At 33.7% G+C, this 252,066-nt stretch overlaps 16 protein-coding genes, 7 long non-coding RNA genes and 3 other non-coding genes across 39 annotated transcripts; 7 read left to right on the forward strand and 19 right to left on the reverse strand.

The window, feature by feature from the left end:
* Nucleotides 1-4,033: 4,033 nt before the first annotated feature.
* LOC123714500 (protein disulfide-isomerase A6 homolog) lies at nucleotides 4,034-11,172 on the reverse strand. The gene is made up of 8 exons (XM_045668767.1): nucleotides 10,982-11,172; nucleotides 10,699-10,892; nucleotides 10,357-10,581; nucleotides 8,967-9,119; nucleotides 8,302-8,511; nucleotides 6,535-6,689; nucleotides 5,379-5,537; nucleotides 4,034-4,940 (listed from the first exon to the last, which is right to left on the reverse strand). The coding sequence occupies exons 1-8, from the start codon at nucleotides 11,001-11,003 to the stop codon at nucleotides 4,784-4,786; spliced, it is 1,275 nt and encodes a 424-aa protein (XP_045524723.1). The 5' UTR covers nucleotides 11,004-11,172; the 3' UTR covers nucleotides 4,034-4,783.
* Nucleotides 11,173-12,040: 868 nt separating this feature from the next.
* Nucleotides 12,041-17,112, forward strand: LOC123714501 (deoxynucleoside kinase-like). Of its 2 annotated transcripts, none has more exons than XM_045668768.1 (5): nucleotides 12,041-12,265; nucleotides 12,361-12,536; nucleotides 12,609-12,861; nucleotides 12,947-13,101; nucleotides 15,139-17,112. In XM_045668768.1, the coding sequence occupies exons 1-5, from the start codon at nucleotides 12,163-12,165 to the stop codon at nucleotides 15,313-15,315; spliced, it is 864 nt and encodes a 287-aa protein (XP_045524724.1). In that variant the 5' UTR covers nucleotides 12,041-12,162; the 3' UTR covers nucleotides 15,316-17,112. The 2 variants fall into 2 exon arrangements, with proteins under 2 accessions (XP_045524724.1, XP_045524725.1); XM_045668769.1 differs by having other exon boundaries at nucleotides 12,041-12,216.
* Nucleotides 17,113-22,877: 5,765 nt separating this feature from the next.
* On the forward strand, nucleotides 22,878-67,842 carry LOC123713982 (solute carrier organic anion transporter family member 74D). 7 transcript variants are annotated; one of them, XM_045667928.1, is made up of 11 exons: nucleotides 22,878-23,126; nucleotides 50,262-50,977; nucleotides 57,697-57,837; nucleotides 60,468-60,599; nucleotides 61,428-61,592; nucleotides 62,304-62,429; nucleotides 62,616-62,746; nucleotides 63,124-63,254; nucleotides 63,786-63,979; nucleotides 64,898-65,074; nucleotides 66,121-67,842. In XM_045667928.1, the coding sequence occupies exons 2-11, from the start codon at nucleotides 50,332-50,334 to the stop codon at nucleotides 66,264-66,266; spliced, it is 1,989 nt and encodes a 662-aa protein (XP_045523884.1). In that variant the 5' UTR covers nucleotides 22,878-23,126; nucleotides 50,262-50,331; the 3' UTR covers nucleotides 66,267-67,842. The 7 variants fall into 7 exon arrangements, with proteins under 7 accessions (XP_045523884.1, XP_045523883.1, XP_045523882.1 ...); XM_045667927.1 differs by lacking the exon at nucleotides 22,878-23,126 and adding an exon at nucleotides 34,272-34,426; XM_045667926.1 differs by lacking the exon at nucleotides 22,878-23,126 and adding an exon at nucleotides 36,565-36,627.
* Nucleotides 67,843-76,039: 8,197 nt separating this feature from the next.
* Nucleotides 76,040-76,655, forward strand: LOC123714484. The gene is made up of 3 exons (XR_006754315.1): nucleotides 76,040-76,149; nucleotides 76,432-76,480; nucleotides 76,564-76,655. It is a non-coding gene; the product is annotated as an uncharacterized LOC123714484 (long non-coding RNA).
* A 3,256-nt stretch (nucleotides 76,656-79,911) lies between these two features.
* LOC123714292 lies at nucleotides 79,912-80,916 on the reverse strand. Its single transcript, XR_006754290.1, has 3 exons — nucleotides 80,785-80,916; nucleotides 80,041-80,104; nucleotides 79,912-79,970 (listed from the first exon to the last, which is right to left on the reverse strand). It is a non-coding gene; the product is annotated as an uncharacterized LOC123714292 (long non-coding RNA).
* Nucleotides 80,917-82,948: 2,032 nt separating this feature from the next.
* LOC123714640 (glycine-rich cell wall structural protein-like) lies at nucleotides 82,949-88,056 on the reverse strand. Its single transcript, XM_045668996.1, has 6 exons — nucleotides 87,963-88,056; nucleotides 86,716-86,856; nucleotides 85,838-85,885; nucleotides 83,993-84,304; nucleotides 83,407-83,545; nucleotides 82,949-83,068 (listed from the first exon to the last, which is right to left on the reverse strand). The coding sequence occupies exons 1-6, from the start codon at nucleotides 88,024-88,026 to the stop codon at nucleotides 83,062-83,064; spliced, it is 711 nt and encodes a 236-aa protein (XP_045524952.1). The 5' UTR covers nucleotides 88,027-88,056; the 3' UTR covers nucleotides 82,949-83,061.
* A 3,357-nt stretch (nucleotides 88,057-91,413) lies between these two features.
* On the reverse strand, nucleotides 91,414-92,034 carry LOC123714314. The gene is made up of 2 exons (XR_006754291.1): nucleotides 91,929-92,034; nucleotides 91,414-91,588 (listed from the first exon to the last, which is right to left on the reverse strand). It is a non-coding gene; the product is annotated as an uncharacterized LOC123714314 (long non-coding RNA).
* A 5,891-nt stretch (nucleotides 92,035-97,925) lies between these two features.
* On the reverse strand, nucleotides 97,926-101,082 carry LOC123714313 (glycine-rich cell wall structural protein-like). Its single transcript, XM_045668535.1, has 2 exons — nucleotides 100,926-101,082; nucleotides 97,926-99,766 (listed from the first exon to the last, which is right to left on the reverse strand). The coding sequence occupies exons 1-2, from the start codon at nucleotides 100,975-100,977 to the stop codon at nucleotides 98,202-98,204; spliced, it is 1,617 nt and encodes a 538-aa protein (XP_045524491.1). The 5' UTR covers nucleotides 100,978-101,082; the 3' UTR covers nucleotides 97,926-98,201.
* A 5,374-nt stretch (nucleotides 101,083-106,456) lies between these two features.
* Nucleotides 106,457-108,299, reverse strand: LOC123714178. Its single transcript, XM_045668354.1, has 2 exons — nucleotides 108,170-108,299; nucleotides 106,457-107,378 (listed from the first exon to the last, which is right to left on the reverse strand). Exons 1-2 carry the CDS (start codon nucleotides 108,252-108,254, stop codon nucleotides 106,705-106,707), a joined length of 759 nt encoding a protein of 252 aa, XP_045524310.1. The 5' UTR covers nucleotides 108,255-108,299; the 3' UTR covers nucleotides 106,457-106,704.
* Nucleotides 108,300-119,341: 11,042 nt separating this feature from the next.
* Nucleotides 119,342-122,540, reverse strand: LOC123714223. Its single transcript, XM_045668417.1, has 2 exons — nucleotides 122,404-122,540; nucleotides 119,342-119,613 (listed from the first exon to the last, which is right to left on the reverse strand). Exons 1-2 carry the CDS (start codon nucleotides 122,486-122,488, stop codon nucleotides 119,471-119,473), a joined length of 228 nt encoding a protein of 75 aa, XP_045524373.1. The 5' UTR covers nucleotides 122,489-122,540; the 3' UTR covers nucleotides 119,342-119,470.
* Nucleotides 122,541-125,580: 3,040 nt separating this feature from the next.
* Nucleotides 125,581-127,255, reverse strand: LOC123714407 (fibroin heavy chain-like). The gene is made up of 2 exons (XM_045668649.1): nucleotides 127,192-127,255; nucleotides 125,581-126,242 (listed from the first exon to the last, which is right to left on the reverse strand). The coding sequence occupies exons 1-2, from the start codon at nucleotides 127,253-127,255 to the stop codon at nucleotides 125,581-125,583; spliced, it is 726 nt and encodes a 241-aa protein (XP_045524605.1).
* A 1,817-nt stretch (nucleotides 127,256-129,072) lies between these two features.
* Nucleotides 129,073-129,843, reverse strand: LOC123714591 (abscisic acid and environmental stress-inducible protein-like). Its single transcript, XM_045668923.1, has 2 exons — nucleotides 129,769-129,843; nucleotides 129,073-129,637 (listed from the first exon to the last, which is right to left on the reverse strand). The coding sequence occupies exons 1-2, from the start codon at nucleotides 129,830-129,832 to the stop codon at nucleotides 129,099-129,101; spliced, it is 603 nt and encodes a 200-aa protein (XP_045524879.1). The 5' UTR covers nucleotides 129,833-129,843; the 3' UTR covers nucleotides 129,073-129,098.
* Nucleotides 129,844-134,615: 4,772 nt separating this feature from the next.
* On the forward strand, nucleotides 134,616-134,688 carry Trnaf-gaa. Its single transcript has one exon. It is a non-coding gene; the product is annotated as a tRNA-Phe (tRNA).
* A 1,160-nt stretch (nucleotides 134,689-135,848) lies between these two features.
* On the reverse strand, nucleotides 135,849-137,399 carry LOC123714228 (filaggrin-2-like). The gene is made up of 2 exons (XM_045668423.1): nucleotides 137,325-137,399; nucleotides 135,849-137,252 (listed from the first exon to the last, which is right to left on the reverse strand). The coding sequence occupies exons 1-2, from the start codon at nucleotides 137,389-137,391 to the stop codon at nucleotides 135,949-135,951; spliced, it is 1,371 nt and encodes a 456-aa protein (XP_045524379.1). The 5' UTR covers nucleotides 137,392-137,399; the 3' UTR covers nucleotides 135,849-135,948.
* Nucleotides 137,400-139,072: 1,673 nt separating this feature from the next.
* LOC123714450 lies at nucleotides 139,073-139,617 on the reverse strand. Its single transcript, XR_006754304.1, has 2 exons — nucleotides 139,534-139,617; nucleotides 139,073-139,413 (listed from the first exon to the last, which is right to left on the reverse strand). It is a non-coding gene; the product is annotated as an uncharacterized LOC123714450 (long non-coding RNA).
* A 559-nt stretch (nucleotides 139,618-140,176) lies between these two features.
* LOC123714319 lies at nucleotides 140,177-141,548 on the reverse strand. Its single transcript, XR_006754293.1, has 2 exons — nucleotides 141,462-141,548; nucleotides 140,177-140,597 (listed from the first exon to the last, which is right to left on the reverse strand). It is a non-coding gene; the product is annotated as an uncharacterized LOC123714319 (long non-coding RNA).
* Nucleotides 141,549-145,606: 4,058 nt separating this feature from the next.
* Nucleotides 145,607-146,187, reverse strand: LOC123714381 (glycine-rich cell wall structural protein-like). Its single transcript, XM_045668615.1, has 2 exons — nucleotides 146,119-146,187; nucleotides 145,607-146,026 (listed from the first exon to the last, which is right to left on the reverse strand). The coding sequence occupies exons 1-2, from the start codon at nucleotides 146,177-146,179 to the stop codon at nucleotides 145,677-145,679; spliced, it is 411 nt and encodes a 136-aa protein (XP_045524571.1). The 5' UTR covers nucleotides 146,180-146,187; the 3' UTR covers nucleotides 145,607-145,676.
* Nucleotides 146,188-146,634: 447 nt separating this feature from the next.
* LOC123714378 lies at nucleotides 146,635-149,160 on the reverse strand. Its single transcript, XR_006754302.1, has 2 exons — nucleotides 149,095-149,160; nucleotides 146,635-147,205 (listed from the first exon to the last, which is right to left on the reverse strand). It is a non-coding gene; the product is annotated as an uncharacterized LOC123714378 (long non-coding RNA).
* Nucleotides 149,161-149,860: 700 nt separating this feature from the next.
* LOC123714259 (ATP-binding cassette sub-family A member 17-like) lies at nucleotides 149,861-172,272 on the forward strand. Of its 4 annotated transcripts, XM_045668461.1 has the most exons (34): nucleotides 149,861-149,996; nucleotides 150,067-150,299; nucleotides 151,017-151,123; nucleotides 151,605-151,778; nucleotides 152,212-152,367; nucleotides 152,496-152,712; nucleotides 153,218-153,397; nucleotides 154,229-154,392; nucleotides 154,929-155,039; nucleotides 155,785-155,908; nucleotides 156,455-156,615; nucleotides 157,322-157,495; nucleotides 157,727-157,792; nucleotides 158,912-159,047; nucleotides 160,840-161,092; nucleotides 161,614-161,699; nucleotides 162,010-162,128; nucleotides 162,250-162,354; nucleotides 162,624-162,709; nucleotides 163,149-163,224; nucleotides 164,336-164,440; nucleotides 164,973-165,125; nucleotides 165,626-165,739; nucleotides 166,197-166,350; nucleotides 167,322-167,444; nucleotides 167,860-167,964; nucleotides 168,041-168,235; nucleotides 168,504-168,776; nucleotides 169,022-169,192; nucleotides 169,501-169,571; nucleotides 170,231-170,378; nucleotides 170,485-170,695; nucleotides 171,267-171,468; nucleotides 171,891-172,272. In XM_045668461.1, exons 1-34 carry the CDS (start codon nucleotides 149,908-149,910, stop codon nucleotides 172,209-172,211), a joined length of 5,163 nt encoding a protein of 1,720 aa, XP_045524417.1. In that variant the 5' UTR covers nucleotides 149,861-149,907; the 3' UTR covers nucleotides 172,212-172,272. The 4 variants fall into 4 exon arrangements, with proteins under 4 accessions (XP_045524417.1, XP_045524419.1, XP_045524418.1 ...); XM_045668463.1 differs by lacking the exon at nucleotides 167,860-167,964; XM_045668462.1 differs by lacking the exon at nucleotides 157,727-157,792.
* On the reverse strand, nucleotides 151,932-152,004 carry Trnaf-gaa. The gene has a single exon. It is a non-coding gene; the product is annotated as a tRNA-Phe (tRNA).
* A 353-nt stretch (nucleotides 172,273-172,625) lies between the features above and the next one.
* Nucleotides 172,626-173,857, reverse strand: LOC123714262 (BLOC-1-related complex subunit 8 homolog). Its single transcript, XM_045668469.1, has 3 exons — nucleotides 173,684-173,857; nucleotides 173,435-173,612; nucleotides 172,626-173,090 (listed from the first exon to the last, which is right to left on the reverse strand). Exons 1-3 carry the CDS (start codon nucleotides 173,739-173,741, stop codon nucleotides 172,805-172,807), a joined length of 522 nt encoding a protein of 173 aa, XP_045524425.1. The 5' UTR covers nucleotides 173,742-173,857; the 3' UTR covers nucleotides 172,626-172,804.
* A 98-nt stretch (nucleotides 173,858-173,955) lies between these two features.
* LOC123714261 (17-beta-hydroxysteroid dehydrogenase 13-like) lies at nucleotides 173,956-178,251 on the forward strand. 3 transcript variants are annotated; one of them, XM_045668467.1, is made up of 5 exons: nucleotides 173,956-174,187; nucleotides 174,683-174,883; nucleotides 175,079-175,411; nucleotides 175,621-175,865; nucleotides 177,590-178,251. In XM_045668467.1, the coding sequence occupies exons 2-5, from the start codon at nucleotides 174,725-174,727 to the stop codon at nucleotides 177,780-177,782; spliced, it is 930 nt and encodes a 309-aa protein (XP_045524423.1). In that variant the 5' UTR covers nucleotides 173,956-174,187; nucleotides 174,683-174,724; the 3' UTR covers nucleotides 177,783-178,251. The 3 variants fall into 3 exon arrangements, with proteins under 3 accessions (XP_045524423.1, XP_045524424.1, XP_045524421.1); XM_045668468.1 differs by having other exon boundaries at nucleotides 173,964-174,088; XM_045668465.1 differs by lacking the exon at nucleotides 173,956-174,187 and adding an exon at nucleotides 174,257-174,495 and having other exon boundaries at nucleotides 177,590-178,250.
* Nucleotides 178,252-178,627: 376 nt separating this feature from the next.
* On the reverse strand, nucleotides 178,628-179,576 carry LOC123714011 (cilia- and flagella-associated protein 20). The gene is made up of 2 exons (XM_045668001.1): nucleotides 179,156-179,576; nucleotides 178,628-179,077 (listed from the first exon to the last, which is right to left on the reverse strand). Exons 1-2 carry the CDS (start codon nucleotides 179,429-179,431, stop codon nucleotides 178,760-178,762), a joined length of 594 nt encoding a protein of 197 aa, XP_045523957.1. The 5' UTR covers nucleotides 179,432-179,576; the 3' UTR covers nucleotides 178,628-178,759.
* Nucleotides 179,577-179,887: 311 nt separating this feature from the next.
* On the forward strand, nucleotides 179,888-210,270 carry LOC123714010 (serine/threonine-protein kinase 3). 2 transcript variants are annotated; one of them, XM_045667999.1, is made up of 11 exons: nucleotides 179,888-180,102; nucleotides 192,545-192,647; nucleotides 197,583-197,741; nucleotides 198,301-198,528; nucleotides 199,696-199,904; nucleotides 201,835-201,944; nucleotides 202,247-202,362; nucleotides 204,017-204,164; nucleotides 205,221-205,374; nucleotides 206,101-206,216; nucleotides 207,684-210,270. In XM_045667999.1, exons 1-11 carry the CDS (start codon nucleotides 180,077-180,079, stop codon nucleotides 207,872-207,874), a joined length of 1,560 nt encoding a protein of 519 aa, XP_045523955.1. In that variant the 5' UTR covers nucleotides 179,888-180,076; the 3' UTR covers nucleotides 207,875-210,270. The 2 variants fall into 2 exon arrangements, with proteins under 2 accessions (XP_045523955.1, XP_045523956.1); XM_045668000.1 differs by having other exon boundaries at nucleotides 206,101-206,170.
* A 2,584-nt stretch (nucleotides 210,271-212,854) lies between these two features.
* Nucleotides 212,855-214,044, reverse strand: LOC123714224. Its single transcript, XR_006754284.1, has 4 exons — nucleotides 214,014-214,044; nucleotides 213,513-213,603; nucleotides 213,375-213,428; nucleotides 212,855-212,959 (listed from the first exon to the last, which is right to left on the reverse strand). It is a non-coding gene; the product is annotated as an uncharacterized LOC123714224 (long non-coding RNA).
* Nucleotides 214,045-223,391: 9,347 nt separating this feature from the next.
* Trnaq-cug lies at nucleotides 223,392-223,463 on the reverse strand. Its single transcript has one exon. It is a non-coding gene; the product is annotated as a tRNA-Gln (tRNA).
* Nucleotides 223,464-252,066: the final 28,603 nt, after the last annotated feature.

A 252,066-nucleotide genomic window follows, 5' to 3' on the forward strand; every position in this document is an offset into this window, starting at 1 on the left:
GTAACTGTGAGTACTATGAGATCTAAAGTTCATATAGGTTAAAATTAAGTACCAATGTACCATTTGCACAAATGAATAAGATGGAAACTGATCTGTATTGTAATGAACATATTAGCAATGTGTAAAAATTGGAAATATAAGACTGATTCATCTTCATGTATTGCATTTATAAATCAAACCATGTTCATAATAATTCCATTGAGGTTGTGAGTACAAATATTTGTCATATTTCATAAATCATAGATATCTCTATTTTCTGAGACATCCTAATGTTTGTATTTTAATTCATTAAGATTATTAATGTAATTATTATCACTTTGTTGTTAACATACACGAATACAGTTATTGCTTTTAAGAATTATATTAATTTTTATGCTTATTGTGAAAAATATTTTTTTGTAATTAATTATACCAGTATTAATACGTATTTTTATATAATTATTAATCGGAATGCTCAAAATAAAGACTAATAAGTATATATAGCATTTTAATTATCCATGGTATCTGGACCGTGCTCATTTATTTTTGTTTTGTACTCTTTTTTCGCCAACCTTTTCTTTTCAATTTGTGTATTCTAAAATTACTCATTTGTATTTCTAAGGGTGTTACTACACCAATCGATCGATAGTCGATAGATGCCATCGATCGATGGTTGAATGGATTAGTCGACGTCGATAGTTTCTACCAGACCAATCGATCGATGTAAGAATGTAAGCGATCTTTGGCTTTAAAAAACGGTCGCATCCAGAGTGTTCTGCGTTTGTGTCCCCATAATAATAGTACGAGCAACATCGTACTGGCCAACAACAACGCGTCCTCTTGTGAATACATTTCGAAAGAAACTGATCAACGTCGGTCACATCAGTCGGATGTCGATGACATCGATCGTCTATCGATGGGTCTGGTAACACCCTTAAACATATTTCAGATTATTTTATTGCAAACTCAAACTATCTTTATTCATATAGGTAAACAAGTACACTTATGAACGTCAAAAAGAAGTTAAATTAATTGTAAATTTACATTAACTACCAGTTCGCAAGTCAGGGGCGTAGAGCGGGTAAGAAGAACTGGCAAGAAACTTTCCGCCACTCTTTAATCGCCAAGTATTGAGTCATACAAATTGTTTGAACTGGAGCAAATCGAAGAGCGAAGCGAGCGAATTAGGATCATTTAAGTATTCGCCAAATTTATAAAAAAAATCTTTATTTAAATTTACGTTTAACGATGGCTTTGAATTTATTTAGTGATAATTATCTAATTTCCCTTGGGAGTTTTTTGTTAAAACGAATACAATTTCCATATAAGAAGTGGTTTATCTTCTGGAGCCTAGTTGGTCGTACACTCAAATTAGTTTTATTTCGCATATTATATTGGTGAAAGTCACCATTTGTTTTAGGATCGTTTATATTTTTTGTACATACAACAAGACTTCAAGAATATATTGACCAGATAGTGTCATAATATTTAATATCTTAAACTTATTCCGTACTAACTCCCTCGGAGAAAAACAACAAATACCCCGAACAGCCCGCTTCTGCAGCACAAATATGGATTGAACCTCTGCAGCCCCACAGTAGAATACCGTACGACATAAAGCTGTGAAAGTAGCTGTGATACACAATTTTAGCCGTGTCCTTATTAGTTAACTGTCGGATTTTCTTTACTGCATATGCTGCATAGCTCAGCCTATTCGAAAGAGTCTCTATGTGTGAGCCCAACTGGAGTTTACTATCTATTGTTATGCCTAAAAAAATTGTTTTCCCAACAAAGTTTAGTTCACTGTGCTTAACTTTCAGGTTACTAAAATCTCGCTTTACGATCGTAGTTGTAAATATATGACATGTTGTGTTATTCTCATTAATCAGTAAGTTATTTACATTAAACCAGTTAAGAATACGAGAGATAGAATTGTTTACATCTTCCAATAATACGTTTTTCCTATTCACTTTAAATAGAAGTGAAGTGTCATCAGCATACAATAACATGTCGTGAACTTTGTTGACACAGAATGGGTGGTCGTGTATGTAAATCAGAAATAAGAAAGTCCCGAGAATCCATTGACATGCACTCTTTGGATCCTTCCCTTTAAATATGAATTCATCAGGCTGGAGGCTTTGCCATCAACGCCATAGTGTCTAAGCTTTCCCACCCCTATATCAGGATGAACACAGTCAAAGGCCTTTGACAGGTCACAAAAGACGCCGACTCCATCATATGATTCTTCCCAGGCGTTAAATATGTCCGAAATCAACTTCACACCGGCATCGATTGTGGAGCGACCCTTAGTAAAACCATACTGTTTATTATGTAAGTAAGTTTATTTTTATTAAAATGTAAATGTTTTTGATATAACTATTCAAGAATAGTTATTTCGATTCTAACTCTTTATTTTTCATCCCCTGTATATTTTGATGTAACAATAATTTTTTGGGTATTACTTTTGTCACTTATACTGATTTATTATTGCAAGAGTGGTGCTCTGTTGTCTCTTATTATTTAATTTAATATTATTTGGAATTTCTCTCAGTCTTATAATCTAATGCTTGCTCAATAGAAGCAAGGGTTCTAGCCAAACACTTGGTTGTCATCTCTATAGAATATGATAGCGAAACAGCTATCTTTCTTTTTAAGAAAGCAGGTAGATAATAATATCTACCCTTTGTGATAAAAAACTTTTTAATGTACCTATTGGTATCTATGACACAAAATGTAGGAACATTGTGTGACATTCCTTAGGAAAGCTTAATGCTTAGCTTATAGCTAAGGGAAATGTAAACATAATGATGTTCTTAGAGTCAACAAAGTTTTTCATATAATAGTAAAATATCATGTTTATTTACATTTCCCCTGTTCCCTATCAAAATTATTAATTAAATATTTAAAATTATTTTGACAGTGATTTGTATTTCACGCGCGCATATTGCTTGCCGTTTCCGGCACGTCAGAGGACAAAAGATGGGTAGAAATCGTTCGGGATTTTAGAGTAGAACATATCCCACATTAAAATTTTAAAAGTTTTAGTAGAAATTACTCCAGGCACTAAAACTGCTGTTGAAAGGGTATTTTTACTAGGGAATGATTATTGGAGCAGTGAGAAGTTGCAGCTTTCTGTAAAAACATTATCGCCGTCTTAATAGTCAAATTTAATATGAAAAACGAATATCCTCATTAGCACAAAAAATACACTCCGATAAAAAATGTTTTTAAAATAAAATAATTTTTTTTTCGATTTTTCTTCTTTTTTTTCGCCTCTGAAATACTTGCAAATTGTACCTTTTTGAACAAAAAATGGTTGGTCACCTTACTTTAATACTAAATAATGAAATGGTAAATATTTTTATTAATAGTCAGTTGTTTTAAATGACAAGTAATAATGCTTGCATGTTTTCCATCCAGGATCTTTAATGAATTTACAAAATATTTTTTGTTATACTAAGTCATACAAAAAGTATCTTTCTGCTAAGACTTCCATTCGCCAGAATTAGTTTTGAAAGGCCTATGTCGCAACTGAATCTTACCTAAAGTTGTGTTTTGAAAGTTCTCAATTGGCTTGTTATTTTACACCTTTAACGTGATTAATCCGTGCGGAACGAAAATCGGCTTGGGAATTATGCAAACTAAAATAAATCTTATTCTCTCTGCCTCATTTCATTTATTAACAAAAATGCAATGACGTCAAATATCACAATGGTTCCGATTCTTCACAGACCACACCAATAGACCCACCATTTCATTGGTGTCCCTCAGGGCTCTGTTTTAGGGCCAAAGCTGTTCCTGATATATGTGCAATACTAAAATCAATAAAGGCATCATAACTTGTTATGCCGATAACATGGCACTAACTTTCTAGGTTATACATGTGAGGAAACTTACAAATAACGCAGAAGCTGATCTACATTAAAATTAATGCAAATGCAAATGTCAAGAAGCCTCTATTGATTCAGTATATGTCAACGAAATACTGAGGTGAAAATCAAACACAGTAAATTTAAATCATAATTTATTACATAAATAAATTTCACTGTAAATGCATCTTCTTAATCAGACTGGAAGCTTTATTATTATGTAACATTAAGATTATAAGTATTTAAAAATTAGTATTTGTGTTATTAATTTTTATTAGATTCGGCAAAAGGGATGACTCAATTTTAACAACATTTATCCTCTTAAGATATGTTAATTTTTTCACAAAATTATCAACAATAATTTTGGCAGTGTTTAAAAATTGTAAAAACAGCAATCACTAATTATTTAAGTATTATGAGAGTTAATTATAAAAGTTATTTTTTAGTACAATTTAGTAAGTATGTAAAAATCTTAAGAGATTTTTAATAGACAATTTCATGACAGAACTTAGTCTAATCAGTTCTGTGGAGTAATGTGACACTTAGCAGTATTTGTTTGATTTTTTGAATTGCTGAACGTTACTATTCAGAGACATAATAGGACCATTTTTAGACTACAAGAGATATGATACAATGACACATTTACTAAAGATTTTATCATATCCATTATATATGGCAATTTTAATTAATTACTTAGAAAAAACTATTTTACAAGCATATATACCGTAATTCAATAACTATTTCATAATTATTATTTATAATATCGCTATGGTTTTCAGTAAAAAATATTTAGTTAAAAAATAAAATTGAAGAAGTACACCACTATGATTGACATACAACAAAATATGTTCAGAGTAACAAAACTTTATTTTGCTCTATAGCAATGTTAATAAAAAATCGTAATACTGCTAAAAGGTCAATAACCCCCTGGCACATTATAGCTCATCCTTCTCGAGATCAATGTCCGAGAGATCAATGTCCTCTTCTAGCGGTAATTCGCCATCTTTGCCGTCCCAAGGCTCGTTCTTGGAGATTTTAGGCATTTCAGCACCTCTTACTGGCGCTGTCTGCCCACGACCGAAAGATAGATCTCTGTAAAATAATAATATTATTATTCACAAAAGTATTTAGGAGCCATTCAAGTATTACGTAAGCACTACAGGGGCGAGGGGGGGTCTTTGATTTTCTTATTTGGTGATTACGTCAACAGCTATTATTTAATTTATTACACATATCACCCACACATTGTTTATGCTTACTTTATGTACTATTATTTTTGAGAGCTTTGCTTAGTTTTGTTTATAAGATGGAGAGGGGGGGGGGGGTTGATTGCAGTAAATCTGCTAACTTAATACTTGAACGGCCTTAAAGCCAATCTATAGAGACATAGAAATATGTCTCTCAGTTAAAGTGTGTGTGGGGGGGGGGAACAAATATACTGTAATACCATTTATAGTAATTATCATTGTTAAAATGGCAATCTATGTAAAAATATTTTATTTAAGTCGTAACATTTGTATTAAAGCATACCTTAAAAATTCATTGATGCCGGTCTCAGAGAATGATCCACGTAAAGTAGAGAACTTGAGTTTCTTAGCATTGACGACGGCCATGGCTGGATATCCAAAGCCTCCCATTTCCAGAGATTCTTCAAGCGATGGATGTGCACCGGCTTCTGACCAGACCCAGCTGAGAAATTAAAACAATATTTATTTTATCGTTTTGCTCTAAGTGAAATTTTTTTAAGTTACTTTAGTATTTTTTACTTAGCCAACCTTCTTAGTACAGTTTTGCTATGCATCTCCATACTCGGAGTAAAAACTTAAGTACTATACAACACTTCTTTTTTTAAATATATTTTCAAAAAATTCACTTAACGACTTAAAAAATAAATTAAAAACAAAAACTATTCGCATTGGCATTCGGCAATAGCCGTATTCGACGTGTTGGATTACAATGCCCTAATCGTTTCTTGTTTGTGTAGTATCTTCTTCAGTCCCAGGACTAGGACAGGTTCGTTTAGAAACAATGGATAAGTTGAAAACATGGTTTTATTCTGGGAATATATAGGCTCTATCGAATGACCTGAGCACCTTACTTTCATTAAAAAATGTGTTATATTGAATTTGGTGTTTGTAAAATAATTCAAACCACAATGAAAGTATGTATAGTTTTGTCATGGTTAACATAGCTTTTACACATTGAAAGAAAACAATTTTTTACCGGTCACCGTGACCACGCACGCTGTAAAGCACGCGAAACGTCGGAAAATTTTAAATTTAAAATTATGTAAAATAATTGTAAGTTTACAATAATACAAATAGCTTTAATCCGGGTAAAAAAAATGTTTTCTTTCAGTATGTATAGTATTTAGACTTATATTATAATGTTAAAGAGTTTACCAACGATTATATCTAAGAGATATTCACACGCAAAGTTTTTAAGGTTAAGGTTTATAAGCGATGATGATCTAAAATAAAATAAAATGCATTTTTTAAAAACATAATATCCAAATACGCATTTCATCATTCATGTCTCCACAACAAAAGAAATCAAAATAAGACGCGTGTTATGATAAGCACGGGTCTTTAATCATGGCGGCGGGAACCCGTTTACCATAGCTGTCACTTGTATCATAGACCACAGAATATACATGTTACATAAAATATCGAACAGGCTCACTTACCCCCACATCTTGCTTTTGTATTTATCTCCAAGGCGCTTCAATATCGCGATGTAGTCATTTCTGCAAGCGGCATTACAATCAAGGATGTGAGGCAAAATTGATACCACACAGAGTGGCTTATCACTACAACCTTTCATCACTTCTTCATCTGTTACCTGAAAAAATATTGGTATTATTTTGCCATCCAGTGAAACCCGGCGAAGGATTTATTTATGAGTTTGAAAGAATAATAGTGCCTGGCGCCTCACTTAATTTGTATTGAAAATTATTTCGTGACTACTTCACTGCGCTTTTATTGTTCTGTATTAATAGACATTGCATTTTTTAAAAATAATATTCTAAACAGCATTTAACCTTTTTTGGTGCATGTAGAAGATATTACGAAATTTATGGAAGAATAAAATATAATATATAGATAAAAATCGGTTAATAAGTCACGCATTTTTTATAATTCTAAGTTTTTTTACACATTTTCACAAATCAAAGAACACAAACTGCATGATTTCCAACATACGCAAACTATTAAATCTAGCTTTAAAATATTTTCAAATATAATTTAATATTTATATAAAGAACGTAAAGAACTTTATGATATAGTAAGTTACGTAATATATGATATCCGACATGTTTGAAAATGGAACTGAGAAGCGGAATAAATAAGATTTAAATAACCTAAGAACAATGAATGTTTATATTAAATAAATCCCATTGTCTATGTTTCTATTGTGTAATGTTAAATTGCGTCTTTGAATCAGTCTTACTTCGGATGAAGGTAGGATTAGTGAAAGTTGTGTGAATATATTTTTAACCTTATAAGAGTTTTCATCCAGTTGCCTCAAGTGTGAATAAAAAATATATTTTAAAACCATTTCTTTGTTTAATGATTCGGGCTAAGCGCCAAGTATGACACCCGTATGTTAAAAAGATATTGCGCTTTGACATATGACGTCATAAGGCGTAAATAAGGGCCGAGATGAAATATATATGTCTTAGTAAAGTAGCTAAATCAGAGAGTTCATTGAATCTTTAGACAGCTAATTAAGATAAAGATCGATATTCAATCAAGTCGCTAAAATTCCGTCAGACAAGTGAGTGAACAAAACGAGTTTCCTAAACGTTCCTAGGCAACAAAACTAACCTAACCATTTACAATAAAACAAAACACGAAATTTCCAAGCTCTCAGTTCTTCACGATCACACCGAAATAACAATAACAAATGAAATAATAATGGCGGAGTCTTGTTTTACATTATTAAAAAACACGTTGGCTTTCGGTCATACATATAGTTAAACGTTTTCGACGCTGCTTTATTTAATACAAATTGCTAGTGACTTGATTGAATATCGATCTTTAACTAACTGTCTAGAGATTCAATTAACTCTCTGATTTAACTAGTTTACTGCGACATATACAAGGGGTTGTTATGACCCGATCTCAAGTCTTTAATAGGGATCTAGCAATCAATAATTAGAAAATTACATTTAATGATTAGAAAGCAAATTTCCAATAGAACAAAAGAAGAAAATTTATGAGTGTTAGGGTCTTCTAATGGAGTTCTCAAAAATATCTGAGCGGTATCCCTATATAAGACAATATACATTTTACGAATAAGTATTTTGTTTAACTAGCAATGATCATAAATTTTCTTTTTTTTAATGAAGTAGACTGGTTCCTCGTCTATAGCATATATATTTATGAGTCTATTTCAATAAAAACCTCTTTATTATGGATTTTTTTTCAGGAATGAAATATAGAATACTACATACCTCCAATACTTCAGGTGCTGGTACATTTTCAGCAAGTTTTTCAAGGGCCCAGCTGACGATATCGCTGGAAGTTCTGCCTCCATTATAGTCTTCTACACTATCACTGGTCTTTTTACCACCAGCGAAGAACTTGATGGTCGGATATCCTTGCACTTGGTAGCGGGAAGCCATCATTTGGTCAACTGTGGCATCGACGGCTCCGAGTTTTACCTGTATTTAATTTATCAAAATTATTATTTTATACATTAATGAACTAAAAACAATAGGTTATAATTTACAAAGAATGAGAATAACAATTCAAAAGAACGGATTGTGTCGCAATCTTTATTGGACTAGAGATGCTGTGAACTAATGCCTTCGTATCATCGTTCGTGGTACCTTCGTTTTACATCTGTCATAATGGTGTGAAAGAAAATTAAAATAAAATATTATAGATATATATAAGATAACTTGGAAACTTTTGCCCAGCGTGTTTGACAATGCAATAAACGAATATAATATAATATGTTGAAGTCAATAAAAGTTTTACATAGATTATCTGCAAATATTTTCGGAAATAGACACAATTATAACAATGTCAATGATGCATTTCTGTCAACCAATTAAAATAGATAACAAGTAGGCTATGAATACAGAAACATATTATTTAAACTATATCAATTTACCTTTCCTTTAAGCTCGGTTGCAGCCTTTGCCCAGTGGGGTTCCAGATTCTTGCAATGTCCACACCATGGAGCATAGAACTCAACAAGCCACATGTCATCACTATCAAGAACCATCTCCTTGAAATTGCTGTCTGTTAGAGTGATAACATCTGACTGAAATAGAAAAATGTATTAAATATAAATATATTAAAATGTGTGTGGTTAGGCCAACTATTTAATATTGATTTTCAAAATTCGACTTGGTATACAGTTTTAGTCAGTAATTAATGGGATGGTGGAAAATTGATTTTAAAATGACATATATAAAATATGTTTGCATATGATAGAGACTAAGTAATGGTTTAGTATTTTATAATAGAAGAAAAAAGCATTTGCTTAAATGCTTCTGTTCATATTCATACAACTAGAGATTATATACCATGTAATTTCAATTATAAGTGCAATCTAATATACTTTGGTTAGGGAGACATGTTTATTGATAAGAAATTGTAGTTGAAACTTTATCCATAATTAAGTTTTAGGTAATCAATTATGATGCAAGGCATAGTATCTAGCTGGTTATAATATTAGCTTTGTAAATTTATCAGGGAATTGTTTTAAAAGATAAAGTGTCATTGCCCTGCTTACTCCCTACTCTTATACAGCAATTATCAAATTATATTAAATAATGATAATCAAAATGGATTTGATGATGTTTTTTAATACTGTGAAAAATTTACTAATAAGAAATAACTCAATTTAATCATTTTCTTTAACTAAAGTAGTCTTTTGTCTTTACTATCAAGTCACATAACTATCCTACCATAACAATTAAAAGTATCCGTACTTACAACATATATTTCTTATTAAAACACTATTGAGACAAACTATTATAATTTCTTTTTAATAAGTGATGAATGATTCAATTTGACAATTCTCACAACACCAGAATCCCATCTACGAAATAAATGTGCTTGTAATGCTTTAAATCTGATTGATTTTATGGATGGTGTATGAGTTGGTACTTCAATCTGCTTCTTAGTCTGTGGTTTCCAGTTTAATTTATGACCAAACACTTTATATGCTGTATGCTATATTGAAAGTAAATTTAAGACAGGTTCATAAAATACTCTTACAATACAAAGTGATGAAGTGAGGTCTATATTATCTCTTAATAATAATAAAATACTAAATTCTTTACAGTTAATAACATCCATAGTTTCACAGTACCCTACTATGCTCTCAGTGTGCTCAATATATAGATAAATAAAAAGTAATCAAATCCTTCAGTAAATTACAGTTAATAGACCAGTAGAATCATTTATTCTAAGGGTTGCATTTTAATTTTTACTTTTTTATGTTTCTTGCCATGAGCCTTTAATATCAAGAGTAGTTGTTTGAGACAGTTTACCTTGTCAGAACTGGATCCGCCAGTTTTCTTTCCAAGGTTGTCATAAGCTTTTTCTTTAGCTGCCTTCAATGCTGCATCCACAAACGCCTCCGCCGTCCTCTGTCCTTGATATGGAGTATGTTTACTGCCCGTGAATATTTTAATAGTTGGAAATCCACTGACTCCATATTTCTGACCGAGATCCCTGTGCTGATCAGCATCCACAGCACCTACTTTGACAATTCCCTAAAGAAATATAAGATAATTTAAGTTAATGTTGTAGTTCTACTATAAAAACATTTTATTGTCTTAAACAATAGATTATTTTTGTTATATGCATGTTTTTAATTATTTATTACTCACTTTAAGGGCTCGAGCTGCTTTTTTATATTCGGGAACAAGATTCTTACAGTGCCCACACCAAGGTGCAAAGAATTCTATGATCCACACTTCATTTGAATTTGTGACAAGCTTCTCAAAGTTACTTGGTGTTAATTGTACCACATCTGATGAAGAGTCATAAAGAGCATACGACCCAACCGCCAGTAATAATATTCCTGAGTAAAATCAATAAAACAATGTAAAAACCGGTAAAGTCAGTCACGTTAATTATAATTTCACGGCTGTTATATGTTTATAAACTTACCTATACAACGTAAATGTATCATTTTTACAAATTATACCCTTACACACTTAATTACGAGTTTGCTAATTTCTATAAATAAATTAAAATTTGCGTGTTATGAACCGTGTGGCATGAAATAAACACGTCAATTATTTTTCCTAAAATAACAGATACAAAGGAAAATTCTATCAAAATACTAGAAGTTGTCGATGGATTTCGTGGTCGTGTGTGATTGGCTACACTAATTTTTGTACCTTCATGTGGAATAACGGATTACGGAATTGTAGAGTCCGTAGAGTCTAGTTATGTAGACAATAGCTCACCATATCATCTAAGATACATAATATGCAGCATAGATTTTCTAGCATTTAAATAATTAAAAACTTTTAAGGCTGGATTGAATTTTATTAAAGATTTTACAATTTTTTGGCAAAGCAGTGTCAGTAAAAGTTTGTTATCAATGCGAGAATATTTTCGTCAAATATACCTCATAATTACGGTGACGGATAAAATATATACTAATTTTTAGTAATTACAACTTGGTTTCCTTAACCCGCAATTTGCCACAAAACACTTGACCCATTTGAAAAATAGCTGGATACTCGAAAAAGTTTTATATTTGGATGCCACACGACCTCACTGAAATAAATATAGTGAACCAAGTACTCGAGTACGTCTTGAACTTGCTATTGTTTGAACATATTGATACCAAACCGTTTTAAAAGAGATTAGTAGTTGATGATGAAAAGTTGTTTATTAAACAAAAACGTCCAAAAAGGCCTTGTACCGATGATGGCCAAGCTTGAGACAATTCCAATTCCCGCGAAAACTCAATACGGCAATGTGTGTATGGTGGGATTGAAAGTTCAAGATGGGCTTTTACCACCAGCTGGAGCCATCCATTTGATTACTTACAACAAAAACCGATTGAATTGAAGTAAAAAGTTTTAAAAAGCGGCCAATTTTTGTTTTTCCTCTACTTTACATCTTTAGTTTTCTAGACTAGTGTGATTATTATTTTATGTCTGTGCTGCCGCTGAGATTGTTAATTGTCAATATCCAGTAATCTGTGATTGTTATTTGTTTACACATGTGTATTCCCATAAATATTTAAATAAATATAATTCTAGTTGGGATTTTAAGTTAAAGCTTTAAGCTAAATTACTCATTGAAATTAATATGAAATATAATGTGTACTAAACATGATGAAGATTACGAAATATTGTATAAAAACTATTATACATTTCCCGACTAAAGTTAGGTTATTTTCGTTAATGTCTAAAACATGCTGGAACTTTGAATTGTGTCAGTTGTCAATTTTGTTAGGGCGGGAAATTTTACGTTCGCGTTTATTGTATTGCGTCCTCTGATAAGATTAATAATTTTATTTACACTTTTAGGTTCTTTTCGGTTTATAATGGACTCTGCAAATTCAAGACTGTTTACTGTGCTCGTAGAAGGTAATATAGGAAGTGGAAAAACTACTTTCTTAGAGCATTTTAGACAATTTGAAGATATAACTCTGTTAACGGAACCAGTAGAAGAATGGCGTAATCTCAAAGGCTGGAATCTTTTGGTTAGTATCTCATTTTTGTAATAGATAGTGTTGTTGTTTTAAATACCTAACCGGATTTCTTAATCATTTCAGGATTTGATGTATAGAGACCCTTCAAAATGGGCGATGACTTTCCAGGCGTATGTGTCTCTTACTATGCTGGAAATGCATCGCAGACCGACAAGAACCCCCGTTAAATTGATGGAACGTTCTATCTTTAGTGCAAAGTACTGTTTTGTAGAACAAATGAAGAGACTAGGCACACTACATCCTGCACAATTTGCAGTTCTAGATGAGTGGTTTACATTTATCAACACAGAGATTCCAGTTGAAGCTGACCTCATAGGTAATATAATATTTATGAATCTAACACTAATTATGGTAGTTCTTTAAGTACCTATTAATGTTTTTAAATTATGTTTATATTGTAGTGTATCTTAAGACTACCCCATCTATAGTTTATGATAGGATTAAAAAACGGGCTCGTTCAGAAGAGCAGTGTGTTCCACTGACCTATATAGAGGAACTACATAAACTACACGAAGACTGGCTTATTAATAGATCTCATGCTGACTGCCCAGCACCTGTAAGTATAATTGTAAACATCTTTTAATGAAATGAGTACTTTTTCCACTATAAATTAAACCTCAATGTTTAAGATGCTTAGTAGCTTTTGTCATTTTTCACTCTTATTACTTATTTTTGCCCTAATTTAAACTGATAAAAGTATTTTTTAGTAATTACTGTGCCTGATAAAATTGATGTTATCAATGAAATGATGATAATTCATGAGCATCAGAATGGCCGGTCACTAGTTGTGTAATCCATTACAATGTAGTTTAAAAATTACTTCCCAATTGCTTCTATTTAATTCTTACTATAAGACATTTGCTTCCTTAGTCTTTTGGGAGACCCATAACAACTTTAGTCCATTTTGAGGTCTGAATGTCTGGTCACCTATCCTATTGTACTCACTATTGTATTATCGATTATTTCATCGTTCATATTTTGCTTCCTTCATTCTTCATTTATGATTTAAGAAGCAAATAGCTTCTTCCTAGGTTTTCAAACCTCAATGCTGTACCTATCATAGAATTAAGATATCAAACAATGTTACAATTATTACAATACAATACAATTACAATTCCCCCCAGCATCTGGTAAAATATACAGGCAAAAATATTTTGTTAAAAATAAGTTTATTTACATAAATAAAGTTAGGTAGGTAGGTAATAACAGAACGCTTCATGTTTGTCATCAGATTTATTAAGATAACGAAATACATCCAATCCAAGCGTCCACACTTGTAAATGATATTTATCTATCTCTAAATGAGCAATTCTTGTATATTTTATATTATGTATATATATCTGATGATCTGAATCTCGGAAGCGGCTACAATGTTCTAATTTTCATAAAATTTAGTATGCCGGCGGTTTCATGGGCTATAAAACGATCCAGATCTAGGTTTCATTATCAAAAATACAGAGCAAAGCTGGGTACTTTTGAATTATATGAAAAAGATTATGTATAATTTGCAATGGATCGAACTTCACTAGACGGTTTTCACCTTAAAAATAAAATAAAATGAATTGTTATAATACAAATAGGTAAACATATTTTTACATTAATTTCAATAAAAATAAATGTGTCTATCTATGTATATTAATTATTTTTTCTTAAATCTTTTTAATTAATTTTATTTTATTCCTTTTTTTGACATATACAATACAGTGTGGTTATTTTTTTATTATTACAGATATTAATACAAGTTCATACTATAATGCAAAAAGACTTTACCCAACTTCTTATATTTAAAAATTATTAATTATGATATAAAGAAGTTTAATTTTCTGGACGAACATGACATACACAATAAAGAACAGATTTTTGTATGGTGTCTATCTATAGTGTCACTATCTGTATAGATTATATAAATTTTATGTAAATTAATAATGGTTATTGACAAAGAGGTTGCAAAAAGTCTTGTTGCATGAGTTAAGTTTTATATACAGCGTAAATTCCACGTAACATCCCTCTATTTAACAATAAACGCCCTAAAGCATCGCATTACACCCAGTCTCAATAATGACAACAATTGCGTAATAAAGTAATTTTTAAGTTGCCTAAATTGGTAAACACTGCGCAGCTGTGTACGTTCTTTTGTCGCTTTATTATCCTAGTCTGCAATAAATACGAGTGATGAGGATGACAGAACCTGAGTTTGTTCTGTCAACAGTTCAAAATGGCAGGATATACGGCAAATCTTTAAACCTAACATTTACGTAGACAACTCCCTGCTTACAATGGTTTCACTCACACACAAAGAAATTTTGGATTCAGTGAGAAACACTGACGATGGAGGAAATACTTCCTTTATCACCAAGATGCCACCATCTCGCAAGATATGAATAAAATAAGTAAAAATATACAACAAAATTACAGATGCAGCAAAAGATGTTAGACAGTCAACAAAGATTATTTTTCTAATTCAGATTTTTCTTCTCTTCATTTAACGACAACTCTCTATAACGCCATTAAATGTGTAGTCCCTTGAGTGTTGTTACATAGAGTTTACACTGTATAATGAATAATATATAAAAATGTCATCTTAAAATTTCAGGTATTAGTATTAGACGCAGATCTTGATTTATCTCAAATAACAGAAGAATATAAGAAAAGTGAACACCAAATCTTAAGAAAAGCTGTAAATGTTGTTATGCAATCACCAAACAAGTTGAGCCCAAAGAAACCAATCACTGGTGATGCTATTCAGATTCTTCCTAAGATAAGACTATAATTAATTTGAATAGTTGATAAGATTAATTTATAAGAAATTATATTTAAATTATGTAGGAACGGTAAATATTTGTTTGAAAGGAAATGATTACTCTAATAACATTGTTTGACATGAAACCAGTGACATTTATATGGGAATATCTTAGCAGTAAATATATTCCATGCACTTGAATTGTGTGAAATCCGCCAGATCCAGAATGGTGAATTTTACAGTATACATTTTTTTTGCTGGTAACAGTTACGTTTAACACGTTGATGGATACTATTACACCTGTTTGTTACTGATTTGTCACTACTTTTTTTCATACATTGCCTATAGACGTAGTGTCACAACGCGTGGTAAAATATATATGTAACACGACAGTACGTCTATAGGCGTATACGTCGTAAGACGTACTGTCACAGAGTATCATTTTTGTAGAATGTTATATGACAGTACGTCTATAGGCGTATACGCCTTTAGACGTACTGTCATATTACATATATATTTTACTACGTGTTGTGACACTACGCCTATTTACGTTTCTGAAATAATAAAAAAAATTGTTTTATTTTAAGGTATTTATTAAATTAACAAAAAATATTCGGTCACACTTACACCATTAGTAGTCTTATTAATCATTTCTCGAATATTTTATATTCAAGTAGTTACTAGTAATCATCGAAATCTCTAAAAAATCAACATACTTACTGCTTAATTTTAAGTATTTATTATATATTTTATAACAAAAACAAATTAGCTTAAATTTTCAGTCTCAATCTAAGTCTAAAAATATTTAAAATTACACATCTTCGAGTCTTTTCAAATCAAGTCTTAAAATGTTACAAACCTCTAAATAAGTAATCAACATACAGTGTTTATTTTAAAACACATTAAATATCAAGTTAACAGGAATATCTGCTCCTTTTGTACTCAATCAGTATCAATAATAAATAATAAAATAGCACTTAGGTAGGTATTTAGATTCAACTTATAACTAAAATCAAATAATCTCATAAATCTCTAAGAATTAAACATAAAGTAACTAGTATAACACAGCAGCTAGTTTTTTCTTATCACAACAATAACACTTATCATTATTTATCATCAGTTAGAGTGATAAGTTTTCGTGGTAACATTCAAAGCAAGATGGGCACAATGGGGGTTTATCTGGGCACCCTTTGCAACGATAGCTCGTTTCTCGTCGAATGGCTTTTTGGGCACAAACTTTGCATTTCAGGAAGGCGAATTTTTTTTTGGTTCCTGGTCGGGCTGCCATTTGTTCGGGCCAGTGACCATGCATAGCATTTGCTGTTAGAGAGACGTTTGCTTCATGATGTGCAGCAGACGATTGATTTGGACGGAAACGCCTGCTGTCATGAATGCTGTATGAGTTGCTGAACAAGTCTCTTGGTTTGGAATCTTTAAGGTCAATCATCACTCTGATTAATTCTTCTCTATAATGCACAAAATGGTAAGTGTTGGCATTATCCTTTTTATATTTTCTGTACAAAAAGAATGCATTCCACACTGCCATATCTAGACAGTGAAATAACACCTTTTTATACCACCTTATGGTTTTTCGAGGGCAAGAGTAATATGATATCATCTGATCTGAGCGATCAATACCGGACATATATCTGTTGTAAATTTCAACTTCAACTGGCTTCAATCTCGATTTGCCGAATCTGTTTTTAACTTCCACGATGGAGGGATGGTTCTTAGTAGTAATCATCAAGACAGGACGCTTATCCTTCCATATTGAAACATATATTTTGTTCTTGCGTGACCAGAAGTGCTCGCCCCTTTTTAGCTTTTTAGTCGTAATGTGTTTGGATTGTCTTTCCTATTAGTGCGCAAGGTACCGGTGCAATGTGTTTTCAAGTCCAGTAATTTATGAGCCATCTTTACAGAATTATAAAAGTTATCCATGAATAGATGATGACCGCGAAGCAAGTACGGACGCATCAATCTCAATACAAGTTTTTCTGTCTTAGACTCAGATTCGTGCATGTTCGGATCTACTACTTCCTTGCCTGCGTACATTTTTACATTCAGTATATAACCGTCATGTGTAGTCAATTCATAAAATTTTATACCATAGCGGGCTTTCTTGGATTTAATATACTGGCGGAAATGTAGACGACCTCGAAATAGTAGAAGAGATTCATCCAATGATAATTCCTCACCTGCATTATAAACTTTTCTAAAAGTAAGTGTCAGCATATCAATTAATTTACTGACCTTATCTTCTCCTTTGGCATTCAAATCCGATGCACAAAGACATCTTAATATTTGCTCGTATCTCCTTCCTGACATTGTTTAATTGAATACGGGATGATAATATAGCGCATTTGATAGTGAAAAGAGACTTCGTTGTTGAGGGCATTTTACGTGACCCTTGAGAAGACTGAGACCCATGAATTTTATCATTTCTTCGTAAGTTGTTTCACGATATACTGTTTTGCGGCTATGTCTGGTATGAGGTCTATTACTGTTGCAGAGATTATGTCCATAAGCGTTAGTACAGTCTACTAGATATTGTACGTAATTTTGTGGAAACATAAGGTGAAAAAAATCTATAACATGCTCCATATCATCAATATTTACGGTGATGCCAGTGGCTGAATTATCAAAATTGAAATCTGGTATGTCAGTAACTGTAGTAGACCACGATTCCTCAGTAACAGGTATATCTGATTCCCTAGCTTCGTCGTTGATCGAGGTTGACTGTCCATCAGTTAATATTGGCATATTCTGAGGCTGTTCATCACTACTAGGCACAATGGTTGATGTATCAATTGATAAAGAAACAGGGGCTTGTACCAATGATGTCTCAATATCTTCCCGATGTGTCTTGGAATTGGCAGAACATACAGTTCTGTCATCATCTGAATCGCTAGATGAAGAAGATGAGAAGATAAAGCAGAAGATAAAGCAGCAGATCTTTGCCCTAAACGCCTTGTTGCTGAGATTGAGATCGCATCATCAGAACTTATCGATTCGTTACCAGATGGCTCATAATCTTGGTCAATTCCATACTCCCCATCGTCAGCAAAAGGGTCTTCACTTGACTCAGGAGTAGGAACTGCATCAAACAAGTCTTGGAGTCTTTTTTGTTGGTCTTCATAGGAACCCCTAGCCGCCATCTGCAAATAATATCAATGTATTTTGGTATCACTAAAAATTGCTCAAAAAATACAAATGCATGAGAAATACATTGTTTACGGATACAATATAAGCTTGAATTTGTGTTATACAAATAAAAAACAACAGAAATAACGTTTACAAAAAACATTTACTAACCTTCCAATAAGATTTACCCGCAAAAATGGCGCGAAAGCACTTAGGAACGCGCGGGACACCGCCGCTGCGCACTACTCGACTGATCGTATGAAAACACGACGTCCACGGCCGTAGTGTGCGTGCAGAAGGGAGCGGAAAAATGACCGTGGGTGTTTTAAACTTTTATATTTCGTTTCATGGTGATAGTATAAAAGTCTAAGTTACTTCTACGGTGACACTACAGCATGCCGTTCCTAATATTTGTATGGAAAATCGATCGTCTTAGGGCGTACTGACTTTGGCTTAACCGAAACTCTTACGTTGAGAGGCGTACTGTCGTATCGTTTTTAAACTCTTTACGTCTGTGGGCGGTAGTGCCCAGCAATGTATTAACTGTTATTTTTTAAAATAAAGGAGCAAAATATTATTCGTCGAATTAAAATGACCTTAAATGAAGGAATTGAAGATTAAAAAGATACTGAAATAATAACTAAATGAAAAAAATAGATTTAGCGGTTATTGATAATGACACTCGGATCTGACGGATTTTGTTTCTCACAGAAATGGATGTGGCGGAGATCGATGCCAACTACGCAACGCCATTATCAACTTATAGGCTGTTCTAAAATTACAGATTAAGAGGAAGTAAAACTACCAAAAATAATAAATCTAAACTTTAATTAATATCGCCAAAATTGTATCAAACACAATTTTCATTTTCTTCAAGGGGTACGCATACTAGATCTTCGCGTTCTTCGGAATTGTCATTATCAACTTCAATGTCCCTGTAATAAGCTAAACTCTCAATAGTTCTCCAGTCTTCACCAAAGTGTTTTGATAACAGGTTCGAAACATCAGCAATCTTTTTTATATTAATTTTATTCCCCTTTCGTCTTATTACAGGTTCCAATTCCGCACAACTTCTTGTTATCTTAGTCACATATTTTGGCTGAGTATATTCGCTTCTGTAGTTTTCCTCTCCTTGTACGCTGACATTCTGGCGACCTTTGTGCAGTATAAATCGTTTGCAAGCATTAAATTTGAAATGCCAGCTGCCTGGAGGTTTGCATACATTATTCACTTCGTTCTTCCTGTCATACACTTCAACATCCACCCCCAAATGTTTTACAACAGTTGCGTGTTTTGTAGATAAATTTACATAAAGTTGTGGGTCGCAAATGACTGACATCTTCTTTACTGCCTTTTCAATTTTTGCAAATACCCTGTCGGGCGGTAAGAATGAATGGCCAACCATGGGAAATATAATTTCAATTTTCTTTACATGTGGTGGTGCATTTGAATACAACCATTTCATGCCCATGCCTACTAAAATTGTATTCTTGTTTTGACCGCCGCAACCGTCAGCAAACAGTCTTACTCTTGTTTTATCGCTTGGGATATCCAAGCTGATCAATGTGTCGAATGCTGCACTTGCGATTTCAGATGAAGATTTTGCATGCTCATTTTCACACCAGTAATAAGTTCGTACGTTATCTAAAGCAGATTTCGATGTACCAATAACGACTGTAAAATTGCTCATATTGAACTGCCTACTAAAGTAAGCCACTTGGTCGGGCAGTTTAGGCAGCGCGCTGTTTTTTTGGCAATCGAATGACATTGAAATGGTATCATGTTCTTCCTTTTTTAATAAGTCACAAAAGGCTTTGGCTTTCAGGCTATGTAACCTTTTTTGGGTTATGTGAATCTGTTTCTCTTGGCTATTTGTACTTTCTATTTTCCTTTTTAATTCAAAACATCTGGAGCAGGTATCTTTCAGGGGAGAGCCAAAACCAACATTGTACTTGCGGTTAAAGATTTGTCTGAAAAATGATTGTTTTACCTTTAAATAGGGGGTAATTGCAATTTGCTCTTCATACATTTTCCACAGCTTTTTAATATTTAATTCATGTGGCAAGTACTTTCTTACAAACGATGTGGCCCTGCAATAATGAGGTTCAGCTGCTTCTATGGATTCAATAAATGTCATTACACTTCTTTGCCTCTGTGCATATTTATCTTTTTTGTGGTTTCCACCTCGATTCTCTTTAGCAACACTGCCTCCATCTTTATACGATCTCTATAGAATGCCTGTAACTCTATCTTTCCTCACTTGTAATATTTTAATGAAAGCTGTTTTGCATACCCTGACCAATTTGTAAAAAATCTGGTGAAACCAAGAAACATCTTGCGTTTTTAGTGTAAGGCATTTAAAAGTAGAATTAGTTTTGTGCTTACATTTTGGGAAAGATGGCAGTTTTTTCGCAGAATATCTGAAAATAAATAATATATAATGTATACACGAATCCGTTTTTAGGCTTCCATACACGTCATTCCATCTACTTATTTCATGACATAACAACAAATAAAAAAAACGGCCATTGGGAGTCGGACTGACGCATTGAGGCTCCATACAATCAGATTTTTAAATTTTATAGCGGTACGGGTCCTCCAGTATACGAGTCCGACTCGCAATACGAGATTAACACCTCTATCTCAAATCACACACATTCTGTAACACTCTGTATAGCAAATCGTATGATAGTTTCACTCACCGCTCACGTCGTTTTTTCTCACATTTCCAGTTACTTTTGTTGACCCCTCGCTTCCTTGCATTTTCCGGAGGAACTGGTTCGTTTTTTTTGGTAAATCGGACATTGTTTTGAGAAAATTGTTTGAAAAGCATGAGCGGCCATTACCGTATTTAGTACCGCCATGACACTTGTCTGTCAAAATGCTTTTCTCTGATTGGTTGAGGTGGATCTATCGGTTTTTGATGCTGTCTTATCAAGGATCTGGCGTGTTGTGAAATGAAACGCAAGAAAAGTACGTGAAATAACTAGGATTTAACTGGGTTTGAAAGATTCTATGAATTATTGGACCATTGAGCTCAAGATACAGAATCCATAGACTACAAAACCTTTTTTTTTTCCGAAACTGGATCTGGCGGAGTTTGTTTCTATACGACACAATTAACAAACACCAGTTAATTTTATTAATATGTTATCTTTAAAAATGTGTTGTTGAAGCAAATAACTAACCTTTCTTTTTAAATTAAGTCGGGCTGGGGTTCGGGTTGATCTTAATGAAACTAAATTTTGTGATAGGAATAATACTAAATTTTATCTCCATTCATAAGACGGACTCAATTATCATTATTTAATATCAGGTACCCAGACATGGTGACTAAGATAAATAGATACCCCCTAACTCAATAATAAAAATATCTCTAATTGTACTCTTTTAACAAAAGCACATATAACTCTTTTTGTATTAAATTGTGTTTTCAATGATGGGACAAGACTACTATAACAAACTTAATTTAAAATGGTGTTGTCATACATATATTTCTTAAGAGTAAGGGGGTAAAACTTACTGATGTTACTAATACTAAGTTAAAATGTGGTATTAAAAATATAGACAGTTAATTTTTGTAAAATTAAGTTTTATTAAAAATAATTGTAATTGTAATTAAGTTTTCAAATATTTTTGCCAAAAATGGACATCTGTCTTAACATGCATACAGACTTATTTACAAATTTTACATTAGTATTTTAGATAAAATTAGTTTCTTATATTCTATATCATGAAGGTAATAAACATTTATATAGTGGTAATGTTGGTTTTTATTATAGCACTTTCTGTATTAAGAATATTAGGTAATAGTTACATACATATTGCGTAAATTGTCGAAAAAGTTGTATAAGAAACACAACTAAAACAGCCTTTTTATTAAATGGGAATGCCTTGATTAGGTTGGAAGTTAGTAACGAAAAGAACATTTTACTCAAGCCCTGCTATATACGTATGGATTTAGTATATTGGCGCAGAAGGTACCTAAACTGTAGTCAATTATTATAGCTTTTGGATACCGTTGGCAACGTTAATTTATATTGCTATTTAATGTTAGATACTTAAGGATGTACTCAACTATTATTATTTTCAAAAGGAAAACCTTAGCATTGTTTCTTAATACTAAACTCTACATGTACATTAATAATGCCTTTATTATTAATTTAAATAATTTTGTTTACTGCGTGTAAATTAGCTCAAAAGGACAAGTCTATGCCTATTAACACAGACAGCATACAACTAAGTATATGTATAGTCTGTAACTGTCAATTTCTATGTACTGAGTTGACAGTGAGTAACACGCTTATTTTTCAGCTGTTTACAGTTTACACACCAATTTTACTAGAATTAGGCCAAATTTATAATTAAGTTTTCTAGGAAATTATTACTTTTACCTTATTAGTGCAATATTTTATTATTCTAATATTAAAATCAATGAATTATATATATTGTGATGTCTTGTTGTGGTAATGAGATAGTTTACAACTCAGTTATTAGCGAAGTTGTAACATCAAATTTAGTTGAAATCGTAAATCTATTACATAAATTTAATAGTTCTTTCTTTGCCTTTGCGACTATAATTATTGTTGTTTCGTTAGTCCTTTCCACGAGGCGAAGAAGTGTAAAGTCTCACTCAGAGTGACTGCTACAATGAAAACAACAGTGATATGTGTAGCTCATTGATGTAATTTTATAAGGTTAGTGAATTTATTTGTTACTTGCAACAGACACGTAAAATAAAAGCAAATCAAATAGTTGTATTTAACCTAACTTAAATGCACTACCATGAAAGTTTTTAACTTGCTAAAATTTCAAATGAGGATATGACATTGCATATTTAAAATATGCCATGAAGATAAGGATTTGCTCAATGATTAATAGTTTTGGTAAGTTGTATTTGAGTCTGCTTGTAGTAATTATGCTTTTATTTTACTACTTTGTTTTTCCAAATTGGTTTAATTAAAGGAAGCTTAAAATTTATTGGATCTTATTAGACTCTTAGCTAACACTTATAAAATAGATATAGTTTTTTTTGTTATAGACACTATATTTCATATTATAAAGAATCTAATCTCTTCTCTTTAAATTTTCATATTATAATGAAATAATCATATTGAGTAAGGTTTTACTTAATTTATTATTAAAAACCTAAGTTTACTAGGTATGTTAAGTTACTCCTACTAAATCCAGATTGCAATCCTGGTAGTTTTTTTTATTTTTTATTCATTCAATCATGTTTGGATTGATTGAAGACTGTTGTTGTTATTGACATTTCTATACTCATTATATTATATTTATTATATTTGCTTATATAATTATATTATATAAGCAAATATATTCACATTGGAAGAGTAAAGAAATCTTTGTTTATACAAAAACTAATATTAAAATAATATCAATAAATGATTACTACTAACTGTTAGTTACCAAACTCTGAACGGTATAAAAACATGTAGTTTTGAACCACACTAAATGTAAAGTCAGTAACATGTCTACCATGTTATCATAACATTGCAATAGCAATAATTATGTTTACTGATTATCGAAAGAACTTTATTGAAATTAGATTTTGTACTAAGATGACGTCATTGTGTTTGGATAGGGAGTAACCTAGTCATATACTGGGCTAATGTGAGCAAATTGATTTTTAAACAGTCAATACACAAATAGAGGGAAAGGGAAAATGAAATGATTTTATATATTTAGTAACACAACTATTCTAATTTTTCTTCATCAGAAAATACAGGTACAACACGTTTAATTAACTTGTAATATGATAATTTGATTGCAATATAGGAAAGTGCACTTTGTTATCTCACCTCAAACGAAAGTGAGCGCGACCGGGCGACCGGCTAGTGTGGGTTACCTCACAGAGGTATGCGTAGACGGGACCATTTCACTTTCGTAGACAGAAAGCATTTGTGTTTCTATAAATTATTTTACAAATATTATTATACAAGCTTCTCCTAATTAAATCTTTTCGATGATAGTGATGATTATATAAATCATTGTTAGTTACCTATTATTTTATTTCACTCGCCTTAAATTCGATCGTGGTCTGATGTCCTATAGATTCCCGAATAAACTGTTTAATACAAAAAAAATATAATTTCAATTAAAACCAGTAGTTCTTTTACACAGGTTTTGTCGCGGTATAAGCTGATTCCATAAATCAAGGGGTGATTTTTTTTTCTATGTAATGTGTTTGGCGTATTTATTTAGTCCACCAAAATGCGTCTTGCACGGACGCTCTAGTTTTGCTATGTAGGTACGTAAAGTAATTTTAACTTTCGAGAAGACACGTATAATATATTACTATGATCTCACATTGTATTTATAAAACAGACGCCAGTACTTCGTCCGGTTTGAAAACTGTTTTAGGTATATAGGTAATGTTGCCTATCTCCGTTTAGATACCCCATAGTCAGCCTCCACCTAGAAACGAAAACCTTTTCACTAAGAAAGCTATAGGAACATCTTAGCTTAGATCTGTTTAAGATACCACAAACTCCATAGACTAAGAAATCTGGACATCTAAGAACAGAGGTTTTGTATTCCCAACGCCTAACGGAGGAAAATTTCGAATGAGTAAATGACTGTGACGTGATCGGTCAACGCTTCTTTCCATTCAGGGGCCCTTCCTTTATAAGAAAATTTCCCAATCTGGATCTGAGATAGTCAAACTATCCAGATACAAACTAACCGAACCTAAGTGTCGAGTCTAACATCACTAGAATGTAAATGTTACTCTATTCTTAATTGTTATAGAGTTGTACTTCTGTAAATAAAGTGATAAAATATCTGTGATAAAATAGACGAAACTTAATAAAAGTTTACCTACGAATCCTAATTCCAGTTTTATAATCAATATGTATCAATGTATCGTCTCGATTGTGGCAATATTGATCCCATTCCAGAAGGTTTCACTCGATTGCCCTCTCGTTTTTAAAACCACTTCTACCAATTACAGACAATGATGTCCATTGTACACGCTTTTACCGAAAGGACACCACGATCAATTCGTCATTTACAATTTATGTAATGTCAATCTGTTTCAATCAGTGCGGTGTTTGTTAAAGTGTGTTGTTATACTCATAGTCGTTACATTATTTAATGATAGATTAACTAATATTAAATTTCGTAGCATAAATAGGCCGTAGATATACGGTTTTAACTTGTATGAAATTATTGAAATCTTTATTTAACGCCTAAAGTAACCGGTAATGAATGACGATTTTAGAACTTTAGTACATAATCTTATCAAGTATCATGATTTTTGGTACTTGCATTTTTATACTGTTGTCAAGAAGTCTTTTCAGATATCTCTTTTCGACATGAAAAAGGGGGTTATCAGTTCGACGTGTATTTTTTAAGTCTTTTGTATTTGTGTCAAGACTACAGAAGATTGAAAGCAGTGCACGAAATAACCTTTATTTTATTATAGGTATGAAAGTTTGGGCTGTATAATTTGCAGCTTCTAAGTTCGATAGGAGGGCTTTTCTGAAGTAAGTCGAGACTCAGTCTCTTGTGCTTTCTGAGGACAAATATATATCTCCGAATAAAGAAAAAATCAAAGTCCAAATCTGTGTTTATACTAAACGATCTATCCGAGAATTTACAGATAGAGAATGCAATCTCCATACGAGATCTCGTGGGATTAAGAATAACAACCTCGCGAGATCTCGGTATTTTCGTGATCTGTGAGCTGTAAGGTACAGCTTTTAAAGAAGTGTATACGAGGGTATAATTATAGTTTTTGTTTATCCGTGATATTTTAATACTAGTTTGAACTCCATTCATTATTATTACAACAACCGTGTACAATTGTTGGTATGTTAAAATAATACGCCAGTCTTATTTAGATAATACACGATTAAATCGTTCTGTAGTCGCTGATGTCGTGGTATATAAGAACAGTTAAATAGTTTTAATAAATAAAATAAATCAATGGCGCTACATCCTTTTTAGATCTTGTCCTCAGATTTCTGTATCTGTTTCATGATCATTTGTTAATCGAATAGGCAAGTAGGTGATCAGCCTTCTGTGCCTGACACACGTAGTCGACTTTTTGGGTCTAAGGCTAGCTGGTTTCCTCACGATGTTTTCCTTCACCGTTCGAGCTAATGTTAAATGCGCACATAGAAAGACAGTCCATTAGTGCACAGCCGGGGATCGAACTTACGACCTCAGGGGTCAGAGTCGCACGACGCCACTAGGCCAACACTGCTCCCCAATAGTTTTAATAGCTGTCAATGTATTGCAAAAAGTTGTTAACAAAAAAATAATGCTATCTATATTTGCTAATAATATATCTATATTAATACGTCACTTAATGCCATAGTCGGGGAATATACCAAAGTATTAAAAGAAAAATTACTAGATTTTTCTTTCTTTGATTAGGTAGTCCGCGAAACTTAGAAAAATGTGTTTCAACTTTGACTTCTCTTGGAGTTGTTTCTTAGATGATTTCAAAAAACCCGAAGTAAATTGAAATTGTGAAATTGAATTAATTAATTTTGAATTGTGAAATTGGGACAATTATTTTGTATTATTTAGAGGTTTAATGTTAGTAAATTGTGCTTTGTGGACCGAGAGAATTTGTTACATTGCATAAATGTCTTAAATAATGCGGGCGACCGAATCGCGGCTATTGCAAAGCATTTTACATGAATAATACCCAATGTTCACGTATCACGTACATAAATAAATGCAAACTGCCGTAATTATTTACTTTTGTGTCATTTGGATCGATTTAAGGGTTTTTATCCGCATTGTGAATGTTTTTATTAAACGTTATTAATATCTCAATTATTTTAGTATATAGCGCGACTATATTTACGAAACCTTGTAACACAGTTAAAGAAAGTTCATATATTAAGTTCCTATTATATAGAAGAAGATTGTTGGTTTTAGGCCTGGAACTTCAACCTCACTAAGACTGTTCGAATTACGGCTGGGCTCGAACGTTGAAGGAAAATATCATAAGGAAACCGGCAAGCGTTGAACCAGTGTTTTCCAAACTTTTAGGCTTTCTGAATTTCGTATCCCCCTATGTAACATACAAAATTTTAATATTAAAAATTTGAATTGTTCACTTAAGAATCTCTTACTCACTCTATTGTTAAATGATAGTATTATAGAACACAGTAAGTATTTTTTTAAAACATAAAGGAAAACTGGAATCCAAATAATTTTAGGAAATTTTCCAATTGCCTTCCTTAATAATCAAAATGCCTCCCTGTAGAACACTGCGTTAGACCCAACTATCCACGGCGTGTGTACTCAAACATAAATTATCACCAATTTTTTTAATGGAGGCAAACGGGCAGGAGGCTCACCTGATGCTAAGTAATACCGCCGCCCATGGACACTCACATTGCCAGGCGGCTCGCAAGTGTGTTGCCGGCCTTTCAGGAATTGGTACGCTTTCATGAAGGACCCTAGGTCGAATTGGTTCGGAAACACTTCAGTGGGCATCTGGTTCCATAGTGGTGGCAAAAACTGCCTTAGAAAACGCTCAGTTGTGGAACGACGGACGTCGAGGTGATACGGATGGTATTTTGTATTTTGCCACGATAACAGAAATCTCTGGTTGCGACAGGATGAGGGTTGTAGCGCCACTGGTTTTATAGAAATTTCGTTCTTAGACCACATTCAGCATTGTTCTAAATAAGTATTGCATAACACCAGTTGCAAGTAGACGTAAATGAGATGCCGGCTGTTCGGGCGTTTTATATACAAATTTATATTCAACATAAATATTAACAACGCGCACTGCGTCAACGCTGAATTTGAAACTCAGATCGTGATCGCAATTGACTTTCATCAAGGTACATTGGTAACTTACGACGCAATTGCATTTTAGTCAAAATAAAGCGGAAGTCAGTGTAGTTGCGGACTATTTGTCTGGTTATACGTACGACATTTATGCCTTCTGGTTCTGCACCTGTTAGTAAGGGTCGGTAAGCATTGTTCACAAACGTTCATGACGTGGCAGAGCTGCAAATCGCCAGATTTTTGGGTGTTGAAATGCCTTCCCATTTATAAACGTAACGGACATTTATTGGTAAATACATTGCTGAAGATTTCGGTTAAATTAAAAATACAGTAATGGATGTAAATAAAATATATTACTATTGAATAAGTAGAGGCTAGACTGCAGTAAAAACTTGGCAAAGGTTACTGACCACATTCTCTATAAGATTCTTATAAAAAGTCGTTCTAATACAGCCGTACAAGCGATACTTGTCGATTCGAAGGGGTGGCCGAGAGTTTATTGCCAGTTATACTCGCCTGCTTTATTTATTGAAGCACATCACTACAATATAAAATAAAAATCTACTAGTTTGAGTTACAATCTATGACAGTTATGTGGGACATAAGATGTACATAAAAAAAAATATTTCCATAAAAAAATACTTTAATTTAATAATTTATTATTAGATAGTATAGGTGCATTCAAGTATTACGTCACGCAATGTTTGGCGATTCTTGACCTCATGTAACGCGCCATACGTTTTTCTGTACCCAAAAGTGTAACGTTTCGTGACCACCCAGTCACTCTTTATACCTAAAAGTAACCATTATGTTGTGTACAGTACCGGAGAGTCGAAAATAATATACCAAACACTTGCTTCTTTATTTTGACCAAATTCAGCGAAGGGCTTGTCGAATTTTTAATCTTCTATGTATTACTGATCGGTTTCATTCTCTCTCTCTACGCAGAGACATTGCGTCTCTTTGCGTTTTGTATAAAGTGTACTACGGTGAGTGTTCTGCAGAATTATTTGAGTTGATCCCTCCTGCCTAGTTTCAACAACGTACGAGCCGTATTAATTCAAAAGTTGATCAACATCACCTTGATGGCTGGAAGTCTTCCACGACCGTTTCACAAGGCATTTTCCGTGGAATCGACTTCCAGTGGGGGTTTTCCCTGAGACATACGACCGCCAACTCCTCAAAATTCGAGTGTACTCCTCCCTCAAAGGCCGGCAACGCACCCATTTAAAATTGGAGTTTATAGGCTGCGATGACTGCACTTTTTGGGCGTCCCGCAGGCTCGTGTGCCGCCCTATTATATTAAAAAAGTATATATATATATATAATATTTCGTAATTCAATCCCCGCCACGAATCGTAAATTGAACCCCCCAAATTCGTTACATAATACATGAACCCTCCCTACTTGAAAGATGCTGGATAGATGAACAGGCTCTGAGCTGTGTTCACTCTTTTGTATTGTGAAGAGTCACTTCAGGTTCTACGGTCTTAAGTTAAGAACTAAAAGTAAAATTAGTGTTAATTTGTCAAAGTCAAAGTGAAAAATCATTAATTCATATAGGTAACACACTTATGAACTATGAACATGTACACTTATGAACGTCAATAAAAAAGAAAGATACATTAAATGCTTCTAATTTTACATTTACTGCCAGTTCTCAAATCAAGGGCGTAGTACGTAAAACAAGAACCGGCAATAAACTCTCCGCCACTCTTTTTAATCGCCGTGTTTTTTTGTATTACACGACGTTTGTAAGGAGCTGCAACCATCACATCATGTTCCACATTGTACCTTGCGTTACCCGATTAAATGATAGTTAGTTGTAATAAACGGCTAGTCCACTTATGTATTTCTAAATATGAAACTTTTCCAATGACATACAAATCAGTATAAATTACCAGTCGTAGTTGCTACGAGACGTATGATTTATTGATTTTGATATACTCAGTTATTTATTGGTGGTTTCCTTATCTAGAATTTCAAGCAAGCCAATATGCACGCACAGACTTTCTTTACCTTAAAATCTAGCGAAAGGCGTAGTTGTGTAATGTATAAAATCTTTGAAAAAATTCAAAATACACTAAATATAGAATAGCAATATTTTAATTGAATGCATTCGAAATAAATAGGCTATTATTTTGAAGTCGCTATGCCATACCTCAGAGTTGGCCTATTGTCTTCAGCATACGACTCTCATCCCTGAGGTCGTAGGATCGATCCCCGGCTTGCACCAATGGACTTTTTTTAAATGTGTGCATGTAACATTAGCTCGAACGGTGACGGAAAACATCGTAAGGAAACCGACTTGCCTTAGACCCAAAAAGGCGAAGGCTGATCACCTATTCGATTAAAAAATGATCATGAAACATATACAGAAATCTGAGGCCCAGACCTAAAAAGGTTGTAGTGCCAGTGATTTATTTAATTTTAAGCCATACCTCAATTTCAGTATTTGAAGTCGTATAAAAACGTTTATTTCGCCTCAAAGTCAAAATTTGAATGAAATAAAAATTCATCATACATAATACATGCCATCAAACGGTTCGCATCGTCCCACACGTTTCAATTCTGGAATATTGTTAAAATTGTCTATTTTTAATAGTAGATCTACTTTATTTATTTTACTAGATATGCCCCGCGGTTTCACTCGCATAGATAGCCATCTCGTGGTAGTGGACAGTCTATAGATATATTTTTGTTATCATAAAAGTTTTCTTTTACTTAGTTTTTAATTACTTCCTTTCAGATTATTAAATACACAATAACTTTCATAATCTAATCAATATACGGATTTGAATTTCCAATATATATCTAATGCATTTTTTAATTCGCATTTACGTAGAATGTCCGACATTAGTTAATTTAAAAATACAGGTATTGAACAAATCTTGATTTCAAGTAGGTAATGAAATAATTTTTTTTAATCAGTTGATTATTATAAATTGTTAAAAATAAAATTCAAACAAAACCAAAGCTTTCTTCTGTAATATTAGAGACAATATTTATTTGTAGAACTTCGCTATACACAACATGTAGTTTTGTTTTGGGGCAGCAAAATAATTTCACGTTTTGGAGTTCCAACTCAGGATAGGCCAACACACAATTGCCCATGGGTTAAACATTATTTTTGTTGATATCTATACGTGGTTTACACTAAAAATGTTTATAACTGGCCAGTTAAAACATTTTTAATGAAAACTTTTTTGTATTTCAATTTTAGAACTCTTTAGATACCAATAACCTAATGTAGTATATTGCATTCATTTGTCATTTGTTTTTGTGAATTGGCGGGAAATTTAAATCTCTTGTTACACGTGAAAATGAACATAACGCGAGAAAATTTTCGGTCAAAGATTTATTATGACTCGTTGTGGGTTTACTCAACAACAAAGCTATTATAGGCTGCGATTAGCATTTCTTAATGAAGCCCCATCTCGTGCCACTTTTTACAATTGGTTTAACGAGTTTAAGCGTGGACGTAGCAATCTCAATGGTTATCCGCGTGTGGAACGTCCTTTAACAGCGACTACTCAAGATAACATCAGTGCTGTGCGACACATGATAGAGGAAGATAAGAGCGTGACCTATCAGCATATACGGGCAAGCCTAGGCATTGGTATGAGTCAAGTTCAAAAAATATTACACGATCATTTAGGCGTCAGGAAGCTGTGAACCAAATGGATTCCCCATACTTTAATGGACGACCAGAAACACCTTCGCAACGACTGGTGAATATTTGACTATGGTAGGTGTCGAGATAATCTGTCATCCACCATACAGTCCTGACCTGGCGCCCTGTCACTTTCATTTATACCCAACAACTAATGATAAAATTCGAGGTATTCGTTTTACGCCTGAAGACGCGGTGAAAGCGTGTGAAAATGCCATAGAAGAAACCCCTAAGGGAGAATGGGCCCACTGCTTTTCTCAGTCTCCATCGAATGTGACGATGTGTAGAGAGAAACGGAGATTACTTCGAAAAACAATAAAAGTATTGGCAACTTACTACATTAAGCCGTTTTCTAAACATTTTCAGTGTTACCTAGGTGCGTGCACTACATGTTTTTGCTCTATCATCAATAGTTTCCATAGCGCACGCGATGACCGATTTTTTATGGAGAATTTTTCACACCTAGGGTTATATTATTGCATTTTTATTAGGGATCCCGATTATTTTTGAAAATGTACTATATCCTATGTCAGTCAGTGAAGATGTAGCTTTCTAATGATGAAATAATTTTTGAAATTTGTAATCGGTCCAGTGGTTTTTCTGTAAAAACATTACAAACATACATACAAAAACACAAGTGTTTCCTGTTAATAATATTAGTAAAGATTGACTGAAACTCGCTAACGCTTGCCATACTCGGAAAAATTTAGGTTTCATGTGTGATTTCATGTAGTTATGTAGTAATTACTGAAACGATTATGGTCGAGATAAGACGTTGGATGAGAATCTGCCGTATGACAAACTTTTCGTTAGTTTCTGACTCTAGCCAAACATTACTATAGATTTTTGTGAGCTGGTATAGTTATAAATAAGCCCACAGAGCGTTGTTCAAGTTTCCATTAAAAAATTGTTTAACTATTCTGTAACATTTCCATAAAAAGTCAAAACCTTATTTTTAAACAGAGCCGCAGTCATTCGATACCATAATACCATAAAATATCGATTTAGATTTGAAAGTTTATTTAAAGTCTAACACAATAAATGGTCTAATCTGATAGAAAAGCAGTGTTGTCCTATACACTGGTGGTGTGGGACCTAATCCCTGAGGTCGTGTTCGAAGAGGAAGAAAATGAAGTTTTCATTCTATGTGCATGTCTCAAATTGTGATGACATGTATCAGAGACGAAGGTTGACGCCTACTTGTCTATACCATATGTGAACAAAGAAAGACAAGACCCATATAGCGTAGTGCCACTGGATTATTACTATCTAATAAACTAACATTCATCTAATAATAAATATATAATAATAATAATAGCCTTTAATATTTACTGATACCGAATGATGGAATCATAACAGTTAACAGCTAATTAAAGAAAGTACATAGGGTTTTACCCAGCGTATATATTACTAAAATATATATATACTTTTACATTTAAATACGTTTCCATTTCAATCTTCTTTAAGGTAACTGTTTGCCTTTTATGGCAAATGTCTCCTCCTGTAAAGATAATAATCTAAATTCGAAATTGTTACAGGTTTTATTCAATAGTAGTGATTCTAAACATCTTAGTTTAGGGATCGACCGCCAAGGATACTCTGTAACCTCCAATTGCAGAATTGTACTGCACGATCTCAAGCGACATCAGCCGATATTGAGAGAACTATATCGAAACTTACAAAGTCATCGGGATTGGTATTAACATCGCTGTTAGAGATTAAAGAGTACCATTGCAGGGTTTGCTTACTAGTTGTGCTTCACGGCGTTTTGCGGTCAATAGGGCTGGAAAGTAAGGGTGTGGAAAGCCAGATGTTAAATTTATTCGAGAGGCACCCAACCGCGATGCCTGGTATTTATAATTTTAGTTTGATTAGATTCGTACATAAAAAGCTAAACGTGTCGGTTCGGCCAATCTATCTCACAATACAAGGTACAAGGTCAAGTTTTAATGTAGAATAAAAACTAGAAACATCTTTACCCAGAGAGTTGTTACGGTTTAGTGACCTACATACCTCAAAATGTATATGATGATATTATTAATTTAAAATTTATGGACAAACCAAAAAGCTTACAACTTAGAGTTAAATAGCAACAGTATTTAGACAACATATTTCTCGAAGGATTCGATGGCAAAGGTGCGCTCAGCACAGTCCTGTACTGCAAGCTGTTAAAAAGTTCAATAAATTAAAACAAACCAAGAAGAATGTATGTCGTTCTTCGTTTTCGTAAGACTTGTGTACGAATGGTGATAATTGGGTTATTTCAGTGCATTCCGTTCTGAAATGATGAGATATAGCCACTGTACGTATCAGTGATAGTGACGTAAGTGAACGGCGTGATTCGCCCAGGCTTTTCGGGGCCCCCACCAACTATTTGTTTACAAGACTCGGCACCGCACACCGGCACTCGACTCTGGCTTGCGCGGCGCGTCGCACCGACAAACAATTGTCGTATTACCGATAAGTGATCTGTGCCGAGTTTTTGGATATCGATAGATGAGCGTATGCGCCGGACCATCTGGGTCTACCACATCACCTAATACAATCGTAAGTGCCTCTGTTATTTATTATGACAGATTTCGTGCAGTTTTCTAATCTTTGAAATGTTTAAGAGTTTTTTTTTGGGCTTGAATTCGGAATGTAAAATTGTTATATACGATTGGTTATTGTTTGATGGATGTATTTTTCTATCATTAATATAGTTTGCTAGTACTTACACTCACGTAAGGATGCGGTGGGTGGAAAATTGGCGATTGTTTTGTTTGGCGAATGAACGTCAGTTCAGCTCGCTTCGCACTTACAGAATCTTCGCGCTATCAAGATTAGGTCGTAGATAGATAAGTTAATATTCATATTTTTTGGGTACATTTGATGAAACGTCGTGTTACTTAAACATGAAGTTGTGAAGGTCATTTTATGTCACTTGAACACCATTTCGAAACAACCGGTTGGGATGTTTTTTGAGTTGTTGTAATAAAATTAACATATCGCAGGCAGGGATCAAACACGTCACTAGGGAACGCGATAGGCTAGTCACACTAAAAAAGGAATTTCCATACCAATTGTATTTTCAGTTTTATACAATGACTTATGGTTAATCTTAGTGAATTGCGTTTTACTAATTCACAAGACGATCTATTGCTTTTTTGTAAAAAATTAACAAAATTCGAAATTGTGCAGAGATTCGCGATGTTTAATGTGTATCTCGTACAGATTTAGTTAGAGATAGTTAGATTTACTACATGATTTTTGTGTCAGATTCTAGATCACATAATACGTATTTTCTACTGAGTATTAAAAAAAATATAATTCTTATAGTTCTTTGTGTCTCTAATGTTTTAGAAATATAGGCCGCTTTAAATGTCACCTTATTAGCCTTTTGCTTGGCTTTTTTGACATAAAAGGGCATAAAATTAGCTACATATGTACACGAAGTTATGTTTATAAATTCATGACTTTGGAGTATTGTGTATTTGAAGCGAGGTTTACAATATTGAGACAATTTTAGTAGAAAATCTGTTTTACGTCGTTTTAGGCTTTGTCATTCAATGGAGTAATTGCTTCAATTTATTTTTTCTTGGATTTTGTATAGAAATACATTTTCTTTACAATTAATAACGCTACTATGCTTGCCTGGTGTAGTTTGCGTATTAGCAATAATGCCTTTATAAATATAATATTTTGTTCATAAAGTCTGTGCCTTGTGTGGTTGACTGGGCGCAATGCACTTTATCTTGTTAAACCATATTTACACTGCAATTCACTTTGATTACATGCACCGATTTCTGCACTACTGATAATGTTTAATTAAACAGTATATATGTAACTGCTCTACTTAAGATACAAGTAAATAGGCATGATTACTTAGATATACGCAGTAATGGCGTAATGTCAATTACTGAATGCAAATATGTTGTTACCTAGAGTTTATTAGATCCTGGTATACACTTCATATGTATATTAAAGTAATATATACGCTGGGAAAACCCTATGTACTTTCTTTAATTAGCTGTTAACTGTTATGATTCCATCATTCGGTATCAATAAGAAATGTTATTTATTTAAAAATTGGAGTACATGATTCATAAAGGCGCTTTTATTGTTTTGTTAACAAAAATTTGGAATTTTTTGAAATTTGAAGGAGACGAGCAATGTCTCCTTTTCGACCTCCAGACGTCTGACCTTTCGTCTCTTGGTATTGGATCGTAACCAACCCTTATTTCGGGAGTGTTTTTAATTTTAAAGAAGCTATTTTAGATTATAGATTGGAATTATATCAATAAGTAGAGGGAAAGTTATGACTATGATATGCGTATATCAAATACAATGCGTTTTTGACATATGACAGTTAAATTGATTAAAGTCAAAACTCTACGTGTGTCAGGAATAGAAGTGTCAGGCCTACCAACTTGTCTATAAAAATCAAAGAAACGGAGACAATCTGTGGTTTAACGTATAAAAGGTTAGCGAAACTGGATTATAAATATTAAATAGTCCAATCGACTTGTATCCAGACCATATAAATAAATATTAAATGGATAGGTAGTTTTAAATTCAGATTCTATATCGAACAGCATATCACTGTCAAATGAAATTTGACAGATGAGATAGTTCATGTCAAGTATATGAAAACGTTTGGATATATTTAACTATCGTTTTTAACCGGTAACAACACTGATATTTTTTTCTTATCTGTCGTTGACCGATGCTTACAACCGAAACTCAGTTATTAGGGGTTATCTTATGAAGTAAGTGACTTAAAATGGTTAAATGTTCGTTAAAAATATCTGACGAGAAGGTTAATTCGTTTGTGTTGAGGTATGTTAATTTTATTTCATAATATATATGTACATATACATATATGCAAATATATTATATATATGGACTAATGGAGGTTTTGTCTATGTGCGTTTCATACGAAGATTCGTATTAGACAGAAAATTATGGTATTAACCACAAAAGTTTTAAATCGACGGATTTTTTTACTATACAGAATTTTTAGTTATTCCTGTTATATCAGGTTTACTTCTATAATTTAATATAATCTATGGGATGATTTAAAGAATCGAGTAAAATTATCTTAAATAGTTTTTATTAACATACTAGCTGACCCGACAGCCGTAGTCTTGTCCTATGAATATTGAATTCGAATGTAATTAATAAAAATAAATGTTTTTCAAAAACGTAGTGTTTATTGTGATACTGTGTGTTCTGTGTTAAACGATATTTGCACCGCGCATTTTGCCGCTGACAGGTATTTCAAACTGTGCTATGAAATTAAAACTCGGTAAGTATTTTTAATTTTTTTAATGTTTCGTTTTAATTACTTTGTTTTTCATTCATAAAAATGTTCACCTGACTATAATAAAAACGACAAAAAATAATTAGAGATATTGTTCCGACCGTTTAGGCTGACCAGGGAAAATTTAGATTCAGTTCACATATAGATGCAACTACTAACACATTAACAAATAGACAACTACTCATATAGTACTAATAAAAATAAAAGTAATTCCGATAGTGACATCAAAATTGCATAGATCTTATCAATTTTAATATCACCAAGAGTCAAGTGGCTTTCTAGTTCTTTATTAAAAAGGTTTAATATTAGATAAATTAATTATTTCAATTCGAAAAAAAAAACTGAGTTGTCTTAAGGAATAATTTTGTTTGTGGGTAAGTGGTTCACGTGACGTTTAGCCTGCCCCTGGGTTCGGCTAGGTTTGACGTACTTGCCTTGAAAATAATATAGGATCTTAGCGCCATACCCGATCGAAAGACATAAAATATCGAATTCCAACCGGAGATCGTGCTTTAATTATCTGTTGAATGCAATACTAATAAATTAAATGGGTAAGCTTTATTGTAGACAATAATTTTTTTTTATATACATTCAAATCCATCTGTGATATACATATATATGATGTTGACTCATTATACTCGAAACATATTGTTTCACAGTGAATCGAGCTCCAGTTTATATGTCAGACTCACGTGATTTTTTGGGTCTAAGATCAGATATTGAGCAGTGTTGGCCTAGTGGCTTCAGCGTGCGACTCTCATTAATTACAGGTCGTAAGTTCGATCCCCGGCTGTGCACCAATGGACTTTCTTTCTATGTGCGCATTTAACATTAGCTCGAACGGTGAAGGAAAACATTGTGAGGAAACCGGCTTGTCTTAGACCCAAAAAGTCGATCGTGTGCATCAGGCACAGAATGCTGATCTAGCCTATTACCAATTGATCCTAAAATAGATACAGAAATTTGAGGCACTGAAAAGATTGCAGCACCATTGATTGATTTATTTTATTAAGATCAAACATTCAGAGGTTTAATCTAACGTCCGTAAGTCAAATTCCAATGAGTTAGGGGTTTGTCTCACCCAGTCACCGGACTAGTAAGAAATATTAGTGCGCACTTGACTACTTAATACTGTTTCACGTAAAAATGCATTCTGAATGTCAGCTGTCCGGTGCATTACCCGGGAGAACAATGAAACTGTTGTGAAGGTTTAGGTTCACAACCTGCCTCGATCCTGTTTTTAAAGTTGGGTTAACGGACTCAATGCCGGCAGGTTTTATAGCCAATAAAAGAAGTATGATGCGCTATGGAAGGGCTTTATAGCTTGTACAATTTATCGCACCGTTTAAACGCTAAATTGTAACGGTGTTGATCTAATCAAGCTTAGCGGATAATCTGATTAAATTAGGAGAAATCTATGTATTAACAATCTAAAACGTTACATTTTTTTGATAATTATTTTTTGAGTCTTCGTTAATCTGGACTATGAATTTTACTCTAACTGCGTGACCAACTAAAGTCTCAAGTTCTAGAATAGTGTTAATACGATTAATCAATGGAGTAGACGGGATGATACAATTGTACGACATATTCAAGGGAAGGAATTGTCATTCTGAATTGTGTTTAAAATAGGAGTAAAAACTGTCGCATCTTAGCCGATATTTAATCCATAATACTGCTAACAAATACCAATAACTAACCTGAAAATATATTATTAAAAGAGTCCCTTTAGGCAAGGTTGTGATCATACTGGCAGCGTTTCCGCTTTAAATAGCTAGACTAATTCTTTGTCCGAGGTAGCTAGGTCTTCGGTCTCCTGTGATGTCGACTAATCTTAACTCCTATTTATGAATTAAATAGGAGTTACATTATATGCACCAAATGAAAATGAAACTACTAGAAAAAAAGCCTAGTTATCATGTTTGTTATAAAAATTCATTGGTAGATGAGCTATGAAATTGAACGATGCTTGATTAAGGAAACCAAGACATACGTACATCCTCACGTTAAATTTGCCTTTCTTAAACATTGGAACTTATTTCTGTATAATTATATCTTTGGCATAATTGTTTATTGTTGTGTATAATTTATGGTACATATAGGATTGCTAAATAAATAAATTAGGTATCTTTACTAAAACGTAATGAACAGTAAGTTTAGATTGTTATCAAATCTAAAGGATTTAATATCGAATACATATAAAAGAAAATGTACAAATGATGTGATTTATTATTCTGAATTTATTTAACTTTGGTTTTATGTAGCGCACTAAATGTTGTAACTGGATAAGCATCGATGTCGCTGTAAGTGTATTACGGGCGGCCAATTAAACTTTAATAGCTTGTTATCTTTTGTTATTTTGCTTAACAATTAATTAAACAGAGCGATGAGTGTGAAAATAATTTATTCATTTGGAAAATTGTGTAGTGAAAGTTCTATATATATGATAAATAAAATAAATATCTGCATACCGAAAGTAAAAGTCACTTTCGGCATCTCAAACAAATGAAAGTAATACACCGGACTAGCTTGTATTAGTTTCGCTCTCAGCACTCACTGCTGCGTTTCTTGTTTCCATAAATTATAACTTTTCCGAAATCGTGGACCTCGTTTTTGGACTTAACATTCATGAACTTTGAATTGGGGCTTTAGACGATATAGTTTGGTCAAGAATTCGTAAATGTCCATAAAATTTGTATAGTGATACAGTAATCTCTCCTATAATGCGCTACCACGCGGAGATTTCTCAAGTTATATTTCTGTTTAACGATTTGTCAAGTCCATAATTAGTTTTGCGTACCTTTGCATCTGTTTGTATTGTGTTTTTGTAAATTAAACTAAATAACTATATAACATTCGTGTTCGTAGTTTTAATTGTTACAAAGAAATGGTTTTACGACAATACTTCTACAACTTGGTTTTTATATTCTTCTATTCTACCGTATTAGAGGCGGGTTTACTGTATCTTCGAGTTTACTCTTACTGTAGGAGGCCCGTGTGCTTTTAAGTATTCCATACAAAAATCTATTGTTAATATAAAATCTACACGAGCTATATCTACGAGCTAAGGCTTGTATTTGTGTTTATGCCCTTACAAAGTATAGATCTATATTAGATCTTCATCGTCAACCAATTTAGGTAACTGTTTTGTCGTAAAGCGATGTTGTGTTAGCATATATTGTTGCAGTAAACTTTTGAAGTTGTCTTTTATCTATCTAACAAAAGCACCTGGTTATTGTAGGTGAAATTGGTGTCATTCGCGGTTGCCAAAGTAAAAGTGTTCCGAAATAAAGTCGCGAAATCACATCGCGATTTCCCCGTATCGGGGGCGATGATGTGGGTCGTATAACAGCTTTAACTGATATTTGTTTTTTTTTGGAACAATTCAGGGTCAACTTTCAAAATGAATTCATGGCCAGTCAAGTGTAAGTACATGGTTTTTTTCAATGACGCTCGCTTTACGAGGTCTATATTTGGAACAATTGTTGCGGCCTAGTTACACCTCTCAACTGTTTTTTTTTTCATCTTAGATAATAAATGGGGGTACAATTTGATCTAGTTATGCTCACTAATTGAAAGTTACATATGTGGGTGTAAAATAAATGTTGTTTTGAGCTAAAACAGAACATGACATTTCACAATTTTTCGTGTAATTTAATTTCGCTGCTTATTTGGTCGAGCTGTGTGGTTCTTAACTTCTGTCATGTATAGTAATCTTTGAACATTTCTTGGGCAATTTAAATTGGTTTGTTTATTTCGCTAATTTATGTAATCTGTCGGCATTTCTTGTATTTAATATATGGGTTTTTTTATTTGTTTCCGTACTGTATTGAACTTAATTTAAGGAACTGGCCTTCCAAAGAACATACCTCTTATTACTTACATTGACTCAACAAGTTGAGTGATGTAGCATAGCCAATATTTAATATGCATAATTTGTACTGCGTAGTGGAAACCAGTTGTTTTGCGTCGTCATGTAATATTATCTTTTGGTATCCAATCAAACATAAAATATTTTATAATTGGTATTTACTTGTGTATCTCATTGGCGTCCTTTCATAACTTAAAGTGAAGTGTATAAATATACTATACATTCTGAATATAGTCAGTTAAGTTGGTAAACAAAAGCTAAGATTTTTAAGCTTCCGATTTCAAATGGAAGGACCATTTCATGTTCAGGACAGATAAAAGAAAATAAAACAGATAAAAGAACAAAAACTTTATCCAATAGTGTAATAATTTCAACATACCAATACCACTAAACACGCTCCATTAATAATTAAGCTTCAGATTAATTGGGTCTAAAATACATCGTACAGTGATTTTTAAGTGATGATGCCTCCCCTCTGAAAACTGTTGAATAGAAGAACGAGTTCGTTGATTTCTGATCCGCTGATAACCTTATAATCGTGACTGACAGTGGAAAGTATATGTACCGTATATTGATAAAAATTATTGACACAGGATGTTTGTCGGCAAATTATAAGTTATCAGCAAGAGCTACTCAACGGCGGTTTTATCCCGGAGATTAATATGATATAGAGAATGAATAGATTTTTTTTTATATTTGTTTATTTATTAGTAATCTTAGAGCTTAACATACCAATTATAAAACAAATCGCTTAGACAATATACAAAACCAAAACTTATTATATAGATAAATAATATATATAGGAAACAGAAAACATACGTACATTAGTATATAAAAATAAAAGACAACTGAATTTTAACATTAAACAAACGACAATTAATACTAAATATATATAAAAAAACTAAGTTATTGCTGCTAAACAAAGTCAATGCCCACCCGCCTCTTCAAAAATTTCCTCACATCTTTTTGCTACGGTGGAAAATATCAACATCCTCATAATTCATTTACATTAATAAATTTTTCATGGCACATGCTTTAACAGACTCCTAAGTAACATTCCAGTTTCGGCACTGGAATACCAGTGCGTACATAAAAGACTGAAGTGGCATAAGTAGATAGAGCTTTAAGATGTGCTTCAAAATTAAAAGCTTTACAAGTTTCACAACACCTCCGTTTACTTTGAATCCTCCACAAACATTGGTAGACTTCCTACACGAATGTTAAACAAAACGAAACACGAAGCACCATATGCGGCTAATGGAAGAAACAACAAAAACCTCATGACACTTAGCTTTTAACCTTGACACTTAAATGGAAAGATAAGGGTACAAACGACTATTATTATCACAATTTCTTAGGACAGTGTAGCTGTGGAGTTTGATTTTATTTTTATACTCGTAAAATAGGGTAGTTATAACTTCCACATTAAACTTCAAAATCTGTTTTTGCTTTTGCAGTTCCGTTTCGTACTATATCTATGAGTTGTTTGACTAGTAAATAAGGACTTTCCTAATTGAACTAAAATGTATTCTGAAATTGAAAAGAGGGTTATAACAGTTACACTTATTAGACAATTGTGATTCTTATTTACTATCGAATACTACATACAGATTTATATTTTTAACGCGAATGTTGTTCTGAACCGGCCCTCACCCACTTAATGCAGTACGCGCTTCGCTTTTTAATGAGATTTATACTTAGCTATCGCGGCTGTGCAGATATAAGAGTAAAAGAAAACTTAATTTATTGATGTTCCAGGAAGATTATTTTGTTCGGCATTTTTATTGAGTAATGGATTGGTCAATATTCGTTACTAAATTTGATGATCTATAGATCGGAAGTTCGAAGGCGTATCTGACATTATCACCGCCCCTATAGGCCGAATTTCATGAGTACTTTCACCGTGTCTTCAATTGAGGGCAATTTAACAGCCTCAAATGCGAACATAGTAATATAATTTGTGGGGCTTCTCGCTTGTATGTTTTGACACAATTATCTTTACACGCGGTACTTTATATGGTAATCCGTAATCTAAAGTTAATTAACCCAATAAATCAAGTCGTTTTGATCCTTTTAGATGTAGCTTTAAAATGTTTTAAAATTTAAAATAAATGATTACAAGTGGTGTATTAATGGATTACATCAATAGTAGATGGAGGTGATTTAAAGATTGTTTCAATTAGTTGGTCTTCTAGATTTCCATTTCATATTTGAATTAATATTACCATCAGTTGTATCATTTGTTACGACACATTCGTTAACCGCGCTCACTGATAAAGCTTCTTCATTTAACACCTACTTTAAACAATAAGTAGAGGTGAATATGTCAAATTGGTGTATTTGTGTCGCAGTTCGTTAATGAATCATATGTATAATTTGTTCGTCTCTTTGTGAAAGGATTTACCGTTTTGTGGAGCTTCGCAGGACATTACATCAAAGCTGTTAACCTAACGTCTGAAGTCGAATGATAGTTTACAAAAAGGCCACATCTGTAGGCTTGAGATAAACAATGTCAAGGGCTGGTTATGTCATGTTGTGCAAGCTGTGTTGATCACGTTCCGTTAGACGCTATAAAGATTTCTTATCACAGCTTACATCATTATTAAATCTAGGCGACCAGTCGACAGTTTAGTATGCATAATTTAAAATTCATAATGTTCGGTAATTTCCCAATACACTGAGGCTTTTAGTGCACGATTAATATTAAATTTTATGTACTTGTTGTGTGCAACGTTTTCTTTATATTTCTCTTCGTCGATGATTGATGTTAATATATAAACAATATCTAAATATTTAGTGTAATTCGTAGTTTTAAGTTGGTACTTGCTTTTTTCTGACTGTTGAAGGTTTGTCTTTTTCTAATGTCATACACAGTCGAAAGCTTTTGTAAAATTTTAACCGCCACGGATTGGATGCTATAAGCTATAATTGTCTAGAATTTTAAATAATTAGTAATTTTAAAATATATGATAAGGTAATCTATAAAAAAACTGTAAAACTCGTATGATAAAAAAAAAAAGATCCAAGGTAGCAAGGTTCTCCTGTCAAATGATGTTTTACGCAGGTATTGCATTTTGATTACTTGTTACTGGTATATTCGATCGTTTATTTCTTAACGTGTATTAAATATCGATTTGAGGTTGCGGTTACGTTGGCTTGTCTATTTTGACTTGGGTCATGTTTCCATTAAAAAGGAACTTCAAAGACTTATACAATATTCTCAACTTACTCAAGGATGTTATGACTTTCCGTGTCTTATTGAAAGTGATTGCTTTATAGAACTGTTTTGGTGAAGCACTATTATATCAGACCTAAGTAGGTAGATTATTAGGATGATCTATAAAAACACTTGACCACACGCAATGATTAGTTCATTAGTTCAACCCAATAAAAACTTGATTTAGTGTTATTTGATATAGGTATTCGTTAAAAGGAATTGGACGTATAATTAAATACATATATAAATTTTCTTAAATTACAGTTGATCAACTTGTTTCTCTTGAAAATGCCTATATTAGAAGAGAAAGTTTTTTGAATAGATCAGTTAAAAGGAGTCCAATCCAGCTTCGTATGTATAACGATAGATATTTATTAGTTCAAATATAAGATTAAAACATTCTAAGAATAAAACTGTAAGCATTTTTTCTGGCTTTAGAGAGCGGTGGTGTTGCCATATCGAAGGAATGAATGTGGTAAATGTGGTAATGTTGAGATTTACTGTCCGGCTTGTGTTCCTTGACCAAATTGCAAACGAAAAATAAAAATTACGAATCTATGTGGTATAAATAAAGGGAGGACACAGAGATAACATAATGATTGAGTAGATAACATAAGATTTATAGAATAATTTCATAAATATTTAATGCGTAATTCAGATTTTTTAAATATGTCTATATATACAATTATCTATCAGTAAATAGTTATTGAGAAATTTACTTAATATCTATTAACTTATAGAAATTTCAGACTATTCCAAGTTATTCTTCTAAACGGCTGTTGTCTATGGCTAAAGCTGTGGCTCTGTCGATGGTTTAGATTTGGTTATGCATTTGTAAATAAATAATAATATTTAAAAGATACTTTAGTTAATAATCGTTATAAATTTATTGAAATTTTCTATGAAACCGGCTCTATCGCGTGTTTATCTGAATATTTGCAAATCAAATTAACTTCAGATCGAATAACAATCTACGAATGAATTAATCTCCACGATTTGCACGTAATGATACAACATTATGTAACTATTACTTGCACATGCGATTGTGTGGATTTTGCCCACGAAACGTCTATTTTTCTTTGTGAGTTCTAGTTCTCATTGCGTTTGTATATAAATCCATCTTTACTTCAATACCTACCTCTTTTAATCATAATATGATTTAATCTCGTAAAGAACAATATATAATTAATTATTTATATAATTTATGGCAGTACGCGATTTATTTGGAATGTATCAGTTATACTAATATAGAAACTTCATAAGATTAAGTTTTTGTAAATTTGGCGAATGCGATAATCTCTGGAAGGAAAGTTGAAGCTGAATATACACGACCGAATTAAGGCTGGAACCGCATATATTAACTATATTCGTAGAATATAGGAGAACAACAACGTTATTTATAATGAGCTAGCCCGTTTCGATCAGAGTCGAAGCAGGAAATGCGTAATTAAAAAACATTTAAAAATTTATTTTTAAATTTCTACTGGGTGATCATGGACCAATAAATGAATCCCTATTCATAGTACCTCGCAATTAATATTTCGTACAGACAGTAAAAAAGAGTCGATATTCGCTCCTCGTTCGACTGTATATTATATTACATATTCTCGCTCACAAGACTCAACCCTAAATTTTCTCTCATCTTCATTCATGACAAAAATCTTTAAAAATATATACTAAAAAATATAATGAGTGCAGCGTAGCTCTGTATAGGAATTTTCAAGTAAATTTTTTGGATTCATCCTTTTATACTGGCAATTAGAAAATTAGTTTCATAGATTAAGGTGTATTATTAACTGATGTTTGATTTTACTAAGAAAGGTGCTAACAATGAGATGATAGATGAGAAATGTTAGCACTTTACAAAATTTAGTTTAGTAACTAACTGCGTCTTATCACTTGCTATAACTTGTGGCGCATACAATTATAATGTGCCTACTTACCTTGACCGCGCGTCCTCTCACATCGTCAACAACTATCATACAATGAAGTTATAGCCACTTGTTTTTTTAAAGTCATCTAATGTGTGTATTTTGACTGGTAATGGTATGAGGAGTGATGGCAGGAGAAGTCGGGGTCCATCGTCTACACGTTGGTCTGACCAAATTCAGACAATTATGGGTCTCGAGATCCCTAATCCACTTAGACAAGCTGAGGATGGAGTGGTGTGACTGCAGCAAGACGTATCGATTAGGGCTTAGACAGGCATGAATTTCAGTAATGAATAAGAATAAAAAAGAGGTGTATTTCATATTATTACTATCCAAAGTTTTAGTTATTGCGAGTTTAAGACTCAGTACGGAACGACTAATACATAAACTAATAACACGAATTTTACAAATTTATTTGCCACAATACCACACCTATCTTTCATGATCACAGGTGGAGTAAGATAAATGGCAGTGACAGTTCCTATTTTGGGGGCTTAAACGTAAATGTATTGCAATAAATAACAGTATTTGTGTTCGTTACTTCGCTTATTTGCATAAAAAATAACAGTGGCGCTATAATCCTTGATCTTCGTCTCAGATTTCTGTATCTGTTTCGTGATGAATGTTTCTCAATAGCCTTCTGTGCGTTTCATTATTTTTGGTTCTGAAATCATGATTTCCTTCAAAGTACGAGCGTGCGTTAAATACACTTAATTCGATCAATTATAACAGACTTCTACCGCATCTGGCTAATAGAATTACTTTCGGTAAGGTCAGCATTTCCCATCGAGTCCCACTAAATACCAAGGCAGTTAGGTATCGTCGAACACATATTTGTTGGCCTAATCGTCCACTAGACCAATTCTGCGCTTTGCTTGCAACTAACAGGTAATGTGGAAATATATATGATTATAAATAAGATATATATGCATGATTAATGCGCGTGCAACTGTGTAGTGTCTTGTTGCTAAATTTATGAGTCTCCTTGTCCAATTATTCTCTTTTCGTTTTCAAGGACTTGAATTTTTTCTGGAACTACTTAGCGACGGCATTGTTATTTATGTTATTCATTCTTTCAAATAAAATAAGCAAATATTTTTAATTAATTTCTATACACATATGAAAAAGAGGAAAGATTTTGTTTGTTTATAATGGATTAAACATTTATTCACCAATGTTATATAACAACACTGTGATGAATGATAGATGAATAGGTAGGTGTGTTGGTCGTTAGTTCGAATCCAGGATGTCACAAAACTACACGTGTCAGGAAATTTTACAACACGAACTGTCATTTTCATACAAAATTAGCTTTCGACTTTCTACATACTATTGTTAAGGCATAAATAAGGAATAATAGAAATAATGACAATTTCTTAGACAGGACTTACATGAACAATAAAAAAAACTTATTTATAAAATTTATATTGAATTATATTTATTTATTTATTTATATTCAGGGACTCCATGTAAAGACACCAACACTGATATTATGCGGTCCCTTGGGTGTAGGGCGTTGACATAAGTGCAAATATGTAAAAAAAGGAAAACAAATATAATATAGATAAGACTGCAGTCACAAATGCATTTACAGAAGTTAATTTATAGTCTGTGAACTAACATTTTGAGATGATTTTCTCATGTTTAATCTTAATATTACTGACTTTTCCTAAATTTTTTTGTGATTTTTATAATCAATCAGTACTAACATTTTAGACCAAGGGTTGTAGAGCCACTTATTTACATTTTTTTCCTCATTTGTAACTAAACCAGCCTAAAATATATAAGCATTTGTTTTAATTCGACTTAAGACTGTATTTAACAGAGTGTATGCAATCAATGTATGCGAAGTTGTTTTATTAAAGTCCGAGAATTGACTGAATAATTTTTGCCATTCGTAATTTAAATTTTTAAATGCAGATGTCGTTTTTTTTTTCGTGTATCTAAATGCAGATTTGGCAGTGTCTTTTTGCGTACACACAGACAAATTTTGATATGGGTTGACGTTGATGATTAAGCGTTGCGTGTTTTGGAATTATATTAAGCGGTATTTCGTTGTTCAATGAACATTAATATTTTATATTGGTTTTAGTGCTTAAACAAAAAAAAAAATTCGAAAAAGTTAAATCGAAAAAACAAATGCACTCTTAATATTAAAACAAAATATTTATGTTTTTATGTTTGTATAAATGCAGATTTCTTCAATTTTTTCAATCTGAGTATTTTTTTGGATTCTTTATAAGATATTATTTTCGTTGCCATCCAATTAAATTGAAATATGTGTTAGAAGTCCCAATTACCGTGGCTTAGTAACACAATTGGCAGATATATATATATATAGGGTTAAGTTCATCTGATTGCCAAAAGATACTTGTCTATAATGGGATGTATAACTGTACTACCGTATGACCTTCATTTTTACCGGCTAGGTTTACATATACATACTTGTTCATTTACACATACATCCTATCTAGGCACCAGGCGGAGAATGCAAGAGTTATTTTTGTAAACTGTGGTATCCACAGGTGTTTTAATTAAATAAATATATATTTAGAAGAAACTACTGAGAACTATGATTGTTATTGCTGTAAGTGTTTATTATATTAACCGACACAATCTGTGCCAAGACGAAAGAGAGAGTTAATTAAAGCATAAATTAGAGTTTCCTAATGATTTGTTTTAATATTTCGAATTATTTAGCGTTTCCCTCTTGAAACTTTCTATTAGTTTAAATTGTTTATTTATGTATAAGTTATCTTACAGGTAACATACAAAGCCAATGTATTTGTTGAATATATAATGACCGAATACAGAGTTATATGTAATTATTTAAAAGTACAGTCAAATTTTTTTTTGTCTTAAATGTGTAACAGTTTTTTGCGATACTTATTGGTTTTATTGATTCACAAGTGCTGAGGACGTATAGGATTGGACAGTCATGCCTCCAATATCTGTAGGCATATTTTAACAAGTGTTACCAAGGCTATCAGACTAGAGCTTGATGTGTTAAATAGGGCATTCTGTTTAAGGTTGTTAGGCCAGTAACCCGCTCAACAAGTGGCCGGCCTATTCGCTTCGCGCCCATTATCAACGCGATAAGAATATATTGATAACCCGTGCATTGCATATGTCATAACTCACTATCAGAGAATGCAGTTAACATATCGGCTCACGAAAATACATTGGCTTCGACAAATTCGCCAGCATTTAGTATTATTTGTGCAATAGTCCAGTCAGGACTTCGACCACCTGTGTCGCTGGTCATCGCCCCGGTGGTAAGTTTCGCGAGTCCTGTTACTCGTACCACACATTCACATTAATATTCCGCACCGGTAATTGCGAACTTAGCTGTTGATTCCTGACGGTTGACGCATCGGTGTCCACATAACTTTATCATACAATTTTGCCCTCATTAAATATTTATAGATTTACGATCGCCGTGCACGTTTTGAATGTGCGCCAGATTAAAAAAACAGTTTCCACCTTCATTCCCACCTTCATCTACATTTGAATTGTATGTAAAATGTAAATAGTGAGTAAAGACATGCTCGAGACAAAGACATTCCGCAGACGGGGCGAGAGGGAATCTCGCGAGGAGGGCGACGAACAGACGGCTTTCATCGTGAGTGAACGCATACGGTGTTAAAAAACGGATAGGCAGCCAATAAAAACCCTGTGGGGAGATGTCGAGGGGCGGGTGCTGTGCGCTCGGCTGCAAGACGCAAGTGCACGCTGCAGTCTCTCGGCGCCGGGCTGGGTGCGCGCACGCAGCTTTACATCCCTCAATCGCTCACTTATCCAGTTCCTATCGAAAGCATGCGCTCGAGTCGCTTCGGGTGCGACGACTCAGAAGTTTTCGATATCGCCAATCAACATTCCTTGTCGCCCCGTTATCAGAAAGCATTCAGCGAGCTTCGCGTACATTTTGTTTCCGCTGTGTCGATTGCGTCGCGCTAGGGGTTGTTCAGACTAGTCGTAGACAAGCGATATGACGTGAGTTTATTCAATTGCAAAAATCTTGTTTTTAACTATTTTGTTGAACTGTTTTTCATTTTTTGCAGGGCACCGGTTGTTGTGACTGTACCAGTTGGTGGGGAGGGTCCCAACGGCCTTGCACCCCAGGAAGACGCTATGAAAGGCGTTGAGGCCACCCCAGAGGAACAAGAACGGTTAGCTTCCGGAAATAATAATGGCTCCCTCGACTGCAAACTTCCGCCCGCCCAGCCTCGCTCAGTGTTTCACTCGACTCACGTGTTCATGCTGGTTTTCCTCTCGGGTTGGGTGTTGCAGGGCATGTTCCTCACTTATTTCGTGAGTGTGACGACGACAGTTGAGAAGCTGTATAAGGTGGAATCAAAGACGACAGGGATTTTACTGTCTGCGACGGAAATTGGACAAATATGCACAGCGTTATTTCTGACTTATCTAGCTGGCCGTGGACACAGGCCGAGATGGATTGCATGCATGATGATCGTACTGGCCATAGGGGTTATTGGATGTGTGGTACCTCATATACTATATGGGACGCAGTTAATGGACGTCCATTTGGACTCGCATCGGGCTGAAGCTGCGCCCGTGTGCAATGACAATTCGTCGACAGCTTGCGATGCAGCTCATATGAAAAGTACTGCTGCTCGATCCTCTATAACAGCGGTGGTGATTCCTTGGCTCTTCATGTGTCTCCTGGTGGTTGGAGTGGGCCAGACTGGGATAGCAACGCTTGGTATACCCTACGTTGATGACAACGTCGGTAGCAGGCAGTCTCCACTGTATATGGGTAAGTCAATTATATCGTAACTCTGATATTTTTAAAAAGAATTAAACGTCAAAGTTTCATGATAGTAATTTAAAGCTGTTCGCTTGCATTTTACTCTCACTAATCACCGATGCGTGCGAGAGAAGCGATTATGTCAATTCTTCACAATTGACATAATAGGAGGCCTATGCCCTTACAGGATAAGCTCATTACTTTTACTTACGATACTTAATAGATCGTTTCTCATTTATTGCATACGCAATTTAGGACGGCATGACAATTTTTTACTCAAACAGTAGACACAACTTCATAGATATATTTTATTGTAAGCCTTAAAGATTCTCTGTAAATCGTTGTCTTACTGGTAAGTTTTGAGAAGTATATGTACTTAAAGGTAAATAAAATATTAAATAATTTCGATGTATCGATGCGGGTGGCTATTGTTTCTTTAAAACGAGTTTCGTTGGGGCGTCGCGCTCGGTGTACTGCAATGTAAACTTACAAAGTAATAAATCTAGCCCGTGTTTTTCCAAACGAAATACAATACTGCTATTTATATAGTTTAAAAACTAAATAAAGAATTAATTTAGCGCCTAGCAGAACATTTGCTGTATACACTTTCACAAAATTCAGTTGCTTCAAAGGTGTCTGTCTACAAAAGATATTTTTTATTAGCATATGCTCAATAAAAAGGTAGATTTATATCCAATACCAGATAGAGTTGCATATGGTTTCTTTCTACTTTTCGCTAGATGGCGGTCATAATCGCATGAAACGCACTATCGTTTTGCCTATATACAGCACTAAGTACTTATTGATCATTTTGAGCAGAGTTTCCCTGAGATGACATCCCGCTTCTGATTTTAATTTTTGCAAAGCAATAATTTTCTATTGCCTTTGTATATAAACACTTGACACGCAGAGTCATACAATGCCAACTGTATGATTATATTATAATTGTATATGTAATTGTTTTTTATTAGAAAATATTGTAATGAATGCCTTTGCTTCAGTCTTAAAATCGCATAATAAAGTCCTTTCTATTAAGTCTTCTATAAATCATAATAAGAGGTAGCATTAGTAACAATTCATAATTCAATAAAATTGAAAGGCATTTTTCATGCTAACGAAAATTAAAACAAAGTTCGTAGATAATAATAGTGTGTTAATGTTTAGAAAAATTTAAAATCACATCTCATAAACAGTGTTTTGAGATTATTAGGAACAGTCCATGTCAAACCCATACTTTGCGTATTTTAAAAGTAAATGTATATAGATATTGAATTTAAAATTTTAATAAAAAAAAACTATATTAACTTTGCTATGGAATACAAGGATTAAGTTTGTTATGGAAGAACTGGAAACCCTGACACAAGTATTTTTTACTTAAAAGTCAAACCAAATCTTAATGCATTTTTTATTATATGGAATTAAATAAATGAATCCATCTGTCAATCAATTGCACTTTACATAAAAAAATGTACGGACTCAGTTGTACCCAATTCGTAACTTAAATTATTCAATTAATTACAATGTGATGACAAACGTCTGTCCAGTTCTGTATTAAAGAAAAATATGAGTCGAACCCAAGACGGGAGTACTTAAAGATGAATCTATTGTTTTATGGGACAGGAGGCAATCGAGCGTTTTGTATTAAGCAATAGCCGCCGCCCAAGGCCTCCTGCCACGGCGGGGTCTAGCGGATGTGTTACCGACCTTTAAATCTTACCAGACGGGAGTAATAGACGCAAGTTTCGTTTCTGAATCTCACCCTTGGAGCAGTTAGTAAAGACTAAATAGCTTTACACGGTTTAGTTCGTGAAATCTACGTAATAACGTTTGTACCCATAAAAGTCATATTTGAATTGCCACAATTTCTTTTTTCTTGCTTCCTTTCCTTTAAAAAACTTGGCGAATAAAAATTGTGACGGTGTGTTACTCGCCATTTCTTTTCGCTCTACGTCCTTGTTTTGAACACTGGAAGTATTTACTTAAATTTCGGTCTTTTTTTGTCATTATCAATTAAATTTAGATTTAATGTAGAGTTTAACAATTTATCGGACAGACGGATTTTTTTATCATGTAAGTAATTATTTCTAGACAAGTCGGTATTCTATGGTTAGGGGGCGTTCAAGTGTTACGTATGGCAGTTTTGGAGATTTTTGAACCGCAATGTAACGAGCTGTAACGTTTTCTGTACCCCCCGCAACCAAGTGAATTTTTTACCTAAATACAATTATGTGGCATATTAAAAGCAAAACTACGTAACAACGCTTCGTAACGTTATACAAAGCATTTTGGCAACACTGACTTATAAAAAAAAATCAAGTCAGCTGTAGAAATGTCTCCTCGAGAGCTCTACAGTAATAATAGAAATCGCTAAGTTGGTTTGAGTTTTCGAAGTAAAGAATGTATTATTTTATTTTATATACAATTTTGAGTTAATTTGTTTTATTCTGATAAAATTTCTAATTAAATGTATAATTTAACTAGCGTGCGTATAATGTGCAATTGCGCAACTGCATTGTGGTTTTCCGTGCGCGTGAGTTTACTAAATGTCGTGTGTGATGCGTTTTAGATGCATATGTGTCAGTAGGGCGGGACGTCTCGTCGCCACTTAAGCTTGTTAAAATATATTCCCTTTAACCGTCTACAAAAAAACAAGGAAATCGATCGTTTTATTGTATGTTTTATGAAATTATTTGGTACTTGGGGATTAAAAGGCGGTTCTGTTTAAGTGGTACTTAAGTGAGGTTTATTTCTAATTGTACGAGAATATATTTGATAAATAATTAATTACATATTTAGGAAAATGAAATGTTTTTTTTGAATGAGATGTACATACATGTCCTAAACGCATTCTAGATATGATAGAAGTGACAATTTTAGAACTTTTAATCTCATAGAACCATGGTTTACTGGGGATCCTGGGTTTAATTTCAGCATAATGTTTGCCTTTGAACTCGTTGCTGCTGTTAAATGTTTAATTAATCTTTTCGTATAAAAATTCATTTCTAGAAAAAAATAATATAATAGAACAGGGCAAACAGGCAAGAAGCTCACCGTAGATACCGCCCACGGACACTCAATGCCAGATGGCTCGCTATTGTGTTGCCGGCCTTTTAACAATTGATACTTAAACTTATTTAGGTCATACTCAGATGCGTTTGAGCCATGTTCGATTCCCATTGAAACTACTGCCTATGTGTAGGAAAATCACCTTTTGTATGGCAATTAAGGTTTACAATAATTTACAAAAGAATTAAAAGATCTTCCGACTAGAGTCTTTAAAATCCGTCTTGGTATTACTTTTGGAAAAATTGTATTATTCAATAAATGATTATTTGCGTGAGACACTGTAGTTGATATAAATTTAATAACGAATGATATGAAATATACGATACAAATGATGAATTCACCAATTCATATGACAAAAAATGTAAAATGTAAAACTTCTTTAAAGACAAATTTGCGCGCCATTGTGTGTGGCAGAATACGCGAACCTACTATTGTACCAGCTTACACATTTTTGTACAGTATTCTTTCAATAAATTATTATTATTATTAAAGATTCCATTAAGCGGTAACTTTATTACAAACGATAAATTTAATAGTACTTGTTATTTAAAGGCGTATAACAACACCACATGCAATTCTCACATATTCTTATGCAAGTTTGGCTATCATATTACCCTGTAATCATTGTGGTTGACGTAGGTCAGTTTTGCAATGATTAGATTACGATAGTATTTGCAGATTATAGTGAAGAGTATAAATCAATTTTTTTATTGTAGTAACATTTGGTATTTTCCTGTCTAATTGTATTTACGTTGCTAAAATGCATATTTTTAAAAATCGAAACAATTGACTCGGACTCTCGGAGGTGACAAAATTTACCGGCATTTTATACGTGAAAATGTGTATGTGGTCTTTAAACAACAGCAGATACCAATAACGAGTTGAGACTGCTGTACTCTCTGACTGAGTAGACCCTCGAAAGAGTTACATAATGTAATAAATTCGTGTTTATATTCTTTACTTTTGTAACTCTGGCGTTAAAACATCTTCTCTGGCGTTGAATTTGTTCATGGGTATTACATTATATATTACATCCAGCACGTTTGACCTTTATTCTAATAAAAAAAATCATTTGAATTAATCTCCAATAATCATTACGTGAGATTTTACTTACTAATATTAAGACAAAATTATTTTAGTCCTTTATTTCTACATAAAGTTTGTATTGAAAATATGAAACAGGAAAACTAAAACTACGAGTTACGACATACTAGTTACTTAGAAGTAAACTACTTTGGCATACTTGTATAGAATTAATTATATTTGTTGTCAAACAGTTGAATGAACCACTATCAGTCAACCTGGCGTGTTTATCATTAAATATTGCACGAATCTAATTAATAACTGATTTTTGGACTGATTCATTTAATTTATTGTGTGTTTAAAATGCCTCATGGAATCCGTTTACTGCAAGGAAAGGTTTGCAGTGACAGTTTTGTTTATACTTTCGTGTCCAGCTAGAAACGTATTATTTTATGACATGTTGATAAATATATATAAATGTCGAAAATTTAGTTCAGATGCAGGTAGTAAGATAATTTTAAATGTCTAATAATTTAAATCAAAAATTCGAACCTGTAGTAAAATGGATTAAAATGATATATTTTTAGCACAGTTACATATTAAAAAATCCGACTCAAAAAAGTTACACCTACTTGTAGCTTTACCAGTTTTATTAGATCATGTAACAAGGTTATCTCGAGCCCTACTGCCTTTTATACGTTATCCTCTGTATTTGGGTTTTTAGGTTTCAATATACAGTTCGTTATCAACAGGACTTTACAATTGGCTAATTAGTTTACTATTTGCATTGTGAATTCGTATAATAATTATGTATGCATTCTTAAGTTTAATATTTGTTCTATTGTTTTGTGTACGAAGCACTTGTTCTGATAAAGTTTAGAATCTTTAGCTAACTAAAAGTTGGCTGCTGAAGCCGTTAATCTGTTCATAGCCATTTTTATTGTATACGTCTTTAATCTGTATTCATTTCTGTTACTTTAAATATTTTATAATTTTCTGTTCTGTTAACGTGCCTAACATCAGCAAATACCAGAAGAATAAGGGTAGCAAGCGAAATTGAGCATAATAAGTTCTATCAAGATAGCTTTGATGAAAATAATTGGAACTCAACTAAACAGTCTATTATTCTTCAACAATCGGTACTTTATGTTTCTTAAAGCACATTTCATAAGGGATTTGTAAAGCTTTTGACGTATCAAGTAATCGTGTCACGTGTACAGGATAAAGGAACAAAACTGGACTCAACGCGTCCCATGTTGTGCATCTGTTGCCTCAATGGATCTTGTGTAAACTGGTTTTAGAAAATTTTAAACTGATTGACAAATGTTTTCTTGTGGATGATTAGTTGATTTGGTGATTTGTAAGTTAGATTAAAACATTAAATTTAATTTTAAATAAGATAGTTGATATTTTGCTCCAAAAGGTTAGGGCTCAGATTGAATTAACTAGAAATATAACTTGAGCGGCAGTCAGTAGGCACATACTAATCAGAACGAACTTCTTGTCTTCATTTCTGAAAGTAGTGCCTGTCTTGAAAATTCCTAATACGTCGACTTGCTGCCCCCACAGCACTCTATCCTCAGCTTGTCTCAGTGTATTAGGGATGTTGAGACCCATAATTGTCTTAATTTCGTCAAACCAGGCTACCCGTTGTAGACGATCTTGTCGAGACTATTCGGTTCGAGAACGAACAAACATTGTTACTTAAAATAAAAGTTAATACCATTGTTGTCTTATGTAACTGTTTATGAATTTGATGTAAAAGCAATTTTTAAAAATCTTATCATCATAATCACCGCAAGACCAAAAGCGATTTGTTTCATCATGAAAGCTTATTGTCTTTAAAAATCGTTGCCATGTATTTGCACTCTGCTGATTATTTAACTGTAATCAAATTTTAAGTAGTTGAATCTGTGCAAAATAACTTAATTTTTTTGACAATTGTTATGCAGTAGGTTGAAGCTAATTACACGTAAACCGGTAATAACAGTTATAAAAGTGGTACACGCAATATTAAATCATTATCAGAAGAAAAACAAAAGGCATTTCGCGAATTTATTTTGTAGATCAGAAAGAAAGTACATAGTTAAGCAATCTGTATACCTTAAGTAATAACACCATAGTGTATAATGATAATATTAAAATTTATATTCTGTCCTAAGTGGAACATGCAAGCAAAATGCATTGGGTGATTTTGGCAGGCGACGTGGTCGATTTCTCCGAATGATTACATTTGCTGCATAAGTACCTGATTGTTTTTCGGTCAATCACCCTTGGTTATATAATAAGAGCTATATAAAAATCTCTTTATATATTTTAATTATTGTGACTCAGATACAAGAGATATTGTTGTAGCTATTCTACTCGCCGTCTTTCAGCGTCTAGTGATATCTATAAGACCCATTTACTTTAACGAACTTTAATTAGACTGAAGTCTTTCTTAGCTTCATCGCTTGGCCAGTTTGTACTTATATCAATTTTCATAATGCATGTCCCAGCTCATCATTAATATCTTTAATATTGTATGCATCGTTGGCTCCCGTAGGACTTTCATTAATGAAATTCATGCTAGCATGCAAGCCACCTTGTGTGTTTATTATGACCGCAGACGGATTTAATATTTTTATTCTTTTTTACAGCAATAACGATTGGGATCAGAGTAATTGGACCGGCACTTGGATTTCTGCTCGGAGCTTTGTGTACGAGAGTATACGTAGATCCACTGCAAGACCCTGGATACGAATATAGTGATCCGAGATGGGTTGGAGCTTGGTGGCTTGGTAAGTCAATCCTTATAAAAATTAAGTTATCTCTTACAGTAATTTACCGATGCGTTTTTAGCTGCATTATTTATTTATTAACACTTCGTTATACTACAGAAAATAAAAAATTGAACATATTTAAATCAAAAAGAGGGCAACTGGCGGCCTTATCGCTTCCGAGCGATCTCTTCCTGGCAACCACTGTGAGTAAAGAAAAAAAAAATGTATTAAATTACATAATAGTGCAATAATACATGTTATACACAGTTATTAAGACAAAAACTAAACAGGAAAAAAAAACAAACTAAATTAAAAAGATGATACATTAAAAATCATGATGCATTAATCAGTGTCCTTGTGGATTTGATGTTTACGTTATCCGTCTTTTAAATTATCACATATTTAAATTCTTGGATTCATATATTTTCAATGTAACGTGAAATTGCGAAGTGTAGCATAGAACTATTTATTGTTATTGGCTAAGCTTCGGTCTTTACGAACTGTACCGGTATAATGTACCCATTGAAACATCCTCTACGGTATGGGAGCTGGAATGCCTTCGCAGCCATACACATTACACACATCGCGGAACTGTCAGCTACCGTTACTTAACCATTGACTCAGATTTGTGCGCAAAATCCACGAAGAAAGCACGAACGTGACTGAAGTACTAAAGGAATGCGTACAAAGTGATATTCCAGTCTTTGTAACAATGGCATCTTTAATACCTACAGAACAGAGTTGGCAATTCACTGTTTTTTTGCTCGTACCCAAGTAGAAATTAAGCGTGCCTTGACTTGCAATAGATTAAATTCGCAAATCACGAAATGGTTTCCGCGTATTTCCTTATTGTTTTAAGTTATAACTTCATCGATGAAGACTGAATATGAATAAGGGTTTTATGGATACATTTGTAACCGCCATGATGTTTTATTAAACAGTGTAACAATGTATTCATTGTATATATTTTAACGATATTTATCTTAACCCTTATTGTCATTAAGAGCAGTGTTAGATTAGCAGCTTCAGCGTGCGATCCACCCCTGAGGTCGTGGGTTCAATCCCCGCCTGTGCACCAATGAACTTTCTTTCTATGTGCGCATTTAAAATTCGGTCGAACGGTGAAGGAATACTTTGTCAGGACCTGCCTCGTTGCAGAGGAGGCTGATAGGTGATCAGTGACTTGCCTATTAAATTGACAAATTATCGTGGAACAGATACATAAATCTGAGGCTCAAACCTAAAAAGGTTGTGGCGCTACTGATTTGTTTTTTTTTATCCTCATTAAGATAATGCTCTTTTATTAGCATTTTACTACTATAAAGTTGCGATTGGCTCGATTGAAATCAGCCGGTACGCGTTGCGCTGCGATGCAATTTTCTCTTGGCTTTCGCTTTTCCTCTGTTGCATCGTCGACACGCTGGCGGTCACAACGCACGCTTTGTGTTATATAATTCGTTACATCATGTCGCGTCACTACGACTAAAATAAGCGTTCTATCAACACGGTCATGGCCAAGGCTGCGCGCCTCGTTGTCGACAATTATACCATCGGTTGTAATGAGGTTTTAGTGGGTTTTAGCGGCCACCTCGTTCACTTTTACTTCTAAACCGGTTAGTGACCTCGTCTATGTCAATAGGTTAAATCCCTATCTCCAATTCTAATTTTTAAAGCACGTTCAGTTTTAATTCGAGTAAAATAATACGTACCTAAATGTCTAGTAAACGCCCTTGACTGGCGCTGGCCGGATGACCTTGTAAACGCAAGTGTGGTCTGTTTTGATGTATCAGGATCCATTTTGGTTCAATGCCGGCATTTGTTTTGTAATTATGGTGTGCTTTAGCATTTTGACCACACAGGTATTGAGATTTTTTTTAACTTTATTTCAAAGTTAACTTGGCAATTGTATTAGTGAATAGTTGATAATTATCACGGTTGAAGTCCTATTATCTTATGCCTCATACAAGGTTCAATGATTTTGGTATTATAACGTACATTGATAATGGGCGTAATGTTATTTTGTAGAGCGCTAATAAATAATGTATGAATGCTGTTTTGTTCCTTAGAATTCTTTGCTTATCATGGTTTTTTTGTTGTTTACTATGTGTTGCGTTCATTAGACCGATACGACTAAGTTAATAGTCAGTAAATACGACCCTCCGTTTCGCTCGCATGGGTTTCGTGTATTTTGACAAATATTTTTACAATATCGTCACAATAACTGTCATTTCGGTCAATTTAAACTTGCTAGCCCTTGGACGATGAATACCCATTGGCGGCAGTATCATTTAACATCAGATAAGCCCGTTTGCCCCGTGTATTATAGAAAAAAACATAATAAATAATAGAACTAAATCTTCGTCATACATTTGTACTTTAAATATGTATAGATATAGTTTGCTAAGTATGTAAATTAGCTAAATAACTACAAATGTGGCCGAAGTGTGAGAAAACTTTTATTCTTGTTTACTTAAATGACATTTATGGTATTAGATATCGTGGGATATCCCTATCACGACTTTGGCACATGCTACAACCTTGAAAATTTTGACAGAGAAAAATAGTTAGCCATTTTATACTTTACTACTTTTTTATATATATTTTATTATTTATTATCTTTTACTAAAGTTATGTTTTGTCAATTCTAGGTATGGTGTTTATAGCAGGATTCGTGGTGATCCTCTCCTCTCTGATGTTCTGTTTCCCGAAGCAAATACGACAGAGTCCTTTACCACCGCCTCCCAAGAAGATTAAAGAGAAGAATGAGCCGTTGTTTAAAGGTATTTTACAAGTTTATTAATTAATTACAAGTTTGCTTTTATCATTTGGAAATAAAGCTGATGTATTCAACAATAATAATTTCATTATTAACGCTTTTAAAGTAAGAATGTAATTACTAATATAAAGTCTCATTCCTCAACGAATGTGCGTAAATTATTTCCAAGCGTACGGATAAATTAAGCCAAAAACTACGTCAAATAAACGTCAATTGATAGAAGATAATGACATTACAATACCTTATCTTAGATATTTAAATGCTATTTCATGTTTTTAATGTAATAAAAAAATCATGGCCACTTTATTTTTCTGCATGTTTCACAGATTAAGTGACGAAATTTAAATAAAATAATAAATATCATTTAATTCAGACCATTATAAGTCCATATATCGTAGAGTAGTGTAATACTTATAACTATGTTAGCAAAATTATTAAAACATTTAAACATTTAATTCATAAATCTCCGTTGATTCGAGGCACCAGGTACATAGGCATGTATATGAACCCAGTCTCTCAAAACAGCACATTCGGGTTTATTAGCTATAACTAAATTTAAACGTCAGATGACAAATGATAAATCTCAATTAGATTAAATCATAAAGTCGAGTCAGAAGAATCAGTGTTCTACGCCATAGATGAATTAATATTAAAATGTTTTGCAATATCTAATCAATCTAATCTAAATACGTTTTTTTTCTGTATAGATGCGTTTTAGGACATGCTTATGAATGTCAAAAACGTTTAAAAATTCGAAAGACTACGCCATCTGATATGATGACAATAATGATTTGACAAATGTAGTGTATTTAGACAATTGACGAATTCACAGATTTCTTTGCGACGATCAAGCGTCAGTTGACAAATGACATCCTGATGTGGAGGACAGCCAGTTCGGTTCTCCATCTGATGCCCATAAGTGGAGTCTACTCATTCCTGCCCAAATATCTGGAGAAGCAGTTCAGACTGCCCACGCACGATGCCAACCTTGTTTCGGGTGAGGTACTAGCTTTTGTGAGTTCGGATATTTCGGATGAACGTTGAATTTCGATTGTCATTCGTCGGACGGAATGACGTATCATGTCGTGTCTCAACGCGTATTGATCATTTGACTCAAATGATTTGAATTTGGATAGAATTACTCCCATTAAAATTAGAAAAAATTTCTAATTTTCATGGTTTGTTTACTTAAGCGTACGACCAACCAGGCTCTAGTAGATAAACCACTCCTTATGTGGAAATTGTATTCGTTTTTAATTGTATACAACAAACTCCCAAGCGAAATTAGAGAACTGTAATAGATGAGAAAATTGATCACTGAATAAATTCAAAGCTCTCGTTAAACGTAAATTATTCAATAAAGCTTTATATAAATTTGACGAATACTTAAATGATCCTTATCCTTGGGATTGGTTTTCTCCATTTCAAACAATTTGTATGACTCAAAACTTGGCGTTTAAAAAATTGGCGGAGAGTTTCTTGCCAGTCCTTCTTGCCCGCTCTATGCCCTTGACTTGCGAACTGGTAGTCAATGTAAATTTAGAATCAATTTAACATAAAAAGTATAGTTAATTCTTATGAGTGCATTTTTAGGGTCTTCTACTTTTTAACGGAATTTGTTATTAGACACTTGATTTCATGTGGAAATTGAATTTGAACTATAATAATAATAATATTCAATAAATGACATAGAAGCTCATTTTTCCAGGTCTTGGCGGTATTCTGGTGATGGGTTTAGGTATTATCACCTCCGGAGTGGTTATACTAAAGCTGGTCCCGAGTGCGAGACAAGTTGCCGCCTGGACAGCTGCAACTGCTGCCATCTATAGCGCTGGTAAAGATTTTAGCTTATATTTTTTCGCTCATATATTTTGTTAAATAGAAAATATAAGATATATGTATTAATGCGATGACATTATACATGTATATCCCTTTATTAAATAGCAAAGAATGCTTCTTTATAGTTCGAAATTTGAATATAAGAATTGTTTTGATTTATAAAACTTGTTTATTGTTTCAGGTATGATACTGCTTATGTTTGTGAGTTGTCCCGAAGAATCCTTCAGAGTGTTGAGTACGACAGACAACAACCTCACTTGTAGTGTTGGCTGTCAATGCGAGAATTCCTCATATAGTCCTGTTTGTGGGCAGGTTTGTACTCAATATTTACGTTTGGATAGAAAACTTTGAAAATCGAATCCTTGCGTAATTTTTCCTTCCTTTTTTCAAAAGTGCATTCTATATTCAAAATATTAATATATTAAATACGTTTTGACAATCGCTTTGTAGGTCTCATCACAGTCTATTCGTGTTTGAAAGTTTTGATCCTTCCGGGATCCAAAATATGAAGCAATGTTTCCGGTGTAAAAACGCTAGGCCAATTATAGTTCAAGTGTATTTCTATATAATCTGTATGTAAAAATGTGTGTTTAAAACCCGGGGTTCTAGGACTCGCTTTGATGTACGTAAGACAATTTCGAAATATTTATGACAAACAGTGAAAACGTTACTTTCTATACATTTTTCAGGATTCATACACATACATGTCTCCGTGTCAAGCTGGTTGTCACAGTAGCAAACGACTAGACAACAGCACTTGGTACTACAGTGACTGCGAATGTGTTAATAACAACACTATCGGGGATAGGGCTTACAAAATGTAAGTTACATTTCGTAATATTTGAATTTCGAACGTGAATAAGTTCACAGACTATGAAAATTATTATTACGTTACGGAGGTCAAATCCATGTGTGTTTCCAAAAAGTTTATATTTTGGATGACCAATCTTATTAGTCTATGGTAAATTAACATTATTACACTCGTTACCAGACTATAAAATTTAAAAATAAAATATCACACATTTACTTACCTTCACTTTGCATTTATGTATTGCCAGATTTCATATTTTTTAAAATTGTGATTGACTGAACGACGCTTCAAAGAATATCAAAAATTAAACTCCATGTTCTAATTCGTAACTCAAGTCATCTCGTCGTGAGCGCTGTCAAATTTCATACAAAAATGATTTGACAGCCTTTGCACACCTACAAACTTCTACTTAGACTTTTTAATACATTGACCATTTAATATTCCAAATATCAGATTAAATAAATACAAAAATACTGCACTTATTTAAAAAAAATAAGATTTGGAAAGCCATTGCGTCCCAATAATGACGGAACGTTTCAGTTTGGAACGATACGAGGCTGTAAACGTGACGTATGACGACATATCGAACGGCGGGTTTGCCGTGAGCGGCGAATGTGGCGGTCCCTGCAACCAGATCTACTTATTCATAGCGATATTTGCGGCCATTATGTTCGTACACGCCAGTGGTGAAGTCGGGGCTGTGTTGTTAATTATACGTTGTACGGATAAACATGGTGAGTTATCATTAATAATAAATCAATGTAATTAATATTTTCAGGTGGAAGGCGAATTTCACTAAATTAATCTCTAACTAAATTAGCTTTTAAATTGAAAGAAAACACTTTTTTACCGGATTAAAGCTAAACTTAACTATTTTACATAATTCTATCAGTCACCGTGACCACGTCGGAAAACTTAATTTTAAAATGATGTAAAATAATTACAAGTTTATAATAATACATAGGTTCAATCCGGTTAAAAAGTGTTTTCTTTTAATCCTATCTAGTTCTACTTTGTTTTAGAGTACAAAACAGACACATAATTATCTGCCCACACAATAAAACTACTGTGATTATATCTCTAACATGGTTACTTATTTATTGAAGTTTACCACATGCCACAGTGTTGGCTTCAGCGTGCGACTCTCATCGCTGAGGTCGTAGGTTCGATCCCCGGATGTGCACAATGTTAAATGTTCGAACGGTGAAGGAAAACATCGAGAGGAAACCGGCTTGCCTTAGACCCAAAAAGTCGACGGTGTGTGTCAGGCACAGAAGGCTGATCACCTACTTGCCTATTCAATTCACAAACGATCATGAAACAGATACAGAAATTTAGCCCAGACCTAAAAAGGTTGTAGCGCCATTGATTATTATTATTATTACCTCATCATTAATACTATATCTATGTTACAAGCTCTTTTATCTAAAATTTATGACAATTTTGGTAATCATGTTTCAAAAAATAAATAAAAAATACTAGAGATGTTTGGTAAGCCGAAAAAAATACCAGCAAAACGGCGGATTAGGTATCACATAGACACTTAACAATGCTTTCTTTAAAAGTGATCCATTATTCCTAATGTGTTATATTCGAAATCTGGGAACAATTTGTTCGAATCCCGTCTCGTTTTGAGTTTAAGTCCGTTTCAGATAAGGCCATGGCGATGGGGGTGATACAGTTCGCCATTGGAGTGTTTGGGAATGTCCCTTGCCCCATTGTGTTCGGGGCGGCAGTTGACGCGGCCTGTCGGTTGCGAGACGTCGCCTGCGGCGTACTTGGCGGCTGCGTATCGTATGACAGTGACAGCTTGCGGCATTTCTTCCTGGGTGAGTGCGATAGATAGGCCCCGGTCCTCTGTGTTAGCGTTGGAAATTATCTAAAGGAACTATATTAAAATTGGATACGAATTTACCGTGACTGATATCTTTTAACTTAAGAAATTGCAGAATGAATGAAAAATTGTGTATAGATACGGTCTGGACTTTATTATTTGTTCTTTAAACAACCCAAATTGCACTTTTGCTAATAATAAATAGTGGGGGAGGGCTCACTGACGACTTTCGATGGAATTTACAGAAATTGATCACTACCAGTTCATCTTATTTCCATGCCGAAGGTTGCGGGTAGAGCAGTAAAAGACCCATAGAAATATATTCAGATTCATAATTTCAAACCGATCTTTCATCGATTTAGGAAGATAAAAATGTTCGATTTGAGAAAACATCCAGGCTTGGTGTAATGGCATATAATGATTTTAATGATAACAATGTATGCAATATTAAATTGCTTTTTTCATCTCGATTTACATAAATTGTGTCATATTTAATATATACAGTCACGTGTACGACGCGATCGCGTGATGACGCTGCGTGATTTATATTTTCTTAGGAATGTTGTGGGAGTGACTTGATCAGTGGAAATTACCGATTGACATCACGTTATGTAAAAAATAACTATATTGAATTATTCAGAAATCTTCAAGCCTATTCGGAGAGCCTAAAGTTCTTTAAACACTTTATATGGTAGATAGGCAATAATAATGACTATTTCATAGAAATTTTGTGTGTGTACATTCGCATTGATGCTCAGCAATTCCTATTTTTTACACATAATAGAAATGTAGAAAAAGCCTTTGATTTAATTACTTGGTGGAATAACTTAGTCAAGATTCACTTTTAATGGCTGCTACTACTCGACCTCCAAAACTAAAGAACATTCGTCGGATATGAATATTATGTCTAGTCACGACCATTATATAGGTAGTAATATTGTCTTTGGTTTTCGCCGGTCATAAATACAAAATAAGAAATATAAACGCGAATTTTGTAAACGTTTATAAATATTTACTTAATAAAGTTGGTTTGCATTCCAGGTCTGTCATCCGGTCTAATGTTCCTAGCGTTTATAATGGATATGCTAGTATGGAGCCGGGCGGGACGCATCGACATGAATCCTGGAGAAAGACAAGATACACCTCAAGACGCGCCACTCGCGCCTAACCCTGACACACAACTCTGACGTACATCGACAATGTACGAGGACTCCGTGTGAATGTAAAAATACTAAATGCGTAAAGTTGGCACTGCTATATTTACGGTAACAGAAGGATGTTTTGGCAAATGAGTGGGTTATGGAATGAATTCTAGGACGTTACAAATAATGTTTTATATATTCATAAATAAACAAGTGCCGATACAAACATGGACATGTTTAATAACTGAAATATACGATAAAAACCTAAATATAATAGGTATATACTGCTATGATGCTTCAAGGCGACAAAACATATATTTACAATTTAACGAGAATCCGGATCGAAGGACCATAAAATTTCCACCACAAATAAAAGTCGTAAATAGCGATTTGACTGTATTATACTTATCCCGTTGAACCAGAGAATAAAAATTAAACTCGGAAAGGGACCTTTGAAAATCAGTTTTCTTTACAGAAGTCGAATTTTGACAAATATTTTTGAATTGTTAGATGACGTTTTCTATTTTTAGCGATATTTGTGCAATATTTTTGATGTTGTAGCGAAATTTATATTTAAAGGTTTGTTTGTTAAATGGTCACTGCCTGTTTTGACCTCATATAACGAATGTTTTGATCAACGAGTTGTCATTGAAGCTATGACGTCACTAAGCATAAAACTTTTTTTTAATAAGTTCGATAAATATATCGGCTATCTCTGCCTAAATAAAGCAAACGATAGAGAAATAATATCTTAAATACCTTTTAAATCGTTTGGGCGTATAAACTGACGCGGCATATTTTTTAAATTGAACAATTATTTTAATGTATTGGATTTAGTAGAAGAATTTTTACGTGTTTAGCAAATGACGTAATGTATTTTTAAACTAAAATCTACTTTATCCAGTGTTAGCTTTAGGTAATTGCATAATATTTTTTGTATGTGTTTTTATTCATTTTATTTCACGTTATTCATTTTATAATAGTTGTGTACATCACACACATGGGACTGAGTTTTTGCTGAATTACGCTGTCTGTTTGTTAATTAATTGTAGGAGTTAATATATGAAAACCTTTTTGAATACATTTTTAATTCTTAAAGCGAATAATTCTGGAAAATGTTAATGTAAACTGACTACTGTCAATGTCAAATTAATTCGTGTTGATTAGACAAAAGACTTACGTCAGTTTGAATGTACATGTTATTTTTAATTGCAACAACACCATTGAACAGGTAATTCTTGAAACTCAAAAGGCATGACATTAAGTTTGACAGTTGACAAATCTGTTAATTGACAACCAACTGGAAACTGAGTACTCTATTTTAACGCGTACGTGTCGTTTGAAAGAAAGATACAAAATATTTTAGTTTTTATTTTGGGTTATTGAATTAATTATATTTGAAGTGAAAGTTAAACACTGGGCTATTTCCAAAAAGACAGCGTAGTTCGCAACATTTTTTATATAATTGCGAATTAAATGGCTAGTGATTAGATTTTTATATTAGTGACTAAATGTAAATATTTATTTTAAATGAATTTTACTCTCAATAGATGTAACGGCGTTTATGTACAAGTATGTATGGCCATGTAATTTAGAATAATATATATATATATATATATATATATATATATATATATATATATATTTTATTACGCACTTGATTTATTCAGTGAATTAATATAAAAGGCTGGGTCGAGTGTAAATTATTGTAGGATTATGTTTGTCTATGAATCTGCTAATTTTTAATCTGTGAATGAGTTTGGAAATTGTAGAAGTAAAACGTTACCGAAACTGACTGATTTTATATCCCTATCAATTGCAGAGTGATATAACAAAATGTTTTTTTGTACTTGTTGTTTTATGGGTGAACCAAAATACTAAACGTAATTGCTATCAGTCATAAATTTTATAGACAAGAGAGCAAAGACCTTAGCACGAAGTTTACGATAGATTCGTCAAGTAATCGTATACGCTATTACGATAATTTTCGATAAATATGTCAAACGTATACGTACGAATATATAATAACTATAGATACTTTATTCGATGGATGTTCGTGCCTCCGTTTAGTTCCAAATACGACGACGGAGCGCTTCTCAAGTTTTCAATATAAAAATCTACTGTAACGATGTTCGATATTGCGTATAGTTCCTGCTAAGGCTTTCACAATCACGTCGTGAGACTAATAGCTTAACAAAATAAAGTCAAAATATTGTTATTAATAAAGCGCTATAACATTTTTCATATAAATATTTGCGCTTGATACTGTCTACGAACTTTACTTGCAAAGAAGTATAAGGCTTCAAAAAAGGTTTTGTATCCAGGGAAAGCATTTATGAATACAAAACGATTTTTCAAGATATATCACCAAATTTTTATTGCCTTTACTTTGTGCATTATTTGTGTGCAATCTAGATGTATGGATTTTTTAATGTATTAGATTAAAGTTATTATAATCGGTTTATGTAAGCGAACGCTGAACAATTTTGAACATCACTTTAGGATAATTTGTTATCTGTTGTAATTAAATTGTTATTACAACTAGTCGAACAAAATCGTGGTCAGTACCGGTTTTTAAGTGGCGCTTTGTAATGAAACTATTTTTCGGTATGTATGTTCTGTTGAATCTTCAACAGATCAACTCGAGATTGTATTCTGTTAATTGTCATCTGCCATTTTTCTGTATGACATTTGACAGTGTTCAAGTGTGCATTTTTTGTTAAAAATTTAAAATAAGAATTTTAATTATATCTTTTTTTTAAATAAAATTTTGTTGGATTTTTACAATGTTAAGATGAATTTGTAATGTTTTTAATCGTGTTTTTTTACTGTTGCTAAACTTTGGAATTTAGAATAATGTAGACTAGTTTTAATATTTTACCAAAAGATCACAAATATATTTAGAAAAATATTTTTACTTTTTTAATGGATTGGAAATAACAATTTATATATTTAATATTTTCTGGTCATTTCTGGTACAGCTACTTATATTCATAATAATTGTTATTATACGTATTTTATAATTTGTAAATAAAATAATATTGAGAGATTTAAAGTTTTTTTTCCACACTTTAAAATCTTTTCTAAAAATACCTGCCAATAATCACGGATTTGAATAGTAACATTAGATTTGTATATGATAAATGAGCACAACTGAGTCACAATTTAAAAGAAATATCCGAGGTTAAGTAAGGAAGTTAAGTTAGGAATTAAATTTTTTCTTCGATTATTGTTTCGGTTCTTCTGAAAACTTTGATAACACTCCCGATCTACATTATTTAATTAGTATTAATAAATTCATTTCAATTGGAATTGGGTAGTGCGTGTAGCAACCGTCAACACAAGCTCCGTCTTACAGATGTTATTATAAATATAATCAGTGAATAATATAGTGCAATTTTATGTTTAAAAAACGTAAATCGATACAAACTACGACAAACAACCTAATACAAACGACCTACAAAATGTTTAGTGCATAAACTTCGAACAAATAGTTAAAAAACAACATTTTCTGGAACGTATTGAGTGAGTGACTCAGCAACGGACCAACCTGCTAATATTAACTTTTCTATAATTTGTGAAGTCGGAAGTGAAAAAAAAGAGACTAAAGTGAAGTATATTTATTGTGGAACGTTGATTATCATATTTTGCTGTGAAAGTGTATACGTGACTGATAGCATATTTCAATTAATTAGGCATCACGCCAAAAGTCACTTGCAAAACTAAATATATAAAAGAAATTCAAGTAATTACGCATATCTCTCGTTGGCCGCTTCCGAAAGCCGATGACGCTCAATCAACGGAACACAGATCAAATCAAGGAACATATTCATATTGTGTCGAATTTGTTTTTTTTATTTTTTTTATATATATTTTTTATATTCTACTTTCGATTCGGAGTAAAAGAACAGATAGAATGGAAGAAATAAAGAGTATATTGCAATCAATGCAAGAGGCAATCAACCAACAAAAACTCGATATGCAGGATATGAAGGAAGATATTAAAGAGACAATTAATCGAAGCATAAATGAAAAGTTTAGAGAGTTGGAAAACCAAAACAAAATCTTAGAGGAAAAACTTGAAATGCAAACAAGTAAAATAAACCAACTAGAGCGAAACTTGCGACGAAAAAACCTGCTTATTTTTGGCGTCGAGTACGAAGAAAACAGCTACTGGGACCTAGAAAAAAGCCTTGTGGGAATAATCGATAAATGTTTGAACATTAAATGCCACAAAAACAGCATCGAATACATAAGAAGACTAGGAAAAAGTGGGAAAAGACGAGACCCATAGTTATCATACTAGCAACGATGGGATTAAAAATAAAAATCCTTAAACAAAAGAAAAAAATTGAATCAGCACCGTATTATGTTAAAGAAGATTTTCCTCTAGAAATTTTGAATAAACACAAGGAGTTGCAAATAGTAGTCAACACAGAACGAGAAAAAGGAAGACTAGCGATTCTAAAATATGATAAAATTATTTTCTTAAAGAATCAAAACACTGACTCTGAAAGGTCAAGACTAGGAAAAAAGAAGAGAAACCAGTCATCGTCACCAGAGTCGTTAGAAGACATCCGCGACACAAATAAAATTAGAAAAGCAGCGAAAAAATTAAATAAAAACAACCACATTGATAACTACTTGACAAAAACAACAAATTCAAAACGTCCCGCTCTAGAAGAAGCTACAACATCTCTAAAAATCACAGAATAACAATTACAAGCGCCCCCTCCACCTCTCCCAACACGGCTAGTCACCGCGGGAGAAAAAGACTACAACCCTTCAACTTGCCAAAAACTATACATATGCACATACAACGTAAAATCATTACTTTCACCCCAGCGCCCTCATTTAAAGCACTCATTATCCAATATTAAATATGACATTATATGGGCTATCTGAAACCAGAAGGATGGGACAGGAGATAATAGAAGACGAAGATCATATCCTATGCTACACAGGAAAGACAAAGGAATGACCCTTCATTTCGGCATAGGGTTTATAATCAAAAAGTTATTTAAAAGAAATATTCATAATTATATCGGGATATCAGAACGAGTCTGTCTCTTAATTCTGAAATTTGATTCATTATATATATCAATTGTACAAGTCTATGCCCCTACATGTGACGCACCGGACGAGGACGTCAATACCTTTTATGAGAATATCGAAGCAGCACAAAAACTAGCTCATGGAAAAATTATCGTTATGGGAGATTTGAACTCCAAAATTGGTCAGAGACAAAATATCGAGCCCTCAATCATGGGTCCCTATTGCTATGGAACCAGAAATTCCAGAGGCGACCTACTGCTGCAATATGCGCAAGCAAATAGATACACCATCATAAACACAATATTTAAAAAGAAAACTAAGAACCTATGGACTTGGATGTCTCCAGGCCAACGACATAAAAATCAAATAGATTATATTCTGAGCAACGTACCTAAGTACCTTCTCAAACTTGGAAATCATAAATAATAAAATCTTCCAAAGCGACCACAGATTATTGAGAGGCACTCTCCTACTGAGTAAAGCCAAAAAAAGTCGAGCTTGTTTCAAAACACCTAGAACAGATTTTACGCTTGACGTAAATCAGCAGGAATACCTCCACAGCTTTAAAACTAAAAATCCAACAAATCGACTGGAAACACGAAGATAACATAGACTCATTCTACGTAAAGATTGAAACGGCTATAAAACAAAGTTTGGCAAGCGTGACTATAAAGAAAACAAAACCAGAAATTATTTCAAAAAAATAGGACTACAAATAAATACTTCGAAAACAAAAGTTGCAACAAATAACAACATTTACCCGATTATGCTTAACGGAACAGACATCGAGTATGTAGACAGCTATACTTATCTTGGTAAACAAGTTTCATTTAAGAAACAAAGACATGACAACGAACTGGAGCGCCGCGTCACCACAACTTGGAAGAAGTTTTGGAGCTTAAAAGAAATCCTCAAAGCTAAGCTCCCAATTAAGTTAAAGAAAAAGGTAGTGGATTCTTGCCTGTTGCCCTGCCTTACATATGGAGCACAAACTTGGATTTTCAAAAACAAAACAAAAGCCAAAATACGTTCGTGCCAACGTGCGATAGAAAGGAGTATTCTCGGAATAAAATTACGCGACAAACATAGAAGTGAAAATATTCGCAGAAAAACCAATATTATTGATGCTGAGCATTATGCCCTTAAATGGAGATGGGCAGGCCACGTAGCCCGTTGTACAGATGACAGATGGTCTAGAACAGTAACAGAATGGACGGGTCCGAAAGGAAACAGAAAGAAAGGAAGACCAATGGAGCGATGGGCCGACGGGATCGAGAGGGTAGCTGGCAGAAATTGGATGACGATGGCAAAAAATAAAGTAGGGTGGAAAAAGTTGGAGGAGGCCTTCTCCCGGACAGGGGCCGCATCTTAGTAAAACTATAATTTTTCTTTTTATTTCAATCAAATGTATGTCAAAGATGTGGAATAAAGGCTTATTATTATTATTATTTATTAATAAATTGCAAATGGATATAAATAATAGCTATTATTATATTATTTTATGTCTACACAAAACCTGTTTATTTTTATATACTTTTTTATACAACGGGGCAAACTCAAGTGATACCGCCGCCCATGGACACTCAATGCCACAGGGCTCGCTAGTGCGTTGCCAGCCATTAAATAATTGGTACGCTCTTTTCTTAAAGGACCCTAAGGCGAATTGGTTCTGAAATTTTTCAGCGAGCAGCTGGCATACTTATCTATTTTGCTTTATTCTAGGATATTCTGGGCAAAGTCCTGGCCAATGAAGAAGCAGAAGCACAGAAGTCTCCGGGGCACGTCGCTTCACAGAGCGACCTCACTGAGGATTTCTGCACGTTGGGAAGCTACAGCAACGCATTCCAGGACTACGTACTGGTTCCCCTGTACTGAACAAGGGACTGTCTGTCGTGCCTAGGACTAAAGGATGTTTATTAAAGAGAGGGTGGTCCATAATTGTTTTTAGATTTGTTTTGTTGAGGCTTTGAAGTCTCTTTGTCAGTAGCGTGTAAACTACCAAGTTGCCATTTTGGTCTACAGTCCGCGTTACACGAGCATCGGTGATGTTTGAGTTCTGTGGGAGTTTGGCGAATCCAGGTTCGCACGTATCATTGCGGAGCATCGCAAGCTAGTCGGCAGCATCCACTGTGTCCTTTTATCCACTGTAGGGTAACCATGTTTCTCATGGTCATATCCTCCAGTGCATTGAGACACTTCAGTATCAGTTTGTTTGACTTTTAGTTTTCTAGCAGCATTATCACAGATGCACTGTCGGATACGAATTTAATACAGAAGTTATTAATTTCGTGACGCATTCACATTGAGAAAATCGATCTGTGTGTATTATAAACATGGATAAGTATAGTATATTGAATTCAAAGTATATTGAAATTGAGATCAAGAGAGAATATGCCAGCGCCGGAGCCACAACCCGTTTTTGAGCCTTCGGTATATAAGTGTAGGTCATTTAGGGTCGATTGATCACGTTCCTCTTCTCTGATTTGTACATGATACTTACTGTCGAAAATATTTTGATTAGCGATCCTATGACATGGTGCGGCTATGAACGGCTATTATCACTCTATCACCCTGATGAGAACCTGTAGTGGTATTATCTCCAGGAGTATAAGTCTGATGGCAGTGGCTAGTGCTGGGTCCTGCTCTAAGTAGAGGTCTAGGAGTACAATTTGAAGGCCTATCCCCAGCGCTGCTGTTGGCATTGTTTTCATACAACCGCTTACTGCGGACAAGGCGTGCCTCTGGAAGCGTCCAAGTTTCGTGATCGCCATTAGGATTTTCGATCTTGACAACCAAAAAAGTGCTCCATAAGTTAGCATTGGCCTAATTAAGGCAGTGTATAGCCATAAAGTTATTTTAGGCGATAAACCCCTTTTTGAACGCCTAGAATCTTTTTGTATTGATAGAAGGAGATCGTTGCTTTATTTAGTATATATTCAAGGTTTGTTTGTTTGTGTCAAATACTTTGCAGGCCGTTCTCATGAGATCAAATATGGTGCTTTCTGATAGAGAGGACTAGCGGCTATAGCAATTAAATAAAACGTAAATAATGTTTGAAAACATTGTGTTTACTTGTATGAGAAAATATAAAATGAATATATAAATGACACCGCACATCAAAAGTACAGAAAAACATAATCCAAATTCAAATGCAGTGCATCATAGGCAATTGTGGACCACGACCTTCCAACACTTTTAAAGTTCCTCGATACTAACATAGCTATATCATTCGCATACCCCACCGTGTAGATATAAAATAACATTATTATTCTAGAGTTCTGTTATAAGCTCGTTAACTGCTAGGGTGGTGGGTGGATAAACATTTTCTAGATACATGTTTAATATTGTGATATTTTTTTATTGCCCAGTCTTAGATGTTCTATAAAAAGCCTTAAAAATCATGCATATAACTGCTGGAAATATTCCTTAGTTAAACAAAAACTGTTTGAAGGCCACTTGAATCTGTAATGTTAATTTCCTAAAGAACTACATATTTATAATGTCTTCACATATCTTATCTTTTCTTGACGACTTTTCAATAATAAAAGTAATTAACTTTTTCATTTCAACCTTCATTATTTAAATGTAATTTATTCTTTTTAACTATTGACGATTTATATATATTAATTAAAGACAATTCGTTCTTTATTTTGCCTATTTTTAATTATATTATGGCAATGGATATATGAGGAACGGAGATTACTTCGAAAAACAATAAAAGTGTTGGCAACTTTCTACATTAAGCCGTTTTTCATTTTCTAAATATAAAAAGTATTAATAGTTTTGTATGACATGTTTGCAAAAATATTTAATAAGTAATAGAAAAATAATTAATTAGTCTGGCTATTCAAAGGGGGAACGCTGCCAGTACCTTCGGAACCTTGCCTAAAGGGACTCCTTTTAATATTATATTTTAAGGTTAGTTATTGTTTTTTGTTATATTAATTTATGTAAGCAGTATTATGTTTATTCAAATGAAATAGTACTTATGCAGACTAGTTGTATGTTTCTAACTTACACGTATTCTCGTCTTCAATTATATGAAATGATTCCTATTCGGTTGAAGAATCTCCAAAAATTGCGTGACGTTCGTAAGGTTTGAACGCTCCCTTAGAATAAAATAATGAAGGTGCTTAGATAACATGTACCTATAATTTTTCAGGTGGTCATGGAGGAATTCCCTGTAGAGGAAATGGCGCCGGAACAATACGAATATGGCGGTAGCAAAGTGCAATAAAACAATTCAAAATGTGATATAATTAGATATAATATTACTAAAACGTAAAATAACATATTGATTTAGAACAAAGCAGATGTTTTATTTTCCACCATGAGTATAAACCCCGGTTTGCAAGAGCCGTTAGATGTAAAGTAAATCGTTTTTACACAGAAACTATTTACTTTAACAGTAAGCTGTTTCGTAACAATTTAAAGAAAGCATGACCCTGGCCAGGCCCTAGGTGCAGCCGAAGCCGATGCTCATGCGCAGGACACTTCAAGGCGAAAAGTGTATTCTTACTCAACCCTAAATGATTCTGATAGGTCAACAGCGATATCGGTGAATTAAAATACCGTGAAAAAAAAACGATAAAAAATGATATTTTGAATTACGCACGAAATCTACGTATTTAGTCAAAGTTAATAATCTAACAAACCGACAGACATTGAAATTATCAATGTCTTTGCAATTTCCTCTTACAATTTAACATAACAAAAAATACAACGTAAAACACATAAATTTAGCGTATAGGTAACTATTTTAATTTATTGTCTGTTGACACCATGACGTCCATAAACATTTTGACTTTGTTTTTAATTTTTATTATTTTTCTAATTCAAATTGCGAGTATTTGTAGTGCACCACAAGGTTGGAGTAAGTATTTTATGTTTTTTTTTTATTATTAACTTTTTATTCAATGCAAAATGATGCCAAAGTTTATTTCACTGTGTACATTATGTTTTAAAGCAATAAAAGGTCGATGAACCCACTAAGGTAACAGTAACAGTTTCCCGGCGAAACCGTAATTTTAGTCACATAAGGCACAGAAATACACAATGTGTCTGAAACATTTGTTGGTGTATACATGGGTTTACTCATATCTATATACATATAGATTCAGTAATTCAAACATTAATAATTGAATTATATTTTCAGACATTGGAATACCGTCACTACTTGGTGTCAATAGTGCTTTATTAAATGTGTGAGTATATCTCGTATTACAGCGAAAAATGTATATCTAATTTCCCATAAACTTTAGATACAATAATTGAATCTTTTTTTCAGATCTCTCGGCTAAGAAATGAAGGTTGTTTTTGGAGAGTTATGATAAGAATATTCGCAGTTTAATAATTATGAAATAAAATTTAAGGACATAATCTTGTTTTTTTTTGTAGAACAGCAAAACAGGCACTCGTAATGCCAGAGGGCTCGCGAGTGTGTTGTCGGTCTTTTAGGTATGCTTGAAGGATCCTAAGTTGTGTTGGTTCTTTTTTTAATTGATTTATTTATTTACAGACCATGCATGGCCAAATTCTAACTAAAAGTAACATAAAACTCAAATAAAATACAATTAAGCTATTTACAAAATTGAAAGTAAACCTCCTGCTATCCTCTAATCTTTTCCAAGTATATTTTTAAGACACAGTATATTACCCCCATACGCTTCACAAATAGGTCGATCTCCGCTGAAGAGTCGAGAAACCCATTAAGCAGCGAGAGTAACCGAGGAATGGGAGCTTGTTGACACTGGACAGTGCGAGCCGAACGCACAGCAAAAATGTTTGTGTTTCGGGCAGCGGTAATAATTATCCGGAACGTACAGTCTCATGATGTCCCCCAGCAAGTATGCTCTTTCCGTCTCGTTTTTAATTACGCTTAAACCAAATTTTATTATAGCTAAATCTCTACGAATTTCTAATGAATTGTTCCCTAAAACCCCCATCAAGAACTTATTAGGGTAGAGGTAAGGAGAAAAATTGTACCTTCTTCTATACAAATTTCTAAAGAACTTTTTCTGCACCCTTTCAATCATATCCCTATAATACCTTTCATAAGGGGACCACATGACGCAGCTGGTTTCAAGAATTGACCTTACTAATGATAGCACCCTAGTGGCAGTGTCCGACAGACCAACTGAATTTGGCAGGACAAACAACAATCTCCTAAATACTTCAGTGGGCAGCTGGTTCCACATAGTGGTGATGCGCGGCAAAGATTACCATAAACTTAAACAACTAAAATTAAACTATTCTTATTTCGTTTTGTCATTGGGGGCCTATCATGATCTTCATTAATGCGATTATATAAGTGAAGGTAACTTTTTTTTTACGTACTTGTAAGTAAAAGTAAGTAGCTTTGTTTCAACATGATATTTTTACTTATCTTATCCTTTAGAACTTACATATGGAACATTTAACTTAACAAACTTTTTTTTGAACTTTTCATAAAAAAAACCTTCCTCACAGTTCATGGAATATTTTAAAAAAATACTCGAATTGATCCTTGATTGATTGATTGAGCCGCCTTCGAGTATTGTGCTAAGAAAACAATTTTCATTTTAATTTATATAGAACGTTCGGTTTTGTTAGATAATGAAAGTTAATAATATAACAACTCAGAGTGTATGAAGTCGGGACTAAGAATTAAAAAGTACGTTAATAAGCGTCATTTGTAAGTATTTTACAATCGTCCTCGTAAAGCGAAAACTCATTAAGTCAAACATGGCCAAATCGTGTTATCAATGTGAATAAAAATTGTGAAACTAATTAAGTATATTCTTTGAAGCTAATCGAAAATTCGATAAATACAAAATTTTGTTTATTTGTGTATATTAAAAAAAAATATACATAGCTTGACAATCAAGAGATTTAATTAATTTTCTAATTGCATTTTTGATTCTTAAGTAGGCATTTAGGTACAAAACAGATAATGAAGGAAATAGGATATCGAGAAAACTTATTGAAAAAGCCCTCAGAACTAAGAGAAAACGGAAGGGAATGGATAAGTAAATAAAAAAATAGCATATCTGAACAAGTATCGTAAAGAGATTACTATAGAAGAAGCATAACCAGAATTCTGATACAGATAACTACAGAAGTCTAACTAACAAGGAATTAAATTAAAATACGGCAAAGTTCCACCAATAGTGAAGAAGAAGAGAGAGCCAGCGTTAGAAAAGCCAGGGATAGCTCCAAGACCTGAATTGATGAGCAATAACCTCAGTTTTAACTAAGACATTTAATGATGTCATAAACAATGTAAAGAATCTCATGTAATTCTCCTGCACAAAAAAGGGGGTAAGTGTAACTTTGGTAACTAAAGACCAATAAGTCTCAGTTCACATCTAAAATGTGTACAAAGATAAAACAGTAGTTTTTTGAAGAATAACACAAGTCGTGGACGAAAAATACGAGTAGAAATCGCTTATGCAATGAAATCTGTCTGATGCGAGAGGCATTTTTAGCCACATAAAAATGGAATCAAAAGGCTACACGTTTTCTATAGACAGATGCGTAAAACAAGGAGATCCACTATCTCTTAAGCTGTTCAATGCTGTCCTTGAACATATTTTACAACAATTGGAACGGGATAATTAATGGTAGCCGCCTAAAGTCTAAGCGGAAAAAAATGAAGCGTATTTTGAAATGAATGCAATCATAACTAAGTAGTTGACTAACTTGATAGACTAACATAGATGTCTACGGAAATAAAGAAAATAATCGCTTGTAGGTGGTAAAGAAGGTCCAGGGACCAGTGTCTTTCCAGGAAATAAATAATGAAGTACAAACTAAACATGCATTAAGAGAGTCTTTTAACACTTGTATTCTCCCATGTATAACATATGGGTGCGAAATTGCTTGAAAGAAGTATGATTGGGATAAATTTGACACATCAGAAATTCAGATATTATAAGAAAAATAAAATGTTACGGATATACTACATTGTATCACTCGTACCACTTAAATGGAGATGGACAGGATACATGGTGAGATGCAAACATGTTAAATGGAGCAAACGGCTTAAACTGTGGTATGCAAAAGATGGGACCAGAAGATAGGGGCGCCCAAAAACACGATAGCGGGATGATATATATAATGACCAGCATGTCCAAAGTTGCCAATGACACAACTTTTTGCAAAGAGCTGGGGCAGGCCTGTGGCAAAAGGCAGACCGAATTTCGAGATATTTTATAAACAGATTTGGAGAAACCTTGTAATTCGGAAATAAAGGCTTTATTATTATTATTATTAATTCTTATAAGGCAATCTATATTCTATGTTCTATGGATAACAAATAATTGATTTTTTTTCTCGGTAATTAATTATAATTATTGCTGTCATACTGCGACACACTCTTGTCGCACGCTTAGTATTTTCCAGTTGATATCATCACAGTTTTACCTACAACTTTATATTACTATAACTAATTTACATACATTTTCAAAAATATATGTCTTTATGAATGTTTGTATTTTCATTTAATATCCAGCCTTATTGCTGGCTGGAAATCGACAAGTGATTAATTTGTAGACCTGATTTTAATAAACATCGTTTTAGCTGAACAGTTTTAAATATACGTCTTCTTTATAAAAATTTACATATTATATAAGGAAAACAAGATATTTGTTTTTAAATTTTATTGATTGTGCCACATTGGTTAAAATGATTGCATTCCTTTAGCCGAGGAGGCTTCTGCAAAAAATAATGTTTTATTAAAATTTATTATCTATATTCCATTACGAGTGGTACTTTATATACTTACATGTTCATAATCCCGCTTATAACATCAATCAGTGCCGAATTCTCTGCACGAATTTCTGACATCTCTAAAAGAAACAACAACAACTAAAGCTTAAAATATTTAGAAATATCGAATCATTTTGATGGTAATAGTGGTTAAGAATGTAAGACGGATGAAATCTCTCGTAATTTCAGAAACTCGACCAAACCCGTCTTTTGTTAGACTAATTATAATCTTGTAACTAATCTTACACAAATAAATTATTAGATGTATCTCAGTTTATTTGTTCTAAAATAAATTAAATTTTAAATAATCTTATTGGTGACAAGTAAAACCCAGTCTTACAAAACAGTATATTCGTTTTCAAAGAGTATAATGTCTCTTAATAAATGAACTTCAATAAACCACTAATGCTTAACGAAGGAACTAATTAACGAATTACCCTAATTATTTATTATTCTCAGTGAAAACAAACTGTTTCAAGGCATAGGTATCGGCCCTATTATCTCGACAACTATTTGCTTAGTGGAACTTGATTCATTAATCAATTATTCATGGAGTTGATGAAGATATAAGACATGCCGGTTTCCTCATGATGATTTCCTATACCAAATTGTGATTCTAATGAAATCAATTTTACTTTTAGGCTAAGTATGACTCTTGTACGTCAAATACCAATTCTTTTTTTTTTTAAATTTTAATTTTGAATCTTACCCTAACAGTACACATTACGTTAAGTCAATATACTAATGTTATTTATCTTACCATCAGGTGGTGCAGTAAAAATAGTTGCAATTTGAATTGCAAACATAATAAAAATAAAAAATAAACTTGACGTATAGGACACCATGTTGAAATTTAAAACAATTAAGAGTGCTCGCCGTTTACCATATATATACCTTTTAGAGTGTTTTTGTGTTATGTAAATTTTTTAACTTCAGGAAATTACAAAGCAGATAATCAATCACTTATTAATTAATTTTGAATACGTGTTACCGTACGTAATTGTTTTGTATTTGAATAAACTTTTTAGTATTTTACTTGGAATGTTCAGTTGAAAAAAACTCTATTTTTGAAGCTAAAGTGTCAACTGGCTTCAATCGTTTACATGAGCTTATAACTAACAAGATTAGGAGTAGTGGGGTTGCGACGATAACAAAAAACTTACTTGACTTATTTAATTAAATCTAATTGACTGTTACATATAAAGAATAAAAGTGTAGTCGATCTATTGAGTATTATCGGCAACGAGAATGTTATTACAATATATGGCTCCAGCGTGCGACTCTCGTCCCTGAGGTTGTAGGTTCGATCCCCGGTTTTCTTTCTATGTGCGCATTTAACATTAGCTCGAACGGTCAAGGAAAACATCATGAGGAAACCAGCTTGCCTTAGACCCAAAAAGTCGACGCCGTGCATCAGGCACAGAAGGCTGATCACTTACTTGCCTATTCGATTTACAAGTGATCACGAAACAGATACAGAAATCTGAGGCCCAGACCTAAACAAGTTTGTAGCGCCATTGCTTTATATTTATGAAAAACTAAAGAGCACATATAATGCTTAACTGATGTTTTACAATTTACTACAAGTGTACGATGATTGCCAACGCATCTTTTTAATTCTTAGTCCCGTCTTCACGCTGAGATGTTATGTTATTAACTTTAAATATATAACCGAACGTCTCTATGGGGTAGCATAGCAAAATACCATATGATGGTATGTAGCTACTAAACCATAGGATAAGTAAAAAAGTTCATCGTCGATATAGTATACGCATTTCCACCAGTATCACCTCGACGTCCGTCGCTCCACAACTGAGCGTTATTTGTGGCAGTTTACTATGTGGATCTAACACTGAAGTATTTCCAAAACAATTCGACTTCAAGAAGGCATCAATTCTGGGCAAAACACTGACGAGCCATCTGGCATTGAGAGTGTCCATAAGCGGCGGTTCGCTTACCATGAGTAGAGCCTCCTGCCCGTTTGCTGCCCACAATAAAAAAACAATAAAATGTTCTTAAATCTTATTTTATAAAGCACTATTGACACCAAGTAGTGACGGTAATCCAATGTCTGAAAATATAATTCACTTATTAATGTTGGAATTACTAAATATATATAAACCCATGTTTAAATACACCAACGAATGTTTCAGACTCGTTGTGTCTTTCTGTGCCTTATGTGACTAATATTATGGTTTCGCCTTTGAAACATAATGTACATAGTGAAATAAACTTTGGTTTAATTTTGCATTGAATAACAAGTTAAAATAATTTAAAAAGCATGAAATAATTACTTATACTTTGTGGTGCACTACAAATACTCGCAAATTGAATTAGAAAAATAATATAATAAAAATTAAAATGTTTATGGACCAAATCACCAAATTTATTTGTTATAATTATTATTTTGTATGTATGAGGAAATTGCAAAGAAAGAAATAATTGGTCGACGATTATTAGATAATTAACTTTGACTGAATACGTCAATTCGTTCGTAATTGGAAATTTCAATTTTAATAGTATCACTGTTTTTTATGAGATTTTACCGATATCGCTGTTGATCAATCGGAATCATATAGGTTCTAGTAAGAGAACATCTTCAGTCCTGAACAGTCGCCCATGAGTGGATCAAGGGGTCCACATAGGGCCTGGCCGGGATCTTTATTTTTTAATTGTTACGAAGTAGCTTTTGTTAGTAGATACAGTTTTTGTGTAAAAGCGATCCAAATCGCTCACTTTACCTTCATAGGGCCGTAAACACAAAATTATGTATACGGTTCTTTTAAAACCTATGTGAGTACAGTATGCGGAATTCTATCGTGTTGGATACTAGAGCCACCCATGCTCCTGCGCATGTAACATCTCTTGCAAACCTATTAGTCGTGGTGAATGGTAATACTAATGGTAGAAAATAAAACATCTGCTTTTTTCTAAATCAATATATTATTTTACGTTTTAGTAATGGCGATATTATATCTAATTATATCACATTTTGAATTGTTTTATTGCACTTTGGTACCGCCATATTCGTGTTGTTCTAGCGCCTGTAATAAAATATATCTTTATTAATTTTGACAATACTATACTAGTTAAACTTGATTAAATATTGACGTAAATAGTTCATTTAGCTGTCTTTGGGATATATTGTATGTTGTCTTATGTTGTTATTGACGATTGATCATAATTATACTTTAAGTAAAATGAGCTGTATGTATAAGTAGATTTCATATTCATATTGTGTAGTGCGTGATTTTGCTAGAGATAAAATATTTATTTAAGATAAGTTTGAACTATTCCATAAAAGATACTTGTATAAATTATAGACAGTAATTGGCTTAGTTCAAAGATCAAAACTTCATTGGTTAGAACCATTATTTCTTACCCGTATCCACCGGCGTGTGCTTTAGCGCTTGCGTGAGCGCCGTGTCCGCCGTAACCGCCATGTCCACTGTTTCCGCCATGTCCACCACCTAGGCCACCTCCGAATCCACCACCACCTCCATGGCCGCCACCGATTCCACCTATAAAAAATATTTTCATGGCATTCTTTATAAATCCAGGTATAACGTCCAACAAATGACTTTGGCATAGTGTCTTTTCTCTACGGCATGAGACTTGTTATTAAAATAAAAACCCGCGGCGCCATTTGCCCAGATTGACTGTTTTCATGTGTCGGATCTTAACTTATAAGCCTATTAATTATTTTCAATAAATAAATACGAAATCATATTTTTTTTCCTAATACTGACAAAATGGCGCCTGTAAATGTTTACTAATATACTTAAGGTAAAGATTTACGGAGATTTATATTTAGATGAAATTGAATTATAGCCCATAGAACTAAAAATGTATAGTTATAATCTTTTGAGACATATATACTTTACGTTAAGAAATAAATCATTATATATTTATAAAGAAAAACCTAGAATGCATGTATGAGTGATATGCATCTTAATGCATTGTCATACCTCCGCTTCCGCCCCCAAGGCCGCCACCATGGCCACCTCCGTTTCCGCCCCCAATGCCACCACCGTGACCTCCTCCGTTTCCGCCCCCAATGCCACCACCGTGACCTCCTCCGTTTCCGCCCCCAATGCCGCCACCGTGACCACCTCCGTTTCCGCTCCCAATACCGCCACCGTGACCACCGCCAAGACCACCTCCGCTGCCGCCTCCAAGACCACCACCATGGCCGCCGCCATTTCCGACTCCTAATCCATCTCCGTGACCACCTCCTAAGCCACCACTGCTTCCTCCACCAAGACCTCCTCCATGACCACCTGAAAAATTATAAGTACATGTTGTCTAAGCAACATCATTATTTTTCACTGAGGCCTATAATATATAAATTACCATATGGTATACATTTTTGTCACGTTTTATGTACTAGTTATTCTCGGACACACACTGAACAGGTGGCATAAATTGAGGATTCAAATTTGCATTGGAATCATATCATATAATTGAAGACGAAAATACGTACTAAGGTAACACTGAAAATGTTTAAAAAAAGAAAAACGGCTTAATGTACTAAGTTGCCAATACTCCGTTCCTCTCTACACATCGTCGTATTCGATGGAACCACTGAGAAAAGCAGTGGGCCGATTCTTCCTTAGGGGTCTCTTCTATGGCATTTTCGTACGCTTTCACCGCAAAGCGTAGCGTTTCGTAAAGCTAAAACCTCGAATTTTATCTTAGTCAAATATTCAACAGTCCGTTTTGCGGACGATGTGCTTCACATTGTCGTGGTGAAGGAGGATCCTGTTTCGAGGGCGCTGCTGCTGGGCTTTCGAAGACAACAGGCAAACAGCGATTGACATACCAGTCTGCAGTAACTGTCCTTCCATCTTCTAGCACAACTATCGAAATGACCTTTCTGAACAAAAAATCTTTTTTCCTTGATTTCTTCCTTTCTTTACTTTAGTTGGCCGATCCTCAAAGGAAACACCCACTGAGCTGATGTTTTTTGGTTTCGGGTTCATAGCAATATATTTAGCTTTCATCACCAGTGACGATGTCAAATACAGCATTTGAGTCATCGCCGTTAAACTTATCTAACCTTTGGCGACACCAGTCTATGCGAAGGTGTCGGTTGAATTATGGGGAATTCATCTGGTACAAAGCTTCCTGACGCCTAAATGTTCGTGTAATATTTTTTGAGCTTGCTACCAATGCCTAGGCTCGCCCGTATCTGCTGATAGGTCACTCTTTTATCTTCCTCTATCATGCGTCGCACAACACTGATGTTATCTTCAGTAGTCGCTGTTAAATGACGTCTCTCACGCGGATCATCGCAAAGATTGCTACGTCCACGCTTTAATTCGTTAAACCAATTGTAAATATTGGCACGAGATGGGGCTTCATTAAGAAATGCTAATCGCAGCCTATCATAGCTTTTGTTGTTGAATAAACCCACAACGAAAGTCATAATAAATCATTGACCGAAGAGTTTTAGATTTGCCGCCAATTCACAAATGAATGCAATATACTACATAAGGTTACCAAAGAGTTCTAAAATTGAAATCCAAAAAAGTTTTCATTAGCATGTTTCTAAGTGGCCAGTTCTAAACATTTTCAGTGTTACCCACGTATAAGTTAAAAAACACAAACTGCAGATTGCACTTTAATTTGAATAAACAATGACAAAAAATTTAAATTATATTTCCATTTATTATTAAATATTTTCGCAAATATTTTGTCAAAAAAACCATAAATAGAATCCATGTTTTGCATTGTCTAATATGTACTCAAATAAGCGTTGATTTCTTAAAAAGTTACAAATATATAAGGTAAGTTGTAATCTCTAAATTTACCTCCTAAGCCACCACCGCTTCCTCCGCCGAGGCCTCCTCCGTGACCACCTGGAATATTCTCATTTTAAAAACAATATAATTTAATATTTAACGAAGGAGTTACAAAATTCAGTAGTTCTGAAAAATGTTAGCAGCTGTGGAATGTCTTTTTAGAATTGCATTGCATGTTTTTTTTAAGTTCTCTTGTCACAATGTTTGTTTCCATACTCCTCCGAAACGGCTCGACCGATTCTTATGAATTTTTTATTCATATTTAGTTAGTCTGAGAATCGCCTACTATCTATCTTTCAAATTAATAAGGGGTCCACCCCAAAACTTTTTTTTATTTTTTTTTATGAAATTTTTATATTTTAATGATACAACATACAAAAATACATACCACCCATTTTTTATTTGTTCATTAAAATCTTATGACTTAAACCCTGAGGTTTATTTAGAGATACCCTTCACAGAACACCCTAAAAAGTTTTCTTTCCCGAAAATCGAACAGTCCTGGGTTAGCATAGCAAAACCTTCCATGCTAGTATGTACTAAAAAGGTAGGCTACGTACAAGTTCGCGGGGGCAGCTAGTAGCACATAAAAAAATCACACAAATACAGAGAAATAGTAAAGGCTCAACAATTACTAGAGGATTTTTTAATATATCTTATAATTTTTTTGTCAAAGAAATGAAATAACAATTAATTTTATTTACCCTTACTGAAGCGTTATCGTGAATCACTGCAGTCAATAAGTTCTTACCATATTATACCTCGAATACATGTAAAGACAGCGTATCATATAAAAATCCTCTTTTTACGCATTAAACCAAAGTTGTAATTGTAAGTGCAATTAATGTCAATACTTCTGCTGTCATATAAATAATAAACAAACATACCTCCTACTCCACCTCCGAATCCGCCGCCACTACCTCCGAATCCGCCGCCACCACCTCCGCCTCCACCGCCAAAACCGCCGCCGCCGCCAAACCCACCTCCGCCACCACCTCCATAGCTTTTACCACCGCCGCCGTAGCCCCCTGAAAAAACAATATTTTTCCGTTTAGTAATAATGAAATCGACTTTCTGTTATTTTCTATTAAAATACATTTCAGTTAAATTTAAAATGTTCATTCTTTCTGTGGTGGTTACTTTTACCGTCGTAACAAAACAGAGCAGTAAAAAATAAAACAATAAAATACGAAGAATAAAATGTAATTATGAAACAATTTTGCTAATAGGCTCATAATTTATTGGTCTTACAACCCAATCTAAATTAAGTGTAAGTATAAAATTAAAAAAATAAATGAGTGACGTTCCGACCTCTTTAGGTCTGGGCCTCAGATTTCTAAGAGAATATGTTTCTTGATCATTTTGCAATCTAAAGTCGAATTTTTGGGTTTCAGACGTGTCCTCACTATGTTTTACTTCACCGTTCGAGCGAATCTTAAATGTGCACATAGAAAATCCATTGGTCACAACCGGGATCGAATCTACGACCTCAGGGATGAGAGTCGCACGCTGAAACCACTAGGCCAACACTGCTCGTGTTTCAGTGTAAGAATTTTAAAATCGCTTTTCATATTACGACAGTTGTAGATATTAGTTTAGTAAACATGAATGTAAACATTTTATTGACCTTCGATGTAACTTAATGCGTTATATGCACAGCTAGTTCCGGTTTCTTTATTACTTTGGTTAAGTTTAAACTACTGCAAAATCGTTAACTCACGCGTCTTATCCGAATTCCGATCCAGGAATCGATTTCTGGTAAAGTCATTTTAATTTAAAATTGGACACAGAAGGTTTTCCATATCTCAAAACACACAACACAGTGAAGTGATATTAACAAAACATCCACATATTGTATTAATAATAATTTGTTTAGGTTTTCGTTAAAGATAATGAAACAGACATATAATGTTTCAAAAGGTTAAAGGAATTGTGTGTCGATTTTTGGACACATTAATCGACAAAACGCTCAGTAAGGCTGTGTTTCTTTCTCCGTATGTGCAAAGAAAGATTTATTTGTACACATCCAAGGAGCGAACACACGCTCTCAGGGTTGAAAATTTAACGATTAACTAGGTCTGTATATTAAAAATAAAATAATTTAAAATGATATTAAGTATCATAAATAGGTTACCTGGTGCTGAGTGCACGCAAACAATAAACCCGAAGGCAACACAAGCAACTACAAACTTCGGCATATCTAGAACTGTGAGAATACAGTCTTCGTCAGAGCCTTTTATACCATTAAGCTTATGTCATAAACAGGTAATGTTTATATACATAGTCATCACTTTTTGTTGTGCATTTTTTGTCTCGAACTATAGCGGTAGACAAAGTTTGGTTACTTTAAATGGCGGATGCAAACTTATAAGTTATTTTAAATTTAGCTTTTGCAGCCAAATCCGGATATTTTTAAGTTATCTGGAACTATCTCTGGTGTATATATAACATATGTAAACAAAACGTTAATATCATCTAATATAAAAATAATCTCCTCGTATTACAATTATTTTTGTTTTGTCTTTAATTGACAATTCGGGTTGTACTTTTTCAGAAACCTGATATTTGACTTTCCTTTACTTGAAAAAAAAATGCTAAAAAATCGCTGGAAAATCGTTAAACGCGAATAGACAATCATAAGTACTTAATTTATTGTTAAGGCCTGTGTCAGGCACAGAAGGCAGATCACCTACTTGCCTATTCGATTTACAAATGATCATGAAACAGATACAGGAATCTGAGGCACAGACCTAAAAAGGTTAAAAGGTTTAATGGAAAAATATAATATCTTGCTATCTGCGAACTTACTTAAGAGATCGTTACGAATTGTCGTAATAAAGACCATATCAATAATGAAAATATTGGTATTTATATAAGATATTGTTAAATAGCATCAATTCGTCATCTTTTAGTTGAATAAAACTAAGTTTTCGTTACTAAAATAATGCAGTACACTATTACAAACCAGACCGTCATAATATAGATTTAAAACAAATAAGAACACAATACAATTTTGATTATAAGTATAAATTACATTGTGTAATAATCTTATAGATACTTATACAGTTACCATAAAAAGGAAATGAACAAATATTCAATATTAATATTTATAGTTTAACCTAATTTATTTTCATATAAACAAATTGTATTATGTTGCAATTCTTACGCTAAACTCGCCGAAGACTTGATTGACATCTATATGATAATTATGAATCGACATGTTTTTCCAGATAATTCAAAAAGGAAAATCACCGTTCTACAGAATTAGCAAATCCATCCTAACTGATAAAACTTTGTTACTAAATATACTCTTAAAATCTAATAATGCCATTGTGTCACGGAGTACGTGATTTGCATTTGTGAAATACAGTAAAGCGTTCGATTCACTAATCCATGATTCAGCCTACCTCAAAAATACGTATATTTTAAATAATTACTGCCAAAATAAAATAAAGCAAGACCTTTGTTAATTGTAAGCAGTTTAGACAATTTAAAAGGTATGGATAATAATGGCAAGATACTCTTCCATTGTTCACAGATGATTTAGTAGCAATTTTGAAAAATCCCACAACAATTGAATTTGCCTTATTTTTTCTATAATCTATAGTTTAATATCAGTCACTCACGGTTTAAAAGTAATTAGTCTCCATTAACAATTTTGGTTTAATTTTGCCGTGCAAATTATTATCATTACTATCCCCCTAATTTAGTGAAATTAAATCTGATTTTTTTATTCATGAAAAACTATTAATTTATTTATTCACACTTCGTTACCTTTTACAAAAAAATACATATAAAGAAAAACAGATAACATATGTAATTAGGCAAGGACAGGACTGACGACCTTATCGCTAACAACCTATTTCTTCCAAGCAACCCTTTTATTATTATTAAAGCTTTATTAATTAATCCATACAACAAGTGGTTAGTCTACATTCCTTAATATTAGTATTAGTTGTTTTAGTACAAGTTTTAAAAATCTTAAGTTAGGTTTCTTTTTTGGATGGCCCCGTTTAGGGTTAAAGCCTCCTCCATATTTTTCCATTTCTCTTTGTCTTGAGCAACATTCATCCAGTTTTTCCCCGCTAGTTCTATCATCATCATTCATAATATCGTCTGTCCATCTTTTCGTTTGTCGTCCTATACATCTCTTTCCAGTAGGTCCAGTCCATTTTGTTTTTTATAGTGTCCATCTTTTACCCCACGCTCTAGCAATATGACCTGCCCATTTCCATTTAAGCCTTACACCGTGTAAAACTGCATCTGTTAGTTTTGTTTTTGTTCTTTACGAATTATCTTCTCAAATTTAAGATGCTTCTTTCCATTGCATGCTGGCAAGACAGGGTTTTTCTTGAAATTTGTTTTTACCGAAAAGCCACGTTTAACTTGCGTATGTCAGACAAGGTAGAATATTTGAATCCATTATTATCTTCTTGTGTTGTAGACAGTAGTTTCCTTTCAGATTTTTTTGTGGATCCAGTACTTCTTCTTCTTACTTCGTTTTCACTGCTGTTCTTGTCGGAAGGTACTTGTTTTCCTAAATATACATAGTTGTCAACATATTCTATAGATTTACGATGTACTCTGATTGGCTGGCATATAGCTATTGGATAAGATTCTTTACTTTCCCTGTCTAGTGTTTGAAGCATTTTTCTAGTTTTCTAGCGGTCTCACTGAAGAATGCGTGTCGTCTGCGAATCTAAGGTGAGTTAGATGTTTATTTCTTATCCAGAGTTATTATCTTTCCCCAAAATGATTTATAGCAGTCCTCGAAGATGTATTCAAAGGTATAGAATGGAATAATAACGGTCTCTGGATAAGAAGGCAACCCTTAATGGAACAATAAAAAAAAACTTACAAAGGGTAAGCAGGTAATGCCCAGGTTTCTAACCGTGGAGCAAAATGGAACGACACTACTATCTATAGTAATCTGGGTAAAGTTGGAAAATTTCTTCTAGTGATGTACGATGTACTTATTAAGTAAATAAGTAGGGGTACCCCCTATGAATTTTGAAATACATATATACATACAATACATATAGTAAATAATAAAACTAATGCATCAAGCTGCATATTTTTTTGTCACGGTACAAGTTTCTCTCTAGGTGACCATTCTTTCTTAACATCAAGTAAATGTCGTCCTCGAATGACCCAGTCGCACAAAAAAAATGTGTTATTTCTGGTCCATAAGGTACAGTAGATTGTTTAGCAGACGTTAAATCAGGATACTAAGTATTACGTTTATTTTTAATAAATTATTTTAATACAATTTAGGAAGTATCAATAAGGTACTTCTTTGCTCTAGTACAAAATATCTCAAAATGGTATGTCGGCCTGTGTTATTTATAAAAAGGGGATGAAGTTTTCTAGAATAGTTTCATCAAATTTCAAAAACTTAACACAAGGTAGAAATTTTACATTTGACATTGACATTTTGAACGAACGACAGATGAATAAAATTGTATGAAGACTGTGGTATGTTTTGGCTTAATATATCAATAATAGCAACTAACGTATAACGCGAAGAGCAACTTGTGCGTGGTTTAATATATTGGCGGATAAATACGAAAAATAAAAACAAATAATTCATTCGTAACGCTATTTAAATAGTAAATCACAAGTAGTTAATAATCATAATATATAGTATCTTCCAAATCCATATCGTCTGAAAATTTCACGTGTACATGATGTAGGTAGTCTTCGCACACACCAATCTTGAATTAGGAGAGTCGAACACCTACCCATAGCGTTGGCCATGACCTTGTAAAAAAAGAGGAATGCGAAAAACTGTGTACTCTATACAAGCAACTTATCAATGAGGCTTTGCAAGGCAGGATTTTTTTAAAATTACGAATTAAACATTACTTAAGTATAAGAATAATGTGGGATTCTAATGGTTAAGGATTTTTTTAATCACTCCAGAACTTTTTCAGTCTAATATGAACTAAAACTAATAATACATTTAAACATACTGATCTAATAGTATCTTTTTATATCAAGTGCATATTGCTAGCAGTTGTAATTTTAACATAGGTATATGGATTATGGATACATTTGAATATGGCATTTTGTTGCCTCATTTCACTAAATAAATACATACCACCAAAACCACGACCACCGCCAAAACCACCTCCGAACCCTCGTCCGCCTCCAAACCCGCCGCCACCACCACCACCACCGCCTCCAAATCCGTTTCCTTGCCCTCTTCCGAAGCCCTTTCCTCCGCCAAAACCGCCCCCAAAGCTACCTCCACCGCCACCGCCACCGCCACCACCACCGCCTAAGCCACCGCCGTGTCCTCCTCCAAAGCCTCTGCCTCCGCCTCCACCGAAGCCTCCACCGCCACCGCCACTGCCACCTCCACCTCCACCTCCACCACCTCCCCCGCCGCCAAAACCACCACTCTGTCTACCACCAAACCCTGAAAATAAAGATTAGAACATGATATTTCTTATCTAAAATAAACGTACCTATTTTATTAACAACTTATTTTATTAACTGAAACTATTAAAAACTCTATAAAAGCTTTTTGTCTTGAAATTATTGCTACCTAATTATTATCACTGTTATCGTTTACATATGGTCGCTTGAAAAACAATGTTTAATAGACAGATTTATTACATACCTAAAGGTTTAGTTTGTGCATAGGCAACCAGCCCTAATACTAAGCAAACCACAGTCCACCGTGACATTTCGATAAACTACTGATGTTACACTCAATCTAAATGTTATATACCTATGTATTTTACCAAAAAACCGCAAATGTTTACAATTATCCAATTATGGTCTGCTTGAACTTCAATATTAATTAAGCACCAAATTTGGAAAAACCTGTTTTATTTTTCACGCGTCACAACCTCTTGAAAATATTATATTATTTGTTTGATTTGCAAATGAAATTCATAGCTTATTTAAGTGTCCTAAAAATTAAATGTATACAGATTGCATTAAAGGCAAAAAAAATACTTCCTTATTTGTCTAGATCTATTTAGATAAGAAATAAAATTGGACAGCAAGGACAAATTATTTGTTATCTTTTCATATAAATGAATACAATTGTAATTACTATAGGGCCTAGTCATTTCAACTTAGGAAAAATCGCATTGAGTATAATATTTTGAATTATTGAATATAGCAATCAATTTGAATTGCGTCTCTCGAGTTTACTGAATAATAAACTACATTTATAATAATAAGTTTTTGTAGTTTGTAAGTACATTACTGGGAATAACCTATGCCCATAATTTCCGTTGTATTATACTCGGAATCGGTCGTGATAAAATCTATTTAAAACTGTAGCAGGTTCGTGACTCGCTTGGGTTGAGCTCATGTCATAGAAAATTGATATCAGAACAAATCTTTAACTTCGTCTGTATGCGAAAAAATTGTTGAATAAAATTACCGATGTATATCTAATTTGATTTTATTGACATCAAAGATGGTTGCCCAGATTCAGAGTCCAGACTAAAGGTGAGATTCAGAATGAAGACTTAGCATGAACTGACTTCCGTATGTCACAATCTTTTTTATAAACGGGCTCACCTGATGTTAAGTCATAAAGCCCATGGACACACTCAATGGCAGAGGCGTGAGTATGTAGCCGGCCCTTTAAGGATAGTTACGCTTTTTTCTTGAAGTACCCTAAGTATGTATGTATGTGTGGATTCAGTTTCCGTACTAAGACTCTTAGTAGGTCCATTGTGCGTATAGTCCTGGCTAACTAAGCCAGCCTAACTCCTTCCAAAAGCATAGAAGCCTCCTGGGTACTTCGCAGGCTTCACGGAGCGACATCACTGTACCGAGGATTTCTGCACGTTGTTAAGTCAATGCCTCGCATTCCTGGACTACGTGGGTGACTGATTTTGAAGTACCCTAAGTGCAGTACGTTCCACATGTTTCTGAAAAGACTGCCTTAAAAACGCTCAGTTGTGGAAAAATGCACTACACGCTATGCACTAACTACTCCCGTACCTACGTACACGTAGGTACACAGGTTGGATGGATGGCGCATATGTGTAGTGCTAAGTATGCCCAGTTTTATAGTTTTAATTAACTTTTTATGTAAGAACAGCAAACCACGGTCAGGTGGTCACGGTGACGTCATTGAGTTGATATAATAACGTAAATAAACAAAGTTTTTCAAAATTAGTTAATTAATACTAATGTACAGAACGGGATTTACTTAATATCCATCAATAAATAGTTTTTGCATAAATATAAAGTTTATAACTGCCTTTTTTGCAGTTTGAAAAGCTTTCAAGGGAGACTTATCTTTTTTATACTAAATATCGTTAAAGCATTGACTATCGACATATTTTTTATACATTCAACGAATTCTATGATAAGTATCTTTTTATATGATAGGGCTGTATGTTCATTCTTCTTAATATCAATAAAGTTTACTGTGAAAAGTATCCTGCCATGGAATTCCTTACCAATGGATATTAGACGAGCTCTATAAATTTATTTTAAAATGTTTGTTTTGATAATTTTTCTTCCGCCGCGTAATTACTTACGTATTAAACATAATTATTGTTGTTTTATGTTCTTTTTTGTTAATTATTTATGCACTTTTAGTACTTTACCCTCTGTAGGTGTTTCTTTTTTTATTTTCTCATATTAGGGTTGCCTGGAAGAAATCGCTTGTTAGCGATAAGGTCCCCTAATAACTTATGTAACTTGCTTTTTTATATGTATGTTTTTGTACAAAATGTTTATATGTATGTATGTTGTCGCTGTTCAAGCCAAATGTTTTGTAAATCTAATTTATTACAGGTACATGATGGTGAAAAAGACAATATAAGATATTGCTTTGATGCATGACGGCTTATGTGATGATGGATATATGTAAAAATAGCTCTTTATTTAGTCGTCAAACATTGTACCTTTTAACAAATAACACATACAGTATCACAAAAAAATTAAAGCAAATATGATCTCCATGTGAACATTACTATCGAATGATAAGTAGGAAACTGCCGTCTCCATTATTGTCATTCCTGCTAATCAATAAGTGATAGATAATAAAATATTAGATCATTTATTATTAATCACTAACTATCTACCTAAAACGCATACTTAGCTGTAACGGGTTACTTGGTCTTAGCCTAAATTGCGTTATCTGTCCTGTGAAATATTCATATAGAAAAGCTCTCTTGACTGATACTGTCAGCTTTTGTCTATGAGAAATGTAATAAATTCCGGCTTCTTCACGATGTTTTCACATTGTTTATTCCGTCATCATGCGTCATAGCGCACATTCTAGCGTTCGGATCTCAGGGATGAGAGTCGCACCCTCGAGTCAACATAGATATTGGATGTTTTAAATGTGAAGTTTATGTTTTTAATTAAAGCGGCAACCCTACGAGCAAATTTTGTATCATGCTTGTTCATTACTTACTTTAAAGTAATTACAAACACTACAGCGGGAAGCACCGGACTGGTTTTCTCGAGTTTTTGTCTTCGATAGTTTCTTGATCTCTCACTGAGGTCCATCGTATTTTTTTACAACATCGTCATTAGTTAGCTGATTCATTTACCAGAGCCTGGGCTGATATATCTTATCAAATTAGCGATACAATACAAGTATCTCTCAGTGTTTTAAAAAAACAGTTTATATTTTCCTAATTGAGTTTTTTTTATACAACCAGTAAAACAACTAATTTCGAGGAATTACTGCGTTGACTTTTCCTTATACCCACTTAAGTCAATAATAAAACTTTTGTTACATCAAAACATATTACGAGAAAAATAATGGTTAAACAAGTGATTTTTTTATAAAAATGTAGCCGTTAAGAATAACGATTGCTTTTTGTACTTACTAAAATTAATCATATTTACAATTACCCCCGATTATTAATTATAATTATTATTATTAGCCCCATTCAGATAGGACCCCTTCCTCGGGCAAGCACAATAGCTGGCGTGGAAATAATAACGGCTCAACTATAAGAGTCTTTCTTGCAACTCTGGAATAGAGACTCTTGGGGTTCAAGTGCACAGGCGCTAATTAAAGATTTAAGTTGGCACCTGCTAGATAGTACTGGTGACTCCAGAGCTGGTGCTTTCCTGGCTCAGTAAATAAGTATCGCAATACAGCGAGGAAATGCTGCCAGCGTTAAAGGTACATAGCCACAGGGACTAAACTTTTTAATTTTGTTTTTATTTTTGTTATTACTATGTAGGTGAAGAAATTGTAAATACTTTTTGTTGGCTTGTTAATTTAAAATTCTATATTTGTTATGGATATAAAATTCAAATATTCATGTAGTTATTGAAAAGGGCCACACACAGGACAGAAATCGGTGGAAGTTTCTCGTTTTAGAGACCAAGACTTATGGGTATTAGACGTGCTGCCTGCTAAATGTTTTCTTCTTCGAATACTATAATTAAAGATCTAAGCTATCCTATCTCTTAAGTTGGACCAGACTGAGATGTATGTATTAAGATAATTTTAATTAGAAATAAGTATATGTATTGATTATACTCTCATACAAGTCTAAAATATTATAATACGTTATGTCCATTTTAGTGTCTGTTTAACAATTCTCCCTACTAGTTCCCTAATCTTTCTATTAGAAGAAGGGTTGTTTTTGTTAATTTCGTCGTAAGTTGGCTTGCCTAGTGCTGTAGGCGTAAGATTCAGAAACTAGACTGTTATTCTAAGTCTGACTCCTGTACGCGTTTTCTTTATTTTGACAAACGGAAGTCATCTTTAAGTCCTGTTTCTGAATAACATAAACCTGCTCATTCGCTCGTAAAGTAATTGTTATGTTCAAATAAAACAGTATGGTGTGCGTCTTAATTCAATTTAATCAATAAATTATGATTAGAAAATGATTACCAAATCAAATCACGGTTTACTTACGGCAATACATAGTTTCAAAGACAAAATCTATGTTAATTATAGTCATACGTTTTTAAACAATAAATAATTTGGACCTTAAGTTTTCCTATACCTCAATTTGTGGAATATATATGTTTTTATCTATGTACCATAAACAGACACGAAGCGCTGCTAAAAAATATACAAAATTTTATCGTTATCATTTTACGTCTATTTCCTGTTAAGCGTCATGTGGTGTCACGTCACGCCAAAGCAATCTTCAAGTCAAGAGTGTCCGAAGTTTCTATGCGAATTGAAACTATTCTTATTAGCTTATTACGAATGAAAGCAAAGTTACTGCGTCTCATTACTGCTAAGCTATTTTTGTAAGGCTATTTCAAATTTTACTCGTTTATCTACAATGTACAAAGGTATATGTTTTATATTAAATAGTTATTAAACAGAAACTGTTCTAACAGTTAAATAACTATACCTTCTATAATTAATTATTAATATATATATATAGCAGATTCTAGTATAAAATAAACAAGCCATGCGAGTTTACGTTACGAATGCTATTTTAATATTGTACTTGTATTTTAGTGTACCGGATAAATAGAATTCTAAATGCAAAAATATTTTTTTGTTACAAATGGTATCGCCGCCTTTTTTGAAGTGAAACTTCTTTGTCGGCGTTGGAATAAAATTACGGTTACGCGTCACATTTTTCCGTAACGCGCCATCTTTTTCTTGTTCCTACCACGGTTGATTCGAAGAGATTCGAAGCCATTAATAACAGGAATATATAATAACGATAACAATGATAGTAATAATTCTATTACAATTAATGAAATTCTGTAACAATCTTAGTAGTAATAAGATAAGATTAAATTATCATATTTTGTTGAAGAATAAGATCATAAAGAAGTTTCACTTCTTACGTGTGTACTTTAAGTACACGCACATTTTGTAGATATGACATCTATATATAACTGTATTATATCACTTTGCTATACGAGTATTGTCAATAGTTTCCCGAGCGTACTCGATTTAGGAATTTTTTTGGGTCTTCTTCTTGGGTTACACAGACTACACTATCGTAATTTAATACAGATAAACTTAAACTTTTTGAAAATATTCTACAGCCACTGTTCATTAGAGATAACGTAGGGTTCTAATGGTGTAAGAAATTAATTGAGTCCTGTAGTGTTGGAGCCTTTTCAATCCAAACAAACAATCAAATCTTTTCTGTAGGCAAATAAGAGACAAATGTAAACATAAAAAAGTTTTATTAGAATTGTTAAATAACTTATTTCTACTTTAGGTTTAAATCACAGCTTTTAGTCCATTACAATATTTTTGATAGTTTTAATTTAATTACATGTAATTGAAAACAATCTTAATTAACAATTATTATTTTATACATAATCAATGTTATGGTATCGTTTCTTAAAATAATAAATTCGTAACTTATTCATAAATTTGAAATAGACGTGTCCTAACTGATTGGGTTTCAAATGGAAAAAAAATTCTTTGTCTTTTATGACTCTATTTTCCATATCCACCAGCGTGGGCACTAGCACTTGCAGTAGCCGAAGCGCTGGCATAGGCAGAGCCCTGAGCACCACAAGACCCACTACCACAATTACCACACCCTCCGGAACAACCTTTGCTACCTGATCCTGAACCATTTCCACCATATCCCCCAGAACCGCCTCCGTTGCCACCTCCGCCATGACCTCCAGATCCACCATGACCACTTCCTCCTCCCAAGCCACCACCGTAACCACCTCCAGACCCTCCTCCAAGTCCACCACCCGATCCTCCGAAACCGCCTCCATTACCACCTGGACCACTAGGTCCACCTCCAAAGCCGTTTCCCTGACCACCGGAACCTCCTAATCCACCACCTGATCCTCCAAAACCACCTCCATTACTCGCTGGACCACCTGATCCACCTCCAAAGCCGTTTCCATGACCACCAGAACCTCCTAATCCACCTCCAGATCCACCTCCAAGACCGCCTCCAGCACCGCCTCCAGCACCATAGCCTTTACCACCTCCTACTCCACTGCCCAAACTAGCTCCAAATCCACCTGATATACCTAATCCACCGCCAAGGCCACCGGATCCACCATGACCTCCACCGACACCACCACCGATACCACTTCCGGATCCACCTCCAGCTCCGCCGCCAAGACCTCCACCCGATCCTCCGAAGCCACCTCCACTGCTCCCTAGTCCACCAGATCCACTTCCAAAGCCATTTCCACCCGAACCTCCGTGACCTCCAGCTCCCCCATAGGAACCGCTGGAACCACCGGATCCTTTACCACCCCCTAATCCCCCGCCAAAACCCCCTCCAAATCCTCCCCCAGCTCCACCACCAAGGCCATTTCCACCTCCATAGGACCCACTTCCAGATCCACCATTTCCTCCGATGCCGCCAGATCCACTTCCAGCGCTTCCACTGTGACCCCCGAATCCGCCATTTTCGTTTCCGCCTGATCCTAAACCACCTCCAGCACCGCCACCATAACCTGCTCCTCCGCCGCTGCTGTAGCCACCACCTCCTCCGTAGCCCCCATTTTCAAGTGTTCCAGTAAAAGCGAACCCTCCAGATTTTCCATCGGATGAACTCGTTTGTATAAACTTCTCTGTACCTTTTCCTCCACCTAAGCCACCTCCAATTCCAGAACCACCTCCAAGGCCAGAACCACCTCCGAGGCCAGAACCACCTCCAAGGCCAGAACCACCTCCATGGCCATAACTACCTCCGAGGCCAGAACCACCTCCGAGGCCAGAACCACCTCCTAGGCCAGAACCACCTCCTAGACCAGAACCACCTCCATGGCCAAAACCTCCTCCTGATCCACCGCCTAATCCCCCACCAGCTCCAAATCCAAAGCCACCTTTTCCGAAACTTGCAGCCTTGTCAATGATGCTATGGACACCTTGTTTTATTGCGCCTAGTCCGGCTTCTAAACCTAGTCCTCCACCGCCCCCAAAGCCGCCCCCGCCTCCACCACCTCCGCCGGCACCAAATCCGCCTCCAAAGCCGAAGCCACCGCCCCCGCCACTGCCGCCGCCTCCGCTATATCTACGAACTCTCTCTGAAAAGACAAAAAACGTAGTTCAAATAAACTTCCTGAACGCTAATTAACATTATCGTGACTCGTCGTAACGTCGAGATGTTAAATGGAATATTGAAACAGTTTTTGTTCGTCCATTTTTTTTCCTGACTAACTTTGCAAATTCGACTTCCACGAAAAAGTTTTTACACTTTTAATATTTCTGCATATTTTTTCTACAAATACCGTGGCATTCTGTTGGTAAAACATTTTTCCAAATCGGTTCAGTAGATCTAGAGATTACCCTCTACAACCTCACATAACTAAACATAAAGAGATAATATCAATATATCAACAGTTTCTAAAGATTTATATACATAAGTTGTTACAAAAAATCAATATTCATATTGACATTTCCAGGTTCGTAATAAAGAGTCCTTATTGGCACAAAATTCTGTACCCACTACTTGTTACACATACGGTGAACTTAAAAGCAACAAAATTTTGATATAGAGATTGTATATTTAATATTATCTTGACGCTGTAGAGAATTCAGCCAATATCAAGAGACCGTATATTTTTTCCCTATTAACTAATGAATTTAAAGTAAAAAAAAATAAATTACGAAGCAGGGTGGTATAAGTATTTTTTCGTTTTATCTTAAACGTATATAAATTTGAGAGAGCCTTGTCGTCCTTGTAGACTCTTTCTAGATATTTGGAGTAATTATTACACAATGATTACGGTACTTCATACTAATCACATTTACATCGATAAAATTAATGAGCCTTTATGAATAAAACGCAGTGATTAGAATAATGAACACCGCTTAATTACAGTTAAATAGAATTTCCCACTTAGCTGTAATTTAGTAGCTGTAGCTGTAACTTATTTTTAAAAGCTACTTGAAACGGAATCTAGAATTTCTCACACAATCCATCAAAAAAATATGATAATTATGAATAAAAATACAATTCCAACATGACTGCTTAGATTTAAGTGTACCAAACGTATTTTCAAAATCAAATTATTCTATTTATTCATTCTATATTATTATAATATTTAACAAAGCTTAAATAAATGAGAAAACGCCCATGCCTTTTCTCATCACCATTGATACTTTATTAAATGGCTAATACATTTTCGAGTATAGGAAAAAATAAGTACATTATGGCATAACGAATAGATATCTTATATTTACCAGCATTTGCGAGAGTTAGCGCAATCCCAAAAACAAAACACGACCACTTCATGGCTGTTTATTCGCACAGTACAACAATACTTACACGATAATCCTTTTATACACCTATTTATCTAACACAATCACAAACAAGTTCACATGAATATCAAGTACGGGGAAACCAATGGTGTCTTCTACTTTGCGTTTTGAGAAATTGTATTGATAGATTATAATTTATAGCCTACTTATCGAGAATTATCATCCAAACATACATTTACTAGGAATTATCGTGTTTAGCTTAGACTCGTGATTAGTGAGAAAAAGGTCAATGATTTATTATCAATCAATAATATTGATCAATATAATTATGGTATTTATTAATTATATTTACTGACTAACCCATTGAAAAACTAAATATGTATACACTAAAATCTAGAGTAAAAATGCAAGCTTGCAAGTTTGGATATTTAACAAAGAGTCGTCGTCCCGTACTCCGAGTTAAATTATCTCTTATTATGGATAAGTTATTTTATAATTTAAGGTAATGGTGTACTACCACAAAATGTAAAATATGTAAATAAAAATTGCGATGCGCACTTGCTGGTTCAGTTCAAGAAAACATTCCGAACGGAAAATTCGGCTAATATTATAAATATCGAGGATATCACGTTGTCAAAGAACAAAAAGACCGAAAAAACAGATTTAATCTGGACCAAAGATAAAATTGTAGTGCCATCATTGTTTTCGTATTATCTCTAATTAACTAATTTAAGCTCTTGATTAAAATACCTGTGCTGTCTTTATTTAAAAAAATAATATTTAAAAATATGGTTACTTTCCGATTTATGTTATTTTTGCTAGTTGGACGGCAGTGCATATTTAATTGATTTATAGGTCTCTGATATATATTTTTAAATTATTTATAAGTTCTAAAGCAATGTGTATGTATATACCAGAAAATATGACACCACAAATTTTACACATATACACATCAATTATATTAGAACATGAGCAAGCTAACAAGGGAAGAAAATAAACATACAACCACAAAATAATATATAAAAAGTAATAATAATGATAAATTAATGGTATAGGTTATAAAATATATCAATGTTTTCATCAATGTTAGTAATCAATATGCGTTTCATCATGGTTTTTCTTTGTCGTATAAGCAAACATTAATTGCGCACATAGATTATCATGACTTCAAGGTAACAATGCTTAATTACATTCATAACTATCTCAAAAAATAAATAAGATACTAAGAAAAACTAATATTTTCAGGTTCACAAGTCATGCTTAACGCGTCGTGTAGACTCTTAATTTTTTTTATAGAATTAAAGAAATGAAGAACCCAGAAAGGCCCTTTAGAACTTCACTTTTTTATCTGTACCTAAACAATTATTGTAATTGTAGATTTCCGTTCATGAGAATGAGATTTGAATTATAATTGATGATCTCATTGGTTAAACACATTTTTTTAGGATCTACTTGTGTCCTTAATTTTTTACAATTGTTTGTGTTTTCCTTATGGCGGTATAAGTTAAAATTTCGAGTGCGTGTCATTCTTAACGTAAACTAGAAGTTTATAGTAATAACTACTAACAACAAAAAATGTGTGTTATGTAATTAGAGCCTTATTCAAAACCTTCCTAATAAATAAGAACCCAAAAGCCGCATTTGGCTGGCATTATTTAACATGAGTTCAAGATTTTTAATAAAATTTTACGATAAGATCGTAAGAGGTGGTATTTCCAAGATTAAGCGATCAGGTTTTGATTGTACGCTTGTATTATATGCCATTTATTAACTATATTAACAATGTTTCTATATATAAAACACTTGTGCTTTCGACTTTAGGTCACTTATAAAACTAAGCCAATTTAAAATGTAGCACATCAATGGTTACGGAGCAATATTGGCTAAAGCGTGCGACAACCCAGAGGTTGTATTTTTTTCTATTTGCACTCGCTTGCGAGTACGTTGAAAATATCGGGAGGCATGCCTTAGTCTGTTTCCTCATGATATTTTGCACCCAAAAGTCGACTGCGTGTGTCAGTCTTAGAAGGCTGATCTCATGACTTGCCTATTAAGAAGAATATTATCAAGATATATACTAGGATAGAGATATGAAATCTGATGCCATTTGATGCTACTCTGTTAAAAAAGCCTTGCTGTATCTGCAATATGTCATGATGTGTAAGATTATAATTAAATTAAAGTCGGGTTATGATTTAAGAAAAAAATAACATTCTGAAAAATTTTCTAACGTATGGAAGTAATATAAATATAAGTATTGAATTGCGGATTTAAATTAAAAATAAATCAGAGATTTCACGTAACCTTTGGCGGCTGAAGCTACTAAAATGGGCATTGGAATCGACTGCGATAAATCGCGATAATCTACACATGAATCGCTACAAAGACGACACCCGAATACGTTAAGACCTGCGCGTAGTGGATATGTCTTTCATGGCACTAATAAATTTAAGTATGTACGGACATAAAGAAAAGGGAGGAGAAGTTGACATCCGGATTCCCCGTTATATATCAGATCTTCACAAAAGCTAAAAGCCCAAGGTCAGAAGTACCAAACTCAGTATTTACCTACAAAGCGGTCATTAGACCCATACAGTTGAAGGACGCGACTCGGACAAAGAGAAGACATTGTTAGTATCCTAAAGAGAAATTCTGCGGAAGATTTTAGACCCGGCAAAGATGGATGCTTGAGAGTCAGGGAAAACGATTAGATCGAGGACCCGTGAATGATTGGTGAAGCTAAAACCTCAGTTGAACTGGTCATGAGAGATGGGCAGAAGATAACACTGGAAAGACTTTATGCAGAACGTATGCGAAGTATCAAAGGCGTTCTCTAGGTTGGGAGGCCACCCAAACCAAGTTTCCGAGAACTTTATGGGGACTTGCTTGGAAGTCTAATTCGATACTCAATTATTATTCATTTCTAACAACATCACATACATAATTGTTTATCTCCTTTTTTGAAATCGGTTAAAATTTATTATGTTTCCATAGAACGTATACAAATTATCGCTAAGTTCAGAGGTTAGTTTAACTCCATTATGTATTTATAAAAACTATTGCTAAGTATAATGTCAATTATTACGTTATTTATTATAAGCATTAAATATTAATCGTATCGTCTGTAGTCACGACTTCTAAAGTGCATCGCTTATAAAAACCACATCCTTGATACTTACGTCACTTTGTATAGTTATTCATAAAACAGAAAACAACCAGCAGAATCATTCTAACAAAAAAACAAATAAAATTTAGTTAGAAAGTTAGTAGATTTATAAAAGAAGTATAAAATAGTTTCAGTGTAATACACTAAAATAAGACCATACATTTTTTAATGTAATAGGAGGCAAACGGGCAGGAGGCTCACCTGATATTAAGTGCCGCCGCCCATGGACACTCACATTGCCAGAAGGTTTCCATTATTTTGGAGAATAAGGAGGTTATAGCTTTTGGGATCAGAGCGATCGCACAAATAACGCTATAATAGAATTGCGATGTCTATTCAAATTGTATTGAAATTGTTCGAGCCGCCGAAACTGACATTTCGTATTGCAGTTCACGGAACAAGCGGATTCTAGAGTATCACGGAATAAATGGCTGTTTCAATTATTGATTATTTGTTTAAGGTCAAAAATTTATTTGATTTTATAACTGTACGTTTAAAAATATTAGGTCCTTACATATGAAATTGGCGTATTTCGTACTGCCCACTTTAATCACGATGTTCTCCTCTTTGGTAAGGAATTCCAAATTCTAATTTGTACAGCTATTTACTCATGTATTTGTGCTTCGATGACCGTCATTCATTTGTTTTTTTCTGTTTGCGTCACTCATTTTACAAAATGGAAAACTTAAAGTATCGCAATATTTACGAGTACGAGTTCCGCCGTGGCACTAGTGCTGCGGAAACGACTCGAAGGGTGAATGATGCGTATGGCGGTCATGTTGCAAAAGAAAACACAGTTCGTTTTTGGTTACAACGTTTTCGTTCTGGAAATTTCGACCTGCAGAACAAGCCCCGTGGACCGCCTGAGACCCAAGTTGATAATGAAGTATTGAAGGCTATTGTGGAGGCGGATCCATCGCAAACCACGTCCGAGTTAGCTGCAGGCTGCGGTGTTAGTGATAAAACCTACCTACCTCACGAATTGACTGAAGCAAACCGGCAAACGCGCGTCGACTGCTGCGTTACATTATTGAACCGGCACAATAATGAAGGTATTTTAAACCGAATCATTACCTGTGATGAAAAATGGATTCTTTACGATAATCAGAAGCGCTCAGCGCAATGGTTGGATCCTTGCCCGCCAGCCAAATCCTGCCCCAAGCGAAAATTAACCCCAAAAAAGTTACTTGTAAGCGTTTGGTCGACTAGTGCCGGTATTGTTCATTGCAGTTTTCTCAAATCTGGCCAGACTATTACGGCTGATGTCTATTGTCAGCAATTGCAAACCATGATGGAAAAGCTAACGGCTAAACAACCTAGGCTGGTCAATCGCTCCACGCCACTGCTACTTCACGACAACGCTAGACCACACACTGCACAACAGACGGCTACCAAATTAGAAGAGCTTCAATTGGAATGTCTAAGACATCCTCCGTACTCCCCGGACCTTGCTCCAACAGATTACCATTTTTTCGAAATTTAGACAACTTCTTGCAAGGGAAAAAATTTTACTCTGATGGGGCAGTCCAAATCGCCTTCACAGATTTTATTGATTCCTGTCCGACTGGTTTTTTGAGTAAAGGTATCAATGAACTACCGATGAGATGGCAAAAGTGCATAGAAAACAATGGTTCATACTTTGATTAATTAAATATATTATATTTAAAAATATTCGACTTTTTGTTCCTCCCAAACAAAACGCCAATTTCATATGTAAGGACCTAATATATTCGATTTTCTCACGGGATTCCTACTAAGTCTCTTTACTTTGTATGCAAATGACCGCTCACGTTATTCAAAACTGATAAATATTAAAAAAATGCATAGCCACGCAGTTAATACTTTTTGTTTTTGATTAACATATATATAAGATTTGATACCAACATTAATGTATTACGTAGCCTGTTATTTTAAATTAAACTAAAGATAAAAATAAAATGAGCGATGCTTTTAACATAATTTTTATATCGGTGTTAAGTTTCGACTTTTTTGAAGCGCATTTTGAAGGCTTTAAATCTCAAAATTGTATAAACAATAATAAAAAGAATATTATTATACGTTTCAATACTATCGTGATGAATGTTGTTACGAAATAGCAATTAGTATAATTATAGTGAATCATAATAATGTGTCAGTAACTTGATTTATAGAAAACTACTTAGTAGTTAATTAAACTACTTTTGCTTACATAAATAATACTACAATTTAAAATAGGAGTAGATTGTGCCCTATATATGTCTTAGACCAAAAAATATACTTTTAGAAGATGATAACTGACTTATAAAAAGAAATTCATAAACGGCAGTATCGCCTAAATAATGATGAAAATGAAAAATGAAACGCCTGCTAAAATCATACTGGCAATTAATTTAATGTTCAACATTACATTATAATTTTCAAAGACAATCTGTGGCAAAACTTACTTTCAGCGTTGAAATTATATTTGTCACATTACATAAAATCGTTTATATTACATATAATACATATAACTAAAGGCATCTTAGCTATAATTTCTCCGCGACTATATTCTTTAAGCAAAGTATGAAATAATTTTTAAAACCTTCGACTTTTAAAATCTTTGCTTATATGCTTTATTTACAATTTACTTTCGGTTCTTGGTGGTCCGTATGCCGTCGCATGGCTTGTAGCCACACCACCACGACCCGTGCTGAAAGCGTTCGCGATTGCTGTAGCTCCTTGAGGAGTACCTTGACCAGATCTTCCACCGTATCCAAAGAACATCGGGAAGAAGGCACCTGTTGGCATTCTTGGGGGATAATCATCACCCTCTTCCTCGTCTTCATCAGGTTTCTTTACTTGTTTCTTCTTTGTGACTCGCTTCTTTGGAGCTGGTTCCGGGATATCCTCTGCCTCGGGTTCTGTTATTTCTGGAACTGCTACCTCCTTTGCTGTAGTCGGGACTTCGATTCTTTCAGTTGGGTCTGCCATTTCAGTGGCTTCTGTAGCAACTGGTTGTTCAGAGGGCACAAATGGAGACTCAGGGACATAAGTTCGCTCTGGTTCAGAGGGAACTTCTGGTGTTTGGTAGTAAACCTCGTTCTGTAGCGGTGGCGCATAGTTAATATCCTGGGGAGTTTGCCGGCGTCTGTCTGGCATGTAGTATTGACTGGCTTGGGGTTGGTATTCTTCGGGCTTGAACATGAATGCAGCCATTCCACCACCACCCACTGTACGTGGGTTGTAATATGGATTATAGTAGCGGCTTACCACCATACCCCCACGATTCCTGTCCATAGATCCGTATGAGTCTGTAATTAGTATCTTACTATTAGTAAATACTAACATATTTGTATGCAGTCAGGGCAATTGAGCCGAATAAATTTAGTTCCAGTTTAAAGCCCCTGCCTGATACACGTCATTGATTTCTAGGCCTATGGCTCAAATTTACATATCATACTCGGACTTAATTTAGAGCTACGCCAGATATAGGTGGGTCCTTGCTCTATGTAATATCAGGATTTTAATTTACTGGGCTACAAGGACTGCTAGTTCACGCAAACAATTACAACGTTTTTGACTACACTCACTAACTTTGTTAGATAAAATATAAGTTATTTTCTTGGTTCGTTATAACTCTAGGTAGTAAAATTTCTAATCATAGAAAGCATTCACAGGAGCCGAGCTGAAAGCTAAGCTAAGCCTACTAGCCGGCCTAAGCTTGAGAACCCCCTAAGATGATAAGATTTATGACACTTAAAGGAGTCTTTAAACAAACCCTTTCAGTGAAAAACACACTTTAACTGATCACTGCAGTTTCCTAAGGTAAATTAATGAAACAATTAACAGTTGCAATTAATAATTTAACAATTTCTTCTGATAAGAAAAACACCTCAAAGCTAAATTTCCGTAGCGCTTATGACGCAAACATGGTAACACATACGAATTTCATAAATAGGACGGCTATTGTATAACCTACCTACAGAAAAATTCAGAGACATGACTTCGAATCGAATTCATAGCCGTATATGACCGTGTAGGAGTCCATAAACATTTTTGACATACGTCTCTATTCATTGGATTGAACTAATTATATACTTACATGAATCCACGTTTGGTCCATGATAAGGATAGGGATAAGCTCGAATTTCCAGCACACAAACTACTAACAACGCCAATACCTTCATTTTAAAAGTTTCTTTGAAAGATGTTGCGTGTTAAACTGTTTTGGTTTCAGTGGTCAGTAGTGGCTGTCGGCGCGTTATATAGTCCATTTTGTTTGATCTAATTTGGATTCATAGCACGCCTGTGTCGACAATCATTTTACACAGTTTGGCTTTAGGTCCGTTATAAACTCTGAATATCCTAGAGTTTTGGTGTATTTAGGAATTATGTAGGTAATTAAGAAAGTACTTTGTTATTCCATAAATTTAGATTTGTTACACATCAATTATGAAGAACTACACTTATTGAAGAATACACTTATCAGCGTATAAGAATATAAATTTTTATTTAAATATCCTCCACCATCGCTCGATCGCTATCCATTATCGCTTCTAAGTGGTCATAAAAGTCAATATCGCGATGTTAAGTCAGTTGTGGAACGATGAATGTCGAGGTGTGGACGGAACGGATGGTATTTGTATCCGATGATGAAACTCAGCTGCAGGTCTGAACAACTCCTCTGAACGCCCTCCATGGTAAATGCTGTAGAAGATACAGAAAGATCCCACACTACGCAACGCCAAGGGATCAAGCCGCTCGAAAATTGCTTGGTTTACCGATCAAACAAATCATTAAACCTACTAAGTAATGACTTTTATCACTTATAGACTTAAAATCGCTATCGTTCTCCGTTTTATACGGGACCTTATAACATTAATGCTTCTATAATAATAAAGAGATGAATATACAATTATATCGATTTAAAGTTTTATTGGTTACTTCGAAGAAATAAGAACCCGTATTCTTGCTGTGCTTAAGGAAAGCTTTTATTGTTGTCGTGGGAACGATCCATATGAATTCGTTTTCCGTTTTATTTACAACGTGATATTACTGACATTTCAAACTCTTTAAAGTATGTTCAGGAGTTATCGCTTGCTCAAAACAAATGCTTTATCTCCAGTTTATGGCATTGATGATACCAATAAGTTATTATTGCCACAACCAATGTACTAAAAACAACTTTTTTTACAAATATAAATTTTTCTATAGAACATCCACACGATTCAAGTTTACTTGTATTTAGGGAGTTACCAGATCACGCACGCACATCTCTTGCATAGGCACTCTCAATAGGGATTTTTCGTCTTGTACAAGTCGTTTAAAATTAATGTTTCTCGCTTTGCTATATTTGCTATAATTAATACAAAGAATTGACCGTTTTAGATATGGGCCTCAGATATCTGTATCTGTTTCATGATTTGTCAGTCTATTAGGAAAGGAGGAGGCGTCACCTACTGCGCCTGACACACGCCGTTGACTTTTTGGGTCCTAGTGCCGGTTTCCTCACGATATTTTTCCTCGCCGATTGAGTGAATGTTAAATGCGCTTTTAGAAGGAAAGCCAATACTGCATAGCCGGGGATTGAACCTACGAAGCACGCTGAAGAAAATACATATTTGTCATGATAGTTTTTGTTGTACGAAATAATAAAGACCTCGATAGATCTGATAAGAATAATTTCTTACGTATTTTAGGCACGCCACCGCTACCTACATCTGATACCATCGGTTTCTTTCTACAGCGATAAGATCGCTATCCATTATCGCTTCTAAATGGTCATAACAGTCAGATTTACGAACCTCCACGTACGTGTATGAATGGTATTAGTATTCACGAAACTTTGGCTGATATTGACCGTAAGATGTTATCATTTGATATGTTTATGAGGCAAAAGCGTGACACGTGAGAGAAGCGACAGACTGTCTGGAAAGAACGGTCAAGAAATTAATGTTTCCGTTGTAGTCATCTTCGTAGACTTAATCACCGACCGTAAATTACAAAACAAAGAAAATATATTAATATGTTGAAAAAAAAACAAATAACATGCATTTTAGGATTTTTAAGGAAATAGCAAAAAGGTTTATTGACACAGGAGATGGAAGAGCTGGCAGCGACCTCGGATAAAGAATTAGTCTAGCTATTCAAAGGGGGAACGCTGCCAATATCTTCGGGACCTTGCCTAAAGGGACTCCTTTTATTAATATATTTTAATATAATTTAAGGTTAGTTATTGTTTTTTGTTACATTTATTTATTTTATTTGTAGGATTACTTTATTAATTACATTTCTAATATTTGTAATATTATTAATTTTGAATATTATAAATATTAGTGTGAATATAACTTTAGAAACCAACCAACTTTTGACCTGTTCTATCTGATCGCTTCCATCACGGGCTAAACCTGTTCCATCTCTTCGGTTGAAAGACCGGCTGTCTTTCTAGTACATTTTTATTTATTTTGTGAAAATCAAAATGATTAGTCATCAAAAATTCCATACATAGAACACGTTACAATTATTAGAAAATATGAATAATTTTTGCAAATTGATTTAAAATGAATTATTTAAAAATTACCTCTGAAGATACTCTTAGTAACTTCGTTTAGTCAAAAATATCTATACTAATTATGGCAATGCAAATATGTCATATGTTCGGTGATCTTAATTATGTAGATTATATGATTATAATAATAAAACGGTCAGGAGGCCTAAGGGCCAGAGGGCTCACTCTTTGTGAGGCCACGCCGTAAAATAGCATGACCTGCTATCCATCTTCCATCCAAATATAATATATATAATATCCAAATCTTCCAGTTTAAAAAGGCTTATTAAACATAGTCGAGGACGCAAATTAATGGAAAATAATAAGGCAGTGTATAGTCAAACGAACAATACGTATCCGAGATGTTTTGTGTAATGTTAGTTTTTAAAATGCAGCTGGCTTCAAAATGATCAATAAATCAGCTAGTTTAGTAGAATTAATTTTATATTCTAAGAATACCGACAGCCCAATTGTCTTGTAACGTTAAACAATGGACACGACGAATATCATATGAGCAAAATGCAAGCTTCGTAATGAATTGATTAGGTGTGATTTATACCTGATTTATTGTAACAATATTTCATGACAACACAATTTTTTTTTGTTACACTTTTGGTAACCGCCGCCCATGGACACACACATTACCAGAAGGCTCGCAAGTGCGCTGCCGGCTTTTTAAGAATTGGTACGCTCTTTTCTTGAAGACCCTAAGTCGAATTGATTCGGAAATACTTTGGTGGGCAGCTGGTTGTACATGGTGGTGGTGCGCGGCAGAAATTGCCTTAAGAAACTCTCAGTTGTCGAACGACGGACGTCAAGGTGATAGGGATGGTATTTTGTATTCTGCCTTGACGTCCGAAACTCAGCTGCAGGTATTAAAAACCTCTGAACACTCTCCATGCGGCAGAAGTTGCAGAGAGATCCCACATCTCTACGCAACGCCAAGGGATCAAGCCGCTCTGAAAGTGACTGGTCGTTGATGCTTTATATTTGTTTATCTATATATATTATATGTAAATATAGATATCTTAAATATCAATTATTACTATTAATTTATTCAATAAAATGACATCTAAGTTGTTCAACGTACATCATATCGTCAAATCAATACATTTTTTCAAAGGTGTTTTTAAAAAATCAGTTTGACTTTATATCCCTTTTTAATGATGACCAAAGGCTGATATGACAACTCGGCCAGAATGAGGTATTGAAATCGAAAAATAAGCTATTAAGACTGCCTTTCTAAATAAATTTGTACGACGAAGAGTGTTACGTGTGTGTGACATATTATAGTTTATATTTTATTATGTTGGCTGTCATTGTTTAAAAACACATAAAAATCTAGACGTACAAATATCTAGACGTCAAAAGGAAACTACATAAAGACCACAACTTGCATGACGCGCCAAAAGTATGTAAATTGTCAAGTGACTGAACATGAGCTACTCGTAATCCTATCCGTAATCCGTAGTATAAACTGTAAAGAAGATTAAGAACATTAGTCTCGGGAGAGCCGCGAATGTAGGTACGGAGGTAAAATGATAATTCTAATTAAACAAAGAACAGGAAAACATCGAATATACACGAAGAACACAGTTCCAGATATCTATATAACTAAAACTTTTTCACATAAAATATTTTTAATGCAATGCAAATCTTTCGCTTATATTTATAAATTTAACAATTAAAACTCGCAAGTAAGCAAAATGTAGCAAAATATTTCTTGAAATATCTTTAAATATATATTCAAATTAAAAATATGTTCACATTATTGTATTTGTGTAACCCATTATAACAGAGATACTATTTTTTGGATATCATTAGTCTTAATAAAGCCTTTTGTACCATCCAAATAAAAGTTCAGACCATTAGCTAAGTTGAATATTCTGTAATAATTAATTTTAAGCACATAATGTGCTTAAGGTTAGATTTTGAAAGGATTAGATGGGGAGTTTATATAGTATATAGAAAGATAGCGCAAATAAAACTGATACCTAATATAAAAATGTAGCCTCTGGTAGCTTATTTGCGTGAATTTATATGTACTTGAATTGTATTGAATGCAATTATGAATGACAGACTTCTTTAAGGGTAATGACGTCAAGAAAGACAATACGTGAACACCAAAAATTTAGTTAAAGTACCGGCTGATTGTGTGATATCAATCGAAGGAGGCGAAAAAGTTAAGAAACGTGTCATCGTGTTTCTAGTTGAATTCTTTGGTCTCATATGTTTTCAGTATCATATGTCTGGGATGTGCAATCTGCTCTACAAAACACCAAGGAGCTAAAAATAGTCAATACAGAATACTGGTAACATATTGCGTAAGTAATTTTTTTTAAACCTAGTAATTCAGTTGGCGAAAAGGGATACTTTTCTTTAATAAAATCTCAGAGGTTCTTTTACCTCGGCCTTTTAATAAATTTAAGAAATGTATTAAAGAAAAGCTTATACAGCTTTTCTTACAAAAGGCTTACTATAAATTTAACGATTATCTATTTGATAAACACGCTTGGGACTAGGGCTAGACAGGCTACTTCTAATAAATTTGCTATATTTGTTTTAAAATAAGTGTTGTTTGCCATTTTGTATGATGATTTGCTTTTTTAAAATTAGTTTTTAATTATTTAAAACGTTATTAAAAACACAGTAGAAAGCATGCTTAGAAGGATTCAAGCTGTCAGTTTGGCCTCCACACTCGTTATTAGGTTTATAGATAATTAAAAATCTTGTTTTCGATGCAATAATTGTCATCATAAAAAAAATTAAAGTTCTTACAGGACGCATCAAAATTTATAAAAATTACTTCATTTGTATAAATTTTTACAATTATAATACAAATTAACTAATTAACTTAAATCTAACTTATAACGTAAATTTCCTTACGTACCCATTATATTAGCAAAAGAGTATACACATAAGGATTTTTACATATCTAACACAATTTATCAACGATTAAACCAAATGAAATCTTTGTATAGCGCTGAAGGTATTAAAATATATTCGTAAATTGGTTATTCCTTACAATTAATTATTTATATTTCAAAATTGTAAAGACTAATGTTTCACTGGCGTTATAATAATAATAATTTATTTGCAAGAAATACGGTACAAAATGGTGGTACAATCTTATGTTCGCATATTCTGCCACACATTTTTAAAATTTGTCTTAGAAAAAAAATTGATTATAATGTTTCACGCAAATAATTAATAGAATAATACATTTTTCCAAAAGTAATATATTAAGTAGATTTTAAAAACTCTAGTACTCTTTTAATGTTTTTGGTAAATTAGAAAACATACAAAAGATGTTTTTTTCTATACAATTCCAGATGATTTTTAAAAAAACTATAATCAAATTGTAGTTTGTGATTAGAAAAGGAGCATATTTTTGTGCTTTACTGATTCAGTTGATTTATTTAGCAATAAGTTTCCTAACACAAATAACGGATATACGAAGAAATCTTTATCCTAGTTTCGTACGACAGTTGCAATGTGTTTCGGGTGGAGCCTATTAATAAGAATACAGTTATCAATAAACCGTTTTCCACTTACAGATCCTTATCAATTTAACTTATATTGCAGTTTAAAGACAGATCTACGACAGTAATTCTATACGCGAATACAATTATTTTTAAATAATTTGTAATAAATAACCGGGGGTATTAAAAATGTTGCGAAAATATGAAAGCATTTTTAAGTACTAAATTTTTTACATAAAGGTGAGCACATAAAAATAAATATGTAGTGCAATCTTTATAGGTCTGGGCTTCAGATTTTTTAAATTTCATGATCGTTTACAGGCCGTAGACACTGTTAAGGCAAGCCGGTTTTCTTTCACCGTTCGAGGGAATGTTAAATGCACACATGGAAATAAAGTCCATCGGAGCCTAGTTTTTTGATATACGACGATAAGGCCTTGCCTGGCCAACATAAACATAATTAATATAAAAACAAGGTAACTATTATTCGAAGGTTTCTTCGATAGCGTCATCAGTAGTGACACAGTAGTGGGATATTCCAATATTTCGTATCCTTTTGCGCATGGCATGATGCTCATCAATTCATAACTATTGTTTTGTATGACTCATTATATGACGTTTTATGATAATATTATAAGGTGACCGGCCTTAACGAAATATTTTAAAAATAATTGTTTCGTTGTGAATTTCATATAATTATAGATTATTATTAGATTCATAAAATACTTACCTAGAATTTTACTAAACTAAAGTTCGATTTTTCTGTATTCTTTATAATTATAGTTAATATACTTATCTTAATTTGCTAAAACCATAACTGTTGAGAGAATAACTTAATAATCATCAAAAAAAATCCAAGTAGACTCGCCATAAGGAGTTCAATAAGGAAGTTTTGACGCACGTGCCAATTTTTAATCTATACTAAAATTATAATGCAATGCGCGTCAATCTATGTTTATTGTTAAATCTGGAGATTCAGCTGCAAACTCCGATCATAAATTGTATCCGAGGTCAACCGAAATTAGCGTTCCTAACTTGGTACACGCGTAGTACCATGGTGATGAATATTTCATTAGTTTTTTCTCGATGCAGGTGTTTTTGTTATTACTAGCTGACCTGGCAAACGCTGTTTTACTATATAATAGTAAGACATATGCTACTGCTGGCTTTTTATAGGCAAGAAGCTCAACAACTTTTCTCTTGAATTCAATGATGTATCTCTCATCGTTAAGGCAGCGTTCGTAAGAAAAGTTTTCATAACACCGTTTTTGTCTTTCGTCTTTGTTGTTTTGATGTGTGACTCATCCCTGAGGTCATAGGTTCGAGCCCCAGCTGTGCACCAATAGACTTTCGGTCTATGTGCGCATTTAACATTCGCTCGAACGGTGAAGGAAAACCGGCTTGCCTAAGACTGCTAAGCTGTGGTTGTAATTTTTTTTTCTTCTTTGCTTATTTATTATTATTTTTTGTTTCTACTGAGTAATAGATTCATATTGTTTTTTTGCGACTGAGGCGCAAACTAGCTGCTGTGGTCTCTGGCAGAATGACCAGCGCTGTGGAACAAGTCTGCTCCTATATCCTAATCCTCCTAATCCTCTGGGCGGATTAAAAACTATATTTCGTGAGATTTTTATTGAGTAAGTAGATGTTTTTTATAACTGCGACGAAAATTTGATTTTAGTTGAAGATTTTTCAACGTTATGATTATTATGAAATTTGAATGCCTACTTTTATAGCCGATTGTGCGGATCGTTTTATAATTAATCAAACAGAATGTAATACTTTCATTGGAAATATAAGATTTACTATTTATTAGCATTTACAAACATTATTATGATTGATTACTTATTTCTGTTAACTACTTGTATCATAACTAAATTTTGTTAACCTTTTATTTTAAATTTCTTTCTGGTAAAAATAATAAAAATTTGTTTAAGGAAGGAACGTTTTAAGTATAAAACGTGATTTAAATATTGGCTGTATGTAAAAATATAGCCTTATTACTGTATTTGATATAATTTACTCCTAAGTATACCGGCAAACTTCTTGAGCATTAAACAAGGGAGTGGGGGAAAGTTTACGCAGCGCGGGGCACAAACGTCAACTGGTCACGTCCGTGAACCGTCACACGACCGACACGTCACACTCCCGCCGCCCCGCCTCCCAAAAATCTATCTTCTTTTTCTTCTTCCTTGTATAGCATTATACGAAATAAATATTATTTAGATAATTGTCGATTTATGAGAATATGTCCCTTCTACCGCTCAAAATTTATTTTAAATAATTCGAAATTTAACATATGGTATACAAAAAAGTGTTAAATAATTATATTCATAGAGCGACACGCGGTCAGAGTGACCAGACACGACAATGAGATGCGCACGCGCTTCGCATAACTTCATTTTATAGAGGACTATAAAATAGTGATTAAATAAATCTGATTAAATTATTAGATACCTTAATCTTAAATATAATGTACATAAAACTTTTGATATTACAAATAGCTTTTACTTAAAATATAAAGAGCCGCGGGTTCAATGCATCTCACTTTTAATCACACTCTTAACCACAAATAATAAGATATGGACCCAACTGGGTACGACGTCATCCCCATTATGCCCGAATACTCAACCAGAACTCCCCTACGTTCCCTGAACGTACTCTCAAACGTCAAGATTGAGGCATTTGCTGGGCTCTGAATGGGCGTAACAATATTCGTACTTTTATTCGTCAAGTAATGATTCTAAATTATGAAACAATTAAATAATAATAAAACAAATCTAATCCAAATAATCGAAGCATTTCCTAACATATACGATATTATACTATATATAAAACAATCAATAAATATAACAATGTTTTCCTTGTTTATGAAGTTGGCCTAGTTCAATAATAAATTTGAAAATCACTTCACTTCAGTGATCTGTCCTATTTGGGTTGGTGGGATGGAGTTGTTAAGGACTTCGAAACAATAGGGGTTCGGAGATAGACGCAAATAGCTAAATAGATTGCGATGGCAATACTTGAGGATTCTAAAGCCTACAAGGGATTGTAAAGCCATTGATGATAATGAAGATCTTTCCTATAAAAACAATGAATTTGAATGTCTATTACCACTGTAGTGATGTATCTCATCCCTATGTCTTTTAAATAAAAATGGCTGTATTTTGTCACGCTTTTTTTAATATGACTGAAATGTGAATGTAATCCATGAATGAAAACAAAAGTCGAGAGGAGCGAGCATTTCGCTTGTGTTTATTTTTCTCTTACTAGCTATTTAAGGTATAGGCTTATGATTAAGTTTCTTCATATTTTAATAATATTAAAACAGCCTGTATATAACCAAAATTACCATTTGAATACAATCAAAGAGCAGGATCACTGTGACCGTTAGAGGCGCGCGCGCACTATCCACCATTATTTATATGCTCATATGCGCAGAATAAACTTTATCTTCTCTCACACAATTTTAATGCAAGAGCTGTCTTTGATTTGTTGCTATGAAAAAAAATTATAAAGATTTCAAAACAATTGAATATATTTTAATACCGCATATTATTCATTTATCAATTATTAAAAGTCCGTCCGCAGTCTTAGTGGCCATGGGCATTACTCTAGATGAGGTGAGCTCCCTGTTCTATAAATAAAAAATATCTCTCAACACGTCATTGGGACGCAATCGTCAAAATAGTTTAAAAAAATGATATTCTCGAATTAAGCTCGTTTCAAAATATATATTTCATTATAACTTTTGATCGTCTCCATGAGGCTTGCATTAGAATTGAGTTTTACTGTTTTCAACTTAACATTTCTGTAGATTTAAGTGTTATTGGGAAGGGACGCGACGTGAATTTTAAATGTCATAAAATCAATAAATTTGTAATTCTAAAAACCATAGCACTATAGAACAGGGCAGGCATACGGGCAGGCTCACCTGACGTAAAGTGGTATCGTCGCTTATGAATACTATCAATCCCAAAGGGCTCGCTAGTACGTTGCAGGTCAAGGAAAAGTTTATTCACTCAGGTTAGAAAGCACATTTTAAATAATATTGAAATAGACGTCAGATCTGATGATTATGCTACAATGATTAGCTACTCGGCTAAAAACCAACAAAGTAACATACGTAGAAATTTTTCTAGCCCCGCATCTTCTTCGGCGCATACACGGGGTCTAAAAGAACCAAAGTATTACGCCGGTATCACAAAATACCAGAACTACAGGTCGTAAATGTAATGAACAATACAGATGTTTACCACCTCATCTTCACCTGGTACATAAAATAGATGAAATAAATAGAGAGCGAATCGAGTTGGTATGTTAGAAAGGTATTTATAATGATAATTTATTTAGCGATATTAGTGTTTTTTAATGGAATAATAATAATTTGGCCTAGTTATCTTTGTAATACAACAGTCTTGTTTCTAAAATGAATAAGATAACATAGGATAATTTTGCAAGGCGATACACCTGTTATTGTATGCAACGAATTATAATAAGAAAATAATGTTGACATGCATACTGCATATTGGTTTGCTAAGTGTGTTTTGCCAGGCGTGATTGAGTACGACAGAGTTTCTTTTAATTACGTTTTTATATAAAATTACAATGCATATTGTTTGGCGATCGACGACGTACATCGACGAAAAACAATTAATAAACAAGCTTACATTTATCAAATCGTATTTTTCAGTTCCTGGGTCACGGGGATGCAGGATTTTTATAATAATGAAAATACTGTGGAGTTATAATAATGTTATACTGAAAAGAGTGTTGGCAATCGAATTAGCTCTTGGGTTAAAACCCCGAGATTATTATTTTTATAGGATCTGATAACCTGAGTGACTAAAATGTTTCCTTCACAAAATAGTTTAAGATAATTACTATTAGAAATTACTAATGATTCATTCATGTACTTTTTAATTTTATGTTTTCTGCAAAGCGTAATTCTGGGCCAGGGCCAGTTACAACCACAATTACACACTTAAAATGTACCTTATTTTATTTCTTAGTTTCGGTTTAGGTTCTTTTCTTTTCCTTTCTATTATTTTTGTTAACTTTCTTTTTTGATTATTATTATCTTATGTGTTTCTATGTGTGTATTTCGTTAGTAACAAATGTTGAGAGTGATATTACAATAAAAATGTTTCTATAGAAATGAAAGTGAAATTATCTCTTAAAATAATTTCCATAAACTTAATATTGAGGATACATCGACAACTGTCACATGGAATATAGTTATGTCAATTGAAAAAAAATAAACTATTTTTACATAAACTTCTATTGATATATTTTAAACAATTTTCGCAAAATTTGTTTATTTTAATTAATTTACAATTAATTTTATTTTAGCTAAACATAAGCTTTATGTCCATTAATTTAAATTTGGTTTTGTTTCAGAAATACGGGCGCCATCATGCAAGTTAGTTCTCGTGTTTGTTCTTGCTTGTCGCCCTGAAGGACTCTTCACGTGAAGAACAGACTCCACGACCACCTCTTCAAGAACTTGTCGGCTATCTGAAAAATAAAGTATAAAGTTAGTTTTATTTTACTAAACTTTTTATTTATAAAAAGATATTATAAACATTTGTTTTCAGTATTTCTGTGTAAGTACGTATGTAGTAAGCTTTTAAGATAAAATTTGACCTTAATTAATGAACGTGAATTCATGAACCATTAATGAATTAATGGACTGCAACGTCTGTTAAATAAAGTCTTTATTATTAATTTAGAAAGCGATTGATGATGTGGTTTTGTTACAAATTATATTTGTTACTTCTTAAAAAGTTGCTTACTTTTGAAGTTACTTTCGTTTCGATTAAACAAATTTCATATAGCTTTAACAGATTGACAATCTCTTTAATATGTATTTATGACAATATTAAAATCGCATGTGCATAATACATACATAAATTATAAATTTTGTTCATGTTAATGCATAGTTTTAGAAAACCTATCGCTTTGGTTTTGATATAACGCTTTGTGAAACGCACTTGTTCTTGTTTCGATATTTGTCAATTTAAATTTTATTTATTAATTACCTTAATATATTATTTTGTGAGTGTTTTCTGTACTATTTGTGTTTGTGCTGAAAGGCAAGGTTTATATACTATGAGCATTCTGAGCCATTGTTCCTGTATTCGTTCCTCCTTAACCTAACCGTTACGTGGCTATTTTTTACACTGAACTTATTTTTTATGATTGCATGCAACGAACTCTTTTTATACAAATTCTTAGTTTAATCTGGAATATGTTACATAAAGCTTTCTTACATAACTGAACTCGTTGCAAGTTGCATAATTGAAGCGAAATTCTACTAACTAGATTCTATTTAGTTATTCTGCACCATTTTTGCTAATCAACGTTCATCTTATTAAATTTTAAAAGAAAATGTGTGATATTTTAGAAACACGTTCACACAATTCAAAAGGTAGTGAGGTCGTACTCTAGCATTGTAGTAATGTGTTTATCTTTCTTATGTTTACATGGTTATACTAGCTTGTTTGGTAAAGAAATCGTTGTTAGGGGACCAGTATGTCTTCGATTAAGTGTGATGGGCAATATGAATCCCAAAATATATTAGGTCAAATCTCAATTATAGATCGCGCAAGGCTTGTAGCCATTGACTTATCCTTCGCCAAACACAAACACCATTTTGTACCCTAAATCACTTCGCTTAGGAGGGTTCATGCTCTCCATAAGTGTCCTTCTGGTGGTGGTGGCACCGTGGTCAACGATATCATACGTCACTTTCTTGCCTCCGTCAATATCCTAGCCATTTTAGAGACAACAGGCATCCCTAGGGACGATGGTAGGCGGCCTGACAGGATGTCTTTGATCGCATTTGATGGGATGATATTTGGAATGGCATGCTTCATGTTTCGACAAGTGAGTACCGTCTCACCTCAATTGGACAAGCACAAAAGTTGCCACGGCCGCAAAGCAGGAAATAATAAACGGCAAAATAGAAGTTTTTCCTTCAGCTTTGATTTTGTTCCTTTTAGAGTGGAGACTCTTGAGCCGGGGTTCAAGTGCACAAGCGCTAATTAAAGATTTAAGTTGGCCCCTGGATAGTACTGACTCCGGAGTTGATGCTTTGCTCATTCAACGAATAAGTATCACAATACAGCGAGAGAATGCAGCCAGCATTTAAGAGGCACCCAACTCGTTTTTAATTTATCCATTTTTAATTATTTTTATTATTACTATGTAGGTTAAGAATATTGGATGATGGTATAGAATACTATTCCTTTTTTTTCCTTAAAACATAAAGATAAGGAATTTATATTTCTTATTCAAATCGTATTTACCCTGTTTGTTTGATGGCCGTGATATGTCGTTGATAACTTCGATGTCTTTGTGATATAAGTTACGTAGTTATAAAGATCAACAAGGAATTCCTAATAAGCGTTTTATAACTGTATACTAGCAGAAATCCTTCTACGACCAATGGATTTTTCCAATACAAAATAAAAATTCAACTCGAATCAGTAGTCCCTAGGGCACGTTCAATGAACTTAGCTGTACAATTTTGATAATAAAATATTTTAATTACTAGTTCTAATAACTGGTTAACTATATTCACTAAAATAAAACATTTATGGTCTCGCCCGGCCTAGAACCTCTTTAGATAGGTGCAAATCAAAAATCGGCATGTTTTATTCGATTTTTATGACGCTCTTAAATTCTTGCAAATTTCTTTAAAACGAAGCGTAAATATCTAATAAGGAGAATAATGTCCGTTTTTGAGGTCAAGTTTCACTGACGTGGTATCTCAGGTAGCAATAGACTGTAAAGTTAAAAAAATATTAAAACTACGTAAAAACTACAAAGTTTAAAAAAAATTACTAGTATTATCACATGTATTGTCTCAGCTAACAAACAATATCTTTAGCTTTCTCTCTGATGATAAATTATTCGCCGCCGTGTTGATCCTACCAACTGGTAGTGGACTAACTAGTCCCTGGTGTGAATTACATAGAAACTAGAAAACTATTTTCCTGACTTCAAAAATGTCCGTCTACATAAATGTATGTAATTTTAATGTCGAAATTTTAAATTTATCAATTCGAATTACAAATTATATTAGTATCTCGCGTTGTATACAGTAAGTAGTGCCAAGGTTGCTCTGACGCACATTCTGATTTTAATGTTAAATTTATACTCGATACCTAAAACGTACAATGTAATCAAATAATATGTAAACTGGTGTTGTCATTCCATAAATATGTCAAGCGCAGGGCTTAGTTAGGGTAGGCCTACAAATACCTTATGCACACGCTTTATTCAATGTAAAACTATACTCACCATTATTTCCAAATTCCAATTTAGACTGTGGAGCAGCAATTACAGATAGAAAAAGAAAAACAGACAATAAAATGACAAGTTTCATGTTGACACGTGCGATGTCAAGAAATGCGCGGGAACGACTCGCTATCTAAAACATGGCGACTGTCGACTTACGAAATGCAGCTTTTTCATGTATTGCATCATATAACTTATGCACTCATTGACATTTAAACAATTTTTTTCGAGTAGAGAGTTGCTTCGGCATAGCTTGCACTTTCGTCATCTTTATATACTACTTCTACTGTACGTGTGTATGTCACTGAACTTTTGCTTAAACGGCTGGACCGATTTGAATGAATTTTGTTGTAAGCGTTCCGGTGGCGCCCTGGATGGTTTAGATTTACAAATCAGCCCCGTAGATGGCGCTGCAGTCGGTACGTTCATACTTCGTTTAATATCCTAATCGCTTGATATATGCATGCAAATATCATGCAGGCATCGTCTGTCGAGTCCCCTAGTTAAATTGTAAATTGAAGACGTCTTTGTTAGGACCGAAAATTATATACTTTTACATATTTGCGATTTTTTAAAGTAAGAAGGTAGACCTTTGAATCCATTGCACAGTTGCGGGAGCCTTGCATAAAGTACAGTTTAAGTTACCTTAAGTACACACTGGCTAGGTACTCATTATCATACAAGACACAATAGTATTGGCGGTAATGGAATGTTGTACGAGCAATGCCTTTATAATTATAGTAATACCTGACGATCTATAATGTTTTTCTAGCCAGGCCAGCCTTGGTTTTTGCTATGCGTTACAATTTTATAATTATGCTACGGTCTTCAATGAGGTTTACAAACGTCTCTGGGTATCAAGCTCGAATTGAGCGATGGGTTCCAAGCGAAACAAAAAATAATTATAGAAGGTATATATAATACATAGGGTCATCTTTTAAATGATAATGCTAGAAAAGGTCTGTCTTCGGTGACTGATAAACGTAGATTTTTTGTTGCAGTGCCATGTTTTCTCACTTAGTAACTTGTACGAGCAATTTTTAATACTTAAACTTTCAATTGAAAACGAAAGTTTGTGCAGCTCAGAATCAAACTTATCCCTGCTTAATCGCCTTAATGAAAGCAATATTTTTCTTAGATTTCATTCATTATATGATTGATAAAAGTCTTCTTCAATAATAAAACAACAAATATCAAACTAACCAAACCGCATTTAGAAGCTTTTATAAGTCAACTTTAATTAGTTCGTAAATTAAAATTCAAGTAAAGTTATGATACGTTATATGTAATTGTTATAACAATTATTATTATGTGTATTGTTTACCTAATGAAAATAGGTACTGGTACGGTCGATTGTACTCAGCTGGTAAGCAAAATAAACCTACGTACATATATAACAAAACTCTAAGACACGTGAACCTATTACATGTACCTAAGTAAAAACAGATTATAGAGGGAGGAACTTTATGGTTAGAGCAGCGAACAGATTTAATGAGTCAACTATTGACAATTGACATTGATATGTCTCTCCTTGCTGTCACGACACTCGTGAGCTTTGATCGAAATAATTGATCATGATGAATGATTCATTGTTAACTAATTAAATTTTCTTTTTTTCTTTTTGTTCCGCAACCAAAATATGTGGCATGTTTTCCTGCTTATTTAAACAAAACTATATGCAAAGGATTTTTAATTGGTCCACACACACACACACACATATGTAAATCTTCTTAATAAATAAATAAATGTTTCACTTATATGTAGAAAGTCTTTTCTCAGTGTTGGTGTGTTCGTAGTTCCAATTAACAACTGTCTTAATTTTAGAAGTCAAACCCCAAACGTTTTTGAGATATGAGAGTAATAATAAACCTCACTGAAGAGCTTTTAATACTATATAAATTTAATAAATCTCTCGATAAACCAACTCCAATATACTCTTGACCTTAGAGAATGAAATGCATTAAGACAATTTGTTTAGTTATATAATACGGGTGTTTGTTGTCAAAGTGTAAAATGGCTAAATACGAAATAAACAAAAATGACAGTAGTCACTCTAAAAAGTGGAAATAGGTCACACTGCCCGCGTTTGTAATGGCAGGTTGAAAAAGTTACTTGGAATGGCGCAGTAGACAGAAGAAAGAGTCGACGCCCACCACAAAACAGTTAACAGTTAACAGTTAGTTAAGATCATAAAAGAGATAACGAAAAATTCTGGAAATTAATAGCGAAGATGAGAGACAAATGGAAAAATTTGGAGGAGGCTTTCACTCGGAGGCTTTCGGAGATTTATATTTTTTTATAAATATTTTATCTTATTCATAAATAACGGATATGAAGTCGAAAGGGAAGGAAGCATGGGACAGGCAAAGACCATTTTAAATTTGTAATACATCAATGGTGAAGTTTTTAAATTAATGTTTGATTGTGAATACGCCTGTGAATGGGTAAATAACGGTTTTTTTAAACTGATATATTATCAAATATATTTCGCTTTATAATGTAATTTTAATTTGTCATGCGTCTTCTACAATAACTGTTAGTCATTTGTATTAATCAATCAATATTTATCCTCATAAAATATATATGTTTTATCTGGCAACATTTGTCTTCTTGACCTTCGATAACGGTACATTCAGGGTCGTGAGTTCAAAACCTGTCTTTAGTAATTATAAATCTTCTAAATATTATTGTTTTCTTCAATTCAATTGTATTATTTAAATTAATGTAAGCCAAATCTCGAAGGTTTACCCAGAAAAATAAAAATTGTCTTTATTCGTCGCTTGGCTTAGCGTATAAAGCAAAGGTCCTGGGTTCAGTGTAGTAATAATTGTTTTGTTCTGGGTCTCAGATGTCTGTATCTGTTTCATAATCATTTGTTAATCTAATAGGCAAACTGATCAGGATCAGTCTTCTGTGCCTGACGCACGCCGTCGGCTTTTTGGGTCTAAGGCAAGCCGGTTTCCTCACGATGTTTTCCTTCACCGTTTGAGCTAATGTTAAATGCGCACATAGAAAAAAAATCTATTGATGCACAGCGGGGAATCGAACCTACAACCTCAGGGTTGAGAATCGCACGCTGAAGCCACTAGGCCACCACTGCTGCCAAGAAAATTTAATAAAAAATACTTTAAATTATAACAGTCTTTTATTCAATTGCATATAATACAAATATTTTTTAGTCTAATAATATCCCGAATTAACAGCATGCGCCTGCGCAGACTGAAACCCTGGTCCATTTATCACAGTGGCACCATTATTCTGTATCACACCATTTCTTAATTGAACATTGTTCGCAATTGCTGCTTTGTAACCACCAAAATTTTGGGCTATCGATGTCGCCTGTCCATTTGGCCCTTGGGTTGAAGAAACCGCGGTCTGAATTCCCCCCACATTATCAGCCCTTGATATGAAACCCGGTTGGATACGAGCTAAAGTTGGAAGGCCGCGATCAAAGTTCTGCACTGTCGATATAGCTGATTGAGATCTTCCATTACTATGTACTGCGCTGATAGCGGATCCATGTCCATCATTTTGTACTGATGATACAGCAGAACCGAAGTTACCGAAACTATGGGCTGCAGAGGTGGACCTACCAAAGCCTGGGTAAGCTTGAGGGAATTGATATTGATTGAAATTTGGTGCTGTCTGCGCAAAACCCACACCACGGGCATTGCCGTTTGAGCCAATACCGGCACCATAAGCTTGGCCGTTACCAGTCTGGAAGGAGGTTCCATATCCGGAAGAATGACTTATGCCTCCAATATTGCTACTAAAGCCTCCGCCGAAGCCGTATGCGATGCTTGGAGGCTCTGCATTCCGTAGTAAATGTGCGTATGGATTACCTGTAAATACATTGTTTGTGTCACCTTTAATAAAAAACATTAGAGTTGAACCTGTGTTCGTAACCCTTCGCAGTAAAAGATGGTTTGCGATTCTATAGTGAATTGCAAAGCTAAATAGATAATATGTACTATATAAGTATTCTTTAGTAACACAGGACTTTCAACATTAACAGATAATATTAAAACAAAAGCTCTATTAACCTGTTTACTGTTAAAACCATTTCCTAAGTAATCGTAATGTAAAAAGGTCAAGGCATAAGTTATGTAACTTTAGCTAAGTTACATATATTTAAGTTAATAGTTAGAAACGCAAACCAAATGTTAGCAATCACACTCTTGAAGCCAAAATGATCCCTTTAGTTTTTCCCACACTCATAAATTTTAATTTACGTAAATAAATATATTTAATTGGACATTATATTGAAGCGATATTTAGATTTTATTTAGCAAGTCATGTTAGTTTTTAGATAGCCTAGAAACCAAGCTACCCCAAATTGTATGTTAAGCTTATGTTTAAAACTATTAAAATCAGTTAACACCCAGCTTTAAACAGTGTTTCATTAATGATATTTGCAGCCTATTTATATATGGCTAATGGTGCGGATATTTGTAGTTGATCGATCTAATTGTAATCTAATCTTGGCAAATAAACGCTTTATTATTATTAAACATACATTTGAACATCCCCCAACAACCGCCGCCGAACTTAACACGAGTTTTGGTCAATTTTAAATAAACAAATTGAGACTGATACTCGTATTAGATGTCAAAAGTAAGTCTTTATGTACGAGTACTAAAACAGCTATCAAGACGGTTCACAGATTTTTAAATTATAACACGCTTTGTCACTGTGAAACCTTCCCTTAAGAGATTTAAGATTAAGCCAGTAATTTAATTTCCATGCAATTGCTGGTTTTATTCTACAAATAAGAAAATTGTGAGAACTTACCTACCCACGAAGAAGCACCACTTAAACTCAAAATAACGCTGACCAAAGCAAACCAAGCAATCATTTTGATAGATATATTTCTAATGTATCATTTCTCTTACTTTTTATAACAAATATCCCCACTCACGATACACTTAAGTAAGTCAACGATACTCATAAATTCATCTTACGGTAAAATAATTCGCAAAACTATAAATCATTTGAAAAGAAATATTAAATGGTACTTAATTGACAAAATGTGTATGGCATTAAAAAAAATTGTATGTTTATTAGACGAGTTTTACCGGAAGGATAACGTATGTTAATTAGCGTTAAGTGAACCTTAAATTGTGATAAAAGTAATGTTACGTAAGGTTTTATAACTGACTAGCTATTTTTCGTGGTTTCGCGCGTTGAAAACGTGCACGTTATATATGCGCCTGGGCCATTATTTTGTTTCGGGGTTTATTATTATTATTACGCCTTTATTGCTGACACCTAGTATCATATATATCAACATTTGTTTTAGTTAATCTAATACATCAGATGTGCCGATGATCAACGTGTCCTGTGACCCATAGTCCTCTTCCAGCTGCTTCCATTATTTTCTAATGTTTGCTCTTCATGTCCATGATGTGCCTCCTATTCTCTTTATATCATCTGCCCATCTCTTGCTCTGTCTTTCTTTTTTATTTTCCATCACGTTGCCATTATGTTATAATATTTATTCATTTCAAATTACTATCTCTCGTCTTGTGCCCGTTCCAGTTTCCTTAATTTCTTTGTAATGTCCTCTACTTTGGTCGTTGATCTTATATCTTCTACTGTTTTGCAGTGTATTATGGCTATTTTAAAATTATGTTTCCCAAGATATAAAATTAAGGTGATTTGTTCAAAAATTAAAAGCATGCGTAGAATAACATATTCGGTCGCGGGCTTTATTTAATTTAAACAGAATATATAATAAAAAATATATATGTGTCATCGGAAAACCCCTAAAACTCTGTAGAGAAGATATTTATTTGTAGAAATTCAGTGTCTTAGAACTTCCCTATACACAACATTTGACGTAGTTTTGTTTTGTGTTCCGAGTTCCGACTCGGGTTAGGCCAAAATACAATGGGTAAAACATTCTTTTTGGAGATATTGATACGTTCTATAATACTATACAACACTTTTTTGTTCTATTATCAATACTTTCCACAACGCACGCGATGACAGAGTTTTTATTGAATTTTTATTAGTGATCCCTATTTTTTTTTAATATGATGCCTATGTCAGTGAAGCTCCCTAACGGTGAAAGTATTTTTGAAATCGGTCTAATAGTTCTTGTGTGAAAACATTACAAACATACATACAAAAACACACATTTTTTCTCTTTATAATAATAGTATAAGATAGAGTAAAAATTAAGTCTATTTATTTACCGTTCGATCAAGTCCAATTTGATATTGATCGTAATCTATTAACATAGTTATGAGGCTACTTATAAAATATGCTAATGGAAGATTTAATTATATCGTAAGTCCCAAAATTTATGAACTATAAAATCCAGAGCGACAAAATAACATTTTAAAAAATGTGTGTGTTCCTAGCACCAAGTCTATGTAGTTTGGGAAGCGATATTTCATTTATTTTATGAATAACATTGCTATTTATAAGTATGCCAAAACTATAATTATAATAACGGAACCATACCACGAATAAAGAAGAAACAGTTTTATCAGTATTCCACAAGTTTAATTATATCTATCTATCTGACGTTTGGCGCCCTTTACAGCCTACAATGAAAACCCTCTCGGCTTGGAGTAAAAAAAAAAGTTTGACGTACTTAATTTTTATTAGTCTATAGTCTGTGCTCCTTAAAACTCCTTAACTTTTACCGTTTATATTGTCATTCGCTTCATTATAATTTATTAATACAATTTTTAATCAGTCTCTTTGGCCGATGTCTCTTCATCGTTTTCGTTGTCGTCCCCAAATTTTTGTAGGCCATAACTATTACCAGTGTTACCTAAGTAATAGTTACCATTAAATTGATTATTTCCAAAGGGTCTGTTATAAGGTCCAAATCCGTTGTTATAGGGCCCATAATTGTTGTTGTATGGTCCATAATTGTTGTTGTATGGTCCATAACCGTTGTTGTAAGAACCATAAGCGTTGTTGTTTGGCCCATAACCGTTGTTATAGGGTCCATATCCATTGTTGTAATGTCCTGAGAACGGTCCATTGTTGGGGAAGCCGTTATACTGATTGTATGGTGGGTTGAAATCTGTGCCGTATCCACCAGACGCAGATGATTGTGATTGACTGATTCCTATGTTAATAGGTGGGTATCCTTGATTACCGCCTTGATAGCCGCCCTGATAGCCACCTTGGTAACCACCAAAGCCTAAACCTCCGCCGCAGGAACCCGAATAGCACTTATGTTTTGAAAAATGTCGGCCTTCTGCGTCATTTTGAGGTTCTGAAAAAAATATTAAGCTAAAAATCCCTATGCCAGGTTTATATCAAGTTATTGTTAGTCAGGAAAAGTATTGCAATTATTGTATATGTACTTTACTTTAAACATAGATTAGATTTTATCACAAATATTACCTGCGCCAAGAACCAGTCTCCATCCACAGAGCACAATACAAAGGACCAAGTAACTCTGAGACATGTTCTATTAAGTAATATCTTGTGTATGCATAATTTTCGCAAATCAAAGTATTTTATATTATTTGAAACAAGGACAACACCCACGCATCAACATTGAGTTTAACTTCCACCGGAAGTAATTTTTAGTATAAATTCCCTTATATGGAATTTATATCATGCGGAAAGAATATTAATAAACTAATTTGGATTTAAACAAATATCTAGATAAACGGATGTTGTATGTAAAAATCTATTTCGCGTAAGAGTCATTCCTCCAACTTTGATTTTGTTCCCTTTGGAGTAGTCAAGTGCCCACGCACTAATTAAAGATTGCGCCTGGTAGACAGTACCGGTGACCGCAGATTTAGTGCTTTCCTCGCTCAACGAGTTTATTTTAGTAAGGCAATCCTCATAGTTACTAATATAATAACGCAATGAGGAAATGCTGACAGCGTTAAAGGTACACTGTTACAGGGACTTTTTAAATAATAATAATAATAATTTATTGCAAGAATATGGTACAAAAAGGTGGTACAATAGTAATTTCGCATATTCTGCCACATACAATGGCGCGCAAATTTGTCTTTAAACGAGTTTTACATTTTACATTATTAGTCATATTAAAATTGGTCAATTCTTATATTATTTGTATCGTATATTATCATACTTTTTTAAATTTATATCAACTACAGTGTTTCACGCAAATAATCATTTATTGAATAATACATTTTTTCCAAAAGTAATACACCAAGTCGATTTTTAAAGACTCTAGTCGGAAGATCTTTTAATTCTTTTGGTAAATTATTGTAAACCTTAATAGCCATACAAAAGGTGTTTTTTCTAAAAAGTTCTAGATTGATTTTTGGCACAGCAAAATTCTCCCCATGCCTACATTCAACTTAAAAATATGTAAGTTTCTGTGCACGAATAAGGACATTTCTAAATTATAATTACAGGGAAGAGATAAAATTTTGAGCTTCTTAAATAAAAGTACGCAACTATCAATACATTTTGTTCCACAAATTGCTATAATACATTTCTTTTGAGCCTTAAATACCCCATTTAACTTCGACTGAATTTCCCCAAACTATGATTCCATATCTAATAATAGATGAAACATATGCATGATAAGCAGCCAATACCGTATCATGGTTAACTCTTAGTCGTCTTAACACAAAAACGAAACTGTCTATTTTGTTCTGTAACTTTTCAATGTGTGCTTTCTAACTACAAAATTTATCTGGCGTTATACCTAAAAATACGCACTCATTCATTATTTCTAGTTTATTGTTTTTGTATTGTAAGTCTATTTGTGTTTTTGAGTTGTAGGTCTAAAAATGGATTATGTTAGTATGTTTTAATTTTCTATTTAATAATCTTTAATTATTATTATTACTATTACTGTCTACGTAAGGAATGTTGTAAATACTGTCTATTTTTGTCTTAAACTCGAAACCTACCTTTCTTCCATAGACATGGCAAAAGGTTTTAGAACTAGCGAATTAAATCAATTATATTAAAATTTATATTTACATGAAAAGCTGCAAAAAAACGGCAAGCAAAAAATGTCTAAATGAATTAGCTGAGCAATTCCTCTTCCACTAACGCAGTAATTATTTAAAGGTATATGTTTAAAGTTAATCTCGCTTTCTATGATAATGTATCCCCATGTGCGCAGCACTCCTTAGAGGGACTGGTGATGCAGGAGTGGGTGGAAGGGCTCCTGGTAGGTAACATATGGACTGATCCAATCAAGAACACACTTAACCGTACGTAAAAGTAAATAAACAAAAGTTGTATTTACTTTTACGTACTTTAAAACAAACGCGTGTACACGCGTTAGAAGTTATACTTCTTTGGCGTAACAAGATAAAAATCACTTCAAAAAAACTTTTGGCCTCATGCTACGTTTGTAGAAAAAAAGACAATAGAAAAAAGGTATTAATACATTGAAAGTTTATATTATAAGGCATTATCTAGGTAAATAAAGTTTATTTAAATATCACAAAAATATTCTACATCATTAACGAAATTGATATTTTTTATTTTAAAATGTTGACTATGCTAACTTCACGGAGTCGGTTTTTTCTGAAAATATACTCTAATCATTTTTTCCTAACGCAAAAGAAATATAACTTCAAAAAACTGTCGTCATGGCATAAATTATACATTTTTAACACATGTAAATGACATTGGATTTACATAAGTTGGCTCCTCTTATTCCAGAAGCAAATACTTCCAAGAAAACTCGGCCCACGCAATTTAAAGTCTAGATATAGTCGGCAAAGTACATAGGCAGTAAAATGGTTAACGCTCATAAATGTCCAAAATTATTCGCACATTGAATGCCAAATTATATTCGTGGACTTCATTAGCTTTAGCAGTTCAGTGACCTTGTTGTTCTGGTTATGTCATGTGTCCGGTTTGACTTATGACTTATTTGATTCGTTAAATATTGGCTGTGTATTAATGTATGTATTAATTATCTATGTATAAATTAGAAGTTCTCTGTTCTTATTGGTTACTTAACAATTTAAGTTTTTTTTCTAATGTATTTACGTAAGTACTTTGTTACGTATAACTCTTTATAGGAATTTTTACATTGGTGCATAACATTGTAATAATTCAGTAAAACGAGTTTCTAATTATAGACAATTTAAAAAGTTTGTCCACAAATATTAAAGTGTTACAAATATAGATACTATTGCAACATATGGTTTTGGTAAGAAATTCGGGTGTTTGTTAGGGGCAATTTTCCACAAAAAAACAACTATTTCATTTGCTAATATATTATATAATTCAATTTGGTCTACCCGATTTCGCAATTGCAATTGAAATTGCGTCGCCGGTATCACTTTGTGAGTTACTTACGGCGCCACCTTTACAATTAGAACAAGGTTGATGTGCTATTGAACCTCTAAATTCATTATCTTTGTAACGTTGAGATGCTTCTTGATTGTGAAGCCAGAATGGTGGAGCCCAAAATGGCGGCGGTTGGAGCCAAAATGGCGGCTCTTCCCGATTATCTGGAGGTGAGTTGTATGGAAACCGCTTGATACGAATTAGAACGCCATCTGTTGGTGTAAAATAATATTTAAAAGTTCTTTGTGGTAAAATATTTTCATTAAATTTAAACAAAGTTTTCTATTGCTCGAAATTTCAACCGTTATCAATGGGGTTTGGGGCATACACACTTCCGCAGCCATTTCATTGATGTTACGATAATAACTGCGCACTAATTTTCCGAAGCCACGAAGGTTTTATTTATTTGCTCTATTTCAATTAGTTATTAATTAGTTTGCTCTCAACAATAAGCAAAAAACTACTCACTGTCCGTAGGATAGCAGCACACTGCCACAATTGCAATTAATAATAGTAACAATCTCAACATTTTCACGGAGTATGTTAGAAACTGCGCGATGATAGAAATATATACTTAAATGTTATTGATAAGACAAATTGACATTCGTAGAAAAATATGGAGTCGTTAATACGTTGTGTACACGTTTCGGCTGACACACACATATGGAATTTTTGTTTATGTACCCTGTTCCGTGATGAGATTCATAAAAATCAATCGTTTATTATTTGTTTACTTTTCTCTTCTTAAAGTTAAAAAACTTTAAGAAAAAGTGCTTTATTAGTTCGTCGTGATTTTTTCTGTGTTCAAGCATAGTTTCATATATATATCTAATAAGGTTTTTTATTGGATTTCAAATTAGTGAATAGGTCCCACGGAAAGCGTTTTTCCTAAAATCAATTAGTTTAGAACTATCTGAGAAATTTCTATTCTAACAATTGCACTGTTGCTTATCGTGATTACTGTATAGTTTATTAATCTATGAGATGGCTCAAGATTATGCCGTGTATAGTTTTAGTATTGAATATCGGACAGAAACGTCTAGTAAAATAAAATAAACAAATCAGAAGCGCTGCAACCTTTTTAGGTCTGGCCTCAGATTTCTGTATCTGTTTTATGATCATTTGGCAATCTAATAGGCAAGGCCTGTTTCCTCACTATGTTTTCTTTCACCGTTAAATGTGGCATGGCACTCGCACGCTGAAGCCACTACGCCAGCACAAAAATCTAAAAGCAGTAAGTCTAAACCCTATCTTCATCGACACATATGACCCATTAAACCTATGTTTTATAATTCAAAATACCTACACTCATCTTTTTATATATATAATTCTACATTACGTGTGTATCTCAATAAACTCCTTTTTAACAGCTGGACAAATTTTATGAGTTTTTGTATGCATTTGGGTGGCGCCGTGGATGGTTTAACAAATCAACCCGGCAGTTGGCGCTACAGTCGCTATCTAGGTTATTTATCTATACTGCAACTAAACAACTGGTTTTTCAGGCACAAGTCTCGGATAGCTTAACTGGTAAAGCTCTTGGCGCGTAACCAAACGATCTGGGTTCGATTTCCAGTCCGAGTCGTCTGTTATTGAGTAGAGGGAGTGAGAGAGAGTGTAACATTTGTTAAAGAAAAGTAACGAAAACTAAAAAGGCTAAGGCGTCTGTTTAAACCTTCTCTTAATCCTTAGAATTATCCTCCGATGATACGGATAACATTTATTACTTATATAATGAAAAGTTGACTTTAAAATAGAATAAAGCAACTGTCACAGGGATGATTGTATACTTTTTAGAAACGGTCTGATTATTATTTAACGGTAATTCTATCCTCAAAAAATGGAAGATAAGAAATAAAAAGGTAAGGTCACCGTTGCATTTGTTTTTCATGTTTAGTATGTATAGCTATCTTGTTTTGTAAAAATTCACTTAGCTTCATATAGCCGAAATAGCTCAGTTGGGAGAGCGTTAGACTGAAGATCTAAAGGTCCCTGGTTCGATCCCTGGTTTCGGCAGTTCCTTTTTATTTTTTTAATTAATTAAATAACATGTATTATTTTTTATTTTACTGTTGATAGTCACAAAAAATAAAAAATAGAAATAAACTCACGACCTATTTTTTAATCGTCATGTTAAATGAGTCAATCGTCCTTATTTACCAAATTCAGGACCTGCCTTTATTATAAATTTTTTGATAGTATTCAAATATGTTTAAATTTTTAGATATATTTGTTTGTTTGGTTGTATGAATGACCAATATAAATAATTGTATATAACTTGGTACTAAGTCTAGAACACAAGAACAGAGTGTCTACCCTTTAATACACTATTGTAAGTAGTGTTATTGGACACTTTCTTATTTTAAATATCCTTCTTACTAAATTAGCGTCGAAAAAGGTATTTGACGATAGTCTGATTTCTCTATGTTATATTTGCTAGGTAAATTGAAAATTTCGTCGCCTTTTAGACGCTCAGATTTGAGCTTGTTCATTGAAGAAATTAACTTTTCTAATACTACTGCCGCTTCTAATATCAATCTCGTTATTGCTTCGAGATCATGTTCTCGAAAAATTGCACGCGATCGCAGGATTGCGGTCCCTAATTGTGTGGTATTGAAATGGGAACTAAGATAGACACGGCATACTCAAGGAGACCAGACGTCTCGTTTTGAACGGGCCTGTCCCTTTTTCCAATTACCCGTCCCGGTATCCCCAAAATGCACCGTGGGAGCAAAATTGACCCGTTCTGAGGTGCCGCGCGAAAATTTGAGCAGCAAAATGTACAAAAAACTTGCCAAGAGTGAATTTATTTGAAATCATCACCAGCTATATTAAAACAAATTTCTTCTTCTGTTCAACTAACTTAACACTTTGGGTACATTTTGTGCTTTGTAATTTTTAAGCCAACTAACCTTTTCTAAATAAATAACTTAAAAAACCTATTTTCTTTTTCATTGACTAATTATTATTTGACCTAAATTAAACCACTTTGACCAACCAATGTCCCGTTTTGAGTCAAATAATAAATGGTCACTTTAGGTATACTAAGCAATAATTTTTCTTTGTTTTTAGTGTGCGACCTCACTTTGGTTTTGAGTTTGAAACCGTATTCCCTTTATAATTCATAGCACAGTATTTGCGGTAGGTATTGTATTTAAATATGAATATAGAAAAACTCAAAAAGAATAACTATATTTTATTTACAAGAAATAAGTACAAATTTACATTTGTGGATCACATCACAATTGACATTGGTAATAAATATTGATGAATACTTTAACCGCCAATTGCAACGGAAATAGCTGACCCACTGTGGCTCTTGGCATTACTGAAGGCATATCCACCATTTCCACCACAAGTACTGCATCCGGCCTTTTGTGCTGCTTCTAAGCCTTGAGAAGCAAGATTTAAGGCTCCTCCAATAGAACTACTGCCTGCACTTTGCGAACCACTCTTTCCGCTGGTCAATTCAGGTCCCGATTGTTGCTGTTGCAAGTCTTGATTAGCTTGATATTTGGAGTTAAAATCATTACCATAACTGTGATCATGTCCATATCCAGAGAACCCTTTCCCATAGCCAAAGCCTCTCCCGTGGGCGTAAGACGAAGCTTGACTGCTAGCAATATTTCTACCTTGTAGATTTTGCTGTTTGAGTTGTTCTTCTTGGCTTAATGACGCTTGACCTTGCTGTACATTTACACCTCCATGACCTTCGTGTTGGCCAAATCCAACTTGGCCTTGTGATTGACCAAAGGCACCTAGATGTTGCTCTTTTTGGTTTAATGTAGCTTGACCTTGCTGTACATTAAAACCTCCTTGATCTACGTGTTGGCCAAATCCAACTTGGCCTTGTGATTGAGCAAATGCGCCTTGATTTTGCTGCTGAGCAACACCAGCTAGTTCTTTCTGTTGAGCAGAACCGATTTCGAGGGTTTGCTGGCGATACCCACCATTCAGTCCAACTTGTTGTTCTTTCAGCTGACCATTTTGCTGTCCAAATGAACTGCTCAAAGTTTTTTGACTTAAAGCACTATCTTGTTGGCTTAAGCCACCTCCTTGTTGGGAGGGTAAACCATATTGTTCTATGTTCTGACCAGACCCACGGCTTTGTTCTTCGTTCTGGGTGAAACCTAGGGTATGGTCATCCTTACCGAATTCACTTTGAGCAAGTCCAGTATTTTTTTGCCCAGATTCTGCATTGAAGCCAGCTTCAAACTTTCCGTCACCACTTTGGAACAAATAACGAGCTTCTTTATGAGCATTATATTGTTTTCCGAAGATGTCACCTCTGTGTCCATCACCGAAACCAGCTATTAATTTGCCAGAAGTACCAGTAGATTGAACCGAGTCAGCATCATCATCACAGTCAGCTGATGCTAGCGATACGGCTTGTCCAGTAGCCGGTGCATTATTTGTGGCACTAGCAGCAGCCCCACTGTATACTCCATTGGTGTTTCCATCAGCGCTTTTTGTAATTCCACTCCAATTTTTTGTTTGGAAAAATGGGAATGGTGGAGGTGGGTGGAACCCAAAACCGCCGTAATACGGCGATCTTGCAACCCGATGCAATTGTATAGAACCTAAAAAAGAAAATTAACATGATACACATTTCATGTATGATTGCAATTTATGGATTCACAGCAATCCCTCACCTGGATATCCGTAAACTGCAATAAATGCAGTCAAAGTAAATATTGATGTCATCATCAGTCTTGTCATCTTGCCGAAATTACTGAGTCTGATCGATTACAGAGATCGCTGTGGTTTTATATCACTAACAAATCCTATTCCAAGAATAATATGTCCTAATATCACAAATGAATCATAATTAATTAGGTAAATATTACGTTTCATGAAAAACCGCACAAGCTGTATTTATTTTCCGAAATAAGTTAGACAAAACAAATTTTGTTTGCGCCCAGTCAGCAGACTGTGAAATATAGACTGGTAAATCAGATCTTTTGTAAAAACTTACTAAATTAATCTAATCACATCGTTTTTTACAGTACTTTAGTTTTATTTTTTCATTACTGCATATATGTATATATAGTATGTTTATTTAATATATACAAGATGGCGGTAGCAGCCACCGCGGTTGGCAAAAGGCAGTTAGTTGAAGTTGACAGAAGCGAAAGTTGGGATTGAATTCAATATTGTTTAATTGTGGGGTTATTGTAAAAAGCTTAAAAAGGGATTGACAATTTTGATAATATACTTTTAATGTCGTTTCTTTATTTTCAGGTAGGATAGTGTTATTTAAGTTTAGGATAAGGAAATTAGTAAGTACTAAAATATATATGTATATGAACTAAAAGTACAGAAAACACCAAAAACCACTAAGCTGGTTACCACTTAAACCTTAGAGCCTGAAGGGCTACACACTATGTTGATTAACTAGGTTTTTTAACGCTGCTGTCCCGCTCCCAATCACTTCATCACTCACTCGCCTTCTCAGGGCGATAAAATTGATTTTGAATATGTTGGGTTGTAGCTTGTTTCCCTACTGGAATATTATTTGATATTACTCACAAATTCAATATAGAAATAAATTCTGCCTTAAAAGGCATTCCCCAAGTCATTAAAATGTCTTGGGGTGCAGTAAATTGTACATAACCTTAAATCCGTATAATGGAGTCTCCATTGCTATTTTTATAAGTTGATAATAAATTGAACGTAATATGTTTAATATAGCTGGCAAATTTTGATAAATTTTATATTATAAGTAATATTTAAAAAATATTCCAGATTACTTACACTTTTTAAATTATTTAATGCGATAAACAAGCTAATCATTATAGTTTTTAAAATGAAAGAACACTATTGTAGAACATCTAGATACCATTTTACTTATTAGCCATAATTAAGTTAAATAAAATTCATAGAAAGTTAAATTATCATTAAATCATCTAATGATATCACGCAAACTCGCGGCTATTAGAATGTGCGAAAAAATCACTATTTTGAAATATTCAAGCGCTTCAGATTAAGGGTCTGTTTCACAATGTATCGATAAATTACCAAATAGCAATGCAACACATAAATTATTTGGAAGATAAAACCTACCAGTGCCAGGGCCAGTGCACTTCACTTTACCGAAATATCCTGTTTATTGTTTATAATGAAGTTTTTCTTTCTTTCTAAAAGATCCGAATGAGACACTTCGCGTTTTATCGGACTCATAACTTATCATGGACTTTATGTGACGAAGAGGGCTATCTGACAGTCATGAAACGCAACAATCGTGTTCATCCTACAAATAAGTAATAAATAGCTTATTTAGAACTTATCCGTACATTGTGAAACGGACCCTAAAACTATGTTATATTATATACCTTTTTAATTAGATTTGTATATCTTAACAAATCTAATTAAAAAGGTATATAAATAAAAAATAACGTCATTAACAGTAACAATAAAGCATTTATTTCATTCAAAAACGTCGACCGAACCCACCGGCTCCAAAACCACCCTGTCCAAATCCTTGTCCGCCGAAACCAGGTTGCCCGAATCCCCCCTGTCCAAAACCCGGCCCGCCCTGGCCAAAACCAGGCCCGCCAAAGCCTCCTTGTCCAAATCCGGGCCTACGAAAACCAGGTTGCCCGAATCCCCCCTGTCCAAAACCCGGCCCGCCTTGTTCAAAACCGAGTCCGCCAAAACCACCATGTCCAAATCCTGGCTGTGAGAAACCTCCACCAAATCCACCGGCTGGACCAAATTGTGGAGAACGGGCTTTCCGGACTCCTACAACAGAATTTAAAAGATAAAATTATGAAAATTTGATTATTAATGTACTACGAAGTAATTTTAAATACGCAGTAGCACGTCTAAATTCGCGAGATGACGAAAATCTAATAATAATACCTGCTAATGACACGCCTACATTGAGAAGAACTAAAACTAAAACAAAATAAATACTTAAACGGCTCATATTTGTATGGTTTTACAACTAAAACTGATGCGATGCAGAATAACCTCGTCAATTTATAGCATATAACATCGTAGGTGAAAATTTAATAAGCAAACAATGTTTAAAAAAAACATTGTTTTACGCCTTGAATGCCACAATCAAAATATATAACTTTATAACAATATCGATCATTGAACTGGAATTATTCAATTTAACCAGTAGAATGCCAGTTGGATGAACTTTCAGACATATATTATTCTTAATCGCGTCGATGATTTACTTCTATAATTTTGGTTTATGTGTCGTTTTTAATATTAAGATTTGCATTAGTAATTCATCGTATATTTCAGATATTTTCTTTAATTATAATTATAAATTATACAGAACCTACACCACAAGGGCCTAAACTAGGTAATAAACTTTCTTGAATAATTTTATTAAGTAACTTTGTAAGTTGTGGTGTTAACATTATAATGTTTTTTGGTAAATATTAATATAAAAATGAAGAGTAACTAAGATGTTTTAAACAAATATAGGGCTTTATTCATTCCAAAGCAATTGTAAAATTGTCGCAAGGGTAAAAATCAAATAAAATAATAATCTAAATAATAATTTTATTGTACACATATCTTAATGGTCGTTTAAAAAGGGACTTAATATTATTTTCCGAAGGAATTAGCATTCGAACTTGCTTGAGAGGCACCACCGCGTCCTGCACTAATGCTCACACTCTTAGATATACTTAAGGATCCACCACCAAAACCACGTCCATGGCCACCCTGGCCAAATCCTCCAGGTCCAAAACTGGGACCGCGACTTCCGGGGCCAAACCCTCCGGGACCAAATCCTCCGGGGCCGTATCCTCTAGGACCAAATCCTCTGGGACCAAAACCTGGTCCGCCATATCCTGGTGGCGGTGGTGGTGGACCAAATTTGTTAAAGCCACCTCCGAAAGATCCAGCCTGCGCGTTAGCACTTGCTTGCCCGAAACCAAGTTGTGGTGACCTGACTACTCGCGCTGCAATAATAAAGTTTAAAAATTTTAAAAATGCAAAACCATATCTTGGTGCATTCAGTTATTGGTATTTATTGTTTGTTTATGTCGACCATGTAATTGTCTGGTTTTACACATGAGGCTTTTTTAAGTTTCACAAATGACTTCAATTTATACTAACAGTAGTAATTATAGAATTAATGAATTTATACCAAAATAAATACATAAAATAGTCCAAATTTTTTGAATCTGAGTCCGTAATTTCCAATTAGGCATATTAAGTTTGTATACTGCGCCATCGAAAAGTTGCGACATCAGCACTAAAAATATTGAGAGAGAACTACTTCGAAATTGCATTCAAGAACGTTGGTATCGGTATTACTATCGCTATAAAATAATAATAATAATCGTTATATAAAACAATAATCGTGACCTTCACCTAATAATCTAATTAACCTACAGGAAGCTGACAGAGATGGAGATGAGGAGTTTTGATGAAGTAAGAAATATCCCTAGAGCAGTGTTGGCCTAGTGGCTACAGCGTGCGACTCTCATCACTGAGGTCGTAGGTTCGATCCCCGGGTGTGCACCAATGGATTTTCTTTCTATGTGCACATTTAACATTAGCTCAAACGGTGAAGGAAAACATCGTGAGGAAATCGGCTTGCCTTAGACCCAAAAAGTCGACGGCGTGCGTCAGGCACAGAAGGCTGATCACCTACTTGCGTCGTATGATACGTCGACTATAGAGGAAGTATCCAGTAGAGCAGCCAATTGAAACAACCATTGTTATACGGAGAACCCATGATTTCCAACGTAGGACCATGATCTCAAAATTTATGTTAGTTAATATAATGTGTTTTATACATAATATAAATAAAAAAATACCTGCATTGGTGAGCCCGAAAATCGCCAAAGCTGCAAAATATAATAAAAATCGAACCATTTTGAGTGATTTACTGATTACAACTGACATAACACCCATAATCTTCTCAATATATATAATATTGACATCAGTCATTAACAGGTAGGTGAATATTAGTGCAGTACATGAAACGTTTATTTAGCTATGAGAATTCCGCAATGTGAACGGAAAACCAGCCATCCATAATATAAGCATAACATTTACGGTTCAAATATAAGTCTTTTCTCCATCTTTGATTTTGTTCCCTTTGGAGTAGAGACTCTTGTGCCTGTGCACTTGAACCCCAGTGCACAGGCGCTAATTAAAGATTTAAGTTGGCGCCTGCTAGATAGTACTGGTGACTCCAGAGCTGGTGCTTTCCTGGCTCAGTAAATAAGTATCGCAATACAGCGAGGAAATGCTGCCAGCGTTAAAGGTACACAGCCACAGGGACTAAACTTTTTAATTTTGTTTTTATTTTTGTTATTACTATGTAGGTGAAGAAATTGTAAATACTTTTTGTTGGCTTGTTAATTTTAAATTCTATATTTGTTATGGATATAAAATTCAAATATTCATGTAGTTATTGAAAAGGGCCACAGACAGGACAAAAATCGGTGGATGTTTCTCGTTTTAGAGACCAAGACTTATGGGTATTACACGTGCTGCCTGCTAAATGTTTTCTTCTTCGAATACCTGTTGTTTTACTACTATTAAACCTTATTTGAACTACAATTTTTGTTATTGTGCTGATTTCGTGTTGCAACGACATGTTTTTTTAACAAAATTACTTATAGATCCTTCCAGAAAGTGTTGTTTACATTTTAAACTGTATTATACATTTATCTTCAGTACCTCCTTTCAAATAAATAATTCAAGATTGTTTCATTTCTTTCGGTGTATACGTTAACATGTATTACTATTAAAAATAAGTTTTTTTACAAAGCGGTAATTAAATACGATGAATATATATGTAGTGCTCTTCTATCACCTTAGTTTCTTTATATTGTGCCAACATGATTGATACAAATGTATGTAATGTAATGTATGTTTAATATAGATCAGTATTGTACTAACATTCGTATTAAATAGTTGTGTCCTGAAGAGCCTTTCATTACAATACTCAGTACCTTATATAGACACGAGTACCATAGGTACAATATATAAGAATTTCTTAGTTTTTTCAATAGACCTAAAAAACCCGACGGCTTAATTACAATTCGATGTTTTTTGTGACGTTGAAGCTCCTCGGATGACTATTTATAGTGCTAAAGGATCGCAGTTGTTCTTTGTGAAGGTTCAATGATGATACACTCTTTACTAGTGTGAAAATAAAGTAATAAAATCTCACTTCTCATAGACCTATCAATACAAATAAGAAATACATGTTACACTCTTGCTGGATTTTAAAGTCGTTTAAAGGAATTTATCTACGGAACCTAATCACTTTATATAGCAAATATATCACAATAGTATTTCAAAGTAAAAACCATTTGCGGCCGACGGTTCTGTGTTGACATTGGCACTGTGGTTGCGGGGCTTACCAGAATTCTTCTTTGTCCTCGCTATTAAATTTTATTTTTAGCGGCAAAAAGTTTACTTAGAAATTCAAGGTGTTTTCATGTCGACATTAAAAAAACCCAAAGGATCTCATGATCTATATATATTTTTCATTATAATTATTTTCCAGTTTGCCTGCGTGTTTTTTTGGTAATTGTATGATTAGAAATGAATGAAAGGTTATGGAAAGTATATCGGATTTTAAAGGAGGATGTCACTAGAGGAGTTCATTTTGTTTAGAATAATGAGAACAATTTTTCATATATGAGGGTGTAACTGAACTGAATTTGACTTTCCACCCTCATCAGCTTGTATTTTATTAAAGAGCCAAAGGTAGGTCCGAGGTAGGAGGCTCTCCTACCTAGGACAAAGAATAAGTATATCTGTTCAAAGGGGAAACGCTGCCAGTATCTTTGGAACCTTGCTTAAAGGGACTCCTTTTAATGATAATATTTTAATGTTAGTTCTTGATTTTTGTATAGATATTAGATATTGATATCTGGTGTGCAGTATACATGTCACCGTAAAATTGGAATTACCGTTAGGTTGTAATCTGTGTAGCGAGATGAACTTTTGAAACATTATGAACCTCAACGTACTGCATACAATTTAACGTCTACGTTCTACGGTAGATTGTAAACTATCGAAGTGAAACTGTGAAACGAAACGCACCTCGCGCGTTCATTGGTAGAACGATGTTTGTTAAAAAAAATATTATTATTATGGAACGTAAGATACAAGTATCACTTATTCCACGTCATTAAGTTTGAGTAGGTAGACATCCCTACTCATCGGCAAAGAAGACAGAGGATGTAGGCCGAGAGAAAAAGCCGACGCAAAAAACTCTCGGTACTCTTTTAAAATAGCAAATTATCAAACAACACTTATTTTAAAACAAATATCGCAAATTAATTAGAAGTAGCCCGTCTAGCACTAGTCTCAGGCCCTTTTATCAACTAGATAATCGTTAACTTTGTAGTGAGATATTTTACACAGCTCTTTAACACATTTCTTAAATTTATTAAAAGGCAGAGATAAAAGAGCCTCTGAGATTTTATTACAGAAGAGTATCCCTTTTCCCAAAAAATAATTACTAACTTTAGATAGTCTAGTACGGGAAATTGCAGCCTGCGTTCGTTTTGAGTATTAACATTGTGCGTATGTTCTATTCTAGTAAACTTATCACTATTTTTGTAAACATACATAAATATAATGCGAGAGAAAGGTAAATATTAATTTCCTTGAATTTATCTTTCAGAGATTCCCTACATTTTAAATTATAGATTGCACGAATAGCCCTTTTCTGTAGAATGAAAATAGTTTCGACATCAGCAGCAAAACCCCATAATAATAAGCCATAAGTCATTAAGCTGTGAAAGTAAGTAAAGCAAACAAGTCTAGCTGTATCGACATCAGTTAGTGAGAGAATTTTTTAAACCGCGTAAGCTGTAAAATTAAGTCTCTTCGCCAATCCGTTAATATGAGGGGACCACTGAAGTTTCGAATAAAATCAATCTGTGATTGACCAAAGAATTGCAGTTTGAATGATAGCTATGTTAGTGTTGGTCTAGTCTAAATTTCTAATTATATATAACACGAAGACACCTATAACCCTGAGGTCGTCCGTTTGAATTAGGGCTGTGCACCAACCCACTACGTGCGCATTCATAACTCTCGTGTAATATGAATTATATGTGATATTTTCGCTTCGTAAAGGTTCAAAAAACGGAAATGAGGGTGTGTGCTGCTAGCGTTAAAGATACACTGCCAAAGGGATTAAACTTTTTAAAATTGTTATTATTCATTTTTAGTAATTTTTATTATTACTATGTAGGTAAAGAAAATTTTAAATACTGTTTATTTGTTTGTTAGATTTAAATAAATATAAAATCATTAAAAAACTAATTAAAAAAAGCATATAAAATCCAAGTTTCATGTACTTTTTCTAGATACAGAGGCCAAGACTTTGAGGTCTTAGCCGTGCTAGTATCAATGTTTTTATACAGAATACAAAATATAAAATACACTAAACTTTGATCTTATTTGAACTAGAGATTTGTTATTATGCTGATTTCGTGTTGCAAATACATACAACTGGGAGTCATTATTATTTAATAAAATTACTTATAGATCTTACAGAAAGTATTTTTTTAAATTCTTCAAATCTAGCCTTTTTTAAATTAATACCTCGGTACATCTTTGAAAATAAATAACTCAAAGGTGTATACGTTAACATTTATAACTATTAAAAGTAAGTTTTTTTTTTAAGTGGCAACTAAATACCATGAATACATATGTGTAGTGCTCTTTATATATAAGAATTTAAAATGTACATCAAACTTATTGGTTTAAGCTTTTATTTGTTTCAATAAGGTTCAAGTATAATTTATTTCCTAAGGCTTAATGGGAGATAGGTCTTTCGTCCGACTGTGCACCATGGATATTTCTAAGCGCATAGATATTAATTTCATAGTTCATATTTGAGCATCTTGGTTAGTTTTCCTTACCCCATGCCCCATGCATAACCCTTCATATATGAAAAAAAATGAATAAAAAATTGCTTTTTTCTCTTATGATTTATTTATAACCACAAAAATACTTATATAGTTAAAAGGTTTATACTTAATAATGTATCAGTCTCATTTTCCAAAAGCTTCTGAATTTGCCTGAGCACTTCCACCTGAGCTGATGCTGACGCTCTTCGCTATACTTAACCCACTAAGACCCGGGTATCCTTGATTGTACCCACCCGGGTAGAATCCACCCGGGTGACCATATCCACTTAAGCCGTAACCCAAACCTGGTGGAGGCGGTGGGGGATATAATCGCGGACCATATATTGGAGGTGGCGGTGGATGAGGGTAGCCACCAAATCCACCACCAAATCCACCACCAAATCCACCGCCAAATCCTCCGCCAAAACCGCCACCAAATCCTCCGCCAAAACCTTGGCCTAATCCAAAGTGCGGAGACCGGGCAACGCGTTTAGCTAAAAAATATGGTTATTATTCAATTATAACACCAGAGATAAAATTAAGACGTTAAAGCTTAATTTCGACGTCTTTAATTTTTTATAAGTACCTGCAAGCGACGATCCCAAGAAGACGAAAATTACTACATAAATCAAACTGAGACGTGCCATCTTCTCCATCTAAGCGCTAAATGATAAAAATATGTATAACACGTAACATTTATAGATTAACAACGTTATTAACACCTCTATGATTATTAGTTTTATACACTGAGTTTTACCAGAGTCCTTGTTCTTTGCGTAGGGGTTTCCCTCTTTTTCAATAAGTTAAAGTGAATCCGCATTTCGTGGCATGGGTTCGATACAAATGTCTGCCTCATTAATTCTTAAGGTTGTAACAATAGCAATCCATTTAAGACCGAAGAAGTGAAGCAGATAAAATCCAGTGGCACTCAAAACCTTTCTTTTGGTCTGGGCCTCAGATTTGTCTACCTGTTTTGTGATTGGTCATAAAAAAATTTTTAATAGGTAACTAGGTTATTAGCCTTCTGTGCCTGATACACGCCCTTGTTAGGATAATATATATAGGGTTCCAGGGTAATAGAATATATTTAAAAAAAACACAATTGAGTTCTCAATATGTATTTAAAAATATATTTGAACAAACTTTGGTTACATAAGTTTTCTTATATGTACTATATTCAGTCTTCATACACTCTCACTTTCCAAATGAGAATGCGCTTGAGCCCGACTGCGCCCCGCCTCCTAAGCCAATACTAACGCTTTTAGAAAAACTTAAGCCACCTTGGCCTTTACCAAAACCTTGCCCGTAACCGAATCCACCTCCCTGCCCAAAACCTCCTCCACTTCCGAATCCACCTCCTTCGCCGTAACCTCCTCCTTGCCCAAAACCTCCTCCACTTCCGAACCCACCTCCTTGTCCATAACCTCCTCCTTGGCCAAAACCTCCTCCTTGTCCATAACCTACCCCTTGGCCAAAACCTCCTCCTTGTCCATAGCCTACCCCTTGGCCAAAACCTCCTCCTTGTTCATAACCTTCTCCTTGGCCATAGCCGTAATCTCCTTCAAATGTAGGTGGTCTAGCTTGAAATCCACTTAAAATGCCTCGAAGTCCAGAAAAAGCGCTCGAACTGGCTCCACTAATGTCGAACTGCGGGGACCGTATTACTCGGACACCTGTAATTTGTTTTTTTAATAGTGTATGAATACAATATTAGTTTTATATTACATGGAAATAGAACAGAACACAACAGAACAGAAAACAATTTACAACAGATAATACGAATTACATTATGATAACAGTTGCAGTATCTTTGGTTATATCCCATAAATATCGTTGGTCTAGACCAATGCTCTAGTGCACTAGTGCAGTGATGGGCAAACCTTTTTAATGGCCAAACCACAAAGCTTAAGAAATTCTAAAGGAAGGCCAGAATTATAAACAAATGCATTGTTGTTAAAGCTTTTAATTATAATCTTATAAAAACATTACAAGTAGAATCTTGTTTTTCTTCTCGACTGTCAAAACGAAATTATACCGGTCCACATACTATCTATGCTGATGGACCCTCTTTGGGCCGGGTTAAATACTTTCTACTGCTTTTTACTCGTACATTTGTTTTAAGAAAACTATGATTATTTACAATTAGATATTTTTTGTTGGTCTTTTTAAGTTTGAAATTTTGTATTTAAGATGTGTACAGAACAACGTCTGTCCGCTAGTATCTAATAAAATGTATGCAAAACTTTAAAGTATATTCTTTTAAAATGTAACAACTAGCAATAATAAAAAGAATCGATTTATGTATCACATAAAAAAGTTGTAAAATTATTTGAGAGGCAAACGAGCAGTGTCACTTTGAATATATTGCCAGTGCAGGTGTGATGCCGACCTTTGTGGGAATGATATGGTTTTGCCACATTTTTGAAGCATTTGGCATACCTCTTGCCAAAAGATAATAATATTTTGATGTAGATACATTTTAAATTTGCGTATTAACAGACTTATAATTTTTGTATTATATGAAGTGCCGTTACCGCCTCTAATGTGGCAGATATATGTTGCGTCTTTCGTGTTTTTCAATATAGGTTGAGATTATAGATTTTCTCACGTTTCATCACTGCACGAGCAAATGTTAATGTCGCTTCTACGCCTGTTTGGTATATAACAATACAATACGTTTTCTCACTTTTACGATAATTAAAAGCCTTATATAGGCCCATTTGCTTGTATTTTTGGTAAATCACAACAATGACGCCACTGTCAATTTTTGAAGGTTTTTGTAAATAAACTAAATTCAAACAATTTTTTGTAAAAGGTCCAGTAGTTTTGGAGTTAATTTAATTAATATTAGTATGTTATAAAAACTTCACAGCTAAGGTTTTAATCAAACACTTGGTGAAAAAAAATAACTATCGTGAAATCGATAAAGTATTAGGGTGTAATTCGGAGTCGTAATTCTCTAAGTATAACGTACGTCATAACTGTATTGAAGTTTGACATTTATTGTATTAGATAGAAGTATGAAGCGAATCAAGTCGGACACTTAAACAACTTCATGTTCTTCAAAATAATGAATTTATATCCCCTTTCTTTATCCTACTTTCACTCCCACTAACGAACTTTATATTAGCACTAAATTAATGAACAACAAGCAGTTGCATACGCAACATTAAAAATAATTAAGTAACCAAATACACACAAGCATTACAATTACTTTCAATACGTAGCCCGCATACTACATATTCATATATATCTATCTAAAATCCGACTCGTATACGGTCGCTAAAACATAACTTATATCGGAGTCTTTACAACAGCTTGCCTTCTGAGATAAGGGAAATAACAGCAGTGAACCCGTTCCGAATACGCCTGCATGTTGCCAAGCGTACGACAGTGGCGTGATATATTTTATTTTTTATATTATTAAAGATATTAATTCTCGTTGAACCTATGCAAAACGCTCGTAACATTAAACACTAACGTACAAGTAATTGTTTAAAAACCTTAGATGTTTGTTTAACTTAAATTGCAGATATCTTTTTAAGTAATGTATGAGAATTACCTGCATTTGTAAGTCCAAATAATCCACAAATAAGAACTAAGCTAAACCGAACCATTGTCGCCATGATTTACGCACTAATAAACAATTTTTGAATTATCATCTATTTATATCTATTCATCTACTTAAGACTATTAGCAGTGTACACAAGACTGACCAGCATAAAATAAACGAATAAAAGCCTCCTATTATGGATCAGGTTAAATTGGGTGGGTTTTGTATTTGAACGAATCGGAATTTTTAATATATATTGGACAAATACTATTTATAATATACCAGAACAGTAAATTACAAATAAAATCATTGCCAGAAACCACTTATTTTGCTTCGGTAAGAGCGAGGTACTTAAATGATTTTTTCAATAGTAGAATATATTTTTCTTCATTTTATTGTGGAAACTAAATGATTTCACGTGAGTTGGTCGAAGCATTTATCTAGTAGACGAAAGCTGGTATATTTTACGCTAAAATTAACGATTTCAATAACTGTATTGTATGTATTACGTATATACTTGTATATTCAACGATCAAATTTGTCACTAAAAAGATTAATTACTTATCTAATTTATCTTATTTTCTATGTAGGTTGAATTTTTCTCTTAAAATACTATGTCGCAATCTGCTGTGACAGACAAAATAAAACATACGATTCAATTTATTTGTTTTTGTAATATATAAACTCCTTTAAACATAAAAAGAATTTCATTATTGTCTAGTTTCTGGTATTTGACATTGTCATTGATTAGGACGTGAAAATGAGGGATCAATGTATGTGCAATTGTGATTATAGAATTCTGTAGATTAATTATAAGTCATAATGACTGCAGATGAAATTTTAAAACCCATACACAGTCGTTTTCAAAGACAGACAGCGACACTGTTCTGGAAGTCATATTTGCAAAGACAGTAAGTTGTATTACAATTTACATAACACTCAAAAATCAAATTATATATTAACATGTATATACATTTGTAGACGTCGTTGGCGACTTCTAGTTTTGGAAACGTTGTTTGCAATGGCTCTCTTTTGTATTGCGGTTTTTATTGGGAAGCCAGTGTTTATGACACCTCTGCAGGCAATTCCCGAACCTCCACTGACGACTACCGATATTATTGAGTCTTTCGGATCGGATAATATACTTGGATATGCGCCAAACATACCGCCGTATACGCATATTATGGCGCGAGTTGCTGATCGTTTGGAAGTTGGTCAGTTAAAGTATTCTTTATTAATATTATGGATTATAATGTTTTTAAGGAATTTACTAAAAACCATTTGAACTGTTATTACTGTTACTGTATTTAGTTTGCAAAATAAAATGAAGAAATATATTTTACAATTGAAAAAATCGTCTAAATTTCAGTAACATGAAAGAAATTCGTAGATAATAAATTATTAAAAGCTTTGGTATGCCATAACCTACTTTTAATATTTGTATTCTATGTATGAAGGTCAACTATAAAGGTATATAATCTGAATTTGTGATATAGTTATGAACCGTTGAGGTCTGTAATAGCTGTTTTTAAAATAAGCGATGGTAGGGCAGACAATCTCTTAGTAACCTCAGTGAATGAAGTTTTTAAACGACTTTAAAAATCGCAGTTATCTTGATAATAATGGTGATTGTAGCCGTTACATACCTCATCCTGATTTTTACAAAGTCTAGCCTCATAGGATTTTAGTATCCTCTATTAAAAAGTATTTAATACATTTAATTCTCGTAGACACGGTTAATTACACATAAGAAATTATTGGATACTTTTTAATGCATCTCAGAGTCGGCAATATTTTTTTGGAAATTTATCTTTTTGTAATATATTTTTGTTTGAAAAATCTTAGGCTACCGAATACATTTAATTGGGACATCATTCGAATTAAAAATGACAATAACCTTTTCTGTGGATTTTCTATTTCCTAATTTGTAGTGACCATGAATGCGGCGACCGAAGATCACCTTAACACCATGTTACACAACATGTCGCAAGGCACGCCGATAAATAGACCAATAATATGGGTTATATGGAAAATGGAGGTATATTTTTCGTAGTAATTAATGGCAGCTAACTTATGCGTTCGCTTAGCAGGCACCAATACTCACACCGCTGGCTCTGCGACCCAAAATATGTCTTGGCCCCCGGAGTTAAGTTCAGTGGCGGTTGTTTATGAGTGAGAAATAAGGAAAGGGCCCATTTTAGCATCAACTGCGACGCGATGATGCCCAACATTTGGTTTACGCGTCTAATTATTAACTAAAAACTAAAGTAATGAGAAACTTCTGAACATGGAGTGTCCAGAAGTGAAACCCAGCAATTAAACTATACTACAATTTACAATTTAATACAATTTACAACTACAATTTAACTAACCAGAAAATATATTATCGCTTTATTTTATCACCTTAATTAGAATTAGGTGTTCGAAAAGTGTGTCCTATTTACGATTAAAAAGATAAATATTTTTGGCTATTAAATCATATGTAATTTACAAAGAGCAAATATCTGTTAAAATTGCAGAAAAATAAAATGTGGAGATTTAGTATTCGCAGCACGGAGCGCGCTCGATTCGTCACCAGATCTGAACGTACAGTATTCCATAACCCCCACTTGAAGAGCGGTTTCCTGGCTGTTCAGTTGGCTGTCAGTGAAGCCATCTTGGAGTATGTCAGTCCCACGGTACCGGAGTATGAGGTATTGTTTTAAAGTTACTACAAGGTTTTACTTAAATATTTTATAAATCAATATACACATACATACATACCAAAGATTATTCTAAAAATCTTTTCTATATTTCTTAAATTATTTTATTGTGTAGATAATTAAGAGAAAAATATAAAAAGAAATTGCCGAAACCAGGGATCGAACCAGGGACCTTTAGATCTTCAGTCTAACGCTCTCCCAACTGAGCTATTTCGGCTGTGATAATGATATTGAAATTATGGTGTAGTTGATACTAAGCGAGAAAATATAATAACATATATATGTGTTCCATACAATATTGAATTCAATGACTTCATATCAGTGCAAAGATAAGATTCACAACTAAACGAAATCGACTTTATATTCACAAATTATGACATTTAAATTTCACAATTATATTTTTTTTAATATCTTCTTTTTTTAGTTAAGTCTTGTTTCGATGCCAGTATCTCCACTAATGCAAGAGGCCAGAGTTCGTAAAGCTATATCAGGGATATTGCTTTGCTTTACTCTAGCCTTCCTTCCTCCTGTCTTGGAGACTGAGGCACTGGTCGTCAGGGAATCAGTTAATAGGTTTAAGGTAATTATTACATTATAATTTAAGATATTCTAAATGAAGCAACACATTTGCCTTAACAAATTTAACTTTAGATTTTAGTAATTGAATAGAACAACAGTGGATACACTATTTACAATTTATATTTTTAGCGCGCACTTCGTCTACGAAACGTAGATTATTCGGCTATGTACCTCGGCTGGATTGTCTATGGCTACTTGACGGTTCTACCAGCCTGTATTGCGGCCAGTACAACGCTACTCCTAATATTTCGTTGGATACATTTGTTCTACAGCTTCATAATGCTTTTAAGTTATGTATCTGTGATGATTATGATGGCGCTTATTATGTCTATGTTTCAATATAAAAGTAAGTGCATATTTATTTCATTGATTGAATATACTTTGAGAAAGTAAGCTACTATTTAGGGTGACTTGTCAACCAACTTACTTTTCTTGGGTCATTTGAAATCTTATATCATATAGTACATAATATGTATACTGTATTCATGAATCAGCCTTGAAGCTGTAGCAATAGGCCACCATAACACCACACCAAAGCATGGAATCTAGGTCATTATGTTTTCGGTATTTATATTCTAGTTAAAGCATTACTAAGAAAAAACATGAAACACCATTTTGAAATCGTTGTTATAACGACATCGAAGGGACTACGCATATTTGGTCACAAAAACCGATAGTCGTAACAGCCGACGACGTTGTTATTAAGTACCTACAATAGAATTCAGCCGGGACCTTTGATTTTGGTCAATATAACCGGTATGTTGTTGAAAAGGATGTTGTCGTAAACGGTTTTGACTGTTGTCGATTTAAATGAAGAAACAACAAAAAATATTTGTGAATTAATATTTTAGCTTGGGTCGCAATTCTGTGGACGACGCTGTTTACACTGATGCAAACATTTGTGGCCGAGTTGATTATTCATCATCAGATCGATACGAAGAATGCCGTCCTGAATTTCTTCCTACACCTAATAATCCCACCTTTGGGCCTGGAACACGGCTTCAATGAGTTCGCGTTGTTGCAGACTGGCCGTATGTTGAGAGAATATTTTTTATATTAAATAATAATAATAAGCCTCTTTAACTCCATACTATTAATAAAATACATATGAAATCGGTGTTAGCTTAGTTTTTAGATCGATTTATTTCCAACACATAAGTATACAGTATTCACAAAATTCTTAACTTACATATGTACATAGTTAAAATAAAGTAAACCTACAACTAACATAAATTAATATAACAAAATACATTAACTAACCTTAATATATAATAACTAAAATATATTATTAAAAGTACTAAATTTATTATTCCCCCGTTGAATAGCCAGCTCTTCGGTCTCCTGTCATGTCAACTAACCTTTTTGCTATTTCCTTAAAAAGCCTTATAGTTGTTGTTATTTTCGTTTCTATATGTTCTGCAGTATGGACCCCTTTAGATAAAGGCCTTCATGTGAATTTTCCATTTGGATCTGCTTCCTACCTTCCTCCAACCACTTCTCCCCATCGCTTTTGTTGTCTTCCCACGTTCCTTTTTGCTGGAGGTTCCCTCCAGCGGGTGGCTTATGCTTCGTATTTTCTATATTAGTAAACTATTTAATTTAGTATACATTATTAGTGATATACTGTGGACACTTGAGAGTGTGAGAGAGGCAGTGAGCTGCCAGAAGGCTCGCAAGTGTGTTGCCTTTTTAAGAATTGGGACACTCTTTCCTTGAAGGACCCTGGGTCGAATTGGTTCGGTAAATTAAACATCCTGTGCAAACTTTTTTGGATATTCAAAACCTCCAAGTTATTTATTGAGACATATAAAATCCGTATTATGTAGAAATAGCAAGCTATATTTATAAAATATTTTTCACAGAGGACGGACGCTTGGAATTCCTTTCCGTGATGTACACGATACTATCTTGGTTGTTCATGATCACTCTGTACTTCAGTTTCTTAATGTTGCTGCAGAGAACAGTCAAGGAAACTGCTATAGGTGGCGAGGTTTCATGGGAATCTATTCTCTTTAAGAAAGCCGAAGTACGTTAATAAAAACTATGCGCGGTATTATGATTATTCTGAGTTAAGTTCTTTTATTCAAATTATATTATTTTATTATTATGTAGGCAAAGTCTCTTTGCCTACTAATTACCCACTAATTACCCACTCTGTGATGAAATAATTCATCACTTATCACACTCTCTGGACCGGATTCCATATTGTGTGGTTAGCTGTTTTAAACAGCTAGCCAAATATATTTCTTTCAAAAAATTCAATGCCTAGAACATAAAAAAAAATCAATGGCGCTACTACGTTTTTTAGGTCTGGGCCTCCGATTCTGTATCTGTTTCATGCTCATTTGTTAATCGAATAGGCAAGTAGGTGATCAGCCTTCTGTGCCTCGAACATTTAACCCAGTACAAATTTCATGTTTCAATAACATCTTTTATACGGCTAGTATACTTCAAACCAAGTGCCGCGTCGTCCTTTATCTATATTGTCTATATTATTCATATACGAAAACAAAATCAGCGCAGCATATGTACAAGATTAATTGATACGTAATTGTTTTGTAGGACACAAATAAATTACATCAAATAGAAACACCGACGGGCAAAGAGCGAGATAATTTACAGGAAGTAGATGAGTTGGTGGCGAAGGCTATTAGTATGCGAAACGTGTCCAAGGTGGGATCTGAACACACAAAACAAGTTCTTTATTTACTTAATTATCAATATTTGATGATTCATATTTTATGATTACCACCTTGCGTATTCTGTAACCTTACGATAAATTTAACTATAGATATAGATTTCTTAGTTAAAATTGTCAATTAGTTCGATTGCATTGATTTTTGTGCAACTTACAGTTACTATTCAAACGATGTTTTGGTTTGAAACTATTCAAACAACATGGAGCGTGGCTCATTAATTCAACAATTTTGGTGCTTATAAATTAATCATTAAAATTAAATTGTTCAAAATAGATATTAGTATTTAATAAATTTAAAATATTTCATTAAATTTAAATTTTCGACGTGGTAGATATTTATATTTCTACCTTGACCGGTAGAATTGGTCCGGAAATTGATTTAGTTTTTGACAAAAATGTACTTAATTACACCATCTATTGATTTTGTTTAAGAGCAAAGCATTTGTTATAAATCTAATCTCTCTAATTGTTTGTATACTAATTATTTTCTAATTCAACTATAATACAACATTCAAATATTTACCGTTATTAAGTTCGAGTCAAGGATATATATGGGCTTACAAATTATTGTTAAAAAACAATGTATCAACGGTCACCGTAGAATAAATAAGTTTACTTTATAATATATTAATAATCCTATGAAGTATAGTTAAATTTCTCGGCACGTAACATGTCATGTCCGAAAACAAAGTTATAAAAAAATTAAATTAAATGTTTTAGTTAATTATGGATACACCAGTAGTGAATAACCTAACATTAGATATTTATCGTGGTGAATATACGATGATGTACGCCGAGAGGATACAAGTTAAAATGTTGACTTCCATAGAGGATCTCATGACGGGTAAGCTTTTGTAGGCTTAGTGTAAGATACGGAAACGCCGAGATGGGTTTTAACATAAGGAGTCGCTACATCGCGTTTCTGAGTTGCGAATTATTTACGATAAATTGTGAATTTGTATTTGAACTTTGCTTACGTTTGGGCAAAAACGAAATTATTCTATTACGTACAACTTTAAAGGCTTTCCGTAGTTGCGAGCCTTCTGGCAATGTGAGTGTCTATGGGAGGTAGTATCACTTAACATCAGGTGAGCCTCCTGACTGTTTGGACCGTGTTATATATATATATCTCTATATATATATATATTTCCGACTTAACGTAAAGTCAATTATTAAAAACAAAAATCATTAAGCAATACGTACATACATTAATTAGTAATTATTACTGTATTAAAAAACTTACCTCTAATTTAAAGGTAAGGTAACTCGACTTCTGTATTCGCCAAATTTTACACAAAAAACCCTCATGTTGTAGTTAATGAAACGCTTAGCCATTGCTGCCAAGATTGCTAACAAAATTATTGAAGGATTATAAGTTTTTTTTTTTTAGGTTTAACCTTTCCAGATAAGGGTACAATCACAATTCTTGGTGAGGAAATGAAGCCGGGATTGAACCCAATATCAATGCTGACAATGATGGGTTACTGTCATCGAAGTGAGGTTCTTATTGACGATCTAACCGTGGATGAACATCTTACTTTATTTATGTCTGTTAGTATTAATATTTCAAAATCAAGACTATCTCATGTAGAAGTAGTATAAGTTGTACAAAGCAAGTAAATTTCTTCAACAGTGAGCCTCACTGTACAAAAAAGTTAGGGGTTCGGAAGGAAAACGCCTACGGTTTATCTTTAAATAAATCAACAAGGAATTTGTTTACACTAAAAACTAATTACTAGTCTAACTTGTGGAAAAATCTAGAAACATTTCGGTCAACCCGTCTTCGTAACAATATGTATCAAGCAATTAAAATATATACTTAATAATAAAAAACCTTAAACTCTTACAAACAAAACATCAGTTACAGTTACAGACGCAAAATGTCTTTTTCTGCTGCTATTAATATAATATTTATCTAATAATAAACGATATATTGCCTATCCGGAGCTTGATATATTCGTTAGTAGGCTGATCGGTTTTAGATAAAGTATTGTTAGGTGCCTATCTACCTAATTCGCTGTTTTGCTAAAAAACGCTTAAAACACTAGAATGACATTGGTCTGAAGTCATAGGTTAGCACCTCAGGTCAACCTCAACCTCACCGAAGGCTGTTCACTTACTTGCCTTTGTAAAGTTTTTTTATAGCCACTGGCGTCTTTGGTTCCCCAGTCAGTGGTCGAGGATCCTTCCTATAGGTCGGAGGAAGTGCACCTTCCTTTCTACACACAAATAATAAATTGTTTTATTATCTTTCCAGTTAAGCCTCTGGAATGAAACCAGCCAATTCATATCTGAGTATGGACATTTGCGTTCGCAAAGTCTGCTGAAAGAATGTGACTTGGAGTCCGTGAAAAATGATTATGTGGGAATTTTGGATGATTACTATCGTGCTCAGTTGTGCTGGGCCATTGCTATGCTTCTTGAGCCAAGGGTCAGTTCATTTTAATTCCTTTTCATATAGTGTTTTTATTTTTCTTGAATTTTTTTCGTGAAGCTAGGTGAATTTCACTACCATATTTTCGATGACTACCGTATGACTTCTAACGTCTTATTAGACTCCACTCTCCGACAAAGATCGTTAATACTTGTGTTATGTAAAATTCAAAATATTAAAACAAATAAATCTACCATAATCTATCTCTGTATACAATATTCTTCATAGATAATAATTATACCAAATTTTACTGGAAAGGCGAATTATATAGCTGTTGTCAAGGATAAAATAATGGTAAGCGAAATATATGTTTTAATTATAATGGAAATAATATTACCTATTATATATCAGTACAAATATGTGCCCGAGCAGTGTTGCTCTAGTGGCTTCAGCGTGCGACTTTTATCCTTGAAGTGAAGGTTCGATTCCCGGCTGTGCACTTATGGACATTCTTTCTATGTGTGCATTTAACATTCGCTCGAACGGTGAAGGAAAACATAGTGAGGAAACCGGCTTGGCTTAGACCCAAAAAGTCGACGGCGTGCGTCAGGCACAGACGGCTGATCCTGATCAGATTGCCTATTCGATTAACAAATGATTATGAAACAGATACAGAAATCTGAGACCCAGAACAAAACAATTATTACTACACTGAACCCAGGACCTTTGCTTTATACGCTAAGCCAAGCGACGAATAAAGACAATTTTTATTTTTCTGGGTAAACCTTCGAGATTTGGCTTACATTATTTTAAATAATACAATTGAATTGAAGAAAACAATAATATTTAGAAGATTTATAATTACTAAAGACAGGTTTTGAACTCACGACCCTGAATGTACCGTTATCGAAGGTCAAGAAGACAAATGTTGCCAGATAAAACATATATATTTTATGAGTATAAATATTGATTGATTAATACAAATGACTAACAGTTATTGTAGAAGACGCATATGATTATGAAACAGATACAGAAATCTGAGACCCAGACCTAAAAATATGCGGTGTTTATATTTAGATCACCCTAGGAGCAATATCAAATGTATTTATTGAAAATTGACAAACGACTACCCACGGTTCACACGGGCAACTGTGATCCGTACACCTCTATTTACCTAAATTATAAACCATCATGAATCATTCTAGATATTGTTGAAAACTACAATAGATTCCATGGGGGAGAACTTGTTTTTACACACTTAAATAACGCGGTTATTAATAAAAGAAACCATAAAATCGGTTCTGTAGATGCAGAGATTCCCAACCTTACAAACGTTACCTCTTCATACTATTAGAATAGATTAGCTACATGTCTGTTAAAATCGTACAGTACGAAACTTTATCAATTAAATACGCTATTAAGCGGAATTAGAACTGAATCTTTGCTAAATCAACTTTTGCAATGTCCTTACAGCAATATCGAAAATATATCACTTTGATAAAATTCAGCTTCTCAAGTGTGTACTTGGAATATGCAGATCGCGTATTCATTTTTGACAATAAGATTTTACTGTTTGGCGGCACTCCCGCATATATGTTCTTCAAATATGGTAAGAATTTGTTTTTTTTTATTCCTAGTGACTGTATATACCAGGGCTTTGGAATTGTTAAAGACATTTATTTATTTATTCATAAAAATAAAATATAATAAAATATATAATATTATTATTCAATATCGCTACTGTGTAGTACTACACTCTGGAAACATAATATGTTTCAGTGTACATTTTATAAAGACGTCGATAGTATCCAAGACAGCATTCAGTAAGCGCTGTATACAATCTTGGCAAGAGACTGGTTCAGGCCCTTGGTACCGCAAAAAAACGAGTTTTTGAAAAACAGTTCGGTCCCGGCCCGTCTTATTTCTAATTTATTGTACTCCACTATCCCTAAGATATGATTGAATGAATGAAGCCTTATTTCGAACAAAGAAGTTATTACAACTAATAACTAATTTTATGGATTGCATATTTTGATATTTAATATTATAATAAATCTAGTCAATCTTCCTCGCTGTTGGCTTGTTTTCTGACATAGACCTGATCCAGATTATTTTACTGTACTGTCTGTCCTTCCTGGTTTTACTCTGTTTCCTTGTTGGGGATAAAATTCTACTATATCATTAGTCCATTTACCAGTATTATTTCTTATATGGCCTGCCTATCGCCATTTCAATTAATTCACACAGGTTTTTATTTTTTCTATAGTTCTAGTATCTAATAGCTTCGTCCTATTGCTTATTTTTGTCAGTCTTAGCTTTTGATTTTAAACATGCTTCGTTCAATCTCTTGCTGGTACACTCTATTTTCGTATATTGTTTTTGCTATAGACAGGTTTTGTGCACATGTCAAAAACTTGGCTTTTTCGTTTCGTAGTTTCTAAATTGTTGAGAGTGGCGGAGAGTTTATTGACAGTTCTTTTGATTGGAGAACTGGCAGTAAATGTAAAATTAGAAGCACTTTAAATTCATTTATGAATATATGATTTTGAATTCTCATAACACCTTTTTTGGGACCAGTACTTCTCTTCCATGTACTTGCTAATCTTTGTACTACTTCTAAGATAAATATGTCCAGTAATGAGTTAGTGTATTTTGTTTTCACTATAATGTAAGTGCGTGGTATATTTTATTACTTGGCATGAAGCATTGCGGTTGCAATTTCTTACAATTTCTCTGTAAACCAAAAATTTGCGTCATTAAAAAGTATGTCGGAGAGTTCCTTTCCAGCACTTGTATCCCGCTATAGTCCTTTGATTTGGTAGTTAGTAGTGTTAGGTCTTTTAGTTACAATATTAATAAATAAATGTAGTTTTAATTAATTACTATAATTCAACACCAGTATTGTAAGTAGCTTCGGAGTGCGACTCTCACCGATGAGGTCATTGGCTCAATCCCTGGTGGGCTTGGTGCACACCAATGGACTTTCAGTCCGTGTGTGCACTTAACACTCGCTGGTACGCTTAAGTAAATCGTTAAGAAATCGGCATGTCTCAAATCAACGACGGCACGTGTAAGGCAGATAGCTGATCATCTGTCTATGAAATATAAATTATGAAAGAAACTAATGTAATCTGATGCCCAGAGATATATTGTAGCGCCACTGGATTATTATTATTATAATTCAACATTTAAAAAAATCTGTTAAGAAATCGGATGTCTAGTTTCTAAAAGACTGATGAAGGTGATGCAAATTACGCTGATGTTACCTATTAAGTACGAAGCATCAAAGGTCTTTTAAATAGACATTCCTTTCAATATTAGTTTCAGATGGAGATATTTCATATATACACGAGTCGAACAGCGCGACGTCTCGACTGTAAATCTTATATGTTTTAACATAGGTCGAGACTACAGGGTGAGAATAACATTTGGAAGTAATAGATACACGGAGGAAAATGATGAGCTCTTAGAAAAGGCTTCGGAAGCTGGGGCCTCGATAAGGGCGCATCTTGGCACTTTGTTGATTCTTAAAGTGCCAACACACCCCACAGCTAATGTTGCTAAGTTAATTCAAACGCTACACGAAGGAGCTGATAAGTATGGGATTGTTTCGATGAGTATCAGCATACCCGATTCTGAAGAAGTTTCCAATAGGTAATTCTAAATTAGCGCATATATTATTATAAGGAAACTGCGCATAGATATTTGTTTATATTCTAATTATATAAGCAGTATTTTCCTAGTGGCTTGAGCGTGCTACTGTCATCCCTGATGTGGTATGTTTGATCCCCGGTTATGCACCAATAGACTTTCAGTCTATGTGCGCATATTTAACATTCGCTCGAACGGTAAAGGAAAACATCGTGAGGAAACTGGTACAGAAATCTGAGGCCCAACCCTCAAAAGGATGTAGCGTCACTACTTTTTTTAAATTTGAGAGTATATTTATATACAAACAAACATGCTTTAGATTTATACTAGATTTATTACAATTAACTGGGAACTTTCGGGTCGTTTTACATCAAATATCTAAGGAAGGTGTCCTCTGTGGACCAACTGTATAATTAAAGTCTCAAATAGTTATAAATCCATCCATCCATCACATCCTTGTCAGACCTCTACACAAAACGTATTAAAGTTGGAAATATAGGATTTTTTTTGTATTACTGTTTTAGAGCAATATTTGAATCAAGAGCCACAACACATGGTACTCCACGTGAACACACAATATCCAGAACTGCTTTGGGACATATTGAGAGCTGTATGTATGGGTTACAAAATTTTCTCACTTTGCGCGCTTTTTGTACCCTAGATTTCCCTGATCACTTGTCACTGTGCAAGAGTTGTTTACTTGTTATTCGCGACCATAGACATTAAAATCTGTGTATAAATAGGGTTTGAACACACACTCAACACACAAACAAATTCATAAATCTTTCGTACTGCACCGCGGCCGACAGTTTTGACCTAATATTCTCGTAGACCACGACAGGGACTATTAATTCGCGTTTTTAGATTGTACCCTGAAACTTATTTCATAAAATAAAGTAACAAAAATCGTCCCTTTACAGCTCCTGACAACTGGATACCTACAAGAATATATAACTTCGATAATTTTATCCATTTATCGTACATTGGACAAAAATTTACTTCATTTTATAAGCAATATAGAATTGTTTTGATTTTTACGGTAAGTAATCTGTGGAGTAAGTCAGTTGTCACATCCGTGAAACAATTTAAAATATTTTATTCACGTGATTATTTTCGAGAGATTTTATTCATTTTTGTAATCGTTTTGATGACTATTTTAGGTGATCTCCGCTGTCATAGCAGGGGCTTTTATTGGGTTGTCATTATCGCAGCTTCTCAGTGATATTGAGGAAGATCGTGTTGCTAAGAAGATTTTGCATGGTGATGTAAGATTTTCTTTAACTCTAGACAAAGAATATTACGCTCTTCTACGCCAGGCTTTGAAAGAGCTGAGCTCTTTGACAATCGTTACTTATCCATTAAGTGTTTTTTATTAATTACTTTCTTGATTTCCGTTTCAAAATCTTGAATATTCTGTTTCTTTGTTTACTTTTATAAGGTATATGATTATACATAATTTCGATTAGTATAATGGATAGAGAAATTTTGTCAGTATTATTTTATACCGCATTGATTATTCTTTAACTCATTCCAGATTTTAACGGTTGAAGCGTTGGAACAAAAGACAACTTTAGTTGTGCGCACAGACAACTCGAGTTACGGGCAATCTATTGCTTCAGCGTTAGTCTATTATTCATAATTTATTAGTACCTATCAGTGGGCTAATATTTTCGTCTTGCCTTTCTTCCATCATACTCTAAGTAAGGATTCAAAGTCGCGACTTAGCGCTTCGTACGCTAAACATATATACAATAAATTCTTATACGTTTTTGATGTAGGTACGGGAGTTATACTTACGGCTAAATTTCGACTCTGAATCTAACGGCTTACCTACCCTACAAGTAATAACGTATTCCATCATACATTAGGGTTCATAAACCTTATTACCACGACGATGATAAGTAGTACGTAAACTCAATTATGATCGCTATTACATTTACTATTGGTTGTTACGCAGTAGTCTTCCTTCTTTAGTTAACTATAACACTGATATATATCTTTTCCTATGGTTGACAAAATCAGTTAATTTAATTCAAACTTAATATGATCTTTTCAACAGATATGTTCTTTCTGAAACCAATGCGACCGAAAAAGAAATTGAAAATATTGTGTACACTGCACTTTTGGATATCGAAGTAAGTTTAAAAAATATATGAATCTTTTATTAAGGACACGCGTGTTACACGTTTTAAGCTCTGATTAATAAATTAGCCGGGAATTTATGACAGATCACGTTCTCAGATAAGCAAGGTTTCATAAATCTAAATTTTTGGATGTTGTACTTGAATATAAATAAACACATCTATACTAATTAATTAATTATCTGATTGAATAATTTAAAGAAAACACCTATTTACCGGATTGCAGCTATGTAAACTTATAATCATTTTACATAATTAAAAAAAAATCCGACGTTTCGTATAAAAAATGTGTAAAAGTTATGTTAATAAAAGACAATACTTGAGAAACATAAATATTTTAGATTTTTAAAGACTTTAAATTTGGATAGTTATCTTTGAAAATTATTTTAATTACTACTAAAGTATTTCCGAAACAATTCGACTTTGGGTCCTTCAAGAAAAGAGCGTACCGATTATTAAAAGGCCGGCAACGCACTTGCGAGACCCCTGGATTTGAGTGGCCATGGGCAGCGGTATCACTTAACATCAGGTGAGCCTCCTGCCCGTTTTCCCCCTGTTTAAATTAATATTAAGCGAGCGATCAATACTAAAATGATAAAACTGAAGAGTTCTTTTAGAGAACTTTCTTTCTGTTGTGTTAATAACAAATACGCAGGAGCGGTGTTGGCCTAGTTGGCCAAGCTTAAGCGAGCGATCTTGTATTCTAAGGTCATGCGTTCGCCGTTCGACGCGGAGTTGCACTTATAGAAATTTCATTAATTTTATTAACACTTGCTTCTATGGTAAAGTCGAACATTACGGAAACTCAAAACTCGACGACATGTATCAATCAGACACAGAAGGCTGATCATTTTGTCTATAGAATAAAAGTTGTTCTTAAGCCAAAATCCAATCTGAAGCCAAAACCCATATAACGTAGTGCCGCTGGATTATTATTATAAAACTTAAACAAAAAAATCTACCTTAATCTCGAGAATAATTAGTTCGGGTTAATTTTTTTTATCATATAGTCCTTTAAATCTGACATCCTGCGATCAACTTGACACAGGAAATATTCTTCCTAGTATAATGTAAATTCTTTAGTGCTACTACAACATTTTTTCAGAGCGTAACAGAATATTTAGTGACTCGTGCCATTGATTCGCCACAGCACTACGTGTATATGTATGCATATGGATTGGATATTAAATACGTGGACGATATAATATCGGTAAATTTTAAGGATTTTTTTCATCCTATCCTTCCAGTCCATCAAAGTAAATCATCATCAATCATCAGGACTAATCATCATCTGCCGCCTCTTGACGATCCTTGTATTATGGTCGACACTATACATATAGTCTATATAGTATAACCCAAACCACTCCTCCCATCTCTTTCGTTCTTTAAAGCAAAAGGCATATAAGTAATTGATAAAAACGTTTAAGAAAATCTACTCTTAATAAAATCGAATTAAACGGAAATCGAGTGTGACGTTAAAAATTCATGTACTTAATACAAAATCTCACGGCTTAGGCTAACCAGTTTTTGATGAGGTTTTACCTTGTCTTATTGATTTATTAGCTGAAGTACCTCTACAGCTGAAAATAATGGCTTATACGATAAAAGAAAATCGTCAGGAAACCAGCACGACGCTGTGTGTCAGGGTTGAGCGTTTACTAAGATACCTGAGGAGGTTATAACGGCGTTAAAGAGAGTGCTATACTTGTAGATTTACTATAGTTAATATTAATGATGTTTAGATGCGAGTCCTCTACAGTCCAATACATTCTGACCATGCAGCGGCAGCCAGGTCATTAGCTCGTGCGTATATGGCACTTTTAAGGCATTGTACGAATGCCTTAGATGCCACAATACAAGTCACCGATGATCCACTAGCTCTAGACTTAACGCCTGTAAGATTTTTTGTTATTATAATGTAGATGTAATTAAATGATTTTTTATAGTATTAGCTTATAGTCTTAACTACTTACTGGATGCTTTAAAAAATGTAAAAATATAATTTTCAATTGAATTTTTGCTTTAAATGCTATGCTAGGCTTATCAATGCTGAAGAGAGAGCGTGCGTCTGGCTAGACTCGCGTAACTCTAATGATTTAGGGCCATTCTTATAAAACTGAGAATTTGACTGAGCAGTCTTGGCTCGTATATAGTATTATTTAAGAATATTTGATTTATTACTGTAAAGCTAAAACATATTAGAAATTCAAAGAAGATCCTGATTCTTTTTTCACGGGTATTTTAAATTTTTTTCAATATAGATAAGAGAATTAATTATTCCAAAACGACTCTTCCAAAAGTATATCTTGTAATTTTTAGCTTACGACATTAACCTTGACAACTTAAAAACTTTTAAAAAATAATACCTTGATATATATAATTAGCTTTGTTTTAGTGGATGGTGTACGCGGAGAGGCCACCTATTTTTACGGAGTTTTTGCTTATACTAACAATTTCTCATATGATTTTAATTCCATCAATGGAAAGTGGATTTATAAGGCATACACAGGTATGTCAATACTACAAATAGAACGCCAAATTTTTCTTCGGTTTTTCAAAAGTTGAGCAAGTTCTACAAAGCGACAGTGTTCTGTAAGTCATATCGTACATCTCTATGGAGTAGACATTTCATTGATGACGAAATTTGTTTTCGAAAACATCGAAGTTAGGACCTTGCTTAAGCCACGAAGGCAGAGTTCTCGATATTGTTCGATTACAGTTCTGAAGCCTGTCTACTACCTGTCTATTTCATTGAATATTTTTTAAGGCAAGACGTGATCTCTGAAGTCTACGTATTCCAAATTGTTGTTTGACTGGGAATCGATCGATATGACCTCATGTGTTACCACTAAGTGACAGCGGTGTGCATGACTCCCGATACGATGTAAAATTTTAACATCACCTAACATTATGAGAATGAGTCTCATAATGTAATATTGTGTAGCTATAACCTATTATTTTTCCAGTGCTATACAATGAATTTCTCTCCACTACGATACTGGTTTTCAATGTTTATATGCGATCTCTTCATGTATTGGATGCTAGTAGCGGTTATGTCTGGAGCCATGGCCGTTATCATGATCTTAGCAGCTCCACATTACTTTGGTATAACGGACTTTGGTTAGTAAATATTAACTTTCATTAACTTATGATGAACTTCAGTTAGACAAAGGAATAAAAGGAAAATACAATTTTTAATTTGACAAGCACCTATAGGCAAACAACATTCATGAACGAAAAAAAAGAAAACTTTAAACCTAAAGTCATTATTTGTCTTTAAGCCTACAGCTTCACGCATCTCTTAGTTTTACAAGTACCGCCATACCAATATATTTTATACTACAGTAGTTATTAGTACTAGCCATACTTGCATGGGCAACCGTGACCCGTAAGCCTTGAACAATTTTATTACCTTCCTCATGAATCAATCTAGTCCAATATTAGTGAAACTCACAATGACTTCCTAACGAGAGTTTGAGTTTATCGCGAACAGCTAGACGCGGCGGACGACTTGTAGGTATATAATATAATAGACATGTATCTAAACAAAATCTTTGTAGACATTATCAAGCTCTACAACTTTTCTCTAAAGCTCAAGAATAAATCACTCACCGTTGAGCCAGCATTTGTCAGAAACTTTATCGTTTGACAGCTTTTTCTTTGACTTAGAAAATCCGTCTACAACAGACTCAGACAGAGTCTTTTACACTCAACAATCACGTGACTTTTTATTTTATTTTGTACGTAAAAGTTACCATTATGTGGTATAAAATACTGAAAAGTGGAAAATAATATTAACAGTAACGCGTAATTCAATCCCCGCCCCGCATCGTAACTTTTTACAGGGAACAAAAATTCGTTACATAATACTTGAACGCTCCCTTATTAGTATAGATCTAGAATTTAGGCTTATCATAAACCTCGTTATATTAATATTCTGGTATCTGTGTATGCTTAAGCCTCAGGTAACGTCACCCTAAAGGTGTTTTCGTTCCACAACCAAGCAAAGATGGTGGCAGACATTCCAATTTTAAATAACATAGGACATTTTCACCCTTTTTTCGTAACGATGGTGGTGATTTATTTTACAGTAATAATTTCATTTGTTCTGGCTGTATATGGAATTGGATGTATACCGCAAGCGTACCTCTTTAGTCTGGGTCCATACGCGGCACTAAATTCTATGATTTTTGTTATGGTAAACATTGTTTTTGGTAAGTATAGGTCATGTTTAAAAAACGAAAGTATAAAGTATCGTTTTGCAAGAGATAATTTTTAATTTAATTAAAAAGACAAAAGTCACTAAAGAAGAAAATTTTCATTGAAAATAAAATTTATCAATAAATAATTGTGTTTCTGGATAAATTGTTTATGTATCAACATAATACGTACACATATGTTTTGAGAAGTCCTAGTTATAAGCACTGAAGTTGGCGTTAGCCTGTCCCACGCCTGTTAAATATGTATGCAATTTAGCTCCATCTAACAGCGGATAGGTAGACATGATTGACATGCGTGCTCTTTACTCGGTCGCATCAGCCACCTGTCAGTGCCGGAACTCTGAATTCTCCCGACGTTAAAACATCAAGACAAAATTCAATTGAACGTTACAAATTAATACATCAACAGCTGGCAAGGCACTCGCAAACCCTCTGGCATTAAGAGTATCAATGGGCGCCAGTCGTTATTGGAAGTTAAAAGAGTACCGAAGATCAAGATTTTTCATTAAAAAAAGTTGAAAATAAATTCATTAATTTTACCCTTCTATAGAAGTTACGGTATATAATTAGCATTATAAAAATGATTTCAGGTGAAACAACAGTAATTGCAAAGCTTTTCTATGGAAACGCTTTAAATTATGCTTTAAATTTTTTAAGTTTTTCACCTCAATTCAACATTGCTTACGCTTTTGTGAAAATTAAAAAGATTTTCCTTTACAACAGCGAATGTAATATTTTCAAACGGAAAAATCTATGTTCATCAAAAATTCTTCATAAATGCTGCCGTAAGTATCTTTGCACGATTTTTTAATATATACGAATTCCTTTTGAACAAAAGTGGACGCCTAAATAAATGGTTTAGGCAAATTCTATTGAGACCAGGTTTCAACTATGATTGAATATTATAAAAAGGTACACACACACTTCACACTCTCAAACTTAAGTCAACAGGCACATGATTGGTATTGACTTTTAAATTTGAAAGAATTCAGTGCTTGCAAACAAAACCATTAGAAATATTCTAGTTTAAAGATAAAGTTTGAGTTATTTCAGACAAATGCGGAGTCCTACAAAAGTGTTTCTCAAAACAGTACTATGTTTTGAAGCCACCAGGTGTAAGAATGGAAATTTATGCTATGTTCTCCATAGCTGGTGTGTTGTCCACCCTCCTTCTAGTATGGGAGTATAGATACATACATAGAATTTGTTCCTATTTCCTGAAATGTTTTTACGTCGACCAAAAGGACACGGAGGGAGAGGCAGAAGGAGTTAAGCAAGAGAAAGCAGATGTTCTTAGTAAGAGACAGGAAATGATGTCGAAAACTCGTAAGTATTTATGATAATTAGGGTCCAGATTTAACACTAAACGTGCCGTGACGTGAAAATGACTTCGGTATGTTGCATTTGACATACTGAAGTCATACTTAGCGCTATCTCGACTCTGAATATAACAAAAAAAATACAATATACAATCTATAAGTACAGCATTTTTGCATTTTTGCACTTTTAATATTTTTTATCACCAATCGTTTGTAGGTTGTAATTATTCATCCTCCATATTTGACTTTTAGCAGTGAAAGGAGACACGTTTGGGGAATATCTGCTAGCGAAGGATGTTTCTAGAAAGGTGCAAGGCGTGTATGTAATACGTCACGTCCACTTCGGCGTCAGGAAGGGGGAGGCGTTAGCAATCTCCGGTTTACTGAAACACGGAAGATTGAAGTTGTGTGAAGTTGTAGCAGGTGATGCGCAATAGTATATTAAAACTAAATAGATAAAATTAGAGTAAATTTTAGAGCTCTGAATATCGCTCCAGAATGTTTTATACATACAGTCAACATCTGTTATAACAAGATCGAAGGGACAACTTATATATGGTAGTAAAAACTGATAGTCGTTGTTGTTTTTAAGTACCTAATACAATAGAATTCAGCCGGGACATTTGATTTTGGTCAATATAACCGATATGTTGTTCTAAAGTCTAAACGATGTCGTCGTAAACGGTTTTGATTGTACTTCTTAATCATATTTATTAAAATTATTTTTACAGGTTTTAAGTTACCCAGTGACGGTCGGCTGTGGAGTGTCTCCAAATGGAGTTTGAACAGAAATCCCTACTTGGTTAATACATTTTTTATAGCTTCATAAGTTTTACAGGATTTCATACCTGGCAACACCGAACCTTCCATTTTAGTTTTCTTAATTTTTTTATATACATCTTGCGTTGATGATATTTTAACTTATACACAAGGCTAATCACCTCATTATTATTTAAAAAAAATATCATGAAACAGATACAGAAATCTGAGGCCCAGACCTAAAAAAGGTTGTAGCGCCATTGATTTTTATTTTTATTTAATGTAAAACATTGGGGTTATCTTTATATATATAATTCTACTGTACGTGTGTATGTCATTGAACTCATAAACGGTGGGGCCGACTGGACCGATTTTTTTTGGATGCGTTTGGGTGGCGCTATGGATGGTTTCACAAATCAACCCGGCAGGTAGCTCTGTAGTCGGTATCTAGGTTATTTATCTATACAGCAAATAAACAGCTGGTATATATATAAATGTTCATATGGTCCCTAATTAAACGCCTTAAAGGCTGGACATATTTCAATAAATGTTTTTGTGTGTTCAAGGAGTTGAGAATGATTTACATTATTAGACATTTTGTTTGTATGAAAGACGTGTGTACGGGACAACGTCTGTCGGATCCGCTACTAATATAAATCTCAATACTTTACTCAATACCTGCGTAAACAACATTTATTACAGTATAGCCGTAATATAACTCTAAGTTGCCAACACAAGACGCTACCAGAATGGATGACAGTGTATGATGCTCTTGCTCTGATCGCTGTTTTAAGAGGAATACCTAAGAACCGAGTTAAGGAGGAAGTTCATAATTACATCGACGCTTTAGGTACGTATTAAAGTAATGTCAAAATTTAAAAGTTTTTCCTACATTCACCCGCTTTAACTACCTACATCTGGCCTAGGCAAATAGCGATAGTTATAACTGTTTACAGAGCTTCACAATTACGCGTACACAACAATTAGTCACTTGGAGCCCAAAGAAGTAACGCGCCTACACTTTCTGGCGGCCGTGGTTGGCGCTCCACCAGTGATCATTCTTGATGAGTACACTGCTTACCAAAAATATTCTGTGCGACGGGCTATGTACTCAATAATACATAACCTGAGAAAACGTGGGCACGCCATAATTTTGTCGTCTAGCAAGTAAAGTATTAACTTGCTTTTATAAAAAAATGTTTTCGTAGTAGTAAATCATCAGCCCTAATCGGAATTATTTAAGACAAATAAAGAGCGGAACGTATCTTCCTCGTTCTGCTTTCTTCTATCTTTATTATGTTATGTTTGCCATAGTCATTTTGTATGATGATTTGATATTTTAAAGTACCGAGAGTTTTTTACGCCGGCTTTTTCTCTCGGCGTACACCCTGTCCTAGGCGATGAGTAGGGATGTCTACCGATACAAATTTAATGAGGTGGAATCCTATATCTTTTATTCCATAATAAACTTATTTTTATGTTAATTAGAAATAGTAATAATAGGCAAAATTCATGGCTGGGGTATAGTTTAGTTTTTGCACAAAATCGAATTAGAGAATTGAGTCAGTATTTCTTAATTCGCTAACTAATTAATACCAGTATTGGTCTGTTAACAATAAGAAACAACTTAACTCTTTTTTTTGTGAGATTTTCCTTAAAATCTGAAAGAAGCTTAGAAACATTACGAATTTATACCTACTAACAAAACCAAGTAGTAGATAAATATTGTCATTTTTAGTGTTGAAAGCCATATGCCAGTAACGAACAGACTTGCAATACTTTTCGATGGTATTATCTATGACATTGATTACATAGACAAACTCGTGGCGCGCTACAGCGACCCTGGCTACACAGTAGTAGTACATCTCAAGAATGAAGTCAATGTTGAAACAATGTTTTCGCGCTATTTTCAGAACTTCCTTATTAATGATGTTAATGAGGTACTATTGAGATTTTATAGTAGTAGATGAGCCCGTCTTTTATGCTCTTGCTTATTTAGTTCAAAAATTCTAGAGATTCAAGGTCACAAAATTATACTGTTCTGAAAGGTAACTGTCTGATTGTTGCCCACGAAAAATCAAATAAGGTTTCATGGGCAACGCAAGCGTGCCGCAAGAATGATTTGATTTTGCATCACATGGGTGAATGTAATGATAAGATTTAAAGCGGCGATAACGAAACTCGACCCAAGATTTGATTCTAACAGCATTTACCTACTCGAAGGTATAATACTTCTTCGATCCATTTGGCTAAACGAAATAAATAATTTATTAATTCGAACACTTAGAATAAAGGCACCTCTTCAGCAGATAGATTTCGTGTCTCAGCCGAAGAATTGAACTAATTTCATTACATATTACAGGTCCTTGTTAACATCCAAATATTAGACTCTGATTTAAACTGGGCAAAAATATTTCAAAGAATGGAAACCCTTCAAGCCGAGAACCACCATATTGTATATTCATACGTCATCTCTGCTGTGCCCATAGATTACATATATAACAGCATATTAAGCTCAGAAGGCTCAGAGAGTGGTTTAGCAACATCAATATTTACAAAATATTTTAAAAAGTCTATAAAAAGCCCCACTGCTGCGGCATTAGCAAAATTGAAACCATTTGACAAGAGGTATTATATCACGAAGCTGAAGGATCTCCCATGGTCTGTTATTTTTCATAGATAAAAGCAGTTAGCAATACCACAGCCATTCCTTTATGTAGAAATTCTATATAAGTGTTGACATATAGATATAGATATTTTTCGTTTTGGGTATTTAATAAAGCAACATAGCGATTTATGCCTACCAGTGCAAAGGAAGGCTATGAAGAAAAAAGTGAATAGTTTGTTTTATTTTTAATTGAAATAAGCGTGATTATAAGCAATTTATGTTATTAAAGCTAATATGTAAAGTGCTTTTATTATTTTTAATCAAGACTAATTGTTACTTATTTGTAATGACTAGATTTAATGTAAAAATGAGTCTTGATAAAATAAATATCTGTATGATTAAGCAGTCACTGGAAAGCCACACAGTATCACACCTATAATCTTAAAGATTACTATTCAGAATATCAGGACTAGAAACACTTTTTTAGCTTAAAAATATTTAACACTTTCTTATATTAAGCCATTTTAGAAAAATTAGGCATTTGAATTGTGAAAAATTTAAATAGACGCCTCAGTAGTATAACACTTGAATATCTAAATTTGATTAATACAGCTATCGCTCACTGTAATACTTCATTTAGATGTGTATTATTTCTAAGGTTTAAAAACTTAATGCAAAGTTGTATGGGATCTATGCAACTCGTTACTAGATCCTCTAGCATGAGCCATAATATTTTCAATTCTATTAGTGGTTTCACGGACCATAGAGAAATCAGAAAGATCTGGCAAATCGAGAACAATGTGAGCAGAGAGACGTTTGTACACAGAATTTGTATCTTTTTTATTTCTTCTAGCCTCTTCATATTTTAGCTGTTGTTTTAAAAATATTGCTTGTTTTATCATTTCCTGGATGTTTTGAAAGCTTGTAGCAGCTGCATCCATTGATTTGACAGCACTGCAAAATTTAAAGTTGTATTTAGGCATACTATGTTCTTTGTTTTAATAGATTTTTTTTAAATGCCATATTGCAATTTTATAATATTTAAAATGCATTGTTATAGTTACTTATTATAAAAGAACATGTTAATTAATAATAAATAATAATATAGCAGTGAAATTAGTTTGTATGTAGGTATTTAAATTAAGAAGTGGCACAAATAATTATCCTCCACCAAATTTGGTCCTGCATTTATTTTACAATGGTGTATAATTTTGAAGAATTTTTAGTTCTTAACTAGACCACTCCATCTCGTAAACATTCACAAGATCTTTTGCCTCAGTGTTGTGTTTATATGTTACCTCAGAGCATACTCGACATCATAGCACCGTCCTTGTAGGTCATGCTGCAGCTTTGTGACGTCCACCCGCCGTTCCACCATTGGTGGCAAAGCTTTTCTAACATGTTCTTGTAATCGATATAAAGCTAACGAAGGTTCATTGGCGACAATGTGCATATTCTCAGAAATCCGTTCAGCAGCTGAAATACACAATTTTATGATTGTAATTTTTTACTCTGTAACTTTTTACAACATTAAAACTTATGAATACCTTTCTTGGATTTTGATTCTAAATCAGCATCTCCTTGATATACAAAGGCCATGATCATACAAAACAATATTTGCCTGAGATCTATAGAAATTCTAATTCTAAATAGTTAATAAAAAACACTGGGAAACATTTGATAGGTGTCACCTTCACGCATGCGCAAGCCTACCAAAGAAATTTGACAACCGACATTACAAAATTTCGACAGCCATCCGATCCATTAATTAAGTTAATCTTACAATACATAGTGATGCTATACTCTTTGAATTGAATTTTAGAATAATTATGATTGCTTGCAATACAGAAGTACTTTCAAGTTTCAAACTTTGCCACTGTGTATATTTTTTACAGCATAGTTTCATTTTAACTTAGTTTAGAGTTTAGACGACCTTTGACCAGCAACCGTAGGCCAGTAATTTCCAATAACTTTCTTCTTAACTTTTCTGAATCTTCTAGAATATATAATCTAAATAAATTTATATACATAATTTCATATAAACAACTTAAGTGAGTAAATTTGTTATGATAACTGATTCGTTTTCTTATCAGAACATATTAATATCAATCTTTTTGTTTAGAGTCCCTTCGAATGTATTATCCTAAAACCATATCTTATCGTACAAAGCATTGCACTTGACATGTAAAATCCGCTTTGATTATTATTTAATTAAAATCAGTGCTATCAATTCACCCATATGTATCATATAAAACGTACTATTTAAAATTTTATAATTTGGTTTAATATTTTTTAAGGGGTTTTTACTAACAGGTATTTATTATTAACTAACCAGTGAAGCTTTTTTTAAGTAAATATGGTGAGTTTTAAAAGTATTTAAGTATTACAATAATAGTTTATTCTTATTCATATATATGTAAGGATATTATATTACCTACCCTCATAAAGACATCTTTATTAATTATACAATGTTATTTTCTATGTCTCTAAATCATTCAATTATTAATTAATTTACAATTTTCCTTTTTTTTTGTTGTTTTTTACAGTCTCCAGAAAGTAAAAGCTTAATAAGAACTATTTTAAACCCAATGCTACCATTTCAAATGTTGCTGCGTTTGTACTCACTATGTGTGCTGATGGTAGACATATTTTTTGTCTACATAAATACTATCATCTCTATTATTGAATCAGTGTATGAATTCTTTGTACCACCACCTATGAAATCTTTGAAAAATGAAACAGCTTTGGTAAGTCCAGAATCGTTTGAGTGATAGACTGAAAAGAAAATTAATCATGCTTCTCATATCAAATGTGGTGTTCACCAAGAAACTTACAACTAATGTAAACAATTAAAACAATTAATCAATAATATAATATAATCTTAAAATGTTTCTGTATCAGATCAGATCTAACTGTTATTGTAACCAAAACTATTATTTCAGATTATTGGTGCAGGTAGAGGTATTGGCCAGTCTCTTGCCATACAACTGTCCGACTTAGGAGCTACAGTTATTTGTGTAGATATCAATGAATCAAATAATGAAAGGACTATAGAATATATAAAAGAGATGGGGTACGATGATGTCCATGGCTACTGTTGTGATATTACCAAGAAGAGTAATATTTTGGCTCTAACCAAGTTTATTGAGAAAGACATTGGATTTGTTACTATGCTATTCCACTGTTGTGGAGTACCCAGTCCTAGGTCCTTGATATCTCTCCTACCGCAGGATATACAAGTTACTATGGATTTGACTTTGAACTCGTATATTTGGGTATGCAACTTTATCTTGTACAGTTCCAAATTTCAAAACAGATTTTGGTAGAGGGTTCTCCATGTGTAAAGTTTAATTTAAAGTAGTACAGTTTTTTCAAAATAGTATGAAGGTAGGACTAAAACCTAATAATTTATCATTTATAATATAATTCTTTTCTAATTTTAAAATAGTTGTGTAACTTATACATTGTAATAATTTTTTTACAGCTGATAGATCAGTTAATGCCTCAAATGAAAGTGAAAAATCATGGCCATATAATTGCTCTAACATCGGTGGCTGGGTTAAGTTATAACAAGGACTTAATGCCATTGAGTGTTGCACAGTTTGCAGTTCAGGGTCTTGCTAAGTCCTTGATGGAAGATTTCAGAGTGAATAGGCTTGATGGAGTTCATATAACACTATCCCACATTTACCCATTCATAGTGAAAGAGAACTCAGATATGGAAGCTAAGTATGTAGAATTTAATTAGTCTTTTTTTAATTTTTAATTTCAAATTGAATTATCAATTAGAAAGCATAATGTCTGTATATTGTATAGAACTGATATTTTGTTAAAAGTTACTGTTAAAGTTTATCCTACATCATGATCATGACTCCACTGTCCTGGTTGGTCTGATTTTGTACCCATTTAGTAGACAAAAACATCAAAACACTGCATAATATATTATTGTCCACTGATTTAATCATTTGACTTTGGCATCCTGTAAATACCAATTTCATTGAAATAGGTCGTACGGTTTACGTATTTTCAAAGAAAAACCTAAATAATTAGAAGATAATAATAATAATATACTTAGCCTTTTATTCAGATCAACTTAGGTACACACATAAACATAGATCATTATATTAAACTAGATAGTAGAAATTGAAAAAAAAAACTATTCTAATATTTGGATCTTGCTTGACTTCTGCAGATCTGTTTGCCAGTCTGCAAAGGCCTCCTCCAACCTTTTCCATTCATATCTTTCTTGGGCCACTCTGTTCCACATCACTCCTGCCTCTTGTCTGATGTCGTCTACCCATCTTTTTGTGGTCTTCCTCTACTCGTTTCACAATTTTACTCCATGTGTCTTTTCCTCCTAACATGTGTCCAGCCCATCGCCATTTAAGTCTTCTTATTTTGGAGGTAATGTCTATAGCCACGTTCGCACGCAGCACGCAAAACATCAGGACAGTTTAATACCGTCCATCGTTTCACAACTGAGGGTTCCTTAAGGCAATTTTTGCTGCGCACCACCACTATGTGTAATCATCTGCCCACAGCTGTCGAACCAATTCGAGTTAAAGAAAAAAATGTACCATTTCATAAAAGGCCGGCAACGTACTTGCGAGCCTCATGGCAATGTGTCCCTGGGCGACGGTATCACTTAACATGAAGTGAGCATCCTGCCCGTAAAAATATACACCTTGAACCTGGGCCAGCTTGTGGTTGTTAAATATCTATAGTTTATTATCTATTTAAGGCTTAAGTACGACTTCCTATAGAATACTGCTCCCATCTCTGGGCTGTTACTCCCAAATACCAGCTCTTCCATTTGACGAAATTCAGCAAGCCCTTCGCTTGTCGAATTGTCAATCTCCAATTTATTACTGATCGCCGTGATCCTCTCCCTCTGGGCAGACATTGCATCTCTTTGCGTTTTCTATAAAGTGTACTATGGCGAGTGTTCAGAAGAATTGTATGGGTTGATCTCTCCTACCTCGTTTTAACACCGTACGAGCCGTATCAATTCAATAGTTGATCAACATCACCTTGATGACTGGAAGTCTTCCACAGTCCGTTTCACAAGGCATTTTCTTTGGCGAACTAGCGAACTGTGGAATCAACTCCCGGTGGGGGTCTTCCCCGAGAGATACGAGACCTCCATCTATTAAAACTTATAGTGTACGCTGCCGCAAAGGCCGGCAACGCACCCACTAAAAATGGGTACCGTATGCGCGTTTGCCCCCCTATTATATATATTTTTTCTAAGTCTATGCCGAAAAAGAACCGTTGTAGCATTCCAATTGCAACTGCCTAAATTTATATAATAATATATTGTATAAACATGACATGGCAATAAGAAATATATTAGTTCATTTAACCGCCTTTAACGGCCGCCTTAACCTCTTTTGCACAGACTATTTTCTTTTAAATTATTGACATGAAATGAATTATAAAAAAAGTATTTTCAGAATTCCAAGTTACTTTGGGACTATAACGCCAGAGCGAGCGGCTAAAGCTGTACTAGACAGTGTTCGTCGCAACTACGCTGAAGCCTCAGTACCCAAGCACATGCTATTTTTGGGCAATGTCCTACGTGTATTGCCTCGTAAGGCCACTATGATGATACGAGATTTGTTGGATACAGGAGTTGATTTCGCCTAAATGCTTATAGATAGTAAGATAATAAGACTAAGCCATAAACACAGCAGATAGAATAATTTTTATCTTGCTTTATTATTTTGCCTCAATGTGTAAAATTAAATTTTCTAATAAGCATCTTTAGAATCAATTATTTTATGTGATATTTTTCTTAAAATTTACAAAAAAAATCAATATCGCTTTTTAATTATGTAGAAGTATTACGATTGACTTGATAACGATAATTTTCCCAATTGTTGCGAAGGTTATCAAAATTATCATATTACTGAAAAGATTTATACTATCTAAGCAAGTAATAATTTAACACAAAAATTTATTGTTTGTTTTATTAAATGTAAAACAAATAAATAATTTATTTCTGTATGATGCATCATTGATCTCTTTAAAAAAATTTGTTAACAAAGTTATAAATCATTTACATTTAATTCTAAACAAAATAATTTTATGTCAATGAACCAAGGTTTATGTGTCAATAGTTTCCCATTTATTATTGTTTCATGAAGTTCCTAAAAATTTAAATTGTTATGAAAAAAATGTTTGTTGCTTTTATTTTTATGAAAGTTTCAATACAAATAAAGTGCAATGCTAATAATTATTTTATAAGTAAATATATGTATTTTGTACGGTTTTAAATCAAGTCAAAAATATATGTGTGTAGTGTTAGATTTTAATAAAGGTTAATTTTTGTTAAGCTATAATTTTTCTTTACAATTCAAATATCATAAAATAATTGCAAGCTGGATGATTAGGTTTAAGTTGCTTAATTGTCTGTAGTGTTCAACAGATTATGATTTGGTGATGATTGTCTCTGGGAATATAAGAAAGTATGCACAAACATGTCTAAGGAAGATAAAAACTCTTATTTAATGTGCGTGTTTATTTTAATATTAAAATGTATTATCAAAGGTGTAGACATATAACATAAATAAAAATAAATTGACTTAATAATATATTTGTTAAAATGAATAGTGACTAACAATTTAATTTGCAACAGCTGTTTTAGCTTTATTTTGAATCGGCAGAAACAGTTTAAACTCTGCTGGAAGTTCATCTTCAGAATAAAGTCTATCAGAAAAGTAAACTCTTCGAATCCTACAATTGGCATGTATTTGTACCCTCAAGGTTTCAACATAATTTGTTCCATACGCTCGTCTGGTGAAATCAGCTAAATTAAATTGTATTTGATTCCAGCCTTCATCTAACCTCATTGGCATTGTGCAAATGAATGGCTTGACCCGAGTTGTAGACTGGTAGTTACTAGCACGGAACCTCCTTCTTACATTTTTATCATCAAGTACCTGTTGATAAATTTTTCTTGAAATTTATGAAGCTAAGAAGTTTAGTGTTTTATTGTAGAATTTAAATATTTTGTATACCTGCACTTCGAAGGTGAAATACTTCTTTAAGTTTTTGATTATCATAACCAAAAAAGGAAGCTTGATGCCAAGGGTTTTCTTTGGATCAGCTGGGCAAGTAATATACGTCGTTGACACATTGGTACCAACAATTTCCAACACTAAGCTTTGTATATCATTGTCAGTAATCCTCTTTATGTGCCCATTTCGAACTTTTTTATCCCAAATTTGCAAAGGCTTACTGCCTATACTGTAAAGAATTGAAAGAAAACCAGACTGAAACGTATTCTTGAACATTGCGAAGGCACTGTGGTCACGATATCTTATCCATGTATTTCTTAATTGCTAACAACTATTGTTTAATCAATAAATTGCAAGTTTTCGCGGCTCTAATAAAATGACAATGTGACAACAAACACGAAAATTTTGAAACTCCGCCATTGGCCGGCTTGTATTCTAGGAAGTTGCCATAGCAACGATAAAGACTATATTCCATTTAACGCATTATTTATTATGTAAATCAATATCTTAATTTTCCTCCTTTTTTGCAAATTAGTAATTTTTATAAATTATTACCGTTATGAAAATAAAGAATTTGACTACAACTAATTAGACATACTCTTTACTAAAATACAGAGAGCAGCTTTGTCTATGTCCAAAAATATCCATTGTCTAGAGTTGAATAGATTTATGATTGAACATCAGACAGTGATAATGACAATTTATGTCAAATATTTGACAGTTGAACGAAAATCAGACGATGCGTTGCACACTGCTGAAAAGTAAAATTTTTTGAGTTTCATTAAAATTATTTAGTTATAGCTGTAAATATTTAGTATTTATAATTTATAAGTACTACAACATGAACTAATACTTTTTCTAGTGAAATTCAATATAATGTGCTTTTATTTGTTATTTTTTGTTTAATGTGATACATTGAAAATGACTGAAAACTCATCATCGAAGAGGTAAGTGTAATATGTATTTTGTTTGGTATGATCTATCAATGCAACTTACTACTCGCTCTGAATTTCTTAAGTTAGTCATTCGCAGCATAAGCTTACGCTTACCGTCTTTTGTTAATCTATTATATATCTCGGAGATTAGTTTTAATGTAAAAAAACCTTGTATAAAATTGTTACTAAACAAAATTCTCAAAAATTAGAAAAATATATGATAAAATTGGACACACAAAAAATATGTTTAAAAAAAATGACAGTAATTATTTGTCACAATTGTCATAAAGCTATAAAAATTATATAACCTATGGTAGGACCCAATAATAAATATTTAATATATTAAAAAACAATATGCACTTAAATTGTTTAGGGATATAATTATATATTATATTACAATTTAAAGACAAAAGGTTAGAATTTACAACTACCCACAATAAATTTTATCCATAAAAAATAAGAAGTAATTTTTTTCATAAATCCGTCCAATATGTTTCTGAACTGGTTTTATATGCATATAATACATATACATAAATAATGAATCAATAGCCAGACAATATATGAAACCAAAACAACATTATTGTTGACGAGTTCTTAAACAACATAACATAATTTATATTGTTGTGTTAGTCCAAGGTTGGTATGGTATGGTTTCATAAACTTTTTATAGCCTTGATATTTGATGGTGTAATCTATAGCAATTATTAATGTTAAAACATTTGTTTGACTATCCTAATTACTAATGTATATACTACCTTATTGCCCTTAAAGTCTTAAGAACTAAAAAAATCTTGACTGTAGTAGAGACCTGTAATAAAGTGATGAGTTAAGTAATTTCAAAAGTATGTAGAGTGTATATCAATACATTTCTTTTTCATATACATAGTACCATTATGTTAATGTTTATATAGTTTAATTACTTTTATGATGTCATAAGACTGTGCATAAAGATTTCCTGTTACTTCTTGATATTAATTAACCAAAATAAAAAAAAGGAACTAGGAGTAAAACAAAAGCAAAGCTGCAGGCGCTTTAATCACAGAACAATTGTTGGTTCCTATGAAAATTCATGTTACGCTACAATGGATAAATATTCTTTTTTTAATAAAATAAAATCTTCATTGTTTTGCTCTCTCCATACTTTAATGAAGCAATGTGCTCGCGTGATTCAAGCTTCTATATAGTATTTTCATAAATAATCATTTGGGTTAGGCTTAATTAGGTTCATCATGGGTTTTCCCTAGTAAGTATATATTTACGATTTTCCTTTTTCAAATATTTAATCTTGGCGGTGTGATTCGTTTTGTGTTGAGGATGTAGTGGATTTTGAAATGTATAAGAAAATACTGATTTATCTTATTATAATATATCAATATGAACCGACTTAATAAATAGGCCAATAAAAGATGTTAAGGTACGTGTCCTGTTGACACGGGCTGTTTATGGTGGGCTATTGTTTATTTTCTATGGCGAGCAACGACGCTGATCGCAGCCTACTTGTCACCTATTGTTCTAAATCAACTCGTTATACCACTGACCTGGCGAGGAGCGATTGATAGTCGTTATTGTCGAAAGTTTTTGATGAGATATACAGTTTTTTCAAAATATTTTAGCCAACAAAATCTAAACGCCGCTTATGAAGATGTATATATATATCTTTCATGCTGCTATTGCATAGTGATTACTTCAAAAAAATAGTAAATCCGCGTGGAACTATCGAAAAGTGGACTAGTATTTATGCGGATTCTAGGTCGTCGATCTAAGACGACCTGTCTGTTTAGCCAGCTTTAAATAAACGCTGTAAATGTTATGTGGGTGGCAGCTACCTACATATTTTGTAGCTTTTAATAGGGCTTTAAAGCACAGAAAACGCTGAATTGTTGTTTATTTAGTTTAATCTAACTTATGGTCTCGACAGTAAGAGCCAGCTTCAAATCAATGATACTAATTAAGACTTAATTATTGCTTAAAACTGAAATGTGTTTATTATTTTCTTACTTCTACATCAAGTATGAAATTAAAATTGAAAAGGTTCTACCGAAGCTTGAGTACAGTTGCTATAAAGTTCATTGACCGGGTTCACTGCAAAATACTGCGAGCGGAAACACATACGTCAAATTCTAGGGCATTTTCCCGACATTGCTTTTCTATGAAGCATTCGACCGCTAAAAAATGTTAAAGTTGTAAAGTTTTGCTTTTATTTAAAAAAAATGTTCGCAAGTGTTATGCAATACCAAAATTAAATTAAAAATTGAATTAAATGTCTGTAGGCTGTCCTTCCCATTAGTTGTTGTTTATATTGTTGTTGGTTATATTTTTCCTGGAAAATTAGCAATTTTTTTTATCAGGTAATTCCTTTTAGTTGCCCTCGGAAGCCATTGTCGTATATTCCTTTTCTAAAGTGGGTTAATCCCGGAGCTAACACGTCTTCCTACGTTACACTAGTAAAAAGGTCAGCGTGGCTGATCGTTTATTATTAGATCTACGCATTGGTAGACATTTTTGTTAACTAGAAATTCTTTGAATATGAATATACTATATTCATATTTTAAAAAGTATACCGTTTTTAAGCGCTGGCTCCTTCAGACGTCATTGTAGATTTTATGAAAACGCTGCTCTAGTTTATTAATGTACTCATCACCTCATCTTGCAGTTTTAACTTTACATTTTCAGGCACCAGGATTCGACCCTTACTGGTGTTTTGGTGGTTTCTTACGCTCAAGTTTATTTATAATTATTGAGTAATTTAAAAAAAAACCTACGTTAGGTAGTTGTTGTTGTTGTAGGCGATGTTTTATTTTATTTTATTTATTCTCAATGGTTTTTATGAGTGATGTGGTTTATAAGCTAAACAAAAGGGTGGAGATACAAGAAAGAAGTGGCTATTTGATACCTTCTTCGTTCCTGGCATCTTTGTAATTTGTCACATAGACGAATGTTCTTAATATAAAATTTGATATGATACAAGTGTTCCTAATTGTTGTAAATTATACAGAGTAAGCCTTCCATGATTTATGGACTAACACGTACAAATTAATTTGAATCAGAAATTAAGATTAGTATAGAGGTAAACAAATAAATTCTACAGTTATAATTAGTTTCCAATAAAATATTTTTTATGAATTCACCATGAACTTAAAAATTTTAGTTTCGTATTTCGCTGTTGGGGCAGAGGTTTGGACAAAACATTTTTTAAACATGCATTCCTATCCTTGTTTTGCATCTTAAGAAATGTTTTGAATCCTTGTAACATTAATTTTGTAGTTTACATTGCTATATTAGTACTTGTCTTATACCTGTATAAGATTAACAATTCGTATCGAATCGATATTTTCCTTGTCCAACAGATATTTCAATAATCTATAGATGTATTGTGTCAAACTCAGGTTGTACATTCCATACAGTACCGTTTGATTATTTTTATATTAACACTTGCGTACAGTGAAGGTAATTTCAATACATTACTACGACGCATGTGGCACAGAAGAGAAAGACAAGTAAAAGAAAAGTATGCGGTCCGACGCTATGACCCATGATAATACCCCAGGCCAATGATAAATATATTTTTTTAATTTTGACGTTCATAAGTTATCAATGTGAATTATATCAATAAGTTTTGATTTGTTTCTTAGTCTTTGTGACAAGGATGAATTGTGCAATAGCTATTTTGTACAAGACTTTAAATCTGCAAAATTAATAATGTTTTAAAATATTATTGAAATATGAATGTTCAGGTATTGCTATGCTAAACTAATAGTAGTAATAAATACAAAAGTTTACAGTTTACAACGGAAATTGGCCATTGGGTCATAGATGAAGTGGTTATAAGGCCTACAGTGTTTTGGCAGGGGAACGTTGTTCCCCAATTTCGTATGAGTAAAAAAAGGTACATCTTTTGAGAATGTATTATTATTGTTTGATATTGGGTCGTGTCTCAATTTCGTCTATGGGACGCTTTATGAAAAAGGTTTCAAAGTTTAGTCCTTGGATATTTAGTCAGTTATTAATAAGCGTTAGTTGCGGGCCGTTCGTGTCGTGGTTATTACAGTGAGTGTTTTTTCTTTGTAAATATAAGGACGACAGTGTTGAGTAGCGTATCGTGCTTTGCGTGTGTCCCTTCGGTTTAAAGAGTGGATAAATAAAGTTGAGAATGCAAGTCTATGGATACGGACGGTAAATTAATATTCTGGAAGAGCGGGCTGTGGGAGGGGGGTCTCCCCACTCTCAGATGTGACACCTGTAAGAGACGAAACGTGGATAAAATGAATGCCAAAACGTTAGAAAGACCGAGGTGAGTTTTACTTTTAGAAGCAAAATTCAAAATTGTATGGGATAGTCTTTTTTAAATAAAGACTATTATCGCATATTCTTAAATCAATCAAAGCTTTTTCTTCTTCTGTTTTCGATTTAAGTTTTAGTATTGTTACAGTTATTTTGAGTTGTTAATGCAAACGTGTCTAAAAAGAAAGTCTTGGAAGTTAAATTAGGTTACAAGGATTTACAGTTTTAAATTAATACATATTCATGCCGTAGGGCCGGCTATTTTAGTTTTCTCTAGAAATGAATGGTACTCCAATTGTTTTATTGGACACTTAAAATCGATGAATTTGTACATTTTGATGAGGAACACAAATTAATAATTTAACATTTAATACAATTAGCACAAACTTGTTTAATTAATATTTATTGAATAGGTCAACCGGCTCCGTAGATGTGCCCGAAAGGCAAATTTATACATACGCTGTACTCGAGTTTTAGGTAATCTTTCCACCAGCTTTTAATCCAATTAAATTTGTATAAAAAAAGTTCCATCTGCATTTGATTGGAAAAATACGAGCGAATAACGTCATTAAGTATAACTGTGTTAATATGCAACTATATGAAACCTCTCTGCATACTTTATGATTGAGGACTATTTATTGTTTCGTTTCAGGACGTTTCTATCCATTACGATGCATAAAAAATATTTAAAAATTAATTAAAACTCACAAAACACTTAAGTATTGTAATCTTTTTAATTGTAGATTGATCTTTTCGAGACATTTCCAGTAATTAAGTCGGGGTATCGATTACATTTGAAATGCAATGATGACTCACGTTTTAATTCGTTGAGGATGTGATTAGTTTTTTATCCTTGACATTCATTGAAAGGCAACGCAAATGGAGCTTGAGAATTTATAACAAAAATCAAACTGTTAAGCTTCCAAGCCAAAAATATATAGAATGTTAAATTGAGTTATGATCTGCGATCGGATGATTGACGACGCCTTTGACGCATTAGTTGTTGAATATGCGTCAAATGTATTCATAATACTACTCAAGGATCAAGGCGATGTCAAACAGGATAATATCAACTAGTTAAATGTAATATTTTCCCGTTGAAATAGTTTGACACTTAGTGTAAATGATCTGGCGTATTTGTACTATACTTAATGTTGGAAGAACTTTATTTCTCATTACATTTTATTTACATGAGAAACTTAATATGTATATACGAGCGTTATACACATCGCTATTAGACGTCCCAATTTTAGTCTACTAGGTTTATTCTGATGTGTTTCTTTAATGCCTTTTTGAATTGGTTAAACACGCTTATATTACGAATTTTAGACGGTAATTGATTAAATAATTGCACACCCTCATACTTAATAGACTTCTTCAAATAATTTGTACGCGGCTTCGACAAGATAAGCAATCTCGCTCGACGAGTATTGCGTGTAGTTGTGTGTTTGATTTTTTTAAATGATAGGCTACTATTAGTTATTAACCTTTTTTAAATTAAGGTACAGGTATACTTAGAAAAGTGCTGATAAAACATTCTAATATTCATTGTTCGTCATAACATATTGTCTATATCTAGCAAATGTTTTGTACTTATAGGTTGAAAGAAACTTATTATAAAACTGTTTAAGTAATATAAAGAAGGCCATATTTGAATGAAATTATAACGAAGGTACAAAAACGGAAATTATTGTGTTTCTTTGATTTTTGAACACACCTTTGTGCTAGTACATACTGGCTGTGTAGATGTCTCTCAGGTATAAAATGCATTTCTTAGGGTTCATAAATTAAAACTATTCCTTATGTATTTATTGAAAGAAGAGAGGTCATATGAGCTATGGACGTTCTAGTTAAAACTAACTAGATAATAAACAAAATATGGCGAAGCCTTCATGTAAATGGTACCTTTATTCGATTAAACTTCTAAAACATTGGCGTTTTATATACATTGTTTGGTATTTGTGTTACCAGTGAGTTGCACCTAAACCTTCTTTTTGTGTGGTAGTTACGACTAGGAACTACTTTCTTCTGTACAGCAGAAAATATTACCCACAATTTTAAGTTTGGAATGACCCACACGAATTTTCTCGAAATTCCTTTTTTTGCTTACCGTCCAATTATGATGTACACATCATTTGTACTGCAATGCGGTAGGGATTCACGTAATACATATTCAGAGATTTCCCTTTAAAGTGATTTGCTTTGATTGATTTGAATTTTAATCGGGTTCGTTTAATTGTAAACATCCTTTATGATATTATTGTTTGCTACACACAATAGAAATACGAAAGATTGGACCAATTTTGTTATTGAAAGATTATTTTCGTTTAATATCCAAATGAGGGTAGTTGAGACGTTTGTAAGTGGGTAAATACAATTAATCTAATAAATCATTGGAGTTGCTTTAATATTTGGCATAAATCTTCTTACAGATTCCCAAAAAAATATTCCTAATATTTTTTTATATTTATATTACATAAAAGCATTTTTAGTAAAAATGTAAATAATTGATATACGGAAATCTCCTTTAATATGTGAACATAGGTTAGAAGTATGCAATCGAGAATCGAGGCAAGTAATACAATTCTATTTAGGAATCTCCAGCTTCCAATCTCAGGAATGTATCAGTATGACTATATAAAGAAAAACATTCCATGGACACAGATGTGTGGCGCACGTGTTGCGAGTTATTTTAAAGCGATGCTATTGTTATTTGAATATCTTTTTCTTATATTAAGTGTATGTGTCCCGTATAACAGGGCAGACATTATGTGTGAGATTCAGAAACGAGACTTAGCGCCAACAAACAGTTATGCTATGTCAATATCCAATAAATTTGTATGACTCAATACTTGGCGATTAGAAAGAGTGGCGGAAAGTTTCTTGCCAGTTCTTCTTACCTGCTCTGCGCCCTTGACTTGCGAACTGGTAGTAAATGTAAATTTACAATTAATTTAACTTCTTTTTGACGTTCATAAGTGCACTTGTTTACCTATATGAATAAAGATATTTTGAGTTTGACTTCACGTAGATGAAAACTGGTTCTAGGGAACCTTTTTTCTAAGGATGTGATGACTTCGACCTTGACCTGTGGAATGTTGACAGGTGTGATAGTCACATTGGATCTTAAAGATACTGTGATCGCTGCCATGGTAACGTTGTTTTGTATTTAAAAAACTTGGTCACCGTGTTAAGCACTGATTTTGTGTTGTGAGTTCACGTTAATTTTTTAAATGAAATCACATGATGGTATCGATGTTTCTGTATAACTTGCTATAGGATATATTACAAAATAGCTGTAGTAAACTATTCCTTAAGTCTTAAGAAAAAAGGTGGCTTGGCAGTAGATAGTTGATAACGTGATTTTCATGATCCCGGACGTATTAAACTGTCGACGACCTCATAAACCTGCTTATAGACCGATATCCAGGCTTAAATTATATATTGGTACGATGTAGCTGGTAAATTAATTGTATGTCAGCCATTTTGGTAAATGTCTGGAGCATTTCTGGAACATTTCTATTCTTAATTAAATGTATACAATTATATGGTATAAACACGCATGATTAATAATGGATCTACTGTACAAAAATGCTGTAATCTGTGGCAATAACTATATACTATTATTATTAGAATAGAATTTAGTGATTTGAAATGTGACAAATGAAAGATAAAAAATCTTCAATATACGTCGTATAAATGTGCTTTAAGTCGATGAATAGAGGACATAGCGTGTGTTGATTCACTTTTTAATTTCAGTTTCAATTCCGTTTGATTGCTCGTTCGCATGACGAACTGGTCGAAACTGGCGTAACATAGTGAAATGTTTAGTTGGTAATTAACATAGATAGATAGTGTCTGGTTTTGAGTACTATACATTTAAATAAGTACTTAAATGTACTAGAAATATGTTATATCCTTTTTAAAAGTTTTATATAGATAAATAAAATATAAAAAAAATATACTACAAAATTTTAAAAAAATCTTAGGAATCCACTTTCATAGTATCTTCTTCTTATATTGCCATCTCTTTTCGAAGGTTGGAGATCATCATGGCTACTATAATTTGCGTAACACGCTTCTTTTATAGTATTGTAATTCGAAATAAAAAGTCGTCAAAGTACACAATATTTCTAATATATCTAGGTCGTCTGCATATGTATACATAAGTCGCAGTCGCTAATGGAAGGAACAAAGCACCGTACACATGGATATTTCTATACGTGCGCCACTAATACATGTTCATACTGTGAAGGAAACGTTTTTGACCTAATCAACGGCGTGTGACAGAAGATCTGTATATCTGATACCATATACATAAGATAGAGGAGGAAACGACCCTACAGACGACCAAACGTCATAAAAGGCAGTCCAAGGACACCCATTTTAGTTGGTGCGTTGCCGGCCTTTGGGGGAAGACTAAGCTTTTTAAATAATTATACGTAGATATAAAACCTCCACCGAGAGCCGATTCCACAGATCGCTAGTAGCCGTATGTGTTGCTTATTTTCATTTACGCGTTTTAAACTTTGCAACGAGACCAAGTGATGAACTCACGTGTAAAAATATTTGATTTACTAGGGCTTATTGTGACACGACACGAAATCGGGTCACGTAGTGTTTACTGTTAACCGCAGTTAATGAGAACAGCAGTATTAACCGGCTGGGCTACTCTCTGATACCCAATTATTGACTTAGGATTTTAAAGAAAATACAATATTACGAGCCGTTGACTCGTAAGTTGTTGAGATATTGGAATCAAGACTAGAGACTAGACAAGAGTTAGCTGTGTCAGTGTACTTATTTAAGATAATTACAGGTCGGGTTCATAATCTCGAAATTATGGAGAGACTGGCTCTACAGGTACCAAGTAGAAACCTGAGGCTTCCGGCAAAACTTTTGGATGTACCGCGCGCACATTCCAACTTGGTTAGCAAAGCGCCACTCACGCGAGCAATACGAGTAAAAGATTTCTACTGAGGTAGACCTATTTGTTTGTACACGGGCTGAGTTCACAAGAGTTGCTTTCTATATTGTTAGTTATAAGACATATTAATATAATTTTTTTAAATGTTTTTTTTTGTAGGATAATCAGTGTAGGTATTATTTTGACGTTCTATCGAATTATTTTTAACTGTTAAAGTAGAATAATGATGTGGAAATAAATAAATATTCCTGGGTGTTTAGACTTAAATATCCCTATGTAAGAAAAATTATTAGTGAAACACGTTTACCTCGGAACTTCGTGCATGTGTTTTGTTTTAAGCCATACCCTTCTAAGTTGTGGATAGCAACGCCCAAAACAATGACAACGGAATGATTCACAGGTCATTGACCTATTACTTCATATACGCTTTAACAAACCCCAAGTAATGATAACCGACTATCAATCGCCCTTTAACCTCACGAACTTTAGATTTATTCTATTTTTAAATATGTTTCCGCTGTCACAAGATAAATAAGAAATTACCTGTATTTTTTTTTATAGAATAGAGAGCAAACAGCTGAAGCACAATGGTAAGTGATGCCGACGCCCGTGGTCACACTGCCAAAAGTTCACATCTCGTTGTCGGTCTTTTAGAGATTGGTACACTCTTGAAGGACCCTATGTCGAATTGGATCGGGAATACTTAAGTGGGTAGTTGGTTCCACATACTGGTGATGCTCGGCAAGAAGTGCCTTGTAAACAGTTTACCTGGGGTTTCCAAGAATGCGAAATTAATGACTTTGTTAGGACTGTTCCCTATGTTGAAATATATTTAAATGAAAAATTATCACGATATAGACTTTTAAGTTTCCGAGAAATGTGAACAAACGTACATTTACTATTATATTTACAATATTATCAGAATACTGGGCATTGACATATGGAGTGACGTTCAGTTTCGCGGTCATTTGGAAGGGAAGGCTAAATTAGCATCCAAAAAGCATGGTGTGCTTAGCAAGGCGACTCACTCCGTGCCACCGCTTCCAACTCTAAAGCGTAAATTCGGCCCCACATGGAATACTGTTCTCACCTCGGGGCGGGAGCTCCCAACCAACTACTTCCACTTGAACGAAGAGCGATTCCAATCGTGGACGACCAATCACTTTCCGTGCGGCTTGATCCCCTGGTGTTGCGTAGAGATGTGGGGTCTTCTCTGCATCTTCTACCGCATTTACCATGGAGAGTATTCACAGGAGTTGTTCGGACTAATACATGCAGCTGAGTTTCATTATGGGACCTCAAGCAAAATACAAAATATCATCCGTATCACCTCGACGTTCGTCGTTCCACAACTGAGCGTTTTCTAAGGCAGTTTTTGCCGCGCACCACCACTATGTGGAACCAGCTGCCCACTGAAGTACTTATTTCCGATCTAATTCGACTGAAGGTCCTTCAAGAAAATATCGTACCAATTCTTGAAAGGCCGACAACGCTCTTGCGGGCCTTCTGGCAATGAATGTATCCATGGGCGGCGGGATCACTTAACAGCAGGTGAGCCTCCTGCCCGTTTGCCTCCTATTACATAAAAACCACGTTTAGGGCTCAATTTGAATAATATCATATTGAGGTATATCATTTTTATTTTGAATGCCGATAATATTTATAGAATCGATGTAAAAATTTAGAAAATTCTAATATATTTTAATATTTTGTTAGTTAGTTATAGTTGAATAAATAATGCTACGTTTGCCTCTTAAAGCTTGTCTAATTATGTAATTTATTTTTGTTTGTATCTAGAGGTAAGAATTGGCAGACCTTTTAGAATTAGTTTACCATAAAAAAATCAGAACGTCTTTCAATTGTATTCAATTCATATGGTTTTCTCACGCAATGCCATTACATAAAATTCTCATGGACCCGGCTATATTACAGTTATGGGTAATAATATCTGAACGTATGCGTCATGGCAGATAAAATACTGGTTAATTCTGAAATAACTTGGCCAGACTAATCAGCAGAATTCGTTTTTATATGTCCTACTATTTCGACTTGAATGTATGTGTAATACTCGAATTAATATCGAGACTCTGGACTCTCATCCTTTAGTTCTTAGTTTCGATCCCCGGCTGTGCTCCAATAGACTTTCGGTCTATGTGCGCATTTTAAAATTAGCTCGAACGGTGAAGGAAAACCGTCTTGCCTAAGACCTAAAAAGTCGACGGCGTACGTCAGGCACAGAAGGCTGATCACCTACTTGCCTATTACATTAACAAATGATCATGAACAACTGAGGCCTACATCTAAAAAAGTTGTAGCGCCATTGATTTATGTTATTTTAATATCGAGTTATATTCGCAATACAATATTAATATTATGAAAAAGAAAGAATTTTAGCAATATCTTAATATAGCTCTGTACATAGTTTTTAAGTCAGCTGTCGAAAAGATGCTTATAATAGTAAAACGTAAATTATTTCGTGATCGTTCGACGCCAGTTCTCACGCTGTATGCTTTGTAATGCCGGGATTCAGTTGAAAAGCTCTATAATTATAATCAATTTAACTTTGATAAGTAAACAAAGATATAGGATCAAAAAGTTTATTACGTTCCTATTAAAAACAACCTTACGTGCCGCAGTCTTTCCAAACCTGTCGCAAATGCAGTACTGTTGCGAAAATGTGGAACGGCTCAGCAAACCATAAGCGGAATTGGAGACTGCTGGCGGAAGACAGCACGTGAATTATATTTATGAATGCGGTCCCAGTAGGCGATGAACTAGTAACTTGGAAGTTCGCGTCATGCCGTCTAGTATCATGGCGGAAAGAGATAAACGTTTATTATCATATCCTGCTTCTAACGACCGTGGAGTACCTAGTCGAATTAATTTAATAGACGATTTACGACATAAGGCTAAATTCTCTGTCCAATTTTATTTTGCTTAAATAAAATGCAGCCAAACTTTGGTCGATACAATTTATTATCTTATAGCTGTTATACGATCGGGTTCTATATAAATACTAGTCGTAATTTCTACGAGGCGTAGACATCTACATAAACATTTATGAAGACGCACGTGGCAAATCCTATGTCAAGATATACGAATATAATAATAATATAAATGTTTTGAAAATAGAAGCGGGGCGTTAGTTATACGTACGATTTTCTAACGCCAAAGTTCTGCGTTTGAACCCTGACTGCATCAATGTACTGTACGAGACACAAAATAAAATTATTTCTCTCTTTTCAGTGAGTTAAAAAAGCTATCGGAGGAGAGTCTCACTCGACAGCCAGAAGAAGTCTTCGATATTATTTGCAAGCTTGGAGAAGGGTCCTATGGCAGCGTTTACAAGGTATGTTACATTACAAAAAAAAATGAAAGTCACTTAACCGCCCAACGAGGCCCGATGAAGATTTTTTTTGATTATTTTTCATTGATATTTGTTAAAGTAAAGTAACCATTATTGTTTCGATGGTAATCGAACGCGCTATATACGTTTATGTATGTATCTTTTTTAATGGACATAAAACCTAAATTATAAACTAACTTCTTACCCCATGTTCATAAGAACTAAACTGTCGTGATTTCTGCCGCGCACCACCGCTATGTGGAACCAGCTCTCCAATGGAGTGTTTCCGAAACAATTCAACTAAGGGTCCTTCAAGAAAATAGTGTAATAATTTTTGCAACGCTCTTGCGAGCCTTTTGGCAATGTAAGTGTCTATGGGTGGCGGTATCTCTTAACATCAGGTGAGCTTCCTGTCCGTTTGCCTCCATAAACAAAAAACTTTGCCTTTATAATTCATAATGCATGGAATAGAAATAAATACATTTTAGTTAGATTTTTATTAAAAGTAGTTAATATATATATATATATAGTAAAAAAAATAGTAAATTATTTATTGTACGCCATAAGAAATTTGTATAACATTCAAAATGGCGACGCTTGGAGCAATTTTAGCCGCCGGGCTAGAAAAGTATGTGACACTGTAAAAATCATTGAGTAAATTGTCTATAAAAAAATACACGTCAGTTACAAAACGATCACAGATTAGTTTTTAAAATCTTCACTAATATCTAATCTTTAGTCCACGCCTAAAACAAAAACAATATCTGATCACATTATAACGCGAACGGGGCATAGTTTTTAATGTGTTTCGTAACAACGTTTATAGGCAGGCAATAAGTCTGTGTAAAATTGACAAGCACAAGCGACACGACAGCTTTTAAGGAGATTAAATAGTTTGTAACGTTTCATAGTAACTTTAGGCAGTTTTTCTGTCCGTATTCGGTAATTTAGTCGTTATTATTATTAAGCCTTTATTGCTGACAGCCAATATAATATAATAACACTTGTTTTAGGTTACATAACCTAACTTAGTCTTATACATCAGATGTGCCGGTGATCAGCTATGATGTGATCCCATGTGTATAGGTCTTCCAGCTGCTTCTGTTATTTTCTAATGTTAGTTCTTCATTTCCAAGATGTGCCTCCTATACTCTTTATATCGTCTGCCCAACTCTTCTATCTTCCTCTTTTATTTTCCATCTCGTAGTTACCATTCTGTAATAATATTTTGTCCATTTCAACTTACTATCTCGTGTTTTGCCTGGTCCAGTTGCCTTAATTTATTTATAATATCCTCTACTTTGGTCGTTGATCTTATATCTTCTGCTCTTTTCGATGTCTCAGTGTTTATTTATTAACAGCCCATGCAAGGCAAAATTGTAACTAAAATAACGTAAAACTAAAATAAAATACAATTACAATATTGACAGTAAACCTCCTGCTAGCCTTTAATCTTTTCTAAGTATATTTTTAAATCACAGTATATAACCCCCATACGCTTCACAAATAGGTCGCTCTCCGGTGAAGAGTCGGGAAACCCACCCACCATGTTTCATTCCATTCCTGTTTTGGCATGTTCTCAACTTTAAAAGATGTTTCTGAGATAATGCCCATGTCTGGCGGCCGTAACTGACACATGGTTACATTTCATAGGACAGATACATAAGTTGGACACCTTTTTGTTAGCTACCCTTGGGAAATATTTACTTTTAAGTCAGATCATCAATAAGAGTTCCTTATAATTCCCAACCTTTTTAGGTCTGCGAGATTTCTGTATCTGTTTCATGAACAATTGTCAATCTAATAGACGAGGTGGCAATCTAATAGAGGTGATCTACCTCTTGTGCCTAAGGCATGGGTTTATTTTGGTCTAAGGCGTTCCGGTTTCCTCACGATGTTTTTCTACAGCGTTGAAGCGAAAATAATGCGCACCTAGAAAGTCTATTGGTGCACTGCCGGGGATCGAACCTACGACCTCAGGAATGAGAGTCGCACGCTGAAGCCACTTGGCCAAAAAGATCAAATAATAATAAGAAGTCATTTAATATTGTTTTCTCGAATTACACATTAAATTTTATTTGCTGTAATCGTAAAATTATTTATTTACACTTATGGCAAAATCAATAAAAAATAAATTTGGTTTTATATAATGACAATGATATATATTTAGGTTCTTATATACGATTTCTAACATCAAGTTAAATATACTAACACCATTAATCCCGTGCCGTGCTAAAACTTTAATGAATCCCAAAATATGTTGCTTAAGTGAAATACTCAAACACGGGTGGACCAATTCGAATATTTCTTTTTTATTTATTTCTCAAACTCGTACGTTTTATGTTCGTACGTTTTTATGGAGAGAAACGGAAAGTCCTAAATCCTGTTTAATTATCTGTGGCCGGAGCGGGTCGTTTGGTAAAAATAAATACATTTAAACCACGAGATATTTACTTAACATATCCAATGCAATAGTCGTAGTTAGACAGTACGAGACTGAGAGCCAATTCTCCGGTGAGTGATAGGTGAGGCAAATCTCAAAATACCATTGGCGCTACAACGTCTTACCGCCCGATTTCTGTATCTGTTTCCTAATTTTTTTTCATCAGCCCACTACGCATAGGGACGCCGTCCTTTCATGTCAAAGACACACGGGTTTCCTCACGACTGAGTTTTAATTAATAATAATAATAATCGATGGCGCTACAACCTTTTTTTTAGGTCTGGGCTCAGAATTCTGTATCTGTTTCATGATCGTTTGTAAATTGAATAGGCAAGTAGGTGATCAGCTTTCTGTGCCTGACACACACCGTCGACTTTTTGGGTCTAAGGCAAGCCGGTTTCCTCACGATGTTTTCCTTCACCGTTCGAGCTTATTTTAATTGCGCACATAGAAATAAAATCAATTGGTGCACAGCCGGGGATCGAACCTACGACCTCAGTGATGAGAGACTGAAGCCACTACATGAGTTTTAATTAACACATAAAAAAACGCATGATCCCTGTGTAGAGTCTCGACCAACACGGCTCAAATGTAAAACCATTTAGAAACAAATGAAATAATCATCGTCACGGCTTTCGTACTTACATCCTCAAATGAATACCACGGCCCTTAGAAAACAAATACATAGGTTTTACCTTTCCGAGAATTTCGGATAACCGGTTTCGCGTTCTCCTTTACCACTATTTATGACTCGGGTTAAATTTCAACGTTACTCATAATACCTTTTATCGACAATCCGAAAGTTTTATAACCTAAATAATTATTTATTCTGTGGTGGTAATAATGCGTTGAATTTCGTGCGTGTGTCGATGTTCGATTTAATACATGACGACATACATTACCGGGAAACGTAAATATACTAAAATATCGATTGGATACGATGTTTTCTTCTGCCGTCTTGTTTTAATGTAAATAATTACTGTTCACGTAATCACCAAATAAGAACATCAAAGAAACCTTTCCCTCCTGTAGTGCTTATGTAATACTTGAACGATCCCATACACGGAATAATAAAAACAAAAATTGAAATTTAATAACTAAAGGAATATTGATATCTAGAATAGTAGTTCTATAAATATCGTTATATTAGTGGTTTAAATATTTCATTCATTGACTTTCCGAATAACGGTGTTTAACACCGTATTCAGGGAGACGCAATTTTTGGAGATTCTTGACCGATATAACGCGCCGTAACGTTTTTCTTTACCCAATAGTAAAACGTTCCGTGACGTCACTGGGTGACTATTCCTAAAAGTTACCATTATGTAGTGTAAAGTACTGGAAAGTCTAAAATAATATTAACAATGACGTATATTTCAATCCCCGCCCACGTATCGTAACGTTTTACAAGAGGACCAACCTCTCAAAATTCGTTACATAATACTTGTACGACCCCTAATATTAAATAATTTTTTTAAGAGGAAATAAACCCGCAGTGTATAAACTCTTACAGCCTTATTGTAACACCTAGATTAAAGTTAGTATCGCTACGATGCTACCTCAAGTTGACAGATTGACATTCATCATATGGAACTAAATGAGACCGTTGCTTATTACTCAATAATCTGTAATCTTATTTCTGCTTAATGGATTATGGCTTCAGACGGCTGAGACACTGCGGTAATCTGCACTTAGTAATTAACGTTGTCATGACAATTTTTGTCATTTTACGTGATCTTAATTTCTACTTTAACATTATTTCGATTCGCAATGAAATAGGCTCACAAATAGGTATATTTTTACTGGATAATGATTTATGGTCGTACTCTCTACGGCTTGATAATTTGGAGTTCCTAACACAATCCGTACGATTGGCAGTGAAGAATTTTCCCATGGAAAGAGTGCGTGCTTCTATTGATATCTGGCCTCAACGTTTAAAGGACTGTATTGCAGCCAATTAAGACCACTTCTTATAGCTTTTTATATTTTAAATTGCTTTATATCTATGTATTAAAAGTAATAAATGTTATTTGCAACAGATTTTTTTTTACTTTGTTTCAGTATTAATGGTTAGACTAGCTATTCAAGGCCAATAATTTAATCTGTTGCTTTATTGTTAATATTCATGCAAATTACATGTCTTAGGCTCAGTCTTAGCTTAGTCCAAATACGATCAGTAATAGACAGTTTTCCATTAATATTTTATCCTTATTACTCTCGCGTCAGTTGGTACATAAATAATTGAGACAAAACATTCTTCAACAAAGTTATATGTTCTAGTCTAATCTCGAGTCTTATCAATAATTTTTGCTAACATAATCAATTTGTGAGATTTTGACATATTGTAAAAATATCATAACTAAGATGCTGCATAAATTAAGAAGAAGATGAAAAGATTTGTTCTTACATCACGATGTAATACATCGAAACGCAGAAAATACGAAAAACAGAAAAGTTTATTTTAACACAATTTTAAAAATTATGTTTATTTCCAGGCGTTACACAAGGAGAGCGAGCAGGTGCTTGCTATCAAGCAGGTGCCGGTGGACACGGACCTGCAGGAGATCATCAAGGAGATCTCTATTATGCAGCAATGCGACAGCCCCTACGTAGTCAAGTACTATGGCAGTTACTTCAAGAACACGGATTTGTGGGTAGGTGTTTTTAAATTCCTAACCATTTATTATGCTTTTGTCTACCCTCAAATTTAAAAACTCTAACTAAACACGTCTAACCATGCTAAGAATGATTTATGCTAGCGCTTGCCTAATATGTAATATCAATTCGTTTGTTCCTTGTAATACTTTTAGTCGCATCTTCTGAGTTTATGTTCATATAAAATATATCATATATTCATGCTCCATAGCTTAATGACAAGATTCTGATTGTTTTAGTTAAAATTATTACTATAGAAAGTTCAAAAATATAATTCTTAGAGATTACGAATTCAGAATAACGTTTATTCAGGGTTGACTACCTCACGGAGGTTCAAGGGGTCTTTAAAATATTAAATTTTAGCTTATAAATTGAAATATTTAAAAATTATACTATAGTATTATATCTAGAAAAAAAATGCGAATGCTGTGCCAGAAGTCTTACCACCCCACACCCTGGCGCAGAGTACGCATCCTGCATTTTAAAAACGGATTAATGAGGATAAATTTTAGATATAAGTTTATCATTTGTTTGAAATTATTATTAAATTAATTCCAGATTGTTATGGAATACTGCGGTGCCGGCTCTGTGTCAGATATTATGAGGTTACGGAAGAAAACACTCTCAGAGGATGAAATAGCGACCATTTTGTGTGATACGTTGAAAGGTCTAGAGTATCTTCACCGCCGAAGAAAGATCCATCGGGATATCAAGGCGGGAAACATTTTACTCAACATGGAGGGCCACGCTAAATTGGCTGATTTCGGTGTGGCCGGACAGTTGACGGTAAGTAAAACGAAACTTTATTAATTTAAAAATCCTAGGTAAGTGAGAACTGGATAAGTGAGTGTAATAGCCGGGACCCGTCATTTTAAGCTCCCAAAACCTCTATTAGCGAGATACAGAAACCTCTGTAAGAGAGAGTCGTTTTTCTTTCGTAGACCTCCGTAAGTGAGACTGCTACTTATCTATAAGTCGAGCTTTTTTTATATAATAAAGATCATTCCAATGAAGCTAGCTGTAAATGCGTTGGAGACGGGCCGTCAGTACTTTGAACGCGGCGGTTGATGATCAAAGCAACATTGGACAAAATGGAGTTAGAGAAATTCATTCAAAATACATAAACAGAAACCCAAACGAAATTGACGGATTTTGTAAAGTGTAAATAAGTTATAAATAATACATATATGTAGTTATGCATACTATGCACATAATTTTATCATATAACATATTTACTACAGTCGTACTTGCTGTAACTTGTAATTGCTTCGTACCTCTATAAGAGAGGAACGCTACCCATGTCCCATTAGCGAGAAACTCGGGTTAGTGAGAAACCTCTATAAGCGAGAATGAGATTGTGCTCCTAAGAACTGTCGCTTATCCAGGTTTAATTGTAATTGTAAATTTATAAACGTCAATATTAAAAAAAGTAGATCTTAATTTACAATAACCATTCTCAACGCCCTTGGCGAGAAGAACTGGCAAGAAACTTTTCGCAATTTTTTTATTTTTACGTGTAATAATGAAGTGACACGCAGACAAAACACACAAAAACGATTTTAACACACAAACTATTTTAAGGATTTCTAGGATTTTTACTCGATTTCCTGAAATGTTTCAAGTATTACGTAATCATTTTAGGAGTGACGGGGGCTCTTTGATATTCTTATTTGGTGATTACGTCAACAGTAATTATTAACTTTTTTACATGTATTACCCACACATTCTATGCTTGAAAACGAAATGCATTTTCGAGGATTCCTACAAAAAAATTAATAACTTTATGTACTATTATTTTGTTATGTACTGTTATTATGTTAACAAGGACAAGGGGGGGGGGGGGGATAAATTTCAGTAAAACTGCTTACGTTATACTTGAACGGCCATCCTCGCGGAGGTATAAGATCCGACTATTATTTATTTGTCTATAAATATAATTAATTTAAATTTCAGGATACAATGGCGAAACGTAACACAGTAATTGGTACGCCATTTTGGATGGCACCGGAAGTGATACAGGAGATCGGATATGACTGCGTGGCCGATATCTGGTCTTTGGGTATCACCGCTCTAGAAATGGCCGAAGGAAAACCGCCGTACGGTGATATTCATCCCATGAGGGCTATTTTCATGATACCAACCAAACCTCCACCGTCTTTCAGGTATTTTTTTATTTGTGTATGATAAGTTATACATACCACAATTACAATCGATTACATATTTTTTCTTCTTTTAATTAACACGTACACAAACGCATAACTTTCACGAGTATGCGTGTGTAACACTAACACAGTTGCAATAAACATTTATAAAGTGCTGTAGTCAAAGGCAGACCTGACATCCGAAAGTCATATGAAAATCTGAGACCGAGTATACACAAATATTATAAGGATTTGATGATTTGCTTCCATTAAATAGGCTCCAAAACTACTCGACCGATTTGAGAACTTATTTCACCATTAAATAATTATATTATCCCTGACTGAGAAGCCGGCAAAAAGGCTGACAACGCACTTCGAGCCTCCGGACAATGTGACTGTCCGTGGGCATCATCAGGTGTCAAACAAGAAAAGCTATTGAATATTTTTTCTAGTTTGTTGTATAAAAACATCGATAAATTATATAAATACTATACTAAATGCTATATAGTAAGCTGCGGAAACTATAGACAAAATAGAGCAAAGTGATAGTACAGTTTTATAGAAGACAATATCTACAAAAAAATGATTATTTGCGCCTTCGCAACGCGTTGAAAGCATTCAAAGATCTTTTACGCGACACCTAGCTTTCATAAGCAGAGGATTTTAACATAGACACCCGTACTATCAGCGACATTTAAAAGAAATGTTTAGTATTGAAAATTAAAAATAGAAATTAAAAATAAGATACAAGTATCACTTATTCCACGTCATTAAATTGAAATAAGTAGACATCCCTACTCATCGGCAAAGAAGACAGAGGATGTAGGCCGAGAGAAAAAGCCGGCGTAAAAAACTCTCGGTACTCTTTTAAAATAGCGTATGATCAAACAAATTAATTAGAAGTAGCCTGTCTAACACAAACCCAGGTCCTTTTATCAACTAGATAATCGTTAACTTCGTAGTAAGCCGTTTTACACAGCTTTTTTTTAATACATTTCTTAATCACTGTACGATGGGAGAACTTTAGCCGCTGTTACTTTGTATAAACTGCTAAGTAATCATATACAGAGCAGTGACGTCTTACACGACATTAAAATTTGCGTCCCTTACTCATTCCCTACGTCTAAACCTTCTGCAAAAACCAATCTGTTTATACATATTATTATTTGAATTTTTTTGGATTTTATTTTATTTTAGTTATAGTTGCATGTTATTTTGAGTTTTTTTGTTAATTATTTATGCACTTCTTGTACTTTACCCCCTGTAGGTGTTTCTTCTTTTATTGTTCTATATTAGGGTTGCCTGGAAGAAATCGCTTGTTAGCAATAACGCCGCCTGTTGCCTAATATCTTATGTAACCTACTTACTTTTTGTTTTTTATTTGTATAATTATGTATATTATAATAACAAAGTATACATTAATAAAATAAATTAAACCTCCAACCAGCAGTCTAGGCACCTTTAGAATTCTTCGCGATATAACGGATTGAATAGTGCTTATCCGGAGCTGGATATATTCAGTGGTGGGCTGATCAGCTTAAGAGAAAGCATTGTTGGGTGTCTATCTCGAACCCATGTTTTGATGATGATTTTTTTTTCTGCTTTTCCAAAAATTTCCGGAAATTTTATTGTGTGCTTATTTTATTTTGAAGGTTTTAATTGTATCGTTTTTTATTAATGTAATAAGTGGCAAACGGGCAGGAGGCTCACCTGATGTTAAGTGATACCGCCGCCCATGGACATTCACATTACCAGAAGGCTCGTAAGTGCGTTGGCGTTTTTTTTTGGACCTATGTTTACTACAATTATTATACATTTTAGATGTAAGATTTTGTAAAATATGCCATAGATTTAGTACTATGTATGTTGTGGTAAACTTGTATAAATAAATAAAATAAATATCCAGCCATGAAAAGCCGGGACTGAACTGAGCGTACATATTTTATTACAGAGAGCCAGACAAATGGTCCCCTGAGTTCATAGATTTCGTAAGTCAGTGCCTTGTGAAGAACCCCGAAGATAGAGCCACGGCAGAATACCTATTGACACATGAGTTTATAGGCAAGTTTGTTTATACAATAAGATCTCTTTTCCTATTTAAAAATTGATGACCACTTCTATTATTGTTGGATTTCATTCATCTCATCGGTTTGACTTCACCAATAAATTTCTTGTCTTTGTTCAATGAAGTAAAACATCATGGGTATTATAGCCACATGTGTCATGTCATGCATAATGTGGGGGGAGGGTCAAGAATATGCAAAAATTGCGTGACGTAATACTTGAACGCTCCCTTAAAAGAAGTTACCATGAAGCAGAAATCTGAGGCCCACAGCTAAAAATCTTGTTTAATTTTTATCCAGGTAATGCCAAACAGCCTCACATCCTGAGTTTGATGATAGCGGAAGCGAACGAAATCCGCGAGAGTCAAGCTTACAGGACCGCCATGAATGCCTCCAACGCCAAGACATTTGCGGCCGTATGTATAAGTCTTGTGATATATATAATCTATTTGCTATGAGACTACTCGGACAGTCCAGCATGAACAAGCTCACAACTCCTGCTTACTTTCAGATATAATAGTTTTCCTCGATTCTTCATATCGCGGTGGGAACGCCCACGTGTTGTTTGTAAGAACAATCGCAGTCGCTTTCTTTACTACGTTGCATATTTCGTATTTATTTTTACGAAAATAAACATTTAGGCGAGTTGTTTAATAATAGTTTAATCAGTTCTTAATTAAGTTCCAAATAGAACTTAGAAGAATTCACAGTACGTGCGGATGTAGATAGATTTACAGCGCAGTGAGTTCTGCGTACGATTCCGCTGCATGCCGTTCCAAACAAAACTGACCGACCACCTGTCCCGTTCCGTGCCCACTCTCGAACGTCAGTCTGACGTTAAAAGATAAACGTCACTGTCAAAAATGATTTGTCATGCGGAACCGTACACAGATCAAACGCCATCTCTGAAAGAGACAACATTTGGCATTTTTAACAACTAATAACGACATCTATGACCGCTTTAACGCAGCCTCGCCGACATATATTATACATAGTGCAATCCACGAAGACGCGCCCCACTATTCCTATTAAGCGTTTATAGTATATGTGTGCAAGCTTCCGTCAATGTTGTGTGCGTGTGTGCTATCGGTGCACACGCATACTACAATGAACCGCTGACAGTTCGCAACTGACTCTCAGAGCAAACTCCCGCACCCCACGATTCCTAAAAAATATTTACAAATAGGTATTTAATGTATACAGTCAAAACCGTTTACCACGACATCGTTTAGAACAACCGGTTATATTGAGCAAAATCAAAAGTCCCGGCTGAATTCTATTGTACTACTAGGTACTTAATAACAACGTCATCGGTTTTTTTAAACCAAATATGAGTCCGTTATTACAGATTTTGACTTTGTATATATAACCTTTTATATAATATTTAATTTATATAGTGTGTATTTAAAAATCTTAAGGCACAGCCATTTTTTTGATAATTTTATAAAAAATCACTTAATTGTATATTATGGTTATATAATATTTTTATTTAAAATTTGGACACTAAATAAAAAAATGAATATAATCCGTAAACCATACCAAACCGTACCATAAAGTATTATTCTATAAAAATGTTTATATTATCCGCAATAGCCATTCACGTGTTCGTTTGTTAATCACAAGATTCTTTTTTTCTTTAAATTACATAATAATGTTAGATGTCAGCTGCCATTTAGTAAAAAAGTCAGCTGTCAAACAGTTATTACTGGTTTAGTGACAAGTTTGCCATAATGGCTGGTAGACGATCTATCTATATATTATACCTTATTAGAGCAAATATATGATCACTGTAACATTTATTTATATGTCTTGTCGGGGATATCTATCTATCTAAAGTTTTAAGTTTCGTTATTTGTGAATTATTTTTTTAATGCATTGTTATGATATGTCTAAATAGAGAGAAATAGCACATGGTCTCGACAAAATAATTTATAAAATCATTATTATTAATGATTAAGTTTGTTAAAAATAGTAATATACATACATACAATACATATGTAATAGGATAGTTATGTAAGAAAATAGTTTAAAAAAAATGTACACTATAATTTTTTTATTTTGAAATCGCAGAGTGGCTGCGCAGGCGGCGCTTCGTACAACTCGGACACGATGAAGCAGGCGAGTGGGACATTGGTTCCCGCGAGAGATGGCACCACCGAACTCGCAGCCGGGTTGGCCACTATGGTCATCAATGAACAGGACCTGGCCACTATGAAACGTAAGTCACGAGCCAATAGATGGCGTTACTGTTTATTAAGAGCGAAGTAATTATTGTTAAAAAAATGTGTGCGTGCGTACACACGTAAGAAGTGAAACTTCTTTATGACCTTATTTTTCGAAAAATGATGATATGCAATTTTAATATATAAAGTTAGGTTAGTTAAGATAAAGTTTGACAAAAGGCTTTTATTATCATAGACATGAATACAAATAATACAATTATTTCATTTTACCTTATTACTACTAACATTATCACAGAATTTCATTAGTTGTAATAGATTTATTACTATCATTGTTATCGTTATTATCACGTCACGGAAAAATGTGACGGTAAGACTTGTACGGACTAGTTTGCGTTTTGCTACTAGACGGCGCTACTACTAATATTATAAATAGGTAAAATATTTTAAATAAACTAGATAATCACTGAACTGGTTTTAAAGGGCCTCATGATAACAGCGAATATCAATGTTTGTCAGTCAATCAAATAAACAAAAATAGCTGTAACTATGTCCACATCTCTATGAGTTTGAAATCGAAAAATATTTTCCATTCCACACGAAGGCTGATATATCGATTCATAAAAAGTCGTATTACTATTCGTTTGTACCTGTTTATTGATCAGCTTTTATAATAGGCAAATATGTGATTAGCCGTTCTGGGGTATACGTCTCGATTTTTTTTATCTTAACGCTTGCCGGTTTCCTAACGATGTTTCCTACGTACGAACGAACGAGTGTAACATAGATAAGTCCATTAATGGACGGCCGTGGTTCGAAGCGATTACGAGAGTAAACCTAGTGATTAGGCTAACAACTCCTTATATATTATCTCGATAGTAAAATATAAAAATTCTATATTACGTAACTAGAAGGAAATTTTTTCATTTTTAACCGTTTAAAAACATAGACGGTTTGACAATCCACGTGTATTTTTTATTTAATAAACACCATTCATCTCGATCGTGAACTGATCTTGATGATTAAGATCTTAAATCACTCCGATATACAGCTCATAGAAGGGGTTTCGTAATCTTAAAAATAATGTATTTCAGGCCACGATACAGACCCAATGGACACGAATAAGCCGAAATATCGGCCATTATTTCTCGAGCACTTTGAGAAGAAAGAGGTCAATCACCTCAATATGGCTGCACCCAATGGGACGCTTACCGCCCATGTACGACTGCCTGAAGCGGATCCCATTAGGTAATAACTGTTATATACTAATAATATAAAGACTAGTGTATGTTTGTAACGAATTAACTCGTAAACCCTGGAACTACCGAACATCCATCAAGAAAAGAGCGTACCAAATTTTAAAAGGCCAGCAACGCACTCGCGAGGCCTCTGGCATTAGGAGTGTTCATGAGCGGCGGTATCACTTAACATCAGATGAGCCTCCTGTCCGTTTGCCCATGTTCTGTACCTCCGACTCAGAGGAAGGACTCGACATTAGGTTCCCGTTGAGAAGTTGTATATATGCTTTGCGGTAAATACTTCGTCAGCGCGTTTCAGGGTTTGACGTCATTGCGGTAATTGTCGCCGTAAAATGTAGGTGTACACGCCATTAGCAAATATCCCTGATAATATTAAGAAAAAATCTAATAGCCGGAAGGAACTGGGCGCTACAGAGAAACTGGGAGATTGACGTGTCGATCGCGTGATTGGTAAATCAGTTGACGTTTGTGTCCCGCGCTGTGTACGACGCGCAAATTGTTTAATGCATAAGAAGTTTGCCGGTACCTGTCTGTACTTTAATTAGTCTTTAATACTATCTGGCTTTGAACATAGAATATAGACAATGTTTTTTTTCTTCAAATTGTCTGTTGTGTTAATGTGTGCATTATCTAGGCTATATTATAAGCCATTTTTACATTAAAATAGCTTGAGTTAATAATTTCCTTTGAGATTGATCTATCTATCTCTTCGCAGTACGCAAGTGGCAGAGGTGTGTGGCGCGGCAAGCGTGGGTGCATTAATCGAGTCTGGGAACTTCGAATTCGTAAGTCAACTCCACGTCGTCACTCTATTGCCTCTGCGCGCGCCCCGTGAGTTTACACACACATACACAAACATACTATCACAATAAATACAAAAATATACTTAACACATGATCTTTTTATCGATAGCGTTATCTAGATCAACTGATGTTTAAAAACTACTTTGGAAGGTCGAATAAGCTGTTTCAATAATAATTTTCGAGATTCAAGCAATCATGAATATTGACCACAAAATTAATTATTACTTTATATATATAGATATATATGTATGACATGTATAAGATATAAGAATACAGATATGAATATAGTCAAGAATTAGACATAGATTACACAAGTACGTGCGCTTATACGCGTACAATTCTCAACATACAAAATAGTATATTTATTTATTACACAATGGTGTATAATAAAAAAATAAAGATACCACCATGGCCTTTCTATAACCCTCGAATTCGTTGGGACATTTTACATTCAGTATCTATTTTGTAATTATTATGAACTTACCTATATATTTATAAATCAAATATAAAGTATATGTTTTGTCTCTAAAATAAGAATTTGTCTTTTTATCAGAATGATAAGATTGTGCATTGTTTTCCTTATTTGTGTATACATATTGTATAATATAATATGATTTATTAATTTCTAACACAGCACGGGGCGTGCGTGTAATAATCTATGCTATTTTATGTTGTACAATAATTCCAAATATATAATTAAAAAATATATATACTAGAGTGTTCCATGAATTATTATTTAAGATATTTATTTAGATTGTTCTAAAACTAGAATTCTGAATTTTGTGCTATGCGATTATTGTATAACATACAACTATTAACATTAAATATTGTAGATATTTATAGCAATGTCCAATTTGACCTTTATCCTCTTTTTTGTGGTGTCACTTTTTTTTTTTTTTTTTTTAATAATTTTATGGCCTGGTAACGAGACCTTTAAGCCAGTGTGGTGTCACTAATTAAATCCATACTTTTGAAAGAAGCCACGGCCGCATTTTCTATTCAACTATCAAAAAGTTCTTAGTCCAAGCATTAGGTTTGAATTATCATAGAAACTGAGTCTGCTATGTCTTTTTCTATAGATCATGACACATGTTATTAAAATATCGATTGGATTTTTAAAGTTATTAATGATTTAATATTAAAATTAGTATTTTATGTGTGGTACTCTGTGCTTTTATATTATCTTCTGGCACTGTATATGCTTAAAAAGGAAAATATGTTTATCATTTAAAAAATGTGTTTAAATGTGTTAATCGGCAGACTTCTTACTCGAGATTGTCTTTCCTGCTCGAATAACGTTTCTCTTAACAGTTCATAATTTTCAAAGAATTCATTAAACAGGTAGTGTCCTTTTAAGTAAAATGTATTTTGTCTTTGATTTTACCCCGCCACATTGCTTTTTGCTTCACATAACATATGTGTAATTTTTGATTACTTTTAAGTTTTAACGCCATTGTCAAGACAGATAATGTATTCATGGCTATTTCACATGTAGTTATCGTACCTGTCGGAGGGCGAATTGGAGACGCTCCAAGCTCGCCTGGACGTGGAAATGGAAGGCGAAATCGAGCGGCTTCACGCCCTATACGACCGCAAACGTCGGCCCATATTAGACGCGATAACCCTCAAACGCAAACGTCAGCAGAACTTCTAGCCCCGCTTACTTTGTACACACGACATCATTGAATGAAAAGTTTCCCATGGGATCAGAATATCTGTGTGTATACACCCAACGGATCGAGACTTTACATTTTACATTGAGGATTTGTCGTATTCGCTTCTGTAGAAGACATAAATTCGACCTCAAAGATACCAAGACTAAATGTAAAGTAAATTCTCCTAAAACTGTCCGAAAGTCGTGAAATTTCATTCAGTGACGTCCTGCATATCCCCCCTCCCCCACATTGTCTAACTGAAATCGGAAATCTAATGAATGAAGATCCCTACTAAACTTTATCAGAAATCTCGCAAACGGATTAAGATCTTCAATCTTTAGATTTTGCATTGTTTCGGTTGGTACGTTATGAATTATGATTATCCCTGTGAAGCTTCCCTTCGGAAGTTAATTTTTAATTACTATGATCAGTTTTTTGATGTAAACTGTCATTTTATAATTCGATGCGTTTTTTTTTAAATAAAAAACGACCATTGTTATAATTAATTGAATTGGTGATTATCTGTATTGGTCTAAATTGGTGCTTTTTATATCATGAAGGTGCCAAACGCGAAGAAATCTTCGTTCCTCATTCGTACCTTTCAAAATTAAGGCCAAAATATTTCGGCAAATGCATTTTATGTCTCAAAGGGTTCGCCCTTAGTATTAATGTAGGTTAAGTTGTTACTTAGTAGATTTTGAATAAGGACGCCGAAACATATCCTCGTAGTGTCAACCTTTGTCCGCTAGATGGCTCTGATAACAACTTGGAAAGAGATGGAAAATTTTCAACGTCGAATTCCCTTTTCCAGCTAAATGCTAGTTTTTTCATTCATCGTATTTAAGGTGCTAGATGATATGTTCAATAATAAACGCGCTGAATACGTTTTCTATTTCTAGTTTGAAGAGTCGTCCTGCGGAAGAAAGGAAAATATACGTTTTTGTAGTATATTATAGATACATGACAATATTGTAGTTTACGCGTCGGTTTTTCCCGATTCCTATGTATCACTCAACTAATTCTTTATGAGCGTATATATTATAAAGTACGCGTGCGCCGTATATATACACGTATGAACGTACGAATATATTAGTCTCAACTCCGCAGTTTAATTGATAACCAACTGGTTTATAGAAATGCTTGAATTTCGTTTTTTTTCACAAATAACAAGAGATGCAATATGTCTCTCGCCCCATAGAACTAATGACTTCGTCGTGTAGTTCTACGTCCAGTTCATATCTATGATATTTTTCATATAAAATAACATAGGAATCGGCGAAGTAACGTTCTGCATTGCAGTTGTTTCTTTAGTTATTAGTTCCTTTTATTTGGATCTCAACGTCTCAATTAGGGTAACGAAAGATTCAACATTCGTACAATCACCGTTATCCTATAAGATATATTATATGACTTCAGTAGTGGGTTGTGAGATTCAGAATCTATTGTAAAATTTATTGCAGTTAACACACATTAGTGTTTGAAACGATTTTGTACAGAGATAACTTTTTATCGAAAATAGTTTGAAAGCTTTGACTAGCGTATTTTTCCCTTACAAATCCGCTTGTACAAAAGCGCATCACGCCTTCAAGATTATACGATAAATAGGATAGTTAGAAGTGCCATTAAGTGTAAATTCATAGTATTTTCGTACTTTGAGCGATAGAAATAATTTTAGATGATGTTTTCTTTAGCTGAAGTTTAGTGCCATGCGCTTTTTCTGTTCGGAGATCATGTTATTTTGATAAAAACGTACACGAATTGGCCTACAGTAAAAATATTTTTTCTATAACTTTTACAGGGTAGTTAAAAAAACATCATTTTTTTTGTACGTGATTCGCTGTTGATCTTTGAATTGTCAATAACGGCGATCTAAGTTAACCCTTATATCCCATTCGAATATTCATTCGGAATCTTGATGATGATCGGTGATGCCTTGGAGTAAAACCATTGTTACTGTGACTTGCACCGGAAACAGCTTTTTTTACAACTTTATATAAAAAGTATTAAAGTTTATAGATTTTCTTTGGCGGCTGCAGGTCACATCGCTTTGAAAATTTATTTGGTAGGTAATATGAAGGTGGAAACTGGCAGATTAACACGAGATTTTTCTATTTTAAATACATTAATTGTTAAGGAAAATGTGATTCTATGTAATCAATGTTCTGATGAAATAAAAGTAGAGGTACTTGTAGGTTTAAATATATTTTCAGAGTTGTATGTAAAAAACATTGCATATTATTTTCAATAAAATAAAACTAAAACTTGTCTCGTGAAAGTCTTCAGTTTTATATCTGAAAAGATCCGATGAAAATTTGTTTTAAACCATAACTTTTCCCAGTTACACTAGTAGAATTAGTAATGTTCAAATATTATGTTACTGCTGTATATTTTTGGATGATCGACTCACTGATTAAAATATTATTGATACTATGTATTTTTATTTTAAATCTAGAAGCTTGCTTTTAACATATTTTATCAGATTACGGATGTTGGAAGATTCTGCTTGTGTCTTTTTGTTTTTTTTAAGAACAAACGGTTCACCTTATTTCAGGTTCCGCCGCCTATAGAAATAAAGAATAAAATTGACCTTTATGGTCAGACATGTAGTGACACCTTCACTCAGCGATGACTTATCATTTGAATCGCAACCGCAATGGGTCACGAAACGTTTTACTATTGGATACACAGAAAACGTTACGGTGCGTTTCATGGGGTGTCAAGAATCTTCAAAAATTGCGTGACGTAACACTTGAACGCTTCCTTAGTCACTAGATGTCTTCGGGCCAGTCAATGATTAAGACTGGTAGAGGATGTGAGGGTCCCAGGTCAGAGACAACGCACATCCTTCCTCTACACTCAAGATAAATTAACACAGCAGAAGATTTATTTAGTGAGACAAGTCGGTTTGCTCAGCTTTTAGTGCGCAATTGTTGCCCATTTAATTACATATAAAAAATTGAAACCGTGTGAAAATAAAAAATATGAGGACTTCTATAACAACACATCAGTTGAAGTAGGTTTTTAAGGTTAAAAAGAAATGTATTAGAGCAATTTGTGGAGCAAACTGTATTGATGCGTACCTTTATTTAAGAAGCTCTAAATTTTATCTTTTCCCTGTCTATGTCCTTTCGTGTTGAATTCGTGCACAGAAACATTTTTGAGTCGAATGTAGAAGTCGAAGTAAGAAGTAGACATGGGGAGAAATTGGTTGTGCCAAAAATCAATCTGGAACTGTTTAAGAAAAACACCTTTTGTATGGCAATTAAGGTTTACAATAATTTACCAAAATAATTAAGATCTTCCGACTAGAGTCTTTAAAACCGTCTTGGTGTATTACTTTTGGAAATAAAATGTATTTCAATAAATGATTATTTGCGTGAAACACTGTAGTTAGTTAAAAATAATATAAGAATTCACCAATTTGAATATGACTAATAATGTAAAACTCCTTTAAAGACAAATTTGCGCGCCATTGTATGTGGCAGAATATGCGAACTTACTATTGTACCACCTTTTTGTACCATATTCTTGAAATAAATTATTAATATTATTACACTTTTGCAATGAAAGATTATTTCATTCTTATTCTTTATTTATATCATTTAATAAAACTTAGAAATTAATATAAAACGGACACTCAGAGGCCATAACTCTTTATTGATTTAAACAATTGCCCATAACAAAATTACGATAAAAAATCAATCAATATTTTTAACACAATAAAATATCTCGAACTATAAATTATACGAAAAATTCCACAGATATAATTATAACAGGTACCGTGTACTTATTAAAATAGATCTAATAGATTAATTGGGTGAGATTCTATTTTTGTATAATATTTTTTTAACAGAATCAATGTAAGTGAACTATACTAAATTTTAAACATAAAAAATATCAATAATTTATCTCAATAGACGGATACAACAAAAAGTCATAATTGTAGTAAATGCTTGAATATGGCAACAAAATTAAATTAAAAAAGAAGGATTTAATCATCTGTAAAAAATCTATAAATTTTAGGCATACAGAAGTCTTAAAAATAAACTTTAAAAGTGTCTAACACTATGTAATATCACTTTAAAATTAATACTTATTTTAATATTACTAGAGATCATAAATTACAGTCTCACATAAGAATGTCTACAATAAAATGGACAGAGCCGGGGTGATTCAAGACATTTTCATGAGAATAAATTATACAACACCATTTATGACTTACGCATCAAACATATCAGTACTTATCAACTGAGATTTTAATAAGCATTACAATAAAATATGATTTTTAATTATATACAATGTTGATCTGAGAACTTTGTAGCCTCTCAGAGCTGTCTATGTCTGGGTTGTAATTTGTAAATATCTTGTCACTAGCTCTGCCCAAGAAGATTAACAATTTATAACAATGCAAAATAAAAGTAACTCCTAATACTAGTGCCTGAGTATCATTTGGCAGTAGAGAAAGCTGTCCAGCACTGAAATAATAAAAATATGCTGTCAGTAGCTCTAATATTTCTGCATCACTATCATATAACAAAAGTATCATTAATTATCTAACATAATAAGGGCATTAATTAATTTTATGTATATTACAAAATCCAAACTTAACTACCAACTGTCACTTTTACACCACTTTGATAGTTAATTGCTTTTAATAAAATTTTATACATTATAGCTGTAATTCTCCAAACAATATATTTTTCTTATAATATTATCAGGGCATGCATTCATATTTCCAGATAAAACAATAATTAATTAATAAAACAAATTAGTCTTTTGGGCTAATATTGAAATTTAACCATAAAAAATTATCAATGAGACAAAATTGTGTTGACTAACCCAATTCTCCTGAAATTTAAAGTACAATAATACTTACAATATTGTATGATAGTAATCAACAGTTCATAGAATTGTAATGGTCCCTTTCCCTTCAGTATAATTTCACAGAGAAACACATACACCACTCGAGAGGTCTCAAACAGGGAATCCAGCAAAAGCCATATTGTTATATTCCGACCTGTGTTACGCGTAGCACTGCGATTTATGACTATGAGGCTGTTAAGAAAGCCAATAGTACTTGTTACAAGCATAAGACCACTGACAAAATAGTGTATAGCTGAAATTGCATTGAAGTTTTTTATTAAATATTATATATGTAAGCATAATAGAAAAATGGTAAGTGAAATCACCAAATCTAAAAGTGATTTTTATATTCATGAAGAGTATATAAAAAAGTTTGCGATTGGCCATGTTTAAAAAAAAAATTAACAGATTTTATGGGGTTTCGTGAAATACTTTATGCATATGCTTATGTATGATTTTAAGTACTAACTAAATACCAGAAAACATAGTTTTGATGATAAAATATCCCTTATCATTATTTCAAACTTATCTATATTAGCAAATATGAAATAATGCTCATAAATATTGCCAAATGCAATTTTAGCTCCATTAGTTTATGACAATATGAAGGCAATGGACAAAATGGACTTTATGTTAATAAAAACGAATGATATTTTGAAAGGTCATACTCCTGTAATCCATTACTTTACTGTGTCCAATTTGTACATTAGTAAAGTAGCCGGCTGTTGCATGTAGTTAGAAAAGAAATTAGTTAAAATTAATTATTTTACTACATGAAATATAAATGAAAATAAACAATAGCTTACCCATATCCCTGTTGTTTAATGCATCTAAATAATACAACTGAGGATTAAGAAGGCGCAACAAAGTCATGACAATAGCTGTTGCTGATGATATCTGTAATTAAATATGTATTTAAGTATGATATTAAATATGATGGGATGAGGATCAATATGTTTACAGAGAAGCAGATAATTTTCAGACTTTATTACTTGAGTAAGGTAAGGTAAGAAACCATATAAATTTTATAGTAAAAAATAATACATATTTTATTTAAACTAATCTACCAGGCATTCTCGGAAACGCATACACATACACAATAAATTGTATATTTATCATTACGATATTTAATTTTAACATTAAATAATTGTTATTAAAAATATGTATTACTGTTTCGATTCCTGTTTTTATTATCAAAGAATTGTAAACATGACGGTAGATAGATAAAACAAGAAATATATTATTTAAAATTTAGTAGACAGAAATGGCTTCGTGTAAATGATTTTGTAAAGAAAAGTATAACATACCGAAAATACCGCAGCGACGACGCGAATGTATACTTTGAGATCAATCAACGGCATTGTTTTCGATTGTGTAGACATGGATATCAATATAATGAAAATTATATATTATTCTCAATTGTATTTGATTTTAAAATGCTTGGTTAATACTCAGAATATATGAACGAAAAGTTATTATTTACACTATAAATCTCACGAAGACTAAATAAATCAATAAAAAATTCGTATTTCGCGTTTAGATAGAACTTAGAAGTTCAAATTTATATGAGTGAATTCTGAAATTTAAATCGGTTGACGTCGCTGTCAAACGACAGTTTTTGACAAATCTTAAAAGCTCTATCTGCTCATTATATTTCACTGTTATTAAAGGTATATCTTAAAATACTTTGATTAAAGTCAAGTATATTTTTTTAATTCTACAGGAAAACTTTGTTTATAAAACGTACAATAAAATACTTTAATTGTATTGATTTCAGTAACATCTAATTTTTCTGTAACTCATTATATACATCGAATAAGATAGATGGCGCAATACGAGTTCAGGTTTAAATTAAAGAGTCACCGGAACTATAGATAACTTGACAATTAAAGTAAATACTTTTAATAATTTAGTAGACTAATTTACTTGAATTGTTTTTATGCATTACACAAATAAAAATATTATTTTTATTAATATTACTATAGACCATTATATAAATAAACTTATAAAAACTTTAAATTGTCGTATGGCAGTTTGAAAGCTTAAAGTGATTCAAAACTAAATCTGACTTTGTTCACATATTTTAATAGAAAATCTATAATAATATGCAATACAAACTTCGAATCTCTAGAAATTAAAATTCGAATGTTTTAGGCGAGACACACTTGGTTGTGTTCCATGGGAAAACAATAACTCTTATCGTAGATCTGATAATTGAAAAACTAGACTCAAATTATGTAAGTATCTATAGGTTCACCAGAACAATACGGTGAATTGGGCCATCTCAAGGCAAGGCAAAACGTTGGTCTCCAACTCTTTATTAATATATAAATGACTTATTTGCTGTCTTCCTGTTGGCAGCAGTGTCGTTGACATAAGTATTAATAGAACACTATTATAGCTAACAAGCTATGCAGATGACGTGGTACGGCTGGAACCGACGCCAGGAGTAGTCCAGAGGATGACGGTTTGTGCAGCGTATCTGCTGACTTCAAGAACAATCTTAATATTGAACGGAAGTGTAGACTGTAATATTCCGGTTGGAGTGTGGCGCAAATGAGACACGGTACAGCATACGTTAGAGGATTGTTGGTAGTGCTCTCAGCTACGTTATATGTTCTGTGGGTAATAAGCTTTGCCTTGTTTTGTCCAAAAAATGATCGGCAATGATGAAGTATGGAATGCAGTGGTATCCTTCTGCGAGCAAGTAATGCTACAGAAGGGGACAGCAGAACGAGAGAGAGAGAACCCGCTTTAGAAGGAAACCTAGAGGTAGAAGACGGAGAGTAAATAGAATAAGATTTGCCCATCTCCTACCTCCTATGTAGTGTGTACTGCATCAGGTTTTTGAGTGTAACATACTGTTGAGGTCCCGAGATCGAACCCGAAGCCTCTGTAACGAGGCTTTACAGGAACTACTTGAGGTAGTTTTTGAGATTGCTCACCCAGTCTCTGAACAGCAGAAATTCTGGTGTGGGTTGAGTCCCACATGCCCCTGCAACATTTGGGGGGATGGGAGATGAGAGAGGGGATGCACAAATATTACCACCTCGGATATCAAAAGAAAAGGGCTATAATTCCAGTAAAAAAACAACCTTTTTAAGGCTTACTAATTGAAATTAGGGTCCTTCTAGAAAAGAGCAGGGACAGCCCGCTAAGTGCCTTGCACATTCAATATAACAGGATAGCGGTTAGGATACTGTTGGGACTGCACATGCCTGCCTTCAGCAGTGCCCTGACTCAAACGGGTCATCACTCACTTCTGGGTGATTCGTCGGAAAAGGACGGCATCACTTTTACGCAGATTTCGGGTCATTTATTTATATTTTTAAATATTTGTTTATTTCTCTATGGTATGAAGGTATCAAATTTAGTTTAAATAGCAAAACTTTACAATATACTGTAAAAAATAATGCCCGATGTTATTGCCAACAACAAGTGACTAATTATTTGATTCGAAATTTAAATCTTCAATTTGTTCCGGCCGTCCGCGGTTCGTCACTTGTTTGTCGGGTGAAATTCACGTTTTGTGACAATTAAAATCTATTAATATTCAACCTCACGCCTGTCAACAATCAGATCATATTATGCAGAATAATACAAATCCCTTTTAATGACATCTCTAGGATTAATGATTATGTTATTTAAAACATTTAATAACCTGCTTTAAACATTTAAGTTTAAAGAAGGTTATTAAATGAATTAAAAAAAAATTAAACCCTAAAATCGACACATCGCTTATGCATGTACTATAGAACATAGTCTATCCGGATAAAAAGATGTTTTATTACGTCCATTTTATACATTTTATGTTTTATTTGTGTAAACCAAAAATCAAGATGACAAGATTTTTTGAGTATAAATGTTGCATAAATCAAACAAATATTACAAACGTATGTTTCTGACGCATACCTATTATCGTTATTATAAAATACTAAATAATTTAGGCATTAAAAAATCTGCATATAATGACACATTTTCTATTTAATATTAAGTTTATTATATATACGAAGATATTCAGACCAACTTGGCTAAGGTGGGATTTAGAGATCAGGAACAAGATTCGATCGCCGAGGCACGAGCATTTCTAAATTAGTTTTACCACTAAAACTTTTCTTTATAAAATCGTATTGTTACTAGCCCGAGGTTTCTAATTGACTCCTACGTACAATTAAATTATAAGTGCTATAATTGCAAAACGCAATCAGCCGCCCCCAATGCCTTTGCATTTCGATTGAGCTAATTTAATTTGAAATGTTGCCCGTTGTAAATTTCACGCAATTGTCCGATTATTGCAAATTTTTAATTTATTATTTGGTTACATCTGTGATATTTATTACTACAGTTATGTATTTTTCATTATGCGTTGACAATTCAATAAATGATTTATGGGGTGAAATAATTTTGGAGTTCAAGATTTCGTTGCCTAATTTTGTATATTAATATTTATAAAATTTATGTATTATTTACAGAATATTTATATAGTACCTTCATCAGTAGGTCTACCATGATTGACAGAATTGACGTAAAAAACGTCTGTGTTTGTACGTAAAACCTACCGAAATGGCTTAAGTCGATTTTTGTTTTTTTTTGTGTACATTGGTTGGTCTGAAAGTAGGTCGTCAACTATTTTATACCCCTTATTAATCTCTGTAATAATAATAATCGTTTATTTCCCAAGATAGTGGTACAGTGGTTAGATCGGTCAGCTACTAATATCCGCACAATCAGTCATATATATAAATGGGCCTGCAAATGTCATATCAATTTTTACAATGTCTTCTAAAAAGAACATAAAATAATGTCAATGTTAAGTTATTTACAATTAGTGTCAAATCTATGGTCCAAATACTTGCCTACGCTATAAAGGCACCTTGCCTTTAAAAAAATAATGACATCATTTAATATATTTTGTTTCCTTCTATTTATTAACTTGATCTTCGGCGTTGCGCATGACTTTGATATACTTTTAGTTTTACAATATCGGCAAATGTTTATTGCCTCGTTCGAAAAAAAAATTGACTGGTATAATTCTTTCTTCGTCCCCTAAATTGTCTAAAGATGGTATGTGATATTTATATCTTAAATAATTACATAAATAATTATATAAATAATTAGATATAATGTAAAAAAAACACATACTTTCAGCTCCATAATGTAATTTATGAAATATTTTAATATCATTATCGTGTTGTTCCCACGAGAATGTAAGTGCGTGCTCCTATTTCACCATGGCTCCTGCTGATGTCATGTGAAACATGGTGTGATGGTTGCAGCTCCTTACAAAAAAAAACTTGGCAATTAAAAAGAGTGGTAGAGAGTTTATTGCCAGTTCTTCTCTTCCGTTCTACGCCCTTGATTTGAGAACTGGCATTAAATGTAAAATTAGAAGCATTGAATGTATATTTATTTTTTATTGACGTTCATAAGTGTACATTGTGTTACCTATATGAATAAATGATTTCTGACTTTGACTTTGTTTGAAACTATACAAAACACTCACATTTGTCAACTCATGTTCTAGTTTCAAGGCACACGTTCTATTCTGTGAATAATTGCATAATGCACCTGTCAATATTTTCTTTTACCACTCGCCACTGGTCAGTCTATTAAATTAAATAAATGTTATACGATTGTGAACTTTATGCAATGATGATAAGGATTTGGCTGCAGAGGGGGATTAATTGTATAGCTATAAAACGGTATGGTCAGTTGAGAGCTTTCAATTGTATTGTTACATTAATTGTGACGTTGTGGATTTAATAGTTTTAATACTTTTAAAAGAGATTCGGTTTGCTTAATCTATTGCATTATGAAATCTTATATTGATGTTTTATAGTGTCCTGTTTTTATATGTTGATGTTAAAATTATTGTGTAGGTGTAGGTTATAAGCCTTCTGTCTGGCAGAGGCAGTCGACTTTTGGATGATTTCCATCGGCGTACGAGCGAGGTAGACAAAACGTCCATTTGTGCAAGACCCAGGCTTAAAGCAACAACCTCAGGAATGAGAGTCGCACGCTGAAATTAAGCAAGTCAACAATTGGTAGGTACAGTATAAATCAGTATAAGTAACAGTTTAAAATAAATTAGTTTTATGTTTTTTTCAATATTAAAAGGTTTTTTTAAAAATATGATTAAAGAGTTTAAAAACGAACTATATGTGCGTTAATTTAAGAAAATAAACTTTATTTTTATTCTGTATCAACATAATCAACACATGCTTTTTTCCACCCAGAGAGGGAGGCGTTTCGTACCCTTAGTGCAAGTATGAAATAAGTACGTCAAAGTACATTTGCCATCTCTGTATCAATAACGCATAAAATAATATCACAATAATTAACATATCTCATTCAAAATGTTTGTGCACATAACTCAGATGTGCTCAATGGACCACTGTCATTCAATTATGTTTTTGATCATAACTTATACGACGCACAATGAATAAAAAAAATTAAACGGGCCGATCATAATCTTAGTAACTTTCATTTATCTCAGTAACTTTAGGTTTTTCTTTCAACAAGTCGCTATTAATTAACTGTCATAATGGAAATAATTATTAATCAAAACTTGTAATAACACAGACAACTTACGAAAACAAATCAATCAAATCAAAGCAAATGTAAAAAAATAAAAAGGTCATTATTATTGTCAAAAAATTATACGTTTCACAATACACAATTTCTCTTAGGGTCCGGTTCAAGAATAGCGACAAACGATAATTGACTTATTAGTTATTACTTAATTATTGCCTAAAAGTTTAAAATTGAGCTACAATTCAGTTACAAATTTTAAGGTGAAAATAACACTTAACGTTAAAAAGCGTTCAACGACGTTCAGCGACTTCTAATACTAACCGTTAAAAAAATAACCTTAAAAATTAACTTATTTTTTTTTTGCAAATATATATTGAAAATTTATTATCAAAAATTATGGCAAGTGATCTTTACTACAACTATTATAAAAAGTCTATTGATAAGGATTTGCACACATGGACCAAGATTGAGAGGAGAAGGAGGCTTGAGCCGGACTAGTAGTCACACCGGGAGATGGCACACGACCAGGAGCGCTGGAAGTTTCTCATATTAGAGATCAAGACATTTTTTGGGTCGCACAGCCAGCGGAGTATAAATGGGGTCGAATCGAAATTATAATAACAATATTTGCCAATTACAACTCTTCCTCGTTGTCATCGATTTATATGATCGATTGTAGCTGTCATTCCGTTAATCTAATCAATTAAAAATTAGTCGCATCTGTTAATGCTTTATACTTTATATATTTATTTAGCAAGAACTTAGCGTAACTGAGAAATTATGTTCTTGTACTGCTGAATTGTGTTGGAAGCAACTCAGTGTACTTTTAAAACATGAATTATTACCAAAACAGAGCTACGCTACTTCTATTTGGACAAAGAATGTCGCATTCGGGTTTCATTAAGTAACTTTATAATAAATGGCTATATAGAGGTCTGAGAAGGCCGGCAGTGGATAGAAAGATAGAATTTAAAAGATTTATATATCATGTTCAATACTAAAAATTACATTACACTATTTGTTTTGGAAGCAGTTTGTATAGATATAATGTCCAAGCAGCAGTAAGTAGTGATCACTAAGCTAACGATGAATAACGATTTTCAGGTTTGAGAATATCTTCTAAGCTATGTCACACTTAATTTCAGAGTTGACAAAATGTCAAAATAGTGACAGATTTTGAGTTTTCCGTATGAGGGGCAAACAAGCCTTCGGGACGCCCATAAAAGGCAGTCATTGCAGCCCATGGACACCCATTTTAGGGGGTGCGTTGCCAGCCTTTTAGTGACCCTCTAATTTTGAATAGTTAGAGGTTGTATTTCTCAGGGAAGACCCCCACCGGGAGTCTATTTCACAGATCGCTTGTTTGCAAAAAAAATTCCTTGTGAAACAGACTGTGAAAGCTATCAAGGTGATGTAGATGAAATTCTGCATTGATACGGTATTGAAACGAGAAAAGAGGGATCAACCCAAACACTCAACATAGTACACTTTGTAGATAAAGCAAAGATACGCAATGTCTCTGCGTAGCATGGCAGAGAATAAAGCTGATCAGTAATACGTTAGACAATTCGAAAAGCTCTTCGCTGAGTTTAGTCGAAAGGAAGAAGCTGGTATTTCAGAGCAGCAGCCCAGAGATGAGAGCAGTATACCAAATGAGTTTGTATACTGAGCCTTTTAAAGCTGCTATTATGTGAGTCTCAATTCCTATAATTGGTGACAAATACGACAAGTCATGCGGTCAGTGACATGGGGACAAGTAGAGAAGATGTTATTTCCATTGGTAATACCTAAAATGGTGTTGAAGGTATAAAATCTTCAATCACATAATGGACAAACAAACCCTACTATCGGATATCGGATTTCTGCTGGGCGGGATTTTGTTTGCTCTATTGTTAAAAATACGGTAAATTTTCATGAAATAAGTCGAAAAATGTAAATTTAATATAGTTGTAATTATTAACAATAAAAATGAATGATGACAAATGAATGATTGATTAATGGTAAAATTAAAAATGAATGATTTGAAAACTAAATTAAAACTTTTAATGCTGGCAGAATTATTTTCTCGGTGTATTGTTGTACTCGCTGAGAGAGGAAGGCATCAGCTCTGGGGTCACGGATCACCTGGTATCTATCAGGCGCTAACTTATCTCTTAAATTAGTATCCCATCCCAGCATTAAAATGTTGAAATTAGGTAAAAGGTCCTACTTTATTCTAGATAGGTCATTTACGAACTACTGTTATAATTATAAAGTATTAATTTTTTGTAAAACCAAGGAAAAATAATATTTATCTAGGCCACAGAGCCTTCAATAATTCGGTAATATTCGGTATATAGCCTAAACCTTATCTCGGTTCATAGACTTTTGAATGGTATTTTTTTAATGGTATCGCGGACTTTATTGTAAATTGATGTTTTCTTTCAAATTGTCTATTTCTTTATAATATTAGTGTAAATAAACATAGGATACATTTATATAAATAAAATATACACGGGAAATTTAAATGGATTATTTTAGTAAAAACATTTGGATTTTAAATACTTATCTATGCTAATACATTACTATGATATATAGTAATATATATTTAATATTTTATGAAGAAAATGTAGTGTTATGTCTTAATAAAGTTAACAAAACTTACCACAATTCATTAAATTATAACAAACAAATTCGTACTTCTCGATTACGTGGGAAATTCTACGTCGGGTCTTCCCACGCGTAGCACGTGCCGCTCGATCGAAATATATCGTTTAAAAACAACCCTTATAAACTTGCAATAGGGATAGAAATTGCAATCGATAAATAGCAATTGATTATCTACGTATATTCGAATCTTTATACCCAAACAACAGTGAAATACAATAGTTATAATTTTATGATTAAAACTGTGCCTAGTAAGCGCCATCTATATATGATTGCCGTATATAATAAATGTAGAGGATTTTAACTTACGGAATTCATAGGATGCGCGTCTCCTATATAAAAATGAATCCCTATTTCCCCCGGTCACGCGTGAACGGCTGGACGAATTTCGCTAATTCTTTTTTTTTTGTATTTGTTATTGTCAGGAAAAGGTTCTTATGAAAGAAAAAGTTGCGCGGTAAATTATAAAATGTAAGAATACTTAACCACCATATTAAGTAATCATGACTTTTGTTACGACAGCAATTTTTTTTCAGTGCATAGCGCTTTTACAATTCAAACTTTTTTCATGTAACCATCATCATTTCATGTGACGTAATACTTGATCGCATCCTGACTTTAATAAACATACATTTACTATTTACATAGGCAAACGAGCTTGCGAAAATGCCATAAAGACAACTACCGCAGCTCATGGACACCCATTTTATTACTTATGTGTTGCTGGCTTTTATGGGAGGCGTCTCACGCACATTAGTGGCAACGCACATCTTTCATATATCTACCTAGAGATCGTATCGTAACCGATGCTTCTATTAAAAAAAATCGAATTAATCAATAGAAAATTCATAGTCAACACTGAACCTCATTTTTAATATTATAAAAATGAAATGTATCTAAATTTATATTTACTACCCCAAATCATGGGCATAGAGTCTTTAGATTATTAAAAACATTTATTATTTACTTTTCTGCCTATTCTTCCTGCCTTCTCTCATTATTACAATATGTAAAGTTTTATAAGAATAATCCACAGCAATCTTTATTTAACAAGCACTACACAAGATTAGTTTACAGCCCGCACAATAAGTAATTAAACATTTTTCTCATTATAAAAAATATAATGGCACGCGTGCGAGTCACGTGTCGCTACAGAAAAAGCTTTCAAAGAAATTTATTCGAGCCAATATTTGCGAGTTACTGTGACGTAGCAAGGATTACAATGTTAAATATATATCTATAATGCACACAAATATATAAGGCTTTTAGTAAAAATTGTTACATATGTATTACATCTTATGTTTAATAATAGGTTACAATTGTCGTCATTCAATAACCTGGTAAAGATAGCTTAGTATTTATTTCCACTAAAAACACAATGTAAAACTGGTAGTTACTATTTATTTTAGTTTCCTAATGTAATATAAATAACTATTTTTATTTATTAACACTCTAAGACGGGTACATTTACGAAAATAAAAAAAATATATGTGCAAACAAAAGACAGGTCCCACCGAGATTTGAACTCGGATCGCTGGATTCAGAGTCCAGAGTGCTAACCGTTACACCATGGAACCGCTGACAGTTGCAGTGAAATAACGGGTTGGGTCGGTAGCGTGAAAATTGGCGTAGAAAATAGAATTTCCTCCACTAATAAGCTTTTAATAATTCCCTAACTGATATGTCTTTCTTTAAAAACCTTAAAAGTTTTCAATGAAATATTAACTGCTTATAAAACGTTAGATTATTTCAACAATCGTGTGCTTGAATGTGAAGAATACTTTTTAAAATACCTAAACTTGCCTAAAAAGTTCAAGGGCTATGAATAATGAGAATAATTGAGTCACTTTTTCAAGCTGGTAATTTTTTAATATTTTGGAAATAAACATTATGCGTTTTCTTTGGGAGGAACAAAAATAGTTTTCTTTTTAAATAGAATATATTTAATTAATCAAAGTATTTAATCAATCAAGTTTAATTAATCATTGCATCTATGCACTTTTGCCATCTTATAGGAAGTTTTTGTTCCTCCCATAGAAAACTCCAATTTCATATCTAGGGACCTAATATAACTTATATCATTCATGGATGATATTGCATTCTAATGGTGGTAGAATGCCTCATTTTTTAAATCGGTTCCATAGTTTTTAAGTGTATTCCACAAATATTTCCTCTTTAAAATATAGAAAATGTTTTCAAACGTCAGAAGGAAAATAATCCAAAATAATCTACTCGATCGTAGTAACTATGCGTCATGGTGATTTATATTGAAGCGTGTTTACGGCTTACAATTGAGTAGGGTTGGCCCAGTGGTTTCTGCGACTGTCAATTCTGAGGTTGTTAAATCACATGAATGCGAATAAATGTTTCTATGTGCGGTATTAAACAGTTGCTGGTCGTAGATATTATAATCGACGATGTATATAGAATGGCCTATTAGAAACAACAAGATACACAAAAACAGATATAGAAGTCTGAGGTCTAGAACAAAGTCATTGTTTTTTATATAATATGGTAGCCATGTATTACATGAACATAGTTTATATAATATATATTTTAATTAATAAACATATTACTTTAGTATGGTTTAAACTAATTTTCCGTATTATAAGATTATCATTTTCAATACATAACTCTGTCCTTGACTCTCAGTGGCATTTGCTCCAGATTCCTGAACCAATAATTAATGAAGCTATTAAATTTGTAATTCATTGCACAGTCCCGGCTAAATTGGATCCGACAGGAATAGGTTTTTAATAACAGTATTAAGTGAAGAAAACAATGTTTGTTTATATACTGTGGGCGCTTAGCACGAATGATCAATAAACTTAATATAATTCGTGTAATTGGTACGCTCGTTGTTCGAGGGACTGGATGTTGCGAATTGGTCTTTATACAAATTGTATACCTCCTAAAGGTAAAGTTGAGTAATACCACCCCACCACCCATGGACACTCTCAATGCTAGAGGGCTCACAAGTGGTTTGTGGGCCTTTCAATAATTGGTACGGTCTTTGCGTGAAGGACCGTAAGTCGAAATAGTCTTCATACAAATTTTATACAACCGTTATTGTAGACCACGTATTTAAAATAATAATAATTCCAGGTTTAATTCTTTTTAAAAACTTTAATGTTTAACAATTCCGAAAATATATAATAAAACACGAAACGTCGAGTAAATAAGAAAATTCGCATTTAAATATTACAATTTAGATAGATATATCACGAGACCAGCGTAGTCAAATATATATCAATATGAAATTCTTCATTTAAATCGCATGGGAAAATGCCATAATTAAAATGTTCTCTTGCAAATCTTAATTTAATTTTTACTGTATCCCAACAGTTTATCCGGATATTGGAAATCCCCATCTTCATCATCTTTGTGAAGTAATAACATCGGATTGGATCCATTAATAATCTCGAAACATTTTCCTCTTTAAATATAAGTGGGATTTTTACTTAGATTATAAGCTGTGTTTTACCGTATTGGGTATTGGTTATTGGTCTGTGGACTCATTTTCCGCACTTAGACTCATAATTGGTCTGTTGTGCGTAAAGTCCTGGCTAATTTAGGTAGACTAGCTCCTTCCAGAAGCACAGAAGTCACTTCAAGCACTTCACAGGTTGCACTGGGTGACCTCACTGCTCTAAGGATTTCTGTACGTTGTTTAGCCACAGCCTCGCATTAGAGGACTACGTGGGTGACTGATGGCTGAAACAGCCTCTGTACAAGTGGTTGTCTGTCGCGCCTAGAACGAAAAGATGTTTATTAAGGAAATGGCACGTAATTGTCCCTATGATTGAGTCACATTGATAGTGGCGGGTTCACTGCTGGCAAAGCCACTTTGGACTATCTGCAGTCTGTACTTCGCAAATCCAGGTTCGAACCAGCGACAAGGGCAATGGAAAGAGCCCGGATACGGGCCAGCAGGCATTATTCCGGACCTCTTCTCGCAAGCTCGTCAGCAGCATCATTACCGAGAGAACCACTGTGCCCCTTTATCCACTGTAAGATAACCCTGTTTGTCAGAGTTATGGCCTTCAGTGCTTCGTGACACTCCAGTATTAGTTTGGTGTTTGTAGGATACGAACTTAATGCAAGAGTCATTAATTCCTAAGTAGCCAGAGCCGTGCAGCGGGTAAGAGCGCAACAGTTGGTGTTGTTCTCATGCAACCGCTAGCAGCGGATAAGGTAAGCCTCTGGAAACGTCCAAGTTTCATCCAAGAAGTTCTGATCTTGGTAACCAAACCAGGTTGCCATAGGCAAGCATTGGTACAATTATGGCAGTGTATAGCCATATCTTAGGCAATAAGCCCCATTTCACGCCCAGCATCTTTTTGCATTGATAGAAGGCGGGCGTAGCTTTGGTTAGTTTGTTCCAGAGCAGTTTACTGTCTAAAATCACACCTAAGTATTTGATTTCATTCTTAAGTTTGAGTTCAGTGTTGTAGAGTTTTGGAAGGGAATATTCATATGAACTTTCGGAACCTAAGGAATGAGACTTCTATGCTTAACATCCGTTTATATTTGAGTCTAACTTCATTGCTACAATACATAATGGAAGCGTGATTCAAGGGCAAACACAAAATTATATTTTGTGTGTACGTGATTTAGATTTTTTAATAATAATAAGGATATTTGGTAATAATAATAAAAATTATCCAGTCCCTAAGGTGTAACAGGTAACAGCTCCATACGCATTTCGGCGTTTAAAATGAGCGCAGGTGAGTTTCTTCGCGTCCGTTCTACGACCTTGATTTGAGAACTTGTACGTAAATCAATTAATCGACTCTTCGTTTTCTACATTCATAAGTGGGCAATATGTTAGATTTTAAGACATGCCGAGTTTCCTCACGATTTTTTTCCTCTAACTTAAGTTTTACGAAGCTTTTAAAACAACTATCTAATCTAAAAAGCTGTATCTGTATATATCACTACTGCATACACGTGCCAGCCGGCGTGTTAGGTAGAAATGAGGACTATCATTTATCTAGCATCTAGTTTCAAATTGTTACGGGAACACTTGACATTTGTTTATTACTGTACAAATAGTTACTGTACATATTACATTACATGATATTTGGAATTAACAATGTTTATTACTTCCAGTTTGGAGGTCCTTGTGTGACATACAAATAAAACAGAGCTGGGTTTCTTGTTTCTGAGGCTCGGGGATATTTTAAGATTTATATCCGTCATAGCCGATTCAATGCCGGTTTTGGATGTAATTGATTGGATGACATTACACACCAACATATAATCTCAATAATCGTTGAACATCGATAGAATGGTAGAATTGCAAAAACAGATAAATTGCTCATTAGTTCGAAAATTTGACTGCTCATAATGAGCTGGTTCAATCGCAGGTGGGGCCAAAATGTATAATGCTTCAATATTATGTAAATAATAAATCCACCAAGAAGTCGCCGTCCTGCACCAGTTCTCTTGCTACGTCGTGTCGAACAACCAATCGGAATATGAGGACAAATAAGGGTGCATTTGCGGCTGCGCACATGGTCATATCTTATGTGCGCATAGCCAGTGTCTATAAAGATGCTGTTGGAGCAAAATCCCTATCCCCGATCTAGTAGTCATGTATTTCTATATAATTCTAGTCTATGAGACTAACACGTGGAGGTCCCCGTGACCGAGGTAACGAGTGCTTAGAAACAGGGGCCGGCAATCATAGGATTTGCTGACTTTTAAAAGTAAATTGTGAGTAAGCTCCAAATTTATCTATTTAATAATAATAATAAATAGTTTATTTGCTAAGAGTGGTACCGTGGTTAGATCGATCAACTTGCAAATATCCGCAAATCAACTATATATAAATAGGCATGTAAATGTCATAGCAATTTTTAAAATGTCTTATTAACAACATAAAATAATGTCAAAGTTTAGTTATTTTATTATTATTGCAGTGAAACTTCTTTATCGGCGTTGGAAAAAATTTACCGTCACATTTTTCCGTTACGTGCCATATTTCTTGTCCCTACCAAGGGTGATTCGAAGAGATTCGAGGCCATTAATAATAAAAATATATAATAACGATAACAATGATAGTCATAAATCTATTACAATTAATGAAATTCTGTTATAATCTTAGAAGTAATAAGGTAAAATGAAATAATTGTATTATTTGTATTTAAGTCTATGATAATAAAAGCTTTTTGTTAAACTTTATCTAATTTTATTTTACTTAACTAATTTCTGTAAAGGTCATAAAGACGACCTTATTTTTCAAAAAATGATCCACTTCTCCGTTTCACTTCTAACGTGTGTAACGCACATTTTTTCAAAAACGATAAAAAAAATTTGGGAGCCCCTAGCTATAGCTTACGCTGTTCCGAAAACTATAACCGTGAAATTTCATCTAATACCTCTTCCCTTCTTGGCGAATCCTTAAAGGTCTCTGCAGTGAGGCTATGGAATTCACTTCCCGTCCCTATTCGCTTAGATCCTACTCTATCTTAATTCAAATCTCTATGGTACAAACATTACCTGTCCAAATCGTATCCCTTTCGTACTAACTGATATAAAATTCATGATCACGAAAAAGTGTGTCACTTTATCACGTGTCCTTTTTTAGTTTAGTTTTTTGTTCCTGTTTTGTTTTGTCTGTCATTTGTCTTTTTTGCACTTCTTGCTTATCTTATATCATTTTTTAAACATCACAGTGGTTGCCTAAAAGAACTCGCTTGCAAGCGATAACGCCGCCAGTTGTCCTGCTCTTCATGATACTGCAAAATACTTATACTTGTTATAGATTAAAAGAATCGAATAAATCATAATTAGTTTTATAGTGGGTCTTTGTCATCACATATTCAATAAATCACCCTTTTCTGACTAAAGTTATACATCTCTTTCTGTTAAAGTGTGTTGACACTGTGACGAAAAGAAATTTCCTAGTGGGAGTGCCATGCTGTTGCTTTCGGGCTTCAGCCAATCGGGCAGGCACGACCGGGGCAGTACCACTGTCTCACAGAAAACCGGCGTGAAGTGATGCAATAGGTTCATCTTATTGTACTCGCGTTTCGTGCGGTGAGTGAGACTCCCGGAGCCCATCAATTCCCCCCTCCCCCAGAATATGAAGATGCAGTTTAAACAGAGATTACCCCAGGGGGGTACCACACGTTTCCGCTGTGGAGAATCCCCCTCTGAGCGTCCATCATCGGAACTATCAGTATTCGGTGGTGGATGCACAGGCTGCCCTTCGTATTCTGGGGTGGGCAAAAACTGCTCAAAAAACTATAAATTTCGATCTCGGGGCAAACGGAAGAATTTACCGAAGGCATCCCATTCCACGCTCTCAGTGGACTTTACCAATGTTAGGGGGCTCAACTTTAATCTTAACGCGGTTCACTTTCACCTCGAAACTGCGAAGCCGGCCTTATTCTTCCTTACTGAGACTCAGATATCCTTCCCGGCTGATACTTCCTACCTCTCCTACCCGGGGTACAAATTGGAACATTCATTTGTGCCGCGGGCGGGAGTTTGCGTGTACGTCAGAGAGGATATCTGTTCTCGTCGCCTCGGGTCGCTTGAAGGAAGGGACCTATCTAGCCTCTGGCTGCGCGTAGACTGCGATGACCATCCGCGATTCTACGCATGCCTGTATAGGTCCCATAGCGGAAATACCGAAACTGAGCGACTCATTGAGCACATCCAAATGGCTACAGATTCCCTGCTCGAAGGGGTTCCTAGCGCTGAAATCGTGATACTTGGCGATTTTAACGCTCACCATGCCGATTGGCTCGGTTCGGAAACCACCGATCACGCGGGAAGATCCTTTCACGACTTTGCTTTAGCTTACGACCTGTCACAAATGGTCCCTGCGATTACGCGAATACCAGATGTGGATGGTCATAAACCCTCTTGGTTGGACCTTCTGCTGACCTCACATCCGGAGACCTATCAAGTCTCTGTTGACCCGCCATTGGGTTCATCGGATCATTGTGTGGTCCGGAGTACTGTGCCTACTACGCGCCCTCCTCGGCCCCGTTTTTCGGGTTGTCATCGTATTTGGCACTATCGGTCAGCAGATTGGGATGGGATGCGGTCTTTCTTTGCGTCCTACCCTTGGGGGCCTATGTGCTTTTCGTCGGAAGCTCCAGATTCCGTCGCTGCCTCTGTCGCCGAAGTGGTTATGCAGGGCATGGAACTTTTTATTCCATTCTCTGCGGTGCCGATCGGTGGCAGGTCACAGCCCTGGTTTAAGCGTTCTTGCAAGGCGGCATCGCGTCGAAAGCGAGAATGCTTTAATGCATGGGCGGAGGCGGCGATATCTCGTGATGCCAATACCAGCGAACATAAAAAAGCATATAACTCAGCCTCCAGGTCCTTCAAACGGGAAATCGCTAAGGCAAAGTCAGAGCACATCGCCAGATTTGGCGAGAGATTGGCCCAACTCCCTTCTGGGACCCGAGCCTTCTGGTCTCTCGCCAAAGCTGTACAAGGGAATTTTTGTCAGCCATCGATACCACCGCTGCACAGAGAGGATGACTCGCTCGCCCACACTGCGAAGGAGAAGGCCGACCTCTTGGGCTGTCTCTTTGCGTCCAACTCGACTTTGGATGACCGGGGGAGATCACCACCGGTGATTTCGCGGTGTGATAACTCAATGCCGGAAATCACATTCCAGCAACGTGCTGTTCGCAGAGCACTATCTTCCTTGGACATTCATAAGTCGAGCGGGCCGGATGGTATCCCTCCAATTGTGCTGCGTACATGTGCTCCTGAGTTGGCTCCGGTCCTGACGCGCCTTTTCCGGTACCTGTACTCGCTCGGCACTGTCCCGAAGTGCTGGAAGACCGCTTCGATACATCCGATCCCTAAAAAAGGCGATCGCACTGATCCATCCAACTATCGCCCAATCGCAATAACCTCCTTGTTCTCCAAAATAATGGAATCCATTATTAATGGCCAGCTCTTGAGTTATCTAGAGGGCCACCAGCTGATTAGCGATTATCAGTACGGCTTTCGTCGTGGTCGTTCAGCTGGTGACCTTCTAGTATACCTTACTCATAGATGGGCAGAGGCAATTGAGTCCAAGGGGGAGGCACTAGCGGTTAGTTTGGACATAGCGAAAGCCTTCGATCGGGTGTGGCACAAAGCACTGCTCTCGAAGCTACCAGCCTACGGGCTTCCTGAGAAATTATGCGACTGGATCTCCAGCTTTCTAGCCGATCGGAGCATCAAGGTCGTCGTCGACGGAGCATGTTCCGACCTTAAACCCGTGAATGCTGGGGTCCCACAAGGCTGTGTTCTGTCCCCGACCCTGTTTCTTCTGCATATCAATGACATGTTGCAACTTAGCAACATTCATTGCTATGCGGACGACAGCACTGGGGATACTCTTTACACTGGCCGGGCAGGTATTTCTCGGGCAGTTGTCGATGAGTACCGGAACAAACTTGTGTCTGAAGTCGAAACTCTTTTACGTGGAGTCTCGGACTGGGGTAGACTAAACCTAGTCCAATTTAACCCCAAGAAGACACAAGTTTGCGCGTTTTCCGCGAAAAAAATACCCTTTGTCGCTACTCCTCTTTTCGAAAACACTCTTCTTGAAGCCACAGCCAGCATCGGAATACTTGGCGTTGACATATCGAACGACGTTCAGTTTCGCGGTCATTTGGAGGGAAAGGCTAAATTAGCCTCCAAAAAGCTTGGTGTGCTCAGCAAGGCGAGACGGTACTTCACTCCGGGCCACCGCTTGCAACTCTATAAAGCGCAAATACGGCCCCACATGGAATACTGTTCTCACCTCTGGGCGGGGGCTCCCCAGTACCAGCTCCTTCCACTTGACCGTATCCAACGAAGAGCGGTTCGAATCGTCGATGACCAATCCCTCTCCGAGCGGCTCGATCCTTTGGCGTTGCGTAGAGATGTGGGGTCACTCTGCATCTTCTACCGCATTTACCATGGAGAGTGTTCAGAGGAGTTGTTCGGATTAATACCTGCAGCTGAGTTTCAGCATCGGACGTCGAGGCAAAATACAAAATTCCACCCGTATCACCTCGACGTCCGACGTTCCACGACTGAGCGTTTCTCAAGGCAATTTTTGCCGCGCACCACCGCTATGTGGAACCAGCTGCCCACTGAAGTATTTCCGAACCAATTCGACTTAGGGTCCTTCAAGAAAAGAGCGTACAAATTCTTAAAAGGCCGGCAACGCACTCGTGAGCCCTCTGGCATTGAGAGTGTCCATGGGCGGCGGTATCACTTAACATCAGGTGAGCCTCCTGCCCGTTTGCCCCCTATTTTATAAAAAAAAAAAAAAAAAAAAAAGAGATGCTTGTGTGTTGGGCTAGAAAACGAGGACAATCAAACACTTATTAAATAAGTGGAAATTTTCAGCTCTAACCAGATCCATGCAACTTTCGTGTTCAGTAGCCCGTAGTACTCGGCACACAATCTCAGAAAGAGGACTTTCTGTATCGAGGTCCGTAAAGCGTCCGCGCGTAAATATAAAGAAAACCTTGGAGATACACGTAGTTCTAGTAAACGCTAAGTCACGAGTAAACGACGAGCTGTTATATAATATATAATAGCCCTTAGCCATATAGCCTTTGCCCATCTATTACGCCAGATAATCAGCAAGAAGGCTTATTAATATACCTACCATACAGGAGCGGTCGGTCATTCAACAAAGATACACCTTTGTTTTCTCTATTTCTAATATTTGTTAAAGAGTTTATCAAATTCCCGTACATATCAAGACTCTCTTGGAATGGTCATACGGGAGTCACTCCTCCTAATACTAGCGCAAATATGCGGTTGATCACTAAACAAACACAGGTATCTTCTAATGTACTATATGACGTGCAAATAAAATATTAAGCATCATTGTGACCTTATAACCACATTTCATAGTCATTTCTTCACGTCTTTCCTTATCAAAAATGTTTCCTGTGGCATATTTCTACCTTTAGTCATACCATACAGGATACTTTGTATGAAAAATAAAGGCGCCATAACTATTCATGCATTACCTTTAACCATAATTTACAGGTGAAGAAAAGTGTCATTTTTTTATAGAACACGCGGCAAATGGGCAAATGTTTGCAAGTGGGTTGCCGGCCTTTCATCGATTTTTTAATTATTTTAGTTTCAATTGTTCTATTTCTACTCTAAATTTCTATAACTCTAATTCTTTTTATAAGATTTAATTGTCTTAATGCTTAACCAGCTGTGTGGTTTTATGGTTAATGGTAACCAAAGATTTGATTCTGGGTTCCAATTCCGACCGAGCAGTGTATCACAAAGAATGGGTTGATACAGAATATTTATCAATAAATATTAAGCCTTGACTACAAAGCTCGATATACTCTTGATTAAACTCGAAGTAAAATTAGTCGAAAAAAGGCAAATAATTTTTAGTCTATGGGATAAAGGAAAATTAGATTTATTTTAATATATCTTTATAGACTTTCAGTACAAGTCATAATACTCACAAAATAATCACCTTTGAGGGCGGAATCGTAAAATAAAATGGAAATTTGCATATATCTTATCAATTAAATGCATCTGAATATATGTTCATAGAAAAGCCAAGAATTGAAATTAAAGTGGCGATCAGACGTGACAAAATATTGCATTACCCTCAACAAAATTGTAAAAAAGTATCTATTACGAACTATACAAAAGTACGATCTTATTTTAATTTTTTTTTGGTGAAAATAAGTGTATTTTTTTAACAAATATTATTTTATAAATAGCTTTCAATGATTGAATAAACAAATCAAGTTTAAAAACTATTAAACGCCTAATGATTCTGTAAATAATCTAAACAAATAGCCGATCAGAATATTTATTAGTCGCTATTTCCATAAGTGACGCACATTCTACCCAAACAACTATTAGATATAGTCTGAAGAGGGATCCGGGATTTCTACAGAGCTACATTACATTTTTTGATGTATTGCGTCATTATAATTTGAAAGTAATCTTTCTTAATTCTGTCCAGTATTTTTATCCCTCGGTTGAAACGTTTTTTTACTTTACTTGTGTCTTTACTGTACAACATGGAACATTACGATCTAGCCAAACTTAAGACTAATAAGTAATTTAAATCTCACATAATTTACTAAAAAGGATTTTAACATAAAGAAGTGTTCAATAACACTACTTACAGTCTATATTAAAGGGATGACACTATGTTCTTGTATTCTATTTTTTCACGCACTTAATACTAATGTGCACTTACACTAATTCACTAGTTCAAATTGTTTCGTCCTTTTCAGTCTTCTCACTAGGTCCTTGGTGTCAAGGAGTTGAATAGCCTCGACATTGTGATGATGGATCCTATGTTCGTAGAATCCAGCAGTCTGTTTTATTATTGTAAATTCGTAAAAGTTAAAACTGGAAATAGGCCGGTCACATTGCCCACGTTTGAGATAACAATTGTGTCAAAAAGACCGCTACATGGAATGGCCCAGTAGGAAGAACAATGAGAGGACACACTTCAAAACCTGGGAAGATTAAATCAAAGGGATAGCAGTTAAGAAGGCGAAGATGAGTGACACGTGGAAGAATTTGGAGAAGGCCTTCACTCCGTCTGAGGTCGTGTACTAATGTTAAACACAATGGCCTATATTTAATGTAATCCTGATAATGTAATACTTGAATAAAGACTATTTATTTTATTTTATGTAATCTTACTTAATATGATATTAAGTATATCATTGTTGTGAATAAATTATGAAGTAGTTACGAATTATACTATTCGCGTAACTGCATCTGCCTCTTGTCACCAGCAATTCGGTTGTCATTAACTTCCAATAACGATAGTGATCATTTACGTCATTTGCGCGTATAAAGGGTATAAAAGAACCTTTAAAACCTTGATTTCAGCGTTGCGTATATCTAGCGATTTTTGGGCGGGGCACTTCAGGGCAATTCGTTATCAGAATTCGCAACACTAACCATTAGTTTGACAAAGTATTAACGCTTATATATTCGAATATTTTTATGAACAGTTCTAGTTCACTATTTCACTAGGGTCACTGTAAGACGTAGTTTGTTTAACACACGTGGCCTTATAAACTGATAACGTAAGTGCTGTTGACAAATATCAATGTCCCTTTATAATAGGGTCGATATGCTACAGACATGTACATTTTAGCCAACAAAATGAAACAAGGAGTACATGTTACATCAGTTCAACCTGAGAAAATTAACTAATATTATTTTATGTTTAGGTGGGTCTTTTCAAGAAGATATGACTTTTACGACAGGCGTATTCCTTCTTCAATGGTCGGCAACGCCCATTAACAAAATGGGTATACATAGACTGTGGTAGTTTTTTTTTCTATGACTATTTTTTATTATTTAGATTTTGCATTCGCGCATAGTAGAATTTCCATTTTGTAAGGATAAACATAGACATAGACATAACATTTGTTACTAACAAAACACACACACACAGAAACACATAAAATAACAATAATCAAAAATAAATAAAAAATAATGAGAGATAACAATTTTTTTAAGAAAAAGGTTTAATTGGGTAATGCGTGTGTGCTGTGGTCGTAATTGGCCCTGGCTCAGCATTATGGTGAGGAGCAGAATTGTTCCACAGCGCTGGTCATTCTACCAGTGACCACAGCCGTTAGTTTGCGCCTCAGTCGCATAAAAACAAATAAGAATCTAATACTCAGTAGAAAGAAATAGTAGTAAAAGTTAGCAGTGTAAGCAAATAAGAAAAAAATAAAATGTAAAAAATGAAATTAAAAATAAGAATTATTGTTAAGAAGTAGATGAATAAATATTTTTGGACGGATTAAAAACTATATTACGTGAGATTTTTGTTGAGTAAGAAGATGTTTTTTTATAATTTCGACGAAAATTTGATTTTAGTTGTAGATTTTTCAACGGAGGAGGGATATTATTATATTATTAGATAATATTATTATTATTATTATGATATGGAATTTAGGTTTATATTAAAAATTATGTTTGTGATGAAAATGAGATAGTTTTGAACCTACGTTTCATTTATAAATATATTATAAAATAAATCACTAAAAATAAGACTTTAAAATATATTTATTGAGTGACCGTCGATCAAAATATCTCTAAATTACATAAATTTACACCCAATTCTCAAATTAAGGTCATAAAACGGCCGAGAAGTGGACTCTGTGTGATCATTATTGCTGAGATGTGCAGCATAAATAAAGGTAATATCTCACAACAAATAGAACGATAAAAATATTTTGTACCTATATTTTTGTATAAGATAAATGATATGTATAAGAACAATGATAACTCATAATTTGTGTACGTGTTCATCAAGTTACTCCGGACGTATACGTTATATAATACAGAGAATGCCTACGTCCCTGAAATGCTTAAAGGAAAATGTATAGGTAGGAGACACACATTTTGTACATATTGTTGTTTTATTGCGTAATATGCGAACGTGTTGATGTAAACGTTTCCTGTAGGATAAATAATTAATAGAATGACATAATTAGACCTCCTTTCTTCTCGGAACATCGTCCGATGTTTATATAAGGTATTCTTTAGCTGTCAACGTCAATAATGACATTGCAATTTTTCGTAATAAATAAGTTTGATATCTAGGTGGAAGGTGCTTGGAACTCGGATTTTAGAGGGATGGAATTTTAGAGGAAACAAAACTTTTAGTTGATTTATTGAAAAGTAGTTTTAATAAGATATTTTTTTATTGAACGTTATAATAATATATATACGTATGGCTACAATTCCATCATGCGGCCAATCGAAAGGCACACCTGTTCAGCCTTGCAGCCTAAAAGAAAAGGCTTTTAAACTTATATAATATGCAATGATTTGACTAATTCAGAAGAAACATTAGAACATTAAAAATATCTTTATTAATAAAAATGATTTGATAGACGTTTGTAAATTTGTGTGTTTAATTTATCTTAATCTTACGAAAACCATAATTTTTTACGACTTCAGCCGCTTGATTGAATTGGATCGCCAATGTTTTATGACGCTTAAGGGCAATCATTCGATTATTATGAAATTATTATTAACCAAATAACGTTAAAAGGAGAGACCAAACATAATGCAATGGCAGCATTCCCACTCTCTAGTTTTGATTAAGATAAGTTAAACATTTTATCACCTTTGTTTTGGACTGAACTATATCAATTGAAGGATTTATAACTGATGTAAATAGTTAAAAGTTTCTAAAATTAACTTGAATTTTATTTTCTATTTACGTCATGATATGACCCTGTTTTTCATTACAAAGAGCTATGCATCTAGAAAGATCATGAGACGTCAGCGTCAACTGTTTACTATTTACGGACATCTTTTGCAACTCAGTATGCGCGGTGACATCTCAGTGGCGCCCAGGCGCCGGCATAACACCTGCACTTTACTACTACGCCATGATTAACAAATGATAAACAGTAAAACGTAAAAGCATTTCTCGCTTTCTTTTTGGCAAAACCTAAACCTTTAGGCTCCAACAAATGTCAAATGTCAAACAGTAAAATTGACAGTCGAGAATTAACGATAAGTTTTCTTCGTCCACGTCAAAAATATATTGGTTTTGTACTTACGGGAGTCATAGTTAAAGCCTAGCATATCGTGATCAAAAGGTTTTATACTTTCAATAAAGCAGTACAGTAAAAGTAAATTAAACTTAACAGACAATATTGTCTATCGTTAGTGCGAATACTACAATGTATGTATGTCAACTTCATTCATTTCTATAAACGCGATTGTAGTATATTACAGAAGTCGATGTTTTGAGTGCTTTTTCGTAAGGTTTTACCACAATTGCCGGAGGGTTGTTTTAGTCACAGCAGGTGTGAAATATGCTGTTAGGCACGCACGTTACGATATTTGTATTTTATAATTATTAAGTTAGTAAGAAACAGTTTTAACTTATGTATGCCAAATTTTAAAATTTATTCTAAATTCTGTTAATTGTGTTTTAGATATAGCAGTCTGTTCATTGCGGTTGATAATATAATAATAATATTGTATTAATGATCCGTCCTATATAATACTCCCTGACGATGCTTAATATTGGTGACAAATTAACTGAAACAAATATTTCCTTTTTAATAATAGTGGGCATAGTATTAAGCTGTAAATGAAGTCTATTCTCTTGTAAGGACAACCCCTGTGCTACGTCACGGCACTCTTTGTGTCATTATGATGAGCCACAGACCCAGTTATTCTCGCTTTATTTACATTTCCGTATACATGTTTCGTTTCAAAATGTTTCAAGACAATTGTTTACTTTCTGCAATTATTCAATGTTTGGATATGACTTTATTCAATCTACTTGTTTTTAAAATGTTGTAATTTTAAATATTGTTACAGAGGTATCCTTGAGTAGATACTCTTTTGAATTATTTAATTCAATTAAGACTTTAAACAACATACATTTAAAAAAAATAGATACTATACTAATAGTATTCCATTTTTATCATCATACAAAACATGATGCAATCTCTGGGTCACTCTATATATCCTTACATACATTTTACGTGCAAACTTTTATAAAGCAGCATTTAATACGTAAAATTATTCCGTTATCTACCTCACGTCATAAAATTTCCCACGCCCGTACTACTACGTAAAATGCCAAACTTAAAAGCTCAGCGGATCGTGTCACCCTACGCGTATATAGCAGTGTGACGCGGGGGCGAGTCACTCCCTCGCGAGATCTGTAGCAGGACGTACGTGTTGTTAACAACAGTGATGGTGTTCACCGACTTTTTCACCGAGACGAGAAAGAAGTGGTTGCAGGTGCGTAGTTTTTTTCACTATTGTGTTGTTTTTCTGTTAAGAATCTGTTTCGAATGAAATGCGGTTGATTTGAATTATTTTCGTCAATTTGCGGTTATCATTACGTTTATCTGAACATGATGATAGCTGAATTGCCTAAGTAAACACATTTGGAATCCTAATTATTTTGTGGACAAATACTGATTAGATAAAATTATTTTTTAGTAAAATTGTAATTTTATTTTATTGAATAACAATATTCAATTGTTTCTTGTGATTTGTTATATTTTTATTTTATATAAGCTGTTGTAAAGCCAAGTTACTAAATGGTATTTCTGGAGTATAGCAGTTTTCTAAAAAGCGTTACTGCCACATGTATTTATTTATTTCTCGCGTAATTGATGTGAAATTAGTCCATAATATAGCTTATATTAACCTGAATAGAAAATACATTAGTAACAGTAAAACACGAAACAATGATTACAATAAAACAGCAATTTCATGTCTTAAATTAAGTTTCATGCCAAAATAGTTGGTTATTTTATGGAACTATGTATGTACCTTATATAATTTAAGTGGTATATACAAGTTCCTGACCTATGGTAGTTAGGTCATACCTGAATAAATTATAGTACAAATAACACAGACTAATACAGTCTTATTACACTGTTAAACTCTTTTATACCTTACATTAAAATTTTTTTTTATAAATTTCCGTCTTGAAACTAGAAAAGTTAAGTTAAAATAATTTGATAATTTTTCATATTCGTTTATTTAATTACAATGTTATTATCATAATAAACGCTTACATTGTTATATTGATCTAGTTTCTTTATTTAAAATAATTTCTCAATTAATCAAGAAACATATTACAATGTGGTCTTACACTAATAAGTAATTAGCTACTTAAATGTTAACCCACACATATATAAGTTTTAAAACTAATAACGTATATTCATACAATGACAATGGCCATCAAATTATGATCTGACAGTTGATGTCTAAATTTCTAAAGCAGACATGCCTGTCAACACGGAACAGGTTATTGAATTTTTGACGGAAGAGTCATATTTAATTGATTATTATATGCCTGCCTTACTTAAAATAATGAGTATGAAATAAATGTTATTATTATTATTGTTGTATTTGGATAAAAATATTGGAATTATTTTTTACTCGCCAAATACGGAGTTTTATATGCGACATTTTTAACTTTCTTTTAGTGTTTAGTATATTTTCGAAATAACAAAAGGCCTGCTAATGCCAATTGATACTTTAATGAATCAATTTTAATTTTAAATTCAGTTCTTTTCTCGTAATATTTTTTAAGTAGAATAAATTAGTTCGGAATTCGAACGACGGTATGACCTATTCATTTGTTACTCGGAACTTTTATTCGATCAATTTAAATTTGGACTCGATTTCATCGGTAAAATATATTAAACATTTACCCCAAGTAAATACGCGTCAACAAAACCCCATGTTCGTTAGCTCCTGCAATGTTATCTTAAACATATATTATCGTAAATAATTGCTTACTTAAAATCATATTTTTGCGAAGATACCACACTTACTTAGTTCAATATTAAGTGTTTGTACCTCGTAAAGCTCTAATGAAAGAATTACACAGAATTTCATTGTAGGATGACAAAATTCTTATCTGCCTCGTCTCCAATGTCATATGTATTGTACGTATTTATTAACATTAATAAATTTTCTGGCGATATGCAAAATTAACACTCAGTGAAAAAACACTGGTATTATTTGTACGATTCAGTGTCGAAACTTTGCGCTGCGTTCACAAGAATCATGTGCCATACAGCGAAGCTAGCACCAGCCAACCGGTTTTACAAGATTTTTTATAATCTGCAGAAGGATGGGCAAAACAATTTTTATTTACATAAAAGTTATAAAACCTAAACAAATAAATAATAATGAATTATTGAAGTGACTTCTTCGTTGGAAAAAAATACCGTACATTTTTCCGTTACGCGCCATCTTTTTCATGTCCCTACAACGGTTGATTCGAAGAGATTCGAAGCTATTAATAACAAAAATATATAATAATGATAGTAATAATTCTATTACAATTAATGAAATTCTGTAATAATCTTAGTAGTAATTGTATTATTTGTAAATAGATAATTTTTCGAAAAATAAGGTCATAAAGAAGTTTCTCAGACAAGTACATAACATGTTAATTACACTTAAAAAAATATTTAACGCCCTGTTCCGGCTTCGCGGCTAGGCGGTATTAATTAATATTCCAGTGGTTTAATGCGTCACAAACATACAAAAGTATCACTCTTTATAATATTAGTTTTTAGTATTTAATAGAGATATTAAATGATGACCACATCAACCGTATGCATTAGTTGCGCGTTAATAACCATTATATTATATCACATTTGATTATCAAAGAAAGTGTGTGGCTAGCGAAAGTTGTTCTACAAGATATTTGTATAATTTTACAGTTTCAAGCGTTTATTATGTTTATGCTGTTAGGCAGTATTATCTAACCAACCGTGGGGTTAAGTTAAGCGTTCTAACGCTGGCTTTTAAGCTTCTACAATGACCTTGAAGGAAAACATTGTGAGGAAACCGGCTTGTCTTAGACACGAAGATGTCATATAGGCAGTATCAGGCACAGAAGGCTTGACCTACTTACCTTTAGAGAAATTATTAATGAAACAGACTTGTGGCACAATTGGGATATAATGATTCCCGTTTGGTACATTATCAATCAAAATAATATAAAATATACACATCTACTTATCTAAAGAAGCTGCAAAGTCAACCGTTTGTTGTATACTTAATTATGCGTAGAATTCGCACGTGTTACAAAACGTTGTGCACAGATTATATTAAATAAATGACGTTTTATATCTGTGGTAATAATAGTTTGTAAATATTGAAAATTATTTATTCATAGATGATCTGATTGTTAGATAAAAAAAGTATTTATTTTGAACTATATCCGATTAACAATCGTCGTCGTTATAAATTAATTTTATTAAATTAGATTGGGTTAATTTTTTAAATTAAAACCTTTTATTGTCTGTAAGGCCTGTACAGTCAAATTATCCCGTTCAGAAATTTCTCGACTCCAACCTAACCTATTTCGTTGTCGATTCCTTTGACATGACAATATTAATGGACTAATTTCTAGATAGAGTTATGCATGAACATTGTAAACTATAGTTTTATCTTGGTTAATAATGCTTGAGTTGGTGGCGGAAGTTATTTATATTATTAAAGTTCATCTTTCCTGTTGTGCTATTAGTTGCTTTATATTTCAAATATTATTTGGCTTTACGAAAGCCAATAAAATATTAACAGTAGATATTCTTGTCATATAATCTGTGAGTCAAATATTTTGTGGGGATTCTCTATGACCCGAAAGAAAGGCAAAAACTATGGAATTTATTAAAGTATTGTTTTGCTTAAATGTTTATGTAAATTGTCCTCGCTCGGACTTTTTGCGAATCTTTTATTCATAGGTAAAATATTTCCCGCGTAAATTCAATGAAAGTACTAATCTATGGAATTTGAGTGTTACGAAGTTCATCGACCTTGAAGGACGTGTAACATCCCTAAATTAACTTATTGTAGATATACAAGATATACGTGTAGTAAAAAAGTGTGACAATGACAAGCGTGTCAGTCAAATCATAGACAAAATTAACGACGTCATGGCGGAGTAAATGATACATTATGTGTGTGTCCTTTGTTTGATTACGTATTTCCAAGCAGAATTATTGGCATTAATTATGCAAACCATGAGTACCATAAGATGTACCATGACTAAGATAACAGTATTGAAAATAATCTAGTATAACATTTTCGTCAGCAAATATACTTTTCCGGTTATTATAAATTTATGGTTTGCAAATAGTCGTCGAGGTGAAAAATATAATCTGTGAAATGTGTTTGAGTCAAGGCAGCTTTAAAGCGATTTTTAATTTATAACCGCCTCGACTATTGTTTGAGCAAGTAGATATTTCACGATATTTAGTAGTTTTTTTTGTCAAATATATATTCCATGTTTACATGTTAACATACATGTTACACAACTTAGGAAGTAAATATAATGTATATATTTACTTCATATACAACATATAGTAATAATGATTCAAAATTAATAAATAGAAATAAAAAAAGTTTAAAAGGCTTGGTCCCTGTAACAGATTTCTTTAGTATTATGAAGCATTTTTTTAATTTGATATCAGTGCGTAGAAAAACGTTTTTTTATATGAACACTGCATTGGAGCACTGCTCCTGGCAATGTTACTATGTCTATCACTTACCATCAGATGAGAGTGTTCCCCGTTTGCCCCCTATTATTTAAAGACAGTCAAGTATAAGTCTGCTTATTACAAAACAGCGATAAAATTTCAAAACATCTCCAATTCTATTTTCATTTAATTAGATCAGAATAGATCTAAATTTACGCTGACCCAATTTCGCCATTGTTTAAAAAACACGACCCACTCTCCTTTAAGTGATATTTAGTGGTTTCTACTAACCTCGTAGTTGTTGGTTATTTGTTTATAGGATTGATTGAACCATTTCGTTTTGGATGTTTCTTGCATAATCACAATAGTTGTTTGTTTGTCTGGGTGATGTTGCAAAATTTACAAGTAGTTGTTGTTAAAACTGTATTTTCCGAGCCTTAGATAAATAGATACTCTTATTTATATAAAATATAATATAGAAATAATTACTTAAAATTAGAATCAGGGTACCAGGAGTCCATTTTATTGCATTTAACTAACTATAGTGAATTATTATGAATGGATTGATTGACTTAAATTTTGTTCTATCCTATTTATCATGAATACCAGGAGTATATAAATAGCTAAGAGTCAAATATTTATTAATAAGCAAAGTTTTAAAGTATTTTAACAGATTATGATAGCCTGATTGATATTTTTCAATGGCTAATCAATTTTAATTGAAAGAATACTTGCTAAGCCAATAAGAAAAAATAGTACTAGCAGTACATAAATAGCTAAGAAGCAATATTTATTATTAATCGAAACTTTGTATTTTTATTATGGGATAGCCTGATTACAATGAATTCCAGTACAGAGTCAAAGTCAAAGTCAAAAATCATTTATTCATATAGGTGAATTTGAGTGAGTTAATGAATTAAATGATTCTTATTATACATTTGCTGCCAGTTCTCAAATCACAGGCGTAGAACGGAAGAGAAGAACTGGTAATAAACTCTCCGCCACTCTTTTTAATCGCCAAGTTTTTTTTGTATTACACAACGTTTGTAAGGAGCTGAAACCATTACACCATGTTCCACATGAAATCTTAAGTAAATAAATAAGCTTGGCTAAGTCGTTTTAAATTAGTCCAAGAATATTTACTAAGCCAACTAGAAAACTGAGTACCAGATAAACATAAATATGCGAGTCAACTGTTTGTAAAAAAGTAAATATAAAAAATATATGTATTATTTTTTACTTGCTGTTAAATAATGTGAATATTTAGCGATACGAGAGCAAACATCGTTATCTGCCACAACAGACGGCGTGTCAATGAGATATAGTTACTACAGTATGTTATATATTACTGATACTACAGGCTTGTTGGCGTCAATAGCTTTATCAAACTAGTTTGAAAGGCTGTTCAAGGTACATATGGTTCATATAAATGCAAAATAGCTTTCCTATATTTGTCATTTGCAACATTTTTTTCGTAATTAGTATTAGTTAACTAAGGTTCCTGAACATTTATTAATTGATTTATATATCATCAATATATCAATGCATTCATAATAACTATGTAGAATTTCTACGTTTATTTGGTATGTTATTTCAGATTTTTTTAAATAAATTTATATAAATATTTGTAATAGTTCGTATTTAGGAGCAGTGAACCATTTGGTCGTAAACTAAGGGTGACTTTTAAAATTTGCGAGTCCAGTTCAATGGCTGATTCATATGCAAGATTAAAGAGAATTATGGAATTATGGTATAATATATTACAATGAATACTAACGCTTTTTGCTTGTTCTGTGTATCTATAATTGTTTAGAAATCGGTCAGAAAAGATACAAAAATTGTTAATTTCGAATTCTCAATCTTCCATTTCTTTTCTTAGAATTAAAAACCATTATTGACAAAAAATATTTACTAAATTGTTCAGACATAATAATAAAAATGAAACATTAATGATAAAGTTTCTGTTAACGTTTCTGAACTCAAAAAGGCACTACACAATTCTTGTACATTCACCTAGTAGAATTAATTAAATGTATATTGTTTTTATTTTTGGAAAAAATGTGGTATAAAAAGTCCCTGGACAATATGGCAGGGGAGTAGAGGGTTATAAATTAAAAAAAAAACGCCATAATGCGACAATATTCACTTTCTTTTTTCAACTATATTCATAGTCAAATAGCATATCAAATCGTGTTCGTTCAAAATATTAATAACCTCCGCGTGAGAAAAATACATTGTGTGCTAGATTACAGTTATTTAAAAATGTTTGTAATTTTACGCAAATTAAAATTGTTTATGACTTTTGACCCTTCGCACGTCACTTTATAGTATTACTATCGTCTACGGAACCAAATCTGGTGGACACGAGTGATAATCAATCAGATCTCCACTTTGAATCTTTCCGCTAATTCTTTTTAATGTTATATTTAACAAGATAATGATATTCCATTGACATCTCCCCACAGGAAATAAAATTGTGACCTTTAATACTCCGAACAACACTCAAGAACTCGAGAAAATCAAGTGTATCAAAGACTAGCAATGATCTTGGATACGATAAACAATCTCATCGCCTCTTCCATAGATAAATAATCATTGTGGTATATTCTACATATAAATCTGTGAATCCCCGATTCTCTAATATCTAATAAAAGTTTCTGAGATTATCACGACTATTCGTTATATTCAAACTTTAAACACAAGTTTTAGCAAATATAGGTACAGGTACCTTAAAAAGGATTAAAAAAATTGTAAATTGTTTTGTAGTTAGGAAAATTGCTTTTTTTTATAAATACAGATTAAGAATTAGAATAACTCAAATGTCAATGTCATTTAAGTCGCATATATTAAATGTATTTTCATGCAAATTTACATTATTCGCAAACTCGAGATTCGTATCAATGTTCCGCGTCAAACCAAATAAGCGCGCGAGAAACCCGCCACTATACGAGTCAATTGTCAACTGTTCAACATCTCAAGTCCAATTACAATCAATCAGAATCATTTGTTTTTCAACTATACCTGGTGATCCTGACCTTGCCCAGTACGGCGTGTAGACACATAGCACATATATAAACCAGAGCAGAACAAAACCTAGTTGGGACTAAATAGATATAAAATTAGTTTTAAAAATTCAAATTAGTAAGAAAAACTTTAAAATTAGACTTTCATATTAGATCGATTCTAGTAAGTAAACTTGAATTGTTAGTACGCGTTTTGACGACTGATTCTGAATATTAAAATAAATTATTACATTAATATTAATCATTGAATTATCTGTTTACATGACATCCATTAATGTCAATTAATACCCATTGTCCTCAGTCCTAATAATATCTTAATTAATCGATTAATATTGTTCTATAGTATAAAAGAGAGATAGTATATCATCAGTTATAGGTTTAATTAACTGTATACGTCAAACTCTGGTCCTAATTATGATTGAAGTATATTAAAAAATGTTTCGAGTTTATTTTTCAATTTATAACAAACGAAACTTATGTTGGAGGTCTATAATCCATAGATCCGTTTTTTTTTTCAAAGTAATAACACATACAAGTTATATTTTCAAACTACTTAACTTTAGCAATAGTAATGTTATGCTATAAAGACTTATAAAATCTATCAACAACCAACCAAGGAACTATATGTTTATAGGACAATGATCTTAATTAAACAGATTTTAAATAACTCTATCATTAATCTCGATAAAAAAATATCATTAAAAAAAATCAAACACACAACTACACGCAATACTCGTCAAGCGAGTTTGCTTATCTTGTCGAAGCCGCGTACAAATTATTTGATGAAGTCTATTAAGGATGAGAGTGTGCAATTTTTTAATTAATTAGCGTCTAAAATTCGTAATATTAGCGCGTTTAATCAATTTAAAAAGGCATTAAAGAAACCTAAGTAAACCTAGTAGACTAAATATGTGACTGTGAAATTAAGTTCTTTACATTATTTTCGAATGTTTATATAAACTTGGTTTTATTAATTTATATGATAACAATTCTCTGATAGCAGTAAATCAAAGGAAATGGCAACGGATGGTGCGTTCAACTTTGATCGCTAACATACATTCTGCTTATGATAATATTTATTATATAATTTAATAGGTAGAAATACTTGAATTGTTTCTCTATGTAGAATAAAGTGTAGAATATATATTATTCTACACTTTATATAATTACAATATGCATCAGCAATATATATGATAATAATTTTATTTAAGATACTTATACGCTTATATTTTGCTATTTTCATATAATATCTCCCACCCCCTTTTTTGGCAAAGACTGTCTATTCTGTGCTGCCTGCTGTTTCCTTCATTTGATCTCTCCACCTTCTAAATTGTCTTTCTATTTTGTGTCCTTGTTCGTCCTTTCTATTCCGTTTTCAATGTGCCTATTTACACGTAAGTTTTTTTTCTATTCTAACAACTGCTACCTTAGTAACTCTTCTTAACTATCTATTATTTATAAAATTAATATAATATTTCAATACCTGGACAATAGGATAATGTATAGACTTATAAAATTGCATGATAAATTACAAGAAATCATGGTTATTATAGTATTTTATTTCAATTGAATTCCTGTCAATTTATTCTATCCCTTATAGATCACATGGGCGTGGGTAACCGCGACTATAATGTTATTTATTATGATAAATTTAAACATCGACTTAAATTTTTGCCATCGACTAAACGTCCTAAATATGTGATAAATAATATTTGGCATTAAATTAACTTCTAAGTTATAAAACATGAGGAAAATCGTCACTGACGCAAAAAAGTTTGAAATAACTTAAAAGGTTAAGAAAGGTTAAAAAACAGAACATACGTCACGCAACTCTGACGTCATTGTTTTAATAGCAGGCCTATGTGGTTTTAACATAGAAGATATATCCCCCTTGCTCTTGATAAAAATCCTTTAATACACCTAGTATTAAAGGATTTTTATCTATTTCTATCTATCTAACTAAAATATCTACTCTGTCTCTTTACATTACAGCCTAAACACAATTTTAAATAGACGTAAGTTAAAAGAAGACGACGTTTAAGTTCGTTACGCGGTTATAAACAAAATGCTGGAAAATTCATATATTTTGTTCTTCATTCACGCAGGATTATTTCCTGCAATAGCCCTTCTAGAAGTTTTCTATGTTTTTTAGAGTAATACAATATATTTTAACATCAGAATTTAAAGACATAATAAAATATAATACGTTTACTTGCTCAGGGTAAAGAAATTGAGGTAAAGATAAACTTTTCCTTTCCTGTCTACTAACTGGACAATTTCTACGAAAATTATTGGCAAGGTGCGATGCGTTAACCCATATTTATTGTAAGAAGATCTTTATCTAAGAAATCTTTACGACGTAATAGACATTATCTACGTTTAGAAGGCGAACCCTAGATAGCCTCAATACATGTTTACACATTTTACATATTACTCTCAAACTCTAATTATAATTTAATTTACTAGGTCTGCCTTACTAACCTCGCCTAAGATTACAATTACGTAAAGATTTGACATAGTTTAGTATGTGACGATAAAAAAAATGTTTTATTAGTTTTATCGGAATACTACGAATGTGTACAATGTAGAATGCCAAATTGCATGTCTTGAAAAACATTTAAACTTCAAAGTATGATATGATAACTGACATATAAAACAATACAGTATTGAAAACAGTTGAAAAATCAAAAATTAATTCCTTAAAAAAATTTATATATATCTTAAGGAATTTATAATAAAGTTTGTTATGGGAAGCTGGGAACCTTGACACAGGTATTTTTTTACTTAAAGCGTTCCCAATTCTTATATTGTAATGCATATTTACTTAAAATGCATTAACAGATTTTTTATATTAGTATATTCTTAACCTATCTTAGTACTAAGTTAGGTTAGGTCCTGTACGATACTTATTCGTTGAGCACGTAAAGTACCAGCTCTGAGGTCAGGCTCCAAATTAAATCTTTAATTAGCGCCTGTGCACTTGCCCAAGAGTCTATACTCCAAAGGGAACAACATCAAAGTTGGATGAAGTACTAAATTAATTACTTAATTTTTAATAAATTATTATTTTTGTTGATTATTAGTTGTAGATTTTAACTAAATTCTAAATCGTTTTATGCTTCAATAATCTCGATCTCTTGTCTGCGTGATTGATTTACCTTTGAGAGCATTGTTGGCCCAGTGGTTTTAGCGTGCTCATCTAATTAATGTATAGTAATTTTCGGTCTAGGTCTACAATTAATTATCACTCGTTTGGTGAAGAAATATTTTTTTCGTAATAGGACATGACATTGACATTTCAGTTTCCTCACGACGCTTGTGTGTGTGTGCTGTGTTATACTCATGTAACTTTTTTTTTACAGGCCTTCAAAGTGTTCAAGGGCAAGAACAAGAAAAGCAACAATCGTGTTTCACCGGATCCATCCAGAGCGAGCACCGTTGAAGGAGATGTCGATGTCAACTTCTGCGGATGTCGTAAAAGCCTAACCCCAGTTAACTTATCCGAATATTCAGAGACCACATCAGAGTATCACAGCAGCTACGCCAGCTACGGCAGTAACCACACAAGCGTACGTAGCTACGCGAGATCTGTATCAAACACCGACTCAGCCTACGATTCTACGCGCAGCAGCCCCGCCCAAACGAGGCCTGCGTACTATGCTACAGTCACATACTTAAATGTCAACGACTCAGAGGATAGTTCGAGTATACACACAGAGTATACAATGCTAGATTACGAAGATACAGAGGACGAGGATGCACAGAATATGATTAACGAAAGCATTGAACACGGTGCCTTATGAATGTGCCATTTTCCAATGAATTATGGTGTCAATAAAATTGTGAGGGCTGATCGGCTGTGGTCGAGAGTGGAGTAACGTGTAACACGAAATTGCATAGGAAGCAGTACACTCGTGCACAGGTTACAAAATAAATTTTAGATTGGATTATATTAATATAATTAAATTAAATTATTTAGATTTATAAATATTAGTAATAAAATTTCTCGGATACATCATTTTTAGTCAAAAAAAAATTATATTTATTTTCAACTAGAAATTCGCGATTCGCGAAATTCGTTTCTCCTTAAAATGATTTTTACTTAGCCAAGGTAGGTTTTACTAGCTATATATCAACATATGGAACATTTTACTATGCTACCCGTTAGAACCTGTTTCCGGAATAAAAACCTGACTAATAAATGAATCCATTTACTCCAATAATATAATTATAAAATTCTTGCTAAGCGAGAGTTCAAGAAATGAATTTTAAAAAAATATATAAAAGAATAATAATTTTCCAGCCGTTTTCTAGTTATGTGCTATATAGCTACGTATTTTGTGATTAATTTTTATTAATATGAATTGAACGAAAATTTAATTTAAATAACTATAATACGTAGGAAAATATGAGCCAATAAATATATAAACAATTGATAAGGATATCCCATCACCAAATTGTTATTTAACTAAAATATTTTACGTATGAATGTGCGTGGAATTAAGGAAATAATTAATGGAATATACGTAAATATATTCTATGGGAAATAACATTCAATTATTCCTAGGGAATTTGTCTTATTATATTGATTGATAAATAATACATACAAACTGAAATAAATGAAACAATTGAAATTTAATCTGGAAAATGTGATTTGGAATTTACAATTATTCGGTATAATCACTATAGAACGAATTTATAATTTATTCTCTGTTGATAAAACTTATAGGAATGCGTTACAGTTAGGAGGGCTATTCTTCGAATCCTGCAGTATATAATTTGTTTATAAACATTTGACCCAGATTATATCTTTTATTTCCCAAACGAAGATTAGTTATGTAAACATTATATAAACACTATCCCTTATTCTTAAAGAGCATGTGTCTCTTTTCATCACAGCGTATAAAAAAAATTACAGAAGGAGACGAAAAATTAACAATGTAATTAGACTTTCGCTTTTATTAATTCCTTTCGATTATAAGACTTTGTAAATACTTATTTATTCTTGAACTTTAGAATAATATGTTTGTACTTTAAAGTATATAACACCAAAGTAATTGTGATATTAAGTAACTATAGTTTTTAGATTATGTATAATGATCTCAAAATAATTATAAGTTAATAAATGCGATATAAATTTAAAAAGTATTATTTACTATTCCCAAAGCTATAAATGTATTAGGTTTATTAAATAAATAAAGGCTCAATACTGGATACATTTCAAATTAAACAAATATTAGAACCTTCCTGTCTATTTCTTTAGTAAGCTGATTTTGTTATTTCACAGCATTGCACAAAAGATACATAAACACTATTAAATGTAAAATGGAGATAGGAAGGCAAGCGCAACATAAATAATTAAAAAAATCGATCGAACTTTAAAGATTTAAAAAAGGCTTTACTTGAATTAAAATCTATTCTATACAATAATTATATCTAATAACATAAATTCAATTTGAATTTTAAAATCATTTAATTAGGTAACACAATGTACACTTATGAACGTCAAAAAAATAATTATATATGATATGCTTCTAATTTTACATTTACTGCAAGTTCTCAAATCAAGGGCGTAGAACAGAAGAAAAGAACTGGCAAGAATCTCTCCGCCACTCTTTTTATCACCTAGTTTTTTGTTTTAAGTGAATGCTAGGCAGTGTAATAATAATAAGAAATCGTTCATTTGCCAAGATAATGGTACAATTAGATCGATCAACTACAAATATCCATCAACTACAATAGGAAGCAGACCAAGGTCTCTGACAACTAGGACGGCTGGCTCGACGAGTAGTATAACTGTAAGCCAGCAATTGGGAAACTTGGTAGGATGTTTCTTGGTTCGCGGGCCATGAGACATTTTAGGTAGCAAAGTCAGCGCATTGAGCGTGAGTATTATAAGTAATTTATTTATTAAAAGCCGCGCCAAGAAAGCCCCATAACAAAAATGTGTGCGTGTACTTGTGTACACACGTAAGAAGTGAAACTTCCTTATGACATTATTTTTCAAAACATTTTCTACTATATGCAACTACAGAAATTGGCGCGTAACCGAAAAATGTGACGGTGAATTTTTTTACAACGCCGATAAAAAAGTTTCACTTCAAAAAGAAGTTATACATTTTGCAAACAATATGTGTTCTCAATAATAAATGCGGACGGCGTGCACATACATAATGCTAATA

The sequence above is a fragment of the Pieris brassicae genome, chromosome 9, assembly GCF_905147105.1.
Source record: "Pieris brassicae chromosome 9, ilPieBrab1.1, whole genome shotgun sequence".
Classification (NCBI taxonomy): Eukaryota; Metazoa; Arthropoda; class Insecta; order Lepidoptera; family Pieridae; genus Pieris; species Pieris brassicae.

Bases quoted from the DNA above. Each gene is read 5' to 3' on its own strand.
- LOC123714500 (XM_045668767.1), bottom strand. From the start codon at position 11,003: ATGATACATTTACGTTGTATAG. The intron at 10,893-10,981 runs GTAAGTTTATAA...GATTTTACTCAG, and splicing joins GATACATTTACGTTGTATAG to GAATATTATTACTGGCGGTT. The intron at 5,538-6,534 runs GTAAGTGAGCCT...TTAATTTCTCAG, and splicing joins TACAAAAGCAAGATGTGGGG to CTGGGTCTGGTCAGAAGCCG.
- LOC123714501 (XM_045668768.1), top strand. From the start codon at position 12,163: ATGATGAAGATTACGAAATATTGTATAAAAACTATTATACATTTCCCG. The intron at 12,266-12,360 runs GTCAGTTGTCAA...TTACACTTTTAG, and splicing joins ATGCTGGAACTTTGAATTGT to GTTCTTTTCGGTTTATAATG. The intron at 13,102-15,138 runs GTAAGTATAATT...TTAAAATTTCAG, and splicing joins ATGCTGACTGCCCAGCACCT to GTATTAGTATTAGACGCAGA.
- LOC123713982 (XM_045667924.1), top strand. From the start codon at position 36,642: ATGGTTAAATGTTCGTTAAAAATATCTGACGAGAAGGTTAATTCGTTT. The intron at 60,600-61,427 runs GTATTTTACAAG...ACGAATTCACAG, and splicing joins GAATGAGCCGTTGTTTAAAG to ATTTCTTTGCGACGATCAAG. The intron at 62,747-63,123 runs GTTTGTACTCAA...TACATTTTTCAG, and splicing joins ATAGTCCTGTTTGTGGGCAG to GATTCATACACATACATGTC.
- LOC123714640 (XM_045668996.1), bottom strand. From the start codon at position 88,026: ATGCCGAAGTTTGTAGTTGCTTGTGTTGCCTTCGGGTTTATTGTTTGC. The intron at 85,886-86,715 runs GTATGTTTGTTT...AGAATATTCCAG, and splicing joins ATTCGGAGGTGGAGTAGGAG to GTGGTCACGGAGGAGGCCTC. The intron at 84,305-85,837 runs GTAAATTTAGAG...ATAATTTTTCAG, and splicing joins AAGCGGTGGTGGCTTAGGAG to GTGGTCATGGAGGAGGTCTT.
- LOC123714313 (XM_045668535.1), bottom strand. From the start codon at position 100,977: ATGAAGTGGTCGTGTTTTGTTTTTGGGATTGCGCTAACTCTCGCAAAT. The intron at 99,767-100,925 runs GTAAATATAAGA...TTGTCTTTTCAG, and splicing joins GCTAACTCTCGCAAATGCTG to AGAGAGTTCGTAGATATAGC.
- LOC123714178 (XM_045668354.1), bottom strand. From the start codon at position 108,254: ATGAAGGTATTGGCGTTGTTAGTAGTTTGTGTGCTGGAAATTCGAGCT. The intron at 107,379-108,169 runs GTAAGTATATAA...TACTAATTACAG, and splicing joins TGGACCAAACGTGGATTCAT to ACTCATACGGATCTATGGAC.
- LOC123714223 (XM_045668417.1), bottom strand. From the start codon at position 122,488: ATGAAACTTGTCATTTTATTGTCTGTTTTTCTTTTTCTATCTGTAATT. The intron at 119,614-122,403 runs GTGAGTATAGTT...TTTATTTTTCAG, and splicing joins ATTGGAATTTGGAAATAATG to ATAGCCGACAAGTTCTTGAA.
- LOC123714407 (XM_045668649.1), bottom strand. From the start codon at position 127,255: ATGATTGCTTGGTTTGCTTTGGTCAGCGTTATTTTGAGTTTAAGTGGT. The intron at 126,243-127,191 runs GTAAGTTCTCAC...ATGTATTTACAG, and splicing joins TGGTGCTTCTTCGTGGGTAG to GTAATCCATACGCACATTTA.
- LOC123714591 (XM_045668923.1), bottom strand. From the start codon at position 129,832: ATGTCTCAGAGTTACTTGGTCCTTTGTATTGTGCTCTGTGGATGGAGA. The intron at 129,638-129,768 runs GTAATATTTGTG...TATTTTTTTCAG, and splicing joins GAGACTGGTTCTTGGCGCAG to AACCTCAAAATGACGCAGAA.
- LOC123714228 (XM_045668423.1), bottom strand. From the start codon at position 137,391: ATGACAAGACTGATGATGACATCAATATTTACTTTGACTGCATTTATT. The intron at 137,253-137,324 runs GTGAGGGATTGC...TTTCTTTTTTAG, and splicing joins TGCAGTTTACGGATATCCAG to GTTCTATACAATTGCATCGG.
- LOC123714381 (XM_045668615.1), bottom strand. From the start codon at position 146,179: ATGGCACGTCTCAGTTTGATTTATGTAGTAATTTTCGTCTTCTTGGGA. The intron at 146,027-146,118 runs GTACTTATAAAA...CATATTTTTTAG, and splicing joins CTTGGGATCGTCGCTTGCAG to CTAAACGCGTTGCCCGGTCT.
- LOC123714259 (XM_045668461.1), top strand. From the start codon at position 149,908: ATGACTGCAGATGAAATTTTAAAACCCATACACAGTCGTTTTCAAAGA. The intron at 151,124-151,604 runs GTATATTTTTCG...TTAAAATTGCAG, and splicing joins GGGTTATATGGAAAATGGAG to AAAAATAAAATGTGGAGATT. The intron at 159,048-160,839 runs GTAAGAATTTGT...GTTTTAACATAG, and splicing joins ATATATGTTCTTCAAATATG to GTCGAGACTACAGGGTGAGA.
- LOC123714262 (XM_045668469.1), bottom strand. From the start codon at position 173,741: ATGATCATGGCCTTTGTATATCAAGGAGATGCTGATTTAGAATCAAAA. The intron at 173,613-173,683 runs GTATTCATAAGT...TGTGTATTTCAG, and splicing joins AGAATCAAAATCCAAGAAAG to CTGCTGAACGGATTTCTGAG. The intron at 173,091-173,434 runs GTAACATATAAA...TAAATTTTGCAG, and splicing joins GATGTCGAGTATGCTCTGAG to TGCTGTCAAATCAATGGATG.
- LOC123714261 (XM_045668465.1), top strand. The intron at 174,884-175,078 runs GTAAGTCCAGAA...CTATTATTTCAG, and splicing joins TGAAAAATGAAACAGCTTTG to ATTATTGGTGCAGGTAGAGG. The intron at 175,412-175,620 runs GTATGCAACTTT...ATTTTTTTACAG, and splicing joins CTTTGAACTCGTATATTTGG to CTGATAGATCAGTTAATGCC.
- LOC123714011 (XM_045668001.1), bottom strand. From the start codon at position 179,431: ATGTTCAAGAATACGTTTCAGTCTGGTTTTCTTTCAATTCTTTACAGT. The intron at 179,078-179,155 runs GTATACAAAATA...ATTTATCAACAG, and splicing joins ATTTCACCTTCGAAGTGCAG to GTACTTGATGATAAAAATGT.
- LOC123714010 (XM_045667999.1), top strand. From the start codon at position 180,077: ATGACTGAAAACTCATCATCGAAGAG. The intron at 180,103-192,544 runs GTAAGTGTAATA...CTCTCTTTTCAG, and splicing joins GAAAACTCATCATCGAAGAG to TGAGTTAAAAAAGCTATCGG. The intron at 199,905-201,834 runs GTATTTTTTTAT...ATTTTATTACAG, and splicing joins AAACCTCCACCGTCTTTCAG to AGAGCCAGACAAATGGTCCC.